Raw genomic sequence first — 251,001 nt, 5'->3', positions numbered from 1 at the left:
AAGATGCTAGGGATAAAGTGGTAAACAGCAACAAAAATGTTCTTATGCTCATGGAGCTTATTATATTCTAGTGTGGGAATAAATAAAATATAGTATATTAATACAATGGAATATTATTTGGCAATGAAAAGAAATAAACTATTGATCCGTGCTACAACAGGAATGAACCTTGAAAACATTACACAAAGTAAAAGAAGCCAGTCACAAATGACCACATATTGTATGATTCCATTTATCTGAAATGTCCAGAATAAGAAGATCCATAAAGACAGAAATTAGATGGTTCTTGCCAATCTAGCGAAAAGAGGGAAGGAGGAGTCCCTGTTAATGGGTACAGGGTTTCTTTCTGGAGTGATTAAAATGTTCTGAAATTAGATTGTGGTGATGATTGTACAACTCAGTGAATACACTAAAAACTGTTGAATTATGCTCTTTAAATAGGTAAATTGTGTGATGTGAATTCTATCTCAATAAAGACGTCATTTTTAAAAAATCAGGTAGCAAGTGGTAAATTTTATGAGGAGAAATAAAGCACGGTAAGGGGAGAGAGAGTGATGAGATGAGAGACCTGAATGAATTAATGAGTCAATTCTACAGCATGCCTGCCAATCACTTCTAGATCCAATGACCTTCCTATGTAAGGATTCTTTCAGTGTTAGCAACAAAGGAAGAGAGAAGGTAATATAAAGACAAAGAGTTTGAAGGGAAGCTAGAAGTGAAGTGAAAAAGGAATTGGGGAGATTAACTTCCGGAGAAGAATGTGAGAACAGTATGGCTACATCTGTCCTCCCGTTTCCCTGCCTCCGATGTTGAGAGGAGGGCCCCACATTCTCCCTCATTGCTACGTGCAAATACTCCCAAAGCTTTCCTCCTGACCACCAAAAATGCTTTTCCCAGATGAAGAGGGTCATCATCAGCCAAGATTGTTACTCTGCCAGTGGCACTACACTTCAGGAAAGTCATTGTTAAAAGATATTAAAGGAAGTTGAATTCTCCAAACTTGATATATTCCATATCTTTACTAGTAGGCAGTGTTTTTTACTGAACTTGAAGAAGAGACAGAATTTCTAACAATCCTCACAGACACTAACTCTGAGATTGACTTCAGAGCCCCAGACAGCCCAGCTCCATTTCACTATCACTGTTATTAACAAAGTCTGTTATTGTAATCATTATGAAAATTATATGCCAACTCTCCTGTATCTCACTAAACCTTCTCTAGAGGAAGGGAAAGTCACAAATTTTCTCAATTCTTGGGACTTGAGTAGGAGAATTAGCAGAAGGCAATGATGCTTTCTTTCTGTCATAAAGAGTAGAGGGAAGTCTCCTCTAAAACTCTACTCTACAAACTCAGAAAAAAATTCCATTCTTCTTTCTCTATTTCTCAAAGTGAAAAATACTGCAGTTTTATCTTTTTTATATTTCCTATGATACTTGCACCCATTACATATATGTGTACACACACACACATACACACCCGAAGTTAAATACTCAAAATTCATTTATACTATGCTTTATGGGAAATTTAAGAGATTTTCCAGGACAATATGAGCTCATTGGATTTACTTTTAGCCTTATTGTACACATACTAGAACCTAATCCCCACGCAAATTTATTTATTTATTTATTTTTTTTTTTTTTAAATTTTTTGTTTATTGCAGTAACATTGGTTTATAACATTGTAAAAATTTCAGGTGTACATCATTGTACTTCTATTTCTGCATGGACTACATCATGTTCACCACCAAAATACTAATTACAACCCATCACCACACACATGTACCGAATTATCCCTTTCACCCTCCTCCCTCCCCCCTTCCCCTCTGGTAACCACCAATCCAATCTCTGTCCCTATGTGTTTGTTTATTGTTGTTATTATCTACTACTTAATGAAGGAAATCATACGGTATTTGACCTTCTCCCTCTGACTTATTTCACTTTGCATTATACCCTCAATGTCCATCCATGTTGTCACAAATGGCTGGATCTAGTCGTTTCTTATGGCTGAGTAGTATTCCATTGTGTATATATACCACAGCTTCTTTATCCATTCGTCCCTTGATGGGCACTTAGGTTGCTTCCAAGTCTTGGCTATCGTGAATAAGGCTGCAATGAACACAGGGGTGCATGTACCTTTGCAAATTGGTGTTTTCAAGTTCTTTGGATAAATACCCAACAGTGGAATAGCTGGATCATATGGTAGTTCTATCGTTGATTTTTGAGGAATCTCCATACTGTTTTCCATAGTGGCTGCACCAGTTTGCACTCCCACCAGCAGTGTATGAGAGTTCCCTTCTCTCCACAACCTCTCCAACACATGTTGTTTCCTGTCTTGTTAATTATAGCCATTCTGACAGGCGTGAGGTGATATCTCATTGTAGTTTTGATTTGCATTTCCTGATAGTTAGTGATTTTGAACATCTTTTCATGTGTCTGTTGGCCATCTGTATATCTTCTTTGGAGAAATGTCTGTTCAGGTCTTTTGCCCATTTTTAATTGGGTTGGTAGTTTTTGTTGTTGAGATGCATGAGTTCTTTATATATTTTGGAGATTAAGCCCTTATCAGATGTATGGTTTGCAAATATCCTCTCCCAATTGTTAGGTTGTCTTTTCGTTTTGTTGATGGTTTCCTTTGCTGTGCAGAAGCTTTTTAGTTTGATGTAGTCCCATTTGTTTATTTTTTCTATTGTTTCTCTTGCCTGGTCAGATGTGGTGTTTGAAAAGATGTTGCTAAGACTGATGTGGAAGAGCGTACTGCCTATGTTTTCTTCTAGAAGTTTCACAGTTTCAGGTCTTACATTCAAGTCTTTAATCCATTTGGAGTTAATTTTTGTGTATGGTGTAAGGTAAGGGTCTACTTTCATTTTTTTGCATGTGGCTATCCAGTTTTCCCAACACCATTTGTTGAAGAGACTTTCTTTTCCCCATTGTATGTTCTTGGCTCCTTTGTCGAAGATTAGCTGTCCATAGATGTGTGGGTTTATTTCTGGGCTTTCGATTCTATTCCATTGATCTGTGTGTCTGTTTTTGTGCCAGTACCATGCTGTTTTGGCCCACGCAAATTTAGACTCACTGTATCAGAGAGGGTTGGCCACTCCCAATCAAAAGTGGGGGAATACCAAGTTGAATGATCCCTCATGCCCAGGGGTGGTGATATCCAAAAAGGGAAAGTGTTCAACAAGGACTTCTTGTTGAACATGGAGGATATAGTAACCTCCACATTCAACTGTTTCTAAATAACTCAGTAATCTTTGGGTAAAGTATCCCTGGACAAGGGAAAAAAAATAGATTAGTGTTTTTACAACTCTTTTGTATTTTCTTCTCAGTTTGAATATTTATTCGGGTCCCTCAAAGAGCAAATAGATGGGCCGGACCTGTGGCGTAGCAGTTAAGTATGCCACTCTGCTGCTGGCGACCCCGGTTCGGATCCCTGGCACACACCGATGCACTGCTTGTCAGGCCACGCTGTGGTGGCATCCCACATAAAGTAGAGGAAGATGGGCACAGATGTTAGCCCAGGGCCAGTCTTCCTCAGCAAAAAGAGGAGGATTGGCGTGGATGGTAGCTCAGGGCTGATCGTCCTCACAAAAAAAAAAAAAAAAAAAGAGCAAATAGACTCAAGTCTAATCCTATGGCAATCTCCAAACTAAGTTAAGAGAAGACCAAGTGGCTATTTCATAAACGATCATCAACAAAGGAGTGGCAGAGAGGCCGGCCCGGCGGCTCAAGGGGTTAAGTGCGCGCACTCTGCTTCAGAGGCCTGGGGTTCGAAGGTTCGGATCCCGGGCGCGCACCAATGCACCCCTTGTGATGCCATGCTGTGGCGGCGTCCCATATAAAGTAGAGAAAGACGGGCACGGATGTTAGCTCAGAGCCAGTCTCCTTCGGCAAAAAAAAAAAGAAGAGGAGGATCAGCATCGGATGTTAGCTCAGGGCTGATCGTCCTCACAAAACAAAAAAAAACAAAAAACAAAACAAACAAAAAAAGGAGTGGCAGAGATTAGGGGAAAGCACTGGCTTTAGAGCCAGGCCTGAGTTTGTATTCTCAATTTCACTCATTTGTAATGTACTGCCTTTCACGGGTCTTTTAAACTCTCTGAAACTCAGTTTGATTATTTTAAGTCATTAATATAAAGAGAGGAGTACCTAGTCTGGGGGTATGTTATAAGAGAGAAACGAGTTAAGACATGTACAGTGTACAGCATTGGAGGTCCACCTGGTATGCCCCACACATGTCTCCTATGAATCCTTCAGTGCCAGTCACCTTAGAATAGGAACCAGCTATTCATTCTATAAGGAGTAAGTGAAGGACATGGACTGAAGGTGCAACAGAAGAAATTCTAGAATATTAAAAACATGTCACTTATTAACCAAGGAAAGAATTCCAAGGGGAATTTGTTATCTTTTTTCCGAACTCTAAAAATAAGTTAAATCCCATCTATCTTGAAAGATCTAAGTCTTTCTGCTAGTTCTGTATAATCTCTCAGGGAACCTCCCACCCTGACCCACAAAGCTAACCACTTTCCCCTTGAAACTCTTCCCTTCCATGATACTATGCTATTCTGGACCTTCTCCAGTATCTCTGGCAGGTCCTTTTTCCTTAATTACGATCACACGTCTTTCTTCTCATGCCTTCTAGATGTAGGCATGTACCTGACCTTCATAGTCTGTCCCTAGGTGATTTCAACTGTTGATTCTAGTCTGATCATCTCCAAAACCATGCCTCTAATTCTAATCTCTTTCCTGATCTCCAGAACTTTATTTCCAAAGGCCCACATCTAGTTCAACTCTATTATTTCAAACCCAATTAGTCCAAATCCAAGCACACAATCTTAAACCTCTTAAACCTGCTTGTCCTACTGTCTTCCTTCTCTCTGCTGATGCCATCAACTTCCTCCCAGCCATCCAGGCTCCAAACTTTAATACAGTTCATATCTTCATAGACAGAATTTAAAGCAGGAAGGAAAGATATGAGCCTCCCACACCCAATTATCACCAAGCCTTCCCAATTCTATCTCCACAAGAGCTCTCATAGTCCTCCCCCTTCTGTCCCCACTCTCACTGCCCTAGTTTAGCCATTTATTACACCTTTCCCCTGGATTACTGTTATACCTGCCTTTAATCTCTCCTTCCCCCAATCCACCCAACACGTGGATGGCAAGTGATCTTCCTAGACCTCTGTTCTGATTAGATTGTTCCCTACGTAAAAGAATGTAACTTGCACTCATATGCTCTCGCGTGAGCCAGATTAGCGTCCAAGCTATGTGCCTAAGCACACATGAAATCTTCCATCATTGTTTTTGCATAAAGCTACTTGGAATTTCTTTTCCCCCAGATTTGCTTACCTAAATGATATCCAGTCTTCAAGATCCATTTCAATTACTATTGTCCCTTTGCAATCTTCCCTGAAGTACATCCTTGCTGTATAGACCAGTGGTTCTCAACTGAGAGAGATTTTTGCCCCCCAGGGGACATTTGACAATGTCTGAAGATGTATTTTCTTATAACACCTGGGGGAAGTGGGGAGAGTTGCTACTGGCATCTAATGGGTAGAAACTAGGGATGCTGCTATACGTCTTAGAATACACAGGACAGTCCCCCACAACAAAGAATTGTCTGGCCCAAAGAGTCAATGATGCCAAAGTTGAGAAACCCTGCTTATAGACCCATATCAACTTTTGTGCTGTTCTTATAATTATTGGTGTCTATGTCTCAGCAATCCTTCCTTAGTGCATACTCTGTGAAGACAGGGAACCATTATCTTTGTAATAACTATGGTGTTAGCCCAGTGACTACCTTTCAGACTATGACTTCTCAATCCCTTTCCTTTCCTCTATATCTCTTAACAGCTCTTCGGATATTGTTCTCCCTTAGGATTTCATTCTCTATCCTCAATTTTTTTCTCAATTCATTTTAAATGCTTTCCATCGATGAATTCTTCTTCTCTTTGGCTGATACTGTTACTTATCTACCAAAAGGCCATTTTCCTCCCTTTCTTCTTCTAACAAAACCCTGATTTTTTTTTCTAGGGTCGGGGAGCAGAATATGCCTCATCCTGGGGGCGTGAATGATAATTAATCTAAGACAGTAATGACAGTCTGATTTTACTTGGCAAAATACCTTTTTTACCACACTCTCTTGAGCTAGGGAGGACGAAGGAATCAAGTTCTGGCCAAAAAGACCTCAGGGGAAGTCATCTGAGGGGCTTCTAAAAAGGATTTTACCTTCTGATTAGAAAACATAACACAGAGACCTTGCTGATGTCCCCCCTCTTCTCTTCTTGTTTTTTTTTTTAACTTTTTTTTAAAAATTTTAGTTGTTTATTTATTTCCCCCCCAAAGCCCCAGTAGATAGCTGTATGTCATAGCTGTGCATTCTTCTAGTTGCTGTATGTGGGACGTGGCCTCAGCATGGCCGGAGAAGCGGTGCGTCCATGCGCGCCCGGGATCCGAACCCGGGCCGCCAGCAGCAGAGTACGCGCACTTAACCACTAAGCCACGGGGCTGGCCCTCTTCTTGTTTTAAATGTTGTTTATAGATACTTGTTTCAGGGAGCTGTCAACAGCCATCTTGCAACCATGAGTAATAAGCCCAAGGTCAAAAACCAATATATTGAGGATGGCAAAGCAGAAAGAGAGAGACACTGGGCTGTGGATAACATCATTGACCCACTTTGCCAAACTTGGAATCACCTACTTTCAAAATGCCTGTTATATGAGATAATTAAATGTCTTTATTGTTTTGCCACTATTGGTCAAGTATTTTATTACTACCGCTGAAAGCATTCCTTGGCTTCAGTAACACATATCGTTCAGTGCCACCTGCCTCAAGAACTCTTTACTCATATTTCTTTTTTTTAATTTTATTTATTTATTTTTTCCCCCAAAGCCCCAGCAGATAGTTGTAGGTCCTAGCTACATATCCTTCTAGTTGCTGTATGTGGGACTCAGCCTCAGCATGGCCGGAGAACTGGTGCGTCGCTGTGCGCCCGGGATCGAACCGGGCTGCCAGCAGTGGAGCGCACGCACTTAACCGCTAAGCCACGGGGCCGGCCCTCATATTTCTGACTAATGTACCTCCCCACGTGTTTGACCCAAAAGCATCTCCAATTCAGTAGGAGATTTTTATCTTATGTATAATTAACTTATAGTTACTCTCAAATCCTTTTCTCAACAAATACACACATACACACACATGCACGTTTGCCTACCATATGCTGCACGCTTGGTGCACTCCTCTTGTATTTCCTATCTTTCTTAATAACAATACTATTTAACTAGTAGTTCACACAATAGCCAGTCAACTTCAGATCCTACCTTTCCTTCGCTCTCCACTAATTTCTTCATTTATAATTTCTATAAACTTTTCTTTTTACTATTTCTCAAATTTGTCTTTTGCTCTTCACACTCATTAGAATGCCTTATTTCAAACCCTCATCATCTCTCAGCTGGACATTAGCCTGTCAACTGGTGTATGTGTGCCATTTGGACATATTAACCTGTCTTGGCCTTATTTTCCTTACCTGTAAAATGGGGATAAAAACCCCTATGATTTTCATGAGGATCAAAAGGGTTAATAAGCATAAAGTAATTAGAATAGTGCCTAGCACATAGTAAATACTCAATAAATATTAGCTATTATTATTACTTTCAATTTCTCTCATCTAATTTGTTGTTTACTGTTCTTTGAAATGTTTTTCTATAACATAAAGCACTTTTCATGAAATCACCACAGCCTGAATACTCTCTACTTTAGCCAAACCAATTTACTGGCAGTTCTGAAGATCTTGCTTAGAGCACATCAAGTTTTCCAAGTCATTCTCTTATATGTCTTCTCAACACTATCATTTACCACCTACTTGGACCTCCCATTTCCAAAAACCTGAGGACTCCCTTATATGGTTCACAAGTTTCCTCTTCATGCAAAACTTTACTCTTATCTTAGGTCTTCAAATGAGGACCCACATGCTAGGATCTGGATAATCTTTATTTCTACTCTACATAAGCCATTCATGTACATAGTTATACCCTTGACTTTGTTTGAAGATGCTCGCCCCAGGCCCCATCCCAGATCTACTGAGTCAGAACTACTAGGAGAGAGGTGTAGGGATAAGGCCCAGACATCTGCATTTTACCAAACACCTGAACCATTAGCATGGATGCTGAAGTTTGACACGACTGAACCAGATTTTGTCATCTTCCAGAGCTACTGCACCTCTAAAATTTTGATTAAATCATCATCCAAACAAAACCTCCTACCCTTCCAGTTTTCTCATGTGTACACAGTGAATATTTGTTAAATAAAGTTTAATAAAAACTTTATCCCTACCCTTCTCTCTTCGTGTCTTCATATTTTTCCATATCCAGGTTATTATGCCTTAGACCATCATTTAGGTCTCCCTTTTTATCCAGTCTGATAATCTCTGCTCTTTGACTAGAGTGATTAGATCACTTACATATTGTGATTATTGATAGGGTTGTTTTTAAATATACCATTTTGGTTTTTATTTTCTATTTGTCCCATCTGTTCTTTGTTCCTTTTCTGCTTTTTTCCGAAATTCAGAGTATTTATCATGTTTCCACTTTATGTCATATGTTTGCTTATTAGTTATACCTTTTGTTGGTGGTTCTATCTTGTTTTATTGATTGCTTTAGGGTTTACAGTATATATCTTTAACAAATCACAGTCTTTTTTTTTTTTTTTAATTGATGTTTTAATGGTTTCTAACATTGTGAAATTTTGGGGTTGTACATTTTTGTTTGTCCATCACCATATATATGACTCCCTTCACCCCTTGTGCCCACCCCCCACCCCCACTGCCCCTGGTAACCACAGTCCAGTTTTCTCTGTCCATGTGTTGGTTTATATTCCACATATGAGTGAGATCATACAGTGTTTGTCTTTCTCTTTCTGGCTTATTTCACTTAACATAATACGCTCCAGGCCCATCCATGTTGTTGCAAATGGGACGATTTTGTCTTTTTTTATGGCTGAGTAGTATTCCATTGTATATATATACCACATTTTCCTAATCCAATTGTCAGTTGAGGGACACTTAGGTTGCTTCCACTTCTTGGCTATGGTGAATAATGCTGCAATGAACATAGGGGTGCATAAGCCTCTTTGGATTGTTGATTTCAGGTTCGTTGGATAGATTCCCAGTAGTGGGATGGCTGGATCATAGGGCATCTCTATTTTTAATTCTTTGAGGAATCTCCATACCGTTTTCCATAGAGGCTGCACCAGTTTGCATTCCCACCAGCTGTGTATGAGGGTTCCTGTTTCTCCACATCCTCTCCAACATTTGTTGTTTTTTGTCTTGGTGATTATAGCCATTCTAATGGGTGTGAGGTGGTATCTTAGTGTTGTTTTGATTTGCATTTCCCTGATGATTAGTGATGTTGAGCATCTTTTCATGTGCCTATTGGCCATCTGTATATCTTCCTTGGAGAAGTGTCTCTTCATTTCCTCTGCCCATTTTTTGATCGGTTTGTTTGTTTTTTTGTTGTTCAGTTGTGAAATCACGGTCTATCTTTAAGTTGCACTATATACCATTTCATTTATAACATAAGAATCTTACAAAAGTAGGCTTCCGTTTCCAATTTCTTAACCTTTGTGCTATTGTTGACATACATTTTACTTCTGCATCTGTTGTGATTTTGGCTAACAATCAATTATCTTTTAATGTGATTTTAAAAATAAGACAAAAAAATTGTTTACTAATCTATTTGCCATTTCCCTTGGTGTTCATTTCTCTGTGTAAATCCAGCTTTCCATCAAGTATCTCTTTCCTTTTGCCTGAAGAATTTCTTTTAACATACCTTATAGTACAGATCTGCTGGTGATAAATTCTTTCAGGTTTTATATGTTTGAAAAAGTCTTAATTTTGCTTTTGTTTTTGAAAATAGTCACTGGGTATAGAATTCTGGCTGACAGGATTTTTTTTTTCTTCTAATACTTAATAGGCATTGCTCTGCTGCTTTCCGCCTTGCATTGTTTCCATCAAGAATTGAGTCATTCTTATTTTTGGCCCTCTGGTTGTAATACGTCTGGTTTTTTTCTCTTCCTGCCTTTAACATTTTCTCTTTATCACTGATTTTAAGCAATTTGATTATGAATATGCCTTGCTCTAGTTTCCTTCATGTTTCTTTTCCTTGGGGTTTGTTGAATTTCTTGGGTCTATGGGTATATAGTTTTCATCAAATTTGGAAAGTGTTTAACGATTTTTTCTTCAAATTTTTTTTCTGTTCCTTTTCTCTTGAATTCTTCAGAGACTCTAATTTTATATATATTAGGTCACTTGAAGTTGTCCCACAGCTGACTGATACTCCATTTATTTTACAATCATTTCCTGTCTTTGTCTCATTTTCTTTTTTTTTTTTCTTTTTGTGAGGAAGATTAGCCCTGAGCTAACATCCATGCCAATCCTCCTCTTTTTGCTGAGGAAGACTGGCCCTGGGCTAATAATCTGTGCCCACCTTCCTCCACTTTATGTGGGACGCCGCCACAGCACGGCTTGACAAGCGGTGCGTCGGTACGCGCCCAGGATCCGAACCCAGGCCACCAGCAGTGGAGTGCGTGCACTTAACCGCTATACCACCGGGCTGGCCCCCTGTCTCATTTTCACTTGTCTCTGTATCTTTAAGTTTTTAAATCTTTTTTCTTGTAGCATCTATATTTCATCTCAGATTTTGTATTTTTTATAATTTAAAATATAAATATAATTTATAACTGTTTTATTATACTTGCCTATGAATTCTGTCTTCTGTATCATTTCTAGGTCCATTTCAAGTAATTGATAATTTTCCTCATTATGGGTCGTATGTATTTGCATGCCTGGTAATATTTATTGGATGGCAGACATTGTGAGTTTTATCTTTTTGGGTGACAAATATTCTTTTACTGCTTTTTTTTCAAAACAAAATAATCTTGTGCTTTGTTCTGACACAGTTAAGTCCAGGGGATCCAGTTTTATATTTCCAGATCTTGCTTTTGAACTTTATTAGATGGGACAAGAACAGTCATTCGTGAAGGATGATTTTGTCCCACTACTGAGGCAAAACTCTTCTGAGTATCATACTTGATGTCCCATGTATTACAAGGTTTTCCACTCTGGCTGGTGGGACTAACAACTCTTCCAGGCTCTGTGTGAGCTCCCTGGTTTGTTCTGCCTGCTCCTTTCGGGTGGGTCTTCCCCTAGCTTTGGGTAGTCTCCTCACACACATAGGTTGACCAGCACTCAAGCAGTGGAGGGCCCCACAGCAGATTCCCAGAGTTCTCTTTCTGTGATCTCTCATCTTAGTTCTCTGTCCTACAAACTAGCTGTCTTGGCCTCCCAGTGGTGGTAGCAATGTCCCTTCAACTCATTGAGACCCCAGGTGGACCTCTTTATGCTGTACCCTGGAAACTCTCTAAGCAGAAAGCTGGGTCAATTGTTGGGTTCACTTCATTTGTGTTCCCTCTCTTAGGAATTGCTGCTCCTTTCTGTCTATTGTTCAACGTCTGAAAACCATTGTTTCACACGTATTTTTCTGGTGTTTTGGTTATTTAAGGCAGGAGAGTTAATCTGGTTCTGTTATTCCATCTTGTTTCTTTACAGAAAGAACTGGTGAGTGGGAGAGGTAAGTGATTTAGAACTGTTTGTCACAAATAAGCGTTTTGGTATTACAGCTGAGCTCATGAGCACTCATAAAATGACTCCCTCTCATTAGACGTATTCCTTTTATAGCTTTTTAAAGTGCTAAAATTGAGCACATTCACATTAACAGAATGCAAAGTTCCAGCCAGTCTATCTTATATAGAAATAAAATTCCAAAGCATATGTTGGTTTCCAAAATTATATTTGGTGGTCAACGTTTCAATGTTTTATCTTACTTAGAAATTATCCAGCTATCCAAAGATTATCTATTAATTAACTCAATTTAGCAGTAGTCAAAAGTTTTACATTAACTAAGAATTTTGGATATTATGTTTAATCTAACACATTACAAAATATAATTACTGTTGATATGAAAACATATGTTGAAATTATAACTCAATATCATCAATCACATTATTTTGTATTTTCAATATTCCTGAACATTATGTGAGAATAATATTAACTTAACTGATCTATAAATAGCATAAGACTTTTAGGAAGTTCAGATTAACTAGTGTATTACAAAACAAACTCAATCTTATTTTTAAAAATTGCACACTTGTATTATAATCCATACTGATCAAATTGGGGAAAAGACATATTGCTATTTTTAAACCAAAATTATCAAATTAGTCTGATTTGTCCAAGGATTCACATGATGGTTTGAATTTGACTTCTCATATCAAAATGCTTCTGAGCGGAACTTTCTATGAAAGTATATACATATATTTTAAATTGGCACTTATAAAGTACTGTGTTAAGAGTTCCATTTCTTTAATTTTAAGGAATTTGGGGGTTATTAAATTTATGTAAGCACTTCCTATTCTCCAAAAACCGATAGCAACAGGTCTCATTTTTTAAAAATACCTTATTTTTTAGAGCAGTTTTAGGATTACAATAAAATTGAGAGGAAGATACACAGATTTCCCATACACCTGCTGCCCCCACCGTGCATAACGTCCCCCGTCATCATTGACATCACTCACAAGAATGGTGTTTCTTTTTTTAACCAAAGATGAACCTACATTGACACATCATAATCAACCAAAGTCACAGTTCACCTAAGGGTTCACTCCTGGTGTTGTACATTCTATGAGTTTGGACAAATGTATAATAACATATACCCATCATTTTAATATCAGACAATTTTTTCACTACTCTGAGAATCCTCTGTGCTCTGCTCTGCTTATTCATCTCCCCCTACCTTCTCCACCCACCTCTCCCTCCCACCCCTTGGCAACCACTGATCTTTTTATTGTCTCCATGGTTTTGCCTTTTCCTGAATGTCATATAGTTGGAATCATACAGTATGCAGCCTTTTCAGATTGGTTTCGTTCACCTAGTACTATGCATTTAAGGTTCCTTCATGTCTTTTCATTACTTGACAGCTGATATTTTTAGCACTGAATAATATTCCATTGTCCGACGTACCACACTTTATTTATCCATTCATCTACTAAAGGATATCTAGTTGCTTCCAAGGTTTGGCAATTATGAGTAAAGATGCTATGAATATCCGTGTGCAGGTTTTTGTGTGGGCATAAGTTTTAATTCCTTTGGGTAAATATCAAGGAGCACAATTGCTAGATCATATGCTAAGAGTATGTTTAGTTTTGGAAGAAACTACGAAACTGTCTTCCACAGTAACTGTACCATTTTGCATTCCCTCCAGCAATGGATGAGACTTCCTGTTGCTCCATATTCTCACCAGCATTTGGTGTTGTTAGTGTTCTGAATTTTGGCCATTCTAACAGGTGTATAGTGATATCTCATTGTTGTTATAATTTGCATTTCCCTGATGACATATGATATGGAACATCTTTTCGGGTGAGGTGTCTGTTGGCCCATTTTTTAATCTGGTTGCTAGTTTTCTTAATGTTGGATTTTAAGAGTTCTTTGTATATTTTGGATAACAGTCCTTTATCAGCTACGTCTTGGCAAATAATTTCTCCCAGTCTGTGGCTTGTCTTCTCATTCTACTGAGAGTGAAAAAGTTTTTAATTTTAATAAAGTCCAGCTTATCAATTATTTCTCTTTGGATTGTGCCTTTGGTGTTGTATTTAAAAAGTCACTGCCATACCCTAATACAAATGGTCATCTAGATTATCTCCTACATTATCTTCTATGAGTTCTGTGGTTCTGCATTTTACATTCAGGTCTATGATCCATTTTGAGTTAATTTTTGTGAAGGGTCTAGACTCATTTTTTGCATGTGGATGTTCGGTTGTTCCAGCACCATTTGTTGAAGAGTTGGTCTTCACTCCATTGTATTGCCTTTGTTCCTTTGTCAAAGATCAGTTGACTATATTTATGGGGGTCTATTTCGGGTTTCTCTATTCTGTTCCGTTGATCTATTTCTCCATTCTTTCACCAGTATCACACTGTCTTGATTACTGTAGCTTTACAGTAAGTCTTGAAGTTGGGTAGTGTCAGTCCTCCAACTTTGTTCTTCTTCAATATTGTGTTAGCTATTCTAGGTTTTTTGCCTCTCCATATAAACCTTAGAATCAAGTTGTCAATACCCATAAAATAACTTGCAGAATTTTGATTGGGATTGCATTGACTCTATAGATCAAGTTGGGAAGAACTGACTCTTAATAACATTGTCTTCCTCTCCAGGAACATGGAATATCTCTCCATTTATGAAATTCTTCTTTGATTTTGTTCATCAGAGTTTGTAGTTTTCCTCATATAGATTTTGTATATATTTTGTTAGATTTATACCTAAGTATTTCGTTTTTGGGGGTGCTAATGTAAGTGGTATTGTGTTTTTAATGTTATTTATTTATTTATTTTTTTCCCCAAAGCCCCAGTAGATAGTTGTATGTCATAGCTGCACATCTTTCTAGTTGCTGTATGTGGGACGCGGCCTCAGCATGGCCAGAGAAGCGGTGCGTCGGGGCGTGCCCGGGATCCGAACCCCGGGCCGCCAGCAGCGGAGCGCGCGCACCCAACCGCTAAGCCACAGGGCCGGCCCGATATTGTGTTTTTAATTTCAAATTCCACTTGTTCATTGTTGGTATATAGGAAAGCAATTGACTTTTTTACATTAACTTTGTACCCTGCAACTTTGGTATAATCACTATAGTTCCGTGAGTTTTTTTGTCAGTTCTTTCAGATTTTCTACATATATGATCATATCATCTGTGAGCAAAGATAATATTATGTATTCCTTCCCAATCTGTATACTATTTATTTCCTTTTCTTGACATTGTATTTTCAAGAACTTTCAGTACAATGTTGAAAAGGAGTGGTGAGAGAGGACCTGCTTGCCTTGTACCTGGTCTTAGTGGGAAAGCTTTGAGTTTATCACCATTAAGTATGATGTTAACTGTAGGTTTTTTGTAGATAGTCATTATCAAGGTGAGAAAGTTACCCTCTGTTCCTAGTTTACTGAGAGCTTTCATCATAAACGGATATTGAAGTTTGTCAAATACTTTTTCTGCATCTAGTGATATGATCATGTAGTTTTTCTTTTTTAGTCTGTTGATGTGATGTATTATCTTAACTGATCTTCAAATGTTGATCCAGCCTTGAATACCTGGGATAAATACCACTTGGTTATGGTATATAATTTTTTTTATACTTTTTCGGACTTGATTTGCTAATGTTTTGTTGAAAGTTTTTGCATCTATGTTCATGAGAGATATTGATCTGTAATTTTCTTTTCTTGTAATGGCTTCATGTGATTTTGGTATTAGGGTATTGCTGACCTCATAGAATGAGTTAAAAAGTATTCCCTATGTTTCTATCCTCTGAAAGAGATTGTAGAGAATTGGTAAAATTTCTTCTTTAAATGTTTGGTAAAATTCACCAGTGAACCCATCTGGGCATAGTGCTTTCTGTTTTGGAAGATCATTAATTATTTATTCAATTTCTTCAATAGATATGGCCTACTCCGATCATTATTTCTTCTTCTGTGAGTTTTGGCAGATTGTGTCTTTCAAAGAATTGATTCATATCTCCCTTTTAAAGACATTATAATCTAATTTAATGCTTTATAAACTAGTTTATTAACATTTCACCTTCCATCAAAAAGAAGGAACGGTTGTTCTCAGTGACAGACACACAGGCATCACAGAGCTTACACCTTGAGTTCTACAGTTTCACTCACAGGTCAAAAGTTAGTACAGAAACACAAAAACTCTGTGGTCTCAAAGAGCTATTTTCCTCTCCAGTGGGCATAAAATATTTTCTTAATTGATTTGTGCTCACAAATAGACAAACAGAGAGACAAAAAAGGCTAACAGATCATACTCTGACATGTTTCGCCCGATGGAAAATCAATCCTCATCATCCTGAGAGACATCACCAAAAACCAGATGCTCAGCTACTGCAATTATTGCTGCCAATGATGAGGGATAAATCCTCAGCCATGTGCATCACCCACTCACATATACACAGAGTGCTCTCTTGACCAGCCTGGAAGTCGATTACACACTACTTCCCGGACCACATTGCAGAAAAAATGTGGCCCAATCACTATTTTCTAAGGACTCAGGAATATATAGGGTGATCTCTCAATTATGAAGCCAAGACCTGCCTAGAGGTCCATTACCAGCTGTGTGCTGCAGCTGGCTCCACCGGCTCACAAAAGTGGATGGTACACAGCTCTTCCTAATTCTGCATTCAGTGTCATCACGTTAGTAGCTTATCATTGGCCATGTTGGAAGTATTTATACACAGAATCAGTATATGCTGAAAATCAGCCCCTCTGTCGCCTCAAAGAAACAGTACTTAAACATTTACCAGCATATCATTATCCTTTACCTGCTAGTTCCTGGACCCAGTAATTAAAAGAGAAAAGGCCCAAGTCACAGGTTAGACAAGATGTGGACAGATTAACAGACTTGGCCAAGTAAAAAAACAAAAACAAATACACAGAATTAAAAGAAAAGGAAACAGAGGAAGAGAGTCAGCAAACGGAAAATTCTATTGCCACATGACTGGGCTTAAGCAGCCCATGAGAAGCACTTCTAAGGCAGTTTAACTGGCCCTGGCAAGTGAGTCCACTTGGACATCTCAGTGATACCTCCCAAACTTTCAAAGTATAAATTGCAAAAGCTAATAACATGACTCCCATACAAATACAGAATGAACATGTGTCAACAAATTTCTTTAATTTACTAATGAGGGAGCCAACACAAGAATAAAGCTGATTCAAAGAACTATAGGAGATGGGCCAGCCCCATGGCTTGGCGGTTGAGTGTGTGCGCTCCGCTGCTGGCGGCCCGGGTTCGGATCCCGGGCGCGCACCGACGCACCGCTTCTCCGGCCATGCTGAGGCCGCGTCCCACATACAGCAACTAGAAGGATGTGCAACTATGACGTACAACTATCTACTGGGGCTTTGGGGGAAACATAAATAAATAAAATTAAAAAAAAAAAAAGAACTATAGGAGAGACTGAATTATTTGTAGTCAATGAAAGATGGAATGCAGGAGCAAGATGGGAAAGTTAGATACAAACTAGACTCTGGGAAAGAAAAGAAGGAAAAGATACATTCTGACATAGACCAGAAAAAAAAAATAGTTTAAAATAATGTTAATATTGATTGGGATGTAATAAAGCAAAGATCAAGTCATAGTGATTTTTCTTCATAGATTTATCTGGTCCCTGTTATGTAGGCATCTCTTATTAACAGTGACCAAGATTACAGTAAAATATGGAATAGACTAGTGTTTATCAAACTTTGAATGCACAGAAAGAATGCATGAGCTTTAGGAATACTTTATTAAAAGTTAAAACATTGTCACCTCAGGTGAATCCTTGACTAATGTGATTACAAATACGGCAGTGATGGATGCACACACACACACACACACACGCATATTTTTTTTATTTAATTGAAACTTCAAAATTAAAAATTTTTTTGTACAAAATTATGGCACCTCTAGAAAATTTCCACAGACCACATGAGCCCATATTCTGGGCAGAAACAGTTAAAATAAACTAACCAACAGCTCTCTAGGGGTGAAGACTCATAAGGAGGTGGTGCCTGCTTGGAACAAGTGAGAGTTTCCAAAGATGACAACATGCTTGGGGTGGTTGACATGAGAACCACCCAAGCCAGCAGAAGGCCTTCAAGTGCCAGGGCAGGGGCTCTCAAGGCTTTCAAACCTAAAGTATCATTTTTATTGCCAATATTTGACAATGCTCTCTTTACTATCCTAAAATGAAACTCATAGATAAGATGACCCACCTACACACATAATTTAAACACACGTACATTACAAAGGAAAGTCAAAAAGAAATTTATAAAAAATAATGTTTCAATGTGTAAATGCATAGACATAACTCTTCAGAAAGGCACAATGAAGCAAATGCTTACATCTGTATGTGGAATCAGCATGAACAGGACAGCTTCAAATGCAGACTGATACTGGTGTGTGGACTGATCATTCAGAACCGCAAGTGTGTTACCCTTAAGTGATGCTTTTTTCCAAATAGTGAACACCTCTTCCAAATTCCGAAGTTTGAAATTAAACAAAGCACAATTTTTCCTCTATTTACATGGCTGTTGCATTGCTGGAAAATTGTTTATTAAACTATGCACAACATATTTCTAGTTTAGATGTAAAATGGAATTAGATTCTGGACCCATAATTATAAGCGTTTTCTACCTACATGACTTTCTGGTGAGAAGTTCGAACACCAGGCTGGATGTGGGCCGGCTCTCCCACGCAGATATCTAGTGCACTGGAATCCATACTAAAGGCCAATGACGTCCCTCCTGTATCATTGTGACAACCAAAAATGCCCTCATATATTTCCAAAATGCTTCCTGGGGTTGGGAGGTATCACCCTGTTAATAACAACTGTGCCAGCGGAAGGACTATTTATCAGATACTTAGGAATCTAGGAGTCTAAACGCCAATATATGATTGACTACAGAATAAGCACAAACTTTCTGAAGATGCAGGTGAGTGTGAGGACCCTTTGTAATTCACTGTCTCAGCCATAAAGATGGAAAAGTGGTCTAGGACTTCTGGAAAAGTTTAATGGTTGTGAAGGTGTGGTGGTGGGGGTGTATTTTGGAAGGGGGTAGATTGAACATACACCCGACTTAAGTTCCTATTTAAGAAGACAATGATCGCCCAGGGGAAAACATTTTTTTTGGTAATTATTTACCTTTCAAGTCACGTGTCAATTCCTCAGGAAAGCCAGCCCTGGTTCTATGCAAGTTAGTTATTCCAGTTAACATCCATTTATGGCAATTTTCACGATTGTAATTTAAAAAATCACTTGTGTAATTGTTTTATTTAAAGCCTGTCCCCTCCACTAGACTGAAGGCAGCAGGAGGGAAAAGATCCTTCTGCAATCCCTATATTACTAGTGCCTGGTAAAGTGTCTGGCACATAGATGTAATCAATACATTTTTGTGGAATGCATGAACAATATCAGAAGCATTATAAAACTGTGAAAAAGTACACAAAATTGCTATATAGATTGCAAACTACCATATTTCTCTTTGTTTTCTGACAGCTTAAAGTCTGCTCTTTTTAATTGAGAAAGAAAAGCAAAGCAAAGGTAGACTATCAGCGCAATTTTATAAAGAGATCTGCTGTCACCAGGTCCAACATACTGGTGTCTTTTAAGATATGTTGCTGCCATAGTTAGACCAAAAGGGTTGTGGGAAAGAAATTCCCCTGAAAAGAAGACTTGTGGAAAACTGAAACTGCTGTGGCTCTTTCGGGAACTTTCCTTCTCCACAACTTACGTTAAAAATTATTTAAAGTAAACTTTAAAGTAGCATACCCAAATCATTTCTCAAATAGAAATACCATTTTAACTTGGGCCCTTTGAAAATCCTTGTTATTATTCAGGAAGCAGTGTGAAAGAGAATTGCGTGACACTATATTGAACAGTGAATGAATGGTACTGCACTAGGACTAAAGGAATGAAAAATATTAATCGTCCTCCAAGAGCTCTTCAGAGAGTGGCGACGGGTATCTGCTGAGACCTCTCTAATAGATGATAGAATTTAAAACCTGCCGAATAAAGAAACAGTGTTCTGGAAGATTGGGACAGAGAGACAGTTGTTCTTTTAGCTTAGAACAGTTCATAGCAGACACTCGATATTTTATTTGTTGAAAACATATTTGAATAACTTAATTTTGGCTTACAGTCCTTGTATACCCTCTCTGTGGCAGGTACCACTTTAAGCTCTTTATACATATGAAATGTTTACAAAACCTCTCAATATTGGTTTTACTGATGATGAAACTAAAGCACAAACAGGTTAAGCAACTTGCCCAGGGTCACACAGCCAGTAAGTAGCATAGCTGGGATTTGAAACCAGGCAGTCTAGCTCCAGAGCTAGGCCACCATGTTCTACCAGTAAGGAAGCAAGGGAGTCACAGAAGGAAGTGGAATCAGGGAACTTTGCAAGAAAGAGCTGGTCTTTAAACCACATCTTTCTACAAGAACAAAATCCTGTATGAGAGAGTAATTTGTTTTTTCACAAATGGCAGAGAAATGTCTGCATCAATGTCCCACAAAGTGGGACATTGTCCCACTTTGTGGGACAGCCCACTGAGGGGGCTTCTGGGAAATTTGGAAAGTCAGTGAAGAGGAAGGTAACAGATTACAGAAATTCACCGTCAAAGTTCTAGACTGTGAGCTTTTGGAAGGCAGTCCCTAGTCCTATTCAGTTTTTATATTCTCAGTTCCAGGAGATAAGAAAACTTTCATATTATGTACACATCTGTGCCAGAAAGTAAGTAACCAGAACTTTCTGACATCAGGCAACCTTTTTATAATCAAATGCAGTACTGTCAAATGGAATTTTCTATGATGGTGGAAACGTTCTATATTCTGCTCTGTCCAATATGGTAGCAGCTAGCCACATGTGGCTATGCAGTACTTGAAATGTGGCTAGTGTGACTAAGGAACTGAATTTCTAATTTAATTTTATTTTAATTAACTTAAATTTAAATTTAAATAGCCACTCGTGGGCAGCACAGATAGCTACATGAGTTCAAATTCTTCCCAAACCTCTGGTGTGGTTCCACACCCACTCCCCGCAAAAGGCTTTATTTTGGAAATATTGGAACTTGAGGAAAAGTAAAATTTTACTACTTAGAACTTCCAGTGTTAATAATTTGGGTATTACTTTTCAGGCTTTTTTTCTATTCTCTCTACGTATTTGAGATCATAATATATATAATTTGCTTTTATTTACTTAAAACCTTCATTGTTAAATTTAAAGATGATTTTTGTACTATTCCTATTTGATCAGTATTGGATGCCCCCTTTATTTCAGTTGTATTTGAGAGTTGATGGAAGATCAACTCCTCAAAACTTTGTGAAGCAGAAATGCCACCATAGTTTTTTGAACGGCCAAAGAGAGCTTAATATTAAGTCAACAGAATATTTTCTCAGCTCTGAGCTGCTGGGCAGTGGGATTCGACACAGACATTCCTCTTGTCCGGATTTTCCATTTTGAGACTCGTGTAAGTTAGAAAAATACATACGTTCTACCATTTTCTTTTTATTTATTTTATTTATGCTTTTATTTATAGCCATCTTTTTATTTGTTTTTTTTTTTTTTTAATTTTTGTTTTTTTTATTTATTTTATTTTTTCCCCCCAAAGCCCCAGTGGATAGTTGTATGTCGTAGCTGCACATCCTTCTAGTTGCTGTATGCGGGACTCGGCCTCAGGATGAACGGAGAAGTGGTGCCTCGATGCGCACCCGGGATCCGAACCCGGGCCACCAGCATCGCAGCGCGCGCACTTAACCACCAAGCCACAGGGCCGGCCCAATATAGCCATCTTTTTTAAAATAAGAGGTTTTCATAGATGTAGGACTTACAGGAAACCTTAGAGGAAGGTGTTATAAAGTCTATAGTTTACTTTAAAAAACTTCAGTCTAGTTGGCATAATATCACATACATGCCAATTAATTTAAGCTGTATCTCTAGGGGTGACCAGCTGACTTTCTCACCAGATGTGTTCCAGGGTGGTCATCTAGCACTGCACAGAAAAAGCCAGTCTCTCTGCTATCTTATCTCCTCCATCAACCAGGACTTGGAGAATTAACATATTAGATATTAAATATGGATTTTTATTGGGAAAACTAGTGTCTGTATGTTTGTTAAGACGGTAGATATTAGAAGCTGGTTCTCATTGGTGAAAAAAATATTCTCTCTAAGTATATGCATAGGCAAAATAGTTTAAGGACACTCTCAAATCAGGTCACACTGATGGTGTGGTAGGCCGTCCCCAGTGATCCCTGCCTTTGTGTCATCTCTTACCCTAAGTGTGGGCTAGATTTAGTGACTTGATCACAATGAATAAAATATGACAGAAGAGATGAGATACCACTTCCAAAATTAGGTTTAAAAAGACTGTTGCTATTCTTGGTGTCTGTGTGCGTGTGTGATTCTTCTCTCTCTTTCTCTTGGATCGCTTACCCTGGGGGAAGCCAGCTGCCAAGTTGTGAGACTACCCTGCAGAGAGGCCCATGTGGAGAGGGATCAAGGCCTGGTAATAATCATGTGAGTGATCTTGGAAGGAGAACCATCTAGCTAACCCGTCCCAGATTCATAGCCCGCAGAAACTGTGAGACAATAAATGTTTATTAATCTGGGCCTTTCCAGCAATAGATAATTAACAAAGATGGGTAAGACAAAGAAGCTGAGAGAAACCACTCGGTGTCTGATATATTTTTGTTAATAATATAGCTAACACTCAGAGTACCTGCTATGTGCTAGGCAGTGTTCTATGACGTATTTTACATATAGTGATTCATTTAATGCTCACTCTGATACTGTTATCATCGCCCTTTTACAGATAAGGAAACTGCTATAGAGAGGTTAAGTCACTTGTCCAAAAGGCAGATTTTAGAGGAAAATCTCGGTAATGTAGATCTTGATGTCATGCTCTTCACCACTATGATGTACAGCTCCTCTTACGGTTAATTATGGCAGGAAGTTTGGCCAGAGTGGCAAGGGTGGAGGGGTGCATGAGAAAAGGCAAGAAGTTAGAAATGCTCACTAAAGGCTAAATATGACTTTATTAAGCATAATCTACGTGAATGAAATTACCCACCCCCCTCTCTCACTAAGAGCAACTAGCAGACTATGAGGAAATCTGCCTATTTTTGTAGGAGGGGACTTTTTCAAGGGAGGCAGAAAGCCCAAGTAATAGATAGGATAGATGTAGCCATCAGTGCTCTTTTGTGATGCTGTCTGTTTGCTCGAATAAATTAACATTTCCATCCCGACTGATTCACTCAGAAGAAATAAATTCATCACCAGATTGACCCCTATAGCCTTCCTCCAAGATAAAACAAAATATATTACTGGGATTTTTCAGAAACAAATAGTGAAAGTCATAGGCTATATTGCTTTATTTTTCCTTCTTTTTTACAGTAACCTCCACGCACCTGTATCTGGCATCCAGAATAGTGTGAAGGGAACAGGTGCCCGAGGGTCTCAGCAGAGCCTCAGATACACTTCACGTCAATCCTGTCCCTGCAGAGGACGCCAGGAAACCCCCAGTATCTGTGCTGTGAGCACCCTCTGACTTGGCGGATGAAAAGAATAAATTTCCAGCACGCTTTGGTTGTTGCTGATAAAAATGCCTTGTTGAGTATCAGGAAATTAAGCCCAATTTGGTTGTCCCAGCAAGATATTGGAGACAATGGATAAACAAATTGGAGGAAAGAAGTTGAATGAGGATATAAATACTGATGTCTTGGCTGGCCCCATGGCCTAGTGGTTAAGTTGGGCCCGCTCCACTTCAGTGGCCCGGGTTCAGTTTCCAGGCATGGACCTACACCATTCGTTGGCGGCCATGCTGTCGCAGCGACTCACACACAAGATAGAGGGAGATTGGCACGGATGGCTCAGGGCAAATCTTCCTCAGCAAAAAAAGAAGAAAATAAAAAGTACTTATATCTCCCTCTTACAACCTACACAGTGCTGATATATATTATAGTAGTATAAGGCCATTCTACTCTTGTAAGAGTTTCATACCTGTTGATTTTTAGGCGTAGAAGTTCTTGTCAGAGAAACGTCCTCTCTCTGGTCACACGACAAAGCCAAGTCTGTTGATTTTGGTATGTAGAGAATGCCTAGGTTTTACATAGAGTGTTTGATTTATTATTCAACTCTGTGCTAGTTACTTTGTGAGTAGTTTTATGGCAGAAAGTCATGGTGAATAAGTGATTCCATTTTGTATATCATAAAAACAAGAAAGTGAATGCAATATTTATGTAATACAACCCTAACACTAATTCTTACCTGCCAGGCAGGAAAAATAAAAACATGTTTGTCTTGCAAACGAAATAGGGCTGTAGTTCAAGTATTTATGATTGCACATTTGGGAGGAATGAAATACCTCTTCCACTTAAAAGAGACTGGTGTGTGTTCTATTTGGTATTCTAGTGTATAATATAGAAACATGAACCACTCAAGGGGTTTTTTGTGCAAGTTCACCCAAGGCAGATCTATAAAAGAGCACCTAAGTCAAACAGCTCAGTTGCTAGATGCCAAATGAGGCCTCCTTTTTGAGAAAGAACATAAACTTTGGGCTTACATAGTTACCAGAGCACTCTACCACAGTCACTTACTGCCATGGCCATACCCTTGTTACCGCACAAAATCAGGGTTCTCTTGCCCGATGTGCAAAAAAAGCCCCAATTATTACAGCATCAGCTTCTGCGAAAAGAAAACAGCCTTACTGCTAGATCAATCTGCAAGAAGACAGGGGCATATGCTCTCAGATCTGTCTCCCCAATCCAGGGCTAGGGGCACAATTTATGGGATAAAGGGCAGGGCGGTCTGAGCGTGGAGATAGATGATTGGAGGTAGGGAGGAGTGAGGTAATTGATGGTCTGTGCAAGCGTAGTCATGCTTCATGGCTTTTCATAGGACGCATGTTCACAAAATAGTGGTGTTAGTATGATCTGAGGGTGGAGTTTTAGCTCCTTGATGTCAAAAAGGTCACTTATTGAGCATTTGTGCAGGCCCAGTTGATGGATTGGTGGTCTCAACTGGCCTGAACTGGACAAGGGGGAACTCTCAGTTCCTGAAATACAACTCTTAATTACTCTGTTGATGAGATGGGGTCAGTTGGATTGGTCCTGGAGGGCCCACAGTTACACCATTGACCTTGTCATTATCAGTAGCCACAGCACAGTCATATCTCAAATTCTGGATTGCACTCTTTGACTTCCATTTACTAACTTTCCAGCTCACTCTTTCTGGTACCCCAACTTCACTATCCTTCGACCCTACCAGGATCTTCCATCCATTGATCCTATTGCTGTTGTGCTGTCCCTCATCCTCACACTGATCTCTCATGTTCTCTCCCTACCTAGCTAAGTCCTATGTCCGTCAGTAGAGTCACTGCTTTGCGTACACGCTCAACACTACTAACCCCTTCTCACATCTCACGTTGTACTTGCTTGGCTAAATCACAACCCTAGTTAACTCCAGCTCTCCACCTACTCTATGCCTGCACCCACGTAGCTAAAAAACACACAACCATGCAAGCTGGTCTCATGTGAAACTCGGGACCACGAATCTTCCTGCTGTCTTATGCTGTCCAGGAATCATACCGTGCTTCCCTAATCCTGGCTCTCTCGCACTCTCCCCTAGACTATTTTATCCTTTCTCCTCTCTCCTCAAACTCCCAACACCATTTCCCTTTAGGCTTTGCTGAGATAATTGAAACAATCAGAAGAAAACATTCACCACTCCTCCCCTGTACCTACCTATCTGCATCTGTGGCCACGCTCGGTATCTTCCCTGTCCCATGGAGAGGCTGTCCCTGTGGCTAGCTAAACCCAAGCCCTCACCTGGCACCAGGCCTCCTCTTCTGACACATCCTCCATGGCGGGTTCCATCACTCCCATCTCTCTTTCCTGCAGCCTTAATTGTTCCCTCTGGATTAAATCATTCTCATAAACAGGCAAACGTGCTGTTGTTTCTCCCAAATAAAAGAAATCCAAAAACCAAAACACTGAACTCCCTTGACTCCATTTCTCTCTCTGCTATCATCCATTTCTTTCCTCCCTTTCACAGCTAACGCTTTTTTTTTTTTTTTTACAGCTATACTGAGGTATAATTAATATACAAAAAACCTGCTTATATTTAATGTATACAATTTGATGAGTTTGGACATATACATACACCTGTGACACCATCACCATAGTCAAGGTAATAAATATATCCATTACTTCCAAAAGTTTTCTTATATCCTTTTGTATTTTGTGTGTGTGTGTGGTCAGAATACTTAACATGAGATCTACCCTCTTAACAAAGTTTTAAGTGCACAACACCATTTTGTTAACTATAGGCACAATGCTGTACAGTGATCACAGTACACTCTTAAAAAGCTGTGTCCACACTCACAGTCTCTAATTTTTCTCCTCCCATTCACTTTTGAACACATTATAATGAAACTGCTCTCTTCAAGATCACCAGTTACCTGCTCCCTTATCGATAACCCAAGGTCATCTCCTGGGCCTCACATTACTGACCTACCAGCAGTCAATCACTTTCTCTGCCTTGAGACACATCCCCTCTTGGCTTCCAGGACACCGCACTCACTGGATTTTCCAGCTTCTACCTTTCTGCTGCTCCTTTTCAGTCTCTTTTGCTCATTCTTCCTCATCTCATCACCCAGACTGACACATGTTGATGTGCCGTAGGGGTCAGGCCTTGGACTTCTCTTTCCATCTACCTTCACTCCCCGGGTGATCTCAAAAGGTCCCCAGCTTTACATACACCCTTATGCTAAGGACACCTAGATTTATGCCTCCAACCTGAACCTCTCCTCTGAATCCAGATCATATATCCAACTGCCTATTTGACAGCCTCCACTTGAATATTTAACAGCATCTCAAACTCAGCATTCTAAAACTGAGCTCCTGGTATTTATCCCTCGCTTTAAACTATCTCAATTAATGTTAGCTACATTCCTCCAGTTGCTTCGGCCAAAATCTTGAAGTCGTTCTTGACTCTTCTGTCACTCTCATACCCCACATTTGGTCTGCCAGCACATCGTGTCTCATCTAACAGTATCTATCAATCTATCTATCTATCTATCATCTATCTATCTATCCATCCATCTATCCATCTATCTTTATCTATCTATCTATCTATCTATCTATCTATCTATCTATCTATCTATCTATCTAATCTATCATCTATCCATCAATCTATGACTTCTTGTCATCATTTCTCTTCCTGGATTATTGCTACAAATATCTAACTAATCTTACTCTTTCTACCCCTGACTCCTTTCAGTTTATTCAGAGCACATATCTGCTCTCCTTAAAATCTTCCAATGGGGCCGGCCCCGTGGCTTAGCGGTTAAGTGCGCGTGCTCCACTGCTGGCAGCCAGGGGTTCGGATCCCTGGCGTGCACTGACGCACCACTTCTCCGGCCATGCTGAGGCCGTGTCCCACATACAGCAACTAGAAGGATGTGCAGCTATGACATACAACTATCTACTGGGGCTTTGGGGAAAAAAATAAATAAATAAAATCTTAAAAAAAAAAAAAATCCTCCAATGTCTTCCCATCTCACTCAGAGTAAAAGGCAATGCCCTTCTGTAACCTTAAGATCCTATGTGATTTATTCTCCCCCATTAATGCTCTGATCTCATTTCCTGCTACTCTCCCTTATTCTTTTCAATCCAGCCACACTGGCGTCCTTGCTGTTTCTCAAACATGCCAGGCAAACTTGTACCTCAGGACTTTTGCACTTGCTCTTCTGCCTGAATGCATTTCCTCTGGTATCCTCTGGCTAGCATCTTCACCTCCTTCAGGTCTTATTCAAATTCACCTTCTGGTGAGTCCTTTCTTGGCTACCCCATCTACAACTGCAACCATCCCTCCAAAGTCATTCTTCATGTTCTCAATTTTTTTTTCAGCATTTATCAGACTGTAACATTCTACATTTTGGGGTCAATTATGTTAATTTTGTTTCCTTTGGTAGGAAGTAAGAAGCTTGCTTTGGTTCACTGTGTATCCCCAGCACTGGGACATGCCTGACACACACCACATACTCCATACTTGTCGAATGAATGAATTATGATGGTGATGAACATGACAAAAATATACAGACTGGCAAGACAAACATACACAATGATGTTTTTTTTTTGAGGAAGATTGGCCCTGAACTAACATCTGTTGCCAATCTTCCTCTTTTTTTTTTCTTTTTTCTCCCCAAAACACCCCGTACATAGTTGTATATCCTAGTTGTAGGTCCTTCTAGTTCTATGTGGGATGCTGGCACAGCATGGCTTAATGAGCGGTGAGTAGGTCCATGCCCAGGATCCGAACCAATGAACCCCTGGCCACTGAAGTGGAATGCGTGAACTTAACCACTGCACCACCAGGCAGGCCCCTGGTGCTTACTTTTAAACAAATTGGTGATAACTATTGTTAAAAATAGTTATTATTTTATTCTCAATAATCCCACATCATCAAAAGTAGAGTACTGCACTCAGACAAGAGTTAAAACACTAGAATTGTGGACTGCTACACAGATGTGTGATTTTTTCACTTTAGAAAATTCCCACAATGATTTTCAAAAATTACAATACAAAATATTATCATTCTTACGATATACTATTTGAGCACATGATAATAATCACAAAATAGAGCATAAAATAAATCGTAGGTTTATTAATGATTTCTGGGTCATTGACCAGCAGAGGGTGCTACTGATCCACATTTTCACACCTACATACAAAAAGTGTTTCGCTGAACTAAGGGGCAGGTTTCAATACTGCAAACAACATTATCTTACAAATCTACATTATATGGTAATGAATCAGCCACCAAAACACACTGACTTGAGTTTTTAAAATCTATTATTTTTTCTCTTTATTCACTTATTGAAATTGATATTGTACGTGAATATGGTACAAAAAATATACAGAAATGATTAAATCTCTCTTCCTTAGTCCCCCAGTTTCCCTTCCTAAGGTTATCATTGTCTCCAGTTTCTTCTATGTCTATGTGTATGTGTGTTTTGCTTTGGTTTGTACTGTATATTTTTAAATCAGAAGTGATATAAGCACCGTTCTTCACCTTAGGGTTAATTTATAATTTGACCTCATAATTTGGGGATTTCAAATCAGTCTTTGTAGAACCTTTCTTTTAAACAGCTACGTTTATTCCAGCTAGTGTGAGTGTACTATAATTTATATAACCAGTCCCCTATTGAAGGATGCAAAGGTTGTTTTCAATATTTTGCCGTTCCAAACAATACGATAACAAATATATTTTTACATTTATCTCTGCAAATATGTGCAAGTATTTCTGTAGGGTAACGTTCTAGAAAAAAATGGGTAGCCATCTGAAAAATAATGAAGGTGAAGTCCTATCTCCCTCAAATTCACATCAAAATAAATTCTAAATGTATTAAATCATAAAAGAACTAGAAAAGAACATGGGAGAACGTTTTTATGATTTTGGAGTCAGGAAGGCTTTCCTAAGGCTAACACAACCTCAGAAGTCACACAGAGAAGGTTGAAGTTTGACTGCATTTTTAAAAAATCTGTACAGCAAAAAATATCATAAACCAAAAATAGAAATGACAATTGTACAAATGCATTTCTAACACATATTACAAAGAACTAAATTTCTTAATATATAAAGAGCTTTTGTAAATTGATAAAATCAAGCCCCTATTGAAAAATGACCAAACAATACAAACAAATGGAACATAGAAATGGAAATACAAATGGCTTTAAACACATCAAACTATATTCATAAGGAGAGAAATGCAAATTAAAATGATGAGATGCCGTATTTCATCTATGAGATTGGCAAAGATCAACTCGTGTTGATGAAGGTGTGGGGAATCAATCAAGCTCACAGATTGATGGTGAGATGATAAACTGATACAACCTCTATGGAAACCAATTTGGCAATAGCTATTAAAGTTTTCAAAAGGAAGTTTGTGGAGTTTTTTTTTGTTTTTTTCCTTTTAGTGAAATCTCTTTGAATTAGCTGCATGTACTTAACCAGAAGGAAAGGCTACACAGAGTTTAAAAATAAAAAAATATTTTAAGGGAGGTATTATGTCCTTTGTGTAATGTGGGTGACAACCATATTGGGCTATGGAAACTAACATGACAACTAAAAGAATCTCTCAGTGTATATTAGTCAGGGTCCCTTAGGAAAGAGATGACACATTTTTTTAAAGGGGAGGCTGAAAAGAATTTCATTCATGAGGTGTGGGCGGGGTTAAGAGAAATAATAAGGAGCAGGGAGCAGCCTGTGGTGCTGGCTTCTTGGTTTTAGGAAGCCATTACTATCTCCAGCAAGGGCCCAGGGAGGGAAGATGTGCAGAACCAAGTGAGGACTGTCACTTTAGGAGAGGGCCACATGACAGGAGCCGTGGAAAAGCATGAGCCACTGTCAGACAGGCCTGGCAGGGTGGGAGCCAGGAGAATAAATATCCCAGGCTCTTTCTCCTCCTGCTCATCTATTTCCTGCTGGTGCCTCCTGCTGGCCAAGTTCAACGGGAGATCACAGGGCAGGGGAACCAGACTGATGTTGTCAATAGAAGTTAGTGTCCTGGGACACTGAGCAAGGATGGGTAGGTCTTGCTTTACTTCTTTCTGGCGGGTAGGTCAGGAAGGGCAACAGATGATTTTCATTCAGCTAATACATATCTTGGTTATATCTTCAGGGCCTTGCCTCATTTCCACTTCCCTCCAAAAAACTATTGCCAATTTTTCTTTCAAAGTATTCACTTCTGTGTTACTCCTTTTTGGAGTGGAACCCATTGATCACTAAAGTTCTCAATCCTTTTCTTTCTGGGACAGTATCTTAATGAAAATTGGCTTCCTGAAGACACTGCATTTGCTTATTAAAGGTTAATTAAAGGAAAACAATTTAAAGACAATAGCACCTACAATATAAGGGCACTAGAGAGTACATTATAAGAAATAGTGCATTTTACATGGAGCTGGTTTTGAAAAAAAAAATGTATGTTATGTTTGGCCATGCCTATACTGAAGGAGGATTCCACTGTCTGGATTGCTTTCCTTCCTTCCTTCCTTCCTTCCTTTCTTCTAATATTGCCCCCTCCCCCTCCAATCTATTTTTGGTTAAACAAAATGAGTCCCTTGGATCAACCAGAGATTAATTCCAGAGATCCAGCTCCTGGCTAGTGTGGAACAACATTAAAGATTGCATTAGAGAGAAGGGGATATGTGTTATTTAAATAGATATTTTTTGCCTATTTCATGAGAAGATTTAATTTCCTTGAAATGTTATTTTGAAGACAGGATGGCGTCCCTCAGAGGTTCTCTAATTATAACAAGACAGACAGTTGCTTTCAGGGCTGGCAGTATCAGGGGCCCTGTCTGGTCAACTCACCTTGGGGAAATGACTTGGCAAGTAAACACACGTTGTTACCAATTCTACCTATACTATATCCAAAACCCAAAGCTGTATCTTGGCTTTCTTTGGGTAAAGTCTGCATTTTATCCCTTTGCACTCTCTCCCGTGTTAACAAAGCACGTGTTTGGGGTTGGAGAAGCTGTTTCAATAGAGACTGCTCATTTCTGGCTGCCTTTAGGGCAGGTACGTGAGTCACCAGAGTGTGCTGTCCAGGGGCAGAGAGTCCAACATGAAGGTCTTCTTTAGAATCAGCACGAGACAAACAATAAATAACAGAATAACATGTTCATTCAATTCATTGCAGAATCGTTGGAATTTATTGCTCAGGTTGTTCCTTTCACTGCTCTGAGTAACATCTGGAATGACACTCATCTGGAGCAGGAAGTAAGAGTCGAATTTGCCAGACAGGTGATACGGTCTAGTGGGTTCAGAATTTGAATGTTATTTCTGATTCCGCCACTGCCTCCCTTATGACTAGGAGAGAAATCTCTCCAGGTGTTGCTAGTTTCGGTATCTGTGGATGGATAAGATCACAGCATGGACGTTATAATAGTTCATTTCATGGGAAATTAACAGAGCAAATCTAATGAGAAGAATGGGTTAGTTGGTCATTTCTTTCTGGGCACTATTTTGTGCTTTAGGAGGCTATTTAATATCTGAATAAATTAAAGGATTTTCAGAGAGCGCATCATACATGTGTTATCTCGTTAAATCCCTGCAGCAAACCCAGGAGGTCATTCATGATATTGATGCCATTTTGCAGACGAAGAAACTGAACAGAGAATTAAGTAATTTGTCTAAGGTGGCAAGACTAGTAAAGGCAGAGCTGGGATTTGAATTCAGGTTATTTGAACCCAGAGCCTCAGCTCATAACTACTACACTCCCCCTCCCTCTCACCTGGTGACAGAAATGATGAACCACGGGAATCGGAGCCTACATAAAAATCCAGATATTCCAAAAACAGATTTTCAGAACACCGTGGGCGGAGCGGGGGAGAGAGAAAACAGGGGGGAGGTAGGACATCACCGACGCTACGGTCTGTGAAGCACGTGATTAGGGACCATGGTGGTCTGGCTAGAGTAGCCCCCTGGGCAGGAAGCAAAACTGCCAGTTTGAGAACAAAATGTTCCCGTTATGATGCTTCAGCTATATGTTTAGAACCCTGATCCTGGTTTGCTTTTTTCTTTGTTTGTTTTGTGATAGGTTTTCTTCTGTTTCTAAGATGTCTGTCCCACCTGAATCTTATTTCCCTGGATGGGAAATGGCATTATGGAAGATTTCCGAATCTGCCTGTATCCTCCTTATCCCAACCTACATTTTTTCACTCCTTCACAACCACCCACCTTTCTCACGGTTCCATCAGACTGTTTACCCAGTGCTGCCAAAACAACAGGCTTAGTCTCACCACTGCGCTTTTACTTGGTCTCTCCCCACCTCATTGGTTTGTCCAAGCTCCTATCTTTCCAGAATATTTTATTATTTAAGGCCCAGCTTATGTTCTACCCACTTTATAAATGCTTATCAACTCACACTGAACTCACCCTATCCTGACCTCCCACGAGCTTATTATGTACCATTCTTGCACTTCTTTGCTTAATTATTGCATTTTGCGTAATGTATATACAATGTCTCCCAAACCAGATACAGTCCCATAAAAGACATAATGATTAATAGCATTAATGTTTTAAAAACCATACAACACTCGGCCCAATAGAAACTTATGAAATTTAACTTAAAAAGTGACTTTTCCTTCATCCTGATTAGCGAGAGTATATTCTGGGTGATCTTTATTTCGTTAATACCATGGTGGGGAGCGCACCAAAATGGCGTCGACACGCCCAAAGCGATCCTCCTCATTCCTCCTACATGCCTTTCCTCACGCCCTGCTCCCAGTCTCGGCTAGAACCAAAGACGCAGGTGTAGCTGATCAGCGGCTCCCTCTTCTCCAGCCTTTGCCTTTCCCCTCTCTCCATCCCACCCCGTAGAGGTGAGCTCCACCCACATCATCTGATTCTGTAGGCCTCCGCTCCCAGTTTTCAGAAGATGGTTCTTGGAGTGCTGGTTGAGTGAAGCGAAGATAAGGTGGTGAGTTTTCCCCAAGAAAATAATTAAGCTTTGGCTGATGCTGGCCGTTTGTCATCTAAGGTCAAGAAAGTCCTGCCCTAAACAGAAAAGCAATCCTAGATGTAGCTGCCCTGTGCTCTCCTCACCCCGACCCCAAACTCAATGTGGTTGTGGCGTCTGAGACAAACCTCCAGCGTCAGTCTATATTGGAGGGTGCAGAGTTCATTGAAAACTTGAAAAAAATCTAGGAAAAAACCCAAAACACTGAAAAAAGTGGGGGAAAAATGAGCTGAAAGTGGTAAAGCTAGGTTCCCGAGAAATGTTGCTTTCACCACAGGAAAATCCCAGAATTGTTTTCCAAGGAACTTTTGGATATGTAAAGTCCTGAATTGTCATTTCCAGCCTTGGTCTTTTGGGATGTGTGTTAGTGGAAAGTGGTTACGTGGTTTTGTAGACTGTAAGAATGTGGGAGCACCTGAGTTCTTGGAGTTAGAGATTTGTCATAGGTCTTCTCCTGGTCTCTGAGAAGAAAACCAGACTTCATATAGTAATACGAACCGAAACAGAAGAACACAGTTTTCAGAAGCATGTGTGACTGTGTTATTTCAGGAATTGTTCCAATATGAGATGTTTATAATAAGCTTGGTGTGACCCAGCCACGAAGCTTAATATAACAAGGTTAAGTGAATGGTGGGAGGAAAGGGTTCCGTTCTATACCAGCTTGCATTTATTAGTAATCAAAAAAGGTTTGCAGATGACAGATTTCCTGAGCATTTACTAAATCTGGGACTTGTGGTTTGCAAATCGTTTTGATTAACAGCTGCTATCATCTATGCTAGAGAGGGCAGGAAAAAGTAAGTGTTAATTATATTATCACATTAAATATTAGTCACAAAGAGACTAAAAACAGTGTAGTTTGGAAAATATAAAACTGACTGGTTAAGTAGAAAACCGTGCTCTGCTCTCCCACTGGGCTTGCTAAAGATGAGTTTCCTGGGAACGTCTCAGTGAACAGATGTTTCTACTTATGTTTAGATGAAGAGTTTACTGGCATCTAAGTGTTACTGGAGGGCCCTTTGGCAAAAAGTATCCCTTGTTTATCTACATATACACATATATATGTTTAAATTTTTTACATACATTAATTAAGGGTTTTGCCTTAATGAAATTGCCAAATGGGCCTCACTTAGGTGAAAGATTTGCCTGGATTTCATAATTAAGTATTGAATGATTGTTAAAGTAAGCCTAACCAATCTAAAGTTTGCAAGTTCAATGTTTAAGAAATGATTATTTGTAAAGGGAGAAAAAATTTAAACAATTGGTAAAGGAAAGATAATTAGACTGTCAACATAATCTTTTTTGAGTCCTAGTTTGATTCAGAAGGCTTTCTAAAGAGCTTCTTGAATCACCCTGAAATCTGCTAACTTTCAAAGATGCTACTTTTCTATCTCTGTATAAATCTTACATCTTTCTTTACAAAGAAATTCAACTGTTTCTTAGTGATTGAAGAATATGGATTTTGCAAAGCACTAATTATGTCCTTATTTTGTTTGTCTGTAAATTCCTAAAAAATATGAAATATTATCTATATTGTACACACATTGTGAAAAAACCTATTGAAGACTCCTTTAGGAAATCAGAACAAATGTAGAAGATTTCTGTAAGTCTCAAATAGTGCAAATGTCTTAGAGGTTAATGTTGAACTCTGCAGTTACATCACCAGTGAAAATTAGATATGTAATGAATAACCTAACTTGAGGTAAGAAAAAAATCACACTTGTTTTATAGATGTGGCCATGCATCAGAGGCTTTTAAGTATAGCTTTACAGTTTTAGATCAGGGAGATGGTTGAAATGTGTTGATTCAAGAGCTTTCACTATATACCACAAGGCTTGTTTAGACAATAATTTTATTTATTTATTTATTTTATTACCCCAAAGCCCCAGTAGATAGTTGTATGTCATAGCTGCACATCCTTCTAGTTGCTGTATGTGGGACGCGGCCTCAGCATGGCCGGAGAAGTGGTGCGTTGGTGCGCGGCTGGGATCCGAACCCCGGGCCGCCAGCAGCAGAGTGCGCGCACTTAACCGCTAAGCCACGGGGCCAACCCGGCTTGTTTAGACAATAATGATAACGGGACTCAGATTCTAGAAACAAGAACAAAGAAGCATAGTTCAATCAGTGGGGGAAATAAGATTAGTGAAGTAATTGGTTTGGATAATCTTTAACATTATTTTACATTACATTTAGCTAATGTGACTCCAAATGGAAATTCCTATACCAGATTTATGGTTCCACTTTTTAATTGTCTGTTTATAACCATGGATTTAGCAAACAATAAAATGCCCCCCAATTTTTCCCTGTGCTTACTCCCAAACTAGGATAGCCATCTTTTATATACTCTCATAGCCCCTGGCACTTTTCTTGCTTAGTGTGTAATTATTTATCTGTAGGCTTTGGGATTGCTAGATTTAGCTAATAAAGATACAAGATGCCCAGTGAAATTTGAATTTCAGATAAACAACAAATAATTTCTCAGTATAAGTTTTTCCTGTGCAACTTTTGTGACACTTATACCAAAAAATTAGCCATTGCTTATCTGAAATTCAAATTTTATTGGGCATTCTGGATTTAATCTGGCAATCCTAGTAGTTTACTTGTTCATATCTGTATTTCACACAGAGAGATACAAGTTCTAGAAGAGCAGATACTCTGCTTTGCTCGTCATGGTACCACCAGTATCTGTAAGGGTTGAGCACTTTGTAGGTACTTAATAAATATTGGTTGAATGCCTTAAGGGATGAATGGTATGGAGTGCAACTGAGGTTCAGAGAACTTAAAAACACAAGAAGCAGTTCTTGCCATTGGGATTTCTACAAGTGTACCATCTTTACATAGTAAATATTCACTCAACTAAAACAGATAAATAGGGAGGAAATTCCTTTTGAAAGAGAGGCTCCAAGCAACTGGTTCTGCTAGTACAATTAACTTTCAGTTTTTAATTTTCAGTTAGTACTTTTTCAAAGACAGTTATTGCACAAAGCAAGTTAGACTTGTACTTTTAAGTGTTATGGCAGATTGCAGTTAATCTTTTCTATCAGGATCTAAAGCTAAAAAAGAGGTTTGGACAAGACAGACAGGAAGTGTTTCCAGGCCATATATGGAGAATGTGGCACAAATTTTGAAATCTTTGTCATCACATCTTACTTACTGAACTCCCACAAAAGATCTGCTCTGTATTAGAAAAACCAAAACAAGTTAATCTTGTGAAGTTTCATTAGCTCATGAAGATCCAGGGTCTTAAGTGTACTCTTTATAAGGTTTAGTTTATACCTCGGAGCAGGGCTCGCTTAAGTGAGTCATAGAAGTTTAGAAAACAGATGGTCGAAGGAGAAAAATGCTTTTGAAAAGCAAATATAAGTGTACGTCTGATATGCTAGGAACGTTAATCTGGATCAGTCAGAAATGCCCATGAAGTGAGGCCTTTCACTGTGGCTTGAATAGCATCCCACATTAATGTTCAATGAGGAGGGCAGACAAGACCCGGGAGTCTGAGGTTCCAATTCTAGGGCTTCTACTAGCCCCTATGCTGGACCTGTGCCTCAGTTCTCTGGCTCTAGAAGGGAAGAACAGTCATGTCACATTGAGAATATCTGCAGATACTTACCCAGTCTTTTATAAGGCTCTTTACTTGACACAGGGAAGTCAGGTGGCTCCCACTATGTTACCACAGTCAGCTGTAGATTTGGAATGCGTTGTGTTCACAGGCTAATTCTCCTCTGTCATAACCTCTACTTCACATCCAACCTCCCAGTTGAGCAATGAGCAGCTCTTGTTTGGCCATGAGAAATTCTTCAGAAAAGGTGGTGGCTGCGAGTAGTTGAGAGCCAACACTCACTGCAGCTGGGGGACAAGCCCACAAGCCTGGTAATTGTATATGTTATGTATAATTGTGGATTATCAACGATGCCAACAATAATGTATGGGTATCCAGAAAAGAATCCCATCATGGCTTTTGAATACGACAAGAATTAAAATTGTTTTTGAGGAGACAACATGCACACACATTTGAAACAATCCAAGAATAGAAGACAAAATTTAATTAAATGACAAAATATGCAGTACAATTATACATCCTAGGAGAGAACAAAAAGAGTTCAGGCTAGTGAGTATACACTGATTCCAAAATTACAATAGAGAAATGTGTTTTAGGCTTAGCATTGAAAGATAAGCCTTGAATAGATGGAAAGGGGGGTATTGTCCAGTGACAATATAAAGGTTGGAGATGACCGTTACCTCAAACGGTAAAGAATTCTGGTGGTGGAAACTTCATTGGTTAGATCTGGTGGCCATCATCTTGAGGTAAAATAAAGCCAGATTGAGAGGATTTTGAGTATCTTCTTCTTCTCAGTCTTTCTAAATACCCCTTCCAGTTAGCTCTTTTAAAGTTTATGTACCTTTTGTTCATTTTCTATTAGGGGACTTTTAAAAAAGATCTACAAATGGAAATTTTTGTTGATGTCCTAAAAATCATAGCTTTCAAACTCTTTGTAACTATTCAACTATGTATTTGTACTTATTCAATTTATTGTAACTCTTTGCCTAGATTAATTTAAATTTTACCAGTTTAGGCAAAGTTTTGGATTTATTTCCAAATTCCTTAATTACTATCTTATAAGAAGTGAGATCATGCTTTTTGTTGAAGGTCATGTATGCTGCCATTAAATAAAATTATACTGGAGTCAGACACTCTTTGGCTCAAATCTTAGAGATGTGACCATTAGCAAGTTACTCTTTGTCTATAAGCCTCAGTTTTGTTGTCTGTAAAAAGGGGATATTTCTACATATTTGACAGGGTTTGTGTGAAGCTTAGACATAAAACATGTAAAGTGCTTAATATAGGGCATATTTAGTAAGTTCTCAATAGATGAGAACCAGAACAGGTACTCAAATGGCAGCTGTTAGCCTCATCATCACCATCGTCTTCATATTTGACATATAAATGGAAAGCAGTATGGTTGGGAGTCCAGCCTCTGGAGTAGGACTGCCTGGGTTCAGATCTGGGCTCTGGCACTTATCTGGGGTGACTTTGGGTGGGTCTCATTTTCTCTCTTTGCCTGAAAATGGACATAGTAGTAATGCTTATCTCATAGAGTTGTTTTGAGGATGAAGTGAGTTGATACATATAAAGAACTTAGTACCATGCGTGGCACATAAGTACTTTATATATGTTAGCTGTTAGTATTTTCTAGAAATTTGAGTGCTGAAGTTAAACACATGGAAAGTTGTTTAAAGCAATTGTTTAAAGACAGGTGTTTAAGGATATCTTATCTTGATCCCTCCAAAGTTGGTTTAGGAATAAATAGCCTATTGCTAAATTATTGTTAGGACAATGCTGACTTTAAAAAACTGGCCTAATTTTGCCTGTATTTCAGCCACTTCATCTGTATAGGTGGAAGAAAGTCAACAATGGCCTCTGCCGGGAAGGTAACTGAGAAGCGGCATAACCCAGTGGAGAGCATTTGTAGAAAAATCAGAGCCATCCAAAAGAGAGAAGAGGTTTCAAATCCCGTTCGACAGATTATCAAATACCAATCTAGCAGTTTTGATAGTCCGCAGACTAACGCCAAGAAAGAGTTTGAAGAGGTACTGAAGAAAATGGCGGCTGCTTACATTCCCACACCCAACACTCACTTCTCAAGTTCTGAGAAAGATAATGTCTTCATTTCATCTCCTCAAATAGAGTCTCCAAGAACCTCCTCCATCTCTCATCTCAGCTCTCCTGAGAATGCAACATACTCTGTTATCCTCACAAGTTCTGAAAACATCTCAAGGCCGAGATCCCAGAATTATACATCTTTGATATCACAGATCAGAAAAGGGGGGCTGTTCTCTAACAAGGATTTGAATAACTATTGCAGTGAAAACAGTTTTAGTACCTTAACACTTGACTTTGATTTTACCTCTGATCAAAGCTCTGAACTTTTTACTCCTCAGGATTCAGTGGTGAAAAAATTATCTCTGAATGAAGATGGTAAATATTCATCTTTTAATGTTTGTTCTTCCAATAAAGCAGTTAAGCATATCACTTTCAGAATACCTGAACTAAAAAAACCCAATCCGCGTTATTAAAGCTGGATGGAAGCATCCGTCTTTCCCTTTTTAAGTATGTTTGTTATTTTTTTCCTCACTTAAAAGAAAATCTTATGTGTGAAATATAAGTATTTTCTATGCTTTCAATTTAAAACCTGATAGAAATTCTGGATTGTAGTTACAACCATGATCATTGGTATTTCTCTATTGACCTGAAAACAAACTTTTTCCAGGCCAAGTTAGAATGTCATGATGGGAATACATTGATATACAGGAGATAAAATTCATATAGTTCCCAGGTGCCTTACTGAAAACTACCATTTTAGCGTTTTCTTTTGTGAGAGTAAAACATGTAAGAAAGTGTGGGTTCCATTGGAAAGCCAATAAGGAAGGTCAGGGGAGAATTTAAATTCTGCAGACCAATTTCAGCTGAAATTTTGGGAACTCTATTTAGGGTTTTGCTTATAGAGTCTCATAGATGATAGGCACCGAAAAACAAAGCAATGTAAAATGACACATTTTCTGTATAGCTAGTTTTTGCTTTCCCTCTTTTTTTTTTTTTTTTTTTCTGTTTTGGTAAGGAAGATCAGCCCTGAGCCAACATCCGTTGCCAATCTTCCTCTTTTTTGCTGAGGAAGATTAGCCCCGAGCTAACATCCATACCCATCTTCCTCTATTTTGTATATGGGATGCCGCCACAGCATGGCTTGATGAGCGGTGTGTAGGTCCACGCCTGGGATATGAACCCACAAACCCTGGGCTGCTGTAGCGGAGCGCGTGAACCCAACCACTACACCACTGGGCTGGCCCATTCCTCTATTTTTCTTTAAAATATTTCTATTTGTGTTATACTAGTTACTTTTTTCACAGAGTGCTTTCAATATTACGGGGCAAAAAAGCTCATTTCTCTCCATCTCTCCTTTTTTTCTACTTTTATAAAACATAAATTAAAAAGAAAAATGAATAATAAGAGACCTTTCAAGACCACTTTTTTGCTTGGTCTATTGAAGTTAAACAACCAGCATTGTGGCTGCTGTTTATTTAAAAAATGTATTCTTTGTTAAAATTAAAACCAAGAAAAAATTAGCAGTTAATCATTGTAGCACAGAAAAGCATCTAGATTTGCAAACTTTTTCTTCTAATAGGATGGAAATTAGGAACCAATGATGGCAAGGAACATGTAAACTATAGCGTTAACAGGACCTGTGAAGAAGAGTTCTTCACAAGTATTATTCATGCATGTGATGCAAAATGCAGAGGTAAGTTTAAAATTATCTGCTCAAGTGTTTTGTGGTACTTCTCAAGTCATCTGTACTTTCTATTGTGAGAGGAAGGGAAATGGTTTATGTGTGGTACTCTGTGTATCTGTGTCTACACACGTGGTGGATGCAACCTAATTTGGGAGTAAGGATGGCTATTTAGGTGTTGGTTATTTGTTTATAATTTCTTTGTACCTATTTTGCATATTTTACCAGTGTCTTGAATGATTTTATGAGCTGATCACCTGATTTACCAGCTCCCATCATTGACTGGAACTACTTAGATGTCATGGGTGTTGCCTCACCAGAAATATATACTTCAAATGTATAAAACCACTATACCAGTTTAGCTCAAAATTTTTAGTTAATTTTAGATTTTCACTTCTGTTTTTTTTTTAGAGATGTGTTCTTTTTTAAAATTTCTGCAAGTAATTTTCAGTGCATAAATGACTCATGCTCGTTGTAATAAAATTAATAATACGTAGATAAGCAAAAAGAAAGGAAAAATCATCAGTTAGCCTATTTCCCTGAGTAACCATTGTTAGTGATTTGTCATATAACCTTCCACAATTTCCTGTGTCAGTATGGTTTTGTGTTTTGCTGTTAGTGCCATCGAGTTGATTCTGACTCCTAGTGACCCTGTGTACAGCACAGCTGAACCCTGACCAATCTTTTTGCGCCATCCTCTCACTTTCCGGCACTATATCAGACAATGCTCTGCTGCTCTTCATAGAGTTTTCATGGCCGATCCTTTTGGAAGTGGGTGGCCAGGTCCTTCTTCCTAGTCTATCTTAGTCTGGAAGCTCTGCTGAAACGTGTCCACCGTGGGTGATTCTGCTGGCATTTGAAATCCTGGTGGCACAGCTCTCAGCATCACAGCAACATGTGGCTGCCACAGTATGACAACTGACAGACGGGTGGTGTAGGTCCCTGATCAGGAAATGAACCCAGGCTGTAGGTTGGGTAAGAGTGCCGAATCTTAACCACTAGGCCACCAGGGCTGGCTGGTTTTCTTTTATTTGGATTAATTTTTTTTTTAATTATAGAACACTTCAAACATGTACAGACATAGAGAGAATAGTATGATGAACCCTTATATTTGTGTCATAACCAATTATGTCTCATTTTTAACCCCACTCCTTTTCCTCTCCTCCACTCTGGATTATTTTGAGACAAATCCAAGACATTACATTATTTCATCTGTAAATATTTCAGTACATATTTCTAAAAGATAAAGACTGATTTCAAACACAACTACAATGTTATTATCATGACTAAAAATGTAACATAATTTCTTAATATCAAGTATCTTGTCAGTATTCAAAATTTCTCATTTGTGTGAGAAATTCATTTTTTCTTAAATAGTTTAATTGTTCAAATCAGTATCCAAAGAAGGTTTGTTCATTGTAATCAGTTGTCTGGCTTATGTCTATGTTCCCTTTCTATCTCTCTTTTTTGTGTTTTAAGTTATTTGTTAATGAAACTGGTACTTGTATGTCATAGAGTTTTCCCCAATCTGAATTTTGGTGATTGTGGGCTTGTAGAAATGTTTGACCTTTTCTATGTGTCCTATATTTAGAGGTTTGATCGGATAAAAGTTTTGTTTATTTTATTGGCAAGATTTCTACGTAGATGGTGTTATATATTTTTATCTGAAGGCAAAACTGTTAATGATGAAAGCCTAGATCTGTTTTTTCATTAGGTGTTGCAAATGGTGATAGTCTATCATTCCTTCCTAATTTATCAGCTGGAATAGTCTATACAGAGAAACTCTACTCTGTTTCATCTACTATTTGGCTGTCCTGAATCTTGTTTCCCGAAGGAGAGACAAGATAAAAGCTTTTTTTTTAAAAGTTTATTTTATTGAGGTCACATTGTTTTATAACATTGTGTAAATTTCAGGTGTAGGCATCTGTATAGACTAGGAAAAAAGCTTGATTGTTTCTGATCACTTGAGAGCAAGTTGGAGATATTGTGCCTCTTTACCCCAAGTACATCAGTGTGGATTTTCTTTGAAGAGGGACATTTGCTTGCATGACCACAGAACAGTGATCAAAATCAGGATATTTGACATTGATACAATACTATGATCTAATTCAAAATTTTATATTCAAATTGTCAATTGTCCCAGTAATATACTTTATAGTTTTTTGTTTCCTGGTCTAGGATCCAATTCTCAATTACGCTTTGTATTTAGTGGTCACATCTCTTTAGTCTCTTTAAATCTGGAACAGTTCCTCAGATTCCTTGTCTTTTATGACCTTGAAATTTTTGAAGAGTGTATGCCAGTAACTTTGTAGAATGTCTGATATTTCCTCTTGATTATTCACGTTATACATTTTCCACGGCATGCTACAGAAGTGATGTTGTATTCCTCTCAATATATCAGGATTTTTAACTTTGATCACTTGATTGGTGTGGTGTCTGCTAAGTTGTCTCATTGTAAAGTTACTATTTTTCCTTTATAATTAATGAGTAATTTATGGGAAGAAACTTGGATTCTACGTAAATATCCTATTCCTAAACAAACTTTCACTCGGTAGTTTTAGCATCTGTGATATTGTGATTTATAATAAGAAATATATATTTGTTCTTTGTCCCGTTTCTGGCACAGAGCTCCTAAACCCATTGGAATTTCCTAAGTGATGAGAGCAATAAAGTGTCTTTTGTTACGGTAATGAGTGACTTTTGGAAAGCACCTAAGAATGGGGGCTGGTTGCTAAAGGATCCAACCATGTGATTCGAGGGTTGGAACTTTCAGTCTTCTCCCCTCCACCCCCAACCTCTGAGCAAGGGAGAAGGGCTAGAGGTTGAGTTCAATTACCAAAGGCCAATAATTTAACCAATCATGCCTAGGTAATGAAGCCTCCATAAAAACCCAAAAGGACAGGGTTTGGAGAGCTTCCAGGTTGGTGAACATGTGGAGATTTGGAAAGAGTGGCATGCCAGGGCGAGCATGGAAATTTTGTGCCCTTTCCGCATCCCTTGCCCTAGGCATCTCTTCCATCTGGCTGTTCTTGAGTTATATCCTTTTATAATAAACTGGTGATCTAGTAAGTAAAATGTTTCTCTGAGTTCTGTGAGCTGCTCTAGCAAATTACTTGAATTCAAGGAAGGAGTCATGGGAACCTTCAATCTATAGCTGGTGGGTCAGAAGCACAGGTGACAACCTGGACTTGCAATTGGCATCTGAAGGCGGAGGTGGGGGTTGGGTGGGTGTCAGTCTTGTAGGACAGAGCCATTAACCTGTGGGATCTGACACTATCACCAGGTGGATAGTGTCAGAATTGAGTAGAATTGTGGGACACCCAGCTGGGATCCGAGAATTGCTTGGATGCGTGGGGGAGAAAACTCACAGATTGGAATTGGTGATCAGAAACATAGCATCCATTGATATTTCTTGCCTGAGTCAATTATTACTATGATGGTTGCCAAATAGGAATTTTTCTATCTCCATCATTCCTTCTATATTTATTACCTGCCAATCTACCATAAGAGTTTTACCTTCTCCCTATTAACTGTTAATTTCACTATGAATCTCTGGATTCTTCTTATATTTAGCGATTTATAATCTGTTACTATCATTATTTATTTTGATGCTCAAATTGTCCCAGAGTTGGCCAGCACGATATTCTTCAGACTGACTCCTGTGTCTGTTTTGTATGTCCCCATCTTTCTTTGAGCACTTCATTACTTCCTGGTACAACTAGATGTCCCAGGTACTAATAATTTTGACACGTCTCCATCATTTTTAATAGCTTCCTTGTTTTCTCTGATATTGTAAAAGTCTCTAGGCTTATCTTGTACATTTCCTGCCCCAACCTTGGAATCAGCTATTTCTTCCAGATAGGTGGAAGATCCTTGGCTCCTTTTGATGGGAAGTAATATGTAGAGACCACAATCTGGGGGCAAGGGATGGTGGTTGTTTCTAGTCTTTTCAGTGGTCAGACATAGGAAGTACTTCCATTTTTTGAAGATAAAATACATTGAGTTCATCGCCTTTCTTCCAATGCAAATTCAGTACTATAGGGGTTTTATTTATCTCTTCTATATCTGTATCTCCTTTCTTACCCAGAGAAAATGCTGGTTCTCAGTGACACCAATATAAATGTTCATTTGCTGTATTCTACAATACACACACACACACACACACACACACACACACACACAACAGCTTCAGAATAACAATACCCACACTACTTGTATTATTTCTCTGTTGCTGAATTACCGCAAACGTGGCAGCTTAAAACAACACACAGTTATTACCTCACAACTTCTGTGGATCTGGAGTCCAGGCACGGCTTAGCTGGGTCCTCTGCTAAGGAACTCACAAGGCTGCAATCAAAGTGTTGGCCAGGGCAGCTGTTTCATCTGTGGCTCAACTGGGAAATGACCTGCTTTTGGTGGCAGAATTTAGCTCCTTGTGGTTATAGGACTGAGGGCTTCAGATTCTTGCTGCTGTCGGCTGGAGGCTTCCCCGCTTTTTGCCAGTTGGGCCTCTCCACATGGGCAGCCCATACATGGCACTTTGCTTCTTCAAAGCCAGCAAGGGAGTGAGCAACACCAGCAAGACAGCCTCTGCGATCTTATGTAACTTAATCTCGCAGTCACCTACATGTATATCCCATCACCTTTGCCATCTTTCACTGGTTAGAAGCAAGTCACAGGTCAGGTACACACTCCAGGGCAGGAGACTACACAAGGGTATTGTCGGGGGAAGAGGTGGAATCTCCCTCTGCCCTTTTCTTTAAGGTTTTTATGGCTGGCCAAATAATTAACAAGACAGGTTAGCAGGAGAAAATAATACCAAGTTTAATAACGTGTATACATGGGAGAAAGCAGGGACACTGCGTTTTTCAACACAATAGCAGAAATTTTCGTCTTAAATATCATGTTCAGCCAACGACAAACGAGGATTTTGGAGGTGGGGGGAGTCAGTTATAGGAGATTGTCACTAAAGCACAGTAAACAAGAGTAAGGTTATTATGTAGATTTAAGGCCTCACCTTTTATATTGATAAGCCCCTAGAAATGAGGCCATCTCCCCCTCTTCCCAAAACAGAGAGGGAGATACCTTTACAAATGGAGATTTTCCTTATAAATGTAAATGATTGTCTGGCAACTCTTCGCAGGGCCATCCAGAGAATGTGGCCAGAGAGACAGAACTTCCAGTAAGATGGGCTTGTTGGTGCCTTTCCTATTGTAACATTTATCTTACATTATCTTTACAGCCATCATGATAGATCTGTTCCAGGAAGGAGCCACCATGTCAAATTTTTTAGGCAGTTAGTGGGGGAGGTCAAATGTCCCTAGAGAAAACAACCAAGGTAAAGAGATAGATTTCAGGGTGGTCAAATCTTGATCTCCCCACAGTCCCGCCTTTGAAACTAAAAGTTTTACAGTCTTTTTGAAACTTAAAGAAGTTTTATAGTCTAGAAGCTGAGTTGGTAGATTGTTTTATCTCACTGAACACATTTTTTAGTCTTGATAATAGATCAGTTTAATTAAGTTTATTTTAGGAGGTGGTAATGTAGGTGGGCTCTCAAGGTTATGTCTATATTGTGGAAGCAAGCAATCAAGTATTTAATAGAAGCATTTTTATGTAAACAAAAGAAAAACAAGGTTAATGGTTGGAGTAAGTTGTAAAGCAGTTTTTGAGTTAGAGGACAGCCAGTTAAGATTTTTAGATGTCAGCGTCAAAGCATCTTTTGCAGTTTAAGATGTCTCTGATGGTGTCGTCAGGTCATCTCAAGTTTATATCAAGTCTATCAGCTTTAGTTTGTAAGGCTTTAGGATAAAGAGCAGGTTTAGTTTTCAGTGATTTTAAATGAAAATGATGGAAAAAAATGAAAAACATTAGTTTGGAGATGTGTAGCCAGATATTTTAGGAGACTAGAAGAAATCAGGATCTAGTCTAGTAAATAGATATAAAACAAAAACTTCAAAAGACAATTAACAAAACTAGGATCTAATATCTGCAAATGTATATTATAGTTTTTATTGAAATATAATTTTTTTTTAAATCACCCTCATTTTTATTAAGATAGCCAAATTAAAACTAACTAGTTTGCAAAATAAGTCTAGTTTTAATAGAGTTGGCACAATTATTTATATAAGTACAGCAAGAATAGCAATTAATCATATAAGCTCTTTTAAATCTGCTTTGCTGGAACTTTTTGTAAGGAATCTCAGATTGAACTTTAAAGGCCTCTTGAGGCCAGGAAAGCAAAGCCAAGGATTTTGTCATCAGATTTTGCCTGTAATATCTATAGATTTGGGTGAATTTTTTTTTTTTGAGGTTTTCCCAAAATATTTTGAGGTTTTTGGTATCTGCCAGATAAGTGACATTTTTTATTTATCTTGGTAAGTGTTGTTTGGAACACAAGGTATTAGGCCAATATTTTTACATGGCTTTATTTTATAAAGTCTAATCTTTATTTTTTAAAAGCTGTATGGTTATATTGCAAATATGATGTTTTAGTCACAGCCTTGGTAATATAACCAGTGTTTCTAATTGTGTCTTGTCATAAGGAGAACAGATTTTTATTGAACTTATGTAAATAACTATATTGCCATGAAAATAATAATATTTATTTACTAAGAGTTTTTAAATTTGAGGGATCAGGTGGAAAGAAAAAGATAAATATTTTAATTTTATTTATAAAAGTATCATTTACTAAATTGTTATGTCATAGCTAGCTCAGGAGAAAAGAGAAGAAGTTTTTTTTAAATCTGAAAAAAACAAAACATTAAAAATTTAGCAATATTTTAAACGAAAAATCATAAAAATTATAATTATCTTTATCAGTTTATTTAGTCTTGTGTAATCTATTTTTGATCTCAACCTTTTTGTTAGCAGCTTTATGAAGTTATTAGTCTCTCTATCAGATTTTTGTAGTTTTTTAAGAAGTTTAGTTTTATGATCAGAAAGTTTATCAGAAGCCTGTACTTTAGTGTAAATGTCAGAGTCTTTTTTATGAATTTTTTTGAAGTTGAAACATTTTGCAAAAGCATTAGAGCAAAGAAATGTCTGTAAACAACAAGACCTCAAAATGGCAATTGACAAAGAAATTTGGTTAATTTTGTGACATATAACACTTTAATATAATAATAACCAGAATTATGACTGATAATCAGGACAGATCAGCATTTTAGTAATGTTATATAATTTTAAAACACCTATATCAATAACATTTACCCACATAATACCACCTAAGCAGGCTTATCATCACTTGTCTGACAATGTTTTTCACGTAGTTTAACATATTGAATAAGTCTAATAAGTTTAGTATTTTTTTTTTTATAGGTAGAGAGCAAATTTTTTTGTCTTTTTCTTTATAGGAAGAGAGCAAATTTTTTTGTCTTTTTCTTTATAGGAAGAGAGCAAATTTCTTTGAGAAGTTTCAGGGCCCTTTGAAAATTCTCAAAGAAAAAAAGTAAAAAGACTTTATTTAAGATATGAATTTTGGGGAGCTTGTCAAAAATATAAAAAGTCAAAGTAAACAGAGCATTAACAGTCTAAAAAGCCTTAATAGAGAGACTTTAGTCTTTTGAACACAGGAAATTATTTTAACAGGTTTTTTTTTAGGTAGACTTATTTAAAGGTAAAGAAAAATCTTTTATAACCTCTTTATCAAGTTTAATAAAATTATCTTTTTAAGAGAAATAAGACCAAATTGTAATTTTGTATCAGCTTATTTTTGATATTAAAACTCATTTATTTAATTAAATTTATTTTAATCTTAGCCAACTTGACCATGTAAAAACTCTTTTTTTAGAATTCTTCTTTTACAAACCTATAACATTTTTTTTTACACAGACATGTTTTTTAAAATTTTTTTAGTAGCTTTAATCATATGTATTAATTTGGAAATTTAACCCTTAGAAACTTTAATTTGTAAGTAAAAACTAAATAAGCAATTAATTATATTGGTATCTTGTGGCTTGGAAATTTTATGAACATTTTATAACTTTTAGAAATATGTTATTTTATAGTACAATCTTTTAATAAAACACATGTTTACCAATAGACCCAAAACACCTTTTAGTTTTTTTGTAATGAAAAGCCAAAAGTAGACAAACGTATATTTAGCAATCAATGTCTAATATCTTATGTTATTTGGATATGATCTAGATATTTAATTGAATTTTTATCGTAAAATTTAGCAAAACTCTAAAGTTTTAAGTCACCAAAAAGAGTTTGGAAGCTGTAACTACCATAACACATAATTATTGTTTAAAGTTTATCTAACATTTATCTTTTTTACAACTATTTAGTTATTTATTTCTAATAATTATTTAGATTGCCTATAAGACTTTATAAGACATTAGATAAAATTAGCCATCATTTAAAATACTATTTTTGTTAACCAGTTTTGTAATAGAAATAACATCAGTTTTTTTAATAAAATTTTATGTAAATTTTATCACCTTTTATACCTTTAGACATAGTTTTTATTAAGATTTTTATCAATAGGTCTTGGTCTTCTAATTTTGGACAAGGGAAGCATTTTTAGTCAGACATTTTAAAACATACTCAGGTAAAGTTGATGTAACCTCTATATAAAATTAGCTCAAACATTTTAACCTTTATAATCTTATCAACACTTATATTTTTATATGTTTTTAATTTAATTGTAACCTGAGTCAAGGTCTTAAGACTAGTCAAATTTTTTCTTTTTTTTTTTTTGGCCTTATTTTTCAGGTACCAATTAAGCAATTATGTGAGAGATCTCAAAATATTTTTTTTTCCCCAATTTAGAAGTTTTTTTAATTTAAAGGATCTGTCGTCTGGCCATTGATGAGTAGGATCTTTATTTGTATATTTATTTTAATGGTGACTCGATCTAATAAGCCTTTTTAAGGAAAGACCCGGAGGTAACTTTTTATTCTTAGAATAAATCTTTTCCATGGACGCAAGAGGCATCCCTGGTGAGGGCGCAGATGATGTAGCCCCCATGATCTACAGAATTTACTCTCAAAGATATTTAGAGAAAGTGAAGACCTTTGTTGCACAGCAGGTAGGGATGGTGTAGTGAAAACGGTGTCTCCAGTCTCCCACAATAGTGTGGGACGCCTCTAGTCACAGACCTGCTAATCTGTGACACCGGGCAGGTGATACTGGAATGGGATTTTTTTTTAGCACTAATAAGCAACAAAGGTTAAGATGACAAAAGCCCTTATGGACTGGGCTCTTTATGAGAAACTCCCCTGAGAGCTTGGAACAGCCGGACAAAGACAGTTCGGAACCCCAGTCTACTCGACTGGCCACCAAGGTGCACTCCGGTAAATGCACCTTCCGTATGGTGGAGACCAAGGAGAATATTTTTACTGGTCACAAAGCCAAGTTCTCAGGACATAGAACAAGACAGAGATTACTCTGGGAGGAAAAGGGATCAAGATCAAAACCAAGAGTATTTTACCAAATTTAAACCAAGAGTCACTAAAAGCACAAGAAACTAGTTTCTCAAATATTTTTTCTTGCCAATCTAAATTTAGAAAGAGAAAAAATTTTTACCATTTTTTTTCACCGGACTCTGTAGATAGAGATTCTGGGAGGCTGACATGGTAAGAAGTCTTACGTTTTTGCCGGCTTTTGTCAGGCGTTCCCGTATCTCATCATCTGCCGTAGTCCAGGGAGAAGGCAGTTCTTCCAGCCAGAGAAGGCAACTTGCCAGCCAGTGTGGATCCTGCCGACTATGCCAAAACTGTCGGGGGAAGAGGTGGAATCTCCCTCTGCCCTTTTCTTTAAGGTTTTTATGGCTGGCCAAATAATTAACAAGACAGGTTAGCAGGAGAAAATAATACCAAGTTTAATAACATGTATACATGGGAGAAAGCAGGGACACTGCGTTTTTCAACACAATAGCAGAAATTTTCATCTTAAATATCATGTTCAGCCAACGACAAAGGAGGATTTTGGAGGTGGGGGGAGTCAGTTAGAGGAGATTATCACTAAAGCACAGTAAACAAGAATAAGGTTATTATGCAGATTTAAGGCCTCACCTTTCACATTGATAAGCCCCTAGAAATGAGGCCATCCCCCCCTCTTCCCAAAACAGAGAGGGAGATACCTTTACAAATGGAGATTTCCCTCATAAATGTAAATGATTGTCTGGCAACTCTTCGCAGGGCCATCCAGAGAATGTGGCGAGAGAGACAGAACTTCCAATAAGATGGGTTTGTTGGTGCCTTTCCTATTGTAACATTTATCCTACGTTATCTTTACAGCCATCATGATAGATCTGTTCCAGGAAGGAGCCACCATGTCAAATTTTTTAGGCAGTTAGTGGGGGAGGTCAAATGTCCCTAGAGAAAACAACCAAGGTAAAGAGATAGATTTCAGGGTGGCCAAATCTTGATCTCCCCACAGTATAAACATCAGGAGGCAGGGATCATAAGGGGCACCCTAGAGTCTGTCCCCGTCACTACCACAATATGATTGCTAAAAATGGTTTAAGATCTTTTTGGTCATTCTTTTTTTTTTTTTTTTTTTTAAAGCATATGTAGTTTTTTTTTTTTTAAAGATTTTATTTGTTTATTTTTTCCCCCCAAAGCCACAGTAGATAGTTGTATGTCATAGCTGCACATCCTTCTAGTTGCTGTATGTGGGACGTGGCCTCAGCATGGCTGGAGAAGCGGTGCGTCAGTGTGTGCCAGGGTTCCGAACCCGGGCCGCCAGCAGCAGAGCGCGCGCACTTAACCACTAAGCCATGGGGCAGGCCCTTGGTCATTCTTTTTTTCTGAAGATATATATAACATGTTCCCTAAGTATGCGTGGGAATGTTTCCAGACTTGTTTTGTAATCTGCTTTTTGTCAATAATTTTGAGTACTTGTCTGTGTCAATAAATTTTCTTTGTAGACTATACTTTTTTTGGATGTAGCATTTAACCAATCTGTCTCAAGTGGATATTATTGTTTTCTCTATTATAAACAACATCATAATGAACATTCTTGTAGCAAAACATTTGCATGCACTCTTAAATATATTGTTAGAATGACTAGGGCTTATTTATTCCCGGAAATCCTCTCTGCTTGGATAGGATTTAAGGAAATATTTCCCTGAAGAAAATAAGGAAGCTCCACTGAAAGGAGACAGGAGATGTATTAATCAGAGTTATCCAGAGATACAGAACAAATAGTGTGCATATGTGTGTGTGTTATATGTATAAAGAGATTTATTATAAGGAATAGGCTCACGTGATTTTGGAGGCAGGCAAGTCCCAAGATCTGCAGGATGAGTCAGCAAGCTGGAGACGCAGAGAGCCAATGCTTTAATTCCAGTCTGAGTCCAAAGGCCTGAGAATGAGGAGAGCTGATGGTGTAGTTCCTGTCCAGAGCCCCATAGGCTCAAGGCTGAGGAAGAGCTGCTGCTTCTGTTCAAGTCGGAAGGCAGGAAAAAAGTCGATGCCCCAGGCGGAAGGCAGCAGGCAGGAAGAATTTTCTCTCATTTGGGAAGGGTCTGCCTTTTTGCTCTATTCAGGCCTACCCACTTTAGGGAGGGCAAACTGTGTTACTCAGTATATCAATTTAAATGTTAATCTCATTCAAAAACACCCTCACAGAAGCACCCGGAATAATGCTAGACCTAATATCTAGGTGCTCCGTGGCCCAATCAAGTTGACACGTGAAAAAGCCCTGACAGGGGACCTTTCCGCGTTTGAGGCATGTGATAGCAGCTTTAGAGTGTTTGTGGAGGAAAATGAGATAAAGGGTAGCTTTCCAGCTCTCTTTCCAATTCTACTACAAATAAGGAATACAAATTATCTCTCTAAATAATTTTGTTAATAATTTTATTTCCCTTTCCAACACTTCCTAACACAGCCAAATGACATTTTACACTCAATTAATACTTTCTGTAAAGTTATTCAGGCTCCTTTACAACTATCCCCTCGTTCTAATTACTAGACTTATTCTTTTCTTATGTCATGGTCTATAGTTACCTGCTTGAGAGAAGAAGCTTTACTCCTGCATCCACCCTGTCAACCATCTGCTTACTTTTTCTTCTCTGACTTAAGCAGTTAGCTCAAGGCAGGCCTCAGTTAAAAGTAAAAGAGATGTCTTATGCTTAAAGAAGATTGGTGTGTCAATTACTAACATAGTCTGGATGATTTTAATTTCTGAATGTGATGGTAGTACTGACTGTATCTAAGAATGACCTTTCCACCCCCACCCACCCCCAAAAGCAGCAGACTACTTACTTGAGACTGAAATTTCATCTAGATCAGAGGAAAAACTTTCTTCACTGAATGCTTTTTAAGGAAGGAATGACAGACAAAAATAAATTGGCATTTTGATCACCTCCCACAAGTTATTATTGACTACATATGTGATCCATATTTAAACCTCACAACAGCTCTGTATGGTAGGTTTCATCATCCCCATCTCACAGATAAGGAAACTGAGACTCAAAGAGGTTAAGAAATTTTCCCAAAGCCACAGGCTGATAGATTTCAGAGCCAAGATTTGACATCAGGTCCATTAGACTCCAATCCAAAGCTGGTGCTCTTTCCACTCTATCATGCCAACTTAACAGGACTGCTGGGTTGTATGGCATGTTTCCAGGGCCCAAGGGACCAGAAATAATTAAGCATGCCACTTTTAAAAGATAATCCTTCCCCATCTTTCAAAACTAACTTGCCTTTCTTCTTCCTAAGGCTCAGTAGGAGTTGCCACAATAATAGATTACCTGAGACAAAGAACAAGTCAAGATTCTGAAGATGGTGTCCTTGAGGAGCTGTGGAACATGCTTGATCCTGAAAAGAGAGACCTGCATGTGGATATGGAAACTTTCCATGCCATCAGGAGAGAATGGATGGCCTACCATAGAAACAAACGGTAATCATAGTCCCAGCAGGATGCCTTTTCAGGTTCTAACAATTGATTACAATTAATGCTAATCACTGTTTCCTGTATTGATGGAAATACTATAATCCAACACTTGAGCATGCACTGGAATCACCTAAGCGATATTATACCTGATTGTTGCGCCCCCACCAGCATGATGCAGTAGGTCTGGGGTGAAGCCTGATAATTTGTATTTCTAACACGTTTCCAGGTGATACTGATGATGAGGGAGACATGATGGGCACACTTTGAGAACCTATTATGTTAATTGTGTTAATTCCCATAACACTCATTTATTGTGATTAGGGGGCAGCACATATTATTATGTTCTTACAAAGAATTGAGTTGGCATAGGAGTCAAGCAAATTATTGCTACCAAATCTCCAATGCATTTAATCTCAGAGTAAACTCCCTTTTAAGGTTAGTGGGGGGATATTTAGGCAGTGAGTGTAATTTGGAAGCCTAGAATATAGGGAGGCTTAAAGGGAAAAGGGAAAGATAGTGGGATAGAAAAAAAAGTGAAGAAGAAAGGCATCCATGATCTCAGGTGCTCCTAGCAGATGCTGGAGAAGAGTTACCTTCTTTCACAGGAAGTCTAATTCCTGTGGCTTTTATTCAGCCACCAATCTCCAGCTATCAGCTGATATTTACTAGGGATTTGCTTATAGAAAACTTCAAGCCCAAGGAGTGGTAAAACTCACTGGATTTCATATAGGGTTAGGATGTATAGATGACTTAAAAAATATGACTGAAATGTTCACTATTAATCATGAAGCAAGATAACATGAGTTAATTGTGAAGATAAGATAAATATATAAGGAAATCTAATCTTACTAATGATCAAAGAAATGCAAATAAAGAGAACATACCATTTTTGCCCATCAGTTTAACAAAGATTTAAAAGAATGCCTCTATCGCGTGTTATCAGGGCAGGTGGAGAAATAAGCTGTCTCATACGTTGTTAGTAGTAGTACAAGTTGGCACAGTTTTTTTCAAGAGCAATTTACGAGTGTGTATCAAATCCTTAAAAATATGCAATCTATTTGAGCTAGTAACGTAACTTCAAGAAAAATAACCAATCGTAACTCTAATATATATACATAGAATGTTTATGGTAGTGATAAATATAAGCAACCTACATATTTAAAAAGAGATGGTTAAGGGGCAGCCCTGGTGGCCTAGTGGTAAAGTTTAGCGCACTCTGCTTTGGTGGCCTGGGTTCGGTTCCCGGGCATGGACCTACACCACTCGTCTGTCAGTGTCCGTGCTGTGGTGGCAGCTCACATACAAAAAGAGGAAGCCTGGCAATAGATGATAGCTCAAGGTGAATCTTGCACAGCAAAAAATTAAAAATAAAAAAATAAAAATAGAGGGTTGGACAAATAAGTTATAATACTTCCATACACTAGAATCCTAAATAGTCACTCAAAATGATAATTTGATAAATATTTGACAAGAGAAATATTTATATGTATTTATTTCAAATAATAGGCCATAGATCCATATAGGTAGTATAATCCCATATTTGTCAAGAACTAAAAATATACATAGGAAAAAGTTGAGAAAAATATATTCCAAAATGATTGCTTCTGCATGATGGTTTTAACTTTTTGCTCTCTTTTCTTATGAATGTTCTCATTTTTCTAAAATATTTTACTATATAATAGGAATATAAGTAATCCATATATAAGATAGAGTGAGGGCAGAAGAAAAAAACTTTAATTTTTACAACAAATGAAAAGGAAAAGAAAAAATATGGGAAGTATAAATACAAAATATAAGAACAGAAACTCAGAAATAGTGATGGGTGTGTATCTAGGAATAGTAAGAATGATGTATGAATTACTCTGCTCAGCTACCTTCTGACAGACATCTCACATTGAAAGACAATGAGATGTAAGACAAATGTGGAGAATTTTATGGCTGCCCCAGAGAGATAATCTAAGGATTTGGCATTTAGAAAGATTAAATAACAAAACTTAAATCATAGTGTAGAGACTCTTGGAAAAGAAATGGTTGAAATTTTAACATGTTTGTTTTGGGGGTTAGAGCCAGGGTTTGGGGACTGGACAGAGGTCTGTACAGGGGGTTCCCCAATTTCCATGAGTAAAATGCTCAAAGTACAGTTAGTCTGGGGTCAACTTGGTTTTCCATGGGAAAGGGAAAAGAACACCATCAGTGTGTCCCAAAGTATTAGTTGTTCATGCCTTTTCCTTCCCAATCCTTTAAGGCACATGGTCTTGCACCTCCAGGTGTCCACTTATCACTCCAGACTCTGTGGACTTCCTAATCCATTGAGACCTCCCATCCCTAATCGTAGCTGCTGTACATCATCACCTATTTCTGCATGCACATTTTCCTTTTTGTGCTAGATTAAAAGGTTAGGGAAGGTGGAGGTAATGCCTTATGTTTCTTTTCTATTACCCTGTCTAAGCACAATGTTGGGCTCCAAATAGTTGCTGAATGAATAGATGGTTTTAAAATTCAGAAAGAACTACCTGAATAGGGAAGTACAGAGCACATCTGAAAAATTAGCTAGGATGTGGTCTGGCAAAGAGTCCGTGCCCTTTGGTTTTGTTTTTTGGCTACAGGGAAGGAGTGGATAGTGGATCAAATGACAGCATCGAGGATTCTGTTTTTGGACAGGACAGCATAAAATCAGGCGGAGCAAGTATATATGTGTTTCTTTGGGATTGTTCTGCCACTAATGTGGTGTGGAGAAATGGATTTTTCATAAGACTCTCTTGTATGTGTTTCAGCTAAGATGATGGCAGATATAACAGAGTCTGCATCAGGGAGCTTCGAGGCTTTAGGTGGAGACATGTCTAAAGGAGTCTTGTAAGCATTCTTGTAATGCTCTCTCAAGGACCTCAACTTTGATTATTTATTTCATAGATCTCCCTATTTTACTTATGATAAAGTCATTTAGCTCTTTTGTGTGTCTGTGTGGTAGAGCTAACATAATTTATTTTGAACTCTTAACTATTCTATCCCAATTGCATTAGAACTAGTTTCACTAGGAACACAAATTATATAAGACCAGTATTGCATAAAGTAACATTTTCTCACTCATGAAACCCTTTTCCTTCAGTGACTTCATGTGTTTTCATGGAAAACAAGTTCCATTTAAAGTAGAGTTATGACATTGACCTTAAGGTCTTTGGGGGATTATTTTTAAAGCACTTCTTTAGTAGATACTTTTCGATATCGATGAGAAAAGCTGTTTTCTGCTAAATGTGTGAATTTTAGATATTAAAGAGAGGTGATTCTGTCTCTCCCTTATTTTATCTTTGCTGCTGCAGGTTTACCCGTGCAAAAAGGTGGAGTAGGAACCATGTCCCCAACCTGTCCTAAGCACTGGGATAAGATGGCAAAGGGGAGGAGGAGGCCGGGGACCCCAGGAAACACGCAGTCTAGACTCTCAAAGGGTTTATGATCTAATATCAAGGGCAAGAGTGACACCAACATTAACAAGCTGTAGAAAATATTAGGAAAGATGAGCACTAAATTGTGAACTGCACGCTACGAAGCCCCTTGAAATTGTTTCCTAGTTTAAAGGCCTATTAAAACCTGCCAGGCTCCCTTGACTAAAAGAGTAATGTGTCACTTTATTTCAGGATCTCCCATAACCCAGGCAGAAATAGGAACTCTTCAGTGTAGACAGACGTAAATGTTAGGAGTGAAGTGGAAGGGAATAAACACAGCTGTGGAAGGTGACTGCATGACTGGCAAATGCTGAATACCTGGCAATTTTGGAAAGATCTTTGATGCTGTTGTAATAAAGACTTGAATAAATATTTATTGTATAAATGAACTACATTTATGAAGATGGAAGAGGATAAAGTAGAAAATCTCACGGGAATATTTAAGCCTGTTTGGGCTTAACAATATGCTTTATTTTGATTGGAAGGGATTAGAGATGTTGAAGATTTTTCACATTCATTCTTTCACCTGCAGAGAGGTGTCTGGTTTGATTACCTATATAACAGACCTGTATTTCAATAAGCAGAAATTGGAGGAGGAAAATAATAAGTTTAAATTGGCATTAGAAACCTTGGAAGAAGCTAACAGCCAGTTATCAGAGGATTGTACTGAATTGCGCCTTCAGATAAAAAGGTGAGCCACAGTGGGATACTGCGTGCTGGGAGCTTACAGTTCTTTTTTCTTAAATTTGTTTTTTTATTGAGATATAATTCACATAGCATAAAATTCATCCTTCAGAAGTGTACAATTCAGTGTTTTGTTGTATATTCACAAGGTTGTACAACCTCCACCACAATCTAATTCCAGAATATTTTCATCACTCCGAAAAGAAATCCCATACTGATTAGCAGTTATTTCCCGTTTCCATCTCCCCTCGGCCCCTGGCAACTGCTAATCTACTTTCTGTCTCTATGGATTTGCCTATTCTGGACATTTCATATAAAAGGAATCATACAATATGTGATCTTTGTGTCTGGCTTCTTTCATTTAGCGTAATGTTTTCAAGGCTCATCCTTATTGTAGCATATATCACTACCTCATTCCTTTTTTATGGCTGAATTATATTCTGTTGTGTGGATATACCCCATTTTGTTTATCCATTCTTCAGAGGATGGACGTTTGGATTGTGTCCACTTTTTGGTTCTTATGAATACTGCTGCTTTGAACATTTATGTACAAGTTTTTGTGTAGACGTATGTTTTTAGTTCTCTTGAGTATACACCTAGGAGTGGAATGCTGGGTAGTAACCTATACTTAGCATTTTGAGGAACTGCCAAACTGTATTCCAAAGCAGCTGTACCATTTTACATCCCCACCAGCAATGTTTGTCAGTTCTTTTCTAGCAATGCTTTTCTCTGTGTCATTCAAGGTAGTGTTGTCTACATAAGACCAAAATACCCATGGGCCAAGTGTGGATCTATCCAAAGAATTCTGTGGTTTGGCTGAACTCTATGCAAAGCCCCATGCTAAGTATTATAAGAGATTCATTAATGAGTCAGATTTAAAATGTGCCTTCAGGGTACCTATAGCCTAGAAGGGTGATGAGAAAATTTGTGACCTTAGCTTAAGATAGAAAGAGATAAAGGACCTAGGAGACACACCAGATAAAGTGTCAAACACCAGTAAGATGCGTTGTGGGGAGATGCTTGGGCATCAGGACAAAAGCAGCAAGGTTCTCACAAAGTCTGCCTTTACGACTGTTGTAGGTGCTAAAATTCTGAACAGAAAAGGTCTAACTTAACTTGAAAAGACAGTAGAGCATCTGACCGTGGATTCCTACCCTCATAATTTTTGACCAGCCAGTCCAGTCTCCAAGCCAATCTATAAAATTAAAATATATTTGCTTACCTCAAGCTCTCTCCATTCCACAATTGGCTTATTTATTATCTATTTGAAATATAATAATTCAAAGTTTCTTTAAAAAAACTATGCCTTGGGATGAATGTGCCAGTCAGGGCTTTTGGTTGCAAGAACTAGAAGCCGACTGTGGTTGCTGGAGCTGACTCTGGTCAGCTGAAATAAGCTGAAATTTGACTTATTTGACTGAAGCAGCAAAGAAATGTATTAGAAGGGAATTGGTAACTCACAGAATGGACAGAAAGGCCAGAGAATCTGGATGTGCAGCCAGAATGCCAGTGTCTACAGAATTAAGCGGTCGTGTCCTCTCTTTTCTCCTTCCCCTAATTCTTCAGGAAGAGCCTCCGTTTCCTGTCAGCGCTCACAGCCTATTTTTGGTATTGTGCGGTTGTCCCGTCATAGTAGAATTTGCCTTCTGTCTTAACCTTGCCCTCGTTAATGGGGGAACTGTGTCTTATCCATCCTGGCTACCCTAGTGCTTAGTAGAATGTCTACCATAGAATGGCACTCCCATCCTTCCAGTTGCCTGCAAGCCAGAAATCTTGCTCTCCTTTTTCTTCCTCAGCCTTCACTTCTAAATCAAATAGCAAGTGCTGTTAATTTTACCGACCTTATATCTCTCAGAGTTACTTCTTTCCATTCCTACGTCTGCCACTTAGTTCAAGTCAGCATCACCTTTTACTTGGATCACTACAGCAGTGTCCTGGTTAGATTCCCTGCCTTTTCCCAGACTTGTGCCACACCAGCAGGAATGCTCTTCCTAAACGTCAGTCTGACCACATCATGCCCAGGCTTTAAAGACTTCAGTGTCACTATCACATTCAGGATAAAATCCTAATTCCTTCATTTCGTTTGGAAAGCACTTCATGGTGGATCTCTCTTGCCTTATCTCTACTTCCCACTTTTCATTCTAGGCTCTGACAATATTTAAGTGTTTGCAGCCCCTCAATGAGCTTCTGTTCTCTTTCCCTCTTTCTCATTATCTGAGCTATCTGCCTTTTACACTTGTCTCCAGAACTTGGCTTCACTCCAGCCTTGGTTCTTATCACACAGTATGGTAATTATGATTATCTGTTTACTCTGCCAGACTATAAACTCCAGGAGGGTAGAGTTCTCATGACTGGGTATACTCTTATTTCTTCAATGCCTAGCATAATGCCTGGCACAGAGTTGGAGCTCAATAAATATTCATTGAATGATCAGTGTAATTCCTTAGTAAGGAAAAAATTGTACCTTCTTGAGACCCTGCTCAGAAAACAGTTTATAATCTAGTGGGAGTACAAACAGGTAATTTCATGATATGGATTACCATAATACGTTTAATAGGCTTCCTTTTGCTGGCCATTTAGGTTGTTCCCAATGCTCAGTTATTGTAAACAATGGTATAATAGACTTTTTAAATAAAATATATCATATAGAGACTATTTGCAATTATTTATTTGTTTAGTTATCTCCCTCGCTAGTATGTAACCTCTATAAAGGCAAGGACCATGTCTCTTTTGTCCACCATCATAGGCCCCCTTGCAGGGTATAGCACCTGAAACATGGTATTATTCAATAAATACTTGTGGAATTGCATTAACTAATATTACATCTTATTAGTAGAAGGAAAGAACCATGTGATTCCGCCAATGATGGATTTCAATGGGAGTCTCCAAATCTTTATCTTCAGGAATACGTTTGTTTCCTTCTATCCTTTTTCCCCACCACATTCTCCCCAAATCCCTTCCTTTTCCAAGGACTGCGAAAGATCGTGGGTATATTTTTACTATTGTTGGCATCTGGTTTTTAAGTTTTCAGTGGTTTTCAACTTGGGTCCAAAAATAGTCCTTGGCTTTACTTAGTATCTATGACAGTTATATTTGAGGTTTTGTTCATTGCCTTCTCCCCCCACCCTCACAGTGCCCGCCAGGCTATTATGAGAACAAATCTGTTAAAAGAAGAACTGGAGGAACTGAAAATTAGTATGGATGCTTCAGAAGAGCAGAAGACCATGATTGTAGCCCAGAACAAACAATTAGTGAGTCATCCAAGTGCTTTGAAATTGGCATATAGTTTACATAGCTGAAATCCAATAGGGTTTATTTGGAGGCAAAAATCAGAAGTCAGTAGGCTGATGAATTGGTAACACCTTAGAAAAGTAAAGGCAGGTAGGATAAAAAAACTGTTTTCTTTTCAACCAAGATTAAAATTCTTTACAAATTATTCATATTCACAATGGTTTGTGAAGATCTAGAAGATCTCTGGTGCGCCTCTTGAAGTTGATGGGTGAATTTGTAAATACCTGATGCTAAAAACCACTTGCATTTTCTAAAAAAAAATTCTTTTTCAAACTTTCACCTTTTTCTCAGGTTTAAAAAAAACTGTTCTCTCAGTACTTAGGTTACTAAGAAGCTGCATAAATCAATCCTTACACTAAATAAACACAGGCTTGTAATTTTTAGAGCAAAACATTATTTAGACTAAGCTTTAACTCAACCACCAGAGAAGTAATCATTTTCATTGAGAATGCTAAACTATTATCTAGAGCTTTAGTAATAATCTTCAAAATCCTGGTATATTCCAGTAGTATTAGCTTTGCTAATGATGGTGGAGATCAGCTGAAAGTCCTTCAGACTAATTTAGTTTTAAGTCTGTAAGTCATCAGGAGACTTGAGCTCCAAGCCTGTGTCACTCATTTGTGACCTCCCACAACCAACACTTAGCTCTTGCCTCAATAGTAAATTGTGGGGACTAGACTCACTGAGTGTCAGTGACTCTGCAAGTCTCTATGGGTGCATTACAGCAAAGACTCAGTTTGGGGCCACTGAAGAGCTTCTGCATGGAGGCAATGTGAAAAAATGATCAAGAGCCCACCCTTGGGAGTCAGCCTACCTGCATTCAAGTCCTGACTCTGAAGGCTGTGTAACTTGAGGCAAACCATGTAACCTCTTTAAGCCTCAGTGTCCTCATATGCAAAATGGAGATGACAGTACTACCTACCCTAGGGCTGGGAGGGTTAAATGAGTTAATGCATGTAAAGCAGTCAATGTCCCATTTCCTGATAGGGCAAATAATGTTAGCTGCTATTATTAAAGGGACAGAGTCCTAGATATACAATCCTAATCCTTTGCATTTTATATCATTTTACAATTTCAAAAGGATTTTTAATATTTCACTTCATTGGTCATCATAGAAATTCTGTGAGGTAGAAACAGACATCGCTATTCTTCATTAAAAAATTACTAGAGTTATAGGTAAAATCCAGAGATACTTTTTGATTATTCAAAGTCAATTGTCTAATAGATGATAGAGCTAGAATTGAACTCAGGTCTTCTGATTCCAATTATGTGGTGTGTGTTCCTTCATTCTTGTTCCAATGACATCCTAGCCTGAGATATTTTCCCTTTTATTTTTATATTCTAAAGATAATACCTGTTCACTCTATAAAAATAAGGGAATGCATATTAACAAAGAAAAAGAAATCTCACAAAATCCTTACCCTGTCCTATCCACACACAACATTTACTGTTAAAATTTTGGCATATATCCTGTCCTGGAATATTTTTTCTTCTGATGGTTCTGAATTTGGGGCTCTTAATTATAACATAGTTTTTGATATTCATATGTTCTGGTAATGTTGAATCTGGACTATCCACAGCTGCAAGTAGAAACCTAGAACCCTTTGTGATTTCAAGGTGCTGTTTAAATAGGTGAGTTCACACTACTGTCATAAGTGTATGGTGGTAAAGTAGCAAGGAAAGAAGCCAGGCTGTTCCTTTTTTGTTAATCTAATTGTCATAATTAGATTGAATCAAGGACCAGAGTAACTTCTCATAGATCTCAAGAAACTGGAAGCCAAAGGCTTAACCCCATAATGAGAATATTTTCAGACTAGGCTCGTTGTGATATGTCAATGCCGTATTTAAAGTTGATAAAGGCAAAGAATATTGATAGCCTTGGAGGTAAAAATATGATATTATCATAAAGTTCTAAAATACTTCTTAATTACTTTTCTCTTAATGAATCAGAAGACAGAAAACCGGGCCCTGATTCTTAAGATTCGGATTCTCCAAGAAGAGGTATGTTGAAATCATTAAACACAGGCTCAGATAGACCTATGGAAATCATACAGTCGTGGGTCCTGAGCCTGGGTTAAATAGAAATCAGGTGAATATTCAGGCTTTTGTGGGCGAAAAACCAGGTTGCTTTGTCAAATGACAAGTGAGGCAAAGTGGATAGGACTCTCACATCTGAACAGAAGTACATTATTGCCTTTGTAATTATTTGTGGAAGAAATGGGATTTAAGAAATTCAGATTTAAGATGAAATGAAATTAACCTATCTAAAAAGTATACAAATCAAGAAGTATAGACATTATCTAATTATTTTCCATTATTCCACTGAAGTAGGTGGCAAAAGTCTTGAGTCTAAGACCCGGATCTTAAATTTGCTGAAAGTCTGACCTTGGAAAAACCATTTATCTTCTTTGGGTTAATAATACCTATTCCCTACAGTTCCTTTGGAGATTAAGATAATGCACGTGAAGCCATTTGGTTAACCATAATGTACCTCATTTATGTTAGGAAATATTAGTAAAATCTCTAAAAAAGGGAATAATTCTATGCAATATATTTTTTAAGCCACAGAATTAAAGCATTGAAAGAACAAGTAATGAAGCTACTAGTAAGTTACTATTTTGGAGGGAAATTCTCTATATGTACCTTTTGAATGCTAAGTATTATGCACAATTTTTTATTTGGGCTTTATGTAAGTTTATCAGAGGTATTTCCAAATATATATTATCCAATAAAAAATATATTATCCAAAATATGGGCCAATTGGACATTAAAAAAATTTCACTGTGGGTTGGAAAGGAACAATTAAAGATTGGAAAAAAACTGCTACATTAGATTCAGATATGTTGTATCTACAAGCCAGGTTTTTGTGAAATGAGTGCTTTACCATTAAGCTCCCAATGTAAGATATTTTCTCCTCATACTTAAGATGATTGACCAGCATCAAAGAATTGTGCCAAGCCAATTTAGAATTGAGATAGAGGAAGGAGATTTAGAACACTTCATCATGAGATGGCATTGCAATTATTGATTTACATTAGAAAAGGCATATAGATGTCACTGCTAGCTAAGATTCCTTTAGGAGTTAAAAATCTGATGCATTGTGAAGAGTAGCAGCTCAATGGTTTGGGTAGTTATTCAGTCTCATTCATTCACTTATTTAACACATATTCATTGGGAGACCTCTATGTGCTAGGTGTTGAGGATACAAGCTTAAGCAAAATAGCCCATGTGGAACTGGCATGTTACATGGTGTGGAGAAAAGAAAAGCAGAAAACAGAATTGTAGGGGGATGCAATTTAAACTAGAGTGGTTAGGAAAAGTAGCACTATGAAGTTAATCATTTGGTTAAAAACTGGAAAGGAGGTTTATCAGTGGAAGAGCCTTTCAGGCAGAAGAAACAGCCAACTCAAAGTCCTCAGGCTGTAGCCTGTCTGCTACTTTTGAGGGACAGCAAGGCCAGCCTGGCTGGAGCAGAGGGAACAAGTAGCAAGAGGTGTGGCAGAGAGCTGCAGGGAGCCAGACCCACATGTCTTATATAAGCATTGTATGGACTCTGCCTGTTTACACTGAATGAGATGGGAGCTGTTGGACGGGTTTTTTTACTTTTTTGGTGAGGAAGATTAGCCCTCAGCTAACATCTGTTGCCAATCCTCCTCTTTTTGCTGAGGAAGATTGGCCCTGGGCTAACATCTGTGCCCATCTTCCTCTACTTTATATGGGAAATGCCTGCCACAGCATGGCTTGATAAGTGCTGCGTAGGTCCATGCGTGGGATCTGAACCTGTGAACCCCAGGCTGCCAAAGCAGAGCACGCAAACTTAACCACTACGCCAGCAGGCTGGCCCCTGTTGGATGGTTTTGAGCAGAAGAGTAACATGATCCAATTTCTATTTTAACAAGATAACTCTGGCTGCTGGGTTTAGAATCGACTGTAGTGGTGCAAGGGGAGAAGCAGAGAGATCGATTAGGGGGCCTGGTAATCACCCAGGCAAAAGCTGATGGAGGTTTAGACTAAAGCAGTAGCAGTAGAGGTGGAGAGAAGTGTTCAGATCGGCAAAAGCTTTAGAACATATCCAAAGGTATTTATTATATATTCAGGTCACATGGAAGTTCTCATCTGATTCTTTCTCCTGTCTCAGTGCAATACGAAGCAAAGTCATCAGCTGAGAGTGAGGATGTTGGAGGAGGTATTGGACGTTCAAGGAAAGAGGAGGAATGAAGGACTTGGCAAATGTTTTGTAAAGGACCTGAGAGTAAATATTTTTAGGCCTGCCTGGCAAAAGGCCTTTGTTGCAACCACTCACTTCTGCCATTGTAGTGTGAAAGCAGCCATAGATAATATGAAAACAAATGGGCACAGCTGTGTTCTAATAAAACTTGATGTACAAAACCAGGTGGTCAACTAGAGTTGGCCTGTGGGAGTGGGGTGGGGAAGTTGGTGTAGTTTTCAAATCCCTAATTTAGGCAAATGGCCATGTGAATGGGGTAGGATTATATGATGTGATCACCAGTAAACATTGAGGTTAAAGGTTATGAATTGAACGTGTGACCTGTTGGTTCATTTGTGTTTTTCTTTAACAGTGTTTATCTGAAAGGGTGTTGGCATGGAGTGGGTGGCAAGCTGAAATTAAGCAAATACTAAGACGTAGGGGAGAGGCAAAGCAATTGAAGGGGTGTGGAAGAGAGTGATTATAATGACTGATCATGGAAGAATTTAAGCCAAGTAAAGAGGGGACTGAGTTCATGTGAAGGTGGAAGGATAATGAGAAGGTGGTAGGATCAATGGATTACAGGCTCCGATGCGGATTGAAGGTTTGTTGGTGCTCAAAGAAGTAATCCCAAAAGATGGTTGAAGAATGAGATGCTTGCAATTAAGATAATGGAGGTGTCATAGTTGCTGGTAATAATGAGTTTGAAGGTTGTGACTAGGGAGTGAGTGGCCGAGATGAAATGGAAGATAAGAAGGGACTACTGAGAGTGTTCCTGGATGGTCATGTTAAAACATCATGTTATTTTTGGATAGAGTCTTAAGTTTTGTCCCTTAGTTTAAAATGTATTACGATGTTAATGATGAAAATACCATTTCCTAAAAAAGACTTTGTGATGTTCTTCTAATTTTTTGGTCTAAATCTAAGAATACTATCTTCTTTTACATTAGAATACTAAGAACATTATGGATATATATAAATTGGAAAAGAAGATAGAGGAATTGTCTAAAACTGAGACAGAGCACCAAGTAAGCACTTCCCAGATACTGGTAAAATATTTTCTTTCATCAAACCAATGTTACTCTATGAAGGTGTATCTGAGTCATTGATGCAATAACCTTTGGTTATAAATCTTGAAATTTGTCCTCCTCAAGATGTCTGAATTATATAAAAGGCAATTTCTATTTTTTTTTTTTACTATAACAGCTTTACTGATTTACACGTGCTGTTAAATTCACTCACTTAAAGTATACAAGTCACGGGCCGGCCCCGTGGCTTAGTGGTTAAGTGCGCGCGCTCCACTGCTGGCGACCCGGGTTCGGATCCCGGGCGCGCACCGATGCGCTGCTTCTCCGGCCATGCTGAGGCCGCGTCCCACATACAGCAACTAGAAGGATGTGCAGCTATGACACACAACTGTCTACTGGGGCTTTGGGGGGAAAAATAAATAAATAAAATCTTTAAAAAAAAAAAAAAGTATACAAGTCAGTGGTTTTTAGTATATTCACAGAGTTGTACAACCATCACCAAAACCAATTTTAAAACATTTTTATCAACCCAAAAGAAATCCCTTTAGCAGTCACTCTCCATTCTCCCCACCCCCCACCAACCCCAACCCTAGACAACCACTAATCTAATCTACTTTCTGTCTCTATAGATTTACCTGTTCTGGACATTTCATATAAATGGAGTCATATACATTGTGTGGTCTTTTGTGACTGGCTTCTTTCACTGAGCATAATGTTTTCAAGGTTCATCCATGCCGTAGCATGTATCAAAACTTTTTTTTTTAATAATTTTATTTATTTATTTATTTTCCCCCCAAAGCCCCAGTAGATAGTTGCATGTCATAACTGCACATCCCTCCAGTTGCTGTATGTGGGACGCGGCCTCAGCATGGCCGGAGAAGTGGTGCGTTGGTGTGCGCCCGGGATCTGAACCCGGCCGCCAGCAGCGGAGCGCGTGCACTTAACCGCTAAGCCACGGGGCCGGCTCTGTATCAATAATTCATTTCCTTTTATTGTTGAATAATATTCCATTGTATGGATATACCACATTTTGTTTATTCATTCATTAGTTGATGGACATTTGGGCTGTTTCTACTTTTTTACTATTATGAATAATGCTGCTATGAACATTTGGGTACAACTTTTTTTGTGTACATATGTTTTAATTTCTTTTGAGAATATACCTGGGGGGAATTACTGGGTCATATGATAACTCTGTTTAACCTTTTGAGGAACTGCCAGACTGTTTTCCAAAGTGGCTGCACCATTTTACATTTCCACCAGCTGTGTATGAGGGTTCAAATTTCTCCACATCTTTGCCAATACTTGTTTTTATTTATATTTTTTTATTAGAGTGGCAATTTCTAACTTAACAGTATCTGATTTTGTAAATCCATGTCAGGGAAGATTTCAGCCATTGTACCTTCTTAGCACAGAAAATGAGGAGAGATGGGAAAAATCTATCCTTGATTGAATTAAGGGATGATACCTTACAAAAATGATTTTTATCTATTTTGCATTTAAAAAGTCTGTATTTAGTATATATTTTTGTTATATCTGCCATACATCCTCATCAGGAGATAAAAGACGGCTATTAATAAATTTAGGAATTTGTGTCATGCTTATTGTCATCTCTGATGGTTTATTTGAGCGATATTTTTTGTTGTAGTATGTGTTTGAAATGATTAAATTTCATGTCTGTATGTGGAATTTTTAAGTTTCCCAGCAGACATCCAAATTCCATGTGTGTATATACATATAGCAATTATAATTTATACATTAAAATTAATTTAATTCTAGGAATGGTTGTCTTCTGAAAACACAACTGTCATAAACTAGTAGAAAGAGCCAGAAGACATGGGTTCAAATACTGTCTTCTCTACTTAAAAGCTTTATAACCTCAAGCAAGTAGTTAACCTCTTTAAGTCTTAATTTTCTCATCTACTAAATGGGTATGATATTTTCTGCCTAATCCACAAGCTTGTTGGAAATTCAAATGAGATGATTATGTTAAAATACCTTTAGAACTATAAATGGATATCAAATATATGATTATGATAATGATTCTACTTTTGACTATGATGATTATTTTTCTAGGTTTTCAACTCATTGTACATATTTATCATTATATTGTATTTAGAAGCCAATGCCAGCAAGCTTGCTTTTGTTTTGAATAAACTGATATATCTTTAATATTCACTTTGCTAAAAGAAATCTTGAACATTTTTAAACTTTTTTTTTTTTTTTTTTTTTTGTGAGGAGCTCAGCCCTGTGCTAACATCTGCCAATCCTCCTCTTTTTTCACTGAGGAAGACTGGCCCTGGGCTAACATCCGTGTCCATCCTCCTCCACTTTATATGGGACGCCGCCACAGCATGGCCTGACAAACGGTGCATCGGTGCTCCCCCGGGATCCGAACCGGTGAACCCCGGGCCGCGGCAGTGCAGTGTGCGCACTTAACCCCTTGTGCCACTGGGCTGGCCCCCAAACGTTTTTAAAAGAAGAGCCTTCTGGGCCGGCCCCGTGGCTTAGCGGTTAAGTGCGTGCGCTCTGATGCAGGCTGCCCGGGTTTGGATCCCGGGCGCGCACAGACGCACTGCTTCTCCGGCCATGCTGAGGCCGCGTCCCACATACAGCAACTAGAAGAATGTGCAACTATGACTTACAACTATCGCCTGGGGCTTTAGGGGAAAAAAAAAAATAATAAAAAAATAAAATAAAATAAATAAATAAATAAATAAAAAAGAAGAGCCTTCTATATGTCCACATGGAGTCTGTGTTCATGTACTATCTAGATTTTCATTTTCACCAAGAAAATGCAGACTCTGCGTTTGTCCTCTTATTAAATGAAGTGTGAGATAGTGGGAAGTGCACTTGGCTGGAGCTGGAGACTCATGTTCTAGGCTCAGTTCTGTCACTTACTGTGTGTGACGTTGGGCAAGTCTCCGAATAGTGCTGAGCTTCGATTTCCTCGCTGGTAAAGTGGGGACAATGACCTTGGCCTCTAGGGTTGTTCTGAGGCTGATATGAAAGTTCCTTATAAGGTGAAAAACACATGCATGTTAAAGGTGCTTCAGAAACATGTCTCTCTGTTGGAATGATTTTGTGACACTGTCTTTTACCAAAGCAATATTCCAATGGCCTTCCCTAAATTTGTTTCTTTTCAGATGCAGTTACGCACTTACGAGAACAGTTTACTTAGTAAAGATGCGAGTCTGAGGAAGGTTGGTACTGTCCCTTCCCATGAAGTCCTGTGGGATTGGCTAGCTCTCTGCAAATCATAAAGGAGATGGTCATTTGTTTAACTTCACCCCTGTTAAAATATCTGATTCTAAAATTCTGTCACAAGCATTTCCTTTATAGTACTTATAAAGATGTTCTTCTGAATGAAGAATACTGATTTCTCTATCTGGGATTAGTTTTCACGTATCTTCTCTCAATTCTGGCAGTGCGTTTATGCAACAAATATCACTGTGTATTTACCAGTCACTGGCTAGATACTGGTGATGCAGTTTTACTTCATAATAACACCACTGAGTGTGTAGTCATTCATTTTAGAGAAGAAGAAGAATATATCCCCAAATTATTTTCTTCCTAGCTTGATGGATTGATTTGGTTGATTGATTGAGAGCGATAAATAGATAGGTATCTTTCTACTTATCCTTGTATCCTGTGATCAAATCCTTTCTGGTAACAAAGGATGCTGGCTACAGAAATGTTGATTATGGTGGCTTTCAGGGACACAAGAAGCACACAGCTTAAGTTAATAAAGTTCCACATTCCAGACAGGGAAGTGAAGAAAGAGCAATATTTCTCTTCTTTTCCTTTCCCTGCAATTATGCAGTTTCAAGGGGGTCATTCATGGCTTGTGGACATTGATTGGGATACTGGATATTGTACCAGCTTTATCTCTTCATTGTGGTTGTCCTGTGTCTCCAAGTCGTGACACTGTGGTAGTGGTGGCTGCTCACTTCCTCCATAACTCTCGTCTTTCCACCACTTTGCACTTCTGCTCAGCATTCATAAGGTATTCACTGAGTACTTCCCCTGTACCAGGCACCATGCTAGTCATGGGATAAAATTATAGGTCAGACACTGACCGTACCCTCTGGTCTTGCTGTGCAAAACTATGATTTTAACAGAGATATCATTTGAACTGGATAAAATTGGGTGCCTTAATAATTCATTAGTCATTTGCAGTAAAGACTTATTTTTTTTTTCTTAGTATATCATGATAATAAATATAATTTTGACTTGGACTTAAGAATTATGTTTCGGAGTTTGATTTCATTGGACCAGGCAAACACAGAACATAATGACACCAATGCCTTGCTGTCGCATACTTTTTGTGTGGTTTTAATTACAAACACAGACTGGTTCAGTTTTCAAATAATGAGATTGGTAGAAGGTCTCATCATTGAGCATTTACAATTCTTCTGTAGCTCAGATGGCTAGTTTAATAAATATGATTTGGTGGACTCATACATTTATTTGTGAGTAATTCTCTCTTCTACTTTTCAGAAGGATTTGAGTATAGAAGAACTTAAGTCAACCATCATTGAATATGGAAGCATTATAGAGGTATACCATAATAATCTCACAGTTTGCAAAGTGGGATTGTTAAATGTAAATGTTAATCCCCCACCAGAGTAACATGTACAGCCTACTGTTGTGTGTCGTTCCAGAATTTACGAGGGGATAAAAACAAACTGGCTCTTGAGTTACAGCACTTGCAACAGGAACTCATCATGTAAGTACAGAGCAACCCCTCACCAGCCTTCTCTCCTGTGCCTTGACCCTGCATTACTGGCCTACTGAGCTATATGCAGTTCTTTGAATGTGCCACATGCTTTTCTTCTGTACTTGTGATATTTTCTCTGCTTTTCTCGAAGAGAACTTCTTTCCAGGATTTCCGTGACCCTCCCTTGCCTTTCTCTTACCTTGAGATGAAGTAATACTTTTGAGCACATGTGTGGCATGTTGTTCTTACCTGTTGTTGTTACCACATCCGTTGTTCTTACCACATCATCTATTATAATCGTTTGTTTCTATATATGTGTAATATGCTAGTCCAGGAGTCCACAGGAGCCACTCAGATAACAAAAATGATCAAAACCAATGGGTAGGTGCACACATTTACATTATGAGAGTGACAAATGAGAAAAGTGCATTACCCGGGTAAAGGCCGAGGGGGCCGCTCTGCTTAGCTCCAGCTAGTAGTTGCATCAAGACTATATGGACTTAGTGTGGTCACATCTTCTGATTTTTTTAAGAAGAGCTAGCAATCTAGATTTTTAGTGAAATTTTCTAATTTTTAACTATTGACTCCAATTCTTAAAAAAAAAAAAACAAGGTGTAGCCTACTTGTTTGCAACCACCTAGAGTCTGTGCAGCTCCTGGAGGACAGAGACTATCTCTTATTTCTCTCTGTATTCCTAAGTACCTAATACAATCCTTGACACACATGAGTGCTTACTGATTGTTTGATGATAAACAAACCCTGATCTGGTGACTTAAACATAATGTTGGAAGCACACCTACCCAAACTGGACTATTATTGTTGTTGTTTTTTTGTTTCCCCCAAGAAATGGGATCCAGTTGAACGTTAGTGGGGAGCGTAATAGTATCATCACTGAAGGAGAAAAGTCTTTACATTGTGAACTCATTCTTGCTCAGTCTGCAGAGGTAGGTAATCACCATCAAACGGAAACCTTTAAAAAATTATCACCACATGTGATAGCTTACTATTAAATGAAGGCCCATAGCTTGCTGAAAAACACCTGTGATGTTTTGAGGGTGTCTGTTGATAGTTTTTAGAATCCAAGTATAAAGTCTCTTAGCCTGGAATAATGGGCCTTTTTCACATTATTGCTGAAAACTATAGTGAGGCTCAAGCATGGGGATGTGGAAGTGTGCATTCAGTGAATCAGGGCTTTCTAAATCTTTGTAGTCTTGGTATTTTTCAGGACAAACTACTTGCACTGATCTCCAGCCTAGGGTCCTAAAGGTCGCAGTAGAGATCCATGAGCTAATTTTTAGTATTCCCCAAACCCCCAAAGTAAATGTATCTACCAACAATAAAGATTCTCAGGAACAACATGCAATTTCTTTGCTTTAGGATGTAATTGCACCAACCCAATTTAATGACAGTGATTATTACATTCTGAACAAGAATTAGCATTTTTATATGTTTTTGGTTAATTTTAAAATGGCAAAATAAATTATTAGTGTAAAAAATCTCAGTTTGTTAGGTAGACCCAATTATTTACACAAGGGAATAAACAATCAAAAGCTGCCTTGGGGATGAAATGTTGGGACCCCCCTCCTCCCCTGCAAACTGTATTTTCACTCCTTTGTACTTTTCCAGTTTTGTGCTTGTTATGTTAGGAAATGTTTTATTAGCAAATTGCTTTATTTTCACTACTTTGATGGTCTCTCCATGTCTGTGGATGATGGATATGTCAGAATCCATCCTGTTGACAGCTGTGATGTGACCTTGAAAGGAGAGGAAGAATGTCTTTGGGGCAAATGCTATTTGAATTACTCCTGCCAAGGATGCAGGGGCAACATATGCTGCCTTCATCTGAAGTGGTCTCAGGCAGCCGTGGACATTCTGCTGAGGGCTGTGCTTTCCTGACATTCTGTTTCAAATACTCATCATTTTCCTGTGTTTTTGAAACCAGGCCAAACTGCCAGACTGAATGGAATGGGGGCAAATCTGCCACGGCAGTGTGTTTCTATCCTCAGTCCTTTGAGATAATGATGATGTCAAGATGCCAGCCTGTAAAGTTCTAGACTTCTAAACAGGTTAAACAGCTGGCAAAGCTCTGGCTCTGAAGTTTACCCCACTGATGGATTAGGAAGTTTGCCTTCTAATTGGAATCTGGAAATAAGAACCATCTGACCTTTTTCCAACAGACAGCAAGAAGAAAGTTAAATGTATTGTTGTCATATATGTAAAATATCACAGGAGATGGAGACTTTGAGAGAAGTGTAAGAAATATGCTTTGTGAAACATCATCTAGAGTGTCTTCTATGAATGGAAGAGAGACAGAAGAAACCAGTCTATTTTCAATGGGATTTATTGAGCGCTCTCCCCGACCCCAACAGTTTTTTTTTCCCCTATGAATTTCTTTACCTTCCCCTATTTTCATAAAATTAAAGCCATAGCAATTTATATCATAACATGTAAATATTATCTATTGGATAAATGAGTTTTCCTTAAGAATGAATAAATGTTAAGTTGAAGCCATCCTAGAGAGAAAAATGTGAACAGTTTTGGGGGGATGTAGGAGGATTCCATGACTATTTAGTATTATTTGATGGGGACAATTACATTGACCCATGGGCAGCATTTTCATAAAATAAAAATAATGAGTGTTCTTTATTAGAATGACAGAGTTGTGGAAATTTTGGTAATTGTTTCAGGACAGTGAAACTGAGTGGCAGTACAGTTTAATCAACTTGTCCCCTCTCGACATGATGATGGACCAAGAAATGCTACTATTACTGAGAGAACTAGAACAAAAGGGAGTGAAATTCACAGCTATGCTTCAGAAACTGGTATTGTGTAACATACGTGTATCGTGGTGTTTCACTGGCTATGAATGTCTGCAGATAACTGACCTATGCTTGCTGAGCACAAGAATATCTGTGCGTTATTGAGACCCAAATTAAGCCTACTATGAAAAGAGAAGATTTTTCTCAAATCTTCCTAAAGTTGATCTTCTAGTTCTGGGGCAATCAGAACTAACAGGTTGACCATTAGATATTGATTTCTTGAGCTTATTTTTCCTACAGGTCAATCTTTAGTGTCAAAGGGCTGAAGACATGCTATCTATTGAACAGTTTCCTTCTAGCTAATGGCTAGTACCTCTGTCTTCATTTTGGTTTTTGACTGGAAACTCTAGATGGTCAGAGAAAGCAGAGAATAACATCTTCATGTTGGTTTTTCCAGTCCCTTTCACAGTCCATAGCTATAGTAGGTAGCATTTAGTTTGATGAATGAAAAAAATCCATGAAAATGCTTGTTTCTTTCTACTTGAGAGGGGAATGAAAACGGGTAGGTTTTGTTCTGGAAAATGATTCTATCTGTATATATTCAGCATGTATAGAGCACCTGATGAGAGTTGACATCTACACGTGGCAACATCCTGGGATAAAAGAAAGTCACTGGGTGGCATTAGATGAGAAGGAACTCTCTCTGGTGTCTTCCTGAATTACCTATATAGTAGAACTTTGGTCTAAATTACATCTTCTCATGTAGTATCATATGCTTTTCACCTGCATTCCTAATTGAAGATGTGGAATTCTTTTTTCAGCATGGAGAAGTTTCTGAAGTTGAAACCCTTGTTGATAGCTCTCTAGAGTGGGTAACTAATCCAGAAATTACTGTGAAACAGAAGTGGGAGAACAAGCTTACTGTAAGTGTTCTATAATTTGTGATCTTCCTGGTTTTTCTTCTACTTTCTTAATCCAGGTAATATTTATTATATACAGTACCATTTATAAGACTTGATTATAGCCTTCTGCCATCTCAGTCTGATGATGTGTAGAGTGTGTGTCTGAGGATGTGTATGAGTGTGCATATGTGGGTGAGAGTAAGAGGATGAGGGTTAGGATAAGTGTGTGTGAGTGTGAGGGGGAGGAAAGAGAGAGTGAGTGTGAGGATATGTGATATGTGTCAGAAAGACAAAGAATAAATAAGATGATTTAATTAAAAAGTGTATTTTATTTGAATCCTTGTGAGAACGGGCTAGTCTAAGCTTGGATTTTTCCTTGACCTATTAAAATTCTCTAACTTTCATAGAATGATTATTGTGCAAAAGAATCTTATTCCTGAGATTGACAGTTTTATTATCCCAGAAATTAGCAGAACATTGGAAAAATGGGAACTTCTTAGGTAGTTATTCCAAGTTTTGTTAGAAAGGAAGCATATTAAGAAGAAATCTCTTTAATTTATCCATCATTTATTATCTCTACTTCTTGACTGCCAGGTGACTTCCTAACACCCAGCAGCCTCCTAAGTTAAGCTAAAGCAGGAAGTTAACTCTGAAAACTCTGGAATATTAATTTCAACTTCTTTGCCAAACTAACCTTTTTTTAAAAGTTGCTTTTAAATATGCTAATCAACAAATACTGATTTTATTGTGTTTCCTTGTTCTATCCTATTTTAAAGCAATTGTGATTATTGATGAAATGCTCAGGGACCCACTTATTTTAAGAAAAAAGAAAATAAAACTAATTTTAGGCACACGATAGGTCGCAATCCATACTTGTTAAATTGAGATAATCAAACCAAAAGATAATCAATCTTTGGGCAATTGAGAATTGGTATCTGTTCAATTAGAATTTTAGGGTCCAATAACAGTGAATATTATTGAGATGAGAATGGCCACACCATTTTATATTGCCTCTGTCATTTGTTTATATTTAACACTGGAATAGTGGCATTTGTTTTGTGACTTTTCTTGTAGGAATTCAAATATATCATGGAAGAGAAGCTAAATCTGTGCATATTAGTGCTGAACAGCTTGGGAAACCACAAAGAATCTCTTGATAAAGAGTGTGTCAAATTGATAGAGATTTTGAAGAGATTCAGGCTGGAGTATTTATATTTCAGAAAAGGATTTCTTTCCAGGTGATGATTCTTTATATAGAAGAAACCCATGCTATGTACACATGATGTGTTGGTGATCGTGCCAGTGTTCAGTTTACTTTTTTCAATTTGTATACATTGATTTCAGATGACACTTTTTCAGGGAAGACATTTTGTCTGACAATTTGGAATTGTGAAATTGACATATATTCAAAATTGCAAATAGTGAACTTTAAAATCTGTGGAAACCAGTATACCGAGTTATTTTCCCTTGAGAAGGAATTTAGAATTACAAGAATATAGAATTCTTTTAACCAGAAGGGGCCTTAGAGAATATTTAGTAAAATGTCGTAATTTTGTGGAGAACTGAGGTATTAGGATGTAAAGTGAATTGCTTAAGACCTGAGGGTTATTAATGGAAAATCTACAAATAGATCTATTAATGGAAGAACTTGATACCGGGTCTGTTGACTTTTATCCCATTGGGCTTCATGTTCCACCTCATTATATAATGCATCTCATTGGGCACTAGTCAATTAAATTTCAAGTAAAAGAAGTCATAAAGAATAGAGAACTCAAAATGTAAAATAACTTACCATCTTACCCTTCCTCTCACTTTACTTCTTAGGATTATGGGGAAATTCTTAAAATTTGTACGCTCTATAAACCACACACTAAACAATGAAAGTGATTATGTCTTTTGTTGACCACTACTTATATAGCTACTAGTACCATGCTGAGCATTCCCTTAAGAAATGATTTTTGAATAAATGAATGAACATAGGTGTATATTGAACTTGAATAAAGTAAAAAAACAAATGTAGTTAGAGACCAAGGTTGCTTAAAGAAAATAGCCAGAAGAAACTATTTTGTTCCCCCCCAAATAAGGAAACTAGATGCCAGAGAGAGGTTAATACCAGCAAGAACTCACAAGAAAATGATCTTCTGCTTTCCCTAAGCAGCAGGGAGCCCAGAATTCCCCATAGCGGTAAAGTTGTGAGTTAAGTGGATATGCAGCTTCCTTACACAGATACCATCTCCACAAAAGGGAGCATTGAAATTCTTCTATTTAGCAACAAAAGAACTATTTGGAGAGAGGCCTGCACTAAAGTCATCTCTGAGTACGTGAATCTTCTGCATTATCCTACTAGACACACAAGCAGCCTAGTTAAATACTAATAGGTGCAGTTTGTTGAGAGTTTACCGTGTTTGATGTAGTGCTAAGAATTTGACATACATTAATCTCCAGAGAGGTTCAATAGCTTGCCCAAGGTCACTCAGGTGGGATTAGTGACAGCTGGGATCAGACCTAGATATATTTGACTTCAAAACTTATGTTCTTTCAACTATTAATATCCCACCATCTACTTGTTAAAATCTTGTATAATATTCATTAAAAATACTCTGGGAACCTAGCAATGGGCAAAATACTGCTCATCAATGTAGGGATGATTTAGTTTCTGCCTTCTAGATATAATTTAAAACAGACAAAGCCATATAGAGGCTACATACAAAATGATTTGGCTATGGGTTTTAACTATGAGTAAAAAAATGAGTGAAGTATTTTGTAGGGATGAGAGAGAGAATTCTATGTTTAGATGAGGTTGGAAATATTTATTAAAGGTAAACTTTCAGGGGCTGTTTGCTGAGCGGGAGAAGGTTTCTGTTCTGGTGCGAGATAAATAGGCTCCAGTGCTGAGGAATGGAAAGAATTGAGTGAGTCAAGGAGAGGCAGTGAAAGAAAAAACTGCTCTCGGAGGGCGTGGTGAAAAAAGCATGTCATCAATCATACAAATCCAAGTGCCAGCTTTGTGCCAGACTTCTTTTTTCTAGGTGCTAGAGAATTATAGGAAATAAGACAGAAATCTCTGCCTCCATGAAACTAACGTCTATTAAGGGACACAGCTAATGAACAAATAAACATGTAATTATATAATATAATGCCAGGAAGTGGTAAATGACATGAAGAAAATTAAAGCAGGACAAGAAGACTGAGAATGATGGGGGCAGGAAGACCTAATTTTAGAAAGAACGGCCAGAAAGGCCTGTGGAGTGATAAATTGAGTGGATAGCTGAATGAAGTGAGAGAGTGAGCTATGCGATGATCTGGGGAGCATTCGGGGCAGAGGAAATAGCTAGTGCAAAGGCCCTGCGGTTGTAATGAGCTTGGTATGTTTAAGCAGCAGCAAGAGGCCAGCGTGGCTGGAGTGGAGTAAGTGCTGAGCAGAGGTAGGAGATGAGGTCAGAGAGATAGGCAGGGGTCAGGTCTATAGCTTTGCAGTTCATGTTTAGGAATTGGGATTTTATTCTGAGTGGATGGGAAGCCATCAGAGGGTTATAAGCAGAGGAATAATATGACTTGTGTTTTGAAAGATCATCTGGCTGCTGGGTAGAGAGCTGTCTATAGAGGGCAAGAGGGAAAGCAGTGAGACCAGTGAGAAGAGCTTTTTCAATAACAGATTACCAATTAGAGAACCTGAATCAATTTACTGTATTATGACCCATTTTTTAAAATAAATATAAAATATCAGCGTGCATTACATATAGTAAGAGTAAGTAGTGTTTCATAAAATTTTTTTTCAGCTATGTGTGTACTCAGTTGAAATATAAAATATTTACTGGGTCATGGTCAAAAAAGCCATTGAGTTAGGACTATTGCAATAGTCCAGGTGAAGGGTCTAACATGAGCGAGGGTGATAGTTGTGAAGGTGGTAAGAAATGATTGGATTCAAACTATATTTTGAAGATGGATCAGATCTCATATGCTAGTGAGTTAGTTGTGGGGATGCAAGAAAGGGAAGAGTCATTCTTGACTTAGAGGTATTTTGTCTGAAAACTAGGTAAATGGGGTGCTATTTAGATAGCAAAATCTGGGGGAGACTCAGACTTGGCAGGAGTAGGTATCAAGATTTAGCATTAGGACATGTTAACAAGGAGAGTTGTTGAATTTAAAAACACACTCCCAAAACTAACACTATATTTCGTAACATGGTAATGAAAGTCTCTATAGAAGAAAAATCTTCAGTTTCAACATCTGCTGAAGATTTTTAATAGGTAGTACTATCTAATTTTTTAAAAAGCTATTTCTAAGACTATTATAGTTCATAAAGTACATAAAAGTTATTTATAGGTGCAAATACATATAAGTAATAAAAGTTTTAGTATTATTAAATATGGATTTCTGTTGGTCCTTACAGTCCTTTTGCTTTCCCTTGGAAGATAATGGACACTCTTGAGAGTTTAGACTATTACTGGAAAAGAGAAAAGTAGATAAAACCAATGTCTTAAATAAAAAAAACCAGAGGAGGTGATGTCAGCAAGAAGGTGGAATAGGAAGCCCTGGACCCTCCTTCTCCCAATAAATGCAATGATTCAATAGTAATGCATGGACAAATTCCCTTTGTGAGAAATCCAGAAATTGATTGAGGGGCTCCTGAACCCTGGGTAAGCATTAAACCAGCCACATCAATGCTGGTAGGAAAATTCTAGATACCTTATTGCTATAATTCCTGCTCCTGGCACAGGGCCATATGATGAAAAGGAACCCTCCAGTTCCCAACTTCTTCCTGGGGAGGGAAAGAGTCAGACTGTGTGTCCAACATTCCAACTTTTCTGAGGATTTCCCAAGATACTGGCTTCTGTCTTCTTTGTCTCAGAGTGCAGAAGGAGCTGGGTATACTATAGACACCTGGGGGATACTGAGAACAAAGACAGTGGTTGAATTATCACACAAGCACTCATTGTAGTCCCTCCCCTAGCCCAGCACAGAGTAATCAGATGAAAAATCCCACATCCAAGCTTCTCCTTGGGGAAAGAAAGAGTTGGATCATGCACCCAACCTCCTAGCTTTTCTGGGGGCTGCCTGAGAGACTGGCTTCTGTCACACCCATCTTGGAGCAATGATGGGACCATCATAACCTAGATGTCTAGGACCACTAAGAACAAAAATGGTGGTTTAAACTAGCGTGAAGATTTGAGACACCCCCAGAATCTCTACCTGGGCTAAGTGGTAGGGATCTCCTCTTGTGCAGGGCCAGTCTGTGAAGACTGGAAGAAGTGGCTGTTTATTCTAATGTGCGTATACCTAAACAAAGAGTCAAAGAAAATGAAGAAACAGGGAAATATGTCCCAAACAAAGGAACAAAATAAATCTCCAAAAACTGAGACTAATGAAACAGAGATAATGATTAGCTCACAGAGAATTCAAAATGACTGTCATAAAGATGGTCAATGAGGTCAGGAGAACAATGCATGAACAAAGTGAGAATATCAAAAAAGAGATAAAAACTACTAAAAAGTACCAAACAGAAGTCTTGGAGCAGAAGAATATAATAACAGGGCCAAAAAAATTCACTAGAGGGGTTCAGTATCAGACTAGATCAAGCAGAAGAAAAGATCAGTGAACTTGAAGACAGGTCATTAGAAATTATACAGTCAGAAGAGTAAAAAGGAAAAAGAATGAAAAAGAGTGAAGACTTAAGGGACTTATAGGACACCATTAAGTAGATCCATATATGTATTATGGGAGTCCCAAAAGGAGTAAAAGGAAAGAAAGGAGCAGAAAGGTGATTCAAAGAAGTAATGACTGAAAACTTCCAAAATTTGGGGAAAGACATCCAGATCCAGAAGGTCCAATGGATCTCACATAAGATGAACCCAAAGAAATCCACATTGAGATACATTATAATCAAATTGTCAAAAGTCAAAGATAAAGAGAGAATTTTGAAAGCAGCAAGAGAATAGTTTTGTCACGTACATGGGAATCCCCATGAGACTGATCAGTGAATTTCTCAGCAGAAACCTTGCAAGCCAGAAGGGAGTGGGGTGATATATTCAAAGTACTGAAAGTAAAGATCAACCAAGAACACTATACCCAGCAAAATTGTTCCTCAAAAATGAAGACGATATAAAGACTTTCCCATACAAATAAAAGCTGAGGGACCTCGTTACCACTAGACCTGCCATACAAGAAATGCTAAAGGGAGTTCTTCAAGTTGAAATAAAATGACCTTAAACAGTAATACGAAAGCATAATAAAATATGAAATTTTCTGGTAAAGGTAAATATATAGGCAAATACATAATACTGTAATACTATAATGCTAGTGGGTAAATCACTTTTAATTCTAAGATAAAAGTTAAAATACAAAAGTATTATAAATAAAACTATATATGTTAATGCATACACTATATAAAAGATGTAAATTGTGACATCTGTAAGTGGGGGGAAGAAGTACAAGTGTATTTTTTTGTATGTGATTGAAGTTAAGTTTGTCATCTTGAAATAGACTATTATAAGATGTTTTATGCAAACCCTTTGGTAACCACAAAGAAAATACCTATAGAAGATACACAAAAGAAAAGGAAAAGAATCAAAACATATCAATACAAAAAAAATCAAAGAAGACAGGAAGAGAGGAAAAGAGGGACAAAAGAACTACAAGACACACAGAAAACAATTAACAAAATGGCAATACTAAGTCCCTCCTTATCAATAATTACTTCAAATAGATTGAACTCCCCAATCAAAAGACACAGAGTGGCTGAAGGGATTAAAAACAAGATTCAACTATATGCAGTCTATAAGAGACTCACTTTAGATTTAAGGAAACACAGAGGCTGAAAGTGAAGAGATGGAAAAAGATACTCCATGCAAATGCTAACCAGAAGAGAGCAGGGGTGGCCATACTTATATCAGACAAAATAGATTTTAAATCAAAAACTGTCATGAGAGACAAAGAAGAACATTATATAGTGATAAAAAGGTCAATTCACCAGGAAAATATCACAATTATAAATATATATGCACCAACACCAGATCACCTAAATGTATAAAACAAACATTGACAAAATGGAAAGGAGAAATAAACAGCAATATAATAATAGTAGGAGACTTCAATACTCTACTTTCAATAATGGATAGAACGTTGAAACAGAAGATCGATAAGGAAACAGCACACTTGAACAACACTGCAGAACAAATGGACCTAACAGATGTATACAGAACATTCTGCCCAAGAGCTGCAGAATATACAGTCTTCTCAAGTGCACATCTAACATTGTCCAAGATAGAGCACATGTTAAGTCACAAAACAAGTCTTAACAAATTTAAGAAGATTGAAGTCATATTAAATATCTTTTCCAACCACATGGAATAGAACTAAAAATCAGTAGAAGGTGGCAAACTGGAAAATTTACAAACATGTAAAAATTAAACAACACACTGCTGAAAAACCACAAAGAAGAAATTAAAAGAGAAATTAGAAAATATCTTGAAACAAACAAAAATGGGAACAACATGTCAAATCCTATGGCACATAGCAAAAACAGTACCAAGAGTGAAGTTAACAGTGATAAATACCCACATTAAAAAGAACAACAATCTCAAACAACTTAACCTTGGGGTGGAGAATGGGCAAAATAGGTGAAGGGGATTAAGAGGTACAAACTTACGGTTATAAAACAAGTCGTGGGGATATAATGTACAGCATAGGGAAGATAGTCAATAGTAGTGTAATAATTTAGTAGCCATCTGTGGTGACAGATGGTTACTAAAATTGCCATGGTGATCATTTCATAATGTAGATAAATGTTGCATCACTGTGTTGTACACCTAAAACTAATATATGTCAACTATAAAAATAAATAAATAAACCAGCCTAACTTTACACCTCAAGGAACTAGAAAAAGAACAAACTAAGTCCAACGTTAGCACAAGGAAGGAAATAATAAAGATTATAGCAGAAATAAACAAAATAGAGAATAGAAAATAATTTTTTAAAAAACCAATGAAACTGAGTTGGTTTTTTGAAAAGATAAACAAAATTGACAAGCCCTTAGCTAGACTAAGAAAAAGAGAAGACAAATAAATAAAATAAAAAGTGAAAGAGGAGATATTACAACTAATGCCACAGAAAAAAGCAGATCATAAAAGACTACTATGAACAATTACATACCAACAAATTGGATAACCTTGAAGAAATGGATAAATCCTAGAAACATACAACCTACCAAGACTGAATCAGGAAGAAACAGAACATCTGAACAACCAATAGCTAGTAAGAAGATTGAAGCAGTATTCAAAAACCTCCCAACAAAGAGAAGCTCAGGACATGATGGCTTCACTGGTGAATTCTACCAAACACTTAAAGAAGACTAACACCAATCCTTTTGAAGCTCTGTCAAAAAACTGAAGAGGAGGGACCACTTCTCAATTCATTTTAGGAGGCCAGCATTATCCTGACACCAAAACCAAAGATACTATAAGAAAAGAAAACTACAGGCCAATATTCCTGATGTATATAGATGCAAAAATCCTCAACAAAATACTAGCAAACCAATTTCAACAGCACGTTTAAAAGATCATACACCATGATCAAGTGAGATTTATCCCTGGGATGCGAGGATAGTTCAACATACACTAATTAATTAATGTGATACACTACATTAACAGAATGAAGAATAAATATCACATGATTATCTAAATTGATGCAGAAAAGCATTTGACAAGATTCAATACCCTTTCATGATAAAAATATTTAAAAAACTAGAAATAGAAGGACGCTACCTCAACACAATAAAAGGCATATATGAAAAGCCCACAGCTAACATTATACTCAATGGTGAAAGACTGAAAGCTTTTCCCCCAAGATCAGAAACAAGGCAAGGATGCAACATAGTACTGAGAGTCCTAGCCACAGCAATTAGGCAAGAAAAAGAAATAAAAGGCACCCACATTGGAAAGGAAGAAGTAAAATCATCTCTGTTTGCAGATGACATGATCTTATATATAGAAAGACTCCACAAAAAGCTGTTAGAACTAATAAACAAATTCAACAAAGTTGCAGCATACAAAAATAAGTTACATTTTTATACACTAACAATGAACTATCGGAAAAGGAAACTGAGAAAACAATCCCATTTAAAATAGCATCCAAATGAATAAAATACTTAGGAATAAACTTAACTAATGAGGTGAAGACTTGTACACTGAAAACTGTAAGATATTGCTGAAAGAAATTAAAGAAGATGCAATAAGGGGAAAAATATCTTGTGTTCATGGATTGGAAGATTTAATATTTAAAACATCCATGCTATCCAAAGTGATCTACAGATTCAATGCGATCCCTATCGAAATCCGAATAGCATTTTTTACAGTAAGAAAAAAATGCTAATATTCGTATGGAACCGCAAAGAACCCTGAATAGCCGAAATAATCTTGAGAAAGAAGAACAAAGCTGAAAGTATCACACTTCATGATTTCAAACTATATTACAAAGCTGCAGTAACTAAAACAGTATGTTACTGGCCTAAAGACAGACATATAGACCAATGGAACAGAATAGAGTGCCCAGAAGTAAACCTATACATATGTGGTCAGCTGATCTTCGACTAGGATGCCAAGACTATATAATGGGGAAAGGATAGTCTTCTCAGCAAATGATGTTGGGAAAACTGGATATCCACATGCAAAAGAATGAAGTTGAACCCTTATCATAAACAATATACAAAAATAAACTCAAAATGGATTAAAGACTTAAACATAAGGCCTAAACCTTTAAAATTCCTAGAAGAAAACTTAGGAGAAGGGCTTCATGACATTGGTCTTGACAATGATTTCTTGGATATGACACCAAAAGCACAAGGAATAAAAAAAAATAGACAAGTGGGTCTACATCAGACTAAAAAGCTTCTGCACAGCAAAGGAATTAACAGAATGAAAAGGTAACCTATGGAATGGTAGAAAATATTTGCAAACTGTATATCTGATAAGGGGTTAATGTTCAAAATATGAGGAACGCCTGTAACTCAATAACAAAAAAGCAAATAACCTAATTTGAAAATTGGCAAAAGACTTGAATAGACATATTTCCAAAGAAGACATACAACTGGCCAAATGTTATGTATATGAAAATATGTTCAGCATCACCAATCATCAGGGAAATGCAAATAAAAACCACAATGAGTCATTCACAATGGTGAATGAATCACACCTGTTAGGAAGGCCATTATCAAAAAAAGACCCAAAAGATACCAAGTGTTGGCAAGGATGTACAGAAATTGAAACCCTTGTGTACTGTTGGTGGGAATGTGAAATGGTGCAACTGCTATCGAAAACAATATGGCAGTTCCTCAAAAAATTAAAAATAGAACTATCATATGATCCAGCAATTCCACTTCTGGGTATACATCCAAAAGAATTCAAAACAAAATGACAAAGAAATATTTGCACAACCATGTTCATTGCAGCATTATTCACAATAGCCAAATGTGGAAACAACCTAAATGTTCATCAGTGGATGAATGAATAAAGAATTTGTGGTATATACATACAATGGAATATTATTCAACCTAATTAAAAAAGAAGGAAGTTTTGCCACATGTGACAACATGGATGAATCTTAAGGACATTATGCTAAGTGAAATAAACCAGTCACAGAAGATTTCAAATCAAGTACTGCACTTATATGAGGTATCTAAAATACACCACATACCACCTAATAATGTTTTGGCCTGTCAATGACAGGCCACATATACGACAGTGATCCCATAAGATTAGTACCATAGGGCCTAGGTGTGTAGTAGGCTATACCATCTAGATTTGTGTAAGTACACTCTACGATGTTTGAACAATTGCGAAATTGCCTAAAGACACATTTCTCAGAACATATCCCCATTGTTAAGTGACACACAACTGTAGTTAAACTCATAGAAGCAGAGAGTAGAATAGTGGTTTCCAGGGGCTAGGAGAGGGAGAAATGGTGAGTTGCTATTAATGGGTATAAAGTTTCAATTATGCAAGATAAATAAGTTCTAGAGATCTGCTGTACAACATTGTGCTTATAGTTAAGAAGACTGTATTGTACACTTAAAAATGTGTTAAGAGGGTAGATCTCGTGTTAAATGTTCTTACTACAATTAAAAAAAAGAAAAAACTGACTATAAGCTATTGAACAATGCTCAGTAGAATATGTGTTTAAGTAGTTTTTATTTTGCTTATGGTTTTGTTTGCTGGTTTACCATAATGGTGAAGCATTCTACGAGACCATCCTTTTCTCTCACGTGGTCCTTCTTGTAATCAGGGCTGAATTTATGGCCTGACTATGTTTTAACATTTGAGAAGTACACAGAAGGCCTAAACCTGACAGTGTCTTCCTCACTGCTTTGAGACTCCTAAAGTTTATCATCCCTTTGAGCTAAGGTCCTTATTCAGGTCAAACTGTTGCCAGATAATCCTTGATATATTGATACATAGTTTAAATAATCTTGTCAGCTAACGGAGAGCAGATGCATTTTTATATATTTTGGGGATTAGGGTTGGATCCAAAAGGTAACATAACACTAAGAGATTTGGGGTGAGGAAAAGGAGAGGGGAAAGGCTTCAGAAAAGAGGAGACTGGAGTGGAAGTACTAACAGCTAGCTCTCATCTGTGTTTGGCAGCAGCCCTTCTTGTGCTCATGGCACATATTTATACCATGATTGACAACTCTAAAGGAGAAAGACTAAGGTCATGAAACAAAGCTCTTATTTCTTTTCTTTTCTCTTTTTTCTCCTCCCCCCCTTTTCTTTTCCTTTCTTTTTCTGAAAAAGCTAGCTGTGATGTATAAATATTGCACCTGTCACAGTGACCTCATTGTAGCGCCATCCTCTAAGCAATTGGTTACCGATGCTAAAGACTGTGAATGTAGCTTCTGGAAAACTGAACATTCCAGTGTATACTAGGAAACTAAATGTCTTTATTTATAAAGTGAGGCTATCAGGCCATGTAATCAATATGATCGCTTTAATAAAAATTCTATATTTGTGAGGCATTTATATGTAGGTAAATACTTTCACTTTTTCCTCTCATCTCTGAGGAAGTATATTGTTTGAATTTGTCACAGCTTCCCAGGGATGACTCTTAATTGAAATGTCACTGACAACTTGTGGTTTGGACATTTTTTTTTTTTTAACTCTAGGCAGAAACGACTAGAAGCCATTAAACAACTGCGAGAAGATGCTGTCAACCAGGAAGCCGATCTCAGGGAGAAGGTCCAAGAAGCCAGCCAACGGTTGGAGGACACAGAGGAGCAGGTAGGATGGCCTTTGACTACATTATATTCAGGGGAAGTCTCCTCAGATATATTAAAACCATGAAGTAAAGATGGAGGAGGAACAAAAAAAACAAAGAGGAACTGTGAAGTTCAGTCCCTGGTGACTAGCAGAGAGCGGAGGAAGTAATGGGGGAGTTGTAAAAGAGGCGGTGTCAACAGCCTGCTGATGAAAGAGGTAACTTTGCAGAAAGAGGCAACTTGACATATCAGGACGTTTACCACTGTAGAAATAGCTCAGGCATACGAAGCCCATGCAAACGCAGAATTGCAGAAGTGCAGTAGAGGCTTATCACTTCCCTGAGAAGAAAAGCACATTTTCAGTTTCGTGTGCATAATAGGCGCGAGCCCTCAATTGCTTTCTTTCCTGGCCAACCTGCTAAAATCCAGTATTAACTGTACCAATCCAGGTTGAGGATCGAGATCGGGCAGCCCACGGTGCCAGTGAAAAAGCCAAGTCTCTGCCGCATAAATTAGAGGAAACAATTTTGGAACAACGGAATCTGCAGGCTATAAATACTGAGTTAGTGAACAGTTGCCAGATACTTGAGCAGAAGACAAGGAAACTGAAAAGTGAGTAGCAAATATCTGTTTTGTCCCAGTTCAGTACACCCCGAGGTGGGGCGAAAGGACTACAGCCATTTTTCTAGATTACAGCTGCTGTGTTATTACTGCATTTATGACCATGAAATGGTTCCAGAAGGCAGTCCTGTGGGCTTTCAGAGAGGTTTGCCTAGTGGCTAGCTCGATTGATTTAACCATTAGCTTTTCCTTTTCGTTGTTTATTACAAGTTGGATTTGCCCATGACTGTTATTTCTCTAAAAATGAAATAAAACTTCTCAATATCCGTAAAAGTAAACACGGAAAAAAATCTTCTATGCATGGGATATTTGAACTTGCTAATTGTTTACATATTCTACCCTGATTTTATTAACTAGTTTGTACCCATCTATGGAGGAAAGGGCCCTATTTTCTTCTAAGTAGTAATTTTAGGGTTGGGCAAAATACATATGAATTCAATGTGTATCAAAACAGTAAATATATGTGAAAAATTTTTTTACATTTTAATGTGTTCTTTACATATATATTTTGTTTTAAAAATTAGAATATTTGTCATTTTTCTGTATGACCTAAAAGTGGATAAGTGTTTACTAACGATTTAGGTGAGAAGAAAATTGTCAAATTAGAGATGTCAGATTATTTATAAGCTTATTTTATTCTAGAAATATAGTTTGGTAAAAATAAAGCTTATTTGTTTGATCATTTATCAGACAACTGCTTTTGTTCAGCCAGCTTCTTGTTCTGTCAGCATAAATGTTCTTTTTATAGAAAGTTATTGGTTTGGGTAATAAACAACTAAATATAAGCTTAAGGTAAGCTAGAGATAGAAATTTTCAGGCTTGTGTTTGTTTTGGATTTATTGTACGCTTCCTACTGGTATCTGGGAAAGCTGTTTAAGAGTTTAAAAGACTTGGCTAGTCCTAAATAGCAGTGGTTATTCAACATTTTATTATTATTTTTAAATCTTGTAGAACTTGCTAGTTTTCAGTAACTAAGTATCAGTTTACTTTGCTTCACTCTGTCAGACAATGTAAAGCACGCTTTAAATTACGTAATCTATATGTTATTTTATAATTGCTCAGAGAGCCTTGGAGAAGGTTCCCTTGTGATTAGAAGTGTTCACGTTGAGACATGAATAAGGCATTCCAAATTTGGTTTATAATGTGTTTGCTTTAGGCACTGTGCTTAGGACTAATCTTTTGGTTCAGTTGTATTTACCTTTTGAATAAATCATTATTATATACCATAGTTTTATAAAACTAAGAATTTATCTCCTCTCCAACCTCCCATGATTTCCTTGTAGTACCTTCTTTGAAGAGTCAACTTTCATAACTTATCCCAAAATGTACATTCTTGATAGTATGAACTTGCTATTGTCTTCCCAGTTTATCCTCAGGGAATAATTGGTCCAAATATTATTAAAAACAGAATATGAAAGCTGCCCTGGGTTGTGTGCATGCATTTTTTTTTTCCTGGCTGGATAAAGTGGGTGGATGCCTCCTTTTTGTCTTGAGTTGCCCACAACCTGCCTGCCTTTATGAACCCCTTTCCTTGTTGGTATCTTTTGTTGCCCAGAGAAGGCATCCATATCAAGATTTTGCTCGTAAGACCATTTGCTCATGAGGATCTTTCTAATAATGCCCTTAAAAATCAACCTGCGCAATAAGAGGGAAATTTAGGTAGCACATATTTTTGAAATGTTCTATATAGAAGATTTTCCAGAAAGACTGTGAACAAATGTCAATGAGACAGAAACAGTTATCACACAAACACATCCTCACACATTCTACCATGACCACCGCCACCACATGCTGTTTGAATTCTGAGTCAGACATTTGAGTTCTGAGTCAGAAAGTAAAACTATTTAAATCCATTTAGTTCTTCTGAAACTTTCTGGTTAGCTTAATAAATTCATTAATTATTTAAGGCGATTGCTTTCTGCTTTATCTAAGAAAGTTTCATTAGCAAATTGTGGGGGGATGTTTTGTCCAAATATTCAGGTCAATGACAATGTTCACAAGCTGGAACTAGGAAGTTGTTTATGATGCTTGATTAGAAATCCTGAACTTAATGTTGAATAAATAATGTTGCTCAAGTTTTCAATTGCCACCAGGACTGGCCTGATTTATGAGGTAATTAGTGTACAAGCTTGCCTCCATGAAATGTGCCATTAGAACTGCTAAATTTCTTGAATGGTTACTTATATGTTTTCTTTCTTCTGCTTCTTACCTTCGTATGTATCTAAATATCTTGTTAACAAAGGCAATACTGGATGTATAAATGGGTGTTTGCTCTAAAAGGGAAATAAAAGAACTTCTTAGATCTAGGGTATGCATCCAACACATTAGGGTGAATCTATTATACACAGACGTGGACTACTTGATCTAATCCAAATTATCACCACTTTACTATTCATCCTCTTTTTGACACTATCTAACATGAAATCTTCATTAAGTCACTGCTTTAATAGACTGTGAGAGAATTAGAAACCATAAATATTTCCTGGGAGAGAGGCTGAGAAGCTCCTGTATATCACAATTCCTTGTGTGAACATAGTGTCTGTATATGAACTTGATAGTTTAGAGAAAGCTTTCACCTAGATGATTTCACAGGAAACTCTCTTCTAGTTTGCTATTCTTAGCCTGGAGGGCATGAAGTATGGGACAGATCACAGCCTTATGGCTTTGATGGTGGATGCAAGATGAGAGCCACATGGCCTGAGCAGTCAGTACACAAGAGGGAAGTGAGACAAGAAAGGGGGATTCAGGTGATTGAGATACTCAAAGATAGGTGTTGGGTGAGGACCAAGGAGAAACCAAAGTCAAATATAGCTGTTGAGGGGGGCCTAAGTTTTCCCAAATGAAAGATGCAGGTATGGATGAGATAATCTAGGAGGCAGTATAGCGTCATGATTAAGATCATGGGATTTGAAGTGAAACAAACCTATGTTCTGATTCTAAGTCTACAAAAGAGAAGCTAGATAAAGTTGGGCAAATCACTTTACCTCTCTGAGTCTCAGCATCCTCTTCCAGAAAATGCAGTAGTTGTTAATTTATAAATAACATAATAAATGCAAAACAGTAGCTAGTGCTGGGCCATCCTTGGTACAGTCTCTTCTGCTAGAACATGTTTCTATTACATGAATTACTTCATTCACGGTTGACAAATGGGTACTGACATGTTAGTATAATACGGAGGTTATATTGTTTCATTTACGGTTTTCCTGGGAATAGGATGTGGACTGGTAGGAATAGAACTATATCCTTCAGCAGGAAAGGAAAAAGTCCTGAGCTTGGCAGCTGACAGGCAGCAGGGGCCCTTTCAGCTTTATTTTAAGGAAATTAAAAACAAGTGTCTGCACCTGGGCCTCCCTCCCCAGAGAAGTGCCGCCCCAGCCTCGCAGGGCTCTGGCTTGTGGCAGATTGTACAACCTCCTGCGTTCATTTTAGCAGCCCCACTGCCTCCGAGTTCCACTTCCATCTGCATTTTCTTAGCACTCTACCAGCTCTGTGCCATTTAGAGTGTTATCAGCATTTCCACTCTGTTGTTTTCATGCATTTCTAGTATTCTGTGGGGCAACCTTTAGCCGTTTTAAGATGCATGTCTTGGTGTTCCGAATAATCTTCCTAGGTACCAATAATTTAATAACTGTGTTTGTGCTCTGGTTACAATGTTGCATATACATTTTTAGTGCTCTCTTCCTAACCGTATTTATCTCATAAACCCTGTTACCTTTATTCTTATAATTTTTAAATTATTCTTTATTGGTGCATAATTAACGTATCATAACATGTTCAGATCTTAAGTGTACTGGTCAACCAGTTTGACAAATGCACATCAAAACGCAGAACTTCTGTAACTCCAGATAGTTCCCTTGTGCTACTTCCCAGTCACTCTTCCTCCCCCACCGCCACCACAAGGAGCAACCGCTGAACTGATTTCTATCACTGATGAGTTAGTTTAGCTTATTCTAGAATTGAGTTATACAGTATGCACTTTTGTGTGTGTCTGTCTTCTTCCCCTCAGCGTAATATTTATCTATGTCATGTTCATCAGCGATATGCCCTTTTCATCGTTGAGTCGTATTTCTTTATATGAACAGTCTACAATTTGATTATCTTTTCTCCTGTTACTGGACATCTAAATTTTTTACCGTTTGAGGTTGTGATGGAGAAAGCTGCTGTGAATATCTGTGTGTGGGTCTTTGTGTGGACTTAGGTTTTTATTTAACCCAGGATAAATATCTAGGAGCAGAGTTGTAAGGTCATAGTGTGGTTGAAACTCTAGCTTTTTAAGAAACTGCCAGACAGTTTTCCATAGTGTTTGTAGCATTTCAAACTCCCACCAGCAATGTGTGGAAGTTCATTTGGTGGTGTCAATAATTTTCTCCATTCTTCTGGGTATCTCATTGTGATTTTCATTTGTTATGCTGATTGGCTATTACGTATCTTCTTTGTGAAGTATCTAAGTCTTTTCCCCATTTCAAATTAAGACATTTGTCCTTTTGTTATTGAGTTGCAGAAAATCTTTACAGATTTTGGATGCAAGTCCTTTGACAGGTATATGTGTTGTGAATTATTTTCTCCTAGTCTGTGGTTTTCAATGAACCCTGATATTTTTAATGTACAATTTTATAGAACATGAGGTAACACATATATTGTGTTATAAAAGCCCATACTCTATAAATGTCAACCATCATTGATAGCTAACATTCTTGCAGCTCTAATATGATGGTTTTGTTTTTCGATAGCCCATTAATTGCAAGGCCTTTGCCTGAAAGACCTTATTTCGCAGTCATTTAGAGAGTTGTTTTATCTCAGCTTTCTTCAAAGGCAGCGTATCCAAGACACCTGGTCCCATCCTACATTACAGATGGCCACAGCAGGGGACATAGTGGCCATTGTTTCACTTTCTTCCATGTGAAACCTAAATGGCCCAGAGACATGGCAGGTCTAACTCCAAACACATAGGCAAGAATGCAAAGGTGGATGTAAATTAGTCATAATCCAGCTTGTTTTGCCTTATGAAACATATGGAAATAGTTGCTGCACATTAGACAAAACATCTGCTGAAATAAGGTTTTCAATTTGAATGCTTTGAGATGGACTATTTCTAAAACCTAAGATTGCCTGGTGAGAGAGCAGATGGGCAATTTAGACAGTCTTATACTAACTCTTTATTTCTTCTGAAACACAAGCTTAATTTGGAAATTCAGAGACAGTGTTTTGGAGAAACACGACCTTCAGAAACACAACGTTGGCCACTTCTGAAAGCTTCGGTTGCTGTTGCTTAGATACAGGTCACGAGGGGGGCAGGGCCTTATTTCTTAGTGCAGTGAACACAGAGAATTTTAAAAAATTGAATCTTTACTAGAGTTCTAAGTATTAAGAATTAAAAAAATTTTTAATTACTTAATATAATAGAAATATTTTTTAAATATATTTTTCCTCCTAGTGGGCCTAGTAACACTATGTCAAGTTTAGTTGAGAAATAAGTTACTTCTACAAAAAGATATTCTTACAAAATAGAATTTTACATGGATAATTTTCTACATAATTGAAGCTTGGCAGGCCTTTTTTCCTGAAAAAAATTTAAAATTAGATTGTGTATTTCTTTTCACATATATTAACGTTATTTTTATGGCTCAAAATTTCTTCAGGCTATTGAAATATAAAACTGTTGGTTTTTAAAATAAAAAGCACCAGATTTCTCTGTGTTTTGGACACCAGCGTATCTGCTGTTAATTTTCCTGGCTGTTAGTGATTAAAAAAAAAAATAGTGGCAGCTATTAATATGCCTCCATCTAGCAGAGCTTCCTACCCTCATTAAATTTTTCTTTTTAATCATCTGTGGGCTGAGAAAACAGTCCAGTCAAGCCTGTGAGAATTATGTATAAATTCAGAGCCCACTGTCTGATTGGAAGTATGAGGATTTGCCACATGAATAAAGGGCATAGATATCAACATCTATTTTGGTCGTTCAAAAGATTTGGGTCTATTTTCTGGGTCTTGGCTATATTTCAGAGTATGAATTGTCAAATAAGTCATATGTTACTATGAAACTCAAACAGTTAAATAGATATTTTTTCACATTTCCATTATTCCAGAGGTGGGAATTTGGAAGTTACTGGGAAGCAGATTTCAGTTTAGAAAGACAAATAGTTTTAATTTCACAAAAGAGGATGGTGAATTGAACACTGCCCTGTGAGTCTGATCTCAGCTCCATGAGTAACCAGTTGCCATTTAAATCCTCTGGACATCAGTGTTCTCATGATCTCAGACCCACTTGTAGGGCTCCCCGATTCCAGGGCTCCACTTCCTATCACTCATAGCTCAGGCAGAGGCTTATTGGAGAGAGGATTTCCACATGGGCAGGTGGTTGGACTGAATGACCTCTAAGGTGTATTCCCATTTTAAGACTGAATAATTCTATGACTCACTTCTAGAAGACAATTCATTTGCTTCTGTCAATGTTAAATTTAAATACCCACGTGTAATAATGGTTTAGCTACTCCTTGCTGCTTTGGGCTCCTTATTTTCCGTTTTCACAAATCCTGAGTCGAGGATGTCATTCTCAGAAGTTATTGTTTTTCTTTCTCCTGTCCTCAGGCCTCAAATTTAAAGCTGTTAAAAGTTTATGATATAAATTAAGGGAAAGGGGGGTTACAAATTGTCATATTAAGCTGGTTATAAATTCTCTTTATAGCAACAATTGAATTACCAAGAAAGAAGTTAATTAAAGGACGACTCCATGGCTTGCTGTTTCAGGTAAAAAAAAAACAAAAAACCTCCAATGTTTGTGTACTGTGGGGAAGATGTCCAATTTTTATAAGGTTTTGAACATAATTTGTGATATAGAAGAATTTTAAGCATAAATAACCAACTTAGAAGAAAATGCTCTGATGGACTTTGTTCTCTCATGCACTGAAAGCATTTAGCAAAACAAGAAGGGAGAACTCACATTAGTGAGTGGCTCTTAACAACAGCTTTCAAAGAGGAAGCCTTTCAGAATTTACCATATCTATTAGCAAAGGGCCAGTTTTTTAGTCTTAGGCACCTCCTTTCTGATACTCTAGAATGTGTGCTCTGGAAGGGGCTTTGATGGTTACTGTCTCTTTTTTCTCTCTTTGAATTAAACTTCCAACTCCTTTCTGTCTGGATATCTCAAGATATCCATGGTAGAGTTGAATGCATTTCTCTCCCTTATGACATTTGGTGAATTTCTCCTTTTTGTTCGTAAAGGAAGAACATAAGGAATAGCAAGGTTGGCACTGGAGGAGGGGACTGGAGGAGGGAAGAAAGAAGGGTGACATTTGCATGTATCTGTATCTAGGGCGTAATGCAGACACATCTGTTTAAGTAGAAAAAAAAATTATTCATGTGGGAGATTAAGCTAGGCAGAGTGCCGAAAAAGTCCTCTACAAGAAATTGAACTAGAAAAACTTCCATATCTAAATATGCTTTAATCATCTCAAGAACACCAATAAAATTTTCCATTATAATGTAGCTATGATAGATAAGTATCTACCTCTTGGACTAAGGCCACAATTTTATTGCTATAAAATTTTCACAGGCACCATTTTCACTACTCTGAGTTACGTCTCCAACAAGCTTCTTTGGCCTCTGCCTAAAGATTTCAATGACAAAGCCATTCAGTTTCCTATTCCCCATCTATGGACTTCTTTCCTAGAACAAGTAATGGGGAAAATGCAATGAGAGGTTTATCTTGACAAACTTGTTCCCTTAAAGTAAAACACAAGATAAAGAACTAGTCCATTTTACCCTCCTCAGGTAGCATATCTTCTCTGAAGTCTAATATGTCTTGTATCTTTGACTCTTTCATTATTCTGTCTTTGAATACACTCCACCATCTTCTCATGACAGAGCTGTTTAGATGAGGAATTTCCTCACTCTGATCGCTTGTCCTGCTCAGATAGATTTCAACAACCTCTTCAAGAACAACTGGTAAGTTTAATATTTTTGAGATGATTTAAAATGCCAATTGTGAATCAACTACTATTTCAAAATAGAAAGTTAAGTCCAGTATGTATTAGTAGTCTTAGAACCCTACACTGCTTCTCTTTGAGCAAATATCAGATGAAGCAATGGATCTCTATTTTTTCCTTATCACACGCATGCACACAATCCTGGTAGACCCTAAGAAATGGTAATATTTAAAAATGTTTTTTGGACTATTATAAAGAGGAACTATTTAACTAAGCTTTCTCCTGACGTATATCTCTTTATTCAAAGCCTTTGTTTATATGAAAGTGTTGATTATTGGGAATTGATGATGTTATCATTCTGTTAATTATTGCACTGTGATTTTTAATAAGAATTATACTTTAAGCATAGGATATACATTTTTTATTATTATTTTTTCTATTGATATCTTAATCGTTTATAACATTGTGAAATTTTGGTTGTACATTATTGTTTGTTAGTCACCATATACATGCCTTCCTTCACCCCTTGTGCCCACCCCATACCCCCTTGCCCCTGGTAACCACCATACAGTTCTCTCTGTCTGTGTGTTGGCTTATATTCCACATACGTGTGAAATCATGCAGTGTTTGTCTTTCTCTCTCTGGCTTATTTCACTTAACATAATACCCTCCAGGTCCATCTATATTGTTGCAAATGGGATGCTTTTGTCTTTTTTATGGCTGAGTAGTATTCCATTGTATATGTATACCACTTCTTCTTTATCCAATCATCAGTCGAGGGACACTTGGGTTGCTTCCACTTCTTGGCCATGGTGAATAATGCTGCAATGAACATAGGGGTGCATAAGCCTCTTTGGGTTGTTGATTTCAGGTTCATTGGATAGATTCTCAGTATTGGGATAGCTGGATCATAGGGTATCTATTTTTAATTTTTTGAGGAACCTCCATACTGTTTTCCATAGAGGCTGCACCGGTTTGCATTCCCACCAGCAGTGAATGAGGGTTTCTGTTTCTCCACATCCTCTCCAACATTTGTTGTTTTTTGTCTTGGTGATTATAGCCATTCTAATGGGTGTAAGGTGATATCTTAGTGTTGTTTTGATTTGCATTTTAAGCGTAGGGTATAGCTTTTGATCAAAAGCATGAAAGCTTTGTTACTTGGCATGATTAACTTTCTTCCTGACCTCTCTCGAAGAGTTATTTGAGATCAGTGATAGTCTTTCTACCTTTGGAGATGAAGGGAGTAGATTATGAAATATGTTATGTTACAGCCTTTACATAGCTGATACTACTTGATTTTCTGTTCAGAAGCAGTGTTACCATAAACGATATAGCGGTCAAGAAGCAAGAATACATCCGACACCCCTGACCTTCAAACATACGTGCTGGTACACACCTCTGCTGGGTAAGCATGGGTAGCCCCTCTCCTACGCCGTATCAGACATAGCTGGGGTAGGGTTCTTTTTGAAAGGGAAAAATAATTAATCACAATTACATTTGTATAGGAAGAGTTGTTGAATACTGGATACTTATCCCTAAATTAAGTTAATCAACTTATGTTTGAGCACCTTCTCTGTGCAAGGCTCTATGTTAGGTATAATAGAGAATAAGTCCTAAAATAGCTCACAGGTTATTGGAGAGATAAGACCTGGGCTCAGAGAAGTTAGAGAGGGTTCCATAGAAGAAATGAGAGTCGAACTAGGCCTTGAAAGATGGGTTGCATTTGAAAAAGCAAAAAGCATGGAAAAAGTATTCCAATTGGGGAGAATGACATGAGGGAAGAAAAAATAAACAAAACCCAAACCAAAACAAACACTTAAGAATGCAAAAGCCTTAAGTGTTTGAAGAAGAGTCAAAGCTGGACAAGTCATTTTGGAAACAGGAGTTGGGTTGGGATACAGTAGAATATAAGTTTGGAGCAGATTGTGGCTCGAATTGTGGATTATTACTCACTGCCAGGTCAAGAAGAATGAACTTTATTTTAGGAAATGCTCAAAGTAGTGACATCTCTCATCGCAACCTGGATGTGGTTGAAAGCAAAAGTTAATGGCAGTTCCGAAATGACAAAAGAAGTGAGATGATTATCAAAATAAATTTAAGAGGGAATAACAAAGGAGGTAGAGTGATTTGTGGATCATTTCAACTAGAGAAGGGAAAACTACTGCCACTACTAATGGAGTGGCCATTTTGTGTCAGACTGTAGATTAGTCTTTATAGGAAGGATTTTACTCACAGTAACTCAGTGATAATACAACACGACTACAACAACAACAGCTCTTAAAGTGCATGCTGTGTGCCAGGCACACTCCTCTGCTCTTAACCTATTGATTAACTCATTTAATCCTTACCACAGCCCTATAAGGTAGATGCTAAGATATTTCCCATTTTAAAGACAAACAGAGGAATATTAAATTAGTAATTCACCCACGGTCATTTGTCACTTTATATGTAAGTAAACTGAGGCTCAGAGTGGTTTAGTTATTTATCCAAGATCACACAACTGGTATGTGGCAGAGCCAGGATTTGAACTAAAAAATTGTGATTGACTCCAAAGCCTATGTTTTGTCTATTAAACTCTGCTGCTTCCAATACTCAGAAAAGCACATAACAAGATGGTTTCCTCCAAAAACAAAAAAACGATTTGTCATCATATTTCCTGCACCACTCTGATGGGTTCCAATCACAATACCTAACTATTTTCTCTTCATGAGTTAGTAAACTGTTTCTGTAAAGAGCCAGATAGTAAATATTTTAGGATTTGCAGGCCATGTGGTTTCTGTAGCAACTATTCAACTTTGCTGTTGTAACACACAAACAGCTATAGACAATACTGAATGCATGGTGTCGCGGTGTTCCAATAAAACTTTATTTGCAAAAACAGGCGGCTGGCTGAATTTTGCCCTCTGGCTGCAAATTGTTGACCCCTCTAGTCACTTAATAGGCAAGGAGTTTTTGTCTCCCTTCCCTACCCCCACCCCTGCTTTAAAAAAAAAAATTGTCATTTACACCCTATATAACTAGGTGTCAAGTTTAGGGAAGGTTATGTTAAAATGTTAATGGAATTGAACTGACTTCTGCTTTTTCAGAAATGGTCCAACCTCTCAGGAGGGAAAGAATTCATGTGTGTGTGTGTGTATATATATATATTTATATATATTATATATATTTATATACATATATAAAATATAGTTTGAACCAGAAATAAATTTCTATTTTTATTCTTTTCTGTTCTGCAGATGCCTTGCATCTGGATAGTCTTACAGCAATTCCAAGACTGGAATTGACACCTTTCTCATATGTAGCCAACGGAATCCATGCTTCATGTGAAAGGCTCAAATATGGAGAAATAGATGATGGTGCTTTGGATGTGACTAGAAGACACAAGTAAGTTAAAAGAGCAAAATATACTTACCCTACTCTTCGTGGGTGGCCTATTCCTATTGCCTAAACTTTTAATCAGTTATTTTTTCACATCCTGAGATCATAACATCTTGATCGTGGAAGTTTTATTGTGGAACTTCTCTAACTTGTGAAAATTGGCAATTTTAAAGCAAAGATGTCTCTATAGTTTTCTTAAAGTGCAGTTTTCTTGCTCTTTTGAATTTCGTAATATCCATTCTAAAATGTAAAAGACAAGTTAGGTTACCTAAAACGTTTCCCAATTTTTAGGAATATACTATATAGTGCTAAGTTAATGTATTCAGGTAGGTTTTGATCATATTTCTTTTCCTTCACACTCAAGGTTAACAAGCCTTTGGGAACCTACCTCTGTCCCCGCACCCACCCTCTCCCAGAGCTCATCTGCGCTCATTTACCTTTCTAAGTACACACACCCACCTTCCTTAGGACAAGCTCAGAAATATCAGTGGAGTTTGAGAGCACTATGCACCCCAATGAACTTTCCTATCTGTATCGAGCGTGAGGAAGCGAGGCTTTGAATTGCAAATTCTTCATTTTTATTTTTGGCTAGATTCTCTATGGTTTGTAACCTCTCTCTGATGAAGGTTGGAGCTCTCTTCCATTATGTCTTACTTAAGCCATGAACTTAATTGGAAATTTGGTAAAATTGAGGCGGGGGATGGGCACTATGTTATAGTTCGGTATCTGCTAAAATTTGCAGTTGTTCCACCTGTACTAAGGAATTTTACTATCTATTGGCAGGTGCCCAGGCCCTGTAGCTGGCCCCCTTCCAGGAACAGATCTTTCAGGTTGCCTCAGGATGAATGATGACCTAAGTATGGAAGTGAGTATTGGACTATATTTCAACTTCATCTTTAATGCTATCATATCCTGGTTCTCTTCTATGGGTATTCTTTTTTTTTTCTTTCTTTGTTTTGTGAGGAAGATTGGCCCTGAGCTAACATCCATTGCCAATCTTCCTCTTTTTGTTGAGGAAGATTAGCCCTGAACTAACATCTGTGCCCATCTTCCTCTATTTTGTATATGGGACATCACCGCAGCATGGCTTGATGAGCGGTGCGTAGGTCCACGCCTGGGATCTGAACCTGCGAACCCTGGGCTGCCAAAGTGGAGTGCGTGAACTTAACCACTACACCACCGGGCCGGCCCTTTTTTTTTTTTTTTAAGTATCATGGACTCTCTTATAGCAAATATGAGTCTTATACCACAAAACTCAGATGCGTGGGAAATGTCAACCTTTGAGGGCAAGAAGTTAAAATTCAGTCAATTGAGTGCTTTCTACCCCTTCTATAGTATAAACTCAAGTGTATACAACCAAAAGGAGATTTTGATGAAGTGTGCTGAACTTTTTATTTGAGAAGCAGGCTGGTTTGGGACTTAAATTCACTAATGGCTATAAGAAGTCTCAGGTCCCGTTGACTCTCTAAGAATTGAGGTCAAGGCTAGATAACCTTTGAGGTGCTGGTACTTTATAAAAAGTCACAAAGTAGAGCAATGCCCAGAGAGTATACATGGCTGCAATTAGGTGCTAATGGTACTTCTCTACCCAAGAAGAGAATAACAGTAAATAACTGAGGTCACTTAGGCAAACTCCCCAGGTCATGGAGATGTGTCTGGAGCACCTTCCTCGAGCTACAGTCTGAGCCTGAGCTTCATGATCTCTCAGTCAAAGGGAGCAGACGGTTCTATTTGGGATCTGGCAAGCCATCATTCTTTCTTTCTTTCTTGTCTTTTTTTTTTTTTTTTTTACAGCTTCATTGAGATATAATTCACATACCAAACAATTTATCAATTTAAATTGTTCAGTTAAATGCCTTTAAACATATTCACAGAGTTATGCAACCATCACCACAATCAATTTTAGAACATTTTGATCATCCCAAGAAGAAACTTCATGCCCATTAGCAGTCTATCCCTATTCCCCCCTCCCCCAAACCCCCAGCCCTAGGCAACCATTAATCTACTTTCTCTCTCGATAGATTTGTCTATTCTGGATATCTCATATAAATAGAATAATATAATATGTGACCTCTTGTGACTGGCTTCTTTCACTTAGTATAATGTTCTCAAGTTTCATCCTTGTTGTAACATGTTATCAGTACTTCATTCCTTTTTATGACTGAATAGTATTCCAGTGTATGGATATACCACATTTTGTTTATCCATTCATCAGTTGATGGGCACTTGGGTTATTTTTACTTTTTGGCTGTTGTGAACAATGCTACTATGAACATTAGTGTATAAGTTGTTGTGTAAACATATGTTTTCAATTCTTTTGGAGATATACCTAGGAGTGGAATTGCTGTATCATACCATAACTCTCTGTTTAACATTTTGGGGAACTGCCAAAGAGGTTTCCAAAGCAGCCACACCATTTTACATTCCCACTAGCAATGCACGAGGATTCCAGTTTCTTCATGTCCTTGTCAACACTTGTCTGTCTTTTTATTTTTTTATTTTTTATTTTTTTGTGTGAGGAAGATTGGCCCTGAGCTAACATCTGCCAATCCTCCTCTTTTTGCTGAGGAAGACTGGCCCTGGGCTAACATCTGTGCCCATCTTCCTCAACTTTATATGGGACGCTGCCATAGCATGGCTTGACAAGCGGCGTGTCGGTGCGTGCCCAGGATCCGAACTGGCCAACCCCGGGCCGCCGCAGCAGAGCACACGCACTTAACCGCTTGCGCCACCGGGCTGGCCCCACTCGTCTATCTTTTTGATTATAACCATCTTAGCGGGTGTGAAGTGGTATCTCACTGTGGTTTTGATATGCATTTCCCTGATGACAAATGATGCTGAGCTTCTCTTCATGTACTTGTTGGCCATTTGCATATCTTCTTCGGAGATATGTTTACCCAGATCTTTTGTGCGTTTTTAAAATTAGGTTATTTTTCTTTTTAAAACTGAGTTATACGATTTGTTCTTATTCTTCTTTTTATGTGTGTGTCTCCGACATTTCTCTGTTCCTTAGCCATCCTATTGAGTAGCTAAGAAAAGGAAAGAAAAAGGAAATGAATCTATGTTGCTATTACTTAGCAGCTGTTGTAAAGTTTTAATAGGAAGTTGGACTTGGAAGCTTACAGGATGTTTGGTTATTAGTAATTTCCCTTTTATCTGGCTCTGATTTCACCAAGAAGGGAGAAGAAACAAACGTCAGTTGTGTAACAGGTACTTTGTAGGAAAGCGTTTCCACATGCCGTGGTATTAATCCTCTCCACAACTCTGAATGGTAGGTATTCCCCGCTTTTGGTAGAAGAAGAAACTGAAGTTCAGAGAGGTTAAATAACTTACCCCAGATCACTCAACTAGTAAGCAGCAACCCTGGGGTTCAAATTCAGGTTTGTCTGGCATCAAAGGATAAGCCCTTTTCACAACCCTCTTAGTACACTGAATTTAGACCTTTCAATCAATAATCACTCATAGTTACCTTGAAGGTGATTTTTTTGGCTAAGAAATGTGCTGCCTTATGTATCTAACAGGACCTCCTAATCCACCCTCATTAGGATATGTGACTGAGTTGTTTTGTGTATGGTCTCGATACCCATTAAGAAATCGGAGCTAAAAGAGATTGCCATAGAAACTCCTATCAGACGCTCCTGGGGAAATGTACAGGTCCCCTGAAGGTTTCTTGCTGTCTTCTGTGCTGTTTCTTCTATAGTTCCCAGGAACCAGTCTGTCTGCTGTGGATAATACCACCAATTCTCACCATTCCCTTTCCAGGTTTGTGCTCCGTGAAGATTCTGTGCAGCCTGTTCACTGCATGATTCATTCCCTCATGCCTGTCCCATGAGCAAATCCCTACCTCCCATCCCTTCATGCCCCCCATGCCCAGCTCTTAAACAAATAGAAAGCTCTCCTTAGAAAATGGTTTCCTAAGCATTCTCATTAAGTACGGGGAATTACAATGAAATATGAGGTAAAAATTTAATCCTTGTTGATTCCTGTGACCCATAAATCTTGGGGTTTTCTTAACTCCTTGGCTTTAAACTATAGGATTTTTGTCGCTGTTGAGAGCTTTCATGACAAACAACTTGACCTGGTATTCAAGCCACTCTCTAATCTAGTCACAACCTAACTTTCCATCCTTTTCCCATCACTGCCTTGCAGTGGTCCCTACACGTTAGCCAAACCAGGTAGCGTGTATTGTCAGAATATATCACACAAACCTGTTTATGCTGTTTTCTCTACCCGGAATACTGTACTCCTTCCACTTCTCAAAGTTCTATTTGACCATCAAGGCCCATTTCAATAACCAACTGTTCCATAAAATCTTTCTTGTGGTAGCGAGAAATGGTGACAGTCAAGCATCTCTAGCCCTTCTTGAGGTGGAAATCATAATGGATTAGGAGGTTTTTCCTAATCCATTAGGTCAGGTTTTTCCTGGGTTCTACCTCTGTGTAACTCTGGAAAAATCATGTCTTTCAGGCCTCAGTTTCCTCGTTTCTCAACATTCCCACTCAGGAAAAAATAAGTTTGCTCCTTTCTTTTATTTATTTATTTATTTATTTTTTTGTGAGGAAGATTAGCCCTGAGCTAACATCTGTTGCCAGTCCTCTTTTTTTGCTGAAGAAGATTGGCTCTGGGCTAACATCCATGCCCATTGTCCTCCACTTTATATGGGACGCCGCCACAGCATGGCTGGACGAGCAGTGCGTCAGTGCACGCCCAGGATCCGAACCTGTGAACCCCGGGCAGCCAAAGTGGAGCATGCGCACTTAACCAATGTGCCACCGGGCCAGCCCCTGCTCCCTTCTTTTAGACCCCAGTAACTGTTTGTCTTCCACTCATGGTCACCCGTATTCCGGGTGCATTGTAGTTCTTTGTTTTCTTATATTTATTCCAGTATTAAATTATAAGCTTGGTGGAGAGTGCCTTTGTTTGACCATTAACCAGTGTGCATCTAGCATCCTACATAGATGTGATGTCCAGTGGCTGTTCTATTAATGTTTGTTGAGTGCCTATTTACTTATTTATTTTTGTGCTCCCTACAGGGTCTATTTAAAACATTGCGAGTGAGCCCTCAGTGAACTTATTGAATTGACAGCCTTGCCCTATTGCTTTCTAACTCCCTTCTTTGGACTGGTGTTCCTGAGAACTTGAGATTTTTTTTTTTTTATTCCTCTTGCATATTCACAAAGAAAGCTATTTTCTAGCATCTTTTTCAGACAGCACAGTGTAAAATAAAAGTGAACATCGGTAGTCATAAGAGGGTCTTTGGGTAAGCAAAGGACTCTAACAAGATTAATATCTCAAAAAGAACATCTCTTAGTAAAATAATTCGGGGCCCAGTTTGAGACTTTCTTGGGGAGAACAGAGCTCCTTTACGGACCCAGTGAAATTCATTTATTTGGAATATTTTAAGGTCAAGAGGAAAGAAGGAAATAAAATATTTCCCATCCTTGTCTTTTAGAGATTCAGACTGAAATATTTATGGAAGAAATGTTTCTGATATCTGGAATTTGGTTCAAAACAATGCGGGGGTGGGTTTAGTGGGTGATAGTATAGATGAAGCGAGATTGGCCATAGGTTAATAATTGTTGAATCTGCAGAATGGGTACACATAGGTCAGTTATTTTATTCTGTCTACCTTTGTATTTATTTCACTTTTTCCCAGTAATGACAGAATTTTCAGCCACATAGCATAGGCTTTAGAATCAAGCTGGTCTGGATTTAAGACTGATTTTGTTATTTATTAGCTGAGTGAACTTGGACAAGTGGACTAACCTCTCTCAACTTGCTTGTGTGCCCTGTGAAACAGAGATATTACTTTGCAAGATTCCTTTGAGGATTCAAATACACGTGTACACATATACATATATTACATATATACCTACATATATACATATCTGCAACGGCTAAGTTCTGGCCTTGCCAGTCCATGGAAACAACCAAGCAGGTCATATTTAGAGGAAAGATAAATCTCAATGCTCTGCTTCTCTACTTGCTGATGAATAGGAAGGCCTTTTTGTTTCATGGGATCCCTTCTCAACATTTCCAAGAATATCTAGGGTTGGATACCAGTATATCCCAGTGTTCTTCAGGTCTCACCAATTAGTGGGTCCCAGGGAGAGACACTCATCCTCCTGAGAGATAGTAGGGAAGGCAGTTGGTTTCTCCATGCGTCTCTGCAGTCCTTTTTGTTCACTGTCCACACTGCCCACAGGCCCGGCCTGCTCCACTGCTGATCTTTTTGCAACTCTATATCTGGACCTTTGGTGATCTCCTCTCCCTGGTCAGTAGAGAGATGACGCTCCCTTCTTGTTTCAGCACTTTCAGAGAGGGGTCCTACTGTGGCGTTGAGTGGACTCCCTGTGATGCGGTTGTTAAAATTATCCTCTACTTTTCAAGGCGTAGATAATCCAGCAGGGCTGGGATACACAGTGATCAGTAGCACAGTCTCCCACTGAAGCGAGTATTGCTGCTCCCATCAATAGTTAGATCCAGCTGTTTGTTTGGCCCAGCTTCCTCAATTCTTCCTCATTCTTGGCAACTTTTCTCGGGGGCCCAGTGGTCTCTCCTTTCCTTTTTGTTTTTGTGAGGAGGATTAGCCCTGAGCTAACATCTGTTGCCAGTCCTCCTCTTTTTTCTGAGGAAGATTGGTCCTGGGCTAACATCCGTGCCCATCTTCCTCTACTTTATACATGGGATGCCTGCCACAGCATGGCTTGATAAGCGGCACGTCCGTGCCTGGGATCTGAACCTGCGAACCCCGGGCCGCAGAAGCAGAGTGTGCGAACTTAACCACTATGCCACTGGGCAGGCCCTTCCTTTCCTTATTCGTTGCACCCACAATTGAGTGTGAACAGCAACCAAATGGTTCTGGGCCTTTGCAAAACTGGACATGTGATTAAGTACCTGTGTGTGCCGGCAAACACTCCAAGAATTAAGAAGTTTCATGAAAATTCTATGACCACGAAACTGATTCTCTCCTCTACTTACTCCAATCTCAGATCTGACAGCACCAAGACATTTTATAACATATGTAAAGTACCTGGTTCATAGTACACACTCAGAAAACAACAGCTGTAACTATCACCCAGAATTAGAATTATCAGCAGTGTGAAGCTCAGAGGACACCTTGTCAGAGGTGAGGGGATATGAAGCTGAATTTCTGTTTTTCCTTTTGCTGTTAAAAAAAAATCACATACACCAAATATTAAGTGTCTTGCCATTCCTTTGAGGTCTCCTTCATGTTATTACATGTTTTTGTCTAAGATATACTGCCTCTAAGAGGAGGTGATTTGTTAGGCAGAGGACAGAATCAATTTTAAAATATCTCAGAAGATCTGGCCATTGTCCTATTCTTTCTGTGTGTGGGTGTAGCATTAATAACCTTGGAGAATAAATAACATTGCTAATTGCAAAATTGGGACATGTAGATATTGACTGATAACTGTATTATAAATGAACCTCAAAGTGGTGGGTGTGTCCTGTAGATCTGAGGGTGTGGTGTCCTTTTAGTTAGAAATTGAAAAAAAAAAAGAAACCTATGAGGAAATTTTGTTTTGTTTAGGTTACAGCAGTTGTAATCTTTAGACGTTCAATTTTACATTCCTTCTCTTTTTGGAACGTTGAAACCGACACTGAGTCAAGGATTTTTTTTAAGTTGGAATGAAATTGATCTACATAGACTCCTTTTATTCAATTTTTCTTTTTTTCTTGGAAACCCATAATGATTTGAGTAGCATCAATTGTCTAAAATAGATCTAATAGTAAAAATTACATTGTAACATGAATGTTTATTAGTGGAAGGGTTTCTGATCATAAAATCCAGAGATAAAGTAGCATTTTATCTAGAAGAGCAAAAATAAAGTAACCCCGGGAGATTATCTAGGCCTATTAATTGCCCTTATTAATATCTTAAAAGTTATTTCTTATTGTTCTTCTTATTTTTCTATCTATATATTGAAATAACAGGCGCGCACCGACACGCTGCTTCTCTGGCCATGCTGAGGCTTTGTCCCACATACAGCAACTAGAAGGATGTGCAACTATGACATACATCTATCTACTGGGGCTTTGGGCAGGGGAAAGAAAACAAAAAGGAGAGGGATTGGCAATAGATGTTAGCTCAGAGCTGGTCTTCCTCAGCAAAAAGAGGAGGATTAGCATGGATGTTAGCTCAGGGCTGATCTTCCTCACAAAATAAAATAATAATATTAATAAAAAATAATAAAAAAAAATAATGAAATAACACTACTCTGTGTGTGTGTGTGTGTGTGTGTGTGTGTGGCTTGCTTTTGCTGACCCAGCCCATGGGAGAGTCTGTCTCCCTTTGTTCCATGAGTACCTTGGCTACCCCACCCTACATTAGACTCTTACTGTCAAAAGCAAATGGGCTGGACCACAGATTTCCATGTAAATGTTATGCAGGTTGATATTTGAATGGCTTAGACAGGAAGAACATTCTTCCTGCTCTATGCTGTCGGCATGTGTTGGACTCATTGACTTGAGCCCATCTGCTACATGTAAGTCTCTCATCTGAACTTTCTTTTCTTGCTTTTAGTCAATTTTCTGATTTTCCTTGGCTTTAAAATATATCCAGTGGATTATATTTTTCATGATCTGCCCAGGTCTCACAGTTGTTGTGTGTGGGTTAGGTTCTCCTGTGAGTCGGGATGCTGGTTTAAATAGGAGTGACTTTTGAAGCTGGAAGAAAAGAACATAATTGTGGAAAGTTTTTGCTGAGTTATCTCCCACCCCTACTCCACATGCACAGACACCCTGCGGGGCTATATCTCCAATTTTCACTAACTATAATCCTAAATTTGAAAAAAAAATCTTCTTTTGTCTGGTTATCCTTGTAAGAAGGAAAAAACATGTTAAACTAAATTTATGAAAATCTAGGATTGAGATATCTTATATATTCATTTGTTTTCTAATCAGTGAGATTTATAAAGATTAATGCATTGAGAATAACTTGCACCTGTTTCAGAACAAAGTAGTAATATATGGCTACTAAATATATTTCTTCAAAATCATAGAATTATTACTTATTTAATCAGTAAATATTTTAAATTTATCAAAAGGCTTCTCACTAAAATGTTTCACATCTAAGGTGTAGGATAAAAGAAGGGCTTACACAGAGTATTACAGCAAATGAGACTCATTTGTAATATAATGGAGGCAAACTATATTTTTGTTGTATTTTATTATTTTGACTTCAAATAATAATTAGACTTTTTTTTTTTAACAAAGTTTGCAGAAATGATGTGTTCCCTTTTCCCTCATATTGGAAACCAGTTTAATTAAATAGAAAAAAATTGCATTCTTTTTCATACCTCTTAAATTCAAATGCAAGTATCCATGACCCTGATAGGTATAAGGTCTTTTTCTGACAAAATTAGTTTTTTAGTTAGTGCAATATAATTATTATATATTATATATTATATATGTTGTTAATTATAGCATAGTAATAGGTGTTATTTCAAGCCACACAATAACAACTTTGTATATGTTATGGAGTGTTAAATGGGCCTGATTTTTTTATTATTAAGGACTCAATCCTTGTTAACTTATGAAGTATGATACTCAATGAAACTGAAGATTATTTAATTTTTTCCTATTTTTATAGATTCATTTCTTACATATATATTGGAATATAGCTACTAATACAATCTATTTAAATATTTCAAGGATAGGACCTTCATTTAACTACCTATAATGCATAAGATACAATTTCTCTTCAAAAGTTAATTCAAATATTACTCCACTCTATTCTGTTCTGTGCATATTACTTTCCTCTGTGGAATGCTGCCTATAATTTATGAAGTATTTGTTTTATGTATTTGTCTTCTTGACTGACCTACGAGCCCCTCTGGAACAAGGACTGTGTTTTTGTGTGTCTCCAGCCTCTGTCACTGTTCCTGGCACAAAGTGCGCCTTTGATGAAAGTGGTTGAAGTAAATTAAACTGATGTCATGAGGGGTTTCAGTCACTTATGGTCTGACCCAAAGACATTTAAAGCAGAGATGAAATGAAGTAAAAGAGAAAAGATTGCCCAACATTGATATATAGGAGGATTTGGTGTACATTCTTGCTTTGCAAGTTTGTGGATTTTCCTAAACATTTGAGGTGAATATTTAAAAAGTTTATATTTAGGGAGCAGCCCTGTGGCATAGTGGTTAAACTGGGTGTGCTCTGCTTCAGTGGCCCAGCTTCACGGGTTCCCAGGCACAGACCTACACCACTCATCAGCCATGCTGTGGTGACAACCCACATACGAAATAGAGGAAGATTGGCACAGATGTTAGCTCAGGGCTGATCTTCCTCAAGCAAAAAAAAAAGAGGAAGATTGACAACAGATGTTAGCTCAGGGCAAATCTTCCTCACCAAAAAAAAAAAAAACAAAGTTTATATTAACTCATCTACCAGTCTAAGAAAATAATTGGGAAGTCTCTGCCTCTCCAGTCACCTGAGTTAGGGTATCTCAGAGACAGTTTTGTTTACAGTGGAGAAGGCACTGTCTTTAGTCTAATCTGAGTTTAGAGGCTGACACTACCATTCTGAATACTCCTGGGAAATTACTTTATTCATTGGCTTTCTTTCCTTACCTGAAATAAGTAAACCTTTTCTTGCTAAAACCTACAGCATAAAGTTGTTGGGAGAATTAGAGGAGTTGATACATAAAAGGGCTTTTGTAAATTTTAACATGCTGAACAGATGTAAGCTGCTGTTGTTGTCTTGGGTAACTACATATTCACAGACACTTGCTAAACCTTTGCCTTTCTGTGACTAGATCCAATATTATTTTGGATAGATCCTAAATACTGTGTATGATATACAGCATCCCTCCACTGAAACCTGTTGCTGGTTGTGGCAGTTAATAAGAAGTTCTATGTTTGATTATGGAATACTTAAATGTCATTTTTGCATTGTTCTGTGCAAGTTTGTGATATGTCCAAATGATTTCAGTTTTAATTTATTAAATTTTAATTTATTTTTCTAAATAAACCAAATAATAATGAAAATATACTTATTAGAAAAGCTTATTATTAAAAAGGAGCCTATGTTCCCACAGTATTTTTTGAAAGAGAGTTAAGTGAATAAATAAACTCTAATGTCCTAAAGTTCCCCCCAAATTAGGAACTCCTGGTAGAGATTAAGAAGTTGAAACGAAACTTTTGAACACTTGCCCTGGCAGGCTGGGACCACAATTTTGTTAAGCTCTTTTTCAGCACCAAGTAATAAATGCTGGTGTAGATGTAATCTGTCAGATCTTTGAGAATTGGATTAAGTTTAAAATGTATGATTTGTCCAGCTAGAAAATTGAGAACCATTTTAAAATCACCAGATCAAAAGTTTTAAGTTGAGTAATATTTCCATAAATAGAAATGTTTTATGCCCACATAGAATGTTCTGTTTAAAGAAAACTTAAGTTCATGAAATAAACTCTACCCATCCTTTAAGTTTAGAATTTCTTTTGCCCAAGAATTTATCAGGTTTTCTTTAAATATCGGACATGTAAGTGTACTTAAAGTTGAATTTTTTTTTTTGCAAGTACAGCTTTGAGGAAGTATGTGTATCAATCTGCCCTATACCGCCCCATTCCCATATCCTCTCTAAAAGAGCAAAGTAAATATAGGTTCACTTAAAAGTGTATGAAAATATTTGTTTAAAACAACCTCTCTGGAATGGAAAATGTCAAATTGTTGAACTTGTTTCTTTTTTTTTTTTTCCTTAAGGAGAATGATGTTGAACACTCGTATTCTGAGAGCCCGCCACAGTCCAGGTTTGCTTGTTTGTTTGTGTGCTTGAATTTGGATGGATATTCAGTTCATTTTTAGAAGAATTCTTTGGATTTGACACTCCAAAATTTTTCTTCTACTCTTTTGACAGAGAATATTCCACACTACCGTCTCCTGGACATACTTCATCCACAGAGAGTACTGTAACTTCAAGTGGTGAGTGGACTTGAAAAAGACATAAAAATAGTTCTGGTATTATAACTATAAGCTTGATGTTCTGTGACCTGCTGAGGTGTGTGCAAATGAAAAGAGCACAGGCAAATAATCCTTTTGCATAGTATTCATGCTGTTAGTTTCTTCCTGTTGGTAGATTCTGGATCAGAAATTTTGAATATGGCTTCTGGTGACCTTGATCGTAAATAACTTTGTGAAAAAGAGGAGAATACCAGATCAGCTTCCTCTATGATAAAGATCAAGGGTAAGCTGTTGAAGAGGTCAAGTATAGTTCCCATTCTAAAACACTAAGCAAACCCATAAGCTAGTAGAGTAACTATCCTCAGTAGCTTAGTAATAACATTTTATGAAAGAATTTTAAAGACATAGTCTGGAGAAAAGAAGTCCAAGAGGTGATCACAGCCTCCATATATAATAATGTTACCAATTTTTTTCCAATTCTATAGGTAGAACAAAAAGTACAATATGTTTTAATAGGACTTAAATATTACTTGATGGCAAAGATTGATTGGACACAACTGGTCTCACCTGGGGCACAGGGGGGAATCGCCTGCTTAGGAAATTCTCAGAATCCTAATTAGAATCTATTAGACTAAAAGGATGGACAAGTTAGTGATGATCCACTCAGGAGGCAAAAGAATTCACTAGATGACATGTTAGATCCTTTTTCTTCTACTTGAGTATGAAGACAAAGTGGTTCTTCTCAACCTTTCCCAGTGAGACATCAATTCAGTTGACACTCCTGGGAAGCATAAGCTCCCATTCCCACCAAAAAAAAAACATAATCAAGGAAAATTTATTCTATTGTTTGAACTAGACACTAAATTTGAGAGAGAGATGCTAAATTAGAGGAGCTGTAAATTGTAGAAATGGAATCCATTCCTTAGGTTAACTGAAGGATATCTTTATACCTCTACCTCATACCGAATAAGAATTTTAATTAAAACTGCACCAAGATACCGTTTTTCACCTATCAGGTAGACAAAGATGTAAAAATTTGATTACACTCTGTTGGTAAGGTTGTGGGGAAAAAGAATTCTCATACGTTGCTGCAGGGAATGTAAATTATTGTAATTAATATGGAAGGGAATTTGCCAATATCTACCAAAATGTTAAATGTACATATCATGTGATAAAATAATTTGGTTTCTAGGAATTTATCCTATAGGTCTAAGTATACACATACCGTATGACCAATGTGGAAGTTTATTTACTGCAGCATTGTCTGTAATAACAAAATATTGGAAACAAGTAACTATCAGTAGAAGACTAGTTAATATATTTTGGCATATCTATGTAATGGAATACTAATATGCATCCATAAAACATATATAAGGAAACTTTTTTCTTGAAAGGACATCAAAGAACTATTGTTTCCTGAAAAAAAAAACCTGCAAAGTACAAAACATTATGTATTACATGTAAAAATTTGTGAAAAAAGGATAGGAAAAAGTTTTTAAGTATGCATAAAATATCTCTGGAAGGCTAGACAAAAATTAATAACATTGTCTATGGGAAGGGAAAGTGGTTTATGGCAGGTGTGGGTGGGAGAGAAAATATTCACTGTAAAATATTTTCTACTTTTTAATTTATGGATCATATGAGTCTATTATCTGTCTTAAAATTTAAATAAAAACTAAAATTTCCTTAGGGCAAAAAATTTTATATCTCTCAAGAAAGTGATTACCGTTTTGTTCTTATTTTGATATAAATTTAAAAATATAGTACATCCTTTAACTATTTTTTTTCTTAAAAAGAAACAAAATCTATATATAGCTACTGACCTCCGTGCCTGCACTGATCTAAATTCAGGACAATGGATCATGTGAAGAGGAAAATCATTATCAAGTACATTACAGTACAAATAAAATACACAAAAATAAAGGAATTTTTTTAAATAAAGAAATTACAAAAAGGAATGGCATAAATTAAAAGTGCGTCTTTTCTTCTTGGTTAGATGACATTTTAGAAAGATACCATGTTTTGAAAGGGTATCATACTTTGTTATCAGCCTTGCGTATGTAATTTTTAAAAACCTGTTTGTCAAGCTGTAAAAAAGCTACTGAGTTACTAATTGTTCATCCTGTCTTCACCCAGTTTCTATAATTATGCTGGTAATGTGTTTGATAAACAAAGCAGCAGCAGCCTTAAAAAAGATTTTAAAAACCCTATTATTTGTAGGCCGTTTATAGAGATGTTCATTTCTATTAAGAAGTCTTGTATGGCTAGCTTCCTTGGCAACCGTAGCTGCTCTAGTCCTGATTCTGAATCAGTGGACACGTTTAAAGTTTTGTAGTATGTAATTTGTCTCACATGTTAAGGCCTTTGCAATTTACTAGTCTGCCACTTTTTGCCACCCTCACTATTTCTTCCCCTTTTACTTGTTGCTGCTCCCCCAACTGTTTTAGTGTGTTTCCTTTTTCTCATAGGCAATAGTCCAGCTCCTGAGAATATTGCACTCCAAGGCTCTGCGAGTGAGGACAAAACCATGTTAAATCTGGTAAGGAAATATACACATGGTAACAATAAAAATAATGATAAGTTTCAATGGTAGAACCTTTAAGTTTGCAAAATACCCTTAAAAGTATTATTTTAAGATTTTTTAGTAAAAAATCATTTTAACCTTTCAAAATATTATGAGGTTAATAGAATTTAATTATACCAGTCTTTTATAGATGAAGAAGTTGAGGCCAAAGCATCCTTGTGACTTGTCCAAGGTCACACAATAGAGTCAGAGCTAGGACCTCCTGACTCCACATTGATTTTTTATTTATTCATTCATTAATTCGTTTATTTATTCACTCATTTACTAATCAAAAGTCTACTGGAAACAAGCTAAATATCTATCAATGGAGGACTCTTAACTACATGAATGCTTTAATAAGTAAGGTTAAATAAAACAGTGATATTTATGTTAAAGACATATTCTAATTAAGGGAAGAAACATACAATTACTCAGTAATTAGCGTGTGGTTAGTGATATGAAAAAACAAAAATACTTGGGGTGAGAGGCCAGAAAAGGTGTCATGGAGGAGGTACCTTGTAAGTGGTATTGAATGTTATAGAGGCATATGACAAACTGCTATAAAACATTATAAGGGTGACTATTTAAGTGTTTATAGAAAACAAGTTAAGTTCCCCTCCTTAAAGAGAAGGCTGATTGCCACTGGTATGAATTTATAATTACTGAAGAGTAACTTGTAGACTATGGATCCAATTCCATATTTCTTCAAGAGTCTTAAACAGTGTACTTATGTATTAGTCCCTCTCTGTATTGTGTATGTGGAGGTTTGTGTATGTGTGTGTGTATTATTGTTGTTTTCCCCTCAGTATATAAACATTGTTTTAGTTAGGCCTGTTTGGTTACAAGAAACAGAGACTCATACAAGCTAACTCAAGAGAAGGTTGTGGCATGGATACATTTAAGGCAATAAGGTAGATAAAAATTTTACAGTATTCTAGTCCAAAGGGAGTAGAATGATTGGATATGTGATTTTGTAGAGTAAACTATATATAGAGTGTAGTGTTGGCTAGCAAACGTGGCAAAAGTGGTTACCCCTTATAAAATATGGACAGAGGAAAATACAGGTCCTCATGGTAGAGTCTTCTAAGAAAAAAATTCTTATCATCTCAAAAAAAGATAGAAATAAAGAAATGTTTTAAAAATAATGGATTAGAAAATGTAGTAATTGAGGTGGGGGACTGGTTAGGATGCTATTGTAATAATTCGGGCAAGAGATGAAGATAGTATGAATTTAGTGAAGACAGAGGAAAGGAAGACCAATTTGAGAGATATTTAAGGGATAGTTCACAGTACACGGTGACTGATAATCAGGAGTGTGGGAAAAGGCAGATACCCAGGCTTATGGCTTAACCTACAGAATGAGTAGAATAACATGAGAATAGGGAGGGAGTAAGAAGAGTAGAATTTGTGGGGTGAAATAAGATTAGTTTGAGATAAGTCAAGTTTCAGGTTGATGTGAGACATCAATACTCAGTAAGGAGATTTCATATATGGCTATATACCCATATTTATACACTCATCTAAAAGTGGGACTTTTAGGAGCAGACACACATTTGTGAGTTATCAGCAAAGAAACGAGTATATGGATGAGATTTCCCAAGGACTGTGGCAGGCAGGAAGAGAGCACTGAGGATAATGGACTCTTGATGATTCCGTTGTCTAATAAGAGAAGGCAATGGCAGAGGGAACTGAGAAGGAGCTACTGTAGTGATGGGGGGACATCAGGAGAGGTGAACCAAGGGAAGAAAAATCTTCAAGAAGAAGAGGATTAGAGATCAATTTAGATGCTGCAGTGAGGTCAAGTAAGATAAAGATTGAAAATTATCCATTGGATTTGGCAGTAGGGAGATCACTGATAACTGGGGAGGGCAGTTTCCTTGAGTGTTGGGTACAGAGGCAGAGTAGTTCACTGATCACAAGTGGGAGATAAAAAACTGGAAATAGCAACCGTGGACAACTCTTCCCAGAAGAAGCTTGTCCATGAAGGGCAGCAGAGGAAGAAAATGCCATAGCTGCAAAAGGTCATGGGGTCAAGGGAGGATTCAAAAAATTTAAGAATATTTAAATTATTGATAAGAGCGATCCAATGCTTTACCTGTATTATTGTATTATTTGTTATATTTTATCAAAATCTTAGTTTCAATTGTCTAAAAATTACATGACATGGTATCCATGACGCTACCAAGGAAATGTGTCTTAGACTTATTTTTTATGGAAAATTTCTGAGAATGTTGAGTAATTATTATCCTAAAAATAATTTTATATGTATAGCTTTCCCATTAGATTTCCCCAGGCAGTACAGTCCAACCTTCTTGCTATGGTGATTCTTGTTGTATAGATACATTTGTGGAACAGTTGGTGAGTGACCTTAAAATATATTTCTATGGAGTAAAAGCCTAACATAACACAATCTGAGCAGCTATTTTTGCCATAATTTCCGCCAACAACCCATCTAGACAGCTGCATGTGTAGTCCTAGATCACCCCCACCTCTTCGTCCATCCAACCCCACCTCTCCATCAAGCCCCAACATTTTCCTTGTCTACAGAGACTTTCCATGCTTTTCAAGCCATGGTGTCTCTCTCCTCCCTTTGCAGAGCACTTTATATATATCTCATTTATTTGGCAATTAATCCTAATTGCTTTGTGATGACTTGTGTCACGGTTGCAGCTTTTTAGATATTTCTGTCTCTTATGCCTCAACTAGATTGGAAACCTCCTTGGAGCCAGTCCTGTTTTCTTCTTAACCCCTATTAATACTATAGAGTGTTTTTGACAGGATAGGGTTAGCAGAGGACAGGAAGTTGGGAAATGATTGGTTATGAAGGATTTGCACTCTATGTACAGCAATAAAATCTCTTTATGATTTTAGGAAGCCAAAGAGGAACCAGAAACAATGGATAAGCACAAAAAAGAATGTGCTGCAGGAGGTAAGGAATGTTCTCTCCCAATCCTCTCATGAACTTTTGTTCCCTACTATTATTTTTATGGGTGAAATTTGTCTGAGAAAAGATATGGCGTCTCCAGTTCTGCGTTTCTGGATAAAATCAGCCAATAGAACTGATTCTTGATTCGATTTGTGTCATTTTCAAAAAGCCACATTTGTGTTGCATTGACTTAACAAAGCCCCAGAGGACTTGTAATAACTAGTGCCCTATTGTGAACCAAGAACCACGCCAATGGTGGTAGTAAGTTCCCAGTTCCACTTTAAGATCTTTTTCATCATCCTGTCTAAAAGTAAATAAGCCAATATTTAAAGAATAAGTGCTGGTGTGCTTCCCTCCCCATTTCACCTCCATTAGGATGGAAGAGTAGATAGATTCAGGCTTTGGAGTCCCACAGACTCTATACTGGGTCTGTCTCTGACTAGTTGTGACTTTGGAAAGTCATTTAACCTTCAGTCTCAGTTTCCTCATCTGCAAAATGGAAACAATGAGTAAAAAGAAAAAAGTACCCTTTATGGAGAATATACTATATGCTAAGTACTAGGCTAAATTCTTTATGTGCATAGTTTTATTTAGTTCTCCCAGATGCCTGTGTGAGATGGGTAAACTGTGATTCAGTTTCCTAGCCTGTAGGTTGTAGATAACAACTACTTAACAGAGAAGGTTTGCCAAGAGGATTGAATAAATTCTGTATAAAGAACTTAGAAAATGCCTGGCAGAGAAATTCTCATAAAAGTTAGTTACTATAGAAAAATAATACCATCCTTATTTTGTAGATGGTTTGATGAAGTTGTGACTTGTCCCAGGTCATGTAGCTATAAGGGTCAAAACTAGGATTGAAACCAGGTTTTTTCCAACTCTGACTCTAATGCTCTTAATAACTAATATATGGTCCTCTTTGCAAAGTTGTCATGAAGAGTATCATTAATATGTGTAAAGAGCCTTGTTCTGGGACTGGCATAGAGTAAACCTGTGATAAATGGTTGATACCATGTTTATTGTTGCTGTTATTGTTACTAGTATTATTATTATTATTGTTACTACTTCTACTACAATCACTACTACTCCTGCTGCTACTGCTATTTAAGCCTTGATCTGAAGGAGGACCAGGGTACCAGAGGAAGGTATGCATTTAGCCATGGGATCAAGTCAAATAAACATTTAAATGCAAAGAGAACAAATTGGGCTGTCCCTTGACTCTGAGACATCTTCAGGTTTCAAAGACTATTCACATGCTCAAGTATGAGCCAATGGTTTTAATGTCATTGTGATCCCTATAGCATAGCACAGCATTATCTCATATTTAAGCAAATGCATTATTAGTGGGTTATCATCTCAGACATATTTCAATGAAGTGCTTTTGTTTCGTGGAGAGAGGACATAACATTTGATGGAATGTGCCTTTAGCTATTAAGCCTTTTTAACCAAAAAATATTTTATTGTCTTTTAATAGACACTGCTATTTCCTCTCTTCCTGTAACCAATGTGAAATCAGTTAACTTTAGACAAAGTGACAGGTAAGCTCTTCTTCACATAGCATGCTAACATTTTTTGCTTTTCTGTCGAGTTATGTTTGATTAAGTTCTTTGTCTTATCCTACAGCACTTCTGCTAATGAGAAGGAGGTGGAGGTGAGTTTAACGCGAATGTTTTTTCCTTTAATTTGAAAAAAACGAGTGTTTCAGCCTCACTTGCCTACGGTTGCTTCATGCTTTTGCACCGGCTGTCACACGTTTGGTGTCTGTTTGGCTTGGCAGTGACTAAGAGCAGGTAGCGCCCGTGCGTGCCAGCGTTATGTTCCTGGGAGGAGAAAGAAATGCCTCAATGTGATCTGGTATTAAACTGAAATTTTTGACTACATCCAGTTTTCTCCCCTCACCCTCACATTGTTTTGACAATAGGCTGAATTTCTCAGATTATCTTTGGGATTTAAGTGCGACTTGTTCACCTTGGAGAAAAGAGTGAGGCTTGAAGAAAGATCCCGTGACTTGGCTGAAGAAAACTTGAAGAAAGAAATCACTAACTGTTTAAAACTGTTAGAGGTGAGAATCATAACATTTGGGGACTACTCATTTGTTCATACTGTTAATAATGTTTTCAAAATTACATATGAGTTTACTTGTATGACCAAAACCAACACCAGGTACCAAGCCCTGCCTGACTCAAATGTGAATTAATAGGAAGTAAGAATTCAGGATCAGGCTAAGATAAAAGATTCACTAATAGGAGAGTATAAGCAATAAAAGAAATAAATGCTTTTTAAAGTAGTTGTATGACATTTGCCTTCTCTCTGGATTTTCAAATAGATTTCAGGCAGAAGAGTAATCATGCAGAAAACTGAGCAGTAGGAGATATTATCAATTTGAAGCTTCAAAGAAGAGACTCGAAAGTCTGTTTCCATTTAATTAACTGTAAAAAGAGAATAGGGACTGCTTTCAGTCTTGTCAGATGATGGGCAGGCCCTCTGTAGGGCACAGAGAAGTGTAACAATGCTATTGATTCTTCCATTTTGTGAAGTCACTATAAATATAGAGATGGATTGGAAAACTAAGAGGGCTAATTTTGGAAAAAGAAAATAAAAATTTAGAAACCATATTCTGTTATGTGTGTGTGTGTGTGGTAAAAAAACACATAACAAAATTTACCATATTAACCATTTTACGTGTACAGTTAAGTAGTGTTAAGTATATTCACATTATTGTGAAACAGATTTCCAGAACTTTTTCATCTTGCATAGTGAAACTCTATATTCATTAAACAACTCCTCTTTTCTTCTCTCAGCCTCTGGTAACCACCATTCTACTTTCTGTTTCTACAAATTTGACTACTTTAGATACCTCATATAAGTGGAATCATACAGTATTTGTCTTTTTGTAACTGGTTTATGTCACTTAGCCTAATCTCTTCAAAGTTCATCCATGTTGTAGCATGCGACAGGATTTCCTTCCTTTTTAAGGCTGAATAAAATATTCCATTGTATGTATGTACTACATTTTGTTTTTCCATTCATTTATCGATGGACATTTGAGTTGCTTCTACCTCTTGGCTGTGTGAGCATTGCTGCTATGCACATGGGTGTGCAAATATCTCTTTGAGATCCTGCTTTCATTCTTTTAGAAATATGCCCAGAAGTGGGATTGCTGGATCATATGGAGTTCTATTTTGGGTTTTTGAGGAACCATAATATTGTTTTTCATAGTGGTGGCACCGTTTTACAAGCCTACTAACAATGCACCACGGTTCCAATTTTTCCACATCCTGGCTAACATGTTATTTTCTGGTTTTTTTTTGATAGTAGCCATCCTAATGGGTGCAAGGTGTTATCTCACTGTGGTTTTTTTTTTTTTCGTGAGGAAGATCAGCCCTGTGCTAACATCTGCCAATCCTCCTCTTTTTTTTTTTTTTTTTTTTTTTTGCTGAGGAAGACTGGCCCTGGGCCAACATCCGTGCCCATCTTCCTACACTCTATATGGGACGCTGCCACAGCATGGCTTGCCAAGCAGTGCGTTGGTGCATGCCTGAGATCCGAACTGGCAAACCCTGGGCCACCGCAGCGGAGTGCGCACACTTAACCGCCTGCACCACCAGGCCAGCCCTGTCACTGTGGCTTTGATTGCATTTCTCTGATGGTTAGTATTGTTGAGCATCTTTTCATATGCTTGTTGGCCCTTTGTATATCATCTTTGGAAAAATGTCTATTCAAATCCTTTGCCAATTTTCAATAAGACATATGATTTGCGAATATTTTCTCCATTCCATAGGTTGCCTTTTCATTCTGTTGATTGTGTCCTTTGATGCACAAAAGTTTTTCAGTTTGATGTAGTGCTATTTGTCTATTTTTGCTTTTGTTGCTTATGCTGTTGGTGTCATATCCAAGAAATCATTGCCAAATTCAATGTCATGAAGATTTTCCCCTATGTTTTCTTCTGGAGCTATATATATATAGTCTTACATTTAGGTCTTTAATCCATTTTGAGTTGATTTTTGTATATGGTGTATCTAATTTTCCCACATCATTTATTGAAGAGATACTCCTTTCCCCTTTGTGTAGTCTTGGCACCGTTGTCAAAGATCATTTGATGGGGCCGGCCCAGTGGTGTAGCAGTTAAGTTCACTTGTTCTGCTTCGTTGGCCCAGGCTTCGCCAGTTCGGATCCTGGGCGCGGACCTACTCACTGCTCATCAAGCCATGCTGAGGCAGTGTCCCAATAGAAGAGCTACAACTCTACATCTATGATACACAACTCTGTACTGGGGCTTTGGGGAGAAAAAAAGAAAAGAAAAGAAGATTGGCAACAGATGTTAGCTCAGGGCCAATCTTCCTCACCAAAAAAATAAATAAATAAAAGATCATTTGACCATATATGAATAGGTTTATTTCTGGGCACTCTATTCTGTTTCATTGGTCTATATGTCTGTCTTCAGGCCAGTACCATACTGTTTTGATTACTGTAGCTTTGTAATATGTTTTGAAACAGAACGTGTGAGTCCTCCAATTTTGTTCTTCTTTTTCAAAAATTGTTTTGGCTATTAGAGTCTTTTGAGATTCCAAATGAATTTTAGGTTGAATTTTTCCATTTATGCAAAAAAATGCCATTGGGATTTTGATAGGGATTGCATCTAATCTGTAGATTAATTTGGGCAGTATGGGCAGCATAACAAAATTGTCTTCCCATCCATGAATGCAGGGTATCTTTCTCTTTATTTGTGCCTTCTTTAATTTCTTTTAGCAGTGTTTTGTAGTTCAGTGTACAAGTCTTTCACCTCCTTGATTAGGTTTATTGCTAGGTATTTTATTCTTTTCGATGCTATTGTAAATGGAGTTGTCTTATTTCCTTTTTGGATTGCTCATTGTTAGTGTATAGAAATGCAATTGATTTTTGTGTGTTGATTTTGTATCCTGCAACCCTGGTTCATTTATTAGTTCTAACAGGTTTTTTGGTGTGGAATCTTTAGGGTTTTCCTATATATAAGATCATGTCATCTGTGAACAGAGATAATTTTACCCCTTCCTTTCCAATGTGGATTTTTTATTTCTTTTTCTTGCCTAATTGCTCTGGCTAGGACTTCCAGTACTAAGTTGCATAGTAGTGGCAAGACTGGGCATCCTTGCCTTGTTCCTGATCTTAGAGGAAAAACTTTTAGTTTTTCACCATTGGGTATGATGTTAGCTGTGGGATTTTCATATGTGGCCTTTATTATGTTAAAGTAGCTTCCTTCTATTTCTAGTTTTTTGAATATTTTATCATAAAATGGTGTTGAATCTTGTCAAATGCTGTTCTGCATCAATTTAGATGATCGTGTAGTTTTTTGCCCTTTAATCTGTTAATGTGGTATATTGCACTGATTGATTTTCATATGTTGAACCATCCTTGCATTCCAGAAATGAATCTCAACTTGGTCATGGTGTATATTCCTTTTAATGTGCTGTTGAATTCAGTGTGCTAGTATTTTGCTGAGGATTTTTGGATCTATTTGTATAAGGGATATTGGTCTGTAGTTTTCTTGTAATGTCTTTGTCTGGCTTTGGTATCAGGGTAATGCTGGCCTCAAAGAATGAGCTTGGAAGTGTTCCTTCCTCTTCAATTTTTTGGAAGAGTTTCAAGAGGATTGGTGTTAATTCTTCTTTAGATGTTTGGTAGAATTCTCCAGTGAAGCCCTTTGGTACTGGTCTTTTCTTTGTTGGGAGATTTTTGACAATTGCTTCAATCTCCTTACTAGTTATTGGTCTGTTGAAATTTTCTATTTCTTCATGATTCAGTCTTGGTAAACCATAGTCTATTTGGCTAACAACTAACATCTGCTCTTCCCTTCCCAACTGAAGCTGGGTATTTAAACTATAGTAGGAAACTGTGTGTCTGACAATGACCATTCTTGTTGGTTAGCAACTTTCCAGCTGCAACTTATGCATATCTGTGTGTTTCAGAAGTGGCTGCTATTCATTGAGCACCTACTGTGTGACAAGCAAATGGCATCAATTACCTCTCATGTCACAATATTCCTGGAAAGGAGATGTAATTGTCTCCATCTGACAGATGAGGAAACAGCAAATCAGAAAGGTTAACATTAGGATGCAATTTATAGTCAATGGTGCTTTACAGTTTTATTGGCAGAACTTTTCCTTTCCTAATGATATACAAAATTTCTGGTGTTTTAAATTTGGGCAAGTCTTAGATATCTGCTCATGATCACACAGCTAATGAGCATCAGCTTGTCTGCTTCCAAATCTGCTGTTCTCTTAATTCTGTCTCCACCCTAGCGAGAGGATCCTCCATCAGGAAGGCCATCATCTTGGATTAAGGGCACAGGTTTGAGAGCAATATTCATAAGGCTATGAAGGCATACCCACGTAATCAGTCCAATCACATTTTGTCATCAATGGAAGAGCAAGTATAGCAGTCAGAGCTATATCTAATTCTAGTATATTGTCACTACTTTTCTTAAAAGTTCAAACTATACTCCTCATATAATACCTTCAACTCATTTGTAAGCATAATTTCTTGACCATTACCAATTAATTATATCCCATCCTATTAATCGTAGAAGAAAGATATAAATACATGTGAAGGAGTGACAAATTTGGGAAGTAAAGAAAGGATCAAGAATAGATATAAAAAAGTTGGTGAGCACTTGCATAGGTCTACTTGATAGCCAACAAAGGTGTTAATATTTCAGTGTAATTCATTATTGGTTTTTGCTGCTGCTTTTCGTCCTCCACCAAGATAACTGAGATTTGGCTTTCCTCTGCCTTTACAATGTAGTCAGTGTTGGAATCACTTGCTGAATACTTGGGTTGGATACTTTTTAATACTTTGCTTTCTGTGCAGTCTTTAACACCTCTTTGTGAAGATGACAACCAGGCCCAGGAAATCATTAAGAAGCTGGAGAAGACTATAACATTCCTTAGCCAGTGCACGGCACGAGTGGCCAGTAGGGCTGAGATGCTGGGGGCCATTAATCAGGTAATCAGTCTCCTTTTCTCTAGTTACAATGAAGTTACTAAAAGGATTTATTTTCCCTGAAATTATGGATTATATTTCTAGGAAGAAGTTTTAAAAAACACTTCTTTATTGTACAAGACATACGTGTTCAATATAGAAAAAAATGGAAAATGGAATATGCGAATAAACATATTGGGGCCGGCCTGGTGGCATAGTGGTTAAAGTTCACATGCTCCGTTTCAGCGGCCTGGGGTTCGCCGGTTCGGATCCTGGGTGCACCTGTGCACCACTCGTCAAGCCATGCTGAGGCAGCATCCCAAATAGAGGAACTAGAAGGATGTACAACTCTGACATACAGCTATCTCCTGGGGCTTTGGGGAGAAAAATGGAGGAAGATTGGCAACAGATGTTAGCTCAGGGCGAATCTTCCTCAAAAAAAAAAAAAGATGTTAAAAAAATGTAAAGAAAAATCTCTCATAATAGCATTAGCCAGTGACTATCATTATAAAAACTTTGTGATATATTTTTCTAGACACTCCCTTCATACAATGTTATAATCTGCTTCTTTTTAATTCAACATATACCATAGATAACTTCCCATGTGATATAAATATATACCTCTATACATCATTTTACGTATTCTGTTGGCTGCATAGATCATAAATTATTTAACCAATGCCCCATATTTGATCATTTCAGAATGTTCTTGATATTTTGCTATTGTATATGCATCTTTGCACACTTAGTCATAGAGAAGTAAAATTTGAAAATTTCTTTGTGGGCAAATATGGGGAGACTTTAAGTTTTTCAATCTATACCTCAACAAACTTATTAAAATATATTTTTCTAAGAAAGAGACATTTAATTGTGGTAGTTTTAGTTTGATCATTTGTTATACATTTTTAATATCCTAGTTTCTTTTTAACCCCTCCCTAGAGAATAAGATTCTTTGTTTTATTTTTATTAAAGTTATATATGCACATTGCTTAATCATTAGGGAAATGCAAATCAAAATCATAATGACATACCACTTCACATCCACTAGGATAGCTATAATAAAAAAACAGGAAGGAAGGATGAAACAAAATAACTAGTGTTGATAATACAACATTATTATTGTATTATTAATATATTATTATGTTATTTAGCCATTAAAAGAAATGAAGTGCTGATACATGCTACAATGTAGATGAAGCTAGAAAACATTATGCTAAGTATAGATGCTAGACACAAAGATCACATATTGTATGATTTCGTTTATATGTGATATTTTATCTAGAATGGCCTGGTGGTTCTTTAGGTTCACCACCTCTCTTAAATGAAGATTCCATTCACTTCTCTCTCGAGTTGAATTCCATGCCTCCTCCCCTGCTGGTTTCTTTTTCATTTTGGTGGAACATCTCACCCAGTAACTTTCTGAGAAAAAAGAATGGCTAGGAGGTAAACTTTTTGAGATGTTACATAACTGAAAATGTCTTTATTCTTATACTTAATTGATAGTCTAGCTGGGTGAAGGATTCTTGGTTCGAGATCATTTCCTTTAGAATTTTTCTTGCGTTGCTTCATTTTCTTCTTAGCCTCTGGTATTGCTGTCAAAGTTTGATGCCATTCTAACTGTTGGGCTTTTGCTTATAACCTCTTTTTAGTTTCTAGAAGTTTTTAGGATATTCTCTTATCCCTACTGTCCTCCCTTGGCATGGATTTATTTTCATCCACCGTTTGAAGCCCTAAATGGACATAAGCTGGGAAGTTATGTTCCTGAGTTCTGGAATATTTTTTTAATTGTTTTCTGTGTTTTGTTGAAGTTTTCTCCATTTTCTGTACTTTCTTGAGTTCCTGTTCTTTGGATGTTGGCTCTCCTGAACTCGTTCTTTCTCATCTCTTTTCTACTTTTCAGACTTTTTGCTCTAGTTTCAGGGAGATTTCCTCAACCTTATCTTGAAACTCTTCTATTGAGTTATGTATTTTTTTCATATTTTTAATTTCCAGACCTTTTTTTAATTCTCAGAATAGTGCTTTTTAATACTATCTTGTTCTTATTTCATGGATGAAATACTTATTCTTAACTCTCTGAAGATATTGATAGTTTCCTCGAAATTCCTGTTTTTCTACAGATTATTTTCTCCAGCTGGCTTTTTTCTGTGTTTTGATTTTCTTATTTTGTGCTAGAGGCTTTCCTCTGACTAGTGATGACTCACTATACAGCAGATTGGGAGCTCTGTGTAGGTTGGGTGGGGAAGGTTCTTGTTGGCTCTGAGCTTCACACAGCTAGGATGTTTCACTGGAATATTCTTAATGTCGGTAGTTTTAGGACTTTCATCTTGCCATGTTAGATTCCTCAGAGAACAATCTTCCAGCTGCCTGCCTTGCGAGTATAAGCCTGGCTGCCAGTGTTTGGGAGTTGGAAGGAGGAATAAGGCTAGGTATCTCGATATTTGTACAGACTTTTGCTTAAATCTGTTCTTTACTATATGATCCACTCATCGTCAACTATCTGTCACTGCCCGGTCCACAGGCCTTCTGTTTAACTTTCTCTAGGTATTTAACCTGTGTAGTCTTTCACCACAGTGATGGAGGGGAAGTTGCTCAGCTGGCCTGAGTAAGGGAGGGGATCTGTGGGTCTAATTGCTTTTTACACAGATTTTCAACCATTTCTTCTGTTCACATATCCATCTTCAAGCTTAATTCCAGGGGCACCACTAATCTTGAGCTTTTGGGGCTTCCTGTGGTGCAACCAGGTTGCCTCTAGGCTTTTTCTCACTGCTGTTTTTAGGGTTCAGCTTTTTCAGGTCTTCATCACTTACCACTAGTCCTTCTACTAGTAGGCTTTTGAAATTTTGTTGCTGTTATATCCTCTTCTATTCTATTTGCCCTTGTGTACCCATGCTTTTTTTAAAAAAATACCTTTGTTGTCATTTTAGCGGGATTTAGGGATAGAGTGAAGATAAATGCATATATCTAATCACCATCTTTTTATTGGGTATCAAGAATAGTATTTTCAATGTAAACATGTTCTTTTTTTTCCCTCTAGGAAAGCCGGGTTAGTAAAGCAGTTGAAGTGATGATTCAGCACGTAGAAAACCTGAAGAGAATGTATGCCAAAGAGCATGCTGAATTAGAAGAACTGAAACAGGTTCTTTTGCAAAATGAAAGGTCTTTTAACCCTCTTGAAGATGAAGGTAATAAAAATTTAAGATAATAGTATCAGTTATGTTTTTCTAACATTCTCCTCTTTCCTTCTCTCTCACTAATGTTTTTAGTGTAAAGACCCTTAGGTTAAGGTTATATGAGAAGAATAAGTCATTCCTATTATTTACATAGTCCAAAGTAAGATGTCAGTTAGAAAACAGGTTGGGAGACAAGATGAATTCTTTGGCAATGACACCAAAAATTCATTAAATTAATTTAGATTGCTAAGATGAGAGAATATCTTTAATCTAACCCATTGAGTTGAACCTAGTATTCTCCTACTTAGCATATGTTAGAATTGGCTCTTTCTGCACACATAAAGCAAGGCACAATAACTAAAATGAGCCACTCGCATCAACAGTGGTTTTGTATTCCTCGAAGGAATGACTGGCATAGTAAGCTGACTGATGGATTGGAAAATAGGGAGACATCTGAGACCATGGAAAATAACATAAAGTTTATATAAATCCTATAATAGTTTTATTTTAAATAGATAGTATAAACTTTTCTGAGAAGAATTCTTATTTTAATGATGTGTTCCCTCTTCTAGAAAAGTAACCATATTTGATAATCTTCTGATCTGCAATTTTGGCTTCATTTATTCAGCAGACATTCATTTAGTGCCTTCTATGTGCTAGGCAGGCACTGTGGACATCTGCAGTGACAGGACTGTATGCCATTGGTTAAGATGGTAATTGTTATGAATCACCAAATAAATGATAACCAGATATTTATACTGCTCAGTAATCTTGAGGGTCTTAAATAAATCTTTTTCTGACCATTGCTTTTCTTTGTAAAGAACAAGACCATTGTGTTAAATTGCCTATGTATTTCCTAAAATGTTGTAAGTGTGTTTTTTCCTTTCAGATGACTGCCAAATTAAAAAACGTTCAGCTTCTCTAAACTCCAAGGTAATTGCTGATTCACTTAACAAATGTCTATCAAAAGTTATTGGTGAGATGGTTTTAAAATAGTATTTGAAACACAGTTTTAAATGTAAATTGTAAAACAATGGTGATTTTAATTCATACATATGTATGTGTATTTATGTTTATATATGTATGCTTTTCTATTTCTTGCTATATTTGTATATCAATTAAGTTTGCCTGGCAGCGAGAGGAAAGCCAGTCTAATGATAGTTTCTCTCTCATGTAAAACCAAAGTTGGAAATAAGCAGTCCAACAATGGCAGAGCAGCTTCATAAAATCCATAGGGCCCAGTCTCCCCACTTCTTGCTGCATCATCACCCTTTGCTTCCACCTTATGGTCTAAGATGGCTTCATCAGTTCTGGAAATCAAGTCTTGGTCATTACATTGCATCACGTTCCAAGAAAAAAGAATAAGCAAAAACAGGTGTTCCCTCTTCCTCTCGAGACAATTCCTGGAAATCCCAGATACCATTTTCCTTTTCATTCATGTAAGGCTTTATTTATTCATTTATTCACTTTACATTCGTGGGAGGTTTTTCATTTATTCTGGAAGCTTTATGCCTAACTAGAAATCAAGAAGTTTGTTACTAAATAAAAAGGAGAGAATGGGATATTGAAAGTTAACCAGCAGTTTTTGCCAGTTTGAAAATCAGGATTTCACAGAATTTTTTCACAGAATTTTTGAGCGAGTGACTTAAAAATCATTCCATCCAAATCTGTCTTTTTCACAGATGAGGGAAATCACTTTCACAGAAGTTAAGTGATTAGTTATGATCATGTAGTGGAAGAACCATAATTAGAACCTAGGTTTCTTGGACTGCAATTTGATATTCTTGATGCTCAACTAAGTTGTGAAATTAAATTAGGGATGGTGGTTTAAGAAAAGGATTCACGTAAAACTTCTTTAGTTTATTTCCTGCATTTAACATATTTTTATTTCCTGAAGTTGTTCTTATTTAAAATTTAAGAACCACATAATACTATACTACATTTTGCTGTGAAAATCTCAAGGCTAACATATAAACACATCCATTCATTAAAATATCATGCTCATCCTTAAATGTGTTGAATGGAAAAAATGAAACCATGAAAAAAATAGCTCTAAAATAGGTGCATATCTATCTCCTCTTGAGTTGGGGAAAATCTTTCTAAGAATAAAAGAAATGGTAGCAAAAGAGAGGAAGAGATGAATAGATTTGGCTGCAATAACAATGAAAAAATTTTCTGCCAGAAATATTAACAAAATTACTATGGGCAAAGATCATAAATAGGTGGTTCTCAGAACAGATCTATACATGGTTATTCAACATAGAAAAACAGTGTTCATTGTTACTAGAAACCTAAACAAGAAATCTTATATTCCTTATTTGATTGGTAAAAATTATACTCATCCAATGTTAGGGAAGGTGGAACAGAAATTGGTAGAATATTTCTGGAAGGCAATTTGGCCATAACAAAATCCTTTAAAATATGTCTACTGTTTAACTCAGCAGTGGTCAGCTGCATGGATGTATATGCACAAGAATATTCATCTGTTGCATACAAGAATAAAATACTGAGAATTTTCTAAATGTACATTTTCCTCCTTCGGGTAGCCATCTTCTCTTCGAAGAGTGACCATTGCCTCTCTGCCCAGAAATATTGGAAATGCAGGAATGGTGAGTAAATTCCTATGTGTTCTTAGTCAAAAGCAAATTCATTTTCATGTGACAAAAATATAAAATTACTTCACTAAATTCATATTTTATTATTTCTTTAACATCTGAACTTTAAAGATGGCTGGGATAGAAAATAATGACCGATTCAGTAGGAGGTCAAGCAGTTGGTAAGTGTAATTTTATGGTTATTCTCTTGGAACCTTTTATTTTATAATTGGGCTAAAGTAAATGTTTGAAATAAGTGATATTGTAACATTTGATTTGTACTGCATATATGCAGAATATATGCAGAATAATTATAAAAATTGGCATATGATCATGAAATTGGTTTATTATGAAGTATTATGTGAATATGCCAAGGAAAAAAATAGAACATAAAATTTTGTATTGACTTAGGTAGTGGGAAATAAATTGATAACGGCTACAGATATGTTTGATTTGACAAGTGGCTATAATCATCTTCATTTAGGCGTATTTTGGGGTCAAAGCAGAGTGAACACCGTCCCTCATTACATCGATTTATTAGCACCTATTCCTGGGCAGATGCTGAAGAAGAAAAATGTGAACTAAAGTAGGTGAAGCTTGGGGTGTTTATTAACCTGACGTGAGCTGGGGCATAAAAATGGGGATCACTTTTATTCTATGGTGATGAGATTAATGCTGCATCATCAAAAAGATAATTCATTGTTTAAGACTTTTATAAACTATAAAGCATTATGTAAATGTTATTTGTGAATGCATTCACTCTTGTAGCACTCAGAACTGCAAGGTTTGAGGTCTTAAGTTAGAAAAGACCCTGAAATTTGCCAGATTTGTGAAGATTTTGTTTTCCTGTATAGGTATCTAGTCATTGGGGGAAAGGTCGATAAGAGCCACAGAAGTAAAATGTCTATCTACTTAGATTTAAAAAAAAAAATGAATTATGTATAACATATGTATATATAACATATAGACACATATGTAATATATGTGCACTATAGATACATCTGTCTTCCCTTTATGTAAATGAATAGTGGAAACATAAAACTCTATAGTGCTATCTCTATATCTAGCAAGTTAACCAAATAAAATATACTTCTCTAGTGAAAGGCAGAGCGCAAGAAGGAGGGACATGAAGCAACGCTGCCTCTAAGTCCTTGGGTGACCTTGGACAAACCACTTAACCTTATTTGGTCTCAGTTTCCTCATCTGTGGAGAACTTAATGAAATTATTTTATGTTCATTTTATACATGTTCATTGCATGCCTACTATGTGATAGACACTACACTCAATCTTAAAGGAAATAAAGATGAGTATGACATAGTGCCTACCCTCAAAGCCTTTTTTTTTTTTTTTTTAATAATCCTGGGAGCCTATTGCATGTGTTAAACTCTTTTCATATTTAGAGTTAACACAATGGATATTTTCTGATCTGGGTTAAAAAAAATCAAGAGTTTCCTTCAAAGGATTACAATCCTTTTTGTTGCTTTTTGTTAGTGTGGTATGATTTCTACTGAGAAGTCTTTGCAAACGAAAGATGGAAATCTCGGGAATCTTATAAGAATTCTGGCTTTTGGGCTTTGTTTCCTTTAAAAACTAAAATAAAATCTACCACATACATTCCCTATAGATGTTTGACTGGAAAAAAATAACAACAACTTTGAGACACGGGTCCCTTTGGCAATTCTGAGGGCATTATGAGCTTGGGATTTCAAATTCAAATCCAACTAGGAACTCATCACTGAATGTGATAATGAAACCATTAAGTTTTGTTCAGGTAAAGGAACCCCTCTTTAGATAATATGATTTTATTTACAGTATAGTCAATCCAGTTGCTATTTCCGAGCTCATTGAATACTAGTTTATTTTAACTAGCTTTACACTGAACATGTTTTCATAAACACTTTTAAAATTAAGATTTTTAGAGAAGCAATGACACTTTGATGTCACTCCAATTTAGTGTTGATCAAAAAACCTACAGAGGAGAGAGTAAAATCAACTGTTAATAGAGGATATTAAGAAGAATCCTATTGATAGAAGAATACTTAATGAGAAAAAATTTTACTATATGTTGAATAAAAAAATACACAGAGAAAAAAATATGGCATCCACATTCATTTTTTAAAGTGTGGTTATACTCACACACAAATATATGTAGAGAAAGAAATCACAGTAATAACATTGGTTAATTACGACTGGTGAGAATTGACTAACTTTTACATGTTCTTTGGCTAGTATCCCAACTTTCTACAGCAAACATTTATTCTTTTCTTAGTATAGAAATTTACTTTTTAAAATCAAATTCCTATAAATGGCTAAAAATACAAATTTGGTGATTTGACTTTTAGAATTAGATATTTATCAAATCTCTCTAAAGCAAAACAAATATTTGTGAGCCTCATTAGTACTACAGTAAAATTTAGCAATATTTTATAAATAATTAAAGCATATTATCCATAGTTTAAAATATTTAAAAACAATACTTATTTACAGAACTAAAGATGACTCAGAAACACCTGGAGAAGAAATAGTAGAAAGGACAAGAAAGCCAAGTCTTTCTGAAAAGAGAAATAATCCACCAAAGTGGGATGTCTCTTCAGTGTAAGTTGCCTACTTGCTAAATGATACCCTTTTGGTGGAATGGGGAGAGGTGAGGCAGGATTAACGGTATTAATCTTAATCAAATGACTTTACCAGAAGACTTGTCAAATTCTTAAATTTAAGATGAATAACAAACTTCACATGGTCTACAGGAGTTATCCCTGAACCTGAGTTACAAGATGCAGGAATGCTGACAGTGTTAGGAACCTGGCCCTGGAGCCAGATGGCCTAGGCTCGACTTCCAGCTCTCTAACCAGCTGTGTGACCTGGGCAAGTTCATCCGTTTTTGAGCACCAATTTCTTCATCTATAAAATAGGGATGCTGAGAGTACCTATGTCATTGTTTTGTGGTCATGATTAAATGAATTAGCACATGTAAAATGTGTTAGACACTGTACCATTTTCAAAGACTTACATGATGCTGCAGTAAGCTTTTTTAAAAGAAATAGAGTTTAAATTTCAGTACAGCAAAAGTCCAGGGTATGGTAAGAAATAAGTGACATATTTATATATACATACATATGCACGTACTTATATATCCTGTTCTACCCAACAATTTTTTGTTTCCACCGTAGGAATATAAGTTGCCTTACCTGATTGAAAGAATGAGATAAACACTCAAATGTACTTGTTAGCAGTTAAATAATGCCTAAATCATATAATTTTCTGATTCTTCCCATAGCACATCATTTCTTAACTCTAAAAATTTTAAGGGGGGCAGATGGTGGCCAAAACCAAGATGATAGATCACATTATGTAGCTTATTGCACAGCAGGGTTGATGGTATGCAGGGCAGATGGATGACTTGATTGGTATTGTTGGCAAAAGGAGTATTTCTAATAACATTATTGTGATTACCAAATTCTGAATTTGTATTTTCCTTGCAGTTATGACACAATAGCTTCCTGGACAACAAATCTCAAGACTTCCATCAGAAAGGCTAATAAGACACTCTGGCTTTCTGTTGCATTCTTTGTACTGTTTGCAGCTTTGATGAGCTTCCTCACAGGTCTGTTTTTCCAAAAGTCGGTGGATGCCGCTCCCACACAGGATGGGGACTCCTGGATGTCTCTAGAACATATCTTGTGGCCATTTGCCAGACTCCAACACAATGGGCCACCACCAGTGTGACTGCAGCACATCCTAATGTGTGTATCTTGCCTTTTAAAGTTTCAGTATCTGAACTTTGTAAATTAGTAACTTTTAGCTGGAAAATTATAGCATGGAACCAGAGGTTCTCAGGATGACTGTAAGATATTTTACATTCCTTCTTTTTGTGATTATCTCCCCAACTAAAATACAATGGGGAAGAAGCCTGCCTGTGATCTTTTAATGAGCTTTTTAAGGAGAAGATATTATATATTGTTTGTTAAAATTTATTGAAATAAAGAACCATTCAAATCTTCATACAGTGGAAGTTGAAAGTCTCAGTAGGCCAATATTCGTGGGAAAAAAAAACCCTACTTTTTAAAAGATAAAATTTGAGTATAAAATGCTGATTAGATCACTTTAATAGCCTATTTGAAATATATTCACTCATTACACTTTATTGAAGGAGCACCTGATTTTTCTCCCAGTTGCGTGATTCTTCATACTGAATAAAATGTATCAGTGGGGATTAAGAATAGCTGAGTAATCTGGTCGAGACTAGCATGTGGCAGACAGAGTCAATAAACTGGTAGTTGGAGCTCCTGATTTTCTCCTTTGCTTCTTCAGAAGCAAAATCTTTAACCATGTGATATAAAGTAGAATGAAATTCAGTTTCTTCTTTAAGGGCTTCAGAGAATGTCTCACTGTATTCGTCGATCTTGAGCCTTTGTGCTCTATCACCACTAAACATTAAAAGGGTCCAACTGGGATTCTCAATAGGTTCTTCTTTAGTAAGGTGTTCCCTCACCTAAAGGAAAAGAAAATTAGAGAAATCTGGTAATAGAGCCTCTTCTATTAGATATTTAGCAGTTGAGTCTTGAAGGGCTCAACCCAGGCCCTAAAATTGCTAACCTTAAATGAAACATTCTTAGTGTCCTATTTTTTAAACCATAAAACTGTTTATATCTTGGTGTTTACTGAGCTTATCAAAATGTATTTATTCATTCATCAAGTATTTATTGATTGCCAGGTGCTGTTCTAAGTGCTGGAGGTATAACAACAACAATGAAAAAAACAAAGAAACAACCAAACATATTAATAACTAACTAACAACTGCAATAATAAAAGCCTGTCTTCAAGGAGCTCATATTCTAGTGGGAGAAACACATAATAAACAAAATAAATAAAAACGGTGGCTCCTTTATGCTAAAACATTCATCAGTCAGCTTTTAGAATTGGATAAGATGCCTTCTTTATCAGGCAGTAGAAAATGTGCCAGAAAGTTAAATTGAAACCTAACCCTGTCAGAGGAGAAAGTTTGTGGATCATAGATATATTCATGTTAAAGGCTTCCATTTGTTCTTGAGAGATATAAGGACTCTAGCCTGAAGTCAAGAGCATTTGATACCATAACGGACAATGAAGGCATAACCTTTACATAGTTTGGTTTTATATTTTTGAGAAAATTTTTTCAAAAATGAGGTTTTAAAACTCCATTTTGAATGTTTTTTCACCTTTTTAAGAGGAGAAACCATGGTCTATATTCATTTAGCTTTTGAGTACCTTACCTTCTTTTGGTGGACAAAGTAGTTTTATGGGTTTTTGCAAACTATACCTTAAATACAACTTTTTTAGAATCACATAGTGTATTCCACCTGCTCCAACCAAACGCAAAAGCAGAACTTAGCAGGGCCATTTGTCGATAAGCTTTCATTTCTACCAAAGGAATCTGTCAATATAAAAACAAACAGAATTGATCAGAGAGCCTCTCAACAAGTCTCCCTTCCATCCTTGGCCTCCTACAGTCTTCTCAACACACAAAGATCTGTTTAAAATGTAAGTCAGATCACCCAACTCCCCTTTCAAAAGCAGGCAATGGCTTTCCCTTTCTCTCAAAGTAGAACCTGAAGTCCTAACAATGTTCCACGAGGGCCTCTGTGATCTGACATCCCCCACATACCCACATACACCCCGTTATCTATCTGACCTTACCTCCTTTTTCTTCTCCCTTGGCTCTCTCAGCTCCAGGTGCCCTAGCTTCCTTGCTGTTCCCCCAGTCCTCTAACACACCAGGCCACTCCCTCAGGGTTCTTGTTCCAGCTGTTCTTGACTTGGAAGCTGCTTCCCAAGATGTCCGCTTGATTAAATTCCCCTTCATGTTTTGCTCAAATCTTACCTTCTCATTGTGGCCCCTCCCCCAACATCCTATTTGATATTGTGTGTTGCCCCAACCCCACTATTCCTTATCTACCTTTTTTTTCCACAGCACTTACCACTTTTTGACATGCAAGATAATTTTATTTTTTATGTCTATTGTTTATTTTTGCCTCTACTAGAATGTAAGCTCCACAAGGGCAAGGACCTTTGTTTTATTCACTAATGTATCCTAAGCATCTAAAACTATGCCTAGAATACAGGTGTTCAGAAAAAAAATTCTTGAATATTCTGGAAAGATGAATAGTACACTACATTCAGCATTTGTGGAATAACTGGCAATTTGAGTTACTAAAACCAAGGTGTTTTTTTTGCTATGCATAAATGTACACACTAATCAATATGATTATTTTCAAATTTTATATGAATATCTGCCTGTATTGACATTTTCTGGTATGTTATAAACTTGTTCTTGAGTATAGAACTCTTCTGCCCAAAACACCTTTCATGATTAGAAGTTACTCTATCTTCATTCATATCATAAATGTTTACTAAACATCTGCTGTATTCTAGGAATATGCTAGGTGCTGGAAGAATCAAAGCTGATTAAGAAATGTGCCCCATCCTCAAGGAGTTCCCAGTTTACCATGGAAGGATCTCATTTAATTAAAGCCTTATGAGTAACGTGAAGCAGTATGCAGACAGGGAGGCTCTGCCAAGAAACAGAAGGAAGTGGGTTTTGTATATCAGTGGTCCTTGTATGTGTTTAATTTCACCTGACTAATCATGTCTGGGAAACTACTGAATCATTTACTCTTTCGAGAAACTTTACATATATCCAGTCTGGAAGAAGGAAGAAAATATACAAAATGTGAAGTTGCTCAGACTACCTTTGCACTAAATTGACCAGCTGTGGATATGCTCCATTTGTCAATTTGAAGATCATACTACAGGCTTACTTTCTTGGGAAAGCTTATTAAACTTGAGAGAACCCTGCATTTCTGGTCTTACCCTCTATTCTTTCCTTTCTAACTATATATTAAGTGAATATAGAAAACCCATGGTGTACCTTAAGATTTACATAAAATTTAGTACTTGCTGACATTCTAAATGTCCATTATATTAAATTTGGAAAGATGCATTCTTACCTTGTAGTTTATAACAACATAAAAATGAGAGTGTCCAGTAGGGAAGATATTCAATCCAGCTTCTTTCAAAGCAGTAATGAAAGAAACAGGAGTCATCCATTTTCCTTCCAAAATAGAGGAATGCTTTTTGTTATTTAGGTTGATTGACGCTAACATGCAGAGGTTTTCCTAGTTTCAATAAGAAAAAAGACACTTTTATATAAGTAAGTTAAAGAAATTATTACTTCATTATCATTCTGGTTCCAGCCTTTAGGTTTTGTATACTATTTTTTTTAATCCTATATCATTCTATATTAGAAAGAATGCAGGACAGATATGTTTTAGACCTGATCCAAAGGTCCACCACAAAGTCTCCACGTTACCTTAAGCAGTTTATCAACTCTTTTTGGGTTTTATCTGAACAATCAAGGGATTGGACTAAAGGATTTTTCAGGTCTCTTCCTATTTTATAAGTTGTGATCTAAGAACACTGCATGTGTTCATGTTGAATTACAATAGCTATTTGATAGCAATCATGTTGCAACTTTTAAGGATCATAATTTTCTTTTGCAGGTATAAGATTTAACATAATAATACAAAATTATTATCCAGTTTAAAGTTTGCAAAGTGGCAATTTGAAGGCGTACAGACTTCTCACCTCCCATCTGGTTTTAAAAGTAAAGTTTGATGATATTCTAATCTTCCTGCCACATTCATAAGGAATTTCAGGCTTGCTCTCTCTCTTTTTTTTTTTTTTTGGTGAGGAAGATTAGCTCTGAGCTAACATACATTGCCAATCCTCCTCTTTTTGCTGAAGAAGATTGGTGCTAGGCTAACATCCATGCCCACCCTCCCCTACTTTATATGTGGGATGCCTGCCACAGCGTGGCTTGATAAGCGGTATGTAGGTCCGTGCCCAGGATCCAAACCTGTGAACCCTGGGCTGCTGAAGCAGAGCGTGCAAACTTAACTGCTACACCAGTGGGCTGGCCCCCAGGTTCTCTCTCTTTTTTTAAAACAACTTTAGTGAGGTATATTTTACATATCATAAAATTCACCCATTATAAGTGCACGATCCGATGATTTTTTTGTAACTTTACTGAGTGGTGCAACTATCACCATAAATCAGTTTTAGAACATTTTCACCCCCCACCCCAATAAAATCCCTTATGCCCATTTACAGTGAATCCCCATTCCCGCCCTCAGCCTCACGCAACCACTAATCTACTTTCTGTCTGTCTAAATTTCAGGCTGTGTAGTTTCTGACTGGGGAGCAATAGAGGCTCGTCAGACCAGCCTCAAAGGAGATTTCAAATGGCTAGGTGATAAGATCAGGAACCCTCTTTAGAGTGGACCAAACACTCTCTGAAAGTTATACTGCAACCAGGCATTGGTCTATTCCTAGTAACTCTAGGGTACAAATTTGCCCGTCACTTATTACATGTTATTACCTATCCAATTAATATTTCATTTAGAAATTATAGCTCCAGGTATATTTTAAATATAAAGAACATATTTCAGTATGTAACAATATGTGATTGATTGCTTTGACACACTCTTACAGTCATCAAAGAGGTTTACCTCTTTCATATGACTTGCTATAACAGTGATTTACCTTAATTTGTATTTGAATTTCAGTAAATACTGTAGTCACAGTCAAAAGTACTTGATTCACATCAAGTGGTCTTAGTTCCCAAGACTGGTATGGCATGTTAATATGAGTGTCTTGAATCAAGGTAACAGGGCCAAAAGTTTCCAGGCTGAATGTTATAAGTCTTTCCTCTGATTTGTAAGATACATTGCTGATGCCATCAGTTTTCCAATGTTTACCTTTATAATAGGGAAGAAAGCGACATTAGTTTCATTTTTTCCCATACAAAAATAAGATGAGTGAAACCACCCAAATAACTGCAATGTGTATAAATTGATCTTTCACATTTTTTTTATCTTTCTATACATTGTAGGTATTTTTTTTCTTTTTTTGTGAAATTTTTGTTGTACATTATTGTTTATCAGTCACCATATAAGTGCATCCCTCCACCCCTTGTGCCTGCCCCCAGCCCCCTAGCCCCTGGTAACCACCAAAGAGTTCTGTCTGTCTGTCCGTGTGTTGGTTTATCTTCCACATATGAGTGAAATCATGCACTGTTTGTCTTTCTCTTTCTGGCTTATTTCACTTAACATAATACCCTCCGGGTCCGGCCATGTTGTTGCAAATGGGATGATTTTGTCTTTTTTTATGGCTGAGTAGTATTCCATGGTATATATATACCACATCTTCTTTATCCAATCATCAGTCGAGGGACACTTGGGTTGCTTCCATGTCTTGGCTATAGTGAATAATGCTGTGATGAACATAGGGGTGCATAAGCCTCTTTGGATTGTTGATTTCAGGTTCGTTGGGTAGATACCCAGTAGTGGGATAGCTGCATCATAAGGTATTTCTATTTTTAATTTTTTGAGGAACCTCCATACTGTTTTCCATAGAGGCTGCACCAGTTTGCATTCCCACCAGCAGTGGATTAGGGTTCCCATTTCTCCACAGCCTCTCCAGCATTTGTTGCTTTTTGTCTTGGTGATTATAGCCATTCTAACGGGTGTAAGATGATATCTTAGTGTGGTTTTGATTTACATTTCCCTGATGATTAGTGATGTTGAGCATCTTTTCATGTACCTATTGGCTATCTGTATATCTTCTTTGGAGAAGTGTCTGTTCTTTTCTTCTGCCCACTTTTTGCTTGGGTTGTTGGTTTTTTTGTTATTCAGTTGTGTGAGTTCTTTACATATTATGGAGATTAACCCCTTGTCAAATATATGGTTTGCAAATATTTTTTCTCAGCTGGTGGGTTCTGTATTCATTTTGATCCTGGTTTCATTTGCCTTGTAGAAGCTCTTTAATCTGATGAAGTCCCACTTGTTTATTTTTTCTTTTGTTTCCCTTGTCTGAGTAGACATGGAATTCAAAAAGATCTTTTACATTTTGAATAGAATCTCAACAAAAAGCCAACTTTGCTGGGAGTTTCTTCCTGTCTTTAGGATCAAGTCCAAACTCCTCAGCATGGTATGTAAGACCTTTAGAATGAAGCTCTGACTCACGTGTTTGCCTCCCTCCCTTGCCATTTCTCACACCTGTTTTCAGCTACACCTTTTTTTCCTTCTCCAACAACATCATATACCTCTGAGCCTCTGCACACAGTTCTTTCCTCCTAGAGTACTCTTCCTTAATCTTTTAGAGAACTTCTCTTCATCTTTTTTTAAACAATTTTAAAATTCACTTGTATTAAGTGTACAATTGTTTTTAGTACATTTACCCAGTTGTGCAACCATTACCATAATCCAGTTTTAGAACATTGTAGTCCTCCTGACAAGATCCCTTATGTTCATTTATAGTTAATTCCCATTTCCATCTCCAGGCCCAGGCAACGATTAGTATACTTCCCGTCTCCATTTGCCTTTTCTGGACTTTTCATGTAAATACAATCATATAATAGGTGGTCTTTTGTGTCTCTTACAACTCAATAATAAAACGCAACCCAATTTAAAAACGTGCAAAAGATTTGAATAAAGATTTCACCAAAGGGGATATATGAAAGGATAATAAATACATTAAAAAGATGCTCAACATTATCGGTCGTTAGGGAAATACAAATTAAAACCACGAGATACCACTTCACACGCATCAGAATGGCTATAATCCAAAAGACAGATGATAACAAATGTTGGCAAAGATGTGCAGAAGCGGGAAACCTCATGTGTTGCTGACAGGAGTGTAAAATGCCACAGCTACTTCGAAAAGCAGTTTGACAATGACTTAAAAAGTTAAACATAAATTTTCCATTCCACCCAGTAATTCCACTCCTAGGTAGATACCCAAGAGAAATGAAAACATATGTCCGCACAAAGACTTGTATGCAAATGTTCTCTTAGTCTCTAAGGCCCTGTTCAATATTCCATCCTATGAGAAGCCTCCCTTCACTCTCCAGATGGACCCAGTCACTGTACTGCTCTATGGCACTTTTATTTATTATATAACCTTACCACCCTGTATTATGATGTTTGTCCCCGTCTTCCTCTAGTACAATGTTGAAAACTCCCAAAGGAACTGTGTCTCATTTATCTCTATATTTCTTATTGTTCAGTATATTTATAGAACAAATGAATGAATCAGTCTCTTCCTGGAATGCCATCTCCATTTCCCCTTGGCTTTCTCCCCTCTCACATGGAGGGTTCCACTGACTATTTTTGATTCTTAAATTCAATATACATTATTTATAATTTCTATTTTTGTTTTTATATTAAAATTATTTTAATTTGTAAAGGTAAAAATTAAGTATTGCCTATAAATAAATTCTCCAAATTTCTAGTATTCGTGGCAAAAAGTTTTCCCATGGTTTAAAAATTACTGGAGTTGAGGCTGGCCCCGTCTTAGGGGTTAAATGCATGTGCTCCGCTACTGGCGGCCCGGGTTCGGATCCCAGGCGCGCACCGATGCACCACTTGTCCAGCCGTGCTGAGGTGGCGTCCCACATGCAGCAACTAGAAGGATGTCCAACTATGACATACAACTATCTACTGGGGCTTTGGGGAGAAAAAGGGAAAAAAAGGAGGAGGATTGGCAACAGATGTTAACTCAGGGCCAGTCTTCCTCAGCAAAAAGAGGATTGGCATGAATGTTAGCTCAGAGCTCATCTTCCTCACACACACACACAAAAATTACTGGAGTTGTAGGTTACTGCTGTCTTAATGACTGCAGTTAGAGTCAAATTTTACATGTTATATTTCCCTGAATTATGTAGGGTAACATCTCTTGTCTAATTCTAATTTATTGTGAATAATTTTCAATGTGATCAATAAATATTTTGGAACATTACCGTTAAGGAAAGGAAAAGTGAAACCTCTAAAGCAACATGAAAGGAAGAAATTCTTCATTTTGATATATTTTATAGTTTAATGTACTGATAGAAATACACTGTTTTTAATACATAAACTATTTCTAGAATATAAATAATATCTTGTGGCTATGCCTACACAAGTAAAAATGTGGAGTATCGTAGCAATCATAAAGTTTAAACTACAAAATATTTACCTTTCTTGGTAGAGAAGTTCCTAAATTCTCTGGTCTCATAACTAAATAAATAGATTAAGTAATAGCTCTGTGCCTTAGTGATCTTATCTGTTCCCAGCCTATCACCAAGTATGCAAATCTTTTCACAAATAAATAGATGGATGTAAAATAATTCACATTAAAAACAAAGCTATACAGCTTTCATCCATGAGCCTCAAAGCTGCATATATTAATTCATAAGACCAAGACCTTTCAAAGTTCAGCCAGCCCAAAATGAGTATCTGTTAATGATTAGTGAATCATTAGCTTGTATCTCTGTTAGTACTTCTGGTTTTATTGATATTTACCATTTGGAATAAGCAATAATTGGTTCAACAATCGAAGTTATAAAAAAAGGCTTACAGTACTAATTTTCCTCTTTCTCAGTTTTCCCATTCACCCATTCACCCATTCCCCTTCCCCAGTACTTGTTTGTAATAGTATTTGCAATTTATAAATCATTAACTTTAAAATAATCAAATTTTAATCACTCCAATCTGAATTATTTGCATTTTTTGGCTGATTTCAGGACAGAGTAGGCTTTTCTTTTGTTTATGTGTTTTTGATTTGCTATACTATCTTGATATTTTTGTTCATTTCCTTATTTTTTTTAAACATAATGAGATAATCATAAAGTTACTGTTCAGAGACTATGGCAGATATGAATACTTTAGGAACTAATAGTTATGAAATTCAATAAATTTTTAAACTGCAATCCTTATTCATTTCCATCAAGAGCCGACGAAACAAAGACCCTAGAATTGGCATAGAAATACGTAATATTAGAAACTCAGTTGACACACGGCATTTTCTGTTTTGATTTAAGGATTTGTCTTATTATACCTCTTTTCATTACATAATTATCAAAGTTGGTTAAGGCATTGCTGTACCTCTGGCATCCCACCTTGCAACCACAGGATCTTCAAAAAAGATCACATTTTCATGAACCTCAAGCACGACCTCGATGGGTGGGAAAGCGTTTTCTGTTTCAAAATCTTCTGTAGTTTCTGGAGGATATTTATACTTCTGTAATCCTTCTGTGAGTATCTTTTTAAAATGACCAAAACAATATCAAGTTAGAAGCTGAGTGGTAATAGGTAAAGATGTAAATATTACTGAATAAGCTATATAGTTATTTTTAATAAGCCATGCAGTTTGGTCCCATTTAACCACAGATTGACTAACAAAATGTCACAACAAAATTAAAAGATAATGATTGAGGGAAAAAAAAAATCACTAAATGTGAATGTAATTACAGAACCCTCGTATGGGCCAGGTTCTATGCTGAGACTTACTCATCATTTTATTCCTCCAAGTACTCCTATAAGGCATATATTTAAAGAGATAATAACTGGGACTTAGGGAAATCAAGGAATTTGCCAAAGATGATTACAAAAGGACTTCAAGGAGGCACCAAAACTCAAAAACAGATCTATAGGACTCCAAATCCCATGTTCCAATACCTTGGTTCGGGTGTGTAGATGAAGAGAGAAAGAAGATAAGCAGCCTTTTGAGAAGTGTAGAGATGAATGGATGAAAGTAAATTAAAAATCATCACATTGTACCATCACACCTTAAACTTACACAATGTTATACGTGAGTTATATCTCAATAAAGCTAGGGGTGAGGGGAGAAAGTAAGCCAAAAGCAGAATTTTCTAGGCTAAGGGAGACGTGTGCATTGTCTGAATGTAGCAGAGAAGGATTAGGGAAGGGGGGAAGACTGAAAAATGTTACAAAATAGAGGAAAAAATTGGGGAAAAATTCTAGAGGAGATGGGAGATTATCAAAGAGAGACTTGAAAAAAAGAAGGAAGGTCTCTTTTGTTGCAGGAGAGGAAAACAGATGTGCAGAAGGGTACTTGGGGCTCAGATGGAGAGCATGGAGTGGTGGTATCAGGACGTTCTGACAAAATTCAAGAACAACAGATCTTTGGATGAATCCTTGAAAACCCCCATCTCAGGCTGGGACCTTCCTAGGATAAAGAGTTTTGAGCCTAGTTTCACCAAAGGTATATTTTTCTTGGACTTCCCCCTGTCCTTCAAATATCCCTGAAGTAAGGAAGGCTGATTCAAATAGATTCTTCAAAGTGGCTACAGACCAGATTCTCTCTCCCAGGCTTGCTCTAATAAATGCATTCTCACTTGTGGGGAGACGTAGAAAAAGAATGGCAATATCACTCCCAGAGGGCTGAAAATTAGTCCAGGGGGATGTGAAAAAATCATACTCCTTTATGTACAAAGCACAGATATACATACAGCATATTCATAGATATACAGTATATCTGTGGTATTAAAATTTCACAAGGAGGGCAGTTAGAGAAAAAAAATGTCTACAAAGTCTCCTTAAAGGCGTGATAAGGGAAAAAAATAAAAGTTGAGAAATACTGCTCTAATACAAGAATGCACCAAGGTCCTTAATGGGTAGGATTGTGGGAGAGAAGTGCCTGCCAATCTGTGTACATGATGTGTTAGAGCGGAGAGCAGGAGAAGGAGAAAGGGAGAGAGAGAGAAAAGAAAGGCAGGAGAGCAGGGAACAACATAATTGGGTATATTTGGGACACAAGCCACCATGAGGTAAAGTTAAAATGAACCAAGTCACTACTAGTGCAAGGGTTGCTACTTATTAAGACAGGAGTGAGAAACTCCTTGGAAGATTATCTAACAAACAACTGCTATCATCAGTATCCTTACTATTCAAAGTGTGGTCTGGGCATCAGCAGCATTGGCATCACTGGATCAGTGCTTCTCAAACTTGAATGTGCAGATGAATCTCCTGAGGGTCTTGTTAAAACGCAGATTCAGTAGATCTGAGGTAAAGCCCTAAATTATGCATTTCTAACAAGTTCCCAGGTGATACTGATGCTGCTGATTCATGGGCCACACTTTGTATATCAAGGATGCAGACCATTGGTTCTCAAATTTTAGGGCATAGTTTTGCTAAAACAGACTGCTGAGCCTCACCTCCAGAATTTCTGATTCAGTAAGACTGAGATGGGACCCATGAATTTGCATTTCTAGCAAATTCCCAGATGATGCTGATGCTTCTGGTCAAGAGACCACATGTTGGGAACCACTGATCTAGACCAGAGTACACAAACTATGGTCTTTGGAAAATCCAGCCCACCACTAGTTTTTGTAAATAAAGTTTAACTGGAACACAGCCATGCCCAGTCGTTTATGTACAGCTGTTTTAGCGTTACAATGACAGAGTTGAGGAGTTGCAACAGAGCTGTTATGGCCCACAAAACTGAAACTATTTACCATCTAGCGTTTACAGAAAAAGCTTGCTGGCATCTGATGCAGACTATCATTATTAAGGTCAAATTGGCATAATCTAAACATAGATTTACAGTTAACATGTATAAATTCTAGTTTTAAAATCCATATTATTTTAGATTCCTTTACTTTAGTATTCGATACAAATTTTATAAATTCAAGACAGTTTACAATTACATTTTTTCCTTTGTGCTTGCTTTATAGGGTTAAAGTTCATTAGATGTTAGATCATTTGAAATAAAGTAAAAATGTGAGAAATTATTCTACTCATAAATTTTGATTCAAGAATCAACCTACTTCCACAATCATCCAGCCCTTCATTGGTTTACACTGTGGGGGAAGCGCCAAAATATCCAAGTGGTACACTCCACCCAGAGTCATGAATTGGCATAAGTCAACCTCCTTCTCTTCAAAGAAATACGGCTTTTCATGAGCATTCTCTAACAGCAACAGCTGTGCTAAAATTGATCAGATTAATTCAGTTTCTAATAATTCAGTTTCTAAACAGATCATAACATTTTTGTATTTTCTTAGGAGAGAAATGAAAAAAATTCTAATACTGGTAAAGGAACTTTTTATTTAGCTACTAAAACTTTTCAAAAAGTGGTTAATTCAAAACTATTCACAAAGCTAACCTTGGCAGTGGGAATAGGCATGTGTAATGGTAGGATGCAGGGGAGGGCTCCATTTATATTTTATACACTAACATTTTAGGAATTGTGTACAATAAGCATGTTTTACTATTAAAATAAAAACTTAAAAAATATATTTTATTGTAGGGGAGGAAAAATAATTTTCCCTCTACCGTTCTGAGTTGTTGGCTGAGACCTCTGTAATAAAAGACACATTAATAAGAGAAAAACAAAGAGAAGTTTATTAACATGTATACCTCATGTATACACGGGAGATACCAAGGGAAAAATGAGTAACTCAGAGAGGTGGCTTAGAACTCCAGCTTATATAGATAGCATCTTCAACAAAGAATAATAAATTTATGGAGAAATGACATGACAAAGGAAAGCAGTTTTAGGCTTCTGAGGATGGAGATAAAGGCTAGTTTGTAAAGTTTGTTATGTAGATTCTCTGATGCCCTCTCTAAGCTGATAGGGTTTAAAGTAACCTCCAGGAATTAACCTTTGTCCTTCCTGGTAGAGAGGGGAGGAGGGACATCTTTGAAAATTTATGTCCTGCTTTTAGGCAAATAGGGGGAGGGTAAGGAGTTGTTTTACATCTGCATCTTTTCAACTGCTTTTAGCTCAAAATAATCCTTATGCCAAAGTAGTTTATTTTGGGGTGGCATATTCTGCTACCCTTCATTATAGAAGATCAAAAAATGGTTTAACACAACATTTGATAACTGCCAAATTAACTTCTTAAAATTGGACATTATGGAGCTAAGAATCTGAAAAAGGAAAGAAAATAGTGAAAAAATAAATTTTGGTCCATATATGAAATTAAAGCTAATTTTTTTTTCAACAAAAATAGGCCCAGTTCATAGAAAAAGACAGATGAAGGCTTAAAAATGAAAAAACTGGATTGGATAATCTCTTGTGTTCAGAAATTTTATGGGAAAATTCTATGATCCCATAATTATCAGTGCACAATCGGGGGAATATATGAAGTCACATATCACTGTGACGATTTCCAATTTCACCAAAATTCTTTCAATGTAGTGTCATGAAGAAGAAAGGAAAATCAGACCACTTACAGGTTCCACCCTTTACTAGCTGTGTGACCTTATGCAAGATATGCTAATTAACATCTCTATTCTCAGTTCCTTCCCCTACAAAATGAATACAATAGTATGTATCTTACAGAATTTGGGGGAGTTGTGAGTTAATACATGTAAAGAGCTTAGAACTGAAAGAGCCAGACACATAGTAAAAACTAAGGAACTGTTAGTCTTATTATTTATCATCACAATTTTCCTCTCCCATAAAAGGAGGCACACTGAGATGGCACTGAATTTAACTCATGAAGATCAGGCACTGAAAATTAATGGAAATATCCAAAGAAAATTCCAGTTAAGTAATCGCCCTTTTTTCCTTATGTACATTCAATAAATGCAGACTTTAATTTTCAAATGTATCTAATTAATAATCCATTTACCTAAAAAGAAAATAAGAACAGTGTGTCCAAATTTAGACATTTATGATATATATGATTTGAAGAGCACCATGTAGAAAACCTTGGTATTATTGACAGAGGTTCATGAATTGACTATAGTATCATATTTCTAACAGGAAAATGACCTCATAAGGGTTATAGAAAAATTATAAAGATATAAACCTAGCTGACTACTGAAACAAAAGTGTGTTGGAAAAAGTGAAGAGGTAGACAAGAAGCCTGTTATGAAAAATATGCTAAGAAATGTATAGAAAATAGATTCCTTAGAAGTTACTGGGAAAGAAGCATAATGACAAAGTTAATGGGAAAGATGTACATAAATCTCAAACTAAAAGATTTGCAAATTAGACATCACTATCGTTTTGACATTTTTAAACTATATCCAGTGGCTATTTGCTAGGATAAGATTGAATACAAAAGTGTTGAGAAATTTCTAATTGTGTATGTGTGCTTGTGAATGTTCATTGCAACATCGTTTGTAATAAAAAAAATTAGAAATAACTTTACTCTCTATCAATAAGGATTTAAATAATGTTCCATTATTGGATGGAATTATACAGCTACTAAAAAAGGTACAGGTGACCAATCTGTTCTGACTTAGAATAATGTTGAATATTGTGCATTTAAGTAGAATATATATAGTGTTCTTTGTATGTATGTAGAATACGTCATATAGGATAACAAATATTGTTAGGTGAAAAAATAATTTTCAACAAAAACATTTGTATGATATGATCCCATGGTTTTATTAAAAATCAAGAGAGAGAGAGAGAGCACAAATAACATTGTTAACATTGGTTATCTCAGAAGAGGGATTATGAAGAATTCTCATTTTAAATATATTTCTGCAAAATCTGATTTTTTTTTACAATGACCCTGCATTTCTTTTGTAAGCAGAAAATTCCAATAAAGTTAAACTCTAAAAATGTAATCTAGAAGAATACCTGCTAAAACTGTTTCACTTAATAATTTCATTTCTAGGTCGCATTTTGTGGCTTCAGGTTCTTCCTGGACCAAACTCTACAGAAAACACAAGGACAGATGGGTGTGATTGTCAGTGTGTCTTCAGCCCGGATTCATTCTCTTTCTGTTCCAGTTCCCACTTCAGATGCCTGCTACCTTAATTCTAGAGCCCCAAACTGACACTTGCTCTGGCATAAAACCGGACTCAAAAAAACAGTATTGTAAAAACCAAGTAAAATGAGAGCACATCTCCACAGATCTTTACTAGGGCAAGAGCTAGCCTGCTCAGATTCTCTGCCCTCAAGGGAAAATACACTAGGAAGCAATGCAAGCTATAAAAATATTATTTATATTTGCATTTGGGTTTTAGCCAAGTTTTAGATTTTGCTTGATTTCGGCAATCAGCTCTGTGATCGAGTAATTCCAAAGCCTGCTTTGGGGTAAACCTCTCAAGGAAATGAAAGATGCCATGCACCAAGTAATGTAGAAGATGTTATCTCATTATACTCTAGTGTAGTAAAAAGAATACTGTAGTAGGAGGGCATAAGATCTAGAATTTGTCTAAATTTGTCACTAACTTACCTTTGTGACCTTGAGCAAGTCATTTAACCATTATGGGCCTCAAATTCCTAATCTACCAACATATTTGGTACTTAACTGTGAGCCAGACATATAATACATCTTGTAAACAACACTAAGAGATGGTATTATCTTCATTTTACAAAAAAGGAAACCCAAGCTTAGCAAGATAACTGTTCTAGCGTCAAATAAAATAATAGAAGTAAAGAATTTTGTATACTGTAAAGCACTAGATAAATGCAGTGTTGTTATAAAAATTTGGTATGCGCTAATATTTGCAAGCTGGATGATATCCAGCAAACTTCATTTGACCTCAAATACCACCTGTATTTCTACAGCAATGGACTAATCTTATACCAGAATTCTACTCAGAAGCTTAAAGCCAGTTAATCTCACCATGTCACCCTCAACCACCACACAAAGCCAAGTCCCCCTTAGTGAATTATCCTTTCCCTTACTCTTATCACTGTATTGCTCTGTGTCCTCCCCTTGACCAGTTTTAACACTATTGCATTCTCTGTCAACCCTTTCTATCGTGCCTGTGAAACTTCTCACTGATTAACTCAATCATTCAAAGCATTTGACAGAGTGCCTCAATTGTACAGGCATTGCTAAATACTAGGAACAAAAAAAAAAGAAAAAGACAAGGTCCCTGACTTAAGGAACTTCTAGTCTATTAGGAAGCAGGTAAACAAATAGGTATAATACAGTTTTGTGGGCGCTGTAGTAAAAAGTAAGGAGCCCACAATGGGAATACAAAGGAAAAACAATCAATCTTGTGGGAAAAATATTCTGTGGGTGGGTGAAGAGAGGGAATGTTACCCAAAATTGGTAAACTTTGAACTGAATCTTGAAAGATAATTAGGTCTTCCCCAAAAATGGTGGGAGAGAATTCCAAATGTGAGTGAAGGCAGAAAGGAATGAAGCAAAACAGAGGGTTCCAAGCACCCCAGGTGGTCATGTATGGTTGGAGTGAGGCAGGCTAGGAGGGCGTAAAGATCGGAAGCTGGAGAGAGGCAGGGGCCAGATTGTGGAGATGCCACTCTGAAGACTAGAATTTCTCCTATGGGTAAAAGAGAGCCCACAAAAGACTTTTAATAGGAAAGTAACATGAAGAAATTTGCATTTGGAAAGAGTCTTCTGGTGGTCAGCCGATGAATGGATTGCTTAGTGAAGAGTAAGAAGTCCAAGGTAAGAGGATGAGGGCCTAACTCAGGGTAGAAGCAATCGGGGCCATTGGAAGGAGCATATATGAAGAGAACGAAGCACGATCAACATACCTTGAATGGCGACTGGATACAGAAGTAAGGCAAGGGACAGGCGAAGGCTGATTTTCAGGTTGTCTGGCTTAGGTAATAAGGTGGATGGTGGTAAAATTATCAAAAAAAGCAAAGGAAGAAGGACAGGTTTGGGGAAAAAGTAGTCAATTCGATTGTGGATATGTGGAATTTGAGTGCCCATGGGACATCTAGGTAGCCTTTGATATTATCTACCATTAAAAAGCCAGTTGCATTTCTTTCTTACAGGAAGGATTATAATCATTAAAAATACCAAAGATACCAGAACAATAAGCAAGTCAGGCTTTCCAATCCATATCTTCAAAAAGTTGAGAATTTTTCAGAGTTTAGAGCAAACTGGGTCTTATTTGCAGGAAGACTAAGAATTTAGACTTTCTCAACAGAACTTTCCCCTTGATAACCACAGCACGTCAGCATGCAACAAGAGGAATTTATCAGCTTCTATATTATCATAATATAGAATAATAGAATAATATTATATACATAATATTATATACATAATAGAATATTATATGCATAATATTATATACATAATAGAATAATCTTGTATTTAACACATTGCCTTTACATAATTCACAGTTTTTACTATTTTATGTTCCTCTTTAGCTCAACTGACTATTTTTGAAGTTAGACTTCTTGATGAAGGAAGCAATGTGTCAATTTACATTCTGGTGCAAGCTCCTTAATCTTGATAACTACTCTATGATGTTTTTCTGTCATTACAGCTATATCATCAGATCACAATCCTGCACAAAACTCAAACTCTAAACCACAGTTGTTGACAATGTAATCCCTCATAGTTTTATACATTATAAAGCTCCCTGTGTTTGTTGGCAATGAAGCTGAAAAAAATACTTCTTTCTTTGTATTATCACCACGTTTTATATCTGGTAATCAAAAGTCCTCTTCCATCATAACTATTTTACAAAATTGGCTATTTTTCCATGTATATTCTTTTCTTCTAGATAAACTTTAATAGTGTGTTGTCAAATCTCAAAAATTACCAACTGGAAATGTTTTTGAATTGCACTAAATTTATAGATTTATAACAAACCTATAAAAAATAACATTTTCTAAAAAATGTTTGCCTGGAAATGTGGACAGAATATGAAGCAGAGAAGGTAGCTAAAGTATAACTTTTCAATAACATCTTGGCTCAATAGATACAAGAATTGGCTTATAAGATGGAAGAACTCCATGGAACACTAGCAAAGTATTTTTTATTGCAACTTGATAAATGTGCAGATATTATAACAAGAAAATTCTTTTAATATACATGCAATTTGAATTTGATGTAAAAACATAACCTGGATCATGAATAAGATCAGTGGAAACAGACTAGAGATTCCAGAAATAGATGTCAGGATCCACTTGGGAATTTAGCATATGGCATTTTAGATCAATAGGAAAAGCCTAGGTTTATATGGTGTTTTGAGACAGCTGGCTAGATTTGAAATAAAATAAATTTAGATTCTTTCTTCCCACTTTACACTAAAATAAATTCCAGATGGATGAAAGATTTAAATGTAAAAACATAATTAAACCAATCAAAAGCCACAAAAATCATGAAAGTATTTGAAGAGAACATAGAAGACTGATATCAACAATTATCAATGAAGTAGGTGATCTTGATATTGCATATCTGCAAAACGCTAACACTGAATAAAAATTTGATAGAATGTCTTGAATTTTATTGTCCATCAAAAGAAGATCTATACAAAGGAAATTCATTGATCTAAAATCCAATTTTTTCATCAAAAGATCATTTAAATTTAACTAGAGCTTCAGAATAAATTGTTGGTAATGGCTCTTGATAAGGAATTGATGATGAATTTTGAAAATACAGCATCATTTGTCTCATTTTGGACAAAAGTTAAGAATGATTATCTTGAGTTTGCTGAAGTCTCTTTCACTCCTGTGGTTCTAAGACCATCTATAGTCCAGCAGTTCCCAAGTCTATGCTAGTGACGCTCTTCAGAGCACACAACACACTCTGCACTGCTCAACTCTAGAAGTACAGTGCAGAGTCTGCACACGAACATGGTAGCTGTGTCTGCCTTTCCTCAGAACTCCAGGTTCACTTTTGCCCTCTTGACATTTCCATTTGTGTGTCCCAAACTTACCATACCCAAAACAAAACTCTCGTTTTGCTGTCACTCTCAATCAATTCAGGCCATTCCTCTCCATCTCAGTAAACTGCACCGCCATCTGCTTAGTTTGCCAAAATGAAAACTCAGCAAGAGTTGTTTATTTTACCTCCAAAACATATCCCAAACACATCCATCTTTGCATGTCTCTTACTACCACCTTTGTCCAAGTTACCATGACCTCTCATGCCTCCTCGGTGCCATTTAACTGGTTACTGTGCTTCTACTCTGGCCCCTCACAATTTGTTCTCTACATAGTAGCCAGAATAATCTGTCAAAGCCATAAATCAGATCATGTCACTTTTCTACTTACAACCCTCTAATGGCTTCCCATTGGGTTTACAATAAAATCTTAACTTCTTACTGGCCTGCAAAGCCCTGCTTCAGCTGCCTTCTGCTTCCCTCTCTGACCATCACATACCACTTTGCTCCTTGCCTACCATATGTCAGTCAACCGGCCTTCTTCCTGGTCATCATTTCTGTCTGATGACCTTTGCAGTAATTGTACCCTCAGACCAGAGTATTTTTACTCTAATCATTGTATAGCTGATTCCTTCTGGTCATTCAGGTCTCAGCTTACATAACTCATCATACAAGCCCTCCCTAATCACCCAATCTAGTCATCACCAGACACTTACTATCACTTAATCCTGTTTAATTCTCTGCGTGGCATTTATTACTATCTGCTGTTTTCCAATTTTTCTTATTTATTGTTGGTTTCTCTTGACTTGTATGTAAATTATGAGAGCAGGAATCTCATTTGTCCTTTCACCACTGTCCCCTGAGGGCCAGAACACTGCCTAGCATTTATAGGTAGGCATTCAATAAATGTTTGTTGAATGAGTACAGAAATAAGAACAAGGTCCAGGGTACAGAAATGTGTTGGAAACGGGTTGCTGAAGTAAATATATGGGAAGTTGAAGGTTGTTGAATATTAATGCTAGGTTTTTCACATGGGCTATTCTCACGGATTTTTAATTTATCTATGATGATGCCAAGAAGTCCCTGACTCTCTAAGGCTATTTCATGTCTACACTTTCCCCTCTGACCAGAATATTTTCCTTTCCTTGCTATCTAAAATCCTCCATGCCTATCAAAAGATTTAGCTCAAATGTTACCTCATAAGAGAAGACTTCCAATCTGTTCACTCTCTTCTTCTTTTGGATTCATTTTGATCTCTTAATTCCCACATATAATCTCTCTCATTGCACATATTAGAATGCATGGTAACTGCTACTCTTCTCCTCCACAAGATTGTTAGCTCATTAAAAACAATGATCAGGGGCTGGCCAGGTGGTGTAGTGGTTAAGTGCACGCGCTCCGCTGCGGCGGCCCGGGGTTCAGATCCCAGGCACACACTGGCACACCCCTTGTCAAGCCATGCTGTGGCAGCGTGGAGGGAGGGAGGCAGGAGGGAGAAGGGCACGGATGTTAGCTCGGGGCCAATCTTCCTCAGCCAAAAGAGGAGGATTGGCAGATATTAGCTCAGGGCTGATCTTCCTCACACACACACAGACAAATAATAATAATAATAAAAATAATAAAACAAAACAAAAAAACAATGATCATGTTGAATTCCTTATAGAGGGTACTTAGTAAATGTTTTATATATATATGTATACACACACATATACATATATACACACACACTCTAAACATCTGTTTAGAGTATCTTAAAAACAAAGACTATATTTAACTTGAACTTTAAAAAGTTCAAAGACTCATATATTATCATGCATGCCCCTTAGATCATTAAAACATTTCTGAAAGTGATTATCATTTTTAAAAAACAACATTTCTCATCAATGTGCTACACTTAAGTTAGGCTTTTCTAACAATTTTGTAAGCTATATTAATTGGGAAGACAGTATTATCTAATACCTACAATATTGTATTAGTAGTAGTACATATTTAAATTAACTAAAATATGGTATGAAGAGCCCTCTAGTGGTAAAGTTTTCAATAGATCCATGAAAACAGGAATGAAATAATTTGGACCATCTTCTAAATCTAAGAAATTTTTTAAATAACAAAGTACTAAATACTTGTTATTTGTGATCACATACAAGTTAAATTGCATGAATTTTTATGCCAGTTTTTAGAATACATTTTGCCACACAAAGAAAGCAGTGTCATGAATGACATTTGGGTTTATGATAGTCCCTACCTTGCTGGGATTATGAAGGAATACAAACCTAAGCACCATCCATAAATATTGCTTTAAATTCACTCTGAGTTCCAACTGGACTGCAAGGAGCACGCTTCTCCTGAGGCCGTTGTGGTGGTGGAAGTGAGGCCTTCCTATCACCACTGGTACCAGGCTGGATCACTCTAGGGATGAGAACTGCTAGAGAGAGGGTCCCAGGAATCCCTCGTGACAAGCTTGTAGGTTCCCTGAACGTAGCGGAAATGGGTCCCAGCACACTCACTGTAACTGAACGGGTCTTCAGTGTCTCTAAAATACAAAATAATTGGAATGTGGGTGGTAGTTTAATTCCTTGGTATGGGTGGCTGTTCTTATGTAGGTTGTTCACAACAAATCAGCCTCAAGTCAGGGCCTACTTCTAATCACTTAACTATCCCTTCATTCACTTATTCCTTCATTCATTCAATAAACATTTATTGAGCCCCTATCATGTACCAGGCCCTGTGCTTACTGTAAATACGAAGTCTATCAAGATGTTCTTGTCCTCAAGATCATAATTGAGTGTTTAAGGTAAGAATTCTAATAATTAAAGAGAATGATAAGAGCATAGTAGAGAGACATCTAATTTAGTCTGACGATAAGGAGAGAACTTTATGGAGATAAAATTTAAGGTAAGCCTTGAAAGACAAGTAGAAGTTAGGTAAAGTGGATGAGGATGATGGGAGGAAGGGGATTTCCCAACGACAGAATAGCAAGTGAGGCCTCATACAGACTTATCATGAACTTTCCCCCTTTAAAACCAAGAAGTAAAATATATTGTTTCATTTTATATTAGGAAAGTAATGTATGTTCAGTATTTATTTATTGAAAATTCAAATAATACAGAAGTATAAAGAGAATAAAAAAATCACTAATAATATACCACCAGCCCACCTTTCTCACACTCCTCTCCCACCACCAAGATAGCCACTGTTTGGCAACAAGGCTTCCATATTTTTCTCTACATTTTCACAAATAAGTATTTTTTCCCCCTCACAAAAACAGAATCCTATTGCAGATACAGTTTTGTAACTTGAAAAAATATCTTAACAATACATCTTAGGTATCTTGCCATATAAAAGCATGTAGGTTCCGATTCAGGATGGTGACACAGGAAGATCTTAAACCCGCCTCCTCCTATGGCCACACTGAATCTACAGCTATATATGGGACAATTTCCTCTGGGAAAAAACTCAAAAACTGAGTGACTCATGCACTTCAGGCAAATGAGAAAAAACTCACATTGAAGCGGGTAGGAGAGGCTGAGAAACAATCTCACCATACACCCCATTCCCATGCAGGGACCCACAATCAGGAGGGATCTGACAAACATGAGCTTCTTCCTGTGAAGGGTTTGAACCCCACATCTGGCACCCCAACTTTTAAGACCCATACCTGAGAGACTAGCTCCCAAAACATATAGCTTTGAAAGCCAATGAGGCTTGCGTCCACAAGACCCACAGGTTACAGCAAACTGAGAAACAGTTCTTAAAGGGCTTGCATGCATGGACTAACCCGCCTGAGGGCCAAGCACAGAGGGAGCTGACTGAAAAGCACCCAGACTTTCTGTGAAAGAGGCTTATCTGCTTATCCTAAGGCTTAAACCTCAGGGGCAGGCATCTAATTTAACACACATCTAGGGGCCTACTGAATTAGTCTCCAAAAGCAGAGGCAAGTAGGTGCCATCTTTGCACTCTCCCTCTGTCTCACTCCAGGTCACTGGTATCTCCCAGAAAGGAGTTTGTACCCTTGTCTGGTGCTCTGATTTTTGCAGCTGCCACTCAGGGGACATCTCTAGATCACCTGGCTCTGGTGGCCAGTGGGGCTTATACTCACAGGTCCCACAGGACAGTCACAAACAAAGAGTTCTTAACCGGCTACCACCCCCAGAGCACAGCAGACAGGCAATAGACCCAGAAGCTCAGTCTTTCTGTAAAAGAGGGTTATTAGCTTATCTTCATAGCTGTGGCCTGAGGGGCAGGTTTCTAATTAAACACACATCTAAGGGCCAACTGTAATCCTCCCCAGAGACCTCCGAATGCAGGCTCTATCTTTACCCTCTCCCTCTGCCATGCTCTAGAGCATCGGTATCTCCCAGAAGGAAGTTTGTACGTGTATCTGGGGCCCTGGCTTTTGCGGATGCTGCCTGGGGGATGCCCCTTGATCACCTGGCTCTCATGGCTAGTGGGGATTATACTCATGAGTTCAACAGGATGTTAGCAAAGAAAGAAATAGTTCTTAACTGGCTATCACTGCAGGGCTAGGCTCAGAGGGAGCAGACAGAAATGCCCATTTCCTAGTCTTCCTCTTAAAGATACACATTTGCATACTTTCAAAGACTGCTGCCTGAACGTCTGGCTTCTAATCAGCCTGAATCTAGGCGCTGACTGAGATCTTCTCCTTTGGGACAATGACAGGTCTTGGCACACTCTCAACTATCAGGAGCCCCACTAAAAATAAAGTAGGCTGCTTGGACCATCACAAAGGATTGAGAGACAACCAAGAGCTAGCACATGGTTGAACAATAAATTTTATCTCCTACATGAGGCCATTCCTTCAAAACTGGGAGAGGTGGCTATTTTATCTAATGCATAGAAACCAACACAGAGAGTCAAGGAAAATGGAGAAACAAAGGAAGATATTCCAAACAAGAAAACAAGATAAAATCTCAGAAAAAGACGTTAATGAAACAGAGATAAGTGATTTACCTGATAAAGAGTTCAAAATAATAGTCATAAAGATGCTCACTGAGTTTGGGAGAAGAAGGGATGAACAAAGTGAGAATTTCAACAAAGGGATGGAAAATATACGAAAGTACAAGATAGAAGTGACAGAGCTGAAGAATACAATAACTGAATTGAAAAATAAAATAGAGAGGTTCAACAACAGACCAGATGAAGCAGAAAAAAGGATCAGTAAACGTGAAGACAGGGCAGTGGAACTCACCCGATCAGAGCAGCAAAAAGAAAAAAGAATGAGAAAAAGTGAGGATAGCTTAGGAGACAACACCAAGTGGACCAGTATTCACATTATAGGGGTCCCAGAAGGAGAAGAGAGAGAGAAGTGGGCAGAAAACTTATCTGAAGAAATAACGGCTAAATACTTCTCTAACCTGGGGAAAGAAAGACATCCAGATCCAGGAAGCCAAGAGAGTTCCAAAAGAAATGAATCCAAAGAGACTCACACCAAGATTATAAATAACTAAAGTGTCAAAGTTAAAGACAAGGAGAGAATTTTAAAAGTAGCAAGAGAAAAATAACTTGTTCCATTCAAGGGAATCCCCATAAGACTATTAGCAGATTTTTCAGCAGAAAGTTTGCAGGTCAGAAGGGAGTGGCACAATATATTCAATGTGCTGAAAGAAAAAAATTGCCAACCAAGAACACTTTACCCAGAAAAGTTCTCATTCAGAATGGAAGGAGAGAGAGAGTTTTTCAGACAAGCAAAAGCTAAAGGAGTTCATTACCACTAGACCAGCCTTGCAAGAACTGCTAAAGGGCCTTTTTAAAGCTGAAATGAAAAGGCTCTAATTAGTAACAGGAAAACATGTGAGAATATAAACCTCACTGGTAAATGTAAATATATAGTAAAATTCAGAATAATCCAATGTTGTTAAGGTGGTGGGTTAATAACTTATAAAGCTAGTACGAAAGGTAAAAGACAAAAGTAGTAAAAACAACTATAACTACAATAATTTGTTAATAGATACACAAGATAAAAAGATATAATTTGTGACATCAAAAACATAAAACATGTGCAGGGGGTAAAAATGTAGAGTTTCAGAATGCATTCAACCTTAAGTTGTTATCAACTTAAAATAGATTGTTATAAACATAAGTTGTTTTATGTAAGCCTTATGGTAATCACAAAGCAAAAACCTATTGTAGATACACAAAAGATAAAGATAAAAGAATCTAAACTACTACTACAGAAAATCATTAAGTCATAAAGGAAAAGAGTAAGAAAAGAAGAAAGGAAAAGAAGAATTACAAAACAGTCAGAAAACAATTAACAGAATAGTATTAAGTACATATCTATCAATAATTACTTTGTAAATGTACTTAGCCAATGTAAATGGGCTAAGTTCTCTAATCAAAAGACATAGAGTGGCTGAATGGATTAAAAAAACAAGACCCATCTATATGCTGACTATAAGAGATTCACTTCAGTGTAAAGACACATAGAGACTGAAAGTGAAGGGATGGAAAGAGATATTCCATGTAAATGGAAACCAAAAGAAAGCTGAGGTAGCTATACTTTTACCAGACAAAATAGACTTTAAGACAAAGACTATAATAAGAGACAAAGAAGGTCATTACATAATAATAAAGGGGTCAATATAACAAGAAGATATAACATTTATAAATATTTATGCACCCAACATAGGAGTACTTAAATATGTAAAGTAAATATTAGCAGACCTAAAGGGAGAAATAAGTAACAATACAATAATAGTAGGGGACTTTAATATCCCATTTTCATCAATGGATAGATCATCCAGACAGAAACAAATAAGGAAACATTGGCTTTAAATGATACATTAGGGGGCCGGCCCGGTGGCTTAGCAGTTAAGTGCGCATGCTCTGCTACTGGCGGCCGGGGTTTGGATCCCGGGCATGCACCAACACATCGCTTCTCCAGCCATGCTGAGGCCACGTCCCACATACAGCAACTAGAAGAATGTGCAACTATGACATACAACTATCCACTGGGGCTTTGGGGAAGGAAAAAAAACAAGGAGGATTGGCAATAGATGTTAGCTCAGAGCCGGTCTTCCTCAGCAAAAAGAGGAGGATTAGCACGGATGTTAGCTCAGGGCTGATCTGCCTCACAAAAATGAATAAATAAATGATACATTAGACCAAATGGAATTAACAGACATATACAGAACATTCCATCCAAAAGCCACAGAATATATATTCTTTTCAAGTGCACATGCAACATTCTTCAGAATAGATCATATGTTAGGCCACAAAACAAGTCTTAATAAATTTTTAAAAAAATGAAATCATATCAAGCATCTTCTCCAACCACAATGGTATGAAGCTAGAAATCAGTCTAATTTTCCAGAAAACTGGAAAATTCACAAATATTTGGAGATTAAACAAGATGCTACTGAACAACCAATGGGTTAAAGAAGAAATAAAAAAAACAAACTTTGAGATAAATAAAAATAGAAACACAACACACCAACACTTATGGGATGTAGCAAAAGCACTTGTAAGAGTTCATAGCGATAAATGCCTACATCAAGAAACAAGAAAGATCGCAAATAAACAACCTAACTTTATATCTTTTAAAAACAAATGAAGCCCAAAATTAGTAGAAGTAAGGAAACAACAAAGATCAGAGCAGAAATAAATGAAATAGAGATCAAAAATACAAAGGAAAATATCAAAACATTGAAAGCTGGTTTTTCAAAAAGATAAACAGAATTGAAAAAGCTTTAGCTATATTCACCAAGAAAAAAGAGAAAGGACTCAATAAATAAAATCATAAATGAAAGAGGAGACATTACAACTGACACCACAGACATACAAAGGATCAAAAGAGACTACTATGAACCATTGTACGCCAACAAAATGGACAACCGGGAAGAAATGGATAAATTCCTAGAAACATACAACCTACCAAGACTGAATCTTGAAGGAACAGAAAATCTGAACAGACTGATTGCTAGTAAGGAGATTGAATCAGTAATCAAAAACCTCCCAACAAACAAAAATCCAGGACCAGATGGCTTCACTGGTGAATTCTACCAAACATTTAAAGAAGAATTAATACCAATACTTCTCAAACTCTTCCAAAAAACAGAAGAGGAAGGAACACTTCCCAACTCATTTTACTAGGCCAGCATTACCCTGATACCAAAACCAGACAAGGAGACCACAAGAAAAGAAAATTATAGGTCGATATCCCTGATGAACATAGATGCAAAAATCCTCAACAAAATATTAGCAAACTGAATTCAACAATACATTAAAAGGATCATACACCATGATCAAGTAGGATATGGTCCAGGGATGCAAGGATGGATCAACATTTATAAAGCAATGTGATACACCACATTAACAAAATGAAGAATAAAAATCATATGATCATGTCAATAGATGCAAAAAAAGCATTTCACAAAATATAACAGCTATTTAAGATAAAAAATCTCAACCAAGTGAGTATAGAGGGAACGTACCTCAACATAATGAAGGTCATATATGACAAGCTCACAGCTAACATCATACTCAATGATGTTACTTAGAGTATGAGTATAATCAACATAGTATTGGAAGTCCTAGCCAGAGCAATTAGAGGAGAAAAAGAAATAAAAGGCATCCAAATCAAAAAGGAAGAAGTAAAGAAGTAAAACTGTCACTATTTGCAGATGACATGATAGTATATATAGAAAACCCTAAAGACTCCACCAAAAAACCGTTAGAATAAAGAAATTCAGTAAAGTTGCAGGATACAGACTCAACATACAAAAACCAGTTGTGTTTCTATACACTGACAACAAACTATCAGAAAGAGAAATTAAGAAAATCCCATTTATAATTTCATCAAAAAGAATAAAATACCCAGGAATAAACTTAACCAAGGAGGTAAAAGACCTATACACTGAAAACTATATGACATTGATGAAACAAATTGAAGACGACACAAATAAATGGAAAGATATTCCATGCTCATGGATTGGAAGAATTACTATTGTTAAAATGTCCATACTGCCCAAAGCAATCTACATATTCAATGCAATACCTATAAAAATTCCAGTGGCATTTTTCACAAAAATATAACAAACAATCCTAAAATTTGTATGGCACCATAAAAGACCCCAAATAGCCAAAGCAATCTTGAGGAAAAAGATCAAAGCTGGAGGTATCACATGTCCTGATTTCAAACTATATTACAAAGCTATAGTAATTAAAACAGTATGGTATTGGCATGAAAACAGTGGAACAGAATTGAGAACTCAGAAGTAAACTCATGCATATATGGTCAAGTAATTTATGACAAAGAAGCCAAAAATATACAATGGGGGAAGGACAATCTCTTCAGTAATTGGTGCTCGGAAAACTGGACAGCCACGTGCAAAAGAATGAAACTGGACCACTATCTTATGCCATACACAAAAATTAACTCAAAATGCATTAAAGACTTGACCATGACACCTGAAAACATAAAACTCTCAGAAAATAACATAGGTGGTAAACTCCTTGACATCGATCTTAGTGATAATTTTTTGGATTTGACACCAAAAGCAAAGGCAACAGAAGCAGAAATAAACAAGTGGACTACATCAAACTAAAAAGCTTCTGCACAGAAGAAATAATCAAAAAAATGAAAAGGCAAACTACCAAATGGGATACAACATTTGCAAATCAAATATCTGATAAGGGGTTAATATCCAAAATATATAAAGAACTCATATAACTCAATACCAAAAAAACAAACAATCCAATTAGCAGATGGGCAGAGGATCTGAAGAGACATTTTTCCAAAGAAGACATACAGATGGCCAACAAGTACACGAAAAGGTGCTCAACATCACTAACCATCAGGGAAATGCAAATCAAAACCACAATGAGATATCACCTCACATCTGTTAGAATAGCTATTATCAAAAAGACAAGAAATAACAAGTGTTGGTGAGGATGTGGAGAAAAGGGAACCCTGTGCACTGTTGGTGGGAATGTAAACTGGCGGAGCCACCATGAAAAACAGTATGAAGTTTCCTGAAAAAAATTAAAAATAGAACTACCATACGATCCAGCAATTCCACTTTTGAGTATTTATCTGAAGGAAATGAAAACACTAATTTAAAAAAATATACCCACCCCGTGTTCATTGCAGCATCATTTACAACAGCCAAAACTGGGAAGCAACCTAACAGTCCATTGGTGGATGAATGGATAAAGAAAATGTGCTACATATATGTGGCACACACAATGGAATATTATTCAGCCATATAAAAGAAGGAAATCTTGCCCTTTGTGACAACACGGATGGACCTTGAGGGCATTATGCTAAGTGAAATATGTCAGACAGAGAAAGACAAATACTGTATGATCTCACTTATATGTGGAACCAAAAAAAAAAAAAAAATCAAACTCATAGATACAGAGAACAGACTGGTGGTTGCCAGAGGTAGGGGCTGAGTGAAATGGGTGAGGGGGGCCAAAAGGTACAAACTTCCAGTTATAAAATAAATAAGTCCTGGGAATGTAATGTACAGCATGGTCCCTACAGTTAATAATACTGTATTGTATATTACTGTACATTTGAAAGTTGCTAAGACAGTAGATCTTAAAAGTTCTCATCACAAGAAAAAAATTTTCTAACTACGTGTGGTGATGGATGTTAACTAAACTTATTGTGGTGATCATTTCACAGTTTATACAAATATCAAATGATTTTATTGTACACCTGAAACTAATATAATATTATATGTCAATACTATCTCAATTAAAAATTCAAAAATTAAAAAAGTATATAAAATCTATATCATGTTGAATGGCTACTAATATTTGGCTGATGAATATTTTATAATTAATCTGTGGACTATATTTGCTACTATAAAAAATACTTCAATGAACATCATAGTATATTCATTTTTATTTGTCTTATTATTTCATAATAATAAATTACTAAAATTAAAATCACTAATAATAGTACATTTACATAGTGCCAAATTGCCCTTCAGAAAGATCGTACGAATTTACACTTCTATCCACAGTATGTGAAAATGCCTGCTCCCCGTCATGCTCAATCTGATAAGAAGAAATGATATAATGTTGGCTCTAATTTGATTACTTATTTGGTTGAGTATCTTTTCAGATATTTATTGGCTAGTTGCATTTCTCTTTGTATCTGTCTACTCAAGTCCTTTGCCTAATTTTATATTAGGAAATTCTCTTCTTAGCAATTTGTATGAGTTCTTTATTTTAGGATATTAACCCTTTGTTTTATACATAAGTTTAAATATTTTTCTCAGTTCATTGTCTTTCATTGTATATTATAGTGAGGTTATTTGGCTACGCAAATGGTTTATGGTTTTGGTTTTGATGCACTGATAAGTAAGAAAGACCTTCTCAGTAAAGATAAAATAACTTCCTTATGTTCTCTTCAAATACTTTTATTATTTTATGAGTTTTGGTTAGTTTGTTTTTATATTTAAACCTTTAATCTGTTATTTTTTAAGTCTGTAGAGTGAAGTATGAATAGAAATTTATTTTATTTCAAATCTTAGCCAGCTGTCCCAGTGCCAATTATTATATTAAACTCATCCTTTTCCTTCTCAATTTCTGGAACTTCTTTTATACAGACCTTGGACCTCCTACTTCTTTCCACCATTTTACTCCCCACCAACCCCCCCACTCCCCGCCATAAATTCCATTGAGTTATCTTTGTCCCCTCTTTTGAGCTGCTGATTCTCTTTATAAATCTGGTGATTTTTGCCCCCCTGCAGGTAACTCTCACTTACAAAAGGTGGTTGACACTGTTCAGAATTAGTGGCAAGTGTAGGCCCAGTTGACAATTGTTTATGTCTGCTCTCTCTCCTTTCCTACCCAGCTTAGCAGGGCAAGTGTTTGTTTTTTTTTTTTTCCCCCCGAGGAAGATCAGCCCTGAGCTAACATCCATGCCAATCCTCCTCTTTTTGCTGAGGAAGACCGGCTCTGAGCTAACATCTATGGCCAGTCCTCCTCCTTTTCTTCCCCAAAGCCCCAGCAGATAGCTGTATGTCATAGCTGTACATCCTTCTAGTTACTGAATGTGGGACGCCGCCTTAGCATGGCCAGAGAAGCAGTGCATCGGTGCGCGCCCAGGATCCGAACCCAGGCCGCCAGCAGTGGAGCGCACGCACTGAACCGCTAAGCCACGGGGTCGGCCGGGTCAAGTGGTTTTGAGTTGGGGATTCTTCACTCTATGCACGTACTGCCCTTCCTCCCCACAACAATCCTCCTTCAGCACAGGAGACAGCTTTTCCTTCCTGCCTTGGTACACTTAACCACTACTATGGGATTCTTCTGCTTCTGTGGAAATCATAAATACTCCAGCATTATGCATATTAACTTTTTCAGAATGCTATGGGGTTTTGGAAGGATGAAAGAGCACATACACATAAGCATAAGCATCTACACACATATACGTTTGGTGTGATGAGAGGGTTGGTTCTGGAAACAGGAGTGCTAACTGAATTAAATGTTATTTTCATCTCCTAGGCAATTTTCTCTTTTTAAATCCCCTGATAACATAAAGTTCCTCCAGCTAGGTTCCTCAATCTACCATTCACACAATTCTTGGTCAAGCTTCTCAGGCTGTGGAGAAGTTTCATGGAGTATAACTACTTCATATCACTAATTGTCTGCTGATCTTTACTCTGAGTTTCCTAGACTACTTATTTGAGGACACTCTCAATATTCCATAAAACATGCATTTTATCATTACACCAATGCTTTTCCTTGGTGTACTTTTGTGGCATTATCAACATTTGCATTGGCATACCTGTAGTCATCATTATAAGTTGTTCAAAACTGTTCAATAAAACATTAAATAATAACAGAAAAACCAGATGTAGTTAAACACATTGGTAAGGGCCATTCAAATGAGGAAAGCTTAATTTGGTACCTTCCAGCTCACTGGTTGAGAGTAAAGGAAATGACTCCTTACTGTAGTAGATGACAGGCCTTGAGAAAAATATATAACTGCACTGTTTAGTATTACAGTTAATTCATACGCTTATATTTGTAATATAAAACTATTTCCAAAATTAATGGAACTATAATAACTCATCACTGCATGAGGGTGCTTTAACTGAGAGATGTGCCTAAGAAAGAATTGCATAAACCATGTAAATTCAAGTAATACTTCAAATTATATGTTTTCTAATTCTTATTCACAATTTTCAAATAAATAATGTGAAATTCTTGGGTAAAATGTTGATGGGTTTTCATAAAATATTAATTATGAACAAGGAACTTGAGGGAGAGAAATTATCTAATATTTTTATCAGATCAAGACCAAACATTTTATATACTGTTTTCATATAAGAATTTTGATATCTTTTTATTTATTCTTTGTTTTCATGAATTTTCAATCACAAATCCTGCCAAATTTCATTTTAAGTTAATGTATTTTCATTTTAGTTTTTACTACATATTTAAATGATGTTAAGTCCAGGGCCCACTTACTCATTATTTTTTGCCCCCTGGAAATCAGTATGTCCCTTCCACTCAGATCTTATTAGCTAAAGCAAGTCACAGTCACACCTAACTTCAAGGGAATGAGGCGTGTAATCATCCCTTATGTTCAGGAAAGGGAAGAGAACTGGAAATATTGTTGAATTCTAGTCAAGCAACCATGCTACCTGAGAGGTAAAATGAAATTTTTTATTTTAAATAAGCTATTGGATTGCTCAAAGAACATTTTTTAAAAAGTGACAAATTTTTAAAGAAAAACAAATTGCCTATTTCCCACCTCTGTAAAATATCAGCTGTATTCAGGTTTCTGAGTTCTCTTCCCCTTATGTCTTTTTGACTTTTACATGGTTGTAATCATATTCTAAATACTATTCTTTGCACTAACTGTCATGTCATATCCTTTTGTATATTGCCATATAATCTATAATTTTTGATTCTGGTGTAATATTTAAAATGGAATTTTTCAATTAAATATGTTCTTAGAATATCTAATAATTCCTATTCTGATTTAAATTTGTATTCAATCTAATTCTTAACCCTTACCTGTGTTTAAAGAAAATAAACTATTACATTTCATATCTTAAGCACTTGAGGGAAAACCTGCTATTTCTGGTCCTTCCTAAAATGCAAATTGTCTATGGCCAAACAAAAAATCTGCTTAGTTCTGAGAAAATAACACTAAATTCTAAAGAGACAATTTACTCTAACATAATAAGTAAGTAACTTGAAAATCCTGGCGATAGAAAGAAAAAAGAATAGAAACCAACTAAAGGAATTTGATTATTAAATTGTTCAAATAATATGTTGTTATATCTAAAGATGTCAAGTTTTAAGAGAGGAGTACAATAGTTTAAGAAAATCAATTTTTACTTCATAAAATTCTTTCTTACAAAACCAAAAGCTGAGAAAGTATCAGAGTAATGTAAGATAATCCCTCAGTTTGTGAAAGTACTTACTGGGAGTTTCCATCTAATGGCAAGTTCCTTTAAATGAGTTTGAAATACAATAAATACGCAAAAATTAAATTGCTTCAAAGCTTTTCAGGAGTGTAACTAAAATAAAAACAAGCAATTCCTGTGCTGAACTTCAGGATGTTGAAGCAACAGGCTCAACTATGAATACTAACTACTAATAGAAAGCAAGAATAAAAAAATACACATTCAAAATTAAGCCATTGGCAAGCAAGTGGCTTTCAGACAATTTCTAGTTCTTTAGGAAAAAATCTTGAGAATGCTTCAAGGGAATCTAATAACACTTGTTGCATGAAGAAAAAACATATGCATTTAAATGTGGCCTACCATTGGTACTTCAATATCACCTGGTGGCTCAACTTGTATTTCTTCCTCATGAACTGAGTTAGATTCATTTTCTTGTTGTTTACACTCATCTTGGAACTCTTCACTGATTGCTGCTTCTAAATTCTTATCTTCCTCTCCAGCAATGTTAGTTATTGTGGAAGTACGTTCTTGTAAAGCTGTTGGAACAGGATGCAGTGGCGTGACATGATCATAGCGAGTATGCAGGAGTCGTAGAGCAATGTCACTTGTTGCTAATATCCTTGGAATTTCAAATCCAACTTGTGTTTCAGAGAATCGGACACTTCTGTGCCTGTTAATAATTAATTTTAACAAAAAAAAGGATGAGGCCCGAGGAAACTCTAAGTGTGCTGCAAATTTATATTTAAGCAGCATTTCTCTCCACTTTAGTTTTGCCAGTTTTGAGTCCCAACCCATACTTGCTTTCTTTGCAGCATTTGGCCCCAGTTGCTGATGTTACCCTTCTGAAAACACTCTCTTGGGATCCATGATCCCACACTCTTCTCTTCCATCCCTGGCAGCGGCTTCTCTGCTTCCCCTCTATGGCCTTCTTCCTAACCACTCCTTAAATGTCGATATTACTCACCTCTCCATCCTAGGCCCCCTTTTTTCTCCCTTACATTCATAATACCCTTGGATATTATTATTTCTATGGCTTTGATTATTGTTTATATTATCAGGAGTTTTAATTCTATGTTTCCTGGAGTGGCGTAGGGGGAAGAAGCATCCCTGAACAGACTTGAAGAGGTCCAAAAATGCCCTTACATATGCGTTAGCATAAGTAATAACATAAAGTTCATAAGTCTATGACTCCCCAGTAGTTAAAAACTATTGATCTATATGCTAATGACTCCAAAAAATATATCTCCAACTCAGATTTCTCTCAACACTTTCAGACAGCTGCACTTTCACATTTCATAGGTACTTTAAACCCAACAAGTCCAACACTGAACTCATCGTCCCTCCAACCCCCCTGACCATCACCAGCAAAATAAAACAAAACTTGTTCTCCCTCCACTATTCCTGACCTTAGTAAAAGATACCACCTAATTCTCTTCATAATCCTGGGTAGTTAATATAAGGCTATTCATTTTACATTTATTCTTTTAAAATTATACAGATTAATTTCCTTCACTATTCTGTATGTAACATATTTTACAACGAAAAAAGTTATATTAATATATTGTCTCTGATTAGATTTAAACCAGAGTATTTTATAGCAAATGGAACTTGGAGAATATTTTGTTCATTTCTTTTACTAAATATCAAAAATAAAGCCCAATTTTTTCCATTGTCGTATGACTAGTCTTTTCAAAGCTGGGGCAAGAACCTAGGCTTCCTAACTTTTATTCTGGTAATTTTTTCCTATAACTCACTGCCATACTAACTCGATGAATTTGAAATGTTTAAGATCAAGCAGCAACCAATTGATCATGAATTTATCACTCTCACTATCATTCCTCAGAAAGATATTATTTTGTTGAAATTAATTGGGTAAACAACACTTAAATATCTAAAAAATAATAAATATGAAAGGAAAGTATTATTTTTGACAGTTCACAAAGATAATTTTCTTTTTAAGCTTCATATTGCTATGTAGAAAGCACCTACCACTTCTATTTTTGGGGGGAAGAGGGAGGTTAAGTGGGTAAAGAGAAGGGGAAGACCTGATATTTATTCAGCATATATTTGTACTAGACACTATGCTATGACCTTCACATGCATTAATATTTAATCCTCAACCCAATCTTATTAAGTCAAGTACTATACTCATCATTTTACTGTTGATATACTGAAGCTTAACAAAGCTAAGTAACTTGCCAAAGGTAAATGGCAGGTCTGTGATTCAAACCCCAGTTGGCTGATTTCCTGACATGGGTTTTCCCAAGTACGCCCCGCTGTTATGCAACAGGCATCTGCCTGGTCATCATGACGTGACTCGGATGTCTTTTGACCTACAGTAACGCCCATGGGTATACCTTGGATTCTTCTTGAGGTTTGCCCACACATATAGAGTAACATTTTCATCTTGAATGACTTTTTCCATATTTCCACTGTCCAGATCTGCTAAAGTACTAGCTTGCTGTAAGAGAAAAATGAAACATTATAAAAGATTAGAGGCCTCATAAATTATGCAACTGGGATAAGTTATTTCACCACTTAGGTGATGGATTCCTTTCATTACTTAAGAGAGTAATTTGGGCAAAAATAAGGTTCAACCAAAATAACAAAGAATTGTTTTAAAAAATTCTCTAAATGATACAAACATATTTACTTAATTAAATGTGTTTCCCCTTTTCTACTCAGTTTCTCTTAAGGTGTCTAAGGATTAAAGTTGCTCCTATATTCCCAGGTAGCACTTATCTATTACTATTATGTTACCCTTTTCAATTTTAACATTATCATGACTTTTCATTTTAACTATACACATGCTTCTTTACCTGTACTTTATTAAAATGTAGATTATGCTACTGCAAAAGTTAGCCTATTTCTGAACATATCAAGTTTAGAAAACAAAACATCCAGTTTATGGAATCCAGATGAGTCACGTGTTTACTACTCCAATACTTGATATCCAACATTAAATATACAGGTTAAAGACGTTCTCAAGAATTTTTTAATGAACACTAACATAGCTTGATGCCTACTGCTCAAGAAATTAGCTCTCTTAATGGGCTTAAATAAATCAATATGCATTTTGGTTGCTATAATGTAAAAATTTGAAAGTATTGGGGATTGAATTTATTGCCATTTTTTAAGTGATTGTTCCCCCACATTTTTTGTTCTGTGACATTAACTTTTGAAGTATCTAAGATAGTTGTCTTGTAGAACTGTTCCACATTGTAGATTTATCTGTTTGTTTCCTCATCATATTGTTTAACTTGCTCCTCTATCTCCTTTATTTTTTGTACACTGGAAGTTAGGTCTAGATAGGTTTAATTAGATTCAAATCAATCATGTTCAGCAAAAAGGCATAAGTTATGTTGTATTCTTCATATTGCATCCTTTCTGGAGGCATATGATGTCCCACTATTAACAATGTGGACTTGATCCCTTGGTTAAGGTGGTAACTACCCACATCTCCCCATTGCAAAGTACATTTTTCCCATCAGTAAGTGATCTGTGGTCTAATACTTTGGCACTGTGAGAATAATGTGTTCCTCAACAACTTTTCACCTAATTATTTAGGTAGCCATGATGATCCTTATCAATTATTACACTGGGGATTGAAATATGGTGATTTTTCTGACTGACCATTCCTTCTACATTTATCAAATGACATTCTTCTGTGAAGAACTGTTCTCCCCACCCCCCATCCCACACTCTCCCTTCCTTTTTGGAGTATCACTATGGACTCATGGATTTGTATTTATTCAGTGTGCTATAATCAATTATAGTCATTATTCTTTCTGATATTCAAATTATCCCAAATTTGACCAGTGGGAGCCTCTTTAACCTAGTCCTGTCCCTTTGGATATGACTCCATTAGTCTTTCAGCATTTATTTGCTTTCTAGCACAAGATAACTCAACCTCATCTTTTAATAACTCAACTTCATCTTTTACTTTTCTTGCCCCAGACCTGGAATCAGCCATTTACCCCAATTAGACCTGGTTCCTTTTTATGGAATAAAAAGAAATCTAGTTCATACTGATATTTCCATTTCAAATTTAACATTACAGTATTTGTTTTTCTAATCTTCTTTTCTTTTATATACTGTATCTTTTTTCTCTTAAAATAAAAATTTTGATTACTAATAATTATAATGCATTTTCTTACACTATGAATAAAATAGTTGCAAAATTATAATATGAATATTACTGCTAACAATAAACTTAGTGAAGTTTAAGTCTTCTTTGCAGTTTTTTTGTAATTAGAACATAGTCTACCAAGGCTATACAGACGACTGTGCTCTAGATCAAAAGAAACCAAGAGACAACATAGCCAAAAGCAATGTGACCTTAGATTGTTTTCTGATCTAAAAAACAAAATAAAACAAAAAAGCTATAGAAGATATTCATGGCATATTAGGGAAAATTTAAATATGGACTGGATATTAGAAGATATTATGGAATTATTATTAATTTTCTTAGGTATAATGGTTTTACTATTATTTGGATATTATCATTAGTGCTAAAATATTTTGGAAAAATAGAGTGACTACCAGTAATTGTAACTTGTGTCCATTAATTTATTTAGAGTGAATATCTAATATATAATGTTTTATGAATTTGTTTCCATAGTGATCCTAGTAAACCTTAGCAAGTATAAGAAAAAAACTAGACCAGCTATAAGAATAATGTTTCATTTATTTAAAAATAAAATATTTAGTTCTTAAATCTGGATAAACACATGTGCCTTAAATTATTCTACTGACTTTTCCACAACCTTTTAATTAAAAAAAAAAGATACTGGATTTTTTTTTATTACATACCATAAAATTTTAATTCTCATAAAAGTTAATAACAACATATGAGCAAAATATCACACTTACTCTGAGAAGTATTTCTGTGGCTATGTTAAACTTATGATGAAGGAGCTCCTGCAGTTCTAGAATTGATCCTTGATACTGTATTACATTTTTATCTTGCAAATCATATGGTGGAGTTTCCAATAAAATTAATTTCAATTTGTCAATTAACTAGAAAGTAAAGGTATAAAGTAAAAACATAAAGTAAATATTTACTATAAAAGTAAATTAATCTTCTGACAAATAGTCAAGGAAAAAGCGAAAAGGGGGATGTTCTATCACTTCTGAATTGAGGAACACATCTTAGTGTCAGTAAAACATATAGAGATCCCTTCCTGTATTTATTCTATTATTTAAGATCATAGAAAAATAAAATATTTCCTCCAAAAACTCCATGATAAGAATTCTCGACTATGTGTAACAGAGCTTTCATTAGCAAGTTGATAGACTAGGCACAGCTTGTCATTACCTAAGACTGTGGAACAACAGGAGTAACAACAATGAGGAGGAGGAGAATAAGGAGAATTACTAACTATTTACGGAATGCTTAATACGTGCCAGGAACTGTTCTAAATGCTTTATATGTTTTAATTCATTCAATCCTCATCATAACTCTATGAGGTAGATACTGTTATTGTGCCTATTTTATAGATAAGGAAACTGAGGCACATCCGTCCCAGCTGCAAGGAGCTCGGAAGATGCCACTCCATCCTAACAACATGCAAAAAGTTGAACAGACTGAAAAATCAACAACTCTTTTTTGATTCAGAAAGGGGAGGACACAGGGCAAACCCCTACCCCCGAGATTGGAGAGACCCGCAGGTGAGTACAGGGAGTCAGCTTTCGGGAGCAGACTCAGGAGCAGGAGCCACCGCAGGAACCAGCACCGGGCAGGAAAATCTGAACTATAAATGACGAATTGCTGGAGGCTCAGCGAGGACAATGCTGTGAGTTAAAATCTCCAGGAGGACGCAGTCATGGGAGGGGGAAAGCCCACAATATTGTGAGATTTACCTACAGGAGCTTGACCAGGGCCCCACAATAAATATGGGAGAAAAATCCCCTTGTGCTTCCAGCAGAGGGAGGGGTAAAGGAACTGTTTTAAAATATGCTAGAGCATTCTGTTCTTCTTAACAAGGCCCGATCTCAGGGGAAACTAACTAACTAGAGCCTAACCTGCTGGAGTTTTACCAGAGCCTAACTCACCTGTGGGAAAGGAAATATGCAACTCCAGCTGGCTCTAGCCATCCCCTCCCACCTAAGAGGGCATAAGAAAAATTAAAAACCCTGTGAAGTTCACAGTCCAGAGGCACAGGCTCACTAAAAGACTGAGACCTAATCACAGGACTATAGAACTCTTCCCTAGCTCACAACCACATTACTAAAGGCCTATCTACAGCAGTTCCTTTTACCCAGTACACCATGTCTGGCTAACAAGAAAAAATCATAAGGCATACCAAAAGGCAAAAAACACAATGTGAAGAGAGAGCAAGCATCAGAACCAGACATGGAAAGGATGTTGGAATTATCAGCCCAGGAATTTGAAACACCTATGATTAATATGCTAATGGATATCTAATGGATAAAGTAGACAGCATGCAAGAACAGATGGGCAATGTAAGCAGAGAGATGGAAAAGGAAGGAAGGAAGGAAGGAAGGAAGAAAGAAAGAAAGAAAGAAAATTTCTTTTCTTTGAAAAGAAATGCTAGAGATCAAAAACACCATAACAGAAATGAAGAATGTCTTTGATGGGCTTATTAGCAGATGGGACTCAGCCGAGGAAAGAATCTCTGAGCTAGAGGATAAAAACCAAAAGGCAAAGAGAACAAAGACTGAAAAAAAACCCCAGAATATCCAAGGACTGTGGGACCACTACAAAAAGGTATAACATACACATTAACAGGCATACCAGAAGAAGAAAGAGAGAAAGGAACAGAAGAAATATTTGAAATAATAATGACTGAGAATTTCCCCAAATGAACGTCAAACACCAAACCACAGATCTAGGAAGCTCAGACAACACCAAGCAGGATAAATGCCAAAAAAAGCTACACTTAGGCATATCATTTTCAAACTACAGAAAGTCAAAAATAAAGAAAAAATCCTGACTGAAACCAGAGGAAAAAAACACTTTACCTTTAGAGGAAAAAAGTTAAGAATTACATCCAACTTCTCAGAAACCATGCAAGCAAGAAGAGTGTGGAGAGATATTTAAGTGTTGGGAGAAACTGAGGCACAGCATGATCAAGGAACAACTAATAAGTGGCACAATTGAGTTTCGAGCACTGACACAGATAATGTATAGAAAATTTCTCCATTAAGAGAGGCAGCATAGTAGTGTAGGGTAGTATGGACTGAAGCCAGAATGCTGGGCTTCAATCTTAGCCGCCTCTTACTAGCAGCATGAACTTGGGCAAGTCATTTAACATCTCTGTGCCTTGACTTCTTCATTTGTAACATGTGGAGAATGGTGCCTACCTCATAGATTTATTATGAGGATTCAGCAAGTTACTATTTCTAAAGCTTGGCATAATAAGCATTACATAAGAGTTTGTCAAATAAATAAATTTGACAATTTGGAACTTGGTGTTTACCATGGCGTCACTGCTATGCAATTCCTTCTGTTCCTCTTGAGGCTTCCTGCTTTAGTTTCCTATTGCTATAATTACTCTCCGCTTTGGCCTCCTGTTTTGTTTTTATTACCCTTTTCTCATCTTCCCTACTATTTATTACTTCTGTATCCCACATTCGTAACAGGAAGATGTCACTTTCAGCTCATCACTGGTGAACTCGAGTGCTACTTCCTGCTGCCTCCTTGCTAACTACAGAGCACCAGATTCCAGGACCAGCATCGTGGCATGGCAGCCTTCCTGGTAGAGAGGATGTGCAATGGCAAGAACACTGTATGACGAATCCACTGGTGTCCAAATACCTCACAGGGTATGGGAGGCTCTTTGGAGCCTTTGGAAAGTCAGAGTATGGCCCATCTAAGGTCTCATAGGGGACTGTAAGCAAGGCACAATCTATGTTTCTTCATATGTAAAATGAATCTCATAAACTTGCTGTTTGGGTTAACTTAGGCAATGCATGTTATGAGCTTAACAGAGTCTAGAGTTACTCCATCTTATAGCAACATGAAGAAGGAGGAAACCACAGTGGCGAGAAGCACAAAAATGTGGTGAGGAAATGGAACAAAAAGCATTAGAGGATAATAGGACCAAGAGGAGTGAATTTCTTCTAGTTTCTACTATTATGTAGGTATGTCTAAGTGTGGATTTCTTTCTCTTTATCCTAACTTGGGATCTGTTGGGTTTCTGGAATCTGAGGGTCCATATCTTTCCTCAATTCTGGAAAATTGTCAGCCATTATCTCTTTGAATATTGTCTCTCCCTCATTCTTCTACATCTCCTTCTAGTACTCTTTTCCAATATATTGTTAGCCCTCTTTGCTCTATCATACATGTCTGTTAACCACTCTTTCATACTTTCCATCTCTTTATCTCTCTGTGCTGTCTTCTGGTAAATTCTTCCAATCTGATTTCTGACTCATTTGTGATTAAGAATTCTCAGTAGAGACATTTTTGTTTTCCCTTCACTAAGCTAAAGATGAGCCCAACGAGTTCTTATCATCTCCCTTTGCAGAGTAGGTTTTTTCCCTATTATCCACAATACCTTTTTGAGGCTCCCAGCCATATTTGGGGTCTCTGATCCAACTTGCCACCTTGCATGTACCCTAGGCTTTGCCTCCTGATGGCCCTTTGAACCAATGCTAAGCCACCAGGGGTAAACAGATAGATACTCTCTAGCAAGCCACTGACTTCAGACTTGCCTGTTTTTCTGAATTGTTTTTATGGCCTCCAAGATTTTCCCTTACTTTCTTTTGAGCTAGGCAATGGATTTAAATATCATTAAAAAAATTTTTTGTCTAGCATTTTTAAGTGCATTATAAAATGGTAGCTCCTCAGGCTAGCCTATCCATTCTATTTGCAGAAATAGAAGGTAGGAGGATATTCTTATTCATCTTTGTACTTCCAGTGCCTAAAAGGGTAGGTGCCTGACACATAGTTAACCTTAAAAAACACGTGATAAACCAATGTTACTGCAATAAACAAAAAATTTAAAAAAATAAATAAATAAAAAATAAAAAACATGTGTACTGGATCACTGAATAGTAGATAATTCCAGCTGATGATAAAATCATACCCTTTTCCCCCCAAGTTATCTACATAAATGGATGCAACTTTTTTTTTTGGCTTGAATTAGACACACATATAGTTAATGTTTCACATTTAGGTTATGTTGACCTTATCTAAGATGGCAAGAGGTTTTTAGGAATTGTAAAACTAAAAAGAAAACAAAAAGATTAGCAAATATTTTTCTTCCTAGCCAAGGAAGCAGCAGTGTTATTAATTGCCAAATACTACGTTTAATTTATTTCTATTTTTGGAGTCAATATCAGATAATTTGTAATTTAAATAATTTAAAATTATAGAATACTTAAGTACTTACCTTTAGCACTAGTTTACTCTTTGCAATCACTTCCTCAAAAGTCTCATTTGTTTCCTCTTTCCACAAGCTAATAAAGGTATTAATTTCTTGGGATATTGAAGGATCAGGACTCCCATCACATTGAATGTAGTGTTTCCACTGTGAAATAAAACGTTTGAAGGTTCGCACTGATGAAAATTCAGCTAAAGATTAAATTACTTCTTTTCTGAAGTATGAGTTCTCATAACCTAGTTTTCCCAATTTAGGCAAAAACCATATTATAACTTTAGTTACTTGAGATATCCCTAAAATAACCAAATTCCTCTTCATCAAAATAATTTATAAACCTCAATAATTCAATAGAAATTCTATTTATTGTCATATTTTTATTTTTAAAATAGTAAGTTGGTTTTGTTTTGCTTTCCTCTCTAATCATATAGCTCCTATATTTACGAGAGCCAACACTTGGGCTAATTTCTATTTCTATTTCTCAAATTTCTATTTCTCAAATTATTACTAACTGTTAATTGCCATTGGCATTTTAGTATGAGTCCTTCCATTTATTTTGTAGTCTATGCAAATTCTACATTTGTAATCATATTGTACTTAGAATTTTTTGCTTAAAATTACACCATAATCATCTTTTGCCATATTATTACAGTTTTTCCTTTTTCTCCTGATAATTACCTATCTTGTTTCCAAAGTTACACTGTTTTGAACAACACTAGATTCCCTTAAACTCAAGGTTTTTATATTTTAATTTAGGATAATTTCCTCAGTATAGATTCCCCAAAATTAAATCAGAGTCAAAGGATATAAAAATTTCAAGGATCTTATTATTGACAAATAGTTTTCTACACAGCTATATGAATTTACTTTGCTACAAGAAATGTGAGAGATTTGTCAGATTAGATATTTTTTACAGACAAATTTAAAGTTTCTTTGGATTAAAAAGGACATCAGACTATAACTCCCTCTTGTGGTACAAAAGTATCAGCTCAAAAAAAAGTCAGTCTTACCTGAGAAAGCAATCTAATATCTCGTTTCAATTTCTCTGCTTCAGGAAAACACCCCTCTAATAAACAAAGTTCTTCAAGTTCTTCATTTCTCCTTTCTAGATCCTGTTGCAGGGGGATAGATACACTGATCTGCTCTTTAATTTCAGTTTTGCATTTCACAAGTAGCATCTAAAATTTACTGGGCGAAGTATTTAGTTTCAAAATGAATACTAAAATTAGTTTGAACATAACTGATATTTCCAAAAGGTTTCATCTGAAACAGTGGTTTGCAAAATGTGATCTGCAGACTCCTGGTAGGTCCCCAAGACTCAGGATCTGTGAAGTCAAATCTATTTTCATAATAATACTAAGACATTATCTGCCTTTTTCACAGTGTACACATTTGCACTGATGGTACAAAAAAACTGCTGGGGCCTTAGAGCAAATCAAGGCACAAACTGTACTAGTGGTCTTATTCTTTGTGGGGAGGGGTGGTAAACAGCCAGTTTTACAGAAGAATGAACTGATGAAGAAGTGAAAATTATTAATTTTATTAAATGTCAACCCTTGAGTAGATGTCTTTTTAATATTCTGTATGATAAAATGGGAAGTGTGCATAAAGCACTTCTGCTGCGTATCAAGGGACAATACTGTCTTGAGAAATAAACATTTGTGCAATTATTTCAGTATTTGGGCAGACATTCTCTCAAAAATGAAGGAATTGAGCATGTCACTTCCAAGAAACAACTCAAAATATTTGTTGCCAATGATAAAATTCAAGCTCTCAAATAGAAATTTGAATTTTAGAAAATTTGTATCTACCACTGTGAGCCTGACAGTTTCCCAATCCTTAAAAACGTTTCTAATTTGATTGGAGATGATATTAATGCATAAGATCTTTTTTGATAATGAATAATAAAAATGTGTTAACATTTGGAAGAAAATGACTCAGTGAACCAAATTTTTCCAAGCAACAATGCATGACGTTGCAAAATCACACATGAACACAAGATCTATTCAAAGTGTAAGACAGATCAATGTTTTAGTGTAAGAGTATGAAAAGTTCATTGATATGGTTTCATATTCCACATTAAGAAACTACCACTTATTGAGTTTTGGTATAGTATCAAAGAATATCCACAATTATCTGAAAGGCTATTTCAATATTCCTCCTTTTTCCAACCATATATCTGTGTGCGGCCAGATTTTCTCCATATGCTTCAGTCAAAACAACACATTGTAACAGATGGAATATTGAAGTAGATATGAGAATCCAGTTGTCTTCTGTTAAGTCAGACACTAAAGATATTTTTAAAACATAAACAATGCTACTCATTTTCCTAATTTAAAAAAATATATAATGTGTGGTAAGGGATGTAAACTAGACTTATTGTGGTGATCATTTTACAATATATACAAATATTAAATCATCATGTTGCACCTGAAACTAATATAATGTTATGTCAATTATATCTCAATAATATATAATTATTATATAATAAAATATATATTTAATTATATTTATACATATATGTATTACATACATATATTATATATAATATATAATACAGAAAATATATTAAATATGTATTTATATATTTTATACATAAATTATAAATTTTATACAATTATATAATATATATACATAATGTATATATAATGACATATATAATATATAATGACATATATAATTATATATAGGTATTTTATTTCTTAAAAATATGTTAATGAATTTACTTATTTTTATTAATGTTTATTTTTAACAATGTTTAATGTCTACTTATATAATAAGTGTTTTAAAACTTCCCAGATTTAACTTCTAATATGGTAAATATTGATAGATATAACCTATATAAACAAAATCCTCTTGGAGGTCCTCAATTTTTAACAGTAATGAGGTTTTGTCCTGATATCAAAATCTTTCAGAACTACTGATCTGAAAAATTGTGGCAAAAAGAGAAGTGAAACTAAAAAAGGAGAGGTAAAATTTGAATATTTTTCAGTTCTTTTTAATTATCTATAAAACAGATTGAGGGGGGCCGGCCCAGTGTCGCAAGCAGTTAAGTGTGCGCGTTCCCCTGCGGAGGCCTGGGGTTCCCCGGTTCAGATCCCAGGTGCGCACCGATGCCCCGCTTGTCAAGCCATGCTGTGGTGGCGTCCCATGTAAAGTGGAGGAAGATGGGCACGGATGTTAGCCCAGGGCCAGTCTTCCTCAGCAAAAAAAAAAGGGGAGGATTGGCAGATGTTAGCACAGGGCTGATCTTCCTCACAAAAAATAAATAAATAAATAAATAAATAATAAAACAGATTGAGAATGATAACTTAATGGTTACAAGCATGGGCTTGAAGCAAGACTACTTATGTCTAAGTCCTGGCTCAGCAATTTATTAGCTGCTTAATTTCTCCATTCTTCAATTTCCTTATCTGTGAAATGTGGGTAATAATGTCACCAACTTTGTGGTAGGATTAAATGAGTTAAACCAATTCATATAGGCCTAAATATTACTGGTAGCTATGGGGGAGAATGACATTAAATGGCCAAACAGATCTGATAACCACATAGTTTAAGTCTTCATTAATAATATTTTTAATGTTTATTTACTTTTGCTTCAAGTTGTTGCCATTTTTCTTTCTCAATTCGTTTTATTTCAAGCCTTTCCATTTCTTCTTTTTCATATTTCACACGGGCTTCCTCTAAAGAACCAAAAAAATTTTTTCTCAGTGACTAAATCAATCTATTTTTAAGACCTTAAAGTTACTTCAAATATTTTCAAGGTGTTGTGGTAGAATATTTTGTAGAAGTCACAACCTTTATTATGTGCTAGAAATAAGACAAGTGCTAGATTTCCTTCAAAAAAGTAACATGATTGTCAAACTTTCTAGCCAAAAAAATAGGCCCACAATTATATGTCTCTTCTCCAAAAGTTTATAGCGATCCAGTAATGATTTTAACCGATAAAAAATGACAGATCTATCATGGGTAATTAAGGAGAGGTAAAATCTTCAGAAGATTTCTATAACCTTGTGACATCTACATCATCAGAAGCAATTACCTTAATCTTCTCTTGCTTTCACTATTAAACACAAAATATGAAATATATGTTAAAGAATATGAGTTTAACCCAATATAATAAAACATTCCCCAAGATCTAGATCCTGATATTGTATTCTTCGAGTTACCTCAAAATGATTTATATGGGGCTGGCCCGGTGGCATAGCCATTAAGTTTGCGAGCTTCGGTGGCCCCTGGGTTTGCAGGTTCAGATCTCAGGCAAGGATTGACGCACCGCTGGCCAAGCCATGCTGTGGCTGCATCCCATGTAAAGTAGAGGAAGATGGGCACGGATGTTAGCCCAGGGCCAGTCTTCCTCAGAAAAAAGAGGAGGACTGGCAACGGATGTTAGCTCAGGGCTAATCTTCCTCAGACACACACACAAAAAAGAATTAAAAATAAAAAGGATTTATATGGTCAAACACAAAAAATCAACATGGAACCCGAGGACAGACTTTTAACTCTGAATCCACAGATGTTCTTAATGCTAAAAGCTACAACCACTTGAAATATTCAGATTTTTTAAATCACTTTTTGGTATTTTAAATAACCAATACTTTTATTAATTTTTAATTGACATTTTTTAACAAATGAAAGTCCTCTTTAAATTTGACAAATAAATATTAAACTATAAGAACAGAGGCTGCTGTATGTCTTGCTCGTGTATATTTCCCATGTTTAATGTATTTGAGTTTCAGAATTCTCACTGCACAATCAGCGCCACTGCCCCTAATTTCATCAGTAAATATAAACATTTCAAAATAAGGCCGCCAGAATTAGCAAATAAAAACACAGGATGCTTAGTTGAATTTGAATTTCAGATAAACAATGGACATTACATTTTTCTTTTTGTTTTAAGTATGTCCCCAATATCGCATGGGGTGAATTATCCCGAATTATCCATTGTTTACCTGAAATTCAAATTTAACTTGTCATCCTGGATTTTATCTGGCCACTCTACTTCAAGATATATCTGAAAGTGATTGGTGTGTACTAACAGAACTTTCTGGGTACCCTATAAATAGTAGGTATCTATTATAAAACTGATTAAATTTGAAAAATTAAAGAATTCTGAAAATGCTTTAAAAAAATATTGACCGGATTACAGAAATACCAACTATTGTTAGTATCACCTGCATATAAAAATAGTATCACTGTGTATTTTGTACCTTCCTCTTTTTGTCGTCTCTCTTCCTCCTCATGTAGCTGCTTCAATCGTTCAGCTTTGGTGATTTTCTTTTTCTTACTGCCAGACTTAACAAAGGCCAGAACATAAAAAAAGGCTATTAACACGCACCCAAATTTGCTTCCATGAATCCAGTCTTTCACTGATTCAAATATGACTGCCTACTATGTGCAAAGCCTTGACTCAGTGCATTGAGGACAAAGTATGGAAACAAGTAAGAAAAATAAGCATATAAATTATTCAAAGGTAAGAGTGACAGTCACAAGTATATATGATTTAAATAATTCTCTCATTCCCATTGTCCACATCTTTAAAATGGTGCTAAACGGGGCCGGCCCAGTGGTGCAAGCGGTTAAGTGCACGTGTTCTGCTGCGGCCGCCTGGGGTTCGCTGGTTCGGATCCTGGGTGCACACCGTCGCATCGCTTGGCAAGCCATGCTGTGGTAGCGTCCCATATAGGGTGGAGAAGGATGGGCATGGATGTTAGTCCAGGACCAGTCTTCCTCAGCAAAAAAAGGGGAGGATTGGCAGATGTCAGCTCAGGGCCAATCTTCTTCACAAAAAAATAAATAAAAAAAATAAAATGGTGCTAAACAAAACCTTATTTCATTGTTGTACGGATTAAAATAAAATATATGCAAAAATAGTTTTAATACTGCTACATGTCTATAAAAATGAATATTTTTATGACTAACAGATATACAGAAAGTTATTTTGCAAGTTTGGAGGAAGGAGAGATTATTTTCAACAGCTGGGATCAAGTAAAATTTTTATAGAGCAGGTAGTATTTAAATTTGTGCCCACAAGATTTTAACATTCAGATATGACGGGAAGATATTCCAAGAAGAGGGAAATGCAAGCATAAGATATGGAGTTGGAGAGCACTGGAAAGGCCAGCAAGTTCAGTGGGTCCTGGGAAGACTCCAAGAAGAGGTGATGATGGAAATGAGAATGGAAAAGCTATGCTACAGAGTTTGGATATTATTCTAAAAGAATTGGAAACCCCCTAAAAGTTTTTGAGAGGGACTGTGGCTATTAAGAATATAATTTTAAAAATTAATCTGCTATTAGGGAAAAAAATGATTATCAAGAAGAGACTGTTTTGGCAACTATTAACAATGGTTAATAAACTAAAGTCATGACAATGGAAATGCAGGTAGGAGAATGGATCCAATAAACATTTTATAAGCTAACTTATTAGATAATGATTAAAATTGGAGGCAAGGAGAGGGAGTCAGAGAAGAGTCAAAAAGAAGAATCGCAGTCCAGACAAGTAAATTTGAAAGAGAAACTGTTTGTAGGAGTCTAAATATAATTAGTGTGAAGTGCTGGTGGAACACCCAGGCAATGCTTGCAGGCATTGAAATTGGAGAACTGAGATTTAGCAAAATACAGATTTGAGAACTATCTTGGTGATAACCACCTCCCCTCCATTTTCCCTAAGGGAGAGTATAGAAAGAGAACACCACCTAAATTTAGGAATCAATAGAGTGGTTAATCCTTGGGATACACAGACTCTTGGATGACCATCTTCTCTTTTTGGTTCACATACTGTAGGATGCTCCTTTGGAATCTCCAATCCACTAGCCCTACCACTTTTTCACTGTTCATCAACCCCTCTCATACCTTCACTTCTGACTTACCCACGTTAGATTTCACAGCTCATCACCATAATCACTAACTTATATATCTCCACCTCCACTATTTTACATTCCCTCTGAGAAGCTCAGCTGGCAAATTCTTAGTTCTAGTTAAACTCAACTCTCCATTTATTCTGTGCTAGCAATATGAACAGCTGGACCTTGCCAGGGAAAAATACACGAGCTCAAATTCATGAGCACAAATTTTAACTAGGCTCTAAGTACCATCCAGTATTCCAACTACTATTTCATTCTCCTCACTCTTCAAACCTCCAAAATCCTCTCCTCTTTCCTACTCTCAGCTGTTGACCTTACCTCTTATATCACTAGAAACTTTGAGAAGAGAATAATCTCCTTTACACACCAAATCTTTGAACCTACGTACATCTTTGTCTGCCTTCCTTCCCATTACAGTGGATGAACCATATGTACCTTCTGCTATTTAAGGCTAAACCCGCCACTTTTACACTGGATCCTATCCCTTACTGCCTATTTAAGACTTGGCTCCTGTAATTAACACCTCTAGTTATTCATAAATTTCTCCCTCCCTAGATTTCACATCCCTCTCCATCTTTTGCTCCAATTCTGTTGCCGTTTATATCAGATGGCCTAAAAGGGGTTGCTCACTTCTACTTGCCCATTTTCTGCACAGCCTACTCCAATTGGGCTTGTATTTCTATTGCTCCATTAGAATTTCTTGACCTCTCTTGTCAAGGAACCTTAAGACGGCCGTGTTTCCATGCCAATAGTCAATTTTCAGCCCTCATTTTACTCATCTGTCGTCATCATTTGACAAAGTTTCCTTCCTCCTTCTCGAAATATTTTCTTCACTAGGCCTTTAGGTTAGTACTGTCTGATTTTGCTTCTTCTCTCACAGGTCACTCCTCAGACTTCTCTTCTGGCTTCTTTTCCTCAGCTGTAGTTGATCAGTAACTTTTAAAATTATTTGTTCAGATATTCCCTAAAAGAATTTTGAAAAGCTATGTATGCTTTCACACATTTTTAAGTTGGCATTGAAGACTTGTCTTCACAAGCTTACATAGCTGCAAACGTACTTTCCAGTACATGATATATAAAACTTTTACATCACTCAAATATCTTCATCACTATTTAAAATACATCCAATAGAATCTATGTACCATTGTGATTTAATGGCCAATATCATCAAAGAAATATGAACAAGCTTTTCTTTAATAAAAATTTTAATTTTTCTCTTTGAATTATTATTTCCATTCCACCTCCCTCACAGAATCTTACCCTAATGTAATATACTTGAAAGACTTTTGTTGATCCTCTTATATTTATCTACACAAAAATATGTATGAAAATTTAAAATTTTTATTTCCTTGTCTCTAAGTTTCTAAATTGAGTTAATCTCATAATTATTTTCAGTATACAACTGAATGAAGCAACATGTTAGAAATTTTGATAAGTAGATATTAAAAAGTAAAATTTTACTGGATATGCATCTCTTGATGAGATGGTTCGGTTTTTTCTTTTTCTTTCTTTTTTTTTTTGTGAGGAAGATCAACCCTGAGCTAACATCTGCCAATCCTCCTCTTTTTGCTGAGGAAGACTGGCCCTGGGCTAACAACCATGCCCATCTTCCTCCACTTTATATGGGATGCCACCACAGCATGGCTTGCCAGCAGTGCGATCGTGTGAGCCCGGAATCGGGACCTGCAAGCCCCAGGCCGCCACAGTGGAGCGCACACACTTAACCGCTTGCGCCACTGGGCCAGCCCGGGGTTTTTTCTTTTTCCTGGTTAGCTCATGCTTCATGGATAAATGTTAGCTATCGCTGAATGAAACAAGCATTCAGATGAATTCTATTTTGCTAATTTTTGCAAATATAAGAAATGAGAAATCTAGTTTATATTAAAAAGCCAATGGGAATAGGTTTGTTACAGCTATACCATGCAGTTCTCTGAATTCTTTCCATATCATATGACAAAAATTATATAGATATACCAAAAAAGTTATCCCTAGAGATAATCACTGACATTATGATGATTTTCTTCTTTTCCTTTAAAATTTTATTACATATGCTATGTATTCCTAAACAATATAGTTTGCTTATTTTGGAACTTTACATAATCCAATTATACTTTACGTATATGGTTGTAATTTACTTCTTTTCTTATTGCAGTAAAGTATACGTAACATAAAATTTATCATTTTAACCATGTTTAAGTGTGCAGGTCAGTGGCATTAAGCACATTTACACTGTTGTACAGCGATCACCACCGTCCACCTCCAGAACTTTTTCATCCAAACTCAAAGTCTGTATCCATTAAACATAACTCCCCTTTCTCCCCAACCCCGGCCCCTGTCAACCACCATTCTACTTTCTGTCTCTATGAATTTGACTATTCTAGATATTTCATGTAAGTAGAATAATATAATATTTGTGTTTTTGTGTCATTTACTTTTATTTATTTATTTATTTATTTTTTTGTGAGGAAGATCAGCCCTGAGCTAACATCCATGCTAATCCTCCTCTTTTTCTTGAGGAAGACCGGCTCTGAGCTAACATCTATTGCCCATCCTCCTTTTTTTCCCTTTTTTCTCCCCAAAGCCCCAGTAGATAGTTGTATGTCATAATTGCACATCCTTCTAGTTGCTGTATGTGGGACATGGCCTCAGCATGGCCGGAGAAGCGGTGCGTCGGTGCGCGCCCGGGATCCGAACCTGGGCCACCAGTAGCAGAGGGCGGGCACTTAACCGCTAAGCCACGGGCCGGCCCCTTGTGTTATTTACTTCTTTAGATACACGTTATGGTTTGTAAGATTCATCCATGTTGATGGCTACAGCTGTAGCTGTATATTTTCACTGCTGAATAGTAACTCATTAACCTATTTATTCATTCTTCAGATAGACACTGGATGGTTTCTAGTTTGTTACTATTATGAATAATGCTGCCATAAATCTTCAAGTGTATGTATTCTGGTGTCCATTTGCAAGAATTTCTCTTCAGTGTCTACCTGGGGTAAAACTGGTGGGTGTGTGCATTTTTTGCATTATTGAAGTTGGACTTTCCAAACTAATTATTCCAATTTACACTCCCATAATCACTATCTAAGTCTATATTTGTTAATTTCAGTACTCTTGCTTCTCTGGTAGTTGGTTTTTGTTCCTGTCTCTTAATACAGATACCTTTATCAGGCTAAGAAAGTGTCCGTTGTGGGGGCGGGGGAAAATCCCTTTTCTTCTGTTCTTATGTCTGGACTAATAATAATTAAATTGGCACAAGACTAGATTAACAGGAGAAAAACCCAGTTTAATAGGTATGTATTGGAGACGTGATGCTTGGATGCAACGATGCTCGGAAAGTGAACAAAACAGGCAGTATATGTATCTTTTACAGAAAGAAACAATACATTTGTGAAAATTGACAGGACAAAGAAACTGAGATTTGGGGTACCTAATTAGTGAGAAATTTAAGCAGAGTTTACGCTTGAGGTAGTTAATTAGCAAGGTTTGTTTATTCAGGTTTCTCAGCCCTGAATTCCCTAGCTCTGGTGATAAGGAGGCAGAGAGAGGACCTTGCACATGGGAGATTTATTTTCTGCTTTCAGGGAGAACAGAGATAAGAGGGTCAGAACGCCCTCTCTGCTTCTCAACTAACTTTAATTTAAAATACTCAATATGCTATTGTGGGATATTTTGGGGTAGCCTGCCCTAGGCCCCAACACCTTTAACCTATTAAATGGTAAGGTACAGTAACGGAATTTCTAACTCAATCTAATGGTATCCATTTAATTTCTTATATTAAACTAATTCTGCCTTCTTAGGATAAACTGAATTGGGTCATGATTTATTATCATTTTATATACTTCCAGATTGAGCTTGCTAACATTTTGTTTAGAAATTTTGTATTTATTATGAATGGGTCTCAATTTTCCTTTCTCATACTATTCTCAGGTTATCCAGATAACTCAAAATAAGTTAGGAGTGTTCCCTCTTTTTTTCATGCTCTGGAAGAATTTGTATAAAAATGAAATTGTTTATTTATCTTTGAATGAAGAACTAGTTAACAAAGACTTGTAGACCTAGAATTTTCTTTCTGGGAAGATTTTTAACCACTGATTTAATTTCTTACATGATTATAGGACTATTCAGGTTTTCTATTTTTTCACGAAACAGTTTGAGTAAATTATTTTTTTCTGGCTATTTGTCCAATTCATCTAAATTTTCTAATTTATTGACATATAAAGCTGTTCAAATAATGCCATTTATTGCTAAAGTCATATCTCCCTCTTCATTCTTAATATTATTTATGCCTTTTGTTTTTCCTGATAAAATTTACCAGAGGATTGTTAATTTTATCAGTATTTTCAAAGAAATAAATTGTGGCCTGTTCATTCACTCAATTAAGAAATACTGAGAGTCTAACATGCATAAGGCATTTGAGATGTATCAGTAAACAGACAAAAGTCTTTGCACTTATGAACTTATATTCCAACTGGAAGAGAAAGACAAAAATAAACAAAATCTAAAAATAAATTATAAAATATTTTAGAGGATGAAAAGTGCTATGGAGAAAAGCAAAGGGACTCCAGACTTCAGGAGTAGTTGGGGAAGGGATGAATTACAATTTTAAGTAGAGTGGTTAGGGTGGGCCTCGTGGAGAAGGTAACCTTTGAGTGAAGACTTGAAGGATATGAGGTTATTGATCCTCTCTATTGTACGTTTTCTATTTTATTAATTTTTGTATTTGTCTTTATTATTTCCTTACTTTTTCTTAGAGTTTTATTCTTTTTCTTACTTCTTGAGAGGGATGCTTACTTCATTAATTTTATAGCCTTTTTCCTTCTTCTAATATAACTATCTAGGGCTACACATTTCCCTTTAGTATCACTTTAGATACATTCCACAAATTTTGAAGTATTTTCCTCATCGAGTTAAAAATATTTTCTGACTTCCATTATATTACTTCTTTACCCACTTTAGAATCTTTAAAAAATTCCCAGCACATTGTATTCTCCTGTTTATAACTGATTTCTTTGATTTTTTAGCTTAATTTCATTGAGGTTATATGCTCTGAATTGTTTCAAACGTTTGAACTTTGAGAATAGTTTTATGTCACAGTGTATTGTCAATTTTGAAAAAAAAAGTGTGCTTAAAATTCCCTAGTTGTTGGGTGCAGTGTTCTAAATATGTCTAATTCATTAGATTTGTTCATCACGTTGTTCCAGTCTTCTAGATCCTTCTTGATTTTTTAATGCTTATTCTATCAATTACTGGAAGATGAAATCTTCCACTATGATTGCAGACATGTCTATTTCTCCTGATAGTTCTCTGAATTTGTGCATTGTATATTTCAAGGCTTTGTAATTAGGTATATACAAACTTAAAAAGATATTTTCTTGGTTAGTCAAATCTTTATCATTACAAAATGACCCTCTTTATTTCTAGAAGTGCTTTTTGTCTTAAAGTCTATTGTGTCTAATATTAATATAGGTATATCAACTTTCATCTTTCTAGTATTTTCATAGCATGTCTTTTTCCATCATCTTATTTTCAGCTTTTCTGTATCTTTATCCTTTAGATAGTGTTTGTAAAAAGATTATTATTAGATTTTATTTTTTATCCAATCTGACAATCTTTCTCTTTTGGTTTTGGGCTATTGTGCTGCCTTCTTTTTGTAGGCTTTCTTGGTATCTTTTCAATTGGTTATTTTTTATCAATCCACTATTTTCCTTCTACTAGTTTGAAAGTTATACACTCTGTTTATACCATTTTAGTGGCTAACCTAAAGTCAATATATATACCAAATACATGAATACATTTACCCTACTACCAAACAGTACAAGGGCTTTAGAACATCTTAACTGAATTTATCCTTCCCCATCTTAACTGAATATATCCTAATGTATAATGTGAATTATACATTATTGTTGTCACATATCTTTTTATTACAATTTTACTGAGATATAATTCACATACCATACTATTCACCCATTTAAAGTGTATTCACCCATTTAAAGTGTACAATTCAATGGCTTTTAGTATATTCACAGTCTGTGCAACCACCACCATAATCAACTTTAGAACATTTTCATCACCCCCCTAAAAAAAATCCCATACGCATTAGCAGTCACCCCGCCCTCCCCCGCATTTCCTCCCCACCACTCAGCTCTAGGAAACCACTAATATACTTTCTCTATAGATTTACCTGCTCAGACATTTCATATAAATGGAATCATATACATTATGTGGTCTTTTGTGACTGGCTTCTTTCACTTAGCATAATGTTTTCAAAGTTCATCCATGCCATAGCACGTATCAATATTTCCATTTTATGGCTGGAAAATATTCTATTGTATATATATACAACATTTTGTTTATTCAGCAACTGATGAACATTTTGGTTTGTTGTCATGTATCTTAGTTTTTTAAACCCATATGTTATCATTATAATTATTGTTTTATACCTTACACATTTAATCTGTCTTGCAGGTGGCAAACTCAGTTTTTGCCTGAGAAAATATTTTTATTTCACCTTTATTTTTGAAAACTGAGCTGATACAGAATTCTAAGTTGGCAGTTATTTACTTACAGCACATCGAAGACATCATTCCACTATCTTTGGCTTCCATTGTTGCTGTTAAGACTCAAGTTCAAATTTTGTCCAGTTCTGCAATGCCCTCATGAAAAAACAGTTTTAGTGCTTCCATTACTTCTTTGGTTCCTGCCTTCATTTAGGTTTCCTCCTGATAATTTCTTACCATCTTATCAGCTTTTAAATGCTTTTAAGATGATAGTTTTGATCTGTATGTATATATTTTAGCATTATTTATTGTTTTCAGTAGAACGGTTGACCCAAAAAAATCTTAAGCCCAATATTACTGGAAATGGAAAAATCAAAATAATATTTTTGATAAAATTATTTTATCTTACCACTTGCTTTAAGTTGATCAAAACTTTAAAGTTGCAGATTTCGCTCATTCAAAGTATAAAAAATGTCTACTATTTACCTAATTAGCAAAGCCCAGCCTTCAAAGTTAAACCAACTGGCCATAGCACATTTACTTCTATCAGAGACAGATTGACTTCATTTTTCAGTACAAATAAATGTGTTAATATGCATCCTCATGACAAGCTACCTCATTTTTTATTATGAGCCAGGTGTGAGTTGATTCCATTTCCTCACACATTGTTTTAAAAAGACGAGGGGCTGGCCCAGTGGCATAGGGTTAAGTTAGCTCATTCTGCTTCGCCAGTTCAGATCCTGGGCGTGGACCTACTCACTGCTCATCAAGCATGCCGAGGCGGCGTCCCACGTAGAAGAACTAGAAGGACCTACAACTAGGATATACAACTATGTACTGGGGCTTTGGGGAGGAAAAAGAAAAAGAGGAAGGTGGGCAACAGATGTTAGCTCAGGGCGAATCTTCCTCAAAAAAAAAAAAGAAAAAGAAAACAATATAAGCTCCTTGAGGGCAGGACTGTGTCTGTCTCTAAAAATAAAAAAAAAAAAGAGGCAATTTTAATGTCTTGAACTTAACACCATTTCTATTTTATGGTCAACATTGAGTGTTCATTAGAAACCAGGACTCAAATTTCAAGCAACCAAAGCCTGTTTGTGAATATAGTGTTTCTAAATTAAAATAGGATTTCAGGTACAGATATGAGCAATAAGGCCCCCCTTTGCCCATTCTTTACAGTCCCATGCATGGAGGTACTTGGGCACCATCCTCAATCTATTCAGATAAAATCAATTCAAATAAAAGTATTCCAAGTTCTGTAAAATCTTTCCTAGTTGTATTCCTAAAAAGAGTTGAAATACCAAAATTTCACTAATAATGCCATTTTCTTCACTGGAAGAACAGCCATAAATTATTAACTGGGAATAACTAGAATCATCTATGTATTCATCAATCTGTAAAGCATTTTTTCCCTACAATCTAATCAACGTCTTCTGCCATTTCCTGTATTCTATGAAGTGCAGTGATTTCTGAAAAAAACACATTGATGTAAATGCAGTAAATCTTTTAATAGCACACCAGGTGTTATAACCTTTTCTATAGTGTTGTACAATTTCCTAGCTTTTGCAATGAATAATACTAATTTAAGTTATATGAAGTTTCAAAGCAACTTTAAGGTCTATGTAAAAATATTAATCTCATTTACATTTTTACTGATACATTTAATCTTTCTTCATTAAAAAAGTTAATGTTATTATTTTTGGAGTCTGGATGTTTTATCAATAAATTACATTGTGAGAGTTTTTGTATCATCATTTGACAACAATCTCACAGGCAATGTGACTAAACAAAAATTATTACAAGTCTCACCACTCCACAACACAATACACACAAAATTCAGAATATCTCAATACTTCTAATGCCACATTTCACCACTTACAGAAAGAGACAAAAACAGGAAGTCTTTGGTGCCTTGATTCAAGACAGCTTTGCCAACATCAATGTTTTGAACTGTACCTTAGTTTCACAGCCCAGGCCCTAGGGCAACGAACCAGCATAAGATTTAGAATGGATGAGAGATACGCCTTTGTTTTGTAAAGCAAAAGGATAATTGTGAAAGGGCAGGATGCAATGGCAAAAAGGCAGGACTTCAGCTTTTTCCCAGGAAAGGTTAAATATGAAAGTTGATGATCTGGAAATTGATGTCCATAAAACCATATGTATCCTTGTATCCTTAGAAAATCTTTGTGTACCTCTGACAGTACTCGTTACTTCTAGAAGCAGGTTTATTTCCATGTGAAGACTTCTGACCTAGACTGTTGCAATAGCTTCCTAACTGGTCCTCCTACTTCTATCCTTGCTTCCCCACAGTGAATTTTCCATTGACCCTTTAAAAATGTAAATCAGATCATGTCACTCTTCTGCTTACAACTCTCCTAGGCTACTCATCACTCAGAATAAAACCCAAACATTTTACCATGGTCTACTTGGCCATGACCTGGCTCCTGCTTCTCTCTCACACCCCCTCCCCTCCCCGCACCCCTTCACCCTCTCCCCATGTTTTACCTTTCACTTTCTACCTGCTCACTCTATTCTAACCACACTGGTATTCTCACAAGGTCATTCCCAACTATGGGTCTTTGCAATAAATATTTCTGCCTAGAATGCTCATCCCCAGGTAATTATTGACTTACTCCCTTGCTTCATCCAGGTCTCTTTTCAAATTTTACTTCCTTAATTACCCTATATGAAATAGCATCACCATTATCCCCTACCCCACATTTCTGACTGACTCCTGTCTTGGTTTTCTGTTTATTCAAAGCTATCTGAAATTACATTATTTCCTCCCCTCCCCTTCCCAAATAGAATGTAAGCTTCATGAAATGAAATCACTATCTTGAAGAGATATCTGTACCTCCATGTGCATTGCAACATTATTCACAAATAACCAAGATATGGAAACAACCTAAGTGTCCACCCACAGATGAATGGATAAAGAAAGTGTGGTATATTATATACCTTACACACAATGGAATATTATTCAGCCATAAAACAAAAGAAAATCTTGCTATTTGTGACAACATGGATGAACCTTGAGGGCATTATGCTAAGTGAAATAAGCTGGAGAAAGACAAACACTGTATGATATCACTTACATGTGGAGTCTAGAAAAGCCAAACTCATAGAAACAAGAGAAAATTGGTTATTGCCAGGGGCTGGGAGGTGAGGGAAATGGGCAGATGTTGATCAAAGGGCACAAAATTCCAGTTATAAGATGAATAAGTTCTGGGGATCGAATGTACAGCATGGTGACTATAGTTAACAATACTGTATTGTATACTTGAAAGTTGCTAAGAGAGTAGATCTTAAATGTTCTCACAACACACATACAGACACAAAATGGTAATTATGTGAGATGGATGTGTAACCTTATTTTGGTAATCACTTCATAACACATACGTCAAATCATCATGTTGTACATCTTAAACTTACACAATGTTATATGTCTCAATATATATCAATATCAATATATCAATATGTCTCAATTACATCTCAATAAAACTAGAAAAAAAAAAGAATGTAACTTTCATGAGGGCAAGGACTCTGCCTTCCTGCTATTCTCTTAATGCCCAGAATACTGCTAAATCAATGAAATAAGTATTCTTCCATATGTTTGCAAGGCCTTATATATAAGTATCTTCACTCCTACCTTGTTTGTGGTAGAAAAAATAGAGACAACATAAAAATCATAGTACATTGTGAGGGATCAGGATTTGCCACTCCAAAATGTGTCTCTTTGGCTTGATTATTTTTAAGAACAAAAGACTCAGAAAGAAACTTTGACCTTCTCCCTAACTGCCTAAAAGAATTTAAGATAGAAGGCCTGTCCCAGGAAGGAGTTATCACCATAGATAACTCTAGGCGTGGTAGACAGGAAGGCACCTAGCAAGGCCCATTTATCAAAGTTCTCTTTGGGCTCCCACTGTCTATAGATGGCCCAGCAAACATTTGTTTACAATACATTTGCTTTTCTATCTCCCTGTAAGTTGCCTTCCTCCCCTTTGAAGTCCCAAACTACTACCCGCAACATCCTCATTTGTCTTTAGCTGAAGATGTTATTTAAGGTACTGGCTTCAGCCATTTTGGCGAGTTACTTAGTTTCCTGGGTTTCTCCCATGTATACATGTTATTAAATTTGTTTGATTTTCTCCTGTTATTCTGCCTCATGTCAATTTGATTCTGAGACCAGCCAGAAGAACCTAGAGGGCAGAGGAATAGTTCCTCTCCCCCACAACATACTTTCAATAGAATATGATGCAACTGTGAAAAGAAGTGACATAATCTCAACATGCTGAAGAAAAAGGTCCCTAAGATAGACTTACGCCATCGAATCTAGGATGCCATCAGATGTAAGATGTACTTTTATACTCCCCAAAACAGAAATGCCCAATATGGGAGTCTAATAGGAGACGCCTGTATAAAGCTGGATATAGGTAAAGACAAATGAACCTACAACATAGAAAAGATAGAGCAAGGAAACTTGCATATCTCAATCCTGAAAACAAACAGAAAGAAGAAAAAAAAAATTCCTTGGAAATTTAATCATTTAGTATGGTCCCAAAACTCTCAAGCAGAGAATTTAAAGTTAATATGAGGTTGGTAGTAAGACCACATGACTCACAGAAGCAAACATCCCCTCTCTGGAAAAAATGGATGTTGATCTAGGACTACAATGCTTGTAAGACGCTACCGATTATAAGACATATCTCAATTTCAGTAATGTTAAAATGTAAAATGATGAGTATCCTAGAATTAATGAAATAAATATTAAGTGAAAAACAGAAGATGCAGAATGCTCCCATATGTGGGGAGAACACGGATGTGTGTGTGTACTCTTTAATGCTTAGGAAATTTATGAAAAGATACGCAGTGCTTCTTCTAGTCTTGGGTAAGAGGAAATTTTCTATTTTTAATGCTATTTTAATTTTGTACCTTGTGCATTTATTACTTTTTCCCTTAAAAAAAAGCTTTAGGAAATCATAAAAAATAAAATACATCTTTCAATGTTTTCCTAACTATACTGTAAATTCCCTTTACGAACTCGCCTCACCCCTAAACCATAATCTTTAAGAATGGAAAAATTAAAAAGTGAGTGATTTCCTTCTTATGTTTGGTTTCAAATTTCATAGGATGAATCTCACCATTCTCTAAAGGAAACATTACGAACAAAATAACTCAAAAGTATTTCTTTAGCACCCATGCATACATGAGTAAGCATCAAAGTAACTTAGAACAATGAGTTTTCAGATTTAAAACAATGCCTCTAAAATTTCACAATCTAAAGCTGAAAATGAATGTCCACACAAACCAATAAACTATTGTAGACCAACATAAAAATTACTGTAGCCCTCCAGAATATTTCCCACATAAGAATGTGTCCACAGCCCTCATAAATTTTGTTCAGTTATATCCACAGCCCCTAAAACAATATCAGGTTGGTAGTGGGTCCAAGTGACTGAGAGAAGCAAACACAGAACACACTCAACAGTATTTCTTGAAGAAATGTTTAATTGTATAAATATTAAATACACATTTATATAAGCATTTCTTCTAAACAATCAAGGGCCCAAGTATTTTTAAGCAGTGGTAGGGTAAACGGGGTTTCACATATTCATTCGACAAACATTGATTGAATTTCTACTATGCGCCAGGCACTGTGCTAAAGGCTATGGATGTGAAAAGAACTATGACACGCTCCTGACCTTGAACAGCTCACAGTGATAAATTATTATATAATTTATATAAATTATATAAAATGATATGAGGGTTATAATTGAGGTATGAACAAATACATGTGCTATGAGAACGCAGAGAGTATAACTGATTCCGCAAGAGAGAATGGTAGGAAAATTTACAGAGATATGCCTTAAAGATGGCATTCCAAACCCAAATCCCTCCTGGGATCAGGAAGGTGAATCAAGTCAGGAGTTGGTCATGATCAGGATTACGGCAAACTGAAGAGTTTATGCATTTCTAAAAGAGACGGCTGCTCCTCAGTCCAGCCAACTGTTGCCTTATAGAACTGTAGGCACAAAGTTATCAGGTTTCTAGTTTTTCAAGAATAGATGGAAATCATATCTTTGTGTGAAAACAGTTTGGCAACTGATTTAAAAAAAAACTTCTTAGGTCAAATAAAATACGTCTGTGGGCTAAATCTGGCTTGCCAGTCAAGAGATTATAATTTTTGCTTTAAAGCATAAATCTACTAAGTGAAGAAGAGAGAAAAAGGCATGCCAGACACACGTTATTGAATATAAAAATATAAAAAGAATCAAGTAGGTGTTAGCATGCAACCCATTTCAAGACACATTACCTTAGGGTCTACTTTTAAATCACACCAGGTTTTGTAACTAAATTTTTATGTGTTTATTTGGAAGGAAGAACAGGGGTTCCTAATCTGACATTTGCTAGAGCAAAAGTAACAAAAAGCCTCAAATCTAGACACAAGTAAAAAATAAAGGCTTTTTTAAAAGTCTTTGTGAAACTAGAAATATCTTTTTATGTCAAATTTGAAATATGTCCTGTTCTTATAAAGGATTATTCCAAGATTTAAATAGCATTAATGTCTAAAAAGGAAGCTTAGTAAACTCTAAAAACTATAATAAAACTAACTAGAAAAATGTTTAAAAATTCTGTTGGTACAATCTAAGTGCTTATAAAACTATTTCGAGAAAATAATTTTTACCTACCTTTTTTGCTTTGGGACCCTAAAAGTTGGAAAAACAAAATAATTGATAAATTTTTTTAAAAATTCAGATATTTTTAATAAAAGTACCATGATTATATAAGATGTTAAAATTAGGAGAACCTAGGTAAAGAGTATAAGGGAACTCTCTCTGTACCATCTTTGCAACTTTTCTGTAAATCTGAAATTATCTCAAAATAAAAAGTCTTTTATAAAAGAATTCAGACAAAACTATAAGCAAGTCTAGGAAAAATTAAAGTAAAATAGTTCACTCACTGAAGCATCTTTTATAAGCAAGTTTTATACTCTTTCTTATGACAGTCACTCAATGATCCATGTTTAATGAAATGCCCTAGCACTAAACAGAGTACCAGTCAAGAAGGCATTAGTTTAAAGGGTTCCACAGAACGATAAGTCATTGACTAAGTATCGGTACTAATGTCAAGTTTGAAAGTGTGAGAATGATCTCATATTATAAAGAAATAGTCGTTCTGTAACATTAGATTGCTGATTTTATAGAAAGAGAATACGTTATTTAAAGCAAAGTTCGGATAAAATGATTCTATTCAGCAATGTCTTAAAGCAGATCTATTCTTTTTTGGAAATAATTTTGGAAAGCACAGTATTTCAATAAATATTTATAATTACAAGTATTTTTCAATAGCACTACTTGCAGTTTCCTGATTAGGTTCATGTATCCATTAGATTTCTGGTAAGGAATCTGCAGGAGATCATGTAACTATAAGATTATGCACTTTCCACATTTGAAGATGTATACATGAGAAATACCAGTTCAAGCCATAAGAGGGTTGTTGATGATGTAATTAGTTAAATTAAGATGAAGTCATACTGGAACAGGCTGGACCTCTAATCCAATATGACTGGTATCCTTATAAAAAGGGGAAATTTGGACACAGACACACACACAGGGAGAATACCAATGTGAAGAATGGAGTTATGTTGCCACAAGCAAAGCAAGTACCAGAATCTAGGAGAGAGGTCTGAACAGATCCTTCCCTAGCACGGGCAGAGGGAGCGTAGACCTGCTGATACCTTGATCTTGGACTTCTAGCCTCTAGAATTGTGAAACAATAAATTTCCATTGTTTAAGCCACTTAGTGTGTGGTAATTTGCTACTTGGCAGCCCTAGGAAACTAACACATACAATAGATCCGGAGTCCAGTTTGTTCCTGGAATCTGCATTTTAACAAGTACTCCAGGTGTGTTAGAAGCAAATGTTCTAGGGACCACATTTTGAGAAACATTGCTAGAGAGATCTAAGAGGAAGAAACTCATGCACCTTTTGGAAGTAATAAATAGCTGCTTACTGTTCCCTCAATTTATCAGCGGTTTTAAGTTCGATAAAAGTCCATTTACTTTCTGTTCTTCCTGATGTGAATGCTCTCCACTTCCTATTTCTTCCCACCACTTCTGGTAAACTCATATTCATACTTTAAAACACAGCTTAGTAAGCACTAGTCTTTCCTTCCTGCACCCACTCCTCTCTCCTCACAGCCCCCATTTCATCATTTCCAACTTCGTGTTACTCCACTGTAGATACCTGAATTGTTAACAGTTATAAAGCTGTATTGTAATTAGTTTAGTCTGTCTCCCATGCCAGGGAGAGACTGTCATATTCATCTTTGTATCCTTGGCTTCTCAACTAGTGCCAAGCACAAAAAATGCACTCCATATTTTCACTTAATTAATGAATTAAATAATTAACTAATTACATTTTCCACTTCCTCTGGTTTTAATCATAGAAGAAGTTGGAAATCACATTTAAGAAAATGGGAAAGGAAATAATCTCATAGCTACATGTTGGCCTGTGTTCTTGGAAAAGACAGGATAGCTGAGGAGTGCAGAAAAACAAGACGAGAAGCTTTATCATACTTAAATTCAGGGCAGGCTGAGTACCCTGAATCACTAAACAATTCATATTTCCACAAAAGACCACATAAAATGACTTTCATAGCAGAGTAAATTGCAACAGCTTTTAATTAACCAGTGAGGAGGCATAAAAACACCTTTTCGCCAAGCTGCAATGAGAAAGCAATTTAATGGGAACGTCTATCATTACTGGAAGTTACCAGGTTGGGAGCAATTTTTAAGCTTAGCAACAGTGCGAGATTAGCACACCTTCTGACAGCACTTGCCACTCCCCCTACCCCCCTAACCCCCGCCGTTTGCAGACAGTGGTTTGGGACTCCCACCTGTCCGCCGGACCGGGACTGGAAGGCCACTAGTCAGACGGCCCATGTCCCCCAGGAGTATGGGTTCTTTCCTAAACCGACCCGCTTCCCTCTAAAATATGACCAGCCTTGTGACATCATTATCTCCGGTGAAGGAGAACCAATGCTCGCCCCTTCACCTGGCTCCCCCCACCTTTCCGGCTCACCATGCTGAGGCAAAAACTCCCTCCGCAGACGGCAAAACCGGAGCTCCGCGTTGTGCGGCAGACGCTCCCGGGTTGTCAGGACGACGAGCCCCGCCCACCTGCGCCCCAGGGAAAGAGCGCAGATCCTCCCGTGCGAGTCCGCGCAGTCGCGCTGGCTGCTTCCGGACGGCGCCTCGCCCCACTCCCTGACAGGTTGCCCACCCCAACCACCGCCCTGCTTCACGGTTGACGGACCGAGGAGTGGAAGCGGTCGGAGGCTTTTACGCCTGTGGCGTGCCGGAAAGTGCGTGAGTGCCGCCGCCGGGGCGTTGTGTTCTGTTTTCCGGATCCCGGGGTCTCGAGGCGGTGAACTGTGCTCTGGGCGAGGACCCGGGCGTGGGAAAGGGTTTCCGAGCCTTCGCCTTCGTTGATAGTCTCTCTCCCTCAGTATTGCCCTAGAGTGTGTTGGGGCGAATCTTTCTATGAGCGTTTCGAGAAGGAAGGGGGCCTCCGGGTACGCGATTGGGTCAAGTGACTGACCCCGAGTCGGCTGCCTGGGCCACCAGAGCTGAGGCCGGCGGGGGGACGGGGCTCAGTTGGCAATCTAGATAAAGAGGTAAATAAATTGGCTCCAAGAGGGTTCGTTATTTTGAAATTAATGACCTTCGGATTCTTCTCCCTGCACAGGGTTCTGTTTACTTTCTGTGCAAGGTACATTCCTTTTTCCTAAGAGCCGCTCTAGACGAGAACTAAGAAAGATTTGAAGCAATTCCTGGGTAAAGTATTCCTTACAGATAGGTGAAGGTCGCCGGGGCCTAGCAAGACTCATGAAGTTATTTGCCCAAGGTCACAGACTAATTGTACTAACCAGTAGCACAATTTTCAGAATTTCAGTCTCCTAGACAGGAAGCAGCACTGGCAGCTTAGACCCACAGAAAACTAGAAGATGTTAAGCTTCCTCCAAAGCCTAAATGAATTCTCTATGATTTTAGGACCTAGACCCTGTTTTAGCATGACAAGACATGAAATACTTTACAATTATTGGCACTGGGCCGGCCTGTGGCTTAGCGGTTAAGTGCGTGCCCCCGACTACTGGCCGCCCAGGTTCGGACCCCGGGCGCGCACTGACGCACCGCTTCTCCAGCCATGCTGAGGCTGCGTCCCACATACAGCAACTAGAAGGATGTGCAGCTATGACATATAACTATCTACTGAGGCTTTGGGGGAGAAATAAAAATAAAACAAAATTTAAAATTATTGGCACCATCTCATCTCTGAATTCTAATTTTATAATGCTCTGTCCCTTCCAACTTCATTGATTAAATGTATTATTAGTAAATAAATATTACTGACAGCTGGTTTTTGTGGGTTAAAGTATTATTGCTGTTGTAACGGAAATCCAGGTTGTGTACTAAGTCTAACATCCCACTCCAAATCCCTGGTAGCAAGATAAAAAAACATCTTAATGTTGACTTGGAAGAAGTCTTTTGTTTTAAATTAGTTTTCAACCAAACTGTTAATGTTTATGATACAAAGCCTCAGTCAACTCAGCTAGGGTTGGTGGGGATAAGGAGGTGTTATGGTGATCTCAAATTACCTTAAAATGATGGGCCTCTAGGGGAGAGGACTTGTGGAAGCTGTCACTCTGTCAGCCTGCCTCCTGGGGAGGAGGAATTGCTACGGTTGTGTTAGAACACACTGGACTGTGTTCTAGGGGTCACTGTGCTATACCAGATTATACCAGTGAGCTTGGTTCTCCTGTAGTCCTTCTCTTACAAGCTGCCTAAGTGTAAGAAGGCCCATTTCCTGTTCTCTCTTCTTCACCTTCAGACAGGTGTAATACCTACCCATTCTGAACATATGTAACCATCTCCTTTCAACTCACTTTTATAATCTGGCTCTAGTCTAGATAGTCCTAGAACCAGCTGTATGCCAGTCTTGAGGGGCAAAATGTCTTGCCACCTACCTCTCTGATTACATATACTTTGGTGCTTGCTAGTGTGTTGGAATAAGATTTTGTGTGAAGCTTTTTAGGCTTATCTAGTTTGGGGAAATGTGCTTCTGTTTGAGTCAAGTCTACCAGAACCCAATAAATAATAACATTGCACTGCCTTTCTTTGCCAGTTTTCCTTCAGCTTTTATTGCCTTCTGAACTTTATGAGGAAGAGTGATTGACAGCTTTGGGCACCATAACCTCTAGTAAAATGGCAGTTCTCACTTAACCCAGGACTGGAGTTGGTTAAGTCTTAACTCGTTAGCCCACAGTCATTGGAAAAAAGCTGTCAGTGGGGATTGTACCCTCCCCGCCTTGCCCACCACACACATCCAAGTTCTTAGAATGATGAGAGACTTCTCTCAGTCCCTGACTCTTTTGGCTCTTGTAATGGACTTCATGCAGGGTTAAGGAGCAGCCCCAAGTCCCTGCTGCACTTGAATTGTTCACCAATTGCAAACCCAAGGAAACGTACTTCTCCCAAAGGCTAAAATAAACGTAAATACCTGAAGGTCAACATACAATAATAAAGATAAACTGCCTTAATTCATATAAATTACATATCAAAGGATGGGACAAATTTACCTTAGCCACAACTGCTACTTTTTTACTGGGCAAATCTTTTGTTATGCATAATTTGTAAAAAGCGTAACAGCTAAAAAGGACAATATAAGCCACATCTCTAAAAGCTTTCACAAATTAACAAATTGTGAATTAAATAAAGCTGCACTCTTTGCCAGGCATTAAACAGGCTGTAATTTGCAATCTGAAATTACATCTATGTAGATTTAATTTAGAATTACTTTAAAAGGACCTGGTACTTGGGGCCAGCCCAGTGGCGCAAGCGGTTAAGTGCGCACGCTCTGCTGCAGCGGCCCGGGGTTTGCAGGTTCAGATCCTGGGCACGCACCAACACACTGCTTGGCAGGCCATGCTGTGGCGGCATCCCATATAAAGTGGAGGAAGATGGGCACGGATGTTAGCCCAGGGCCAGTCTTCCTCAGCAAAAAAAAAGAGGAGGATTGGCAGATGTTAGCACAGGGCTGATCTTCCTCACAAAAATAAATAAATAAATAAATAAATAAAAAGCACCTGGTTCTTAAGAGTCATTCTTCAATAAGATTAAACCACACTGGAAAATGGCTCTCAGCCAAAAAAAAGTTTTAAAAATGAAATTAGGTGTTGATATAGTGGATTAAATACACCCATCTAATTTCACTCCCTTCCAAAACTCCACTAAAAATATTCAGTAAAGGGATATAAAAATAAATTGGAAAAATGAGAGAGGAGATGACAACAATAAAACTTTGGAAACTACAAAACAGAGGAATGTGACTTAGCATAACAGAAAAGCCCAATTCATACTGCGTAATTCTCCAAAGGCACTGGAACAGGGCTGCTGGAATTGAAAATGAATGAAGTAAATTAAAGAGGATTGAGTGACAGCGACTTGAGAAACACCTCTAAGTGACTGCGTTCCTCACTCCCACAGAAGATTGGAGGTTTATTTCTGGACAAAATAATATTAGTTTCTGGACTGGGGTGTCCTCAGGCATACTAAGTACATGAGAACCAAACTGGAAACAAATTAGGTGAATTTGGGTATTCATAGCACTGAATGCAGGGCCTGCATTCTTCTTCCACTTTGTAATGTTGAACAGGCAAATCCTCAGAAGATTGGGAGACTCTTCTCTGGGGAATTTGACCAGTCCAAGGCGAACAATCTAAGATGTTGACATCAGAGGTTCCCCAATAAAGGCCCACTCAGATCACCCTAAGTGAAGCTGAAAGTCTGTAAGCAGCAACCATGCATGCAGATCTTCTAAAAAGCTTCTTTTGGCCTTTCACTTGTAAGGGTGGACAGAAAAGAATTACCAGACCTTGGAGGAAACGTCAGAAGTGTTACAGACATAAGCAAGCAGAAAAAGAGCAATTTGGAGGAAAATAGAAAATTGCAAGAAAGCTAATATTAATGAACTCAAAGAAAAAAAAGGTTCTTCTACTTTGTATAGTTATGTGAATTAGCTCATTAACTCCTAGTAAAAAAGGTGTATATAAGTATTAACATGGAAATAATGTTGGTTCCTATGTGATTTATTTATGAACTTCAGCAAGAAATGAAAAGGTCTTCACTTAGCCGCTATACTGGCAGCAGGAGTCTTTCAAGTATATTTTTTAAAAATTTAAAATAAGTGCTCACCCCCAGGGCTCCCTCCCCAGAGAGGCATACCCCATTTTATGCAGCTATTGACTGGTGGCAAGTTGAACCACCTACCCTGACCACTAAGTGGCAGCCTCGTGCTTTAGATAGAGCTCTACTTCCATGTGTAACTCAGTATCTCCCAGCCCTACTCTTAGCGTTTTACCAGCATACCTACAGTAATTTTTTAAAACAGTTTTACTGAGGTACAATTGACATACAATAAACTACACTTACTTAAAGTATAAATACAATTTGATAAATTTGACATATGCATACACCTATGAAACCATCACCGCAATCACAATAATAAACACATCCATCATCCCCAGATTTTTTAGGGCCTCTTTTGATCCCTTCCTGGTTTTCAGCCCCCCACTCCCATTCCCAGGCCACTCTATTGTAGTCTCCAGCTATGCTCAGAGCAATCCAAGTGGTCCAAATTAGCTCTCCAGGTACCAATTTGTTTTTTATTAGTGCTCTTTTTACAATTGCATAGGATTTGAGTGGTCTGCCCCAAACCTATTTTCCCCATAAGCCCTGTTATTTTTAATGTGTTTTTGCAAGATGAAAGGTTTTTCAGGAATACATATACTTAATCTCAAAGTACTTCCCACAAAATACTTAACTTCAAAGGGAAAGAGTAACCTGACAGTGGAGAATCCAAACACCACCTTAATCAAGTGATAATACTTAACATCAATCATAACGGAGCAAATTGGAATTGTGTCCACCTGATAGGATGCAATGAAATGAACAAACCATCGTGTCTATATTTTTGCTCAAACTACACAACCTGAATCTGGCTATGAGTTAACATCAAAATGAGACACATTCTACAAAATAAATGGCTTCTGATCGTCACAAGTGTCAAGTTCATGAAAGTCAAGGAAATCTTGAGGAATTGTTTTCAGGTTGAAGAAAGCCAAAGGGACAGGAAAACTAAATGCAGTGGGCGATCTTGGATCGGATCCTTTTGCTATAAAGGGCATCTTTGGGACAACTGCCAAAATGTGAAGGGGTTGTGGATTCAATGGTAGTACTATGGTAGTACTACCATTCTGATGGTTGTATTGTACTGTAGGAAAATGTCCTTGTTCATAAGAAATATACTCTAAAGCTGTGTTGTCCAGTATAGTTAGCAACTAAGCCATTGGTACTTATAAGCACTTGAAATGTAGCTAGCATGAAACAATGAAATAATATTTTGGATATAAACAAAATATATTATAAATAATTTCACGTTTTATTTTTTAATATGGGCTACCAGAAAATGTAAAATTACATAGGTGGCTCACATTATATTTCTACTGGATGGCACTGCAAAGTATTCAGGCTGATGGATATCATGTGAGCAACTTATTCTCCAATAGTTCAGGAAAAAAGTGTTATACTATGTTGTAACTCTTAGGCAAGATTGAAATTATTTCAAAGTAAAAATTATGTTAATGAAGGACAAAGTATAAAAGTTTTCTTAAGGTCACTGGGAAAATGGGAATTAAAGAATTTTAAGGGAGTTTATAAATGACATTAACATTTACTTTGGGCCTATCATGAACTAAATGCTTATGATAGGAATTTTGATTTAATTGCCACAACTATAAAGGCATTGGGAATTATTTTCTATGTTTCGTCTGTCATGGTGCCTTTAAGGAGCTGCCTCTCCCTAGTGGCACTAACAAATTACACATAAAGAAGCAAAATCTATCCCACTAGATGTTGACTGCTCCTTATGTGCCCCCTAATGGGTTATTCACTTGGCCTTGCCACCACCAGTGTTATTGCCCATCTACCATTAATTCTGAACCTGCTTGACTCACATAGCATTTCTCCTACTCTTTAGCCTTTCTTAGGTTAGCACCTTTCTAGAGTTGATCAGGCCTCTTCTCACTGTCCTCCAAAGGGACCTGGCCTTGCCTTGAGAGCAGGGTAAATACGTCTTCCTTTTGACAATAAGGAACTGAGGCTCAGAAAGGTTAAGTAACTTGTACAACATTATGCAGCTGGGATTCAAATCTAGTTCTCATTCATTCCACTCTGGTAGAAAAGGAGATACACCTACATCTTATCTCGGACAATCCATTTTCTCTCTCTCATTATCCTATTTCCTTCACAGGACTTGTCACAATTCAAATTATCTTGTTTGCTTATTATGTCTCCCTCAGGAGATAGTTCTGTGAGAACAGGTATCTTATCTGACATGTTCATAGCTTTATCCCAGTACCTGGAACATAAAAGTGCTCAATAAATATTTATTGAATAAAAAAAAAAAATTAGCATCTTCCCAGTCTGTAAAATCTTTTTTCTTTGCTTCTTTAAGACAATATGGTTATTTGCAAAAATTTTTCCTTTTCTTTAGGTATGTTTTATACATGTATAAAAGTGGCTACTTTCCATGATAAATGAAAATGGCCAATTCTTTAAGAGGAGAAGTACTGAATCTTTATAAAAATGTAAGTAATTATGTTGCCAACTTTGTAAATGTTATTGTATGACATGGATTGTTTAGAAATACATAATCTTTCTTTTTTAAGCTGCTGTATCTTGGACGAGACTATCCAAAAGGAGCAGATTATTTTAAAAGACGTCTGAAGAGTGTTTTCCTTAAAAACAAAGATGTGAAGGACCCAGAGAAGATCAAAGAACTTATTGGACGGGGAGAATTTGTAATGAAAGAGCTAGAAGCCTTATACTTCCTTAGGAAATACAGAGCTATGAAACAACGCTATTATTCAGATAACAACAAAACTAACTGATCATTATTACCATATAATTTGAAAATCAGCACCAGCTGTTTATGTCTACCAAATATTATAAAAATAATTCTAACTTAAAAGGGCAAGATATATGTCATGTAAAAAATACCTGAGCTGCCTTCTATAAGCTTCAGATTCTCTTCAGAGAGCTTTATCAGCAACCCTTTATGCTCAATTTTTATACTAAAATTGCAATTTAGCTACAAAATATTGCCAACTAACACCTATAAATTAATGAGCACCCAATTTTGAATGAAAATATACTATACTTAAAATAGATTTTTTAACTTATAGGTTTTCGCCAATTATTCTTAGCCCATTTCTCCATTTTACTGAGAAGAGAATGCCATTTAATGGACATTTAACTAAGCAAAATAATTTTTTGCACATTTATTACCCTTAACTTTGGAAGGAGTACCTTATTTTTGACCCCATTTGGTACATTAGCAGCATGTTTTCAAAGTTCACTACAAAACAAATAGCACCTGGTAATGATTTAAGTGCAGTTATAGAAATAATATGTATAGAGTAAGATTACATCTGATCTTGAAATAGCCTGCCAATGACTGGCATTACATACATACCTATTTAATTATTTACATTATTAATTTTGCTGCTGGCTTCCTTTGGGTCTTAAAACAGATCACCTGCTGTGTATCAATTACCTTCTTTGATAAAAAGTAATAAATAATGTTAATCTATTCTTTTGTCATAAAGACAGATCTGTTTTGCATCTACTTCTAAATGAGTTAACATGACAAGGAACCTAAACCTAACATGGTTTTAAGTTTAAGCAAACACTTAAGCCTTTACATAATGTTTACAGCACCTTCCATAAATGAAGAATATTTCTAACTTACAAGCTGCAAAAAATATTCACGAATATACTATAGTGTCTCTGGCTTATAAACTATTCTGTATCAATTGTGGGGTAAATGTTTGTTTCAAATTTCCATCAAGAAACACACACTTGGGCCGGCCCTGTGGCTTAGCGGTTAAGTGCTCGCGCTCCGCTGCTGGCGGCCCGGGTTCGGATCCCGGGCGCGCACCGATGCACCGCTTGTCCGGCCATGCTGAGGCCGCATCCCACGTACAGCAACTAGAAGAATGTGCAGCTATGACATACAACTATCTACTGGGGCATTGGGGGAAAAAATAAAATAAAAAATTAAAAAAAAAAAGAAAGACACACTATCATAGTCACCATAACTATTTTTATTACATTACAATAATTAGGAGCAGTACAGTTCATGACAAAAATATTACAAATTTCAGATCACTTCACAGCACATACTCCTATAAACATTTAAAAGTTAATTTTAATTAAAAGAGTGGTCATTTTTAAATTTAATGTTTGATATGACCAACATTCCTAGGTCAGCGCAACCAAATGATGGAAAACAACTGGATCACACTGCATATGTCCCACAAAAAAAGCACAATGTACAAAATGTGCATGTTTCAGTTTACACTATACAAAAATAGTTAAAATACATTCCAGGTAAACATGTTACATTAAGAAATAGTACTAGTAAGAAATTGGCACTCAAAGGAAAAATGCAAAAGTATTTTCAACATGAAAACACAAGACAGTGGAACTGGGAACTTTTGGATAAAACTTACATAACCCATTTAAGCTCAGTGGGGAGGGGGACCCTCTGTAATTGACATTTCTGCAGGTAATAACCTTGATTTTCCTAAATTCATCTAAATTATCTATCATCATCCCAAACAGGCACTTAAAACTATTATTAAACTAAAGTATTAATCTAATTATGACTATTCTTCAAGAACTGATGTGAATGTATCTTTAGAAAGAAATAATTTTCATTTTCTGAAGGAATGTACAGCTACCAGTTGTATGCTGTTCAATTTCTCAATGCAGATTTCATGCTACCCAATATTAACACAGAAGTTATTAAATATAAATTCAGCTTTAAAGTAACTGATGGGTTTTTAAAAATCATTAATACATCATTATCAAGAAATTATTACTCTTTGACAAATGCAAATGACAGTTTTTATTGCCTACAAAAAAAAAATGAATGTGTATATATTGTTGAGAAAAAAATGGTTAGAAGAAAAAAATCACTGGAATACAAATGAGATGAATTTGTGCAAACTGCAACTTAACATGCCTCACGTTTCTATATTTGGACAAAATTGTGCAATGGTGACAAAGGTTTTGATAACCTATAAAAGTTAGGTTCTAAATTCCTATGCAGTGTGACTCAGTTAAAATAGAGCCTAGAATTCCTAATTGGGAATATTCATTCAAATTATACTACATACTTCTGCTACATTCTTCCACAAACATGTTAATGGCTAAGACTACAGATTTTAGCAATTTTTTTCAACTTCAACAGGATTTTTATCTTTAAGGCTGTAATAATTAGATAACATTTATGTTACTTCTAGGATTATCTCTCCCCTTTTAAAATCTCTACAAAAACAAACCTTTTGTCAAACCATTCAAAATTCACATAATAAAGGATAATTACCACTGCCTTAAAAAACAATTGCCCGGCTACATCAAAAATTCAAGAGTCCTAAAAACCCCTTCAGTTATGCACTGCAATTCCTTTAGTGTGGCCATTTCTTTCTCTTGTGGAGAAACAAGAGAAGTACTACCTAAGTCTTAACACCCTACCTAGATAATGTTCCATAAACCTGTAGTTTAGCATAGCATTTCTGAAATCATTGATTTTTACCCAGAAGTTTCCTTTTCTGTGACTTAGTTCAGGCTTCTGTTTAATCATATCCAGATAAACAAAACTGTTTTAGAATTCAATACTTAATTTTAAAAGTCTATTTTAATTACTTCTACAAAGAGACCAACTAGAATATTACACACTTGGGAATTTTAATATTATTAGCTGACATACAAACTTAATGTGTACTATAACTGTCCCAATAGAATCACATAATTATGCCAAATAAAAAACAATATAATCAAGTTTATTCCTTTAAAACGATGAAGTAAATGATTTATATAAAGTAGCTTCATTAAACAGTTACATAGGAATCAGAGCAAAACAATTACTTTAGAACTAGAAGATTAAATCCCTTCTTTGCAAAACTAAAATATACATTATGTTATCTCTGGGTCATGTGCCAAATGTCTCACCAAGATATTATAGACCACTCTAGAATGTAAGCACTACATAAGGATAGGGATTATGTCCCTTGTTTGGGGATACCACAATATCCCCAGTGCCCTGTGTAGTGCCTGGCATCTAGAAGGCACTCAAATATTTGTTGAATAAATGAATTCTGCTAAACAGCAAGCTTTATGAATTAAATTTTAAAGTATTTTTCATTATAAGATTTTAGTTATTAAAACAATGGAATGTATCACTGTTACCAGGGCTACTCCTAGTTGTAGATTACCTAAGGAATTCTTTCAGCACTATCTTTACTAAGTTCTCCTTCCACTGGATAGGGTTCTGTCTACTCATAGCAGGTATGAAATTCCCACCTAGTCATTAATGGACCAGGCAGCAAAGAGATGATGTTCAAAGGATCAAGATTAAATTGCTACAGTTACGACCTGAAAATTAGCTATTAGGTTAAATCCCATTATAGTATCTGTCAGATTATGTTGAGTCTGAGAAAATAAGATATAGGGCATTCTGATTTGACTTGATGGGAAGCCTTCATGTAGATATCCAAAGCAGCAATAAATCTTGAGGTTAGGGGAATCAGAAGTATTAAAAGAAAAAGCTTCAAGTCATGGGGCATGTAGAAAGTGAGGCAGGCAAGATGACACTAATATGAGAGAGGACTCCTGAACCTGGAGAATGGATATTCAACAATAAACTTCACCTCTTGCACAATTTTGCCTGAGACTGGCAGTGAAGATGATAACACAGGTAAAAAGTTACAGACTGTGCTGAGATTGACAAATAGGTATATCCTTATGTAAACTGCATATAAATCACATAGTTGTAATGCTAGATATAGCCTTTGAGATGACTTCTTTTAACATGAAGAAATGGATAGTAAGTGACTTGCCCAAAATCAGAGTTGTAAAAGACATTAGAATCTAAATCACCTTCCTCCTAGTCCAGTGATATTTTCACCTCAACATACCATCTCACTTGAAATATGTTAAAATAAGTAACATTTTAAATGCATTGAATCATTTTGTTAATATTAACTTATCTATTTTTAAGCATTAGATATTTTTAAATATGGACCAGACTTATAAAATGTTTATGAAATGTTACTTTAGCCAGTATTAAGAGAACTAGCCAATACTAGAGATTTTGAAACTTTTTCATTTCACTGCTTAAAAAAAATTAAAGTCTTGCCATTCCCCACCCCAAAATCTCATTTAAAATAATTTTTTTAACAAGTTCTGTTGTTTTTTTTTTTTTAAACAAAAGTCATGTTCCTGATCTGTCAGCGGGACCACCAGACAGTGAGAATGTATCTTGCTGAGCTATCTAAACTCTCTCCTAGTCCCCATTTCTGACCAGCCAATGCATGACAACACTGGAAGACCACAAGGATGCAGTCCATACTGTGAAACTCTCAGTGAAGCTCAAAGGTTCACACAGGCCTGGCCTTGCAACCTTGGTCTCTTTAACACCTACTAAGCTAACTGGCCAAAATAATCTTTAACCTCACTACCAGAATTAAAACTATTTTCAAAGACTGAAGTTCAAGAAAAGATTTAAAAGTTATGCTAAGAAAGAGCAATCTGACATAGGGAGACTATATTTAATTCCTATGAGAATTTTTTATACATGTTAAAATTTTTTCAATTATTACAAAAATTTAGTAGCATGTAAATATAGCCCCCAAAATGGCTGCTATAATCCTCATTACACACTGGGTATGCCTTAACAGGAAAAGCTATTCAGAGTATTATAGGAATTTATCTAATATGGAAAGTAAATGGCCTTTTAATATTTTCCATTGCCTTGCATTTTTTTCCATTTTTTCCCTTTTTATAGAAAAAATATAATATTTTTGGGAGCATGACCATGACAAGTAGCAGTGGAAAGAGGGAGAAAATCTTTGTGAACAGTGTAACTTTACATTCATTACGGGTGACTGAAACTATAGGACATGATCTCTACAAGATGAATCTACAGGAAGCCCATAAATTCGTGTTCCCTCAATGTTTCAGTAGAACCAAACAGGAAATCTCAACTGAAGTTATAATTAGTAATTAATCCATGTATGTGACTAGAGGAAACAGAGAACAGGGATGATTCAAAAGCTTCATTAATTTGTTTCACACCAAAGTTCACAATTGGTAAGAAAAATAGGAAGTAATCAACTGCATGCACCAAAAGCCCCAAGACAGAAATCTCAGGTATTCAGTTTCTTTTTCACAGGCATTGCTAGTTCAAAAACCAAAACTCAGGGAATACTGGCACTTAGAGGAAAGAAAGTTTCCACTGTCATTTTAAAATAAGCATTCAAGATAAAAGCTAACAGTTTGGATGGAGCAGAAAGAAAATTAGGTAATGCTAAAACAAATGCTAATAATTTAGTGTAATGTACAAAAATTACCACTTTTACTTAAGTATGCCTTAAGAAAAAAGTACAAATTGTATTTACATAATTATACACTTTGTCTTTGACTTCTTTTTCTTCTTTTTACCATCTTTGCTCATCTTTTCTTTATGTTTTCGAATTTCTCGAACTAATGTATAGAAGGCATCATCAACACCCTGAAATACAAAACAAGTATTAAATTGTGAATATATATGATGGTGTGAGGTATACAGATAACAGAAAGAATATATTACTAATGAAAACATTAATACTGAGACAGAATAAGAACACTTTATATTTCTATTTAGACAACTGAATATAAGACTTTTAGGATTCTTAAATGTCGTCTTCATAGATAATTTGTCAACATTATAAATAAAAACACTGATTTTCACAGAAGGCAATGAATATCAATGGCACAGAATCTTACATAAGCTTAACAAACGACCCCCAGAACTTAATTTGCTACTAGTTTTTCCCTTTTGGTACACCTCAGTCACCAAAATCCAAATGCATTTGTGTGTGTGTGTGTGTGTGTGTGTGTGTGTGTGAATATGTATTTATACTTAATTATTCCTGAGTTTCTAGACATTAGATGTAAGCCATGCAAGTATATACTATTTTCATAAATATTCACAGTAACGATATTTGAGCTCTGGTTCACTACTTATTTTAAATCCATTAGATCTAAATAATTACCAAGAAGTAAACAGTATTTGAATATACTTTCAGTCTTCAAATAATATATATTAAGGCATTAGTTTCAATTCATATACTTATCATATAAGAAAGAAATTTAAAGTGATCCCAACACAAGACACACTACTTTTGAAAAATGTAGTGTCTCTGATTTGTGGAGAAATGAGCTAAATCATCTCAATGATGATGCAGTCTACCAATTTGGAGATTCTCTTTTATTATTGTTTTAGTTTCTGTTTAGTATATCAAGTATTCAAAAGCTTGCCACATAAAGCCAAATGCTGTATCTTCAAAGAAATTTCCATTTGGTCATTTTGGCCTACATCTATTTATGATCATAGCAAGGTATCTAAATTAGTAATGACTGAAAGTGACTTCAAGTCAGAATAATTTTCAACCTGGTAATTCATAACATGAAAAATGGCACATGAAAGCTATAGCAGGACAGCAGATTTTAACCCTTCAGTACTTAAATTATATAGGATCCACACATAAGTCAATTCTTGCCATGTTCCCATTAAAAAGCAAATTAAATAAAAACGTAAAATAAAAAATTAAAGAAAAAATATCCTCTATGTAATATTTTAAAATCTGTTCCACTGAGTCCTAACTATTAAAAAAAAACCAGTTAACCTAATGATGTTTTCAAACCTCGACACTAGAGGGAGTCTTAGGAACAATTACCCAACAAAGTCTTATAAATCAAGCCACTTTAAGAACAATGACAACTGGGTTTTTACTCATTTAATCACCTCTGTTGAATATTCATATAAACATATTCATTAAGTTATATTATCTTGAAAATAATTTAAAATTTAAAAATTTAACAGTGATATGATTTTTCCTTTACTGCATTACTAAGATCTTCTACAATTAATATTTCAAAATAATAAAATTAATTCAGAACATTTTCATTCAAGTTACATTTAACTAATTTTTACAACAAATCTAAAATTCAGAAAAACTATTACCAATATTGTTAAGGAAGTAAACACAGAGTGGGAATGAAAGACTTGCTCTCAAACATTTAAACAAATAGTTGTAGAATAAAAACCAGCATTACTGATTTGAATACAAGTGAAAAAAGTCCCCAATAAAGCCCCAAACTGTACTCATTGATGTTCCCCACTTTCTGATATCATTACTGATACGATGTAAACAATGCTTTTGTTTCACTCAAAGGAGAAAGGAAAAGTGATAAGACATAATTTCTCAGCAATACAGTCAAGTCTTTACAGATAAACCTTCATGCTAACCTTCTTAACACAGAGATCGAAAAACTTCCAATAATATAATAAAGAATAATTATTTTATAGCTCACCAACCCTTGACTAATTTATAATCATAAACCCTTAGAATGGGATGGAATCTTAAAAGAGGATCTAATCCAACTTCCCTACCCTTCACAAATCACACATCCTTATGTAGTCTACCCCATTTCAACTGCTTTTATAATGAAGAAAAATGTCAATGGTACTAAAATGGTGAAGCAGATAAAATGAAAAACCATGATATAGAAATAGAGAAGACACATTCCTTTTTTTTCTTTTTTTTTTTTTGTGAGGAGATCAGCCCTGTGCTAACATCTGTCAATCCTCCTCTTTTTTTGCTGAGGAAGACTAGCCCTGGGCTAACATCCATGCCCATCTTCCTCCACTTTATATGGGACGCCACCACAGCATGGCTTGGCAAGCAGTACGTCAGTGCACACCTAGGACTAAGAAAAACTAATTTGTATATATTTATCATTGTCAAATTAATTGTGTAAAATTATTTTTATTTAAAATTTTAAGTACTACCAAGTATAGTTTTTTCTTTATATGAATGCTATCCATGTCCAATGGAAAAAAAAAGGATTCAATTCATCATGCCCAACAATTATTTGACCTTCACACTACATAATCACTGAAAATATAGTTTGCACAAGTTGGAAATTTTAGAATAGTATACGCTTTCACCTTTGTTTTAAATAAAAAAGGATAAAACTTATTTTATTCTAAATAGTTCTACTTTAAAAATCATCTAGTAGTAAGACAACAGGAGGAAAAAATTAAAAAACCATCACTTAAATCTAGTCATGGCTACTGTTATTTCAAAAGTTTAACTTTTCAAATTGCATTATAATGTTAAATTTACCACAACTTCTAAATTAAGATATTGCTTTGCACAATGACACTCGAAAAATACTGAGTTCATAAATCTCAATAAAAATTAATGCCAGTCATGCTTCGTTTCTTCTTCTGAGTTTAACAGATTAGTATGCCACATAATATCTTTTGGGACAGAGTCAACTATTCAGATGTATATTTTATACTTTTGGGAGATACATTAATTATTTCAGACCTTAAATTCACATAATAAAGAAAACCAACCTTTAGTTTAAGCACAATAAATGATATCCTACAATTTTATTTCATATTTTCACAGAACATTATATATTACAAACAATATGCATCAAAATCTTAAGCATTGGTATGAACTTTATGGCATCTATTGAGTGAAATATTTTCTGAGCAAGACCAAATTTACTATGGGTTAGTTTAGAAAGGAAACTGAGATATTCCACTCAATAAATCCAACTGGGCAGCTACTATGTGCCAGGAACCTCGTTAGGCCATGGGCATGCAAAAATTAAAAATTTATGATTCTGACTCTCTAAGATTCTACTGTATAGAAATCAGACATAAAAGAGGTTATTTCAATTTAACATAGTAAGAGTATAACAGTTAAGAATGGTATACTGGGAATACACAGAAAGGGCATTATGCCCAGTCTAAGGGTTTAAAGAAAGATTCTTCAAGAACAGAGGACTGAAGAATCATGAAAGAGTGTTAGCTAATGAGTAAGACTAGGGGATAAGAATATTGGCATTCCAAACAAGAGCAACAAGACTCAAGGGAATGTAAGAAATTACATGGTGTTTATTTATATAAGGACAAAAAAGTTTCAGACAAGGAGTTTTTAGAAATAAGGCCAAAGGCTGGAGGTGTAGGAAGGTATTAAGAACCATATATAACATGCTATGAAACTTGAGATTTTATTCCAGAGGTGACAGGAAGTTAGTGACTGGATTTAAAGATAAGAGAATGACATTTCTTTTAAGTATCTCTCTCTGGTTGCACTGTGAATGAAGGTGGCAACAGGTAAACCAAAAAAGGGGTTCTAATAGTCCTAGCAAGAAATGATAGGGACCTGGACAAATGATGTTATACAAGAGTTAGAATGTAACATCATTGGAATTTGTGGTTAACTCCAAATGGGGGTGAAAAAGAGGGATGTAGGAGTCATCCCAAGACTCCCAGATTTCTCACTTCGGTAAAAAAGTGATGTTGATGCCACCAAGTTAAAGTACACAGGCAGAACAAGTATTTGCTTGTGGAATGTCCAAAAGAAAAAATACACGGTAAGAGTTGCCCTTTCCCACCTTCTAGGTCATTCAACCTTACTACTTTATGTGGTTTCTTACATGTTTTCTCTCTAGACCCCATGATGAATGTAGTCTATAGCCATCAAAACTGTCTCATTTGTAATTAATACCCATTAGATTAAAAATAAATGTACAAAATACAAGTTTATGTTTTAATACTTCAAATTAGAATCCCACACCTAAGTAGTTCTAAAGTGGTTGCTACTTTGTTACCTTTGAAAGACATCTGCTTTCTGCCAAAATTAATATGCTGAACTTACCAGATTACATTACAATGCATTTTTTAATTTTCACACAGCCAGGAGTCTTTTCTTCTTTGCTGATTTTTTTCAATCTGTATTGTTGGATCTCTCTCACCAATGTATAAAAAGCATCCTCCACTCTCTGCATTGTAAAACACAACTTCTTTAAAGTCTGTTTCATTGGTAATAGTAATTTACTGGGACAGCCATGTGCAAGAAGTTTGAAATTATGAGCTTTACTTGAGAATTTTTTTCAAAATAGACATCAGATTGTTTGAATAAAACTGGGGATGTAGTTTTAAAATATAGGCTTGAATCCTGGTTTGTTCTTTAAAGTCAGTTTTGTTTTGTAATGGAATTAGAATTTTAAAAAAAAATTTTAATTATTAGGGGAGATTATGAAAAACCTAAGTACATGTATTAGTACCTGTGTATCAATTAATGCAATTTTAGTTTGCTAGTCATGAAATTAAAGCCTAAGCTGAAGTTTAAAATTATTTCTTTGACTCAAGGAAAACAAATGATTTATGTACCACTGATCCCCATTGCACTACCCCTCCAGTTCCTACCTGGTGTGGGGAATGAGAAGAAAAATGGTACAAAAGGGGTGTTTAACCCTTGTAAAAAAACAAACAAACAAACAAAAAGCACCTCAAAATAAAGTTGGATCAAGAGACTGGATGCTTGAGTTCTATCTTCAGTTACAACACTAACCAGTCAATTTCTAGGGTCCAAAAGTGGAGCTGAGACTGGGACTTCTGTGGATGAATAATGACATTATTTAAATAAAAATGCTAAATGAGGGCTGTTTATCATAATAGGAAAACATCATGAATTGTTAAAATACAGAAAATAATAGCAATGCATTTTGTATCCTTATTACAAGTCTTAAAAATAATTTTTAGAATAGTACCGTATTATACTGGCTTCATACCTTCCATCTAATTTAAGTACTCTAAAGGGGCAAAAGGGACTTCTCCTGCTTAAGGCTATGGTAAGAATGCAATGACAATAAACAGAATCATACGTGTCCATATGGAGAGCAACAAAGTTTTTAATGTCTTCTCCAGTCCAGAAAATTAGGCACTAGCCAAAGGAGACACAGTGTTTAGTTAACTGTACTGCTAGTTTGTCTAGAAAAACATACCATCAAAGTAGAAGCTGACCTCTAAAAGAGAAATGCACACAAATATTAATCTATATGTAGTGCAGATTAACTTAAAAGATGTAATATTTGTGTTATTCTTATAAAAGAAAGACTTCAGTGTTTAGGAAAGCTGGTATATTTTATTGCACATTTAATTTTAAGCTTAACCTGTTCTTTTAATTTTAAGAATGAATTACTCACAATGAGGACTGGCATATTTTAACTCTCTGGGATTGGTAACATCAGTCTTTCTATGAACCAAATGTGACAAAATGGACCCAGCACCTAAAAAGCTAATATATATCAAAAGTATGATTTATAGTTTTAAATTCAATCAGGCACAGAGAATTGGCCATTTACTGCTAAGACATAATTTTTGCATGCACAAGTCACTGCACATCCATTGTCTATAACAGTTAAGAAAAAAAACGGCACCTCAATTCTTTAGGGTGTATTCACTTTTATAAATCTGAAGACTATATTAAGAATTGCTTCAGTAGAGTTCAGTAATTTACCTTTTAAAATTCATAAAATTAAGTTTCAGTTAAGAGGTAGGCATTTAAATAACATGTTGATTATATATTAAAATGTACATCTCAAGTTCTACCACCCAGTGATATATTTCTATTTAGCTATCTAATACAAAAATCATTATAGCCCAAGAAAATTTTGTATCTTATTTTTAATGGAATCAATTTAATCAACTAGCTAACTAAGCCAACTACAAAATAAAAATTTCCAACCATTTTCTGAAATCATTAAATATGTTGGTACTTTAAATTAGATAGCCACTTGTACCTGTATATAAAATTTTTAATATTTTATATTTATCATTAATTCTCAAGAAGAGAGGGTTTATTTCTACTCATAAGTCCTTGAAAAAAATTATATATTAGATTCTCACTATTAAATAAGATAATTTAAGGCATTAAAATGACTCTTTTTTAAAGCATGTAAAATGCAGAGCATGAGCTGGCACTTAAGAGATCTTTATAATAATGATTCTCTTCCAATTTGAAAATCAATTCAAGAAATTAAAATGTATACATATATAAATAAATGAAACAAACCAGGTAAAAGCTCATATTTTTTAAGAATGTAAACTTTTATTCCTGTTTAAAAAAAAGTTACAAGGTCAACGTAGAAGTACTAAAACATGCTATGAGGGGGGAAAAACAAGGTTTTGGTCCTCTACTAATTTAGCAGAAGCAAATTTTGATTGTGACTTACTTCTAAAATCAGTTTGAACATGTCTACTTTTTAATTGTGCACATTCCCATCACCAATACCAGAATATATGATTTTTGTTTCCAGCAATGCAGAGAGAGAATTGGAAGCCAATAGTTTAAAAGAAGAGATTACTACCCACCACCAAGAATCAGTATTAGGACCTCAGTGGCTAAGGTAATTAACAACACTGAGAAATAGTTATTCCAGAGTGACTTTTTTCATTTCTTATTTTTACTAGTAGGAAATTTAAATTAGATTTTAAAGAGTCAGTTATTTACCATATTTTCTCAGACTTAAATTACTTATTTCTTGATAATATCCTTTGCAGTTATAGTGACATCAAGAGAACATTATTTATCCTTGTGTACACCTTAAACCAGTGGCACAGAACACTGGTTTCATATTCCAAAATTTGTAGTAACTTTTAAAGATAAAGTTTAGCCAAAACAGATGTTTAATACCTACTGTGGCTAGTCGCTAAGCTCTTAACTGGCACTCAATTTATTCTTGAGAATATGGCTTCTTGCCACATGTACTCATTTTCAAATGTCACTTATTAAACTTTAAGAACAATTTTGAAAATGTTTATGTAGGAACAAAAGTGTACAAGTTTATATATGTAAATTTTTTTAAATCAAGAGATTTGACTATTTTCAGCTCTCTTATTATCTGAAAACATACTTGTGATACTATGAAAATAGAGCACGCCATACTGGAGAAAGAACTGTTAACAAATAGCATCATTCTATATCCTAGTGCCTATAATGCTTTCAATAAGCGATTTAATTTTAAACAAGTATTTGTTACTGTTGAATGGCTTATTATCAGCAAAAATTTTTGCAAACTCTTTCAAGGAAACAGATGCAAGAATACTAGCCTTCTTAGGGGAGAGGAATGGGAGGGAATAAGATGTATTCTAAAAGGCAACTTTGCATTGCTGAATTTCTCAAGAAACCTTGCAAAATTATAGCCTATCTCAGGTACTACTGAAATGCAGCAATAACACTACTTGGTAGGCTACGGGTGGTGTACAGCAGGTGCTCAGTAACTGTTCTATTTTTAACTCATAAAAAGCTCCAGTTCAAAATAGTGATCTCATGTACACAAACTCAACTACTATTAAACAGAGAAATATGGCACATAAGGAGGTTTTTTTGTTTGGTTTGCTTTGTTAAAACAATTTTATCAGGAGCTTTCTTTAATGGAGGTCTTCTAACAACTAATTTTAAGTATGTAGAAATTAACAACAAAAAACAGGAAATTAATCAGTTAACATTTTTAAGTTCGTAAAACTAATTTTCACATTATGCTCAAATTGAGACCTCCACAAAGCAAAAAAGCCGAATCAGGAGTAGCAGAGAACTCTGCTTTTGTCATCCACTTCACTGAACCCTCCCCATCTCTGATTTTAGCAGACTCGTAAACACATAGCTGATTACCATGGTATCAATGCTTTGGTTTCAACTGCCAGACACTGCCCAAAGAAGCCAGAAAAATCTGTCAATTACTAACTGCCCAGATAAATGTGAACTAGGTAGCAGTCTTTAAATACTAAGAACATGGAGACCACATACCGCATACTAGAAGAAAATAAAAACTACTGTGGCCTTTCAGATATGGACTAAAATAATTGTAAAGAAATATAATTCATTATATTCTAGTTATATAATGGGCTTTTTAAAATTACAAAGTTGGTAAAGTACATATTTTGCAACCCAGTCTTAAAAAGAGCTAGAGTAAAACTCCTATTTCTCTTTTACAGAATAAACTGTACTTTAAAATTACGAATGTTAGCCTGTAAAATTTAAGTTAAAAGTCTGACCTAACTTCTAGTATCTAATCTAACAATACAGTTCCCCAGAGAATCGGGGATCAGCACGCTACAACCCGCAGGCCAAATGTAGCCACAGCCTATTTTTTGTACTGCCCACAAGCTAAGAATGATTTTTGCATTTTTAAAGGGTTATAAGAAAAAAAAAATGCAACAGATAACCGCTTGTGGCCCACAAAGCCTAAAATATTTATTATCTGGCTCTTTACAGAAAAGGTTTGCCAACCCCTGACTTATATGTATAAGAAGTTCTAAATGAATGTCCTGTTCCTACTAACTTGAATATAATTCTTTTTGGTGTTTATGTTTTAGGTTCATGCTAAAGACCAAAACTTAAGGCATGAACAAGTAGCTGCCAATAAATACAACAAGGATATGCATATTTATTTTGTTCAAATAGTAAATAAATAATAGCAGATGAAGTAACAAATAAAATACTCTGTAGAAAATAGGGCTTCAAATTTTCACAAAAACTGGAGATGTAAAATTTATAAAAATTTACGTATTTCATCGTATAATCTCCAATTACTTGGAACAGCTCTTCAAAGTCTTCCAAAAGCATGCAAATATCAAATTAATTTCAAAAGAGGAAGATGAATAAACTGTTGAAAGGCAAATCAACAAGTCCACGTAATAAAAAGAAATTAAAGATCAAAAACTAAATATCTAAGTTATACTTTAGCAACATAAATTACAGAAAGATATCAATAAAACAAAATATAAGAAAAGCTGAGTGCTAGGTTAAGAAATAAAGTACAAGTATTCCTTTATATCACTCTATATTTTAATTAAATGATCCACAAAAATGTCTACAGAACAAATTTAAGTTAATCCACTACCATATCATACAAACTACATACACCTTCCCCAACCCACCCTAAAAAAAACCCAGTATAAAACCTAAAAATCTATTTTAAAAGGAAACCAGGTAGTTTAATGATTAATTATAAATACTGTGGTATATTAAAGCATATTAAGAATCAACTAGTACTTTTGAGGTAGTAACCATACAACAAAAAAGAAAGAAGACAGCTATTTTAGGATCTTAGCACATGAGAAGTGAAAGGCAACATAGTAGGAGTAACAAGAAGACTCCCTTTTTCTGTCCTCTATTGCCTTTCTACTCCAAATGCGGTCCATGTACCAAAATCAGCCATCACCTGAGAGCCTGTTAGAAATGCAGAATCACAGGTCCCAACCCAGACCCATTGAACTAGAATCTGAGTTTGAATAAGCTCAGTTGATTCATAGGCATATTAAAGCATGAGAAGCACTACTCTACCTGCAACCCTCTATAACATGAGGCAAGTCTCTCCCGTTTTTTCTTTTCTTTGTAAAATGTAAACTAAAATGTTCACTAGTCTAAAAAGTAGCTTTTAAAAGTTACAAATAATGCAAGTTAATAAAATGTTAATGGTATATAACCTAGGTAGTAGGTTTGCAAATGTTTTCAATAAAATTCCTTTAATTTTATATTTAAAAATTTTTCATAAGAAAATGTTGGGACAAAAAGTTATAATCATGTTTTCTAAGTACCTACTCTCTACGGAAACCAAGGAGTCTGGTCAGAGAAGGCATGTAAAAAGATGATGAAAACCAAACCTCTTCCCCAGTCTTTGGGACCTGCGAATGGATCTGAATGAGATCTTAATTCCTCTAAAGTAAAGTGAAGTGATGTATACCAAATCTTTAACCTATAAATCAGATTTTAGAATGAGATATCTGTCCTATGGTCAAACTACAGAAATGCAGCTTTTAATCCAAAAACAAAGACTTAAAATAGAATTCATTGTTTTTTTCACTGTGTACCAAATTTGTACAACTAGGAAGAGGAAAATATGATCTTCCACTAGGGATATAGACATATATACTAGCTGAATGATTTTGCTTTTAAATTTTTACCCCTTTACAAAACTTAATGAAAGTTCTAGAATGTCTGTTTTTATAAGTTTAACCACGTAATAAGTTGTTCATCAATTTTCTTAACTTCTAGCATTACAGAAGTTAAATTCCACAATATTGGTTTTCTGGGCTCACAGGTACATGTAACCAGACAAAGCCCAAAACAGACGTTCATCTTGTATGGAACATAAATTGATCAATTTCTTAATATATGAAAATTGTATTCAATCATATCCTTATATATTCGTTTCTAGGATTTTTTTCTATATTTTAAACTCTTATTTCACACAAATAGGTCAAATAATATCAACTGAAATTATTTTATTTTACCTAGAGAAAAAGTTAATTTTAAAATGAAGATAATTTTTTAAACAAAATTCAAGGTCAATCTGGCATTAATTTTTGTCAGAACAACAGAATAAATGAATAACTGAGAATTTCTATTTACTTTCTAAAGATTCTCTTGTTTTAATGAAAACTTTCTCCAAAAATAAATATATCCTAAAAAAATTCTACCAAAGTAAAATCCTTCAAATACAATTTAATCTAGAAACATATGACATAATGATCTTAAAAGCACTTCTAAAATAGGAAACTCAAATTTGTTCTCCTGTTCTTTGACTTCATAAACATAACAGTAAAAAAAAATTCCCACATTTCTTGAATCCTGAATGTAAGATGTGCTGAGTGGAAGAGAAATGTTCAATGTGGAAAGAAATCAAAGCCAAAAATAATACCATGGACACTGGATTAAGAAGCGCTGCCCTCTCATACCCTCAAGAGAACATTTACCAAATAAATATTGTTTTATTTCCTGTTTTAGTATAATGGAAAGAAAAATTGATAAATTACATTAAATGATGTAACAGTTATGCTATCAGGTATGTACATCTATTAATGTTCTTGCCCTCCTGCTCCCAAAATGACATTATTAGAATATATATTAGTAAATTAAGGATTAAAATCACTTGATACAGTTTGCAGAGAACAGTTTTGTATTTATTACAATTTTAATTCTTACCTGTCTTGTCTTTGCTGATGTTTCAATAAAAGGAATTCCGTAACTTCTTGCTAAGTCCTGAGCCTGTTTTGTGTCTACTGTTCTAGAAGGCAAATCACATTTATTTCCTACTAGGACCATAGGTACATCTTCAGAGTCTTTAACTCTTTTTATTTGTTCTCTGGGGAGGAAAAAAAAAATTACAGCAGAGACATTAGTAACAAAAATCTTTCAAAAACTGTCCACAACTTTGTCTCATAAAATATGGCTGAAAGAAGACTTTCAATTAATTCCTAGCTCCCACCACACCCAATTTTCCTTGCTTCTCCTTCTGGTTATTTTTTTTCCTTCATCTTAAACAGAGAACTTCTATGTCTCTTAAAAGATCAAATACCTAGAAATATAGTAAAACTATAATCTAGTAGGTTCATATGCAGGTAGGTCACAATGATAAAACAAAAAATATCGAAAAATTCTAGGCCAAAAAAGTACTATGCCTAATTTTTAAAATTATAATCTTAGAAACATATACTATATGTTGTTAAATGTATATGTATAGAATTAAAAAAGTTTTTATACAAACACAAATTAAAAATTAACATAATTTTTACATTCCTTTCTCAAAAAAAAATTTTTATTTGTATGTGGACAACACTGATGTTACTACACTGTTTATTCTATAAAAGTCCTTCTATGTTATTTTTCAATATAAGATGTGCATAAACTCTAAATATGGGGCAAAATTCTATCGCTTCACAATTTTAGGTGAATTTCAAAGATGCAGCATGGAATAAGGAGCAAGTAGACAACAGAGTCAGAATTGGTTCAATTTCCCAGTTACTCTACTTGTTAGCTGAGTAAACTTGGATACGTTAACATATTTACAGCTGTTTACTATTCTACAAAAATATTATCACCCACCCAAATTTCTTTTTCTCTATTACTAGACCACAGAGAAAACATGCTTAATAAATGCTACGTAAGTAAAATGTTAAACCTCTTAAACTAGGCTAACTCACTGTTGTATGAGATGGCTGAAAATGAGATATTTGCTTAATATCCAGTTTTATGAAAATTGTAAACCCTCAATGAAACAGAATATAAACTACACTTAATCTAAAAATGATTATTTTAATAAAAGTAGTCAGTTTTATGCAGATTTTTCAGATTCTTTAAAACTTTAAAATTCTTTAAAAACTTCAATCTTTTACAACTTCAGAGTTGTGTTTTTTTCTTAAATACCTAAGGCCAATGTTTATCCAATTCCAAGAAATTCTACACTAAATATCCTTGATTATTTTTAAGGCTATTCGAGTGGTACCATCTCAATTACTTTTTCATATTTTTATTGATGGTTTTCATTTTTATGATGGATCTAGCTTAAAACCTTGTTTCTCTAGTGTACAGTGGTTAAGAGCACAGGTTTTGGAGTCAAAGAGGCTATGTTTCAATCCCGGCACTACAACTACCTACGCAATCTGGAACAAGCTACTCAACTCCTCAAGAACTTCATTTGTAAAATGGAGGTATCATCTACCTCATAAAAATTATTTTAAAATTTAAATTAGTTAACTTATGCACAGTGGTTAGCAAAGACTCAATAAATGGAAGATATAATTACTCCTCAATGTCAATTTATTATATTCAGTTTAAACCCACCTATAATGGTGAATATCTTCAAATGATTTAGTATTATTTATGGCAAATACACAAAGAAAGCCCTCCCCAGTCCTCATGTACTGGTCCCTCATTGCACTGTACTCCTCTTGACCTGCTGTGTCGAGAATATCCAAGAGACAGGTTTCTCCATCAATTACTACTTGTTTCCTGTAGGAATCCTGAGAAGGGAGAAACACAGTCTGGATTATTATGGTGCACCTTTTACTTTTAAAAAGGTGTTTGACACAACTCAATAACAAAAAAACAAACTACGCCATTCAAAACTGGGCATAGGACTTGAATAGATATTTCTCCAAAGAAGATATACAAATGGCCAATAAGCACATGAAAGATGCTCAACATCAATAGGGAAATGCAAATCAAAACCACAATCAACTACCACTTCACACCCATTAGGATGGCTATTTAAAAAAAAAGAAAGAAAAAGAAAATAAGTGTTAGTGAGGACATGGAGAAACTAGAACCTTTGTACACTGCTGGTAGGAATGTAAAATTCTGCGGCCACTGTGGAAAAGTTTGGCAGTTCCTCAAAAAGTTACACATAGAATTACCATATGATCCAGCAATTCCATTCCTAGGTATATAACCAAAAGAACTGAAAGCAGGGACTCAAACAGATTCTCGTATGCCGATGTTCATAGCAGTATTATTTGTAATAGTCAAAATCTAGAAACAACCCAAGTGTTTATTAACAGATGAATGGATAAGCAAAATGTGGTGTGTGTGTACACACATACACACGCACACACACAGTGGAATATTATTTAGCCATAAAAAGAATGAAATTTGGATACATGCTACAACATGGATGAACCTTGAAAACATGCTAAATGAAATAAGCTAGACACAAAAGGACAAATATGCTAAATGAAATAAGCTAGACACAAAAGGACAAATATTCTATGATTCCACTTATACGAGATACCTAGAATAGGTCAGAGAGACTAAAAGTAACAGAGGCTACCTGGGGCTGGAGGAGAGGGGGCTGGAGAGTTATTGCTTAATGGGCACAAAATTTCAGTTTGAGATGATGAAAAAGTTCTGGAAACAGATAGAGCTAATGGTTGCCCAATATTGTGAATTTACTTAATGCCACTGAAATGTACACTTAAAAATGGCTGCAATGACAAATTTTATGTATATCTTACCACAATAAAAAAAAAAGTTTTAAAAAAAGTGTTATACAGAGATTTGACAATGTAAGTATACATGTTGGTAACAAAAAGACCCAAGTTCTCTACAAAAGAAAATAATTATTACAAAAACAGAATAGCTCTTCCAACTGTATTACTCAGGATGATTTAGATGGCAAGAAAAATCAATCAATTTACAAATAAAATAATTGTCATGCATCTATTTTACCTATAGCCAAGAGAATACACAAGAGAATGGTCAATACTGATGATTTTAATGCACTTATCCATTTCTGAAGTCCTGGGAACAATATCTAACAGCCCAGATGGATACTATAATGCTAAAGAGAATGACTGTTTTATCTGCAAATTCTGTGGGGCCTCTATTGAAAAGAAAAGGAGGGTGGGGAGGGAGGAAGAAAGAGATGGATATCTTAAAGAGCCTATGCAACTCTAAGACTGAGTAAAGGAAAGGGGGTGGGTAACACTCACAGAATCTTGAAATGAAAATCTGATTTTCCTCTGCCTTTTGACTAATACTTAACGCCTAAAAGATTTCACACACACTCGACCAGAAAATAAGGCCTCAAAAAATAAGGAAAAGGGATGGTACAATGTGAAGTCACAGACTAAGAGGCAGAGCTGATAAAGCATATAAAGGATAAACCTAAGGACACTGTTTCTTATTGTTCTACATGTGAGCTGTAGTACTAAAGTGCCCGTAGTTCACGAATTACTTTATAGACCATTCTTACATTAAAAAGATAAATGGCGGGGCCAGCCCAGTGGCATAGTGGTTAAGTTTGCACACTCCGCTTTGACGGCCCGGGGTTCACAGGTTTGAATCCCGGGTGTGGACCTATGCACCGCTCATCAAGCCATGCTGTGGCGGCGTCCCACATACAAAATAGAGGAAGATGGGCACAAATGTTAGCCCAGGGCCACTCTTCCTCAGCAAAAAGAGGAAGATTGGCAATAGATGTTAGCTAAGGGCCAATCTTCCTCACCAAAAAAATAAATAAATAAAAATTAAAAAAAGATGAATCGTCATTAAAAATCATGGTTTTGGTAAAATGTTCGAAAAATGTTTACAGTGCAAGGAGAATACAAAGATACATATGTAGCATGATCCCATTAAAATATATGTACATATCTGTATAAATGTATCTACAAATATTAAAGAACTGTTGGTATATACATCAAAATGTTAACAAAGGCTGTCTTGGATGGAGATAACTTAAGAAATAATTTATCTCTTGCTTATCTTTTTTTTTGTACTAGATGCTATGTTATATGTATTTCTTTCTTTGGCTTCTAATTTTAAAAAGTGTGAAAGACTAACATATTAGACTATGATCTCGTGCTTATCTTTTAAAGTAAACTGTACTTTCCAAATTGTCTATAATAAAAATCAATTATCTCACCAGTCAGAAAAAAAGGACAGACATTTATTTATTTTCTAAACAAGAAGCTTTTTACTAAAGATTTGAACATTTGGTTGACATTTTATTTTAGCCTATTCCCTTAATTAACTACTTGAAAGAACTCCTGTTATGTTATAAATTGAAAACCAGTGTTTTTGAAGTATAATGAAAGAGCAGGAATTGAGGGCAAAGTACAGCGTCTTAGAGTCATCCGTTCATTATCTAGGTGTGGCTACAGACCAAAGACTTTTCCTTACCTATTGCTGTCACCTCACATTCTTCACTTACCAATACTAACTTAAGTTAACCTTATAGTTGATAGTTTCCTTAGTCTTGAAATCTAAAATTTTCTACCAACAATAAAATTAAAGACTACAGTTTCTGGAGCCACACAAGTCTATACCCAAGGCATGGCTGGGGATTACTTACCATCTGCCCACATACAATGCCTCCAAGATGTACCTCAACAAAGTCCTATATACAAAATTTTCAAACACTTTATGTTTCAAAAGTACACAACATGGAATATTAGTAGTTTCTGCATGTATTTCATAACATGCTCCCATGATGAATACTGCATCAAAGGGACTGAGAAACTGGGAAAACAGTCCCTATTCATCCATATATTTCATTCCTATTATCTCTTCCCTTCTAAACCCTAAAAGTATTGACAGCAAAGTTCTGAGTCACATTCAGTTATTGAAAAAAGTTATCTACAACCTACTTATATAAACAATAAGTAGAATCTGCCAATCAGAAATAATAGGTTTAGGTTACAAATTCAGTATTTCCAAAGTTAATTTTAACTAGAGTCATCCTTAGAAACTAATTAGTTACTGAGCTATATAAAAAGGCAGCGAAACTTGGTAAAAACAAAGTATTAAATGGTGAAGTGTGATGTGAAAAGAACTGACAGGTTCGATGACAAAACAGAAAGCAAGCACAACAAAAATGATACATAAATACTCAAGATTTTGTTCCAGCTTCAGGTTAGCCATAAGAAAAGAAGTATATGGAGGCAGAAAAAATTTATGCATCAACATAGAATCTTTCCCAAGATGAGAGTCTAAATAAGGGTTCAGCAAACTACTGCCCACAGGCCAAATCCTGCCCACCTGTTTTTGTATGGCCCATGAGCTAAGAATAGTTTTTACAGTTTTTAAATGGCTGTTTAAAAAAACAACAAAGAGGATATGACAAAGACCCATGTGGCCCTTTACTGAAAAGTCTACCAACCCCTGCTCTAAGCTAATAAAATACCTTTTCACAAATCTGAAGTATTCTCAACACATATTATTTATTCCTTTTATACTAAAAAAAAATACTTAAAAAAAAATCACCACTCTGAGAAAGCACAGGTTATCAAAGCCCAACCAGTTTAAAAACACACAGATTCTACAATGAAACTAGTTAAGGATGGAGGGAGAAAAGGATCAAAACTTTATATTTTTAATTAGTATTATTTCCATTCTTTCAAATACAATAATCTTTTAGATCAGATACATAGGTTACTAACATCCTTTGGAACCTAGGATAAGATAAAGCCACTTAAACTAGCTTAACATAATAAAATATTAAATGAAGGAAAGTTATTCCACGTGTTTCCCCTCACTCCAGCTAAAGTACTATTTTTTATTTACTAAAGTAGTAAAAAACTTTTCTAAATGAAATAGACCATGCTGGCAAAAGTTAACTGTAGATAGCACTCAAATATTTCTGGTGATACAATAAATAGGCACAATCCTTTTGGAAAGCATTCAGTATTTATCAAGAGCCATACAGATGTTCATAGCCTTTGACACGGTACTGTCACTTCTGGTAAACAATGCTAAGGAAATATGGTTTGTTTATTTTTTAAAAACGATAGTTACAATAGAGATATACTTAACATGGCATCCTAAAACGTCTTACAAAGAAAAATTACACAGGCATTTAATACTGACCCACAATCTTATGCCATTTATCTATCTTCAAAATATACTCCAAATTTCCAAGCACCCACCACCACCACCACCATCACCCTAGTCTACGATAGCTGTTTTGTCTCCTGCAATTGCTTCCTAGCAGGGATCCCTGTTGTTACTATTATGATATATTCTCCACATAGCAGCTAGTGATCATTTTTAAATGTAGATTAGATCATGTCACTGGCTTGCTTAAAGTCCTCTAACAGCATCCCTTCATTCTTAAAAATAAAATTCAAAGGACTTATCCCTCTCCTTCCTCAGCACCTCTGTGTTTCCTTCATAGCATGTATTATAATTTGTAACTATGTATTTATTTGCGTAATGTTGAAGTTTATATCCCCTACTAGGCTTTAAACCCCATGATGGCTGGGCTCACATCTGTTTTGCTCACCACTATACACCCTGTGCGTGACAGTCGTGAACACAATAGGTAATCAATACTGTCTGCTGAATAAATGAATGAATCCATTCAATGTAAATACACGCAGACACTATGAAACAGTCTTATAAAAATAAGCTCAAGTTTAAAATACTGTAAATTCTATTAAAATACAGTTGTAAATTTAAAAATTATCATATCTTAAGAATATTTTAATAAATGTTGTATTCAAGAAAGTTTCATATAATATCAAACCTTTAATGTAAAAATATAAACAAAACAATACATACAGAGATTTAAAAATATTTGTGGGAGGGAAGAGAATAAGACTGCAGAGAAGAACACAGGGACCTTCAACTGTATTAAGTTTTATATCTTGAAAAAGAAAAAGGATCTAAGCCAAATATGGCAGAATTTAAAGATATGAAAAAGCTGGTTGGTGCATACATGATGTTCATTACATTAGTTTTCCATAGAGCATTAAGAGTGTACTCATTTCATCTTATTTTTATTTTTCTATAAATTTCTGTCAGTTTGTTAGCCTAAAAATCCTTATTGTTTTAATATCCATTTCTTTGAAGATTAATAATGTTAAATAGTTTTGTTTTCATATTTATTCCTATCACCTGTGCCCTTTGACCATTCGGCATTTTCATCTTTTTGCGCTGACTTCTATAATTTTTTTAAAAAGTGTTTTCCAGTTTATTAACAAGCCTTAAAATTTAACTGTTGTTTTATGTAAAGAAACTTATCTGTAGATCCAGTAGATCCATTAAAGGAATTTAAAAGACTAAATCATTCAAGATGAGACAAACTCATTGACCATGCCATTATTCTGTCATTTTTCTATTATAATTAATAGTAACCAAGTAACTCAGTATATTCATCTTTCAACATACTCAACTTAGATTTCCAACTCAGGCAGTAACCCTGACATGGGAAGACATATTATAGTAAACAAAAAATCTAAAGAAATTAGTAACTTTTACTAAGGGAAACCATATCACTATTAATAGTAGTTATAACAGACAACATTACTGAGCCCTTAGTTATATGTCAGATACTGTGATAAGCATATCATAAGCATTATCCCATATAATCTCCATCTTCATGCTGCTGATTCCATCAGATGCTCTTGTAAATATGAGTAGGACTGCTGAAAATGTCAGCTGAAGTATTATTCGAGTATTTACTTTTGAAATGTTCGTAAGCCTTTCCTATTGTGTTATAAGTACTTTACGTGTACTGCTAAATAACACCGACAGGAAAAAATGAGAAACTTACTTTTACTCTCTTAATGCTTAAGATTTTGTTACTCCTCTAAAAGATTATTTGAATCCATTACAGAATGATGCGTTGCACACTGTTAGTGATAAGCTATCAAAGGTTTTTGTAGACAGCTAGTTCTCAAAGACAGCTAGAAACATGTAATAGCCTGGTATATTAGAATTGTAATAGCCTGGTATATTAGAATTATAATAGGGAAGAAACAAGGAATTTGGGATATATAAACACATGCTTATTTGTTCAATCCCACCTACCTACTCCATTCTCTCCCGCATCTTAAGTAAGGAACACTTACTAAAAATCTACTGAGTGTGATGTACTGTGCCAGGCATTATAAAGTTTCTGACCTCAAGGAACTAGGTCTGCTGAGAGAGATATGAATGTAAACAATTAAAATACAATGAAATAAATGCAACACCATATGCAGGACAAAGTACAATGGTGGCACACAGGAAGGAGAGATCAATTCTGCTTGTATGAATTAAGAAAGAGAGGGGAGTGAAGGGACATTCCAGGCAGGAAGGAGCAAAGAGAATGTATAACAACATGAAACAGCATGTTGAATACATGGAACCAAGAAGTTCAATACAACATTAGCTTAGAAGGATTACAGATAAGTAGAAGAAGTGAAACAATCAAGCAGAGACCAGCTTATAGAGGGTCTTGTATGCCATATTAAGGAGTTGTGAACTTCATCTTATACTAAATCATTGAAATGTTTTTAAGTAGGAAGGGAGGATCAGATTTACCAGGTTCACTGTTAGCATTATTATAGCAAATTATAGAAAGGGACCAGATTGGAGGCTGGGAGATGAGTTAGAAACCTATTACAAAAAGTGATAGAAGCTGAACAGGCAGCAACAGCAGTACTAATGGAGATTAGTAGTTGTGAGAAATAGTTAATGGATAAAATTGGCAGAACTACCCTCATACATTGCTGGTGGGAATGTAAATGGTGCAGCCACTGTGGAAAACAGTCTGACAGCTCCTCAAAAAGTTAAAAATAAAGCTACCATATGGCCCAGCAATTCCACTTCCAGGTATTTACCCGAGAAAACTGAAAATATATGTTCACACTAAAACCTGTACACGAATGTTTACAGCAGCGTTATTGAAAATAGTCAAAAAAAAGGGAAAGAATCCAAATGCCCATCAACTGATGAATGGATAAACAAAATGTGGTATACCCATACAACAGAATATTATTCAGCCATAAAAAGGAATGAATTATCAAAACATGCAAGAATAGGGATAATCCTTGAAAACATTATCCTGTGGGAAAGAAGCCAGACACAAAAGGCTACATATTTTATGACTCCAATTATCTGACATACTCAGAATAAGCAAATTCACAGAGACAGAAAGTAGATTAGTGGTTGGCAGGAGGAGGAATTGGGGAGTGACTGTTAACGGGCACAGGGCTTCTTCTGGGGATGATAAAAATGCTATGGAATTAGACTGTTGATGGTTGCATAACTTTGTGAATATACAAAAACCACTGCACTGCACACTTTAAGAGGATGAATTTTATGCCATGTGAATTACATCTCAAGTTTTGTAAACGGCAGAGCTTTTTGGTTGGGGATGGGAACAGAAGGAGAAGGGTAGAGGAAAAGATGAGTTCAATTTGGAGCATGTTGAATTCCATATGTTTGTGGGTTCTGCTGGTGGCTATGACCTATAGGCGGCTTGATATATAGGTCTGATGCTCAGGACAGAAGTCTAGGCTGCAGATATACTCCTAAATCTTCAATCTATGGGCAGCCACAGAACTCGCTTACTTGTGCTGTGAGCGTGGGCAAACTACTTAATGTCTCATCTGCTTGAAGCCATTGTTCCTTCAGCTGTAAAAGTGAGTAAATAACATACAGGACTACACAGGTTAGGATAAAAGACCATGAAAATCCCTTTATAAAATGAAAAGTGCTATAAAAAGTTAACCGTATTATTTTATGTAATACACTGCACATGGTATTATAAGCCAGAAAGGTAGGGGCAGGCCACTGGCTACTAGGAATGTACAGCAACAGTGGTATCCTGTCCTTATAAAACCATTGTACATCTACATTTGGACTACTTTTTGCAAAACTGGTCACTGTATTTCAAATCACATACAGTTAAGCTGGACGAGCTCCAGGGAAGGAGAGCTAAAACTGAGGGTTTGGACTTCTGTTTGGATGAGGGAGCAAAAGTGTCAAAGGAGCTTGTTCTCATGGCAGAATGTTGGATTAAGACATTCATTAAAAGTAAGGAGAGTTATAAACCAATGTTACCACAATTAAAAAAAAAAGTGAGGATAAAGAAAACAAAGACTTCTTTACTAAATGATGGATACTTGAAATTATGAGAATGTTGAATCTTAGCCTAAGACTAGAGAGAATAAAATGTGTACTACTTCCAAGAGATAAAACTGCTTCAAATATCTGAATAAACAAGAAAAATCTGCATAACAGATATGAAAATAAGGATATTATAAGCCTATATCTGTAACCTGTTAAAGTCATGTGGCATTCTCCCACAAGTTATCACTTGATGCCAAAGTCAGAATGTGAGGCTGGGTCAATTGTGGATCCAATCTTAATAATTAGTGATGCCAACATAACTTTCATGTTTTCTATTATACATCTCTCAGCTATTCTTTAATTGGCCTGATACCAATTTCTTTATCCAAGATACATATGTATTATGCAATCTGTCGAGGTTTTAAAAAGAGGGAAGAAAGTAAATATGAAATAATCTAATGGTATCTAATACTTTAGTGACTTTTCTCCCTCAAAAATGAGTATTTACTTTTCCCGTTTAAACAGTATATGCTCTTTTTTAAAAACCACACACTACAGAGAAAAAGAGTTTGGCATATGTCCTACCATATTTTATGCATGTATTCACCTTGTTTTTAGATAAATGGAATCATACTTTACACAATGTGCTATGATGCAGCGTCACTTCATAACAGACATTTTTCAATGTCAGTACATAGAGATCTACCTAATCCTTTTCAACAACTGTATAATATAATTTGTATAGATATACCATAATTTACTTTACTCATTCCCTACTGGTAGACATGTGGATTATTTCCATTTTTAAAAATCATAAATAAAGGGCCAGCCCAGTGGCACAGCAGTTAAGTTCACACGTTCTGCTTCGGCGGCCTAGGGTTTGCCGGTTCAGATCCTGGGCGCGGACCTACTCACCGCCCATCAAGCCACGCTGAGGTGGCGTCCCATATAGAAGAACTAGAAGGACCTACAATTAGGATATACAACTATGTACTGGGGCTTTAGGGAGAAAAAAGAAAAAGAGGAAGATTGGCAACAGATGTTAGCTCAGGGCCAATCTTCCTCAAAAAAATAATTAATTAATTAATTTTAAAAAACCATAAACAACACTGCAATGAATATTCTTTCCCAGCACTGTTATCATTCTAATCTTAACCAATATAAAAGTAAAAATGTTATTGTTTAAACTTGCATTTCTATATTAATGAAGCATCTTTTTAGATGTTTATACATCATTTGTTTTATTTATTTATTTTTTGGTAGATAGGTTGGCTATTTATATTCTTAGTGCACTCCCCTTTTGTTTCTATTTGAATGTTTGCTTTTTTCTAATTCATATATGAGAGCTTCTTGTTTGATATATGACGCGAATAGGTTTTCCAGGTTTCCATTTGTCTTGTAGTTTTGTTAAAGATGTCATAATTTTTATGTAGCCAAATAGCTCAATCTTTTTCTAAATGTTTTCCTGAATGGTTTAAGAATATTTTGAAAATGAGAATGATGCCTACTTTTCTCAATGGAGAAAAATATTTAATCCCAATTACACAAATAAAGAAACTAACCAAATGTTAATTCACTCAATTTGTATTACTTAGATAATACTACAAGAACCAGGATTTAAGAGTGATATTATCATTTTTATTTCAACAGCTGTCTAATGTTTAACATTAAAATTTATACACCACAGCAGAAAGAAGATATGGAGGAAGGTGAGGAAAAATGAACTCATGATTTTTAAATAACATATATTTCTTGGCTCTGTCCATTAAAAAGGGTCTAGAAACAGTGATACCCCAGAAGCAATAAACATACCTAACATCCAGGTCTTAATTTCTAAACACCATTTACCCCTAAAAGGAATTAGGGCTCTTTGGACAAATGGCTGAATCCAGGGTGGGAACAGGGAAAGAACAAGTTGAACCTGGAACATGTTGTGCCAGAAAGTAAGGAAGAGCTCAAAAACTGATGAGGTAATGTCAAAAGGATAGGGGCCAGCTTGAAAGGGCCATATCAAAAACAAATTTGAGCATCAAAATCAATTGTTACAGTAATAGATACATTGAATACAAAAAGAATCCATGAGTCCACGCTGATACAAATAAGACAAATCAAACAAATAAACAGAGGGAAGAGAAAAGAGAGAGTCCTTATTTATGGTAGATGGCAACTAATAAACGTAGAAGTATGACAGAGTTAGAAGATTACCATTTTGCAACCAGTATGGTAGTAATTTATTCTGGCAAGAATTATCAGTGATGCTACATCCCACTCAGTAGAAATATGCTGGAGAACAGGGTATTTATAGACTTAAAGTATCTCCCCACAGAGCACATATTAATTATAAAGGAACTGAAGATACTTTTGTGGAGAGAAAACTGATAGACATTACTTTAACCAAATAATCAATGTTAATATCATCAATAATGATACAAAACCAACATCATGTGCCTCCTGATGTGATGCACCGAGAAGGACATAATATCACTTATGTAGTATTCCTGCCAAATCTGTTTAACCTGAATCTGATCATGAGGAAACAATGAGACAAAACTAAATGAGAGGACATTCTACAAAAACAACTGGCCTGAATTCTTCAAAAAGTGCCATTACCATGAATGACTAAGAAAAGCTGAGAAACTGCTCTAGGTTAAAAGAGACTTTGAGACATACAACCATTTTTGATCCGGGATGAGAAAAATTCTGGGAACTGGTTAAATTTGAATATGGACTATATATTAGATATAGTATTGTATCAATGTTGAATTTCCTAAAAGTCCTTGTAGTTATACAAGGAAATATTCTTGTTAGAATAGGATCAGCAAACTTTTTCTGTAAAGGGCCAGATAGTAATTGGTCTCTGTTGCAACTACTCAACTCTGCCACTGTAGAACGAAAGCAGCCACAGACAACATGGCAACACACAAGCATGGCAGTGCTCCAATAAAACTTTACAAAAACAGACAGCAGACTGGATTTGGCCAGCAAGCAGGCCACAGTTTACAGACCCCTGTGTAGAAGGCAGAAGTTTAGAGGTAAAATTCATAACATATGCAACTTATTCTCAAATACTTCAGCAAAAATAAATAATATAAATTCAAGTATGTGTGTGTACATACACGTATATGCATACAAACACACACACATATAGAGAGAAGGCAAATATTTCTAGTTTAAGAGTAGCAGGTATTCACTGTACTATTTTTCACTTCTTTTCCATAGGTTTGCAATTTTTCAAAATAAAAAGCTGCAAAATTACCTAAGGTAAGCACTATGTCCGTACTTAATTCTCTCAAATATTTTACTTTGACTAGTAATTTTATTATATTAAGATCACAATAATATAACTGTTCCATAAACCTAGAAAGTATGAGACAATACAGTTAAGAGATGCAAGAAATCTAATGCCTTCCTAAAGCATAAAGACTCTGAATTAAGTTATATATAATTAAGATCATTGTCTGGAAACACTGCTCTTCAAAATACTTCTAAGACGAATAAGCTCCATGAAGGCAGGGATCTGGTCCCTTCTGCTCCTCAATGTATCTCCAGTCCCTAGGAGGGCTGCATGGGACAGAGTGGGCAGTGAATAAATATTTATGGAATTAAGGAACTAGTTGCATTGTTAAAATCAGAATCTCTTAAGATAACAAACGATAAAAACATTTTCTTCCTTTCACTTATTTCCATTACCAACTTTCATTTGTATGTTTTTAAAGCCTTATATTTATAAAAACTCAAGTCAGAATAAAATACATCCAATAATTTTTAACATTCAGGTCTAAATAGTTATTATTAAGTAAACACTTATTCTTAAATTGACCTAAATACAGTGCCTGAACTTTGTGTTATTCTAAAAATCAGATGCTCACATTGTTCTACAGTCCTCTAAAAATCTACAAAATGTAAACTTTACAATTTGCCACTTTTGAATAAGCCCTTCCTACTGTTACACATCGCTAAGCTTTGAACTCCATAACCTACCTCCCTTGTTTATGTAAAGAAATTCAGAGACCCACAGTGCCACTTTTCATTCCCTGAGACAAAGTAACCTCAATCAGTGCTAACAACAGGGGAACCACCCTATTTTCTCCAACGTTGCTACATTTCCTTTCTTAGTTAAAAATATTCACCTACATATTTAATTAGTTAGGTCTAACTAGTTCACACAGTAATCTTTAGATTAATATTAGCAGAGTAAAACTGATATTTTAGATTTTTAAAATTTATATATTTATAAATTGATTATACCCACAGTTTAAACAGGAAAACTATTCAAACTTAGGATTTCATTGTTATTACAAAAGCAAATAAGTTGACCAGTAGAGGGCACTCACTTGAAAGGGGGGAAGAGCTGGACAGAGCCTTGAAGAGAAATACATTTACAAAACTGCTGTGTGTACCTTATTTTAAAAACAGAATGTTTAAATAAAATGCTAGAGTAAGCTAATATCTATTATTAGTTTAGAAAAGGTAAAGTTTAAATCTATATTATAGAAAATCTAACACAAACCTTATTCAGGGAGTTGAATTGGACAATTTAAGGGATGTTTAAGCTTTACGTAACACATATTAGGGTCTCAACCTCAGCACTACTGACATTTTGGGCCAGGCAATTACTTGTTGTGGGGGCCGTTCTGCGCACTGTAGGAAGTTTAACAGCATCCCTGGCCTCTACCCACTATAGTTGCCAATAGCAGCCCCCCTCCCTCAATTTGTGACAACCAAAAATATCTCCAGATATTGCCAAATGTCCCCTGAGGGACAAAGTTACCCATCCATTCCACATTGATAACTACTGATACATATGTATAAAACCAGAAAAATAACAGCTTACGACATTACATAAGGCTTTTCTTACACTACTCTTCAATACTGATTTAATATTACAAATTCTCTCTATTGTCTAAATAATTTATTCTGCAAATAAATTCCATAATTAACATGGAAAAGTAAAAAAACAGAGAAACTGATAAATCTTGGTGAATAAATACTCTACAGCTCAGAGGACTAAAGATGGAACAAATCAATCCAATTATGAATCCATTCTTCCCAACCAAATAGGAAACTTGCACTAAAGAAGGGCATACGACTTGTTCTGAATTATAAGTGTCACATTAACAGAAGCATGCAGATGTCAATGAATTAGAGCCTACTAAAAAATACTTCTTTCTACATCTATTTTTACTAGCATATTATATCCAGTAGATATACAATATATATTTGCTAACTGATTAACTGATCATTCTGATCTCTACGTCTATAACTACTTATATTTTTTAAAGACAAGATTTTTCTTCTTCCACCAAATTTTATCTTGGGAAAACACATTTCAGGGAACGTGTTTTGATGATAATAAGTGATCTATAAACTATAAAAGCATATATTATTTCTAGCCTGGTATTGTGTTTGGGGGATTGCTGTGAGTTTTTCATAATCTTGCCTCACTAACGATTTATTTCATTAGCTCTGTAACTCTTTGGTGGACTTCATAAGAGAGAAAGGTAAAATCTTTCAGAGCAGAAGTGAAGAGGATTATCAGGTACACAGCCTCAAATATAAACATGCTCCATCTATGTGTCACACCTATGTGTCTAATTCTGTATCATCTCTCTGCCAGTAGGATGTCATCAGATAGTATGCTAAGTTCAAATTTTGGTATACTGATAAATCTGCATTAGTCTCCAACATTAAATATTTTCTTGGCTTGAAAGCTAATTTTTCACTTCTAAAAAAGCTATACAAGGGTACACTTACCTCGGTCTCAGAAAATTTAAATTAAATTCCACCGCGTACTAGCTAAGTATCCTTAGGCAAGTTACCTCTCAGAGACTATTTTTATCTTTAAATGAAGGAAGCAATGATCACCTTCCTTATCTATCTCGTGGTGTTCATCTTTGCAAATTCTAAACCACTAGAAGATATGGTATTAGTTGATTTAAAATTTTTTTTTCTAAATTTCTTTCCATTTGTTTTAATGCAGGAAAACTGATGAGAATTCCAAATGTGCAAAGTCTATGTCCTCTCTCATTTTCTCTCTGGCCCACATTATTCACCAAGCAAAACCTAACAGCAGTATTGATATCCCCTATCGTCCTTTTTAACTTTTTACAAAAACCTCAAGTTAGCATTTTTACTTAACTATTTATTCAAATAAACTACTAAATTCTCTTGCCTTTCTTGTAGTTTAACTACACTAAGAATTTAATCTGTCAGTTCCCTCAGAGACTCACTGTAACTTGAGAGATAAGAGACAATCTCTGATACCGTTTCCCAGGCGGCTAAACTAGCGAGGGAACGTCAGTTTCAAAGGTCACAGGTAATCAATGCTTCCCGAGCCAAGTCTTCTGGTTTGGCAGAAATCATAATCAGAGTTATGAGTCTGAGTTTATAAACTTTTTCTACCTTCCCCCAAAATAAAGGATTAACCTTTAGCTTTATTTCTTAAAGATTTATATTGCACTTTAACAATCTGACCAAAAGGTTTCCTAACCTGTTTCATCATATTATCATATAGCATTCATGACCTCTGATAGGAAACAGAAGGTAATGGAATTCCTCAGATTTTCAAAGAAGATGGAGGGCACTTCTGCTAAAATCATCTTCCAAAATCCCAGGAAAACTTCTATGCTTAACCTGAATTCTACTAAAACTTCCTTCTACATCTGATTTAAATGTCAGAGTATGCCAAGTAACCCTGGCTTCAGAAATGGGTGAACCAGAAATGGCTTTGAAACGGGTGAACTATTTAATACTCCTTGAAGAAAAAAAGAACAAAAGCATCATACAGCACTGAACTGACTTGTCAAGACTATGATATAGGTGATCCACTTCAGTTAGACTGTTCCTCTTTACTAATGCAAATTCTTAAACTTGGAAACCAAATAAAAGCTGCTTCTATGTTTAAATCAAATCTTTGCAAGTGTTATTTCTCCATTTTTTGTTGCAGTACCAAAAATATGTGACATTTCCCTATAAACAGTTATCTAATCAAGCCTCAGTTTTCTAAATTGTATAAACATCTTCCCAAGGCTACCAATGCCCTCAGATTCTACCTCAATATAGTCAAGGTGTTTCTTCAAGACACTACACAGCCTAGTACCTTAACAGGGCATTCTGACCTGTTATAGATTCCACAGCTTGGGACTCAAAGAAAATTCTGGGAAATATTCAGAGCTGATTAAAAAAACTAGTATATGAGATCTAGTATAAAAGCTAAGGGATTAGGACTGCTTAACCTAAGGTAAAGAAGTCTAACAAATAATTGAACAACATAAGACAATTTCAAAGACGAGGTGATATACTTATTTCCATCTCCACTGATGATAAACTTAACATGAAGATTCAGATTATGCATAAAATACACTAATAATTACATTCTGAAAATGAGTTACAAGGACAGTTATGGGCCACCCCCTCCTGCAGGTCTTTGGGATTAAATAAATCCTTACCTGCTTGAGATAATTTGAGTATAGTGCTGCCAGAGGGCAGTAGCAAATACTACCTGACCTCTCAAGGTCTGTTCTAGGCCTTTACTCTACCATTTTGCTGTTAGCCTTTACTGTGGTAAGTTTTCATGAAACTAAAAAAGTCTGAAAATTATTCTTTAATTAATTTATAATAAAAACAATCCTAACATTTCCTTAAGTAAATTAAGGATTGGTACCCTTATTTAGCACCTATCTATCTATCTATCTATCTGTCTGTCTATCAATCAATCTATATATAAAAGCAAAGAATGAGCTATTTAAAAATGCATCAGGGGGCCGACCCCATGGCTTAGCGGTTAAGCGCGCGAGCTCCGCTACTGGCGGCCCGGGTTCTGATCCTGGGCGCGCACAGACGCACCGCTTCTCCTGCCGTGCTGAGGCTGCGTCCCACATACGGCAACTGGAAGGATGTGCAACTATGACATAGTTGGGGAAGAAAAAAGGAGGAGGATTGGCAATAGATGTTAGCTCAGGGCCGGTCTTCCTCAGCAAAAAGAGGAGGATTAGCATGGATGTTAGCTCAGGGCTGATCTTCCTCACAAAAAAAAAAACAACAAAAAAACCCCAAATAAAATGCATCAGGTAGCCATAGGTTCTCCACTACTTCAAAGCGAAGAGAAAACAGGAAAATACTAATTGCTTTTTTTTAAATCAACCATCAAACGATTACTTTACACCAGTATAATTCAACTCTAACTTCCATATGTGCCGTCAAAATACCAAGAAACCCATAAAAATAATGGCCACATTTTTTTTTTAAATGACTGTTAGGTACAGATAAGAAGTAAATTCACATTTTCACTCTCTCACAAAACTGAAATACATTTGCAATCAAAATGCACATATACTAACATAGAATGAAGGTCACGGATCTTGATATTCTCCAGAGAGAAGTAGAGCTCATACTTCAGTTAAAGCCTTGAAACCAAGTACATTTCTGATAACTTAATGCAATTATTTTCCTTATAATTGCCTTGTAATGAACAGTCACAAAAAAGTGATCAGAGAAACCTATTTTTGTACCCAAACAATGGGCCTGCACAAATCAATATGCATAATATTAAAACAAGATTTACCTCTATCGTAGGATCATATTCATCCACAAAGTGGTTCTGAATTAGCTGTATCGTCAAGGCACTCTTGCCTACGCCACCAGCTCCAACTACCACAAGTTTATATTCAGTCATTTTCAGCAGGCCTTATAATAAAAATAATGAAAATGTGACTAAATTAGAACATGTGTCACACAAGGTTAATATAACCCCAACATTCTATCAATACCTTTTAACACAAATTCACCTTCATATGAAAAATTATGTCAAAATACCTCACAAAATGCAATGATGAAAACTTCAGTTGACTACAGATGTGTACTGTAATGAACTGCACTTTGTTTACAAACTCCTCCATCAACATTTGAGAAAAACACATTCAGAGTACATAGTTCTTTTATCTTATATTCAGGTTGTTCTGTCTAAACAGCCAGTCATTCTCTAGCAACTAATGGCTCTCAAAGGAACATGCCATGACTTCACTCAGTACAAGTGTCTAGCACAGTGCTCTATACCCCATGGACACACCCACACAAAACTCGTTGACAGCTATCTCTACAGTATTCCTAGTTGACTCGGGCCTCTAAGAGTTACAAGTGGACGTGCTGAGTGTCTGTGTTGGAGCCAACTGCTACTGAAAAGTTTTTAAAAGCATCATCATAGTTCTCCTGGATAGGTTGCAAGAATCAGATTGGGGCTGGGGGGAGAAGTGTCAAATAAAGCTGGACTTTGTAGTGGGGAAATAAAAATTGAGACACCGAAGCAGATAAGGACAGTATTTGATGACATTTTAACCTGTAAAACATCTGGTAGGGAAAATAAAGGTGCAAAAACTAAGAGAACTTTAAGAATTTTGAACTAACTACTCAGTACACATGACTTGATCATCCATCACAATATATAATCCTACATTAGGGCTCAAAAACAGCATTCTGCACAAGAAAAATATAATTATATAAAATTTAAAGATAAGCACTGCTTTTAATGAGAGAATTTTAAAAAGATGTGAATATTTCTCAGTAATCCATGTGACTTTTACTCTTTGCTTCTACACTGTCTCCCAACAGTTGCAATAAATACTGATAACTTGTAAGATTAACAGCACAAGACAGAAAATATTTTTTAATCAGTTGTTTCAAACTTTTTGAAATAAAATGAATAAATTTAATTTTATCTCCTTTCCCTCAACAACTACATGATAGTATTACAAATAAGAAGTGAAATGCAGAAAGAATGGCAATAAATGCACACTAATTTATTATAGAATAAGTAGTTCCAAATTAATGAATGTGCAGATATTGTATATAAACACTATATACATGCAGCATCCTAGTTACTGAAGACCAAGAATTATCCAAATAGGCACCAAAAAAAAAAAAAAAGATAATATCGTTTTCCAAATGATAACATACTAACCACCGCCTCACTCTATTCCTGAGCCCTCTCACAAAGAGCAGACAGGCTACACAACTGTTGTATCACAGACCGTTACATTACAGCTCCCTGGTCTATTCTGCACCACCCAGCCTTACTCGCTGCTCATCTGGGGCCACCCTAGGAGCCACTACTAACATCTATCTTATCCCATTTGCTCTCACTTTTTATTCTAAATATAGGCCATAGCAAATGGGATAGACGAGGAGAATCACACCAAAATGTATCCTCTAGCTCCCTGCCCACCTCACCCCCCCAAAATAATTTGGATAGCATAGAACAGTAGTTCTCAAAATGTGGTCCAAGAACCCACTGGGGCTCCTAAGACGTTTTGGAGGTCCAAGAAGTCAAAACTGTTTTCATAATACTATTAAGACGTTTTACCCTTTCCACTCTTATGCTGTCACAAGTATAGAGTTTTCCAGACGTGTGATCACAATAGATTGAATGCAGAAGCTGATATGAGAATCCAGATGTTTTCTATTAAGCCATATAATTAAAGAGATTTGCAAAAGTGTGAAACAATGGCACTCTTCTCACTGTTTTATTGTTTTGAAAAATAGTTGTTTTTGCATTAAAAAAATGCTATTTATGTTACTAAGTAATAGGCCTATTATTTCTATTTTTAAATGAATTAATAAATTTCTTAAATTCTCAGTTTTAATTTCTATTATGGTAAATACTGACATACCCCATATTGGGATCTTCAATAAATTTTAAGAGTGTAAAGGGGTCCTGATGACCAAAAAGTTTGCTAGCCTAGGTGATACTGTGGACAGATGCTGGATTAGAGCTTAGTTGTGTATACATGTGTGAATTCAGAAAGACAGACACCTTCTGGTCTACTTGTTTATGCAGTGGTTGTTTCTGAAAAAAATCCCTGAATTGGATTTTAAACACCACGTAATATTTAAATCCGCTAGAGAGAACCGGCTTCCCAAGGAGTCTTACTGAAGATCATAGGCCAGAAAGAGTCCCCTCACCCAAAGATACAAAAGCAAGGGGTGGAACTGGGACCAGAACCTAACATTTTGTTAAGCAAAAAAAAAATTCACTTTTATTTGTCATGAAACTGAATTATCACCTCATCTACCATCTCTTAAAACCAAGTATGCCTGTGCCTGGCTGCAGTCTCAAAGTAAACAGTATTGATATCAACCGTATTTGATGTCTATAGTCTATTACATGTTCGAGTCAGCATTTTAGACCTTAGTCACCTAAGAGTGACATCACTCATTTAGCTGATTCTGAGATGATGATTACAACACAGACTTTTCCCCTTTGTAATTTCTTTGTAAATGACTTTTTTTCCATTACAAATGTAACAGGTACGTTGTGTAAAAATCAGAAAATACCTTTCTGTTCTTAGCCTCTTATTTTGATGGATATCAAGATTTAAAAAGGCTAGCGCAGGGCTTCAGCTATGGTATGCACACGCCTCAGAGTATTTCAGGCAGTTGGCCGGCAAATTGCTACAATTAACTCATCTCCTAAATCAGTTTAAAAAAATTGTGTGAGTGCTCTTTAGGAGTACTGTAATAACTCTTGGGATGGGGGTCAGATGCGTAAGGATGAGGGGAATATAAAAGAGATGGGGGAAAGGACAAGAACAGGCAAATTAAACTTCAAATACGATTTTAGTTATTGCCGTCTACACTCACCTAGCAAGGAAAAAGCCCTGCTTCTGCTCTGCGGGTTTTCTACGTGTGTTTTAACTTGACAAAGCAAAAGAGACCTTCTACGATTAACTTTTTCCTTTTCACTAAGTCACAGGCTTTACGTTGTAGGGTGTTGGCCACCTGTTCTTCCACCATCTCTACCTCCACCTCCTCCTTTGTGGCCACAGCAATGTCACAGCCCATTCATGGGGGAGGGGAGCAGTCAGGAACTCGGGCTGCAGATGCATTTTTTCCAAACACAATAACCTCAAACAGTGGTCTCTAAGCACTTTCCCATGCTCTGCCAAAACCTGACCTCCCCTCTTACCCCTATACCCCGCTACACAGTGAGAAGGACCACTATCCGTCCGGCCTGCGCTCGAGGGAGAAGTTTATACCTTCGTCCTAGAGATGCTAGATGCAGCAGAAAAGGCAGTGACCGAGGCAGCCGGGCGCTGGGAAGGGAGGAAGAGGTGCGGGAGCGGAGGGAGGGAGAGGGGAGGACGACGAGGGGGAGGGGAGACTGGAGCGCAAGCGGGAGTAACCTCCACCGCACCCGACCGCCCCGAGGGGCAGCCCGCCCGGCCCGCGAGTTGCTCCCCGGCCGCCTCCAGCCGCGGCTCTCGGGGAGGAGGAAGGAAGGGGTTCCCCGTCCAGGAAGCAGCACAAGCGGCGGCCGCCTCTAGCCTCACCCTCCTCAGCCCCGCACCGCCCATTCCTCATTCCCCGCGTCGCCGCGGCCCCGCGCCTCCCCCTGCAGACCCCCCGAGCCTGTCTGCCCGTCCGCCCGGGCTCCGCGCCCGCGCCCCCTCCCCGCCCCTCCGGGGAGCCCTAATTCATTCACTCGCCGCCGGCCCCGCCCGGCGCCGGCGGGGAGGGTCGGGACCGGGGCAGGGGCCCAGGAGGGGTGGTCCGCTCCGTACCTCTCTCCCGCACCTGGGAGCCGCCGAGCCTCTGGCCCCCGCCGCCGCCTTCAGTGCCTGCGCCGCGCTCGCTCCCAGTCTGAAATGGCGGGGGCCGGGAGTACTGGCCGAGCAGCCGCCACCGCCGCTGCCGCCACCGCCGCCGCCGCCACCGCTCTGCCTCCGCCGCCGCGGCCGCCGCCTAGGGAAATCGAGCTCCGAGCACACCGATGGGTTCGGGGCCGGGCGGCCGCAGAGGGCAGAGCTATTGATGCGCTCGGTGCTCGATTCCTCTCCAGACGGGCGATCGGGGAGGGAGCGGCTGAGGGCGGTGTGGGAAGAGGGAAGAGAGAGAGCCGGCGAGCGCCGCTGGGGAGGAGGAGGGGCCGGGCCGGGCCAGGGGAGGGGGGCGGACCGGGCCGGCGGAGGAGGAGCGGGGGCCGGGCCGGCGGAGGGAGGGGGTGGCTGGGGCGGCGGACGGCGGGGAGCCCGGCCGGCGGAGCAGGGGGCCTGGGCGGTGCCTCGGCGGCGCGGGAGGAGGGGCTGCCGACCCCACGCGGCGGCCCGCCCCCAGCCTCTCGCCGCAGAGCCGAACCCGCAGCCGCAGATTCGGACCCGGGCCGGCGCGCGATCGGTCGCGCGCACACCGCAGGGACACCTGAGCGACGCCGGAGGCGACCCCGCCTCACCCCTCTCGGGTCTGCACGCAGAAGCTGCGAAAATCCCGCCACCCCTCGGGGTCGGCCTACACTTGTGCACATTCATTTACTGTCATTTGCTGCCAGTAAATAAACACGCAGTCATGAAATGTGGGAGGCGACTTCGGTGACTGGGAGAGACCGGCAGACAGTTCCCCACCCCGGGGCTTTCTCGTCAAGGCTTGGTGATTATCAGCCTCAACACTGGGGTTGGGAACCTAGCCCCAGGCCCAAACCGACGTGACTAACCCTTTCATCACTCGTCTTATTTGTTGTTGTTTTTATGGCTATTTTGAAGCCATCACAGGTCACTCTAAAGAGCGACCTCAAATGTACCTATTGCCGCTGACGGCACAAGCAGAAGACAAACTATTTTTAAGTAGAAGTGCCTTTGATAGTTTAGACCTGAGGGGAATCATTGACACATTAATTAGAAGACTGAGATTAATCAGTTCACGTTTGGGGAGTTAACACATTAAACAATGAAACAGTTACAACTGCTGGCATACCCAGAGTCTGCGCCGATAAACTACCTAGAAAGGTAAATTGCGTTTTAAAGATTGAGGCCTGGCAGGCCAACGCCTATACCTAATAGAAACACCCATCTGAATCTCTACTTCCAATTCTGTCCCTCTAGTCCACGTCATAAAACATGGGTTAAACAATTATTTTAAATCCCAACTACTATGTCTGTTAACTTAAGCCTTACGCCAACTGTCAGCCTTTTTTTCCCACCCCCTATGTGGGCTGTAGTCTGGAAGGCTTATTGGGTCCCCCTCGCCTTGCTCCTGGTACTAGGTGGAACAGACAGGACAGGAAGTAGAAGACAGGGATGGGAAAAGAATATGCCTACTCTGTGTCAAGTAGTTGCTAAATGTTTCGCGCATACATCTTATTTAATCATCACAGCAACCTTATTTTATAGATGAGGAAACAAAATCAGAGAGGTTGAAAATTGAGCTCCAGCAGCCCTGTGGCTTAGCTGTTAAGTGCGCACGCTCTGCTACTGGCGGCCCTGGTACGGATCCCGGGCGTGCACCGCCACACCGCTTCTCTGGCTGTGCTGTTGTGGCCGGGTCGCACATACAGCAACTAGAAGAAGGATGTGCAACTATGACATACAACTATCTACTGGGATATGGGGGAAAAAAGCAAAGGAGGAGGATTGGCAATAGATGTTAGCTCAGAGCCAGTCTTCCTGAGCAAAAAGAGGAGGATTAGCATGGAAGTTAGCTCAGGGCTGGTCTTCATCACAAAAAGAAAAGAAAAGAAAAGAAAAGAAAATTGGGCTCAAGTTCACACCGCTAAAATGAAGTATCTTTTAGGTCAGACCATGTTCACTCCTCTGCTCCAAACTCACTCATGCTCCCATCCTGCTTAACATCAAAGCAAAGTCCCCTTACCTCTCTGAACTCATCCTATGCGTCTCCCTTCCTCACTTCTGTACATACACACCGGTTCCTGGCTGTTTCTTGAAAATGCCAGGCAGGCTTCTTCCTTCCTTGGGGCATTTGCACTTGCTGCCCCTCTATCTGGAACACATGTCCACTATATATCCATAACGCTTCCTCCAACACTTACTTATAAATCTTTGTTCAGGTGTCTTCTTCTAATGAGTTCTTCCCAAAAGATCATCTTTGATATTGCATCTCTCTCTCTTTCCCCCAAATCCTCTCTCTCTTCCTGCTTTATTTTTCTCCAGAGCACTTATCACCTTCTAATATACATAGAACTGAGCTATTTTGTTTTCTTTTCTCTTTCCCACCAGACTGTAAGCTCCACATGGGCAGGGATTTTTGTCTGTTTTCCTTACTTCATGTTTCCAGTGCCTACAACACGATAGGCATTCGCTAAATATTTGGGGAATGTTGAATAAATGAAGTTATGTACCCTCCTTCTGAACTCTGTGACTCCACATCCTTACTTAGACGGAGTGCCTTAAATTCTCTGTGATCTCTGTTTTCACCTTCTTATAAAATCTGCCTTTAAACACCCCCAGGTCACCTTCTGATAAACTGTACCCTACGGACTCTAGAAAAGTGTCCACACATAATGGACACAGTGGGTTTTTCTTAAATGAATGAATTTGCACTTATTTGTATGTTGTTTTGTAGTCACTCAAATATATATCACAGATTTATTTTGTCCAACTTCTGCAAGTACATGATAAGCTCTTGTTTTCTCTGACAGCTGCTGATACAATGTTCTCCCTGTAGTTGGGGCTCCATAAATCTTACAAGGACTATAATATAGAGAAGTGCTATTATAATATATAGCACTTTCATGCTGATTATAAAAATTCTGGCATTAGGAGAAACCTAATCCATCCACATGGTCTCTGTTATCATCTGGGCTCACAATTCCCAAAGCAAGTCTGCATCCCCCTATCTGTTCCGTACACCATACCCTGCAGCTTCCCCTCACACAGTTCTCTCTGCTTCCTTGTCACTCCGACAGCAATGTATATATTTGCTACGTGGAGCTTTTCTGCCATTCAGTCCTGAGCGCTTTCTCAGAAGCCAGCAGCCTCCTCCCCAACACTCTCTGTGTTTCCTTGACACATGGCTTAGAGCAGTGATCTCAAAGGAAAGCGCTTCATGAATCACCTGGCATACTTATAAAAATGCAAGTTCCTAGGCCCCTCACCCTTATATTCCATTCAGTTGGTCTAAGGCAAACCAGAAATCTTCATTTTTAACAAATCAGGTGATCCTAGACTGGTGGTTAGCAGTCTGTATACAGAGAAGTGATCTGATCTAGATGTGATACTCAGATTCCTCTCTTTTCTTGACAGCTGTGCTTTCTTCTATCTTTTGGGTTCCTCTTCTTCAAACCTAGAGGCTGCATTGAATAGTTTCGCTGGCTCTCCCTTTCTTTGCTCTCCCCAAGGACAAGCACACAGGCTCATTCTGTGATCGTGATGGGAAAAGATAGAGGGAATAACAAAAAGCGTAAACTTGGTAATTCCAGGCTTGCTCTACAATGTAACTGAAGTTTCTACCCTCTACTGTTAACTTTTCTGGGAAGGCAGCCACATACACATGTGCACGTGCTCACATCCTTTTAATCCTGCTTTGTGAAGATCATATTGACCCTTCAGGAGATACCCTCTTCTGAAGATGTAATCAAAGCCAAAATAACAGGAATACCCTTGTGTTAGTAGGGATCTTACAAGATGTAAAATGCCAGGACATGTTCAGAGCACTGCAAATGCTGAGGGTTTATTTTAAGGAAATAAGGAAACTTTAGCAAACTGTATCATCAGCCAGGACTACTAGTCATTCCAGGAATCAACAGCAGTTCTTGTGATCCAGTAACAGGCTCTGGTGCCTCACTCATCCTCTCGTTAACGAGCATGTACTGCCCACATTCTAGTAATTTTGCCATTCTCCTGAATCAGTAGCTCTCTGATTCTTTCTCATATACAGTCTCAGCTTCTACCACTATCTCTGCTTCCCATGACACTCTCTGTGACTTACATTTAAAACATCCCAAGGGAGAGGATCTGAATGCATCTGTCATTCACTATCCAATAAGAAGGGTCTTTATGGGACACAATTTTCCTGACGGGCCACGTGATTGGTGACTGGCCTTCTTTATGCCTGACTTAAAGACCATTGCCTTAGTTTGGGTGCTAATCCTGGATGCCAATCTGTGGCCAGAGTAGCAGAACACAGAGCAGGAAAAGTTAAGCAGGAGGAGCCCCATGGATGCTTTCATGGACTCTATATCGGTTTTCTTTTCTTTTTTTTTTGAGGAAGATCAGCCCTGAGCTAACATCCATGCCAATCTTCCTCTTTTTGCTGAGGAAGACTGGCCCTGAGCTAACATCTGTTGCCATTCCTCCTCCTCTTTTTTTTTTTCCCCTTTTTCTCCCCAAAGCCCCAGTAGATAGTTGTATGTCACAGCTGCACAGCCTTCTAGTTGCTGTATGTGGGATGCGGCCTCAGCATGGCCGGACAAGCCGTGTGTCGGTGCGCGCCCGGGATCCAAACCCAGGCCGCCAGTAGCGGAGTGCGTGCACTGAACTGCTTAGCCCCTATATCGATTTTCTCAGGGGGGAAATTTGTACCACTGAATAGGTGCTATTTAATTCATTTACCCAGCACATAATTTCCTATGGACATTTATTTCATTAGACTTTATATTCTTTTTTTGCATATCTGTTTTCCCCACTAGGTTAATTCCAAAGTCCCTGCCTCATTTGATACTATATCCCTTGGATCTTAGCACATAGGAGAGCCTCTATAAATATTTGTTGAAGTGAATGAAATTATAAGAAAACTTTAGCCCTGTCTCTGCATAGTCACTTCATTCTCATCTAGCCAATTTCCTGGACCATTTCTAAATGACTATCTTGCCATCATCTTGAATGCCTGTCCAAAACCAAATTCCCCATGTTATTTCCCCAAACTAATTCCCTCTTCCAATTTTCCCATCTTACCTGAGTGGCATCATGGCCCCTAAAAACATTTATATTTGAAAACTTAATTTTTAACCCACCCCGCATTCAAATTGATACCATCTCCTTTTAATTATACTTCCTAAGTATTCTTTCATGTCTGCTCTTCTACATTTCTTCCTTCACACCTACATTTCTGGAACAGCTTCTTCATGACTTCCCTACTTCCTGGCTTGCTCCTTTTCAATTCAGGCCATATGCTGTTGCCAAATCAATCTTCCTTACACATGCCTTTCATCATCATCAAACATTTACTCTGAATCTACTCCATATAGGCTGCACTCTCACAGACTATATATTTTAAAAGTGCAAAGAGTTACAAGCTAAGCACCTAATGAGTACCTAAAGACGATGATGATTACCTCAGAAGTTAGAGGGGGAGATGATCACTGGCCCCAGCTAAGCCTTCACTAAGACTAAATCTTGCTTACAAATCTTTAATAACTCTTTATGTCTTGCTGAATCAAGTCCAAATCCTTGGTACCCGGCTTTTGGTAGCATCCATGGTCTGGCATCATCCCGCACTGTGACTTTGTCTCCCATCTTCCTAAAGCAGAAGCTCTCTTCTCCTAGCAAATCCCCTCTCTATGCCATGAAACTAGGATATTGTTTCTTTGTTCCTTTTCTCACCCAGTATCTTTTTGCCTCTCTCTTTGCGAAAATTCTCGTTTAAGATCTAGAACAAGTCCTACCTCCTTTATGAAAGCTTCATTAATTATGCCATCTCTTTTTCATCTCTCTGTCTATTATTTTATATGGGTTAATTATGTCTCCCCAAGTAAATTCTAAAATCCCAGAGGCAAGAACCATTATCCTAGGTGTGTGAACCCCACCCATCCATACAAGCCTAGTTCACCACAATTACTCAACAACTACATGAATACATATAATGTGCTTATCAGCAAGGTAAACACAATGAAAGCAATGTTTGAGGAAGATTAGAATGGCAGCTAAATGCAGAAAAGATTGGAAGGAAAAAAGACCTCAGGTAAGGCGTTTTGTGGATGGTATAACAGTACCCAGTGACAGTGGGAATGATACACTGTCTGAATTGACTAGTTCTGTGAGCTAGAGCAAATTCGTGACTCTCTGCAAGCTTTGTGTTTAAGAATGGAGCAATGACATAAGAGCTGCCATTTGTTAAACTCCTCCTATGAACTAGACAAGTTTTATACACTATTTTAAACAAAGAATGCTTCTATCCCTTATCTGTCCACTTCTCTTCTTCACTGCTACCACTGTAGTCCAAGCCACCATCCATCATCCCTCTCCCAGGGGACAGTCATCTGCTAACGGGTCTCCTTGCTTTTCCTCTTGCTCTCTACAATCCATTTCCCATGGAGCAGCCAGACAGATTCTTTTCTAAAAGCAAACTGAATAGTTGGACCAGATCAAGCTCCCCAAAGGCTTTTCATTGCACTCAGAATAAAATTCAAACTTTTCGAACCATTTCATGACGTAGTTTTTACCTACTTCGGATCACACCATGTACCACCCTTCTCGTCACTAGGCTCCAACTACACTAGCCACCTTTTTCTTCCCAGTACATACCAAGCTCATTCTCTCCTCGGGGCCTGGTACTTGCATTCTCCTGCCAGCAAGCATCTTCCTGCCTTTCAGGTGTGAGTTTCATACCAGCACTTCAGCGAGCGATTCCTGAACACCCGGTCTAAATCAGCACTCCCACCCTACTCCCTCACTTCTACCCTTCAACTCATCACCGTTTAACACAGTGGCCTGTTTTATTCTTTCACTTAGTGTCATCATATCTGATATTATCTTGGTCATTTATTTGTTGGCTTGTCTGTTCCTCCTCTGAAATAGAAATTTCATGGGCTAGGAACCACTGAATCCTCAATGCCCAGAGAAAGCTCAGCACATAGTAGTCACTTAATAAAGATTTGCTGGTAAGTTGCTCTAAACTGGACTACCTATTGATTACAAGCCTGATTTTTCTAGTTTCTGTCTCTTCTCCTTAAGCACCATCATTAGATATGTTGTGAGGTACTTCTATTCCATTTGTGGTGCTGTGCATTCACACAGAGCTTTACTTGTGTATGTCAATTTAAGATTCCC

At 36.7% G+C, this 251,001-nt stretch overlaps 4 protein-coding genes across 9 annotated transcripts; 2 read left to right on the top strand and 2 right to left on the bottom strand.

Moving 5' to 3' along the window:
- Nucleotides 1–38,523: 38,523 nt before the first annotated feature.
- On the top strand, nt 38,524–132,602 carry IRAG2 (inositol 1,4,5-triphosphate receptor associated 2). The gene is given in 39 exon segments (XM_087442668.1): nt 38,524–39,117; nt 40,322–40,435; nt 53,092–53,272; nt 55,873–55,952; nt 56,041–56,119; nt 57,239–57,397; nt 60,524–60,641; nt 62,632–62,682; nt 65,839–65,916; nt 69,063–69,119; nt 70,417–70,476; nt 70,581–70,645; nt 71,481–71,580; nt 73,324–73,458; nt 74,217–74,318; nt 75,372–75,535; nt 86,452–86,566; nt 86,994–87,156; nt 93,851–93,912; nt 95,029–95,109; nt 96,399–96,495; nt 98,327–98,474; nt 99,252–99,333; nt 110,195–110,241; nt 110,349–110,413; nt 110,568–110,675; nt 112,861–112,931; nt 115,827–115,884; nt 117,353–117,416; nt 117,502–117,529; nt 117,800–117,940; nt 122,725–122,859; nt 125,870–126,017; nt 126,895–126,938; nt 128,552–128,614; nt 128,732–128,781; nt 129,084–129,185; nt 131,088–131,195; nt 132,083–132,602. Coding segments are annotated over 39 exon segments (4,332 nt in total). The 5' UTR covers nt 38,524–38,552; the 3' UTR covers nt 132,327–132,602.
- Nucleotides 132,603–132,688: 86 nt separating this feature from the next.
- On the bottom strand, nt 132,689–197,245 carry DNAI7 (dynein axonemal intermediate chain 7). The gene is made up of 15 exons (XM_014791379.2): nt 197,164–197,245; nt 179,933–180,017; nt 178,314–178,405; nt 175,733–175,834; nt 174,735–174,872; nt 170,251–170,397; nt 167,736–167,839; nt 165,739–166,048; nt 147,018–147,093; nt 144,244–144,404; nt 141,560–141,716; nt 137,181–137,395; nt 135,587–135,754; nt 133,900–134,013; nt 132,689–133,092 (listed from the first exon to the last, which is right to left on the bottom strand). The coding sequence occupies exons 1-15, from the start codon at nt 197,164–197,166 to the stop codon at nt 132,814–132,816; spliced, it is 2,151 nt and encodes a 716-aa protein (XP_014646865.2). The 5' UTR covers nt 197,167–197,245; the 3' UTR covers nt 132,689–132,813.
- Nucleotides 197,246–197,320: 75 nt separating this feature from the next.
- Nucleotides 197,321–204,792, top strand: ETFRF1 (electron transfer flavoprotein regulatory factor 1). Of its 2 annotated transcripts, none has more exons than XM_004435460.3 (3): nt 197,321–197,446; nt 203,695–203,788; nt 203,870–204,792. In XM_004435460.3, the coding sequence occupies exons 2-3, from the start codon at nt 203,738–203,740 to the stop codon at nt 204,089–204,091; spliced, it is 273 nt and encodes a 90-aa protein (XP_004435517.1). In that variant the 5' UTR covers nt 197,321–197,446; nt 203,695–203,737; the 3' UTR covers nt 204,092–204,792. The 2 variants fall into 2 exon arrangements, with proteins under 2 accessions (XP_004435517.1, XP_087298793.1); XM_087442667.1 differs by having other exon boundaries at nt 197,321–197,450.
- Nucleotides 204,793–205,285: 493 nt separating this feature from the next.
- Nucleotides 205,286–244,109, bottom strand: KRAS (KRas proto-oncogene, GTPase). 5 transcript variants are annotated; one of them, XM_004435461.3, is made up of 7 exons: nt 243,787–244,108; nt 239,796–239,917; nt 222,740–222,918; nt 221,102–221,261; nt 213,997–214,112; nt 211,702; nt 205,286–209,778 (listed from the first exon to the last, which is right to left on the bottom strand). In XM_004435461.3, exons 2-7 carry the CDS (start codon nt 239,904–239,906, stop codon nt 209,662–209,664), a joined length of 684 nt encoding a protein of 227 aa, XP_004435518.1. In that variant the 5' UTR covers nt 239,907–239,917; nt 243,787–244,108; the 3' UTR covers nt 205,286–209,661. The 5 variants fall into 5 exon arrangements, with proteins under 5 accessions (XP_004435518.1, XP_004435519.1, XP_087298791.1 ...); XM_087442665.1 differs by lacking the exon at nt 211,702 and having other exon boundaries at nt 209,685–209,778; nt 213,989–214,112; nt 243,800–244,109; XM_014791380.2 differs by lacking the exon at nt 211,702 and having other exon boundaries at nt 209,685–209,778; nt 213,989–214,112; nt 243,787–244,105.
- Nucleotides 244,110–251,001: the final 6,892 nt, after the last annotated feature.

Source organism: Ceratotherium simum, chromosome 17 (assembly GCF_057802395.1).
Source record: "Ceratotherium simum simum isolate JZ-2026a chromosome 17, ASM5780239v1, whole genome shotgun sequence".
NCBI lineage: Eukaryota > Metazoa > Chordata > Mammalia > Perissodactyla > Rhinocerotidae > Ceratotherium > Ceratotherium simum.
This window is presented reverse-complemented; position numbering and strand designations above follow the sequence as displayed.

What these genes read in the sequence shown, in the direction of transcription:
- DNAI7 (XM_014791379.2), bottom strand. An exon ending in ATATTAGATTGCTTTCTCAG is followed by an intron (nt 174,873 to 175,732) that starts GTAAGACTGACT and finishes TTTATTTCACAG; the next exon opens with TGGAAACACTACATTCAATG. An exon ending in AAGTGAAACAGTTTTAGCAG is followed by an intron (nt 144,405 to 147,017) that starts GTATTCTTCTAG and finishes GATCAATTTTAG; the next exon opens with CACAGCTGTTGCTGTTAGAG.
- ETFRF1 (XM_004435460.3), top strand. Translation starts at nt 203,738, where the DNA reads ATGAAAATGGCCAATTCTTTAAGAGGAGAAGTACTGAATCTTTATAAA. An exon ending in TACTGAATCTTTATAAAAAT is followed by an intron (nt 203,789 to 203,869) that starts GTAAGTAATTAT and finishes TTCTTTTTTAAG; the next exon opens with CTGCTGTATCTTGGACGAGA.
- KRAS (XM_004435461.3), bottom strand. Translation starts at nt 239,906, where the DNA reads ATGACTGAATATAAACTTGTGGTAGTTGGAGCTGGTGGCGTAGGCAAG. An exon ending in AATATGATCCTACGATAGAG is followed by an intron (nt 222,919 to 239,795) that starts GTAAATCTTGTT and finishes CTCCCTTCTCAG; the next exon opens with GATTCCTACAGGAAACAAGT. An exon ending in GAAGATATTCACCATTATAG is followed by an intron (nt 221,262 to 222,739) that starts GTGGGTTTAAAC and finishes TTTCCTCCCCAG; the next exon opens with AGAACAAATAAAAAGAGTTA.